This window comes from Mobula hypostoma, chromosome 3, assembly GCF_963921235.1.
Source record: "Mobula hypostoma chromosome 3, sMobHyp1.1, whole genome shotgun sequence".
Classification (NCBI taxonomy): domain Eukaryota; kingdom Metazoa; phylum Chordata; class Chondrichthyes; order Myliobatiformes; family Myliobatidae; genus Mobula; species Mobula hypostoma.
In genome coordinates, this window is record NC_086099.1 from 2,599,143 (window position 1) to 2,887,500 (window position 288,358).

Consider the following 288,358-nt stretch of genomic DNA (forward strand, 5'->3'; position numbering starts at 1 on the left):
CCTGTATGAAAACTCTGTACGACAGAGTGTTTGTTTCCATCCTGTATGAAAACTTTTTTTATACAGTGTTTGTTTCCATCCGGCATGAAAACTCTGTACGATAGAGTGTTTGTTTCCATCCTGTATGAAAACTCTGTACGACAGAGTGTTTGTTCCCATCGTGTATGAAAACTCTGTATGATAGTGTTTGTTTCCATCCTGTATGAGAACTCTTTTTATATAGAGTGTTTGTTTCCATCCGGTATGAAAACTCTGTACGACAGAGTGTTTGTTCCCATCCTGTATGAAAACTCTGTACGATAGAGTGTTTGTTTCCATCCTGTATGAAAACTCTGTACGACAGAGTGTTTGTTTCCATCCTGTATGAAAACTCTGTACGACAGAGTGTTTGTTTCCATCCTGTATGAAAACTCTGTACGACAGAGTGTTTGTTTCCATCCTGTATGAAAACTCTGTACGATAGAGTGTTTGTTTCCATCCTGTATGAAAACTCTGTACGATAGAGTGTTTGTTTCCATCCTGTATGAAAACTCTGTACGACAGAGTGTTTGTTTCCATCCTGTATGAAAACTCTGTACGACAGAGTGTTTGTTTCCATCCTGTATGAAAACTCTGTACGATAGAGTGTTTGTTTCCATCCTGTATGAAAACTCTGTACGATAGAGTGTTTGTTTCCATCCTGTATGAAAACTCTGTACGATAGAGTGTTTGTTCCCATCCTGTATAAAATCTCTGTACGATAGAGTGTTTGTTTCCATCCTGTATGAAAACTCTGTACATTAGAGTGTTTGTTTTCATCCTTTATGAAAACTTTGTACAATAGAGTGTTTGTTTCCATCCTGTATGAAAACTCTGTACGATAGAGTGTTTGTTTCCATCCTGTATGAAAACTCTGTACGACAGAGTGTTTGTTCCCATCCTGTATGAAAACTCTGTACGATAGAGTGTTTGTTTCCATCCTGTATGAAAACTCTGTACGACAGAGTGTTTGTTTCCATCGTGTATGAAAACTGTGTAAGATCGTGTTCGTTTCCTTGCTGTATGAAAACTCTGTACGAGAGAGTGTTTGTTTCCATCCTGTATGAAAACTCTGTACGACAGAGTGTTTGTTTCCATCCTGTATGAAAACTCTGTACGATAGAGTGTTTGTTTCCATCCTGTATGAAAACTTTTTTTATAGAGTGTTTGTTTCCATCCGGCATGAAAACTCTGTACGATAGAGTGTTTGTTTCCATCCTGTATGGAAACTCTGTACGATAGAGTGTTTGTTTCCATCCTGTATGAAATCTCTGTACGATAGAGTGTTTCCATCCTGTATGAAAACTCTGTACATTAGTGTTTGTTTTCATCCTTTATGAAAACTTCGTATAATAGAGTGTTTGTTCCCATCCTGTATGAAAACTCTGTACGATAGTGTTTGTTTCCATCCTGTATGAAAACTTTTTTTATTGAGTGTTTGTTTCCATCCTGTATGAAAACTCTGTACGACAGAGTGTTTGTTCCCATCCTGTATGAAAACTCTGTACGACAGAGTGTTTGTTTCCATCCTGTATGAAAACTCTGTACGACAGAGTGTTTGTTTCCATCCTGTATGAAAACTCTGTACGATAGAGTGTTTGTTCCCATCCTGTATGAAAACTCTGTACGACAGAGTGTTTGTTTCCATCCTGTATGAAAACTCTGTACGATAGAGTGTTTGTTTCCATCCTGTATGAAAACTCTGTACGATAGAGTGTTTGTTTCCATCCTGTATGAAAACTCTGTACGACAGAGTGTTTGTTCCCATCCTGTATGAAAACTCTGTACGACAGAGTGTTTGTTTCCATCCTGTATGAAAACTCTGTACGACAGAGTGTTTGTTTCCATCCTGTATGAAAACTCTGTACGATAGTGTTTGTTTCCATCCTGTATGAAAGCTCTGTTAGACAGTGTTTGTTTCCATCCTGTATGAAAACTCTGTACGATAGAGTGTTTGTTTCCATCCTGTATGAAATCTCTGTACGATAGAGTGTTTCCATCCTGTATGAAAACTCTGTACATTAGAGTGTTTGTTTTCATCCTTTATGAAAACTTCGTATAATAGAGTGTTTGTTCCCATCCTGTATGAAAACTCTGTACGATAGAGTGTTTGTTTCCATCCTGTATGAAAACTTTTTTTATTGAGTGTTTGTTTCCATCCTGTATGAAAACTCTCCACAACAGAGTGTTTGTTCCCATCCTGTATGAAAACTCTGTACGACAGAGTGTTTGTTTCCATCCTGTATGAAAACTCTGTACGACAGAGTGTTTGTTTCCATCCTGTATGAAAACTCTGTACGATAGAGTGTTTGTTCCCATCCTGTATGAAAACTCTGTACGATAGAGTGTTTGTTTCCATCGTGTATGAAAACTGTGTAAGATAGTGTTCGTTTCCTTGCTGTATGAAAACTCTGTACGATAGAGTGTTTGTTTCCATCCTGTATGAAAACTCTGTACGACAGAGTGTTTGTTTCCATCCTGTATGAAAACTCTGTACGACAGAGTGTTTGTTTCCATCCTGTATGAAAACTCTGTACGACAGAGTGTTTGTTTCCATCCTGTATGAAAACTCTGTACGACAGAGTGTTTGTTTCCATCCTGTATGAAAACTCTGTACGATAGAGTGTTTGTTTCCATCCTGTATGAAAACTCTGTACGACAGAGTGTTTGTTTCCATCCTGTATGAAAACTCTGTACGACAGCGTGTTTGTTTCCATCCTGTATGAAAATTTTTTTATATTGTGTTTGTTTCCATCCGGTATGAAAACTCTGTACGATAGAGTGTTTGTTTCCATCCTGTATGAAAACTCTGTACGATAGAGTGTTTGTTTCCATCCTGTATGAAAACTCTGTACGATAGAGTGTTTGTTTCCATCCTGTATGAAAACTCTGTACGACAGAGTGTTTGTTTCCATCCTGTATGAAAACTCTGTACGATAGAGTGTTTGTTTCCATCCTGTATGAAAACTTTTTTTATAGAGTGTTTGTTTCCATCCTGTATGAAAACTCTGTACGACAGAGTGTTTGTTCCCATCCTGTATGAAAACTCTGTACGATAGAGTGTTTGTTTCCATCCTGTATGAAAACTCTGTACGACAGAGTGTTTGTTTCCATCCTGTATGAAAACTCTGTACGACAGAGTGTTTGTTTCCATCCTGTATGAAAACTCTGTACGACAGAGTGTTTGTTTCCATCCTGTATGAAAACTCTGTACGATAGAGTGTTTGTTTCCATCCTGTATGAAAACTCTGTACGATAGAGTGTTTGTTTCCATCCTGTATGAAAACTCTGTACGATAGAGTGTTTGTTTCCATCCTGTATGAAAACTCTGTACGACAGAGTGTTTGTTTCCATCCTGTATGAAAACTCTGTACGACAGAGTGTTTGTTTCCATCCTGTATGAAAACTCTGTACGATAGAGTGTTTGTTTCCATCCTGTATGAAAACTCTGTACGATAGAGTGTTTGTTCCCATCCTGTATGAAATCTCTGTACGATAGAGTGTTTGTTTCCATCCTGGATGAAAACTCTGTACATTAGAGTGTTTGTTTTCATCCTTTATGAAAACTTTTTACAATAGAGTGTTTGTTTCCATCCTGTATGAAAACTTTTTTTATAGAGTGTTTGTTTCCATCCTGTATGAAAACTCTGTACGACAGAGTGTTTGTTTCCATCCTGTATGAAAACTCTGTACGATAGAGTGTTTGTTTCCATCCTGTATGAAATCTCTGTGCGATAGAGTGTTTGTTTCCATCGTGTATGAAAACTGTGTAAGATAGTGTTCGTTTCCTTGCTGTATGAAAACTCTGTACGATAGAGTGTTTGTTTCCATCCTGTATGAAAACTCTGTACGACAGTGTTTGTTTCCATCCTGTATGAAAACTCTGTACGACAGAGTGTTTGTTCCCATCCTGTATGAAAACTCTGTACGATAGAGTGTTTGTTTCCATCCTGTATGAAAACTCTGTACGATAGAGTGTTTGTTTCCATCCTGTATGAAAACTCTGTACGATAGAGTGTTTGTTTCCATCCTGTATGAAAACTCTGTACGATAGAGTGTTTGTTTCCATCCTGTATGAAAACTCTGTACGATAGAGTGTTTGTTTCCATCCTGTATGAAAACTCTGTACGACAGAGTGTTTGTTTCCATCCTGTATGAAAACTCTGTACGATAGAGTGTTTGTTCCCATCCTGTATGAAAACTCTGTACGACAGAGTGTTTGTTTCCATCCTGTATGAAAACTTTTTTTATAGAGTGTTTGTTTCCATCCGGTATGAAAACTCTGTACGATAGAGTGTTTGTTTCCATCCTGTATGAAAACTCTGTACGACAGAGTGTTTGTTTCCATCCTGTATGAAAACTCTGTACGATAGAGTGTTTGTTTCCATCCTGTATGAAAACTCTGTACGATAGAGTGTTTGTTTCCATCCTGTATGAAAACTCTGTACGACAGAGTGTTTGTTTCCATCCTGTATGAAAACTCTGTACGATAGAGTGTTTGTTTCCATCCTGTATGAAAACTCTGTACGACAGAGTGTTTGTTTCCATCCTGTATGAAAACTCTGTACGACAGAGTGTTTGTTTCCATCCTGTATGAAAACTCTGTACGACAGAGTGTTTGTTTCCATCCTGTATGAAAACTCTGTACGATAGAGTGTTTGTTTCCATCCTGTATGAAAACTCTGTACGATAGAGTGTTTGTTTCCATCCTGTATGAAAACTCTGTACGACAGAGTGTTTGTTTCCATCCTGTATGAAAGCTGTGTACGACAGAGTGTTTGTTTCCATCCGGTATGAAAACTCTGTACGATAGAGTGTTTGTTTCCATCCTGTATGAAAACTCTGTACGATAGAGTGTTTGTTTCCATCCTGTATGAAAACTCTGTACGATAGAGTGTTTGTTTCCATCCTGTATGAAAACTCTGTACGATAGAGTGTTTGTTCCCATCCTGTATGAAAACTCTGTACGACAGTGTTTGTTTCCATCCTGTATGAAAACTTTTTTTATACAGTGTTTGTTTCCATCCGGCATGAAAACTCTGTACGATAGAGTGTTTGTTTCCATCCTGTATGAAAACTCTGTACGATAGAGTGTTTGTTTCCATCCTGTATGAAATCTCTGTACGATAGAGTGTTTGTTTCCATCCTGTATGAAAGCTCTGTACGATAGAGTGTTTGTTTCCATCCTGTATGAAAACTCTGTACGATAGAGTGTTTGTTTCCATCCTGTATGAAAACTCTGTACGATAGAGTGTTTGTTTCCATCTTGTATGAAAACTTTTTTCATAGAGTGTTTGTTTCCATCCTGTATGAAAACTCTGTACGACAGAGTCTTTGTTTCAATCCTGTATGAAAACTCTATACGACAGAGTGTTTGTTTCCATCCTGTATGAAATCTCTGTGCGATAGAGTGTTTGTTTCCATCGTGTATGAAAACTGTGTAAGATAGTGTTCGTTTCCTTGCTGTATGAAAACTCTGTACGACAGAGTGTTTGTTTCCATCCTGTATGAAAACTCTGTACGACAGAGTGTTTGTTTCCATCCTGTATGAAAACTCTGTACGATAGACTGTTTGTTTCCATCCTGTATGAAAACTTTTTTTATAGAGTGTTTGTTTCCATCCGGCATGAAAACTCTTTACGATAGAGTGTTTGTTTCCATCCTGTATGAAAACTCTGTACGATAGAGTGTTTGTTTCCATCCTGTATGAAAACTCTGTACGATAGAGTGTTTGTTTCCATCCTGTATGAAAACTCTGTACGATAGTGTTTGTTTCCATCCTGTATGAAAACTCTGTACGATAGAGTGTTTGTTTCCATCCTGTATGAAAACTCTGTACGATAGAGTGTTTGTTTCCATCCTGTATGAAAACTTTTTTTATAGAGTGTTTGTTTCCATCCTGTATGAAAACTCTGTACGACAGAGTGTTTGTTCCCATCCTGTATGAAAACTCTGTACGACAGAGTGTTTGTTTCCATCCTGTATGAAAACTCTGTACGACAGAGTGTTTGTTTCCATCCTGTATGAAAACTCTGTACGATAGAGTGTTTGTTCCCATCCTGTATGAAAACTCTGTACGACAGAGTGTTTGTTCCCATCCTGTATGAAAACTCTGTACGATTGAGTGTTTGTTTCCATCCTGTATGAAAACTCTTTACGATAGAGTGTTTGTTTCCATCCTGTATGAAAACTCTGTACGACAGAGTGTTTGTTTCCATCCTGTATGAAAACTCTGTACGACAGAGTGTTTGTTTCCATCCTGTATGAAAACTCTGTACGACAGAGTGTTTGTTCCCATCCTGTATGAGATCTCTGTGCGATAGAGTGTTTGTTTCCATCGTGTATGAAAACTGTGTTAGACAGTGTTCGTTTCCTTGCTGTATGAAAACTCTGTACGATAGAGTGTTTGTTTCCATCCTGTGTGAAAACTCTGTACGACAGTGTTTGTTTCCATCCTGTATGAAAACTCTGTACATTAGTGTTTGTTTTCATCCTTTATGAAAACTTCGTATAATAGAGTGTTTGTTCCCATCCTGTATGAAAACTCTGTACGATAGTGTTTGTTTCCATCCTGTATGAAAACTTTTTTTATTGAGTGTTTGTTTCCATCCTGTATGAAAACTCTGTACGACAGAGTGTTTGTTCCCATCCTGTATGAAAACTCTGTACGACAGAGTGTTTGTTTCCATCCTGTATGAAAACTCTGTACGACAGAGTGTTTGTTTCCATCCTGTATGAAAACTCTGTACGATAGAGTGTTTGTTCCCATCCTGTATGAAATCTCTGTGCGATAGAGTGTTTGTTTCCATCGTGTATGAAAACTGTGTAAGATAGTGTTCGTTTCCTTGCTGTATGAAAACTCTGTACGATAGAGTGTTTGTTTCCATCCTGTATGAAAACTCTGTACGACAGTGTTTGTTTCCATCCTGTATGAAAACTCTGTACGACAGAGTGTTTGTTTCCATCCTGTATGAAAACTCTGTACGACAGAGTGTTTGTTTCCATCCTGTATGAAAACTCTGTACGACAGAGTGTTTGTTTCCATCCTGTATGAAAACTCTGTACGATAGAGTGTTTGTTTCCATCCTGTATGAAAACTCTGTACGACAGAGTGTTTGTTTCCATCCTGTATGAAAACTCTGTACGACAGAGTGTTTGTTTCCATCCTGTATGAAAACTCTGTACGATAGAGTGTTTGTTTCCATCCTGTATGAAAACTCTGTACGACAGAGTGTTTGTTCCCATCCTGTATGAAAACTCTGTACGATAGAGTGTTTGTTTCCATCCTGTATGAAAACTCTGTACGACAGAGTGTTTGTTTCCATCCTGTATGAAAACTCTGTACGATAGAGTGTTTGTTCCCATCCTAAATGAAAACTCTGTACGATAGAGTGTTTGTTTCCATCCTGTATGAAATCTGTTTAAGATAGAGTGTTTGTTTCCTTGTTGTCTGAAAGCTCTGTACGATAGAGTGTCTGTTTCCATCCTGTTTGAAAACGCTGTACGACAGCGTGTTTGTTTCCATCCTGTATGAAAGCTGTGTACGACAGAGTGTTTGTTTCCATCCGGTATGAAAACTCTGTACGATAGAGTGTTTGTTTCCATCCTGTATGAAAACTCTGTACGATAGAGTGTTTGTTTCCATCCTGTATGAAAACTCTGTACGATAGAGTGTTTGTTTCCATCATGTATGAAAACTCTGTAAGATAGAGTGTTTGTTTCCATCCTGTATGAAAACTCTGTACGATAGAGTGTTTGTTTCCATCCTGTATGAAAACTCTGTACGACAGAGTGTTTGTTTCCATCCTGTATGAAAACTCTGTACGACAGAGTGTTTGTTTCCATCCTGTATGAAAACTCTGTACGACAGAGTGTTTGTTTCCATCCTGTATGAAAACTCTGTACGACAGAGTGTTTGTTCCCATCCTGTATGAAAACTCTGTACGATAGAGTGTTTGTTTCCATCCTGTATGAAAACTCTTTTTATATAGAGTGTTTGTTTCCATCCGGTATGAAAACTCTGTACGACAGTGTTTGTTTCCATCCTGTATGAAAACTCTGTACGACAGAGTGTTTGTTTCCATCCTGTATGAAAACTCTGTACGATAGAGTGTTTGTTTCCATCCTGTATGAAAACTCTGTACGACAGAGTGTTTGTTTCCATCCTGTATGAAAACTCTGTACGACAGAGTGTTTGTTTCCATCCTGTATGAAAACTCTGTACGATAGAGTGTTTGTTTCCATCCTGTATGAAAACTCTGTACGACAGTGTTTGTTCCCATCCTGTATGAAAACTCTGTACGATAGAGTGTTTGTTTCCATCCTGTATGAAAACTCTGTACGATAGAGTGTTTGTTTCCATCCTGTATGAAAACTCTGTACGACAGAGTGTTTGTTCCCATCCTGTATGAAAACTCTGTACGACAGAGTGTTTGTTTCCATCCTGTATGAAAACTCTGTACGACAGAGTGTTTGTTTCCATCCTGTATGAGATCTCTGTGCGATAGAGTGTTTGTTTCCATCGTGTATGAAAACTGTGTAAGACAGTGTTCGTTTCCTTGCTGTATGAAAACTCTGTACGATAGAGTGTTTGTTTCCATCCTGTGTGAAAACTCTGTACGACAGTGTTTTTGTTTCCATCCTGTATGAAAACTCTGTACGACAGAGTGTTTGTTTTCATCCTTTATGAAAACTTCGTATAATAGAGTGTTTGTTCCCATCCTGTATGAAAACTCTGTACGATAGTGTTTGTTTCCATCCTGTATGAAAACTTTTTTTATTGAGTGTTTGTTTCCATCCTGTATGAAAACTCTCCACAACAGAGTGTTTGTTCCCATCCTGTATGAAAACTCTGTACGACAGAGTGTTTGTTTCCATCCTGTATGAAAACTCTGTACGACAGAGTGTTTGTTTCCATCCTGTATGAAAACTCTGTACGATAGAGTGTTTGTTCCCATCCTGTATGAAATCTCTGTGCGATAGAGTGTTTGTTTCCATCCTGTATGAAAACTGTGTAAGATAGTGTTTGTTTCCATCCTGTATGAAAACTCTGTACGACAGAGTGTTTGTTTCCATCCTGTATGAAAACTCTGTACGATAGAGTGTTTGTTTCCATCCTGTATGAAAACTCTGTACGATAGAGTGTTTGTTCCCATCCTGTATGAAAACTCTGTACGACAGAGTGTTTGTTTCCATCCTGTATGAAAACTCTGTACGATAGAGTGTTTGTTTCCATCCTGTATGAAAACTCTGTACGACAGAGTGTTTGTTTCCATCCTGTATGAAAACTCTGTACGAGAGAGTGTTTGTTTCCATCCTGTATGAAAGCTCTGTGCGATAGAGTGTTTGTTTCCATCCTGTATGAAATCTGTTTAAGATAGAGTGTTTGTTTCCATCCTGTATGAAAACTCTGTACGACAGAGTGTTTGTTTCCATCCTGTATGAAAACGCTGTACGACAGCGTGTTTGTTTCCATCCTGTATGAAAGCTGTGTACGACAGAGTGTTTGTTTCCATCCGGTATGAAAACTCTGTACGATAGAGTGTTTGTTTCCATCCTGTATGAAAACTCTGTACGACAGAGTGTTTGTTTCCATCCTGTATGAAAACTCTGTACGATAGAGTGTTTGTTTCCATCCTGTATGAAAACTCTGTACGATAGAGTGTTTGTTTCCATCCTGTATGAAAACTCTGTACGATAGAGTGTTTGTTTCCATCCTGTATGAAAACTCTGTACGATAGAGTGTTTGTTTCCATCCTGTATGAAAACTCTGTACGATAGAGTGTTTGTTTCCATCCTGTATGAAAACTCTGTACGACAGAGTGTTTGTTTCCATCCTGTATGAAAACTCTGTACGACAGAGTGTTTGTTTCCATCCTGTATGAAAACTCTGTACGACAGAGTGTTTGTTTCCATCCTGTATGAAAACTCTGTACGACAGAGTGTTTGTTCCCATCGTGTATGAAAACTCTGTACGATAGTGTGTTTGTTTCCATCCTGTATGAAAACTTTTTTTATAGAGTGTTTGTTCCCATCCTGTATGAAAACTCTGTACGACAGAGTGTTTGTTCCCATCCTGTATGAAAACTCTGTACGACAGAGTGTTTGTTTCCATCCTGTATGAAAACTCTGTACGACAGAGTGTTTGTTTCCATCCTGTATGAAAACTCTGTACGATAGAGTGTTTGTTTCCATCCTGTATGAAAACTCTGTACGACAGAGTGTTTGTTTCCATCCTGTATGAAAACTCTGTACGACAGAGTGTTTGTTCCCATCCTGTATGAAAACTCTGTACGATAGAGTGTTTGTTTCCATCCTGTATGAAAACTCTGTACGATAGAGTGTTTGTTTCCATCCTGTATGAAAACTCTGTACGACAGTGTTTGTTCCCATCCTGTATGAAAACTCTGTACGATAGAGTGTTTGTTTCCATCCTGTATGAAAACTCTGTACGACAGAGTGTTTGTTTCCATCCTGTATGAAAACTCTGTACGACAGAGTGTTTGTTCCCATCCTGTATGAAAACTCTGTACGATAGAGTGTTTGTTTCCATCCTGTATGAAAACTCTGTACGATAGAGTGTTTGTTTCCATCCTGTATGAAAACTCTGTACGACAGAGTGTTTGTTTCCATCCTGTATGAAAACTCTGTACGACAGAGTGTTTGTTTCAATCCTGTATGAAAACTCTGTACGACAGAGTGTTTGTTTCCATCCTGTATGAAAACTCTGTACGATAGAGTGTTTGTTTCCATCCTGTATGAAAACTCTGTACGACAGAGTGTTTGTTTCCATCCTGTATGAAAACTCTGTACGATAGAGTGTTTGTTTCCATCCTGTATGAAAGCTGTGTACGACAGAGTGTTTGTTTCCATCCTGTATGAAAACTCTGTACGATAGAGTGTTTGTTTCCATCCTGTATGAAAACTCTGTACGATAGAGTGTTTGTTTCCATCCTGTATGAAATCTCTGTGCGATAGAGTGTTTGTTTCCATCGTGTATGAAAACTGTGTAAGATGGTGTTCGTTTCCTTGCTGTATGAAAACTCTGTACGATACAGTGTCTGTTTCCGTCCTGTATGACTCCACAGCTCGAAGGAGTAACGTGTACGACAGAGTGTTTGTATGGAAGCACTGCTGCTCAGTTGTGACAGTGTGGAGAGTGGCCGTGGTAGTTCACCAGGATTAGACAGTATGACCTATTGGGATTTACTGTGAGACTGTGGAGAGGTGGCAGAATTAGTTTACCAGGATTAGACAGTATGAACTATAAGTCCTCAATCCCTTATCTGAAATCTTTGGGGCCAGTTGCATTTTGGAATTCAGAATTTTTCGGATTTCAGACACCCCCCCTACCTATTCCAAAAATCACGTATGCTCAAGTCCCTTAATTTGCCTGTGTCAGTGCGGTGGAGTTTAGGACTCGGTGGCGAACCAAACCTGCGCACATCCTCCCGTGTACTTTAAATCATCTCTAGATTACTTACCACACCTAATACAATGTAAATGCTATGTAAATAATTGTTATACTGTATTGTTTAGGGAATAATGACAAGAAGAAATTTTATTTTCCAACAAAAACATTCAATAAAAGATAAAAATATTCAGCTTCAAACAAACTGAATCAAACACATGGTAAATGACTTATTGGAATAAATGTAGAATGTCAGTGTCACTGTCACCATAAAACTTCAGTAACTTGTCTTTCTGTTTATTTAAATCATACACAGGGGTAGTTCCGACACTATTTTCTTCAGTAAGACACCGCACAGACACACCACGACTAAGCTTCTGCAATAACTCTACTTTCTGCGTTATTGATAAAGATAGATGCTTCCTTCTCTTTTTCTTACCCGTAGGGGTATCTGCAGCTCTTTTTGACATTTTCACAGTGAAATTAAACACAAAGTCAACAGTGAACACAAAATATCAGCGCACAGCAAATGCACGTGTAAACAGTAGGAGTGCAGAGCCAAAACTGACATCTGGCAGCCTCTGCTGGTGCTGCCACGTCACACCTGAGTGACGTCAGCTGTTGGCGGGAAAATCTTCCGTTTTCGGTGCTTTTTGGATTTCAGAATTTCGGGTAAAGGAATGTGCACCTGTATTGGCATTTACTGTGAGACTATGGAGATGGTGCAGAATTAGTTTCCCAGAATTACACCGGTATAAGCTATAGGGATTTACTGTGAGACTGTGGAGAGGATGCAGAATTAGTTTCCCAGAATTACACCGGTATAAACTATTGTGATTTACTGAGAGACTGTGGAGAGGGGGCAGAATTAGTTTACCAGGATTAGACCTATGAACTATTGTGATTTACTGTGAGACTGTGGAGAGGGTGCAGAATTAGTTTACCAGAATTAGACCTATGAACTATTGTGATTTACTGTGAGACTGTTGAGAGGGGGCAGAATTAGTTTACCAGGATTAGACCTATGAACTATTGTGATTTACTGTGAGACTGTTGAGAGGGGGCAGAATTAGTTTACCAGGATTAGACCTATGAACTATTGTGATTTACTGTGAGACTGTGGAGAGGGTGCAGAATTAGTTTACCAGAATTAGACAGTATGAACTACAGGTGCACATTCCTTTATCTGAAATTCTGAAATCCAAAAAGCTCTGAAAACCGAAGATTTTCCCGCCAACAGCTGACGTCACTCAGGTGTGACTTGGCAGCACCAGCAGAGGCCGCCAGACGTCAGTTGTGGCTCTGCGCTCCGACTGGTTACACGTGCATTTGCTGTGCGCTGATATTTTGTGTTCACTGTTGACTTTGTGTTTAATTTCACTGTGAAAATGTCAAAAAGAGCTGCAGATACCCCTACGGGTAACAATAAGAAAAAGAGAAGGAAGCATCTATCTTTATCAATAACGCAGAAAGTAGAGTTATTGCAGAAGCTTAGTCGTGGTGTGTCTGTGCGGTGTCTTACTGAAGAAAATAGTGTCGGAACTACCACTGTGTATGATTTAAATAAACAGAAAGACAAGTTACTGAAGTTTTATGGTGACAGTGACACTGACATTCTACATTTATTCCAATAAGTCATTTGCCATGTGTTTGATTCGATTTGTTTGAAGATGTATATTTTTATGTTTTATTGAATGTTTTTGTTGGAAATAAAATTTTTTCTTGTCGTTATTCCCTAAACAATACAGTATAACAATTATTTACATAGCATTTACATTGTATAAGGTATGCTAAATAATCTAGAGATGATTTAAAGTACACCCTATCCTCGTTATATGCGGGGGATACGTTCCTCGAAGCTGACGCATAATGTGAAATCACATAATGTGAATAATTATTTAAATGGAGAAAATAGGAATGCATTCCAGAGGGCTTCCTAAATATGTTTTATCTGTAATTTATTCACATTTCTATACCAGTACGACACAAAAGCAGTAATACAAGACATTTATATTATATTTCATCAATTTAAGGTAATATTCAGTGTAATAAATCATAGAAAGTTAACATCCGAGGGTGTACAGTACTCACTAACAGTGGCAGGTGTGTTCGCTCCAGGAGATGAGTGGTTGTTGTTGTGTCGGGCAGTTTTACACGGATAAGGTGGATGGTTGTGGTCGTCAGGATCATATCAAGCACAGCAAGGGGTGAAGGAACATCCACAGAACTCTTAGAACTGCCGGCAGAAGGTGTTGCCGATTTGAATAAAGTGGTGAAGGTTGTTTGCTTGGCAGCATTTTGTTTTAAATTTGCTTGTTGGGAAGAAGTGTTGACAGCAGGGAACGACTGAAATGCTGACTCCATTCTAAACGTGGGTCCACGTCCATCGCCATTTGTGTCAAGTGTTCCGACTTCCACCATTCCCTCACCATTGGGAAACTCCCGGGACTTTGAAAACCGTCTGTTGCTTGCAGCATCTGAGAGATAGTTCGTGGTAAAAAAAATACGTACGCCTTGAATGTGGATCACACCGGTCAAGTGGTTGGTTAGGCGGCAGGAAACGCACTGTTACGTTAGGATGAATGCTGTCCAAATGTGTAGGATGGGCTGGCGCATTGTCAAGCAGCAAAAGAACTTTAAAGGCAAGATTATGTTCCTGTCAGTAGCGTCCCAGCTTCAGCTGATGCCGCGCTGTTTATAATTTCCAACTTTTTTTCAAGTGTTAAATCGGTTCTCTGCCGCTCGGCTGATGGCCCAGGACATGACATCGGACGCTTCGGAGGCATAGTTAAATATTTCAAGCGCAAAATCACTGCATCGTAGGTAAAACGAACAGAAGTTTAAGATCGTGCATCCACACCTTGCCAAAACCAATGCGAGAGTGGTGGGAGTGAAATTGTGAGGCGAGCGCACCTGACTGGTATTGGCGGGAAAGTAGTGCCCCCACATAACTGTGAATTTTGGACACATATAACGAGACGTTGGTAGAAATAAGTTCCACACATAACTGTGAATCCGCTTTGTCTGAAGACGCATATCACGAGGATTGGGTGTATACGGGAGGATGTGCGTAGGTTTGGTGCGTCGCCGAGTCCTAAAGTCCACCGTACTGAGACAGGTTAAATAAGGGACTTGAGCATACGTGCTTTTTAGTATGGGGGGAGGGGGAGGTCTGAAATTCGAAACATTCTGAATTCCGAAATGCAACTGGCCCCAAGGATTTCGGATAAGGGATTGTGGACCTGTATTGGTATTTACTGTGAGACTGTGGAGAGGCTGCTGAATTAGTTTTCCAGGATTAGACAGTATGAACTATTGGGCTTCACTGAGGGACTATGGAGAGGCTGCTGAATTAGTTTTCCAGGATTAGACAGTCTGAACTATTGGGTGAGGTTGTAGATATTGGATCGTTCTCCACAGAGCAGGATTCCCAATCTGGAGTCCACAGATTCCTCGGTCGGGGTCCATGGCATAAAAAGGTTGGAATCCTGTTCCAGAGCATTGTTGGGAGGGGAGGGGGAGTAGTTGGAGTAGTTGTGGAAGCAGTTTGTGGAGTTCAAGAGGCTTTTCAATAGACGTGTGAATATGAAGGGAATGGAAGGAAAATGTTGAGCCAAGATCCACCTGAGTCCATTCCATCTGTCTGTGCTTGACCTGTCTTCTCCTCTTCTCACTGCTGCCCTTGGGCGGGAGGTGCATCCCATGCCAGGTTCAGGAACAGTTGTTGCCCTGCAGCCGTTGTGCTCTTCTACCGGTTTCACTTGCCCCAGTGCTGACTCACTCCGCAGCTGTGGACTCACTTTCACGGACTCTGCAGCTCATGTTCTTTCTCTTTTCTTTCACTATTTGCATTTTTAACCTATTTTGTAAATTGGGTGCTTGATAGTCTTGTGTGTGGGTTTTCATGGATTCTGTTGTGTTTCTTTGTTTTTCTGGCTGCCTGCTAGAAGGTGAATCTCAAGGTTGTATGTGGTATTCATACTTAGGTGATAAATTTCAACTGTGAACTTTGAAACACAGAAGGAGGAGATTTAGTAGAAATGGGCATCAAGATCGGCACAACATCACGGACTAAGGGGCCTGTCCAGTATTGTATTGTTCAGTGTTCAAATCATTGTCACAACGCTTTCGTTTAAAAAAATACTTGATTTTTCTAGGGTTCAAAGATGCTGACGAGGAAGATAAAGCTCTGGGACATTAATGCTCACATCACATGTCGACTTTGCAACGGATATTTGATTGATGCTACCACAGTCACAGAGTGTCTACATACCTGTAAGTACCAGAAATACATTGTTCTCGGCTTAGCTTGATACCTAGTAATGCTTATTTCAGCCATTTTGGAATTTATAGAGCTATATACAACAGAGGAACAGGTCCTTCAGCCCAACTCGTCTCTGCTGACTGAATTGTCCAGGTGACCTTGCCTCATTTGTCTGTTGTTGACCTTTCCTATCCTGTGTATTAAACAATGTAAGTGTGCCCACCTCTATCACCTTCTCTGGCTGCTCATTCCATATATACACCACCTTTTGTGTGGAGAACTTATTCTCCGTTTCCATTTTCAGTCTTTCACCTCCCGCCTTAGTCTGTCAAGTTTTAGATGATACACCGGATCTTCACAAACCTCTATAGGTGTGCAGTGGAGAGTATATTGACTGATTGCATCATGGCCTGGTATGGAAACACCAATGTCCTTGAATGGAAAAGCCTATAAAAAGTAGTGAGTACAATGCACTCTATCCTGGGTAAAGCCCTCCCTACCACTGAGCACAGCTGCAGGAAAGCAGCATCCATCATCACGGACCCCTACCATCCAGGCCATGCTCTCTACTGGCTATTGCCATCAGGAAGGAGGTACAGGAGCCTGAGCACCCACACCACCAGGTTCAGGAACAGATATTACCCCTCAACCATCAGGCTTTTAAGGGACTGTGTCATTCACTGTGTATGTCCAGCCTGGTTTAACTGACCAAATGCATCACTTTATAATTGTCCAAGTAAAATTCCATCTGCCTTTCTGTGGCACACGTTCCCAGTTGATATCGATCCTGCTATTGTACCGTATCAGTTCGATTGTGAGAATGTGGCGAGTGTGTGTTCAGTTGTGGCATTTGGAATGTGGGAGGAAACCAGAGCACCTGGAGGAAACCCACGTGATCGTGGGGAGAATGTGTAAACTCCTTATAAGAGACTTTGGTGACATCCCCAATCTCCTCAAACACCTAATGAAGCAGAGCTACTGTTGTTCCTTCCGTTGGGCCCAGGATAAATCCTCTGAGATGGTGACACCCAGGAACTTGAAGCTGCTCATCCTCTCCACTGCTGATCCCTCAATAAGGACTGATGTGTTTTCTTCCGACCTCTCCTTCCTGAAGTCCACAATTAGTTCTTTGGTCTTGCTAATATTGGGTGCGAGGTTGTTGTTGTGACACTGCTCAACCAGTCAATCTGTCTCACCCCTCTACGCCTCCTTGTTACCATCTGAGGTTCTGCCAGCAACAGTGGTGTCAGCCCTTACCTTTCCAAAGGTAGGTAGATACTGATCCTCAGAAACTTTCCCCCACTGATCTGCCTTTTACTTCACTTGATTCTACTTGCAGCCTTTTATTAAAAAAAAGGCACAACATTAGTTATCCTCCAGTTTTCTGGTACTTCATCCATGGTTAACGATGGTGCAAATACTGAAATTTCTTTCCAGCTTCCCAAGATGTCCAAAGATGTATTTGGTGATGTCTCTGTGGTCTCAGAGGTCTTTATTGACTTTAATATGCTTTAACTCCTCCTTAATAATGTAGGTATCTGTCAGGACATCAGTATTTTCTTTCCTGATATCCCTAGCTTCCGCAACCTTCTCCAAGGTAAGTACAGACAAGTATTCCCTTTCAGACAGTGAATGGTAAGGTCCTGGAGAATGTTGTTAAAGAAAAACCCTGGGGGACAGATACAATCAACAATGCTGAGAAATTTGGATGGGTACGTTGGATAGGCAAGGGCTAAAGCGAGCTGCGATCAGTGCAGTCTGCAGGCTGTTGTCCCCCTTTTCAGGATGTATTTTCCAACTGACTAAATGATATGGCACTTTGTGATCTAGGGGATTTGGCTAGCTAGTCTCTTGAGAGTGCAGGTATGGCCGGGGAGGCCAATCCTAGGGGAGAACATTGCATCAAGGTCTGATAGAGGAAGAAAAAGCTGTGGTCGGCTCCATTACTGTCCACCAATTAAAGCGTTGATGAGATTAAAATCTTGAGGATGAGAGCAGAAAATGAACAGGCGTTCAGCTGCATTGGCCTGCGTTTGACTGGTCTCCCTCTCTTCACGCTGCTGTCATTGGGTAACTGATGGGAGTCTTGGGTCTCACGCCACCAGGTTTGGGGGCATTTGTTGTCCTGCAGCCATCAGGCTCCTGATGGACTTCACTCAGCTCGGTGTCGAACGGGCTGCTCAGCTGTGAACTCACTTTTGGTGACTGCAGTTCATATTCCATGTGCTTTCCTTCTTGTTTTTGACTACTTGCGCAATTTGTCCTATTGTGCAAATTGGATACGTGGCAGTCTTTTAGTGAATTCTATTTTTGTTTTGAGGCTGCCTGCACGGCGATTAATCTCAAGGTTGTATATGGTATACATACTTTAATAATAGATTTGAAGTTTGAGTTCACAAGTCTCCCACTTGCCAGATATTCCTTTACCTGCCTCTCCCAATAAACCTGTGCAGATTCCCTTTATACCTTAGAAATGTGCCTTGCTCCAGTTTGGGATTTCAACTTGGAAACCAGCCCTATCTTCTTCCATAACTATTTAAAACCTAGTAGAATTATGGGCATTGGTCCAAAAGCACACCCCCACTTGCACTGCCTCATTTCCCAATGCAGTAGTTGGTCCCTCGTTGGATCGTCTGCATTTATTTGAGAAAACTTGTGATAAGAAGCAGGTTTTATTCTCAATGACACATGTGAAATGTGTTGTTTTGTGGCAGCAATGCAGTGCAAGGCATGAAAACTGCTGCAAGTGGCAATGATAAAAAATGAACGGTGCAAAAGAGGTATTATGGGGTTGTTTTCATCGACCACTCAGAAATCTGATGGCAGAGTGGGAAGTAATTGTTATTAAAACATTGAGGCTCCTGGGCCACCTCCCTGATGGTGGAAATGCGAAGAGGCCATGCCCCAGGTGGGTGCATAACCCTCCTGAGGCTGCACCTTTTGAAGATTCATCGACAGTGGGCAGGATTGTGCCGATATGGATTTGTGTGAGTCCAGCAACCTTCTGTAGCCTCTTCAGACACTCTGTTTGGAGCCTTCATACCAGGCGGTGGGATGCAAGCAGTCCATGAGGTGCTCTGCAGAAATTTGCAAGAATCTTTGGTAATGTAACAAATGTCCTCAAACTTGTAATGAAGTACAGGTGCTGGCAATCAACGCAATTGGCCTAACCCAAGCCATTTGTACAAATAAACATTAAGGAAGTTGAAATCACCTTGTATATTTTTACAGCGGTCTGTGGGTTCGCCAAATACGTTTCTCCTTTATTTCCCGTGAGATATTGAGATCCTGCAATACAAGTATGTGAAAGCGATCATCCCCTTCTATTTCTGAGCACAATCTACAAAGAAAGCTTCACTGGTCAGCTTCCCCCAAGGATATTCTCCATCTCTGCTGCCTCGTTCAATGGAAAGGCAACTCCGCCTCCTCTCTTACCTCCCATCAGCGCAGTGGCATCTGCACCATGGAACACAGAATTGTCGGTCCTGTCTCCTTGTAAACAAGATTTCAATATAATATCCCGGTCCCATGTACCAGTCCGTATAATATCCCCGTCCCGTGTACCAGTCTGTATAATATCCCACTCCCCTGTATCAGTCTGTATAATATCCCAGTCCCATGTACCAGTCTGTATAATATCCCCGTCCCGTGTACCAGTCTGTATAATATCCCCATCCCATGTACCGGTCTGTATAATATCCCACTCCCCTGTACCAGTCTGTATAATATCCCCGTCCCATGTACCAGTCTGTATAATATCCCACTCCCCTGTATCAGTCTGTATAATATCCCAGTCCCATGTACCAGTCTGTATAATATCCCAGTCCCATGTACCAGTCTGTATAATATCCCAGTCCCGCATACCAGTCTGTATAATATCCCAGTCCCATGTACCAGTCTGTATAATATCCCAGTCCTGTGTACCAGTCTGTATAATATCCCAGTCCTGTGTACCAGTCTGTATAATATCCCGGTCCCGTGTACCAGTCTGTATAATATCCCGGTCCCGTGTACCAGTCTGTATAATATCCCGGTCCCGTGTACCAGCCTGTATAATATCCCCACCCCGTGTGACAGTCTGTATAATATCCCGGTCCCGTGTGCCAGTCTGTATAATATCCCAGTCCCGTGTACCAGTCTGTATAATATCCCGGTCCCGTGTACCAGTCTGTATAATATCCCGGTCCCGTGTACCAGCCTGTATAATATCCCCACCCCGTGTGACAGTCTGTATAATATCCCCATCCCGTGTACCAGTGTACCACTCTGTTTAATATCCCAGTCCTGTGTACCAGTCTGTATAACATCCTGGTCCCGTATGCCTGTCTGTATAATATTCCGATCCCCTGTATCAGTCTGTATAATATCCTGGTCCTGTGTGCCAGGTATATAATATCCCGGTCCCGTGTACCAGTCTGTATAATATCCCTGTCCCATGTACCAGTCTGAATAATATCCCTGTCCCGTGTACCAGTCTGTATAATATCCCTGTCCCATGTACCAGTCTGTATAATATCCCACTCCCATGTACCAGTCTGTATAATATCCTGGTCCTGTGTGCCTGTCAGTATAATATCCCCATCCCATGGAACAGTCTATATAATATCCCAGTCCTGTGTACCAGTCTGTATAATATCCTGGTCCCATATGCCTGTTTGTATAATATTCCGATCCCCTGTATCAGTCTGTATAATATCCTGTCCTGTGTGCCGGTTTATATAATATCCCCGTCCCGTGTGCCAGTCTGTATAATATCCCTGTCCCGTGTGCCAGTCTGTATAATATCCCTGTCCCGTGTAACAGTCTGTATAATATCCCAGTCCCATGTGCCAGTCTGTATAATATCCCCGTCCCGTGTAACAGTCTGTTCCATTTCCTAGTCTGTGTTGGTGGTGAGGTTTTTGATGGTGCAGAATCAATTTGCCTCTTCCGTGGGCTACATGCAGGCATTTGGATGTTCGGCATGAAGGAAACTGGGATTATCACGGAGGCACAGAGTCCCTATGTGTTACCCATAGTGGTGGTGAGGAAGAAGAATGGGAAGGTATGAACGTGTGTTGACTGGCAGTCACTGAACAGTCTCTGACCAGTCGACTGTTCCACGGTTCGGGGATGCGCTGGCCTGTCTGAGTGGAGTGAAATAGTTGAGTGTGTTGGACCTGAGGAGTGTGTATTTTCAGAAACCCATGAGTGAAGCTACTGAAGAGAAGACGTCATTCATATGTCACTTGGATTCTGTCAGTTTGAGAGAATGCTCCAGGGCATATCAAGAGCAACAGCTTCTTTCCAGTGTGTCACGGAGAAGACTGTCAGGGACGTGAGCTTGTTCGAGGTGTTGGTGTTCCTGGATGATGAAGAGCATGAGACAAGGCTACTGAAGGAAGGTGTTAGGCTGCCTGGAAGCTGAAGGGTTAAAAGTGTCACTGGACAAGTGCCAGTTTTGCAAGACATCTGTCAGCTACATTTGGCACAACGTCTCACCAGATGGAGCGGCTGTGGATCCGTCCAAGACAAAGGTGGTGACCACATGGCCAAGGCCCAAGAATGTGAGTGCTCTACGCTCGTTTCTTGGATTATGTGGGTGCTTCCGGAGATTTGTGAAGCACTACTCCAAAGTAAGCTACTCTTTGAATCAGCTTCTGTGCAGTTACCCTCCATTGGGGATGGAAGGGAGAAAGGGAGGAGGACAAAAGGAGAAGATGGTAACGTTTATCTTAGCCCTTCAGAGCCTTTCGGGTAAGATGGCATGCAAACTGTGAAGAGGCCTTCCAGTTGCTGCAGGAGCTGTTGACCCTGTGTCAGACATGGCAAACCCCCAGTTGCTGTATGTACTGCATGCAGATGCCAACCATGAGGGTTAGAAGGAGTTCTGTATCAGGATCAGGGTTGAAACCTGTCACTTTTGTCAGCTGGAGTCCGTCACCCTCTAAGCGAAACTACCCCAGGCATAAATTGGAGTTTCTGGCGTTAAAATGGGCTGTGGTGGATAAGTTGAGTGATTATCTATATAGTGCCAAGTTCAAGGTGAGAACTGACCACAATCCCTTGACTGATATCCTGACCATGGCACAAACTGGATGCCACAGGCCATCGGTGGTTGGTGGCGTTGTCTGCCTATGATTTCAGCCTGAAGTACCAGCCGGAGAGCGGGAACATTGATGCTAATGCTTTGTCCTGCGGATTGCATGAATGGCTGGAGATGTACTGAGTGGGAGAGCATTCCTGCATCTAGAGTTAAAGCAATGTTGTGGAGCTGGTTGTGGACTACAGGAGGAATGGAGACAGGCTAACCCCTATTGACATCAATGGATCTGCGGTTGAGAGGGTGAACAGCTTTAAGTTTCTCAGCATCTACATCAGTGGTCCCCAACCTCTGGGCCACGAAGAATGCAGTCGGAACGCACCCAGCACATCTTTCAGAAAAAAGACGAAATAAACAAGCTAATCACGTAATTAGCCCAGTAGTTAGGGACCACTGATCTACTTCACCGAGGACCTCGTGGTCTGTGCGCACTAGCTGTGTGGTGACAAAGGCACAACAGCGCCTTTTTCACTTCAGATGGTTGAAGAAGTTTGGTATGGGCCCCCAGATCCTAAGAACTTTCTACAGGGACACAATTGAGAGCATCCTGACTGGCTGCATCACTGCCTGGTATGGGAACTGTACTTTCCTCAATCACAGGACTCTGCAGAGAGTGGTGTGGACAGCCCAGCGCATCTGTAGATGTGAACTTCCCATGATTCAGGAGATTTACAAAGACCAGTGTGTAAAAAGGGCCCGAAGGATCATTGGGGACCCAAATCACCCCAACCACAAACTCTTCCAGTTGCTACCATCCGGGAGCATAAAAGCCAGGACCAACAGGCTCCGGGACAGCTTCTTCCACCAGGCCATCAGACTGATGAACTCACGCTGATTTGAATGTTTTCTATGTTACATTGACTGTTCTATTTACTATAAATTATAAATTACTATGATTGCACATTTAGACAGAGACGTAACGTAAAGATTTTTACTCGTCGTGTATGCGAAGGATGTACAAAAGAAAGTCAATTCAATTCAATGTGCCAGTTTTCTGCCACGGGGAAATCGGAGGCAAGGCTGTGGCAGGATTGAGTTGTGGGTCATTTGGGAGCCTCTGGTTGCGCCATTGCACGAGCTGACTGTAACTTGACCGCTCTGAGTACGAACCAGCTGCCTGTGTTGAGTTCTGGGAAAGTTTCAGCAGCTCAGCGCGATGACCCTTGTGTCGGTACTGTTTGGCCAGCTTTGTGGAAGGGGATATGACCCAGCTGAAAAGATGAAACACCCTGCCATATATCTACCTCTGAGAGAATGGAACAGACTGGATTTGAGGAGCCAGGTTGTATACAACGTCACGTCTCCTCCAGACATGGCTTGGCGTTCCCAGTTGGTTTTACCTGAGAAGCATCGGAGGATTGTTTTGAAGTCACCTGGTGATGATCCAGGTCCTTTGCGGTTTGATTGGTCCGAGATGGGTTCTACTGGCCCCGAATGCAGCCCGAGTTTGACGAGTACTGTAAGTCGTGGATTCCACGTATCCAGAGCAAGACATTGCCCATTTACAGTGTGCGGGGCCACGTGATCTAGTGTGTATGGATTTCCCCTCTATGGAACCTGATTCCAGCAGCATTGCGAGTGGCTTGTTTATTACTGATCACTACACCAGCTATGCTGAAGCCTTCCCTACGAAGGATCAGAGGGCATCCACCCTGGCCAGAGTGTTATGGGAAAAGTGTTTCATTTTTTATAGCCTCTCAAGAGGGGTACACAGCGTTCAGGGAAGGAATTTTGAGAGTTGGCTCATACATGAGTTTCTGGGCATGCTTGGAGTCGAGAAGTCGAGGACTACTCCTTATCTCCCTCAGGATGATCCCCAGCCTGAGAGGTTCAACCGGACATTGCTGGACTGCTGAGAACCCTGGGTATCAGTTTGAAGAACAAATGGTGTCAGCATATTGGGCATCTACAACTGTACCCAGAATGAAGCTACCGGATTCTCGCCATACTCTTTGATGTTTGGGCACGGAGTAAGATTGTCTGTAGACCTGCTTTTTGGCTGGAGGAGAAGACCTATCTTAAGTTTGTGTTTGACATGAGGAAGGAATTGCAAAAGGCTTATGAAGTAGCAGAGGTCTCTGCTATGAAGCAGAATTAAGGAAACGAGAGGAGATATGATCAAAAGATTGGGTTCTCTCAACTGATGCCTGGATACAGAGTTCCAATAAGGAATTTTGGAGCCAACAGAGAAGCTAATGTTGTGGAGAGTCAGATGCCCAATGCGCCAGTTTTCTCGGTGAAGCTGGAAGATGGGAATGGGCCTGTCAAAATTCTCCATCAGAACCACCTTTTTGCTCTAGGACAGGAGGTACGTGTTGGCCCAGAGCCTGACGTGCACCCTACATCTAGTAGGAGGACTCTGCGCCAAAGTGGGAGAACAGAAAGGCAGTCGGTGGAGAGACCTGAAAGGGACCTAACCACTGAATGCTGTATGGGCTCAGAGGAAATGGGGGTGTGGTATATGTTACCTTATGCAAACTCCCCAATAATTGATGAAGGGATTCCTGAACCTCCTCACGCTGACTTGGATGTAGCAGAGGGAGCTAGCAGTGACAGGCAGAGTTGCGGCTGGACAGTGAGGGGAAGCTGGGCTGCAGAGTAACTGCGGATGAAGCTGAGCTCAGTCAAGTGGCAGGGGGGTCTGAGTTGCTAAAAGGCATGAGTAATGGACAGGGAAAGGCATCTCCAAGTAGACAGGACAGATCCCAAGGGGTGTTTGAGACTGAAGAAGTGGAAGATGGGATGAGGAGGTCTCCAAGAGTTGGGAAACCCCTGGATAGGCTGGCCAGGAGTTCTACAGAATGGTTTTCTGTCAAAGCAGTGTGTTCTGCTGGTCGTGCTTGGGTTACTATTAAAGATGAGGCGTTGCAATGTTCTGATTAAGAATGTCTTGTCATCCAATCAGAATGGTGGAATTGGGAGAAGATTCTAGAGAAGACTGGGAAAAGAGGATTTTGTGAAGGACTCTAGGGTATATCGAGGTCTTGTCAGTGGGAGATGGAGAGAGAAGAAGCTCGAGGGGACTGGCTGTAGAATTCAATCTAACAGGAATGAATGTATGATTCAATGGAGTCTAAAAGGAGAAATCCTACTGGTGATCAGTGAGTAGGAGCTGACACATCGGAAACTTCAGCTTTTGGAAGATTTGAGCTCCAGTTTGCGCACCTTTGACTTTGTTTTGTTTTTTTTCCCCTTTTTTTCTTTGTTTAATAATGGTTTAGTTAAGTTAACATTCATTAATATACTTTATAATTGTATGTAGTGTGTTATCTGTTATTTCTTGACTGCAACATCATACCAACCAATCTCTAATTGCATCACGAATTGCAATCTCTAATTGCACCACCTTATTCGGAATACTATCTGCATTTAACCGTCAACCCTGCATTCTTCGCCCTCATGAACTTTGCCTCTGGTACAACTTAACTCTTTGCTCTGTCTGCAGTTGTACCCAATTCATGGTACAGGCAGTTGTCCCATCTACCAGTCTGTATAACGTCCCCACGTGCTGGACTGCACGATATCTCAGTCCCATGTACCAGTCTGTATAACATCCATGTCTCATGTACCAGTCTGTCTAATGTCCCCACGTGCTGGACTACACGATATCTCAGTCTCATGTACTGGTCTGTATAACATCCATGTCCCATGTACCAGTCTGTATAATGTCCCCACGTGCTGGACTACACAATATCTCAGTCCCATGTACCAGTCTGTATAACATCCATGTCTCATGTACCAGTCTGTATAATGTCCCCACGTGTTGGACTACACGATATCTCAGTCTCATGTACTGGTCTGTATAACATCCATGTCCCATGTACCAGTCTGTATAATGTCCCCACGTGCTGGACTACACGATATCTGTCCCATGTACCAGTCTGTATAACATCCATGTCTCATGTATCAGTCTGTATAATGTCCCCACGTGTTGGACTACACGATATCTCAGTCTCATGTACCAGTCTGTATAACATCCATGTCCCATGTGCCAGTCTGTATAACATCCATGTCCCATGTACCAGTCTCTATAACATCCATGTCTCATGTACCAGTCTGTATAACATCCATGTCCCATGTGCCAGTCTGTATAACATCCATGTCCCATGTACCAGTCTCTATAACATCCATGTCCCATGTACCAGTCTGTATAACATCCATGTCCCATGTACCAGTCTCTATAACATCCATGTCCCATGTACCAGTCTGTATAACATCCATGTCCCATGTGCCAGTCGGTGCTCCACCTGCATGTAGTGGTTTGCATTGAAGTCACTGGGGAAATGAGTTTTTAGGGAGTGGAACTAGCTTCCAAGTGGTGCTGTAGAGTGATGCCCGAGCCATAATGTACAGTGCCACAGTACTGCTTTAGCTTCCTCTTGACCCTCACGTCAGACTAGTTTGAACCCTCCTGAGCAGCAGTAACAAAGCTTCCCATTAGGATGTTGGTTTCCCTCCAGTTGAAGTACAACCCATCCCTATTGTACAGGTCCCAGCTGACTTGCTGAAGAGTCCAAAGATCCATCTACTTAAAGCCCTCCTCAGCCATGCAGTTAACTGTAGTATCTTCCTATTTTCCACCTCTATTCCAACATGCTGGTGAACTTTTTTTCAACACAAATCTTTGCTTTAATGTTAAACCTTTTGACTTCTGTTTAACACACAAAATGCTGGAGGAATTCAGCATTTTGTGTGTGTTGCTTGAATTTCCAGCATCTGCAGATTCTCTTCTGTTTAAATTGGCTTTTACCTCATCACTGAAGGTGTTTCAGACCTGTGGAGTTTGCTTCCATTTCTAAATCAAGCCAGCAGATGGAGCTGTTAGGCTATGTTACTCTGTCGCAGTTAGTATGTCTGCTAAAGAAGTCAGCCACAAACCTTGACTCTGTGGAAAATGTGATCATATCAAATGTTATGTTTGTTTTGGACGAGTTACATTCTTTGTATGTCATGGAGTCAGAGAGAAGTACAGCACAGAAACAGGCCCTTCGGCCCATCTATTCCATGCCAAAATAATCTGACTACTTTCAACGACCTGCGTCTGGACCTTATCCCTCCACATACCTACTATCAATGTAGCGATTCAATCTTCTCTTCAGCGTTGAAATTGAGATCACATGCACCACTTACGCTGGCAGCTCATTCAACACCCTCACGTTCCTCGGAATGAAGAAGTTTCTCCTCACGTTCCCCTTAAACGTTTCACCTTTCACCCTTAAGCAATAACCTGTGGCTGTCGTCCCACCCAACCTCAGTGGAAAAAGCCTGCTTGCATTTACCCGATCTATACCCCTCATAATTTTGTACACCTCTATCAAATCTCCCCTCAATCTTTTATATTCTAAGTAATAAAGTCCTAACCGGTTTAATCTTTCCTTATAACTCAGGTTTTCCAGACCCAGCAATATTCTTATAAATTTTCACTGTACTCTTTCAACTTTTATTTTTATGTGCCGTACTCTGCCAGAGCCTCGGCGACCACTTTTTCTGTGAGTGGTCCCCATGTCCTTCTCACAGCGCAGTTTATTTCACAAGGCCGAGTTGCGAGCTCGACACTCAACCCGGCACGGATGGAAAGCGTGCCCGGGAGTGGCCCGACTGGATTCGAAATCGGGAACCTTCGCTCCGGCGTCTGGCACTGATGTCACTGCGCCTCCAGCCCGGACCTTACTTACATCTTTCCTTTAGGTAGGTGACCAAACGGGCATACAATACTCCAAATTAGGCCTCACCCATGACTTATACAACTTCAATATGACATCCCATCTCCTGTACTCAGTACATTGATTACGACCCCATGCACCTGTATGAATTATGTACCTGTATTCCCAGATACCTTTGTTCCACCACACACCTCAGTGCCCTACCATTCACTATGTAAGATATAAGCTGGTTGCTGCTATCGAAGTACTAAAGCTCGCACTTGTCTGCATTGAATTCTATCTGCCATTTTTCAGCCCATTTTTCCAGCTGATCCAGATCCCTCTACAAGCCGTGATAGTCTCTTCACTGTCCACTACACCCCCAAGTTTGGTGTCATCCATAAATTTGCTGATCCAGTAAATGACATTAACTTCCAGATCATTGATATTGATTACAAACAGCAAAGGACTGAGTGCCGATCCATGCGGCATACCACTAGTCACAGGCCTCCATTTTGAGAGACAACCCTCTACCATCACTCTCTGGCTTCTCTCACAAAGAAGATGTTCAATCCGATTTAGCTCAACACCGACATGACCAGCCTCCCACGCGGGACCTTGTCAAATGCCTTACTAAAGTCCACATAGATGGCATCCACTGCCTTGCCTTCATCCTCTTTCCTGGTAACTTCCTCAAAAAACTCTAACATTGGTTAGACATGACCTGCCATGCTGACTATCTTTAATCAGTCCATGTGTATCCAAATACTCGTATATCCAGTCCTTTAGAATACCTCCTAATAACTTTCCTACGACTGATGTAGGAAATTAGCCTTTCTCCAGTTTAGAATCTCAATCCATGGACCAGTCCTAACTCCCTGCATATTTACTTTAAAACTAATGGCAGTGTGGTCACTGGATAGAAAGTGTTCCCCTGCACAAACTTCTCTCACCTGCTCTGTCTCATTCCCTAATAACAGATCCAGTATCGCACACTCTCTCATTGTGACTTCTTCGTACTGATGAAGGAAACTTTGACAAACTCTATCCCATCTTGTCATTTGACGTAATGGAATACCAGTCCAACGACCATGGACACCTTCAAAGTGATCTGCGTTCCACCAGAATTTTGTGTGTGTTACTCTAACAACCTCGTGTTTCTTTCAATAGTTTGCGATCACTTTATAAATTTGTTCTTCTAAATCCCTGGGTCTGTTGGGTGGTTTGTAATATAGTCCCATTAATGTGGTCTATAACCTTTCTAATTTCTCTGTTCCACCTCCCTAGTTGAGTTCTGCAGTCTGTCCTGAGGGAGCAATACTGTGACATTCTCTGGGACTAGTTACTCACCCCCACCCCGCCCCCACCTTTTTTACCTCCTGCTCTGTCACATCTAAAACAACAGAACCCCAGAATACTGAGGTGCCAGCCCTGCCCCTCCTGCAACCAAATCTCCCCAATGGCTACGTCGTCGTAATTCCAGGTGTTGATCCATAGCCTGAGCTCATCCACCTTTCCTGCAATACTAGTTCAAGACACTAGCTCAGGACTCCAGTCGCACCACACTCAGCCTTTTGATTCCTGACTTTGTCTGAGGTCTTAACAACATGTCTCCACAACCTCTCCACTGTCTGTTTAGCACTCTGCTTCCCATCCCCTGCAAATCCAGTTGAACCCCCACCATGCGGCATTAAGAAACGTTCCCACCAGGGTATTAGTCCCCCTCCAGTTCAGTGTCCTTTCTGTACAGGTCTCACCTTCCCTGGAACAGAGCCCAATGATCCAAAAATCTTATGCCTTCCCTCCTCAGCCATTTATTAAACTGTATAATCTTCCTAGTTCTGGATTTGCTAGCATGTGGCATGGGTAGCAACCCTGAGTTCATAACCCTGGAGGTCCTGCCCTTTAACTTAACACCTAATTCCCTGGACACTCTATGCAGATTGTCACTCAGCCCATCCATGTTATTGGTACCTACAGGGACCATGACTTCTTGCCGTTCACCCTCGCATTTAAGAATACAGAGGACTCGACCCAAGATGTTCCCGACCCTGGCACCTGGAAGCAATATACCATCCGGGAATCTCATTCTCGTCCACAGAACCTGTCTGTTCCCTGATCTAACAAATCCATTATCACCACAGGGTGCCTCTTCTCCCTCACCTTCTCAGTCACAGAGCCAGACTCAGTGCCAGTGACCTGACCACTGTGACTTTCCTCTGTAGGTCAATTCCCAACAGTATCCAAAGTGATGTACCTGTTGTTGAGGGGGTGGCCATGGGTACTCTGCACTGGCTCCTTAACCCCTTTCCCCTTCCTGACTGTCACCCTGTTTCCTGTGTCCTGCACCCTGGGTGTAACTACCTCTCTACATGTCTGATCTATCACCCCCTCAGCCTCCTGAATGATCCAGAGTTCATCCAGTTCCAGCTCCAGCTCCTTAAAGTGGAGCATTCGAAGCTGCAGCTGGATTCACTTCTTGTAGTTAAGGTTGTCAGGGACACTGGAGGTCTCCCTGCCTTCCCACATCCCGCAAGAGGAATATTTCACTACCTTACCTGGTATTTCCTACTGTCCTAACTGAGTAGATATAAAGCAGAGAAGGAAAAAGAAAACTTAACTCAGAGTTTTTCTTTTCCCTTGCCTTCTCTGACTGGTCTGTCTTTGCTGATGCCTCGAAGAGCTAAAGCCTGACTCTGCCCACTCGGACGATGGCCGTGGTGCTTGTCCCTGCCTTCCTATAATTTGCTCTTGCTAATCAATCTCAAATGTGGATTGGTCACTGGTCAAAGCTCTTTTGTGCTGCCGTGATCTGCTTGCCATTCCCTTTTTCTACTCGGGCAGTGGACCTGAGTGAAATTCCCTCCTCTCAAACCTCCGATGTCTGGATTGGTTGCTGGTCAAAGCTCTATTACCTGCAGTAAGGGATAAGTAAAGGATTGTAAGATTTTTGAGTACTCTTACTTTTTTCATGTTAGGATTTTAATTTTTTTTGTCATATTGGCAAGGTGGCAATCATTGTTTTCTAGTTGAATGGCTAATACCATCGGTATATTCCAACACTATAGGAGCTAAGGGAAGACACATTCTAAAAAGTATTTTTGTATTTTATACACCGGTTAGAACCTTATTGTTTAAGGGTGAAAGGTGAGAAGTTCAAGGGGAGCCTGAGGGGGATCTTCACTCAGGGTGGTGAGAGTGTGGAACAGGCTGCCAGCACAACAGGTGGATGTGGGGTCGAGTGCAATGTTTTCAAGTTTGTATAAGTATGTGATGGAGGGTGATGGAGGGGTATGGAGGGCTATGGTCCAGGTTCAGGTCGATGGGACGAGGCGGAATAATATTCTGGCACAGACTGGGTAGGCTGGAGGGCCTGTTTCATTTCTGTAGTGCTCCATGATTGAATGCTGTGTGCTTTTCTTCTCAATGCATTGAATAAAGAACATGCTGGCTATGAGGAGGTTAGAGGAGGACTTACAAAGATCTGGTCAAGAAAGGTAAAAATAGGGAACTCGAGTACAAAGAAGTTTGAAGGCTTGATCATAAATAGAAATAAAGATTTCAAGATTATAACCATATAACAATTACAACACGGAAACAGGCCATCTCGGCCCTTCTAGTCCGTCACGAATGCTTACTGTTACCTAGTCCCACTGACCAGCACTCAGCCCATAACCCTCCATTCCTTTCCTGTTCATATAGCTATCCAATTGTACTTTAAATAACAATATCGAACCTGCTTCTACCACTTCTGCTGGAAGCTTGTTCCACACAGCCACCACTCTCTGAGTAAAGAAGTTCCCCCTCATGTTACCCCTAAACTTTTGCCCCCTAACTCTCAACTCATGTCCTCTTGTTTGAATCTCCCCCACTCTCAATGGAAAAAGCCTATTCACGTCAACTCTATCTATGCCCCTCATAATTTTAAATACCTTGATCAAGTCCCCCCTCAACGTTCTACGCTCCAAAGAATAAAGACCCAACTTGGTCAACCTTCCTCTGTAACTTAGGTGCTGAAACCCAGGTAACATTCTAGTAAATCTTCTCTGTACTCTCTCTAGGACCTGAAAGCCAGGATCAGGGAGGCTAAAGACAGGTACAGGAGGAAGCTTGAGTGGAAACTCCAGCAGAACCACATGAGAGAGGTCTGGAGGGGGGTGAGGACCATCACTGGGTTCCGGCAAACTAGCAACAGAGGAGCTGAAGGCAGTGTGGACAGGGCCAACGAACTTAACCTGTTCTTTAACAGATTTGACATTGTCCCCTGCCCATCCCCCACATGAGCCATCTGTTGTCGGCCCCCAACCAACACATATTCCACTCTCCCCTCCTGCCCCTCGTCACAGTCCCCCACCCTGCTCTCATGACTATACCACTTCCCCACACGAAACCACCACGGTGGGCTTCCCGGCTGAACAGGTGAGAAGACAGCTGAAACATCTCAACCAAGCAAGGCTGCAGGACCGGATGGTGTCAGTACCAGGGTGCTCAAAGCCTGTGCCCCTCAGCTATGTGGAGTACTTCACCATGTATTCAACATGAGCCTGACACTCCGGAGGGTTCCTGTACTGTGGAAGACGACCTGCCTCGTCCCTGTGCCGAAGACGCCGCGCCCCAGCGGCCTCAATGACTACAGACCGGTGGCATTGACCTCCCACATCATGAAGACCCTGGAGAGACTTGTTCTGGAGCTGCTCCGGCCTATGGTCAGGCCACACTTAGATCCCCTCCAGTTTGCCTACCAGCCCCGACTAGGCGTTGAGGATGCCATCGTCTTCCTGCTGAACTGTGTCTATGCCCACCTGGACAAGCCAGCGAGCACTGTGAGGGTCATGTTTTTTGACTTCTCTAGTGCGTTCAACACCATCCGCCCTGTTCTGCTGGGGGAGAAGCTGACAGCGATGCAGGTGGATGCTTCCCTGGTATCATGGATTCTTGATTACCTGACTGGCAGACCACAGTACATGTGCTTGCAACACTGTGTGTCCAACAGAGTGATCAGCAGCACTGGGGCTCCACAAGGGACTGTCTTGTCTCCCTTTCTCTTCACCATTTACACCTCGAACTTCAACTACTGCACAGAGTCTTGTCATCTTCAGAAGTTTTCTGATGACTCTGCCATAGTTGGATGCATCAGCAAGGGAGATGAGGCTGAGTACAGGGCTACGGTAGGAAACTTTGTCATGGTGTGAGCAGAATTATCTGCAACTTAATGTGAAAAAGACTAAGGAGCTGGTGGTAGACCTGAGGAGAGCTAAGGTACCGGTGACCCCTGTTTCCATCGAGGGGGTCAGTGTGGACATGGTGGAGGATTACAAATACCTGGGGATACGAATTGACAATAAACTGGACTGGTCAAAGAGCACTGAGGCTGTCTACAAGAACGGTCGGAGCCGTCTCTATTTCCTGAGGAGACTGAGGTCCTTTAACATCTGCTGGATGATGCTGAGGATGTTCTATGAGTCTGTGGTGGCCAGTGCGATCATGTTTGCTGTTGTGTGCTGGGGCAGCAGGCTGAGGGTGGCAGACACCAACAGAATCAACAAACTCATTCGTAAGGCCAGTGATGTTGTAGGGATGGAACTGGACTCTCTGACGGTGGTGTCTGAAAAGAGGATGCTGTCCAAGTTGCATGCCATCTTGGACAATGTCTCCCACCCACTACATAATGTACTGGGTGGGCACAGGAGTACATTCAGCCAGAGACTCATTCCACTGAGATGCAGCACAGAGCGTCATAGGAAGTCATTCCTGCCTGTGGCCATCAAACTTTACAACTCCTCCCTTGGAGGGTCAGACACCCTGAGCCAATAGGCTGGTCCTGGACTTATTTCATAATTTACTGGCATAATTTACATATCACTATTTAACTATTTATGGTTCTATTACTATTTATTATTTATGGTGCAACTGTAATGAAAACCAATTTCCCCCGGGATCAGTAAAGTAAGACTATGACTATGTCTATTTTGTTGACATCTTTCCTATAATTCGGTGACCAGAACTGTACACAATACTCTAAATTTGGCCTTACCAATGCCTTATACAATTTTAACATTACATCCCAACTCCTATACTCAATGCTCTGATTAATAAAGGCCAGCATACCAAAAGCTTTCTTCACCACCCTATCCACATGAGATTCCACCTTCAGAGAATTACGCACCATTATTTCTAGATCCCTCTGTTCTACTGCATTCTTCAATGCCCTACCATTTACCATGTATGTCCTATTTTGATTAGTCCTACCAAAACGTAGCACCTCACATTTATCAGCATTAAACCCCATCTGCCATCTTTCAGCCCACTCTTCTAACTGGCCTAAACCTCTCTGCAAGCTTTGTAAACCTTCTTCGTTATCCACAACGCCACCTATCTTAGTATGATCTGCATACTTACTAATCCAATTTACCACCCCATCATCCAGATCATTAATGCATATGACAAGCAACATTGGACCCAATACAGATCCCTGAGGCACACCACTCGTCACCGGCTTCCAATCTGACAAACAGTTATCCACCACTACTCTCTGGCGACTCCCATCCAGCCACTGCTGAATCCATTTCGCTACTTCAATATTAATACCTAACGATTGAATCTTCCTAACTAACCTTCTGTGTGGAACCTTGTCAAAGGCCTAACTGAAGTCCATATAAACAACATTCACTGCTTTACCCTCGTCAACTTTCCTAGTAACCTCTTCAAAAAATTCAGTAAGATTTGTCAAACATGACCTTCCACGCACAAATCCATGTTGACTGTTCCTAATCAGACCCTGTCTCTCTAGATAATTATATATACCATATCTAAGAATACTTCCCATGAATTTACCCACCACTGTCGTCAAACTCACAGGCCGATAATTGCTAGGTTTACTCTTGGAACCCTTTTTAAACAATGGAACAACATGAGCAATACGCCAATCCTCCAGCACCATCCCTGTTTGTAATGACATTTGAAATGTTTCTGTCAGAGCCCCTGCTATTTCCACACTAACTTCCCTCAAGGTCCTAGGGAATATCCTGTAGGACCTGGAGACTTATCCGCTTTTATATTCCTTAAAAGCTCCAGTACTTCCTCTTTTTTAATCATCACAGTTTCCATAACTTCCCTACCTGTTTCCCTTACTTTACACAATTCAATATCCTTCTCTTTAGTGAATACTGAAGAAAAGAAATTGTTCAAAATCTCCCCCATTGCTTGGTTCCACACATAGCTGTCCACTCTGATTCTCTAAGGGACCAATTTTATCCCTCACTATCCTTTTGCTATTAATATAACTGTAGAAACCTTTTGGATTTATTTTCACTGTACTTGTGAAAGCAACCTTGTATCTTCTTTTAGCTTTACTACTTTCTTAAGATTCTTTTTACATTCTTTATATTCCTCGAGCACCTTATTTACTCCATGCTACCTATATTTATTGTAGATATCTCTCTTTTTCCGAACCAAGTTTCCAATATCCCTTGAAAACCATGGCTCTCTCAAACTTTTAACCTTTCCTTTCAACCTAACAGGAACATAAAGATCCTGTATCCTCAAAATTTCACCTTTAAATGCCCTCCATTTCTGTATTACATCCTTCCCATAAAACAAATTGTCCCAATCCACTCCTAAATTCTTTCGCATCTCCTCAAAGTTAGCCTTTCTCCAATCAAAAATCTCAACCCAGGGTCCAGACCTATCGTTCTCCATAATTACACTGAAGCTAATTGTATTGTGATCACTGGACCCAAAGTGCTCCCCAACAAATACCTCCGTCACCTGCCCTGTCTCATTCCCTAACAGGAGATCCAACACTGCCCCTTCTCTAGTTGGTACCTCTATGTATTGCTTCAAAAAACTATCCTGCACACATTTTACAAACTCCAAACCATCCAGCCCTTTTACAGTATGGGCTTCCCAGTCTATGCGTGGAAAATTAAAATCTCCCGCAATCACAACCTTGTGCTTACTACAAATATCTTATCTCCTTACAAATTTGCTCCTCCACTTCTCGCTCCCCATAGGTGGTCTATAATACACCCCTATATGTGTTACTACACCTTTCCCATTCGTCACTTCCACCCAAATAGCTTCCCTAGATGAGCCCTCTAATCTATCCTGCCAAAGCACCGCTGTAATATTTTCTCTGACAAGGAATGCAACACCTCCCACTCTTGTTCCTCTGATTCTATCACACCTGAAGCAACGAAATCCAGGAATACTTAGTTGCCAATCACATCCCTCCTGCAACCATGTTTCACTAATAGCTACCACATCATACTTCCAGGTATCAATCCATGCTGTAAGCTCAGCCACCTTTCTTACAATACTCCTCTTCTCTTACAACCTTTTAGTCTCTGTTTATCACTAACTGTTCAAACAACTTGATTTTCTTTTTCTTCCTTCTCCCCTACATCTGTTCCTACACTCTGGTTCCCCTCCCCCTTTGTATTTGGTTTAAATCCACTGGAGCGTCTCTAGCAACCCTACCTGCAGGAATATTTGTCCCTCTCCAGTTCAGATGTAAACCATCCCACCGGAACAGGTCCCACCTTCCCTGGAAAACTGCCCAATTATCTATAAATCTGAAGCCCTCCCTCCTGCACCATGTCTTCAGCCACGTGTTGATCTGCGCTATCTTACTATTTCTAAACCCGCCTGCACGTGGCACTGGTAGCAATCCTGAGATTGCTATTCTGGAGGTCCTGTCCTTTAACTTGGCGCCTAACTCCCTAAACTCACCTTTCAGGACCTCCTCACTCTCCCTACCCACATCGTTGGTCCCTAAATGGACCACGACATCCGGCTGCTCACCCTCCTTCTTGAGAATACTGAGAACTCCATCCAAGATATCACGGACCTTGGCACCAGGGAGGCAACAGACCCATCCGGGATTCTCGATCTCTTCCACGGAACCTCTTATCTGTCCCCATAACTATCGAATCCCCTATCACTACTGCTTTCCTCTTTTCCCTCCTTCCCTTCTGAGCTGAGGGTCCAGTGTCGGTGCCAGAGATGCGACCACTACAACTTGTCCCTGGTAGGCCGTCCCCACCAACAGCATCCAAAATGATATATTTATTATTGGTGGGAACGACCACAGGGGTGCTCTGCTCATTCTGTCTATTCCCCTTCCCTCTCCTGACAGTCACCCAGCTACCTGTCTCCTGACTCTTAGGGGTGTCTATCTCCCTGTAACTCCTCTCTATTTCTGCCTCTGCCTCACGAATGATCCAAAGTTCATCCAGCTCCAGCTCCAGCTCCAGTTCCCTAACTCGGTTTGTCAGGAGCTGCAGCTGGATGCACCTTTCGCAGGTGTAGTTATCAGGGACGTTTGTGCTTGCCTTGACTTCCCACATCCTGCAAACGGAGCACTCAACTGCCCTAACCGCTGCCTCCATTACCTACTCCTAAGGTAATTAGATTTATTAAAAGAACTTACCCGGCCTTACCTCGCTCGGAGTGAAGCTCGTCCTCAGCCTCTGCTCGCCGAGGCCTCATGAGCCAAAGCCTTCCTACTCTGTCTCCCTCTACTCCGTCGCCTGCAACAACGTCACCCGCTCCGTTAATCTTCTCGCTTTTAAACACTCCCGCTGCCTCAAGGTCCGACTTACACGCGCTTGCGCAGTCGTGCCCCGTTCAACTGCCGAAGAAAATCTTTAATTGTCACATGTATATCAAAACATTGAAATACACAGTGAAATGCATTGTTTGTGTAAATGACCAACACAGTCCGAGGATGTGCTGGGGGCTGCCAACATCCAACTCATCAGAATGCTCTCCATGGTACAGCTGCAGAAATCTGTTTGAGTCTTTGGTAATGTCATGTTAAAAGGCATTTGAACAGGAAGTGTGGATTGGACTGGAGTAAAGTGAGCAGTTTTGTTCTCTGTGGATTGGGTTCACAGTCAGTACGGAAGAGTTATTTACCAATTAGAGATACAGTGTGGTTACAGGCCCTTCCTGTGCCATCCAAATACACCTATGTGAGCAATTAACCTACTGACCCGTCTACTGGAGGAAAGCAGAGCCCCCGGAGGAGACTAACGTAGTTATGAGAAGAATGTACAAACTCCTTGCAGACAGCAGTGGGAAATGGGCCTCTTTCTGCTTCTATGTTGTACTGACAATCCTGTTGTACATTCTATTTATTACAAATTACTGTAAATAGCACCTTCAAATGGAGATGTTGTGTAAACATTTTTACTCATGTATGTGAAGGATGTAAGTAATAAAGTCAATTCAATTTAATCAGAATCAGGTTTATTATCACCAGCATGTGACCTTAAATTTGTTAATTTAGCAGCAGCAGTTCAATGCAATACATAATCTAGCAGAGAGAGAGAAAAAAGTAATATTACACAAAATAAAACATAATAAACAAGTAAATCAAATTATGTATTTTGAATAGAGTTAAAAAATGTGCATTAACAGAAATACTGTATATTCCAAAAGTGAGGTAGTGTCCAAAGCTTCAATGTCCATTTAGGAATCGGATGGCAGAGGGGAAGAAGCTGTTCCTGAATCGCTGAGTGTGTGCCTTCAGGCTTCTGTATCTCCTACCTGATGGTAACAGTGAGAAAAGGGCATGCCCTGGGTGCTGGAGGTCCTTAATAATGGACGCTGCCTTTCTGAGACACCGCTCCCTGAAGATGCCCTGGGTACTTTGTAGGCTAGTCCCCAAGATGGAGCTGACTAGTTTTAAAACCTTCTGCAGCTTCTTTCGGTCCTGTGCAGCAGCCCCTCCCTACCAGACAGTGATGCAGCCTGTCAGAATGTTCTCCACGGTACAACTATAGAATTTTTTGAATGTATTTGTTAACATGCCAAATCTTTTCAAACTCCTAATAAAGTATAGCCGCTGTCTTGCCTTCTTTATAACTACATCAATATGTTGGGTCCAGGTTAGATCCTCAGAGATCTTAACACCGATGAACTTGAAGCTGCTCACTCTCTCCACTTCTGATCCCTCTGTGAGGATTGTTATATGCTCCTTTGTCTTACCCTTCCTGAAGTCCACAATCAGCTCTTTTATCTTACTGACGTTGAGTGCCAGGTTGTTGCTGTGGCACCACTCTACTAGTTGGCATATCTCACTGCTGTACGCCCTCTCGTCACCACCTGAGATTCTCCCAATCGAATTCAATTCGATTGTTAATGGATGCTTTGTTATCGGTGCATTGGGTCACTGAGCCTTTTTCAGTGTTGTGTCACTCTCCCTCAGTTTAACTGATCTTATTGATAGGCAGGATAGCTTCGAGGGGCTGTGCGACCTGTTTCAATTACGTTTTTCTTAGGTCCTTAGGGATGAAAATCAGTCTGAAAGATGTGGTATATTACTATATTGTGAATAGCATGTTCTAATTTCCCGAAGTGGTTATTGCCTGAGATAGGTCTCTTAATCTTGGCATTGGAACCAGAAATATTTGCTGCAGCATTATCATCAAACTGATAAATTCTGAAATTAGAAACATCATGTCAACTACAGTCCCAATTTTAAAGTTCAAAAGAAGGTTCCAAGTAAAATTTACTATCAGAGTACATACATGTCACCACATACAACCCTGAGATGTTTTTTCCTGCAGGCATACTTGGCAGATCTATAGAACAGTAACTTTTAACAGGATCAATGAACAACAAACTGCAAATGTAAATATAAATGAATAGCAATAAATAACAAGTATGAAATAACAGGAAATGAACAAGCATGGAATAACAAGATAGTCTTTAAAGTGAAACCATCGGTTGTGGGGTAGTAACTGTTCTTGAACTTGATTGGGGGGGGGGATTTCGACAAGGATACGTTCCCATTCAATGATATTAAACTGATCAATCTTGGTCACTTGCTTGGCATATGGTTAAAGTACAGAAACATCTGTAATAACTTTAAGACCATTAGTAATTAGAACAAGAATAAACTATTGTATCATGCAAGGGGATTGAATCCTTGCATGCCAGCACCATGTGATAAATGTGTTTCTGTTTTATCACATGGTGCTGGCATCTGCTTTTGGAATGGCAGGTGGTGACCAGTGGGGTACCGCAGGGTTCAGTGCTGGGACCGCAGCTGTTTACAATATACATTAATGATTTAGATGAAGGGATTAAAAGTAACATTAGCAAATTTGCCAATGACACAAAGCTGGGTGGCAGTGTGAAATGTGAGGAGGATGTTATGAGAATGCAGGGTGACTTGGACAGGCTGGGTGAGTGGGTGGATGCATGGCAGATGCAGTTTAGTGTGGATAAATGTGAGGTTATCCACTTTGGTGGTAAGAACAGGAAGGCAGATTATTATCTAAATGGAGTCAAGTTAGGAAAAGGGGAAGCACAACGAGATCTAGATGTTCTTGTTTCTCAGTCACTGAAAGCAAGCATGCAAGTACAGCAGGCAGTGAAAAAAGCTAATGGCATGCTGGCCTTCATAACAAGGGGAATTGAGTATAGGAGCAAAGAGGTCCTTCTGCAGCTGTACAGGGCCCTGGTGAGACCACACCTGGAGTATTGTGTGCTGTTCTGGTCTCCAAATTTGAGGAAGGACATTCTTGGTATTGAGGGAGTGCAGCGTAGATTCACAAGGTTAATTCCCGGGACGGTGGGACTGTCATATGTTGAAAGATTGGAGCAACTGGGCTTGTATACACTGGAATTTAGAAGGATGAGAGGGGATCTGATTGAAACATAAAAGATTATTAAGGGATTGGACACGCTGGAGGCAGGAAGCATGTTCCCGCTGATGGGTGAGTCCAGAACCAAAGGCCACAGTTTAAGAGTAAGGGGTAGGCCATTTAGAACGGAGTTGAGGAAAAAAGTTTTTCACCCAGAGAGTGGTGGATCTGTGAAGGCAGAAGGCAGTGGAGGCCAAGTCTCTGGATGCTATCAAGAAAGAGATGGATAGAGCTCTTAAAGATAGTGCAGTCAAAGGTTATGGGGATAAGGCAGGAACTGGATACTGATTGTGGATGATCAGCCCACGATCACAGTGAATGGTGGTGCTGGCTCGAAGGGCTGAATGGCCTACTCCTGCACCTATTGTGTATTATCAATTTGCTGTAATTGTGGCTGGATTTGCGAGGTGATCTGGGTTAAAATGTGCAACTAGGTTAAAAAAGGCACCCGTACACACAGACAATGAGATGTGTATTGGATTCAAGCTCAGACTGATAAAGTTGACCATCAGAAAAGCCAAGGGAGTTGAGCCACCACCTCTTGATGTTCAACAACATTACTGCTATATGATCTTCCACCACCAATATCCTGGGCATTGTACTAACCCGAAGCCTCGTTCTGCTAGGTGTATCAGAACGGTGACCTTGTGTTTTATAATGGGTGACTCGCCAAAGCCTTTCTTAAGCATGGAGTGTAGTGGAATATTCTCCATTTGCTGAGATGACTAAATTCTGGAAGATTCTGATCATCTAAAGAAACCACCTTGATTATCATACCACCCAATACTCTGAACTTCAGAACCCTTGGCCACCAGCTGCAGACGGCCTTGCAGCACCTTGTAGTCTATTCTATTTCAAAGGCATTACTTAAACATACTCCTGTCCTGGTTGTACACCACTCTAACCTTGAAGTAGATCTCAGTGGTACTGAACCAAAGTCCTGGAATTCATTCTCTCATCTGTATGAACCACAGCAGCTCAAAGCCTCAGCGCTCAGCCACTATATCAATAGACATTAGAATTAGTTTTGTTAGCTATGCCTTGTCCATGGATCAAGAGGAGAGAGAAAAGGTTTTCTTGACAGTTTACCAGAAATTAGAGAATTCAATGTTAACACAATTGGGTTGAACCCAGTGGAACTTCCCTTCTTTATCATTGGTCCGAGCTGCCAGTTTCTTCCGCAGGTCTGTGCAGGTGTCCTGCAATAGACAGACAACAGTGTTGGTCGCAAGGAATGTCTGTCTTGCTATGCTTGCTCTTTTCATTGCCACACTGATTGTCACTCTTCCCCTTGAATGCTTTCCCATGTTAGTTAATTTGTTCATCCTTCCTTCTGCTTTTATTCCCCCAATGCAGGCAAATTGTACTGATGTGGCCAAGGACTCAGACATCAATCTGCCTTTCTACCCCCTGGGTCATACTACTTGTTAATGTTAGGCTTTTGATTGTTCTTAAGCAAGCACTTCCTTAGTTACTAATTCGGAGAAAAAAAAGCACTGTCTTTGTCAGGAACTCTGTTCGCTAGACTGTTCTTGCCAAAGTGGATTGTAGACAATGAGATATTGATGAATTGTTGGTTTGTTTCAGTTTGTAGGAGCTGCCTTGTGAAATATCTCGAAGAGAATAACACCTGCCCTACCTGCAGGATTGTCATTCACCAGAGCCACCCCCTGCAGTACATAGGGTGAGTGTTAACCACACAGCTGTAACTGCTCCAGTGTTAACCATGCAAACAGGAAAACTGCAAAGTGACTTTTTGATTTTTGTTTTGCATTGTGCTTTTTTTGATCATTCCATATGCACAAAATGTGTGAATGTTTGTATACAATTTTTACCAGAAAACAATGATCAATGAATCTCTTCTCAATATAGGTTGAGGTATTTGCACTTGGGAGCAAATCCCTCCCACCCCGCTCCCCTGTTCCAGAGGCTGGAAAACAGACAGGAAGTGCTGAGGATTGAATGCTTCCAAACAATTATATTGTATAAAATAGTCGTCTGTTAAATAAGTGATGAAAGTATAAGTGAATGTTTTCAGCTTTCCTTTGTTAATTGCCTTTAACATCTGTCTGGAACCATAGAAGACTACAGCACAGAAAACAGGCCATTCGGCCCTTCCAGTCTGTGCCGAAACTTCATTCCGCTAGTCGCATTGACCTGCATCCAGTCCATATCCCTCCAGACCTCTCCCATCCATGTACCTATCCAATTTGTTCTTAAAACTTAAGAGTGAGCCCGCATTTACCACGTTAGATGGCAGCTCGTTCCACACTCCCACCACTCTCTGAGTGAAGAAGTTCCCCCTAATGATCTCCCTGAACCTTTCCCCTTTCACCCTAAAGCCATGTCCTCTCGTATTTATCTCTCCTAACCTAAGTGGAAAGAGCCTATTCACATTTACTCTATCTATACCCCTCATGATTTTGTCAACCTCCATCAAATCTCCCCTTATTCTTCAATGCTCCAAGGAATAGAGTCCTAACCTGTTCAATCTTTCCCTGTAACTCAACTCCTGAAGACCCAGCAACATCCTAGTAAATCTTCTCTGCACTCTTTCAATCTTACTAATATCCCTCCTATAGTTAGGTGACCAGAACTGTACACAATACTCCAAATTTGGCCTCACCAATGTCTTATACAACCTCATCATAACATCCCAACTCCTATGCGCAGTACTTTGATTTATGAATGCCAGGATGCCAAAAGCTTTCTTTACAACCCTGTCTACCTGTGACACCACTTTCAGGGAATTGTGTATCTGAACTCCCAGATCTCTTTCTTCCTCGGCACACCTCAGTGCCCTACCATTTACTGTGTATGTATTACCTTGATTTGTCCTTCCAAAATGCAACATCTCACACTTGTCTGCATTAAATTCCATCTGCCATTTTCTGGCCCATTTTTCCAATTGGTCCAGATCCCTCTGCTAGCTTTGAAAGCCTTCCTCACTGTCCACAACACCTCCAGTCTTAGTGTCATCAGGAAACTTGCTGATCCAATTTACCACATTATCATCTAGATCATTGATATAGACAAGAAACAACAATGGTCCCAGCACAGATCCTTGAGGCACACCACGAGTCACAGGCCTCCAGTCTGAGAAGCAATCATCCACTACCACTCTCTGTCTTCTCCCACACAGCCAATTTCTAATCCAGTTTATAACCTCTCCATGGATTCCTAATGTCTGAACCTTCTGAACTAACCTCCCACGTTGGACCTTGTCAGAGGCCTTACTGAAGTCCATGTAGACAACATCCACAGCCTTTCCTTCATCTACTTTCTTGGTAACCTCCTCGATGAACTCTACAAGATTCGTTAAACACGATCTACCACCCACAAAGCCATGCTGACTATCCTTAATCAGCCCTTGGCTGTCCAAATACTTGTAAATCCGATCTCTCAGAACACCTTCCAATAATTTACCTACTACTGATGTCAGGCTCACCAGCCTGTAATTACCTGGTTTACTTTTGGAGCCTTTTTTAAACAACGGAACAACATGAGCTACCCTCCAACCCTCCAGCACCATACCCGTGGCTAAGGGCATTTTAAATATTTCTGCCAGGGCACCTGCAATTTCTACACTAGTCTATCTGAAGGTCCGAGGAAATATCATGTCAGGCCCGGGGGATTTATCTACCTTTATTCGCTGTAAGGCAGCAAACACCTCCTCCTCTTTAATCTCTATATGGTCCATGACACTACTGCTTGTTTCCTTTCCTTCCATATACACTATGCTAGTTTCCTGAGTAAATTTCCTGAGTCTATGATTTTTGATTAATTTTATGTCATTGGGGTCTTTCCAGTTCAATCATTGAAGTAAGATTCTAATTTCTGCAATATCTCTGTTACAACCGGGGCGCCATGATCGTGTCGCGATTAGGACGACACTTTTAGTGTCGGAGTCTGAGATCAGAGTTTAATTACAGCATCCTCTGTTAGAAGGTCTGTACGTTCCTTTCCGTGTGCGCGTGGGTTTCCTCCAGGTGCTCTGGTTTTCTCCCACAGTCCAAAGACCAGTTAGTAGGTTAATTGATCATTGTAAATTGTTGTGTGATTAGAATAAGGTTAAATTGGTGGGTTGCAGGGTGGCCCAGCTCTGTGGTCTGAAATCGTCTGTTTTGTGCTGTAACTCTAAACAAAATAAGTGAACGAGCAGTTTTGCAGTTTAGTGAGACTTTTCTTCTTGACTGAACTTGCTGCACCAGCTACTCTCTGATATGTGGCCATTTCTGAATGGCTGTCCTGATTTCCCCCTTTCATTCGTACCTTGAGCTGGAATTTCAGTCCATAATATCAGCATCTATTGACGATGTTTTGAGCTCCCTTTGTGTGAGTGTGTGTGTGTCTGGGTGAGACTGAGTATGTGTGTCTCTGTGTGTGTCTGTGTATACATGTGTTCAGTGTGAGTGTGTGTGTGTCTGTGTTTGTGTGCATCTGTCTGTGGATTCATGCTCTATGAAAGATGTAGTCATCACAACATGGTGGAGGAACTTCATTCCACAATATCAACAAGTATGGATTGGGACAGGCTGTTTTCTGCTAAAGGTGAACTTGGTAAGTTGGAGGCCTTCAAAAGTGAAATGTTGATAGTACGAAGCTTACGTATGCCTGTTAGAATATAAGATAAATTTAACAGCTGTAGGGAACCTTGGTTCTCAAGAGGTATTGAGGTCCTGGTTAAGAAAAAAATGGAGGTACATGGCAAGGGTAGGTAGGTAGAAACAACTGAGGTTCTTATGGAATATAAGAAATGCAAGAGAGCACTTAAAAAAAAAATCAGGAAGGCGAAAAGAAAACATGAGGTTGCCCTAGCAGCCAAGCTGAAAGAGAATCCTAAGGGATCCTGCAGATATATTAAGAACAAAAGAATTACGAGGGACAAAATTGGTCCACTGGAAGATCAGAATGATAATCCATGCATGGAGCCAAGAGATGGGGGAGATCTTAAATAAATGTTTTGTATCTGTATTTTACTCAGGAAAGGAATACAGACTCTTATATAAATGAGGCAAAGTGGCATCAACTTCATGGTCACTGTACAGTGTACAGAGGAGGAGGTGTTTGCTGTCTTGAGGAAAATTAGGACAGATAAATCCCCAGGGCCTGACAAGGTGTTCCCTCAGATCCTGCAGGAAGCAAGTGCAGAGATTGCTGCGACCCTAGCAGAGATATTTAAATTATCCTTAGTGACATGAGGTTCCAGAGGATAGGAGGAGAGCCGATGATGTTCTGCTAATTAAGAAAGGCTCTAAAAATAAACTAGAAAATTATGGGCTGGTGAGCTTGGGATCCGTAGTAGGAAAATTATTGTAAGGCTTTCTAAGGGACTTGATATGATTATTTGGATCGACATAGACTGATTAAGGATAGTCAGCATAGCTTCGTGCATGGTCAGTCGTGTCTCGGCAATCGTAAGAGTTTTTTGAGGAAGTTACTAGGAAAGTGGATGAAGGCAAAGCAGTGGATGTTGTCTGCACAAACTTTAGTACGGTCTTTGACAAGGTCCCACATGGGAGATGGATCAAGCAGGTTCATCACTCGACATTCAAGATGAGGTAGTAAATTTGATTAGCCATTGACCTTGTGGGAGAAGCCAGAGTGCAGTTGTAGATGCTTGCCTCTCGTTAGAGGCCTATGACTGGTGGAGTGCCTCAAGGATCAGCGCTGGGTCCTTTGTCGTTTGTCACCTACATCAATCCTCTGAATTAACTGGATCAACAGATTTGCAGATGACACCAAGATTGGGCTATAGTGGACAGTGAGGAAGACTAACATGGCTTGAAGCGAGATGTGGACCAGCTAGGAAATAGACTGAAAAATGGCAGGTCGAATTTAATGCAGACAATTGCAAGGTTTTGCACTTTGGTAGGACACAAAGTAGGTCTTACACAGTGAACAGCAGGGCACTGGGGAGTGTGGTAGAACAAAGGGATCTGGGAGTACGGGTCCATAAGTCATTGAAAGAGGTGTCACAGGTGGATAGGGTCATAAGGAAAGCTTTTGGCATATCGGCCTTTATAAGTTAAAGTATTGAGTAAAGGAGATGGGATGTTATGTTGAAGTTGTATAAGACAATGGTGAGGCTTACTTTGGAGTTTTGTGTGTAGTTTTGGTCACCAACCTGCAGGAAAGATGTAAACAAGTTTGAAAGAATACAGAGAAAATTTGTAAAGATCTTACTGGGTCTGGAGGACCTGAGTTTTAAGGAAAGATTGAATAGGTATTTCTTGTGATGTAGAAGATTGAGAGGAGTCTTGATAGAGGTATAAAAAATTATGAGGGGTATAAACAGGGTAAATACAAGCAGTCTTTTTCTAATGAGATTGGCTTGAACTACATCTGGAGATCATGGGTTAGGGGTAAAAGAGTGAAAAGTTTAAGAGGAACATGAGGGGAATCTTCTTCACTTAGAGGGTTGTGAGAGTGTGAAATGAACTGACAGCTCAAGTGGTGCATACAACATTGATTTTAACATTCAAGAGAACGTTGGATGGGTACCTGGGTGGTAGGGATTTGGAGGGCCATGGTCCCAGTGCAGGTTGACAAATAGCCACAAAGCTGGCTGACAGGAAGCACGTGGCAGCTGGAGGACTCTCATGACCTCAGCGCCACAGAGAGAGGAGTAAGCGTTGTGGAAGCACGAGCAGAATGGGCCTGATCCTCGCCTTTGGTCCTGGCACCCTGCCTTTTCAGTCAACCTGGGCTGTGTTTAAATCATCCAAACACCAGGTTGTCCCTCACAATAGGACCTGGGTCCTGCAGCAACAATGCACTCTGGGCCTGTGGCCTGCCACCCAACCTAAGGCCTTTCTCGTCTTGACTTTTCCAAATCGGCTCGGTACTTAGATTGATCCAACCTTGCTGCCAGTTTAGGCGGATGGCTCCAAAACTCCTCCACACTGACTCCGCTCCGATTCGCTCAGCCTGTCTTGACCGTGCCTCGACCTCACTCGAATAGACCATGCTCCAAACTTGTATCACATGTGCATGGCCTAACCCTCGAGTCAGCCTTGCCTTCGCTTGCCACTTCATTGTTTGTGGTGATAGTTTACCACAGGAAACGTGTTATTAATAAAGTATTTAGTTGTACTTCTTACCTTCTGAGCTACTAGTAATCTGTTGCTCAACGTCAGTAGTGCCATCTTAAACCATGCCAGAAATCGTCCTTTACCAAAACAGAGAGGCTGAACTGAACTAGCTGGCAATTCTGTAGGGAAAAGCTGGCTATCAGCTGTTTATGGTTCAGTTTCCTTTGGACGTTCGTGCATGCTTGGCTGAATGCAGCATTACAAATATGAATGGTACATCTGAGCTCTGGTGTGCCGCTGGACCAACACTGAGCCCAGTGGTGGAGTGTTGACGTGTTGGCGAGACCATAAATATAGGAATAGAATTAGGCTATTTGGCCAACGAGTTTGCTCTGCTATTACATCATGGCTAATTTATTCCTTTCAAACCCATTCTCCTGCCTTCTCCCCCTATCATTTCGTACCCTGATTAATCAAGAACCTATCAACCTCAGCCTTAAAGAGTTACTGGGAAGTAGTCACCCCTAAGTTGTAGGAGGCGAGTGGCTGGAGAAATGGAAATGTGAATAGGCAGTTAGCGCAGAGCACCCCTGGGGCCATTCCCCTCAATAATATGTATACCACTTTGGATACTGTTGTGGGAGATGACCAACTAGGGGAATGCCAAGGAAACCAGGTTACTGGCACTGAGCACGTGTCCGTGCTGCAGAAGGTAAAGAGGGAGAAGAGGGGAGCAGTAGTGATGGGGGACTCAACAGTCAGGGGAACAAACAGGAGATTCTGTGGATGTGAGCGGACTCCTGAATGGTATGTTGCTTCCCCGTTACCAGGGTCAGGGACATCTCGGGTCACGTGCACAGCATTTTAGAGAGACAGGGAGAGCAGCCAGATGTCTTGGTACTTATTGGTACCGATGACGTAGGAAGAAAAAGCATTGCGGTCCTGAAGAGGGAATTTAGAGAGCTTGGCAGAAAACTGAGAAGCAGAATCTCCAGGATAATAATTTTTGGATTGCTACCTGTGCCGTGTGCCAGTGAGGGTAGAAACAGGATGATTCATCAAATTAACGTGTGGCTGAGAAGCTGGTGCAGGGGACAGGGCTTCGGGTTCTTGGATGATTGGGATCTCTTCTGGGGCAGGTATGACCTGTTCAAAAGTGACGGGTTGCACCTGAACCCAAGGGGAACCAATATTCTCGTGGACAGGTTTGTTAGAGCTGTTGGGGAGGATTTAGGCTAATTTGGTGGCCGTGGGGGGGGGAGTGGGATCCGAAATGAAGGGACTCAGGATAGGACAGATGATAAAAAAAAAAGAAGCAAAGTTAGCGTGCATTCAGACTGTCAGGAAGGGCAGGCAGATGATAGGACAAAATTGTAGCCAGCAGGGTGAGTATCAGTGCATTAGGGACACAGAATCAGAAAGGGTAGCAAATACAGTTCTTGAAGTATTATATCTCAATGCATGGAGTATAAGAAATAAGGTGGATGATCTTGTTGCACTATTACAGATTGTCAAGTATGATGCTGTGGGCATCACTGAATCATGGCTGAAGGATGGTTGTAGTTGGGAGCTGAATGTCCAAGGTTACACATTGTATCTGAGGGACAGGAAGGTAGACAGAGGGGGTGGTGTGGCTCTGCTGGTAAAGAATGGCATCAAATCTGTAGAAAGATGTGACATAGGATTGGAAGATGTTGAATCCTTGTGGGTTGAGTTAAGAAACTGTAAGGGTAAAAGGTTCCTAATGCAGTTATATACAGGCCTCCCAACAGTAGCTGGGATGTGGACTACAGATTACAACAGAATGTAGAAAAGGTGTGTCAAAAGGGGAATGCTGTGATGGTCATGGGAGATTTTAACGTGGAGGTCGACTGGGAAAATCAAGTTGGTAATAGATCTCAAGAAAGTGAGTTTGTTGAATGCCTACAAGATGGCTTTTTAGAGCAGTTTGTCATTGAGCCAACGAAGAGATCAGCTGTACTGGATTGGGTGTTGTATAATGAACCGGAGGTGATTAGGGAGCTTAAAGTAAAAGAACACTTCGGAACCAGTGATCACAATATGATTGTGTTCAATTTGAAATTTGATAGGGAGAAAGTAAAGTCTATCGTACCAGTACTTCAATGGAGTAAAGGAAATTACAGTGGTATGATAGAGGAGTTGGCCAGAGTAAATTGGAAGGAGATGCTGGCAGGGATGACAGCAGAGCAGCAGTGGCTTGAGTTTCTGGGAAAAATAAGGAAGGTGCAAAACAACACAAACAAAATGCTGGGGGAGCTCAGCATCTACGAAGGTGCAGGATAGATGTATTCTAAAAATGAAGTAATACTCAAATAGTGAAATAGTACAACCGTGGTTGACAAGGGAAGTCAAACCTATTGTAAAAGCAAACGAGGGGGCATACAACAAAGCAAAAATTAACGGGAGGAGAGAGAATTGGGTAACTTTTAAGCAATGAAAAGAATCATCAGAAGGGAAAAGATGAAATGTGAAAGCAAGCTAGCAAACAATATTACCTACTACTACTACGTCGACTCAGGCCTAGGGGGCCAGCGTCAGGCATGATGACGGACTCTCCGCTTCTCCCTCTCCCTCATCAGTGTGTTCAGTTCATCTACAATATTAAAGTGGATAGTAAAAGCTTTTTCAAGTATGTAAAAATTAAAAGCGAGACAAAAGTGGATGTAGAACCACGAGAAAATAAGGCAGGAGAAATAATAACGGGGGACAAGGAGATGGCTGATGAATTAAATGAGTTTTTTGTATCAGTCTCCACTGTGGACAACATTAGTATTATGTGAAGGAAGAGAAGTGGGTGCAGTTACTGTTACAAGAGAGAAGGTGCTCAAAAAGCTGAAAGACCTAAGGGTTCATAAGTCACCTGGACCAGATGAACTGCACCCTAGGGTTCTGAAAGAGGTAGCGTTAGAGAATGTTAGAGAATTAGCAATGATCTATCAAAAAATCATTGGACTCTGGCATGGTGCCAGAGGACTGTAAAATTGCAAATGCCACCCCACTTTTTAAGAAAGGAGGAAGGCAACAGAAAGGAAATTATAGACCAGTTAGCCTGAGTGGTTGGGAAGATGTTAAGAGTCACTTGTTAAGGATGAGGTTATAGAGTACTTGGTGACACAGGATGGGTTAGTAAATTTGCTGATGACACAAAGGTTGGGGGTGTTGTGGATAGTGTGGAGGGCTGTCAGAGATTACAATGGGATATTGATAGGATGCAAAACTGGGCTGAGAAGTGGCAGATGGAGTTCAACCCAGATAAGTGTGAAGTGGTTCATTTTGGTAGGTCAAATATGATGACAGAATATATTATTAACGGTAAGACTCTTGGCAATGTGGAGGATCAGAGGGATCTTGGGGTCTGAGTCCATAGGACGCTCAAAGCTGTTACGCAGGTTGACTCTGTGGTTAAGCAGGCATATGGTGCATTGGCCTTCATCAATCATGGGATTAAGTTTAAGAGCCGAGAGGTAATGTGGCAACTATATAGGACCCTGGTCAGACCCCACTTGGAGTACTGTACTCAGTTCTGGTCGCCTCACTACAGGAAGGACGTGGAAACCACAGAAAGGGTGCAGAGGAGATATACAAGGATGTTGCCTGATTTGGGGAGCATGCCTTATGAGAATAGATTGAGTGAACTTGGCCTTTTCTTCTTGGAGTGATGGAGGATGAGAGGTGACCTGATAGAGGTGTATAAGATGATGGTAGGCATTGATCGTGTGAATAGCCAGAGACTGTTCCCCAGGGCTGAAATGGCTAGCACGAGAGGGCACAGTTTTAAGGTGCTTGGAAGTAGGTACACAGGAGATGTCAGGGATAAGTCTTTTTACGCAGAGAGTGGTGAGTGCGTGGAATGGGCTGCTGGCGGTGGTGGTGGTGGTGGATACGATAAGGTCTTTTAAGAGACTCCTGGATGGCTACAATGGAGCTTAGAAAAATAGAGGGCTATGTGTAAAGCCCAGGTAGTTCTAAGGTAGGGACATGCTCAGCACAGCTTTGTGGGCTGAAGGGCCTGTATTATGCTGTATATTTTTCTGTGTTTCTAGGACAAAATAGGGCAAAGTCAATAAGACCATAAGACAAAGGAGCAGAAGTCGGCAATTCAGCCCGTTGAGTTTGCTCTGCCATTTTATCATGAGCTGATCCATTCTCTCATTTAGTCCCACTCCCCCGCTTTAACACCATAACCTTTGATGCCCTGGCTACTCAGATACATATCAATCTCTGCCTTAAATACACCCAATGACTTGGCCTCCACTGCCACCCGTGCAAGCAAATTCCATAGATTCACCACCCTCTGGCTAAAAAAATTTCTTCGCATCTCTGTTCTGAATGGGCGCCCTTCAGTCCTTAAGTCATGCCCTCTCGTACTGGACTCCCCCATCATGGGAAACAACTTTGCCACATCCACTCTGTCCATGCCTTTCAACATTCGAAATGTTTCTGTGAGGTCTCCCCTCATTCTTCTAAACTCCAAGGAATACAGTCCAAGAGCAGACAAATGTTCCTCATATTTTAACCCTGTCATTCCCGGAATCATTCTAGTGAATCTTCTCTGTACCCTCTCCAACATCAGCGCATCCTTTCTTAAATAAGGAGACCAAAACTGCCCACAGTACTCCAAGTGAGGTCTCACCAGTGCCTTATAGAGCCTCAACATCACATCCCTGTTCCTATACTCTATTCCTCTAGAAATGAATGCCAACATTGCATTCGCCTTCTTCACCACTGACTCAACCTGGAGGTTAACCTTTTAAGGGTATCCTGTATGAGGACTCCCAAGTCCCGTTGCATCTCAGAACTTTGAATTCTCTCCCCATTTAAATAATAGTCTGCCCGTTTATTTCTTCTGCCAAAGTGCATAACCATACACTTTCCAACATTGTATTTCATTTGCCACTTTTTTGCCCATTCTTCCAATCTATCCAAGTCTCTCTGCAGACTCTCTGTTTCCTCAGCACTACCGGCCCCTCCATCTATATTCGTATCATCAGCAAACTTAGCCACAAAGCCATCTATTCCATAATCCAAACTGTTGATGTACATCGTTTATGAAAAAGTCGTTTTTTTTTAAACACTGCTTGGGGAGAAGGGTCTGCACTGCGCAGGTGCGTGACGTAGCGCGCCAAGGTTTAAAAAGAGAAATTTTCAACGGTTCTTGTTTCAGTCGAAGCAAGCAGCTGAGAAGGAGTGAAGAAATCGGGTAGAAAAAGTCGTTTTTTTTAAAACACTGCTCGGGGAGAAGGGTCTGCACTGCGCAGGTGCGAGACGTAGCGCGCCAAGGTTTAAAAAGCAGACCACCATATACAGCGGCCATCGTCAGAGTGGACTGAGTCAGAGTGGGACGGCTTTGGCTCAAACAGGCTTCGGCGAGAACAGGTAGAGGCCAGGGTAGGTTCCGGTAAGCTTTTTTTTGTTCAGATTGTCTAGCGTAGAGAGAATGCCAGGCAGGATGTTGGAATGCTCCTCTTGCAGGATGTGGGAAGTCAGGGAGCCCTCCTGTGTCCCTGACAACGACACCTGCAAGAAGTGCATCCAGCTGCAGCTCCTGACAAACCGTGTTAGGGAACTGGAGCAGGAGCTGGATGACCTGCGAATCATTCGGGAGAATGAGGAGATTATAGATCGTAGCTACAGGGAGGTAGTTACGCCAAAGGAGCAGAGGACAGGAAATTGGGTCACTGTCAGGCGAGGGAAGAGGAAAGGGCAGACAGAGCAGGGTTCCCCTGTGGCCATTCCCCTCAACAAGTATACCGCATTGGATACTGTTGGGGGGGGATGACTTACCTGGGACAAGCTGCAGTAGCCGGATCTCTGGCACTGAGTCTGGCTCTGCAGTGCAGAAGGGAGGGGGGAGAAAGAGGAGAGCGGTAGTGATAGGGTACTCGATAGTTAGAGGTACAGACAGGAGGTTCTGTGGTTGTGACAGAGAATCCAGGATGGTTTGTTGCCTCCCAGGTGCCAGGGTCAAAGATGTTTCTGATCGATTGCATGACATTCTGAAGTGGGAGGGTGACCAGCCAGATGTCGTGGTGCACATTGGTACCAATGACATAGCAAGGAAGAGTGAGGAGGTCCTGGACAGTGAGTATAGAGAGCTTGGTAGGAAGTTGAAAAGCAGGACCTCAAGGGTGGTAATCTCAGGATTGCTACCTGTGCTAGGTGCCAGTGAGGGTAGGAATAGGATGCTCTGGAGGAGGAACAAGTGGCTGAGGAACTGGTGTAGGGGGCAGGGTTTCAGATTTCAGGATCATTGGGACCTCTTCTGGGGCAGGTGGGACCTGTACAAGAGAGACGGGTTACACTTGAACCACAGGGGGACCAATATCCTTTCAGGGAGGTTTGTTAGTGCTATTGGGGAGGCTTTAAACTAGATTTGCAGGGGGATGGGAACCAGAGTGCCAGAGCTGACAGTGTGGCTGGGGTGAAAATAAATGATGTTGAAAGTTTAAGCAAATCGCTGATAGAAAGGTTGTGAGTGGTGGTAAAAATCTTCTGAGGTGTATATATTTCAATGCTAGGAGTATTGCGTGGAAGGCGGATGAGTTGAGGGTGTGGATTGACACGTGGAATTGTGATGTTGTAGCGATTAGTGAAACTTGCCTACAGGAGGGGCAGGACTGGCAGCTTAATATTCCAGGGTTCCGATGTTTCAGATGTGATCGAGGCAGAGGAATGAAAGGTGGGGGAGTAGCATTGCTTGTTAGGGAAAATATTACAGCAGTGCTCAGGCAGGACAGATTAGAGGGCTTGTCTACTGAGTCCTTATGGGTGGAGCTGCGAAACAGGAGAGGTATGGCCACATTAGTGGGATTGTATTACAGACCACCCAATAGTCAACGAGACTTGGAAGAGCAAATCTGCAGAGAGATAGCAGGCAACTGCAGGAAACATAAAGTTGTGGTGGTAGGGGATTTTAATTTTCCATACATTGATTGGGACTCCCGTACTGTTAGGGGTCTAGATGGTTTAGAGTTTGTAAAATGTGTTCAGGAAAGTTTTCTGAATCAGTATATAGAGGGACCAACTAGAGGGGATGCAATATTGGATCTCCTGTTAGATAACGAATTAGGGCAAGTGACAGAAGTCTGTGCAGGGGAGCACTTTGGTTCCAGTGATCATAACACCATTAGTTTCAATTTGATCATGGACAAGGATAGATCTGGTCCTAGGGTTGAGGTTCTGAACTGGAAGAAGGCCAAATTTGAAGAAATGAGAAAGGATCTAAAAAGCGTGGATTGGGACAGGTTGTTCTCTGGCAAAGATGTGATTGGTAGGTGGGAAGCCTTCAAAGGGGAAATTTTGAGAGGGAAGAGTTTGTATGTTCCTGTCAGGATTAAAGGCAAATTGAATAGGAATGAGGAACCTTGGTTCTCAAGGGATATTGCAACTCTGATAAAGAAGAAGAGGGAGTTGTATGAAATGTATAGGAAACAGGGGGTAAATCAGGTGCTTGAGGAGTATAAGAAGTGCAAGAAAATACTTAAGAAAGAAATCAGGAGGGCTAAAAGAAGACATGAGGTTGCCTTGGCAGTCAAAATGAAGGATAATCCAAAGAGCTTTTACAAGTATATTAAGAGCAAAAGGATTGTAAGGGATAAAATTGGTCCTCTTGAAGATCAGAGTGGTCGGCTATGTGCGGAACCAAAGGAAATGGGGGAGATCTTAAATAGGTTTTTTGCGTCTATATTTACTAAGGAAGCTGGCATGAAATCTGTGGAATTGAGGGAATCAAGTAGTGAGACCATGGAAACTGTACAGATTGAAAAGGAGGAGGTGCTTGCTGTCTTGAGGAAAATTAAAGTGGATAAATTCCCGGGACCTGACAGAGTGTTGCCTCGGACCTTGAAGGAGACTAGTGTTGAAATTGCGGGGGCCCTGGCAGAAATATTTAAAATGTCGCTGTCTATGGGTGAAGTGCCGGAGGATTGGAGAGTGGCTCATGTTGTTCTGTTGTTTAAAAAAGGATCGAAAAGTAATCCAGGAAATTATAGGCCGGTGAGTTTAATGTCAGTAGTAGGTAAGTTATTGGAGGGAGTACTAAGGGACAGAATCTACAAGCATTTGGATAGACAGGGGCTTATTAGGGAGAGTCAACATGGCTTTGTGCATGGTAGGTCATGTTTGACCAATCTGTTGCAGTTTTTCGAGGAGGTTACCAGGAAAGTGGATGAAGGGAAGGCAGTGGATATTGTTTACATGGACTTGAGTAAGGCCTTTGACAAGGTCCCGCATAGGAGGTTAGTTAGGAAAATTCAGTCGCTAGGTATACATGGAGAGGTGGTAAATTGGATTAGACATTGGCTCGATGGAAGAAGCCAGAGAGTGGTGGTAGAGAATTGCTTCTCTGAGTGGAGGCCTGTGACTAGTGGTGTGCCACAGGGATCAGTGCTGGGTCCATTGTTATTTGTCATCTATATCAATGATCTGGATGATAATGTGGTAAATTGGATCAGCAAGTTTGCTGATGATACAAAGATTGGAGGTGTAGTAGACAGTGAGGAAGGTTTTCAGAGCCTGCAGAGGGACTTGGACCAGCTGGAAAAATGGGCTGAAAAATGGCAGATGGAGTTTAATACTGACAAGTGTGAGGTATTGCACGTTGGAAGGACAAACCAAGGTAGAACATACAGGGTTAATGGTAAGGCACTGAGGAGTGCGGTGGAACAGAGGGATCTGGGAATACAGAGCGTAAAAAGAAGCGGCCCCAACACGGATCCCTGTGGAACACCGCTGGTAACCTGTAGCCAACCAGAACAGGATCCCTTTATTCCCACTCTCCGTTTCCTGCCAATCAGCCAACGCTCTATCCACGTATGTAACTTTCCCGTAATTCCATGGGCTCTTATCTTGTTAAGTCGCCTCATGGGTGGCACCTTGTCAAAGGCCTTCTGAAAATCCAAATATACAACATCCACTCCATCTCCCTGGTCTAGCCTACTTGTAATTTCCTCAAAAAATTGTAATAGGTTTGTCAGGCAGGATTTTCCTTTAAGGAATCCATGCTGAGTTCTGCCTATCTTGTCATATGCCTCAGGTACTCCGTAACCTCATCCTTGACAATCGACTCCAACAACTCCCCAACCACCAATGTCAAGCTAACAGGTCTATAATTTCCTTTTTGTTTCCTTGCCCCCTTCTTAAATAGCGGAGTGACATTTGCAATCTGACCTTCATAACAAGGGGAATTGAGTATAAGAGCAAAGAGGTCCTTCTGCAGCTGTACAGGGCCCTGGTGAGACCACACCTGGAGTACTGTGTGAAGTTTTGGTCTCCAAATTTGAGGAAAGACATTCTTGCTATTGAGGGAGTGCAGCGTAGGTTCACAAGATTAATTCCTGGGATAGTGGGACTGTCATATGTCGAAAGATTGGAGCGACTGGGCTTGTATACTCTGGAATTTAGAAGGCTGAGAGAGGATCTTATTGAAACACATTAGCTTATTAAGGGATTGGACACGCTGGAGGCAGGAAGCATGTTCCCACTGATGGGTGAGTCCAGAACCAGAGGCCACAGTTTAAGAGTAAGGGGTAGGCCATTTAGAACGGAGTTGAGGAAAAACAACTTCACCCAGAGAGTGGTGGATATATGGAATGCTCTGCCCCAGAAGGCTGTGGAGGCCAAGTCTCTGGATGCTTTCAAGAAAGAGATGGATAGGGCTCTTAAAGATAGCGGAACCAAAGGTTATGGGGATGAGGCAGGAACTGGATACTGATTGTGGATGATCAGCCATGATCACAGTGAATGGCCGTGCTGGCTTGAAGGGCTGAATGGCCTACTCCTGCACCTATTGTCTATTGTCTATCTTCCAGTCCTCTGGAACCATGCCAGAATCTATCGACTTTTGAAAGATCTTCGCTAATGCCTCCGCAATCTCCACAGCTACTTCCTTCAGAACACGAGGGTGCATTCCATCTGGTCCGGGAGATTTATCTACCTTTAGACTATTCAGCTTCCTGAGTACTTTCTCTGTCGTAATTGTGACTGTGCACACTTCTCTTCCCTGCCACCCTTGAGTGTCCGGTATACTGTTGATGTCTTCCTCAGTGAAGACTGATGCATAATACTCGTTCAGTTCCTCCGCCATTTCCTTATCTCCCATTGCAATTTCTCCAGCATCATTTTCTATTGTTCCTATATCTACTTTCACCTGTCTTTTACTCTTTATATACTTGAAAATGCTTTTAGTATCCTCTTTGATATTATTTGCTAGCTTCCTTTCATAGTTAATCTTTTCCCTCTTAATGACTTTCTTAGTTTCCTTTTGTAAGTTTTTAAAATCTTCCCAATCTTCTGTCTTCCCACTAATTTTTGCTTCCTTGTATGCCCTCTCCTTTGCTTTAACTTTGGCTTTGACTTCACGTGTCAGCCATGGTTGCATCCTTTTTCCATTCGAAAATTTCTTCTTTTTTGAAATATACCTGTCTTGCACATTCCTCATTTCTCGCATAGACTCCAGCCACTGCTGCTCTGCCGTCCTTCCCGCTAGTGTCCCTTTTCAGTCAACTTTGGCCAGTGCCTATCTCATGCCACTATAATTTCCTTTACTCCACTGAAATACCCACACATCAGATTTTGGCTTCAAATTTCACAGTGAACTCAATCATGTTATGATCACTGCCTCCTAGGGGTTCCGTCACCTCAATCTCTCTAATCACCTCTGGTTCATTACACAATACCCAATCCAGTACAGCCGATCCCCTAGTGGGCTGAACAACAAGCTGTTCTAAAAAGCCATCTCGCAGACGTTCTACAAATTCTCTCTCTTGAGATCCAGTGCCGGCCTGATTTTCCCAATCTACTCGCACGTTAAAATCCCGCACAATTATCATAACACTGCCCTTCTGACAAGCCTTTTCTATTTCCAGTTGTAATTTGTAGTCCACATCACTGCAGCTGTTTGGAGGCCTGTATATAACTGCCATCAGGGTCCTTTTACCCCTGCGATTTCTTAGCTCAATCCATAAAGATTCTGCACCTTCCAATCCTAAGTCACCTCTTTCTAATGATTTAATATCATTTCTTACCAATAAAGCCACGCCTCCCCCTCTGCCTACCTTCCTATCCTTCCGATACACCGTGTATCCTTGGACGTTCAGCTCCCAGAGACATGCATCCTTTAGCCACGTCTCAGTGATGGCCACAATATCATAGCTGCCAAACTGTAGCTGTACGACAAGATCATCCACCTTATTCCTTATACTACGTGCATTTAAATATAACACCAGTATTTGGTACTTTTTGTTTTGATTTCACTGCAACTTTATTGCACTGCAACTCATCCCAATGGCTACAAATTTACCCCATCACCTGCCTATCTTTCCTGACATCTTTACTGCTCATTATCTTAGATTTATTTCTGTTTCTCCCTTCCTTTCTGCTCCTCTTCTTCACTGTGGAAGATACTGGAGGTATGGTGGAAGTTCCCGTTGTCAGGGGGCATGAAGTGTGTGAAGTTACCATAACTGAGAGAAGGTTCTTGCAAAACTGAAAGGTTTGAAGGGAGATAAGTCATTTGGACCAGATGGTGTACACCCCAGAGTTTTGAAGGAGATAGCTGAAGAAATTTTGGAGGCATTAGTAATGATCTTTCAAGAATCACTAGCTTCTGGAATGGTTCTGGAAGACTGGAAAGTTGCAAATGTCACTGTACTCTTGAAGAAGGGAGAGAGGCAGAAAGAAGGAAACTTAGGCCACTTAGTCTGACGCCAGTGGTTGGGAAGATGTTGGAGTTGATTATTAAGAATGAGGTCTCAGGGTACTTGGAGGCACATGATAAAATAGGCTGTAGTCATCATGGATTCCTCAAGTGAAAATCTTACCTCACTAATCTGTTGAAATCTGAAGAGGTAACAAACAGGAGAGACAAACGAGAGTTGGTTGATGTTGTGAACTTGGATTTTCCAAAGGTCTTTGACAAGGTGCCACACGTGAAGCTGTTTAACAAGCTATGAGCCCATGGTATTACAGGAAAGATTCTAGTATGGATAAAGCAGTGGCTGATTGGTAAGAAGTAGAGTGGGAATATAGGAAGCCTTTTCTGGTTGGCTGGCAGTGACTTGTGGTGTTTCACAGGTGTCTATATTAGAAGCGATTCTTTTTACATTTTCAGTGATTTGGGTGATGGAATTGATGACTTTGTTGCAAAGTTTGCAAAGAAGATAGATGGAGGGACAGGTAGTTTTGAGGCAGGCAGTTTTGAGGAAGTAGAGGAGAGGCTACAGAAGGACTTCAACAGATTAGGAGAATGGGCAAAGAAGTAGCAGATGGAATAGTGTTGGGAAGTGTATGATCATGCAGTTTGGTAGAAGAAATGAAAGGGTTGACTATTTTCTCATTGGAGGGAAAATACAAAAAACTGAGGTGCAAAGGGGCTTGGGCATCCTTGTGCAGGATTCCCTAAAGGTTAATTTGCAGTTTTAGTCCGTGTTGAGGAAGGCAAATGCATGTTAGCATTCATTTCAAGAGGACCAGAGTATCAAAGCAAGGATGTAATGTTGAGATTTTATGAAGCACTGGTAAAACACAGCTGTGGAGGTCAAGTCTTTTTGTATATTTAAGGCAGAGGTTGATGGATTCTTGATTAGTCAGGACATGAAGGGATATGGAGAGAAGGCAAGAGGTTGGGGCTGAGAGGAAAATTGGATCAGCCATGATGAAATGACGGAGCAGACTCGGAAGGGCCAAACGGCCTAATTCTGCCCCTGTATCTTGTGGTCTTTATTGTCTTATGGAACCCAATATCACTTTTGTACTCCTCTTCCTCCCTCTTCCCCCAGAACCACTGCACCAGAGACTTGTTCACTGAGGCTCCACCCCCCCCCCAACTACCTTCTCGTCCTTCTGAATAGTATCCAAATTAGTACACTTATTATGAGGGGAGAGGACACAGGGGCACTCTGCCTATTCCCTTACCCTCTCTTACAATTGCCCGGGGACCTCCCTCCTACAACTTAGGGGTGAGTACCTCCCTGTAGCTTTTGTCTATCACCACCTCATTCTCTTGTATGAGCCTAAAGTCATCAAGCTGCAGCTCCAGTTCCTTAATACAGTCTGTAAAGAGCTGCGATTTGATGCATTTGTGTATATGTAGTTATCAGGGAGATAATTTCTCACAACTCACCTCTCACCCAAGGAATGTATTACTACGTCAGAGAGAGGGGGTTGTGGATGGTATATCTGAGCTCATTCTGTTACTGGACCATCACTGAGCCCAGTGCTGGAGAGAGGCTGTTGTGGATTGTATATCTGAGTTCAGGTGTGCTTCTGGACCAACACTGAGCCCAGTGTTGGAGAGAGGCTGTTGTGGATTGTACCAGTGCTCAGCTTTTTGTCAGGCTTCTCTGACCCGCAGACACTGAGACAGCCTCTGAACAGAGCTGTTGTCCCTACAGAAGGATGTAACCACAGGTAAGTGAATTATTTCATTCAATGTTAATACCTTTTAGAATTTAGAAATACTTTAAGTGGTATTTAATTATTTAAATCCATTTGACCATATATTTTCTGTATATATTGGATGCCCTAGTAGTGTAGATGATAGCATAATGGTATCACAGGTGAGAGCATTGGAGTTCTGAGTTCAATTCCGTTGTCATCTGTGTGTCCTCTCCATAGAAAGTATGGGGCGCTCCAGTTTCCCCCACAGTTTGTTTAGTGGGTTAATTGGTCATTGTAGTTGTCCTGTGATTAGGCTAGGGTTAAGTTAGGGTTGCTGCTGGTTTGCCTGAAGGGCCTATTCCATGCTATATCTCTAAATAAAAGCTATTTTCATTTAAATAGAATCCAAAATCCTCGAAAGGTGACTTACCCTCTACTTTTTATGAGGCCTCTCTTTCTTTAATTCTTAAAAAAGATAAAGATCCTACTGACTGTGCTTCATATAGACCTATTTCATTACTGAATGTTGACGCTAAGATTTTGTAAAAGATAATGGCTAATTGGTTGGAGAATATTTTGGGTAAAATTATTTGTAAAGATCAAACAGGCTTTATAAAGGGTCGCTATTCCTTTTCAAATGTTCGGAGACTACTTAACATTATATATTCATCCTCTTCTAAAATTCCACAATGTGTTATATCTTTGGATGCTGAAAAAGCATTCGACCGAGTCGAATGGAAATATTTATTCAATGTCTTAGAGAAATTTGGCTTTGGTATTAATTTTAATAATTGGATTAAAATGATATATAAAGCCCCTATTGCTACTAACAATTGTAGGTCTCCTTTTTTTCAGCTTTCACAGGGAATAAGGCAAGGCTGTCCATTACGCCCTTTGTTGTTTAATTTAATATTAGAGCCCCTTGCTATTGCTCTTAGTGAGGCTAAAAATATCCATGGGATATTTGTGAATGAGACCATGCATAAGGTCTCTCTTTATGCTGATGATTTATTGGTTTATATATCTAACCCTGACGAATCCATTCCTGCCTGTTAAAATTATTTAATGAATTCGGAGGTTTTTCAGGATGTAAGATTAATTTTAGTAAAAGTGAATTATTTCCTTTAAATGATTCTGTTTCTATATATGATAATACTCCTTTCAAAGTTTCAGACTCTTCTAGATATTTAGGTATTATAATTATTAAAAAATATAAGGATCTTTATAAGGCTAATTTTGTTCCCTTAGTAGACTCTATAAAGTATTTATTTAGTAGATGGAGTCCACTTACATTTTCACTTGTTGGTCATATTCATATAGTTAAAATGATGATTCTACTGAAATTTTTATATTTATTTCAGAATATTCCTGTTTTTTTTGACTAGGAAGTTTTTTGATCGGATTGATTCTATTATTTTATCTTTTATTTGGAATAATAAAAGACCAAGAATTAGTAAATGTCATTTACAAAAATTGAAAAAGGATGGAGGTCTTGTTTTGCCTAATTTTAGAATGTATTATTGGGCTGTTAATCTGCGATATATGTCTTTTTGGTTATACTGGGTTGATAAGACTGATTGGCCAATTTGGGTAGATCTGGAACTAAAAGTTGTAAAACAGTTTTATTTAACTTCGTTATTGGGGGCTCCTTTACCTATGCAATCAGGTAATGTTGTTAATTTAAACTTATATCCTGTGATGAAGTATTCTTTACAAATTTGGCTCCAGTTCCGCAATTTTTTTAATCTTAAAAAATTTAAACTTTGTAGTCTAATTTACCGAAATTACTTTTTTAAGCCTTCTTTGAGTGATCCAATTTTTCTACTTTGGAAAAATAAAGGTATTAATTCTTTTTTGGATTTATTTAAAGAAGATAGATTGATGTCCTTTGAAGAATTAAATGATAAATATTCTCTTTCATAGTCACACTTTTTGCAATACCTTCAAGTTAGACATTTTTTACAAAAATATTTAAGTAATTTTCCTTACATATTGGAGGCTGACCTGTTAGATACTATTATGAGTATGAATCCTTTGATTAGGGGTTCTATTGGAAGAATTTATAATTTATTATTACAATGGGATAAGTGTCCTTTGTCTAAGATTAAACAGGATTGGGAAAAGGAATTTAATTTGAATTTTATAACAGAGGATTGGATGCGGATATTGAAGTTGGTTAACTCTTCTTCAATTTGTGCTAGCCATTCATTGATTCAATTTAAAATTGTACATCGTTATCATTTGACAAAGGAGAGACTTGCTAAAATTTTTCCTAATGTTGATAGTCATTGTGATAGATGTAAAACTGAGATAGCTACACTGACACACATGTTTTGGTCTTGTTCTATATTGGAACAGTTCTGGAAGTCGGTTTTCTCAACAATTTCTAAAGCACTTAAAATTAATTTACAACCTGATAAATTAACTGTGCTTTTTGGCATAGTTCCTCAAAATATTCATGGTATTTCTGTGTTTGACCAACATGTTATTGCATTTGTTACATTGATAGCTAGGAGGGCCATTTTGTTGAAGTGGAAGGATACATCAGCTCCCACTTTGTCACAATGGTTCTCTCAAGTGATGCTATGTCTTAGTTTGGAGAAAATTAGAAGTCGAACCTTTGAACCTTTAGTTGATTTTGAGAAAAGATGGGGCTCATTTGCTTGTTATTATCATTTGAGTTAATTGATATAATTTTTCCACGATCTAATTGTAAATTTTTTAGTGTATTTTTTTTTCTTGCTGGCAGTTTGATGTTTATTTTTAGAAGCTTTTTGTATGACGGATGGCTCCGGGGTTGTACACCTAATGGGTTCTCTTTTTTTTCTCACTTTCCTGCTTAGTAGGTTTTTTTTGTTTTGTTTTCAATCTTCAAGATGATGGGTTTTTTTTGAGGCATTGTTAGTGTTGTTACTTCGATGTACTCATGTTATTTTTTCCTATATATATATATATATACATACAATAAAAAGATTTGAAAAAAAAGAAAAGAATCTCAATTCCTCATGACGAACTGCAAAATGCAGAATACAGTTCGAGTGACAGAGAAAGTGCAGTGCAGTAGACAATAGGTGCAACTATAATGTTTCTTTAGCTGTTATTTGCTACTTGCTTAGAATTTTGTATTCCAACAGTATTGATGCCTCTCTGAGGGATTTATCCAGTGATCCCACTCCTGCAGCTTTGTTGCCTTCGCTATGTATGAGATCATGTTGTATGTGTTCTCATCACGTACTGTGCAGAACAGTCCAGTTTTCAAGGACTTCCTCAGAAATCAATATTTCAGATTTCCTCCCAGGTTCTTCGCCAGTTATCTCACATCTATGCCTCTGGTGAGGGATTTTCTGTTACTGGAATCGTTTATACTTTCAAAATACATTTATTAAATCCTCTTAACTTTTCATCTTCTAAGCAAATCAATAAGTTAATCTAATTAATTGTCAACATAACCTTACTCTTTTGCATGGAGTATAGTTTGGAAATTTTGGAAACTACTTCTGTAAGATAGCAATTAATATATTAACTTTTTCATCAATTTCTCAGACACGATCGTACAATGCAAGATATTGTCTACAAACTGGTGCCTGGTCTCCAAGAAGGTAAGTTAGAAAGTTTCAATTTTCTTCTGACAGATTGAAATGCGGAATGTTTTACAATGAAGACAAGAGGCGTAAATGGTGGAGGAGACGGGCATGAGTCAGCGTGGGAGGGGAGTGAACAGTGAGGGCAGAAGATGCATTAGTGTAAATTCTTATTTTCATAGAATCATACGAGAGGGTACTTGGGAAGTTGAAAGGTCTGAAGGAAGATAATCACTTGGACTGGACAGGCTACACCTCAGGGCTGAAGACACTAGATTCAGGAATGGATCCAAAGTAAATGTCACTCCACTGTTTCTGAAGGGAGAGAGTCAAAAAACCGTGAATTATAGGCCCGTTAGCCTGACTTCAGCGGTTGGAGTTTATTAACGATGAAGTTTCAGAGTACTCGGAGGTACATAATGAAACAGGCCAAAGTCAGCAGGATTTCTAAAGGTGAAATCTTGCCTGACAAATCTGTTGGAATTCTTTGAGGAGATAACATCCAGAATAGACGAAGGAAACTCAGTGGATGCTGCGTTTATTTGGATTTTCAGAAGATCTTTGACAAGGTAACTAACGGTGACTGGTGTACCCTAGGTGTCGGTGTTGGGCCACTAATTTTCATGTTATATGTTAATTATCTGGATGATGGAATTCGTGGCCTTATGGCCAAATTGTGGGCATGGTCCTCCCTGACCTGTCTGGGTACAAACATCACCCTGACTTCCTCACCCTCCCTCACATATTGACATCCCCTCCCTCCTCCAGGCACAGACTACTGCCCACCTCTCTCTCCCTCCTACTTCCTTCCAACTCTGGGCACAAACTCCTCTCCTCCTCCCCCCTTACCCCCCACCACTGGCACAGACTCCTTGCCCTCCCCTCGCTGGGCACTTACTCTCTCCTCTTTTTCATAAATTGTATTGTATTTCTTTACTTCTCCTGTGAATGCCCACAAGAAAATGAATCTTGGGGTAGTGTATGATGACATATATGTACTTTTATAAATTTAGTTTGTATTTTGAACTCCATATGTCAACGTCTCTGTCCCAGGCGTTGGCGGGCAAACCTTCAATGTCAGCATCTTCTTTAAATATACAGCCCAAAATCATATGCAGACTGGTAAAGCTGCATTAAACCTGTTCGACATGCATGTTCCATTCCTTTGACAATTGAGATTGCAGGGAGGCAATTAGAGAGGAGTATGTGGAGATTTATGCTGAGAGGCAAGGGCAATTGATTCAGTCTTTTCAATAATGGCTGACAAATGTTGAGAATTATCTGAAACTGAATGTTATCAAGCAATGTAACAGCCTGGAGAGATGGCCAGTGAAGAAGAGGTGGAAGTGGCTCCGGGAAGATATTACCAATGCAGGAAAAGACAGAGTGGCTCCAAAGGGAGCTTTTTTTTGTGTAGTTTGTGATGAAGATCTATTGATGTTAGAGTGAACAAGGTAGGAATAGGCATTCATGCAAAGAGTTCTTTGAGCAGGCAGGGCTTTAGCAAATTGTGTAATTAAGACAGACACCATTGCATCTTTGATGGTTAAAAGGAAACAGTTCTCTCAGAGGCTAGTAATTGAAATGGGGGATCACTTTCAAATTGCTGAAACATGGCCTTCTGTAGATGCATCACTGTACCTCTTAAAGTCAGTTTAGGGTTTAATATAAAATATGAATCTGAAATTTCTTGTGAAAAGCATGCTGAAGTCAAATGTTAATTGAAAAATGTGACTGCAGACATGTACTGTAAATCTTTTAAGTTAATTATTTTCTTAAGCTCCAGCTTGTAACTGTATGAAGTACAGAAAACATCTTTCTGTGCAGGAGAGAAATCTCTGAACTCAGTGAAGGGGCATTGATCAGTCTTTTTATCATCAGCAAGAGCACCGAATGATCAATTGCAATTTTCTTTATTGGAATAGGTTTATTACTATCAAGGTTGGTGAAAGGCTTGTCATACAGATACATCCATTATTTAGTATATTAAGGTAGAACAAGGAAAACACTAGCAGAATGCAGAATAAAATGTACATCGACAGAAAAAGTGCAGTTCAGGTAAACCACAATGTGCAGCATTTTAAGGTAGATTGTGAAACATAGAAAACCTACAGCACAATACAGGCCCTTCAGCCCACAAAGCTGTGCCGAACATGTCCCGACCTTAGAAATTACCTAGGGTTACCCATAGCCCTCTATTTTTCTATCTTCTGAGGTCAAGAGTCCATCTTACTGCATTAGGGAACCATTCAATAGTCCTCCAACAGTGAGGTAGACACTGTCCTTGAGCCTCGTACGTGCTTTCAGGCTTTTGTATCTCATTATGGGTTTACTGTCCTGAACTGTTTTCTATGCACCACAAATTTGGGAGTTATACTTTTTCCTTAGTCCCACTCCACTCAAACTGGGAAGTTATGATATTTTTCCTTAATCCAGCTACAAAATCCTACAAAGGGTAGTGGATTTGCCCCAGTACATCAAAGTTAAAGCCCTTCCAGCCATCAAGCACATTTACAGGAGCATTGTTGCAGGAAAGCAGCATCCATTATCAGAAACCCTCACCCACCAAGTCGTGCTCCTTTTCTTGCTGCTGCCATCAGGTAGAAGGTACAAGTGGCTCTGGGCTCACACCAGTTACCACCCCTCCACTGTCAGGCTCTTGAATAAAAGGAGATAACTAACTCACTTGCCCCATTATTGAAATGTTCCTACAACCAATGATCTCACTTTAAGGGCTCTTTATCTCATTATCTCATGTTCTGATTATTGCTATTTATTTATAGTTCCATTTGCACAGTTTGTTGTCTTCTGCACTCTGGTTGACATTTCATTGATCCTGTTGTAGTTACTATTCTAGAGATTTATGCCCACAGGAAAATGAATGTCAGGGTTGAATATGGTGACATTTTGATCTTTGAGTGGAAACTGGGGAATTATGATATCTTTTCCTTAATCCAACTCAAACTGGAGAGTTATGTTTTTTCCTTTAGACCAACTCACGGAATCCCGATGATTTAGAGATAAAGCAGAAAGTGTTAGTATTGTGTATCACAAATGCCTAAACCTAAATTATTTGTCATTTACAGCGGAATTAAAAAAACAAAAAGACTTTTATCAGAAACTTGGCCTTGAAATGCCTGGAGAGGTGAAAGGTGAGACGTGCACAGCTAAACAACTGTTCGACACACTCCATGACGGTTAGTCGCTTTCCTGTCAGCTAACCTTTTCTTTCCCAGCACTGTAGGGAATTCTTGCTCAAGTACACTGTCCTGCTTTCAAACTTGCCATGCCTGTGTTATTTGTGCGTATCGTGAGTCAGGGCAGCTTGTTTTTAACTTTATCTGCATACTTGAATACGAGTTCTGGGTCTAACAAAACTGTGAAAGCTCCTTCTACCAGAGTGACTGGCAGTCAAATTCTCTGATTGGAGGATCAGTGTAAAAAGTTTTGTAGTTATTGTGAGACCTCCCGTCTGGAATTTTAATTGCAAGTTAGCATAAAGTTTAAAATACTTGTCATTCTTGTAAAATGCAGGGGAAGATTCTGAGGGTAAGTCATGAAATAGTCATAGAAACATAGAAAACCTACAGCACAATACAGGCCTTTCGGCCCACAAAGCTGTGCTGAACATGTCTCCACTTTAGAAATTACCGAGGGTTACCCATAGCTCTCTATTTTTCTAAGCTCCATGTACCTGTCCAGGAGTCTCTTAAAAGACCCTGTCGTTTCCGCTTCCACCACTATCGCCAGCAGCCCATTCCACACACTCACCACTCTCTGAGTAAAAAACTTACCCCTGACTTCTCCTCTGTACCAACTTCCAACCACCTTACAACTATGCCCTCTCTTGTCAGCCATTTCAGCCCTGGGAAAAAGCCTCTGACTATCCACACGATCGATAAGGAATGTCGGAAAAATCTGTTCTATTTCAATATTTTCTGTCGTAGCGAGCTACAGCACAGAAACAAGCCCTTCAACCCATCCAGTCCATTCTAGTTCTTTTTCCTAATTTCAGATTTCCAGCAAATGTAATATTTTGGTTTTGGATTATTTTTAATTTGTGTAATTAAAGCTTCAATGTGCAATTATTTAAAAAGAACACTGACGTTGAGTGTGCTGAACTACTGTGACTAAACTCTGACTACAGTGTGAATTCAAGTTTGCAGTGTGAGAATGGCCATCAGTAAACTTAGTAACCTTTTGTGAAATTCCCACTCTCCTCCTCCACATGTCACCTCCTATAGCCTCTGGTACCATTCCCACTCTCCCCTTCCACATGCCATCTCCTAGCCTCTGGTACCATTCCCACTCTCCCCCTCCACATGCCATCTCCTAGCCTCTGGTACCATTCCCACTCTCCCCTTCCACATGCCATCTCCTAGCCTCTGGTACCATTCCCACTCTCCCCCTCCACATGTCACCTCCTATAGCCTCTGGTACCATTCCCACTCTCCCCTTCCACATGCCATCTCCTAGCCTCTGGTACCATTCCCACTCTCCCCCTCCACATGCCATCTCCTAGCCTCTGGTACCATTCCCACTCTCCCCTTCCACATGCCATCTCCTAGCCTCTGGTACCATTCCCACTCTCCCCCTCCACATGCCATCTCCTAGCCTCTGGTACCATTCCCACTCTCCCCTTCCACATGCCATCTCCTAGCCTCTGGTACCATTCCCACTCTCCCCCTCCACATGTCACCTCCTATAGCCTCTGGTACCATTCCCACTCTCCCCTTCCACATGCCATCTCCTAGCCTCTGGTACCATTCCCACTCTCCCCCTCCACATGCCATCTCCTAGCCTCTGGTACCATTCCCACTCTCCCCTTCCACATGCCATCTCCTAGCCTCTGGTACCATTCCCACTCTCCCCCTCCACATGCCATCTCCTAGCCTCTGGTACCATTCCCACTCTCCCCCTCCACATGTCACCTCCTATAGCCTCTGGTACCATTCCCACTCTCCCCCTCCACATGTCACCTCCTAGCCTCTGGTACCATTCCCACTCTCCCCTTCCACATGCCATCTCCTAGCCTCTGGTACAGTTCCCACTCTCCCCTTCCACATGCCATCTCCTATAGCCTCTGGTACCATTCCCATTCTCCCTGCTCATGCCACCTCCCAACCTCTAGCATTAAGGAGCTGGAGTTGGATGAACTTAGTATCATTCGGGATGTCGAGCATTTGATAGATACGACTTTCCAGCAGGTGGCTACACCCAGAGTGCAGAACTTGGGGAGTAGATGGTTGTACATCGAGACAGGTAGAGGGAGAAGGAAATCAGTGCAGGGTCTCCCTGTGGCCTTTCCCCTCAGCAACAAGTATACCCCTTTAGATTCTGCTGAGGGGGGTGACCTATCTGGGCAAGGCAGCAGCAGCCAGACCAATAACACTGTGGTCGGCTCTGAGCCTCAGAAGGGTAGGGGGAAGTCTGGTGGAGCAATAGTCATAGGGGACTCAATCGTTAGGGGGACAGATAGGAGATTCTGCAGCAGCAAAAGAGACACCAGGATAATGTGCTGCCTTCTGGGTGGTAGGATCCAGGATGTCTCTGAGTGGTTACAGGATATTTTTGAAAGGGAGGGTGAACAGCCAGAGGTCGTGGTACATGTTGGTGCCAATGACATGGACAGGAGAGAGGTAGACGCCCTGAACAGTAAGTTTAGGGAGTTAGGAAGGACGCTGAAGAGCAGGACCTCCAAGGTGGTAATCTCCGGATTACTCACGGTGCCACGAGCTAGGGAAGGTCAGAACAGGAAGATAGCACAGACGAATGAGTGTCTGAGGAGATGGTGCAGGGGGCAGGGTTTCAAGTTCTTGGATCTTTAGAACCTTTTCTGGGGAAGGGGTGACTTGTAGAAGTGGGATGGGTTGCACCTGAATTGGAGGGGAACCAATATCCTGGGGGGAAGCTTGCTGATGGTATTGGGGAGGGTTTAAATTAGATTTGCAGGGGGTGGGAACAGAAGTGAAGAGGAACAGGATGGGGCCGTTGGTGCACAAGTCGAGACAGCTTGTAGGGGGTTTGTGAGGAAGGATAAGCAGATGACAGAGCAAAGAAGCACTCAGCCAGGTGGTTTGAAATGTGTCTATTTTAATGCAAGGAGTATCGTGAACAAGGTGGTGAACTTAGAGAATGGATCAATACATGGAACTATGATGTTGTGGCCCTTACAGAGACTTGGATGTCTCAGGGACAGGAATGGCTGCTGAGCGTGCTGGGTTCAGATGTTTCAAAAAATACAGGGAGGGAGGCAGGCAAAAGAGGTGTGGGAGTGACACTGCTAATCAGGGATAGTATCATGGCTGAGGATTGTCGACTGAGTCATTGTGAGTGAAAGTCAGAAACAGGAAGGGGGCAAAAACTCTAGTTGGTGTTTTTTATGGACCCCCCCCCATAGTAACAGAGACATCGAGGATGGTTGCTATTCTGCATAGAGGACGGTGACCAGTGGTGTCCGCCAGGGGTTTGTTCTGGGACCCCCTCCTCTTTGTGACTTTAATAAATGACCTGAATGAGGAAGTAGAATAGGGAGACAGATTCTGGAAAGGTGTACTAATAACAGGGTTGTTGTGGTGGGAGATTTTAATTTCCCAAATATCGATTGGCATCTCCCTAGAGCGAGGGGTTTAGATGGGGTGGAGTTTGTTGGGTGTGTTCAGGAAGGTTTCTTGACATGATATGTAGATAAGCCAACTATAGGAGAGGCAGTACTTCATCTGGTATTGGGAAATGAACCTGGTCAGGTGTCAGGTCTCTCAGTGGGACAGCATTTTGGAGATAGTGATCACAATTCTATCTCCTTTACCATAGCACTGGAGAGAGATATGGGAACAGACAAGCGAGGAAAGCATTTAAATGGAGTAAGGGGAAATATGAGGCTATCAGGCAGGAACTTGGAAGCATAAATCGGAAACAGATGTTCTCAGGGAAATGCATGGAAGCTATGTGGCAAATATTCAGGGGATATTTGTGTGGGGTTCTGCATAGGTACATTCCAATGAGACAGGGAAAGGATGGTAGGGTACAGGAACTGTGGTGTACAAAGGCTGTTGTAAATCTAGTCAAGGAAAAAAGAAAAACTTACGAAAGTTCCGGAAAACTAGGTAATGATAGAGATCTAGAAATTTATAAAGCTAGCAGGAAGGAGCTTAAGAAGGAAATTAGAGCCAGAAGGGGCCATGAGAAGACCTTGGCGGACAGGATTAAGGAAAACCCCAAGGCATTCTACAAGTATGTGAAGAGCAAGAGGATAAGACGTGAGAGAATAGGACCAATCAAGTGTGTCAGTAGAAAAGTGTGTATGGAACCGGAGGAGATAGCAGAGGAACTTAATGAGTACTTTGCTTCAGTATTCACTGTGGAGAAGGATCTTGGCGATTGTAGGGATGACTTACAGCAAACTGAAAAACTTGAGCATGTAGATATTAAGAAAGAGGATGTACTGGAGCTTTTGGAAAGCATCAAGTTGGATAAGGCACCGGGACCAGACGAGGTGTACCCCAGGCTACTTTGGGAGGTGAATGAGGAGATTGCTGAGCCTCTGGCGATGATCTTTGCAGCATCATTGGGGACTGGAGAAGTTCTGGAGGATTGGAGGATTGTGGATTTTGTTCCTTATTCAAGAAAGGGAGTAGAGACATAGCCCAGGAAATCAGCGGGTCATGCAGCATCCGTGGAAACAAATAAGTCAATGTTTCAGGCTGAAGCCCTTCGTTCTGATGAAGGGTCTTGGCCCGAAACATTGACTGTTCATTTCCACGGATGCTGCCCAACCTGCTGAGTTCCTCCAGCGTGTTGTGCGTGTTGCTTTGACCCCAGCATCTGCAGAGTATTTTGTGTTTAGCCCAGGAAGTTGTAGACCAGTGAGTCTTACTTCAGTGGTTGGTAAATTGATGGAAAAGATCCTGAGAGGCAGGATTTATGAACACTTGGAGAGGCATAATATGATTAGGAGTAGTCAGCATGGCTTTCTCAAAGGCAGGTCGTGCCTTACGAGCCTGATTGAATTTTTTGAGGATGTGACTAAACACATTGATGAAGGTGGAGCAGTAGATGTAGTGTGTATGGATTTCAGCAAGGCATTTGATAAGGTACCCCATGCAAGGCTTATTGAGAAAGTAAGGAGGTTGGGCCGGCTGGTGGCACAATGACATCAGGGCCGGACCCGGGAGCGGAGGTTCCCGGGTTCGAGACCTGTCGGGTCCGCTCCCGAGTACGCTTTCCATCCGTGCCGGGTCGAGTGTTGAGGTCGCAACTTGTAAAATAAAGGGAAAATACTGGGAAAATGTCTGTGTGAGGAGTGGCGTGTGACACAGTCTCTCTCTTGCTCCGCGCCTTGTAAAATCCATGAAAAAGACATCATCACGGACGCACGCACAGACAGACTCGCACGCACGCAGGCAGCACACGCCAAAAAAAAAAGAGAAAGTAAGGAGGCATGGGATCCAGGGGGACATTGCTTTGTGGATCCAGAACTGGCTTGCCCACAGGAGGCAGAGAGTGGTTGTAGACGTGTCATATTCTGCGTGGAGGTCGGTGACCAGTGGTGTGCCTCAGGGATCTGTTCTGGGATCCTTACTCTTACTCTTTGTGATTTTTATAAATGATCTGGAAGAAGAAGTGGAGGGATGGGTTAGTAAGTTTGCTGATGACACAAAGGTTGGGGGTGTTGTGGATAGTGTGGAGGGCTGTCAGAGGTTACAGCGGGACATTGATAGGATGCAAAACTGGGCAGAGAAGTGGCAGAGGGTGTTCAACCCAGATAAGTGTGAGGTGGTTCATTTTGGTAGGTCGAATATGATGGCAGAATATAGAATTAATGGTAAGATTCTTGACAGTGTGGAGGATCAGAGGGATCTTGGGGTCTGAGTCCATAGGACGCTCAAAGCAGCTGCGCAGGTTGTCTCTGTGGTAAAGAAAGCGTATGGTGTATTGGCCTTCATCAGTTGTGGGATTGAGTTTTGGAGCCAAGAGGTAATGTTGCAGCTATATAGGACCCTGGTCAAACCCCACTTGGAGTACTGTGCTCAGTTCTGGTCACCTCACTACAGGAAGGATGTGGAAACCATAGAAAGGGTGCAGAGGAGATTTACAAGGATGTTGCCTGGATTGGGGAACATGCCTTATGAGAATAGGTTGAGTGAATTCTGCCTTTTCTCCTTGGAGCGACGGAGGATGAGAGGTGACCTGATAGATGTGTACAAGATAATGAGAGGCATTGATTGTGTGGATAGTCAGAGGCTTTTTCCCAGGGCTGAAATAGCTAACATGAGAGGGCACGGTTTTAAGGTGTTTGGAAGCAGGTACAGAGGAGATGTCGGGGGTAATGTAATGATGCAGATCTATAAAACTCTGGTTAGGTCACTCTTGGAGTACTGTGTCCAGTTCTGGTTGCCTCACTATAGGAAGGATGTGGAAGCATTGGAAAGGGTACAAAGGAGATTTACCAGGATGCTGCCTGGTTTAGAGAGTATGCATTGCGATCAGAGATTAAGGGAGCTAGGGCTTTACTCTTTGAAGAGAAGGAGGATGAGAGGAGACATGATAGAGGTGTACAAGATAATAAGCGGAATAGATAGAGTGGATAGCCAGCGCCTCTTCCCCAGGGCACCACTGCTCAATACAAGAGGACATGGCTTTAAGGTAAGGGGTGGGAAGTTCAAGGGGAATATTAGAGGAAGGTTTTTTACGCAGAGAGTGGTGAGTGCATGGAATGGGCTGCGGTGACGGTGGTGGAAGCGGAAACGTTAGGGTCTTTTAAGAAACTCCTGGATAGATACATGGAGCTTAGAAAAATAGAGGGCTATGGGTAACCCTAAGTAATTTCTAAGGTATGGACATATTCAGCACAGCTTTGTGGGCCGAAGGGTCTGTATTGTGCTGTCGGTTTTCTATTCTATTCTATTCTATTTAGAAGGGTGGGTTAGTAAGTTTGCTGATGACACAAAAGTTAGAGGTGTTGTGGATAGTCTGGAGAGTTGTCCGAGGACATCGATAGAATACAGAACTGGGTTGAGAAGTGGCAGATGGAGTTCAACCCAGATAAGTGTGAGGTGGTTCATTTTAGTTGGTCAAATTTGAAGACATAATGTAATATTAATGGTAAGATGCTTGGCAGTGTGGAGGATCAGCGAGATCTTGGGGTCCATATCCATATGACACTCAAAGCTGCTGTGCAGGTTGACAGTGTTGTTAAGAAGGCTTATGGTGTGTTGGCATTCATCAACCGTGGGACTGAGTTCAAGAGCCGTGAGGTAATGTTACAGCTATATAAGACCTTGGTCAGACCCCACTTAGAGCACTGTGTTCAGTTCTGGTCTCCTCATTACAGGAAGAATGTGGAATCCATAGAGGAGGTACAGAGGAGATTTACAAGGATGTTGCCTGGATTAGGGAGCATGCCTTTTGAGAATAGATTGAGTGAACTTAGCCTCTTCTCCTTGGAGCGACGGAGGGTGAGTGGTGACTTGATAGAGGTGTATAAGGTGATGAGAGAGGCATTGAATTGATCGTGTGAATAGCCAGAGGCTTTTTCCCAGGGCTGAAATGGCTAATACGAAGGGGCATAGTTTTAAGGTGCTGGGAAGTTGGTACAAGGGGCATGTCAGAGGTAAGTTTTTCACGCCGAGTGGTGGGTGTGTGTAATATACTGCCAGTGATGGTGGTAGAGGCGGATACAATAGGGACTTTTAAGAGATGCTTGGATAGGTACATGGAGCTTGGAAAAATAGAGGGCTATGCGGAAAAATAGAGGGAAATTATTGGCAGTTTCTGGAGTAGGTTACATGGTCGGCACAAACTTGTGGGCTGAGGCGCCTGTAATGTGCTGTAGATTTCTATGCTCTATGTTTCCAACTCTTTCCCCCACCCCACCCCACTTCCTATTCCACCTCTCCTGGATCCACCTATTACCTCCCAGCCTCTGACACCTTTCCAATTCTCCTACCCCTATGCCACCTCACTTGGATCCATCTATAAGAGCAGAATTAGCCCATTTGACACATTGAGTCTGCTTTGCCATTTCATCATGGCTGATCCATTTTCCCTCTCAGCCCTAATCTCCTGCCTTCTTCCCATGTCCCTTCATGCCCTGACCAATCAAGAATCTATCAACCTCTGCCTTAAATATACCTAAAACTGGCCTCCTCAGCCACCTGTGATAACAAATTCCACAGACTCACCACTCTTTGTCAAAAGAAATTCCTCCTCATCTCCATTCAATAAGGATACCAATCTATCCTGAGGCTGTGTCCTCTGGTCTTACACTCTCCTACCACAGGAAACATCTTTTCAACATTGCATGTTCTTCCCGTGAGTGCATAGGTTTCCTCTGGGTGCCCTGGTTTCTTCCCACCGTTCAAAGATGTACCAGTTGGTAGGGTAATTATGTCCTGTAATAAGGCAAAGGATAAATCATTGGGTTGCTGGGCGGTTGTCTAGGTGGGCCAAAGAGCTTGTTTTGCGCTGTATCTCTGAATAAATAAAAGTATTCCCGTCTTGCACCATACAGCGGTCATAAGGCAACGGATTTCACAACGTAATAAACCTGATTTAGTCAGTGCAGGTCCTCTCTGGCAAATATATCCTTTTGTAACTGAGACCAAAGCTGTACACGGTGAATGCATCCTGATGTTCAGTGACAATACCAGTTGTTTATCCTGAGCTGTTTACTCATACTCTTCACTTTCTCTCATCCATGTCCGTATATTACTGGAATTTCATCCACTCGAAACTTGTGGACTAATCTTTCCAAAAATTCAAATCAATCATCGTATTGGTTTGTCCTGAACTGATTTGCTCCCCTTAGAGAGGTGGATTAATCATACATAATTTTCCTTTCTCCAAGCCACGGTGACTCTGTTCAATCCGGTTATTCTTTTCAAGTGTTCGCATGTAAAATTCTTACAGCATTTTGTGATGTTAGGCTATTTACTTCTTTTTCTTTCTCCCCTCTTTCTCAAATAATGGGGTCAAATTTGCTACCCTCCAAAACACAGGAACAATTCCAGAATTTACAAATCGTTGGTATTATCTCTTCACAATTTCTTGTTGTCTCATCAGTTTCTGTGGCTCATTCATTCAGTCTTCATTCTTACTTCACTCCTGGTTCTCTGCTACTTCTGGCAAGTATTTTTGTCTTCTGTGAAGAGACGTACAAAATACTTAATTTTCTCATTCCCACTACAATTTCTCCTATCTGTAATGCTTGGCCTCACTAATCTTTTTTAAACCTCCCTTATACTTTTTTTCTATTCTTCAGCAATTTTGTTGTCATCCTTTACTGAGTTCCTAATCAACTATGGGTGTATGGGGTGTCAGGGAGGGGTAGCACCTCTGGTGGGGGAACATGTCGCATCCTTTTCAAGGTGGTCAGTCTTCCTTTGGTCCCCACCTGGCACTCAGCTCTCACCTGTGGCTCCCCGTAGCTGTTTGCATGTGACAGCGGCCACACCCTGGGCAACGGCTTCAACAAGCCGGCTAAACCAGGTGAGGGTAGCTGACGGGTCTCAAACCCTCGGTGAGATAGGGAGTTGTCTATCCCAGCATGTGAAGACAGACTCCGGTGGATTGAGTGGACGAGACCAATGGAAGGTCCAACGGTCAAGAAGGCGGTCTCTGCAAGCGTCGTGGAACGTGTAGAGCACAACAAGACACAGGAGACGTCCTGGTCATCCACTGCACCTAGTCTCATCTCCAGCCGTCTCGACTCTTGTCTTGCCACTGGACCCAGATGGGAATTGGGAAGAGAGAGTGAGGCTGACGCTGCGCAACTCTCCCTCACTTAAATCCAAATCACGTGCTAGTCTCGACATCATCATAATGGTGTCGAGGTCCTCATCGACGTCAACGATGGACGAACACACAAGTCAACTATCTAACCCTCTTCCTTTCAGTTAACTTTATCTGTTGGCTATCATTTCACCACTTTATCTGTTCACATTGTGTGTGTTTTTTTCTGCAAATTATGCATCATTTCTTCCAACTGCTAGTCATTGCCTGTGCTGTCCCTCATACCTTCATAGGTGGTGTAGATGTAACAGCTATCTTCTGTAACATTCCATCTTATGCTTGCTTTCTCCTGCAGGCCTCTGCACAAGATTAGCAATTATTCCTTCCTCAGGGAACAAAACAAAATTGTAAATAGCCACTTCTCAATTGTTTGCTCAACATGTTGATCTGGAAATTGATGTTTACATTTGATGAATTGCTGCTAATTTGATTTGTCCAGCTTATAGGTAGGTCGAAGACCTGTGGTTGCTACATTAGCCGTGTTCCATGCACTTCTAATTTCTTGATATCACATCTACTACTTAACAGTCTTTAACTAGCTCCCACCATTATTTACTACGTATTGCTGTTTCTTAGTTCATTTCATACGGATTCAACATCATGTTTGCTGAGCCAAAGTTATTTCTAAGTCTGTCTGAACTCTTCCTTAGTAGTCGCACCAACCCATCTCTTTTTTTTATCTCAATCCTTAATTTATTTATTCAGTAAAACTATTTCTGCCCCTTTGAGTCACCCCGCCCCAGCAACCCCCAACAAACCTGATTAACCGTAACCTCATCACGGGACAATGTACATTATGGAGGACCTGGAGAAAACTCTCATGTTCCACGGGAAGAACGTACAGAGACCCCTTATGGGACAGCACTGGACTTGAACTCCGAAATCTGGAACACCCTGGGCTGTAATAGCGTCGTGCTACTGTGGTGCCCAATACTACCCCATCCAAGGAAGAGGTACAGGAGTCTGAAGACACGCACTCAAACTTTCAGGAACAGCTTCTTCCCCTCTGACATCAATGCCTCAATGGACAATGAACCCATGTACACCACCACACTAGTTTTTGTTCTATTTTTGCTCTTTTTTTTGTAGTACTTCGTTAATTTCTTATAGTATATTGCTGCAAAACAACAAATTTCACAACATATGCCAATGATATTAAACACAATTCTAATTCTGATCATCCTTCTTAGAGTATTCTCCTACCAGCTTTGATCCCCTCCAGCTGTGTTTCCACAACAGGAATTACCTGTCCACTTCCATTTCATTCATTAACCTTGTTGAAAATGCTTTGAGCATTTAGATATAGCATCTTAATTTTGCCGTTTTAACCATTTTCCCATTGCTTGATATAAAATTACATATACTTGAATTCCTCCAGTTACTCTCAAACAAGAGAAAATCCAGATGCTGGATATCCAAGCAACACCCACACATAATGCTGGAGGAACTCAGCAGGCCAGGCAGCATCTATGGAAAAGAGTATAGTCGACGTTTCGGGCCGAGACCCTTCGTCAGGACTGGAGAGAAAACGATGAGGGGTCAGAGTTAGAGGCGGGGGGAGGAGAGGAAGAAACAGAAGGTGATAGGTGGAACCGGGAGGAGGGGAGGGGTCAGTTAGACTCTGTTGATTGTCCGTCGTATCTGATAATGACAGGAGACTTGTGCAGGAGAGTTTTAAAAGTGGGGCAGTTCCACTCTCTCAACCTTGGAGGTCTGGGTCCAGTGATACGAATAGTCCAGTTAATCTAAAGGGTAGATAAAGTCTCTGTTCTAAACCTGTCAACCAGGAATGAGGGTGGAAGAATTGTGGAGTGGGATGAAGAGAATTTTGTATAAGTGTCGTTGATATTTAATTGATCCATTTGTGGCTGCTGAGTTTACATGTTATTCAGTTTGTAAGTTTGAAGTCAGCTCACTGTTTAGTTGTACTAAATGTTTCATTGCCACGTGTTAGTAAACTGTCAGTAGTGATTGTGAGCTCTTATGCGTGGCCTGATGCTGAATCACCTGGGCTGACCTTTGCCAACTTTTTTTTTGTAAGGTGAAACAAAGCCAGAAGATGAATCAAATAAACAGAAAATGGAGGACAAGCCAGAGGAAGAACATGATTATCACAGAAATGACGAGCAGGTAGCTTTATCGTAACGATATGTCCTGTGTGCTGTTGGTAATGTCTCGTGTACCTTGGCTCTGGAGAAACAAGGTTTCATCTGGCTATAGTCATGCATGGTTGAATGATCATTAAATTGGAACTTGAACTTAGGCAACCTTGACAAATTTTCCTGAAAGTGTGGCGGGCTTCAGTTTGTATGGAAACAACATTATGGAACTGATAATCGGTGTCAGTAAATGCATGCAGTTTGGAAGAATTATAGAAACATAGAAATCTGCAGCACATTACAGGCCCTTTGGTGCATAATGTTGTGCCAACCATGTAACCTACTCTAGAGGCTGCCTGGAATTTCCCTACCACATAGCCCTCTGTTTGTCTAAGCTCCATGTACCCATCTAAGAGTTTCTTAAAAGACCCGATTGTATCTGCCTCTACCACTGTCGCTGGCAGTGCATTCCACACATCTACCACTCTCTGTGTGGAAAAATTTACCTCTGGCATCCCCCTTGTACCTACTTGCAAGCACCTTAAAACTATGCCTCCTGATGTTAGCCATTTCAGCCCTAGGAAAAAGCCTCTGGCTATCCACACTATCAATGCCTTTCATCATTTTATTCACCTCTGTCAGGTCACCTCTCATCCTCCATCACTCCAAGAAGAAAAGGCCAAGTTCACTCAACCTATTCTCATAAGGCATGCTCCCCAATCCAAGTAACATCCTTGTAAATCTCCTCTGCACTCTCTCTATAGTATCTACATCCTTCTTGTAATGAGGTGACCAGAACTGCAGACAGTACTCCAAGTGGGGTCTAACTAAGGTCTTATATAGCTGTAACATTACCTCACGGCTCTTGAGCTCATTCCCACGGTTGATGAAGGCCAAAGCACCATACGCCTTCTTAAAAACACTGTCAACTTGTGCAGCAGCTTTGAGTGTCCTAGGGACACGGAATCCAGGATTTCGCTGATCCTCCACACTGCTAAGAGTCTTACCATTAATATTATATTCTGTCTTCAAATTTGACTTTGACTTACCGAAATGAACCACTTCATACTTAAACAACAGGAAATCTGCAGATGCTGGAAATTCAAGCAACACACATCAAAGTTGCTGGTGAACGCAGCAGGCCAGGCAGCATCTCTAGGAAGAGGTACAGTCGACGTTTCGGGCCGAGACCCTTCGTCAGGACTGACAAATCCCCAGGATGTTCTTCCATAGACCTGCCTTCTCCTTAATATGAAAATACGCATTATTGATTAAACCACCAAGGCCCGTCCTCTGAGCATTGACCCTATTGGCACCTCAGCATATTTCTATTAGTTCATCTAATATTGTTCCTCTCTACTTCAGTAAGCATAGCCCCTCAGCTTCCCGGTTTCATATCAACCTCGCATTTGAAATGCTTCCAAGGCACGGATGTCGTGCCTGGGATATCGCAAGCAAGAATGTATCCAGGCGTGTTATTATTGATGTCCTGAAAAGTTATGGAATTACATAGCACAGAAACAGGCCCTTTGGTAAACCCCTTCCCTGCTAATCAAAATAATTTTCTCATCTAGTCCCATGTGCCAATGTCTGGCCCATGTCCCTTTACTACAAGGGTTCTCAACCCTTTTTTTATGCCATGGACCAATACTAATAAGCAAGGGGGTTCATGAACCCCAGGCTGGGAACCTCTGCTCTAATACATTCTAATACCTGTACCTATCCAAATGACTCCTTGCTAGCCATTGTAATTGTGCACACCTCTACCAATGCCTTTGGCATCATGTTCCACCACAGAGTTTCCCAACCTGGGGTCCACCGACTCCTCCATCTGTGCTGGAAACAGTGGTTGGTAATCCCTGCTCTAAGAAGAACTTTAGCATCATATCCCCTTTAAACATCATGCTGTTTGTGGACTACAGCTCAGCTTTGAATACAGTCGTCCCCTACAAACTGGAGCAGAAACGGAGCAACCTGGGCCTTGGCAGCTCACTGTGCTCAGGGATACCGGATTTTCTGAGTAACAGACCCCAGTGTCAGGATGGGAGAACACACATCATCTACTCTCATCCTGAACACCAGTACACCACAGGGGTGTGTTCTCAGCCCCATCCTCTATTCTCTTTTTACCCATGACTGCTCTACCATTCACTCCACCAACACCATTGTCAAATTTGCTGACATACCACCCTAATAGGTATCATATCAGACTGTGATGAGACAGCCTATAGGGAGGAGGTACAGCATTTGACAGAATGGTGTCGTCATAATAACCTGGACTTGAACATCACAAAAACCAAGGAGCTGATAGTAGACTTCAGGAAATCAAAGCGCGTCGAGCACTCTGCTCTGCACATATACGGGAAAGAGGTGGAGAGAGTAGAGAGTTTCAAGTTCCTCGGCGTCCACATCTCGGCTGACCTCACCTGGACTGCCCATATCTCTTATCAGGTGGGGAAGGCCCAACAGAGGCTCTACTTCCTAAGGAAGCTAAAGCACTCTCTCCTCCCTCATCACCTGCTGATCAACTTCTATCGGACAACTATAGAGAGCCTCCTGACGTATTGCTGTGCAGTGTGGTTTGCCAGCTGCGCAGAACAGAACAGGAAGGACTTGCAGCGGGTGGTGAGGGTAGCAGAGTGGGTTATTGGCACAACATTACCCTCCCTCAGAGACATTTATACTGGCAGACTTCAAAAGAAGGCTACTTGTATTTCAAAGGATCCCACTCATCCAGGACATCACCTGTTTTCCCCTCTACCTTCTGGGAAGAGATACAGAGCATTAAGGACAAAAACAAAGAGACTCCTTAACAGCTTCTACCCACAAGCAGTGAAATGTATAACACCCCCTTCCCTTCTCCTGCCCCCCTCCTAAGACGGCGGCAGCTAAATGCATCACACTTCCAGGAATGGCAGGTGTGCAATAGTCCTACCCCCATCCATATATTATTAATTTTGGACTGCACTCCTGAGGTTTTAGAGTTTATTTTATGTATATATTCTGTGTCATGCTGCAAAACGTTGAGCTGCTAAACTGTGTTTCATTGCTCCACAACAATGACAAGAAAGATATTCTATTCTATTCTAAACCTTTCCTCTTTCACCATCAAACGCACGCTTTCCAGTTTTAGACTCGCTAACCCCAGAAAAAGACTCCATATTCGCCCTATCACTGCCCTTCATGATTTTGTACCCCTTGATAAGCCACACGTCAGCCTCCTCCACTTCACATTTCTGCTTGTCCCAAGGCCACATTTGTTGAGCAATACATGCTGACTGGGTACCTCTGTGTGGAGTTAGTATCTTCTGATGTGTGGGCTTCTGCACTGTGAACTGGAAAGCATGCCAGTGAGCTAATCGGCTGCAGGAACGTACCCTCAGTGTGAGGAAGTGGCAAAACATCCAAAGGGGGATGATGGGTGAATGAGAAAATGTTGCACGTGCAGGAGACGTGGACAGTATAGTGCTGACGGGAGCCAGTGTGGCAAATGTGTGATCTATGGTGCATGTGGGGAAGTCTAAGACCAGAGGGCACAGTCTCAGAATTCAAAGGATGTCCATTTGGAACAGAAATGAGAAGAAATTTCCTTAGCCAGAGGGTAGTGAGTCTGTGAAATTCTTTGCACAGATGGCTGTGCAGGCCAAGGCACTGGGTATAATTAAAGCAGAGATTGATAGGTTCTTGATTAGTCAGGGCTTCAAAGGTTACAGGGAGAAGGCAGAAGAATGGGGTTGAGAGGGGTATTAGATGGTATGATGGGGCAGACTTGTTGGGCTGATTCTGCTCCCATGGTCTTGTGGTCCTGTGGCTTTATGATCTACTTATTCCTCACTTGAGAATGCTGTAAGTGTTGTTTACTTCGATGTACTCGTGTTCATTTTGGATAATAATAATCAAAAGACTTGAAAAGAAATCTGGCTGCTCACTGTGACTATGCGGGGTGAAATTCACCCTGATCTACAGATATGTGGGGTGAAATTCACACTGATCTACAGATAACTAGTAAAGATGAATGTTAAACATTTGCTTTGCTGTTGCTAATTTTTCAGAGGTTTTTTAATGTGACATACATCAAATTATTGACCAAATGATGTGCTTCTAATTGCTGATAATGCAGTGTCAGGATGATTCCTATTTCAGCATCGTGAATGCTAAGTCTCTTCAAGCCTGCATTGCAGCAGGAGAGAATATCTAGTTGCATAATTCTGAGAATGTCTTGCTGGAAATGTATTCGTGTTCTGAACTTCCCAGCTTGGTTTCAGACATCATAATCCCTGTGTTGTTATTCCGCACTTTTTAAAATTGTATTATCGTAATTTCTATCATTAGACCATAAGTTATAAGAGCAGAATTCGGCCATTTGGCCAATCGCGTTTGCTCATGGCTAATCCAATTTACCTTCCAGTCCCAATCACCTGCTTTCTCCCCGTATTCCTTTATGTAATCAACAATCTGGCAACCTCTGCCTTAAATATACATGAAGGTTCAACCTCCACAACTGCCTGTGGCAAAGAATTCCACAGATTCACCACCCTCTGGCTAAAGAAATTCCTCCTCATCTCTGTTCTCAAAGGATGCCTCTCAATTCTGAGGCTGTCCTCTGGGCCCAGAGTCATCAGACCCTCTTCATATGACAAGCCATTCAATCCTGGAATCATTTTCATGAATTTCCTTTGAACCCTCTCCAGTTTCAGCATATCCTTTCTAAGATAAGGGGCCTAAACTTGTTTACAATGCTCCAAGTGAGACCTCACCAGTGCTTGAAAAGTCTCAACATTGCATCCTTGCTTTTCTGTTTTAGTCCCCTTGATGAAGCGAATGCTAACATTGCATTTGCCTTCCTCACCACAGACTCAACCTGCAAATCAACCTTTAGAGAATCCTGCAGAAAGATGCCCAAGCACCTTTGCACCTCATTTTTTGTATTTTCTCTCCACTTAGAAAATAGTCAACCCTTTCATTTCTTCTATCAAAGTGCATGACCATACACTTCCTGACACTGATTCCATCTGCCATTTCTTTGCCCATTCTCCTAATCTAAGTCATTCTGTAGCCTCTCTATTTCCTCAAAACTACCTGCCCCTCCAGCAATCTTCATATCGTCTGCAAACTTTGCAACAAAGCTATCAATTCCATCATCTAAATCATTCACATGACGTAAAAGGAATCTGTCCCTACACAACCCCCCGTGGAATACCACCAGTTACCGGCAGGCAGTCAGAAAAGGCTCCCTTTATTCCCACTCTTTGCCTCCTGCCAATTGGCCACTGCTTTATCCATGCTAGAATCTTACCTGTAATATCATGGGCTCGTAGCTAGATAAGCAACCTCGTGTGTGGCACTTTATCAAAGGCCTTCTGAAAATCCAAGTACTCAACATCAACCAATTCTCCTTTGTCTATCCTGCCTGGTAGTTCTTTAAAGAATTACAACAGATTTGTCAGGCAAGAATTTCCCTTGAGGAAACTATGCTGACTATGGCCTTTTATCATGCACCTCCAAATACCCTGAGACCTCATCTTAACTGACTCCAACATCTTCCCAACCATTAAGGTCAGACTAACTGGCCTATAGTTTCCTTCCTTCCACCTCTCTCTCTTGAAGAGTGGAGTGACATTTGCAATTTCCAGACTTCCAGAACCATTCAAGAATTTAGTAATTCTTGAAAGGTCATTACTGCTGCCTCCATCTGTTTCAGGTGACTTACCTATCTTCAGACCTTTCAGTTTCACAAGAACCTTTGTGCCAGGGATGGTAACTTCACACACTTCATTCCCCCCGACACCTGGTGCTTCCACCATACTGATAGTGTCTTCCAGAGTGAAGACTGATGCAAAATACTTAGCCAGTTCATTTGCTATTTTGTTCTTCCCCATTACTACCTCTCCAGCGTCATTTGATATCCTCTTTAATATTATTGGCCAGCTTACTTTTGTATTCCATCTTTACCTTAATTACTTTTTTAGTTGTCTTCTGTTGGTTTTTAAAAGCTTCGCAATCCTCTAACTTTCCCACTAATCTTTGCCCTATTATATACCCTTTCTTAGGCTTTTATGTGGCTTTGACTTGTCTTGTTAGCCATGGTTATGTCCTATGAGTCACTTTCCAATATGTACCCTTTGTAAGTTAATGCTCATCACCAGAATGTAGCTCTTTAAGAGTCTAAACAAATTCAGAATGTTCCCATCGAGGCCCCATTACATGCTATCATGGCTTCTGGAACACTGCCCTAAAGATGTGCTTTTGAGCTGTGCATAGCAGAGTGCTACACCCTCTCCATGTTGTAAATGCAACCTTATATTACTGGGCGGAGAGTATTCCGTCTGGTGCAATTGAATTGGATCAACACTGCCCATCTTTGAACTTGCAGTCGCTAAACTCAGCAGGTAGGACATTTCATCCCCTGTACAGAACCCCTCGAACTCTGAACTCAGCAGGTAGTACATTTCATCCCCTGTACAGAACCCCTCAAACTCTGAACTCAGCAGGTAGTACATTTCATCCCCTGTACAGAACCCCTCAAACTCTGAACTCAGCAGGTAGTACATTTCATCCCCTGTACAGAACCCCTCAAACTCTGAACTCAGCAGGTAGTACATTTCATCCCCTGTACAGAACCCCTCGAACTCTGAACTCAGCAGGTAGGACATTTCATCCTCTCTATCAGAACTCCTCGAGCTTTGGGTGAAAAATGCTATTCCCTCCCTTGACTCCAGATTACTTGAATGGCTGTAACTTTTACTAATGTAGTTATTGAATCTAGACCTCTATGTCCATCTGGCTGTTATATTGCCCTTCTATTGAACAACAAACTTTCTGAAATTTATTCTAAACGCATCTTCCCATCATCAAGTTTCTGCTCCTGCATGTTGTCCTGCTGCGTTTGACAGTAATGTTCTTTGTTATGTTTGTTCCACTGGAGAAACGTCTGACATATCAACTGGTTCTTCTGAAACTGTCTTTTTAAGATTAGATACTGGTTTTGCTCTCAGTGATAAACATTGAATGCTACAGTACAGCCATGATGGAATGGCGAAGCAGACTCAATGGGTTGAATGGCTTAACTCTGCTCCTGTGTCATATGGTCTTAATATATCGGTCACCCTTGTGTTCTCGACGTCCATGGGCTAGCAGCCTGTCTCAGCTTCCCCAGCCCAGCGGCCCGTCACTCCTTCTCTGAACCGACGGCCGGCCACTCTGAACAAGGAGCAGCTCACTGATGTGGGGGACCTGCTGTACAGATAGTTTTTGGAGTCAAGAATAGTCTTATGTATAAAAGCACCTTTGGTTGGTCCTGAGAGGCCGCTGCGTGTACATGCGCTGCCATTTTACTGGAAGTCTTCAGAGACTGACAGTAAGATTACACAATAGCTTTTCATTTAATGAGAAATTTGCTGCTGGTGCTACTCAGTGAGTCGCATAGCTCCATGAAGGCACAGGGATGGTCAACATTTCAACTCCTCTGCTTCTACTATGCGGATTGACCTTAAGACAGCAGCAGAATCAGGCCATTGAGTTTTCTCTGTCATTTCATCGTAGTCATGGTCGGAGAGGAGAACAGCACAGCCACAGGCCCTTCAGCCCATCTAGTCCATGCTACCTGCCATTGACCTACACCGGGACCATACCCCTACCATCCATGAACCAACCCAAACTTCTCTTCAACATTGAAACTGAAGTGACATGTACCACTTGTGCTGGCAGCTCATTCCACACTCATGACCCTCTGAGTGAAGAAATTTCCCCATAAGTTCCTCTTAAACGTCTCATGTTTCACCTTTAACCCTTGACCTATGGCTATAGTTCCACACAACTTCTGGGGAAAAAGCCTGCTTGCATTTACCCCATTAATACCCCTCATAATTTTATAAACCTCTATCAAATCTCCTGCATTCTAAGGAATACGGAATCAGAATCAGACCGGTGTGTATTGTGAAATTTCTTAGCGGCAGCAGTACATAATACTGTAGAAAGAAAACTGCACACAATACTCTAAATTAGACCTCTCAAACATCTTGTACAACTTCAACATAACATCCCATCTTCTGTAATCAGTACTTCAATTTATAAAGGCCAATATGCTAAAAGCTTTCTTTATGACCCTGTGACAGCAGTTTCAACGAATGATGGACCCCGTATTCCCAGACACCTTTGTTCTACCACACTCCTCAGTGCCCGACTGTTCAATGTGTATAAGACCTACACTGGTTGGTCTTACTGAAGTGCAACACCTCATAGTTGTCTGCATTAAATTCCATCTTCCATTTTTCAGCCAATTTTTCCAGCTGATGCGGATCCCTCTGCAAGCTATAATAGCCTTCCTCACTGTCCACTACACCCCCAGTCTTGGTATCATCTGCAACTTTGCTGATCCAGTTAACCTAATTATAATCGAGATCGTTGGTAAAGATGACAACCAGCAAAAGACCCAGCATCAATCCCTGCAGCACTCCACTAGTCACAGGCCTCTAGTCAGCGGGGCAACCATCTACTACCACTCTCTGGTTTTTCCCACAAAGCCAATGCCTCATCCAATTTAATACCTCATCTTTAATGCCAAGTGACTGAACTTTCTTTACCAACCTCCCATGCAGGACCTTGTCAAATGCCTTGCTAAAATCCATGTAGAAAACATCATTGCCTTGCCTTCATCCACTTTCCTGGTAACTTCTTTGAAAAACTCTGTAAGATTGGGTAGACATGACCCACTGTGCAAAAAGCCATGCTGACTATCCTTAATCAGTCCCTGCCAATCCAAATGCGTATATATTCAGGCCTTTAGAGCAGTGGTCCCCAACCACGGGCCGCAAGGCATGTGCTACCGGACCGCGAGGGAATGATATGATTTGGCGATACGAAACTATATGAATCAGCTGCACCTTTCCCCATTCCCTGTCATGCACTGTTGAACTTGAACACCCACCCCCACCCTGTCGGCCAGTCCACAACAATATTGTCAATATTAAACTGGTCCGCGGTGCAAAAAAGTTGGGGACCCCTGCTTTAGAATACCTTTGAATAACTTTCCTACTACTGATGTCAGACTCACCTTCCTGTAATTTCCAGGTTAATGTTTAGAACATTTATGAAACAGCAGAATAACATTGGCTATCCTTCAATCCTCTGGTACCTCTCTTGTTATTAAGGATGATTTAACTATCTTATCCTTCCATAGGCCCTGGCAATTTCTGCACTTGCCTCCCGTTGGGTCTGAGGGAACGCCTTATCAGGCAATATCCACCCTGATTTGCCTCTGTAGCAAACACTACCTCCTCTGTAGTCAGTCCAGGGTCCATGAAGTTGATGCTGCTTTGCCTAATTTCTATAGACTCTGTGTCCATCCCCTGAGTAAAAACAGATGCAAAGAATTAATTTAAGATCTCTGCTGTCTGTTTTGGCTCCATGCATGGATTATCAAAGGACCAGTTTTGCCCCCTGCATCCATGCAGCATTAACAAACCTACCCACTAGGATATTAGTCCCCTTGAAGTTCAGGTGCAACCCATCCCTTTAGTACCAGCTCTCGCCTTCCCGAGAGGAGAGTTCAATCGTACAAAAATCTTATGTGCTTCCTCCTACACCAACTCCTGAGCCAAGTGTTAAACTGCATAATCTTCCTACTTCTGGCCTCACTAGCACGTGGCAGGGGTAGCAATCCTGAGATCACAACCCTGGAGGTCCTGCCCTTTAACTTAGCACCTACTTCCCTGAACTCCCTACGCAGAACCTCATCACTCGTCCTACCCATGTCATTGGTACCTACATGGATTGTGACCTCTGGCTATTCACCCTCCCACTTGAGGATACTGAGGACTCAATCCAAGCTGTTCCGGACCCTGGCACCTGGGAGGAAATGTATCATCTGGCAATCTCTTTCTTGCCCGTAGAAGCTCCTGTCTGTTCCCATAATTAACGAATCCAGTGGTTCATTTTGGTAGGTCAAATTTGAAGTCTCTTGGCAGTGTGGAGGATCAGAGAGATTTTGGGGTCCATGTCCATAGGACACTCAAAGCTGCTGCACAGGCTGACGCTATTGTTAACAAGGTGTATGGTGTGTTGACTTTCGCCAAGCGTGGGGTTGAATTCAAGAGCTGTGAACTGATGTTACAGCTATACAAGACCTTAGATAGACCCCACTAGTTTAGTCTGGTCATCTCACTACAGGAAGGATGTGGATACGGTAGAGAGAGTGCAGAGGAGATTTACTAGGGTGTTGCCTGGATTGGAGAGCATGCCTTATGAGAATAGGTTGAGTGAACTTGGCTTTTTCTCCTTGGAGCGATGGAGGATGAGAGGTGACCTGATAGAGGTGTATAAGATGATGAGAGACATTGATTGTGTGGATAGTCAGAGGCTTTTTCCCAAGGCTGAAATAGCTGACACAAGGGGGCTTAGTTTGAAGGTGCTTGGAAGTAGGTACAAGAGGTAAGTTTTTCCACATAGAGAGTGGTGAGTGTGTGGAATGCACTGCCGGCGATGATGGTGGAAGCGGATACAATAGGGTCTTTTAAGAGCCCCTTGGATAGATACATGGAGTTTAGAAAAATAGAGGGCTATGCGGTAGGGAAATTCAAGGCAGTTTCTAGAGTAGGTTACATGGTTGGCACAACATTGTGGGCCAACGGGCTTGTAATGTGTTGTAAATTTCCATGTTCTATGTTCACTTATCACCGCAGAACACTGCCACCTTCCCTTCTGAGTGCACAGATGCAGACTCAGTGCCTGAGACCCAACCGCTATGACTTCCCTCTGTTAGGTCATTCCCCCCCCACCCCCCAACCAACAATATCGAAAGTAGTATACCTGTTGTTGAGAAAAATGGCCACAGGAGTACTCTGCACTGGCTCCTTCACCCCTTTCCCCTTCCTGACTGTCACCCAGTTTCCTGTGTCCTGCACCTTGGATGCAACTACCTTCCTTGTCTCATCCATTTCCCTCTCAATCCCATTATCCTGCTCTCTCCCCTCACCTCTCATGCCCTGACTAATCAAGGACCTATCAACCCTGCTTTAAATATTAGATTATGAGGACACTCAGTCCTTGTTTATTGTCATTTAGAAATGCATGCATTAAGAAATGATACAATGTTCCTCCAGAGTGATATCACAAAAAGAACAGGACAAACCAAAGACTAACACTGAAAAGACCACATAATTATAACGTATGGTTACAGCAGTGCAAAGCAATACCATAATTTGATAAAGAGCAGACCATGGGCACGGTAAAAAAAAGTCTCAAATTTCCGATCGACTTCCGATAGTCCTGATAGCAGGCGGCAAAAGGGAGAAACTCTCCCTGCCTTAAACCTCCAGGCACCGACAACTGCTGATTCTTTGGAAGCACCCGACCACAGCTGACTCTGAGTCCGTCCGAAAACTTCGAGCCTCCGACCCCGAGCACTGAGCACCATCTCTGCCGAGCGCTTTGACCCCGCCCCAGCCGCCGAGCAATCAGCAAAGCCGAGGACTCGGGGCCTTCCCCCTCCGGAGATTCTGGATCACACAGTAACAGCGGCAGCGAAGAAGGCATTTCAGAAATTTCTCCAGATGTTCCTCCATGCTCTCACGTCTGTCTCCATCAAATCAGGATTGTGCACGGCACCCTACTTGACAGATTATAGATACCATTCACCGGAGTAGCCGCTGCGAGCTGTGTCGCACTGCCATCTCCCCCCCGCCCCCCCATACACAGAGTACCTGAGTAAATATACTCAATGACTCGGCCTCCACTGTCGCCTATAAAACCATAAGGTATAGGAGCAGAAGTAGGCCATTTGGCCCATCGACTGCTCCACCATTCAGTCCTGGCTGATCCAATTATTCCAGTCATCACCTCTCCCCTGCCTTCTCCCCATACCCTTTGATGCCCTGGCTAATCAAGAACCTATCTATCTTTGCCTTAAATATACCCAATGACTTGGCATCCACAGCCACTCGTGACAACAAATACCATAGATTTATCACACTCTGACTGAAGTTATTTCTCCGCATCTCTGTTCTAAATGGACGTCCTTCAATCCTGAAGTTGTGCCCTCTTGTCCTGGACTCCCCTACCATGGGAAATAACTTTGCCATACCTAATCTGTTCAGACCTTTTAACATTTGGAATGTTTCAATGAGATCCCCCCTCATTCTCCTTTTTTTTCACTCTAAAATTGTACAAGACAGAAATAATACATTAATCTTGCTTAAATTGTTGAAAAGAATGTTTCATCTTTAACTTTATGACTTTTGGAGATCAGTTCATCTTCTACTCACTCAACTATTCACAGTAACAGAAATTTTGACCAGGGGTGCCCAAACTTTTGCATGCCACTGTAAGACCCTGGTCAGACCCCACTTGGAGTACTGTGCTCAGTTCTGGTCACCTCACTATAGGAAGGATGTGGAAACCATAGAAAGGGTGCAGAGGAGATTTACAAGGATGTTGCCTGGATTGGGGAGCATGCCTTATGAGAATAGGTTGAGTGAATTCAGCCTTTTCTCCTTGGAGTGAAGGAGGGTGAGAGGTGACCTGATAGAGGTGTATAAGATGATGAGAGGCATTGATCGTGTGGATAGTCAGAGGCTTTTTCCCAGGGCTGAGATGGCTAGCATGAGAGGACATAGTTTTCAGGTGGTTGGAAGTTGGTACAGAGGAGAAGTCAGAGGTAAGTTTTTTACGCAGAGAGTGGTGAGTGCGTGGAATGGGCTGCTGGCAACAGTGGTGGAAGCGGATACGACAGGGTCTTTTAAGAGACTCCTGGATAGGTACGTGGAGCTTAGAAAAATAGAGGGCTATTGGTAACCCAAGGTAATTTCTAAGGTAAGGACATGTTCAGCACAGCTTTGTGGGCCGAAGGGCCTGAATTGTGCTGCAGGCTTTCTATGTTTCTAACCCCAAAGTCAGCCCTCCAGCTCTCTCCCCTCCCCCCCCCCCCCCGTTCGGAAGCAGCAGCGATCAACAATCCTCCCTCCCCCCACCGGCAAAAAAAAACAAGCATCTGCACCTTCACCAAGCACTCAAGCGTGAGCAAAGCAATAGCAAAGGCACGGGCTTGCAGTTACCCCAAAGACTTGGTGTTACACCCGGCATTCGACATACCACAGGTAGTCTCTCTGTGCTCCTTAGATGCTCATACCCCTTGCTCCCATCCTTGTACCTCTCCAAATCTCTCTTAAGTATTGCAATCGAACCCCCATCCACCACTTGCGCTGATAACTTGTTCCACGCTCTCACGACCCTCTGAGTGAAGAAGTTCCCCTTCATAGTTTTGTATGGCAAATCTCCTTTCAATGTTCTACATTCCAGGGAAGAAAGTCTTAACCTCTTAACCGTCCTTCTGACTCAGGTCCTCAACGTGTGACAACATCCTTGTAAGTTTTCTCTGCACTCTTTCAAACTTATTTACATCTTCCCTGTTGGAAGATGACGAAAACTCCACACAATACTCCAAATTAGGCTTCACCAACTCTTGTTGGCGCATGGCCAAGTGGTTAAGGCATCGGTCTAGTGATCTGAAGGTCGTGAGTTCGAGCCGCAGCCGAGGCAGCGTGTTGTGTCCTTGAGCAAGGCACTTAATCACATATTGCTCTGCAAAGACACTGATGCCAAGCTGTATTGGCCCTAATGCCCTTCCCTTGGACAACATCGGTGGCGTGGAGAGGGAAGACTTGCAGCATGGGCAACTGCTGGCCTTCCATACAACCTTGCCCAGGCCTGCGTCTTGGAAACCTTCCAAGACACAAATCCATGGTCTCATGAGACTAACGGATGCCTATGTAACTCCTGTTCTCAATACATTGATTTATGAAGACCATTGTGGCAAAGCTTTCGTTACGACTCTATCTACCTGTGATGCCACTTTGAAGAAATTATGAATCTGTATTTGCAGGTTCCTTTGTTATGCCACACTCCTCAGTGCTCTACCACTCACCATGTAAGATCTACTCTGGTTGGACCCCCAAAATACAACACCTCACACTATATTCCATCTGCCATTTTTTAGCCCATTTTTCCAGGTGGTCCAGAGTCTGCTGCAAGCTTTGATAGTCTTACTTGCTGTTCACTACTCTCCTAGTTTTGGTTTCAACTGCAAATCTGCTGGTCCATTGAATCATGTTGTCATTCAGATGATAGACAACAATGGACTCAGCACCGATCCCTGCAGGAAAGTTTGAGTCACAGACCTCCAATCAGCAAGGCAACCATCCACTACCACTCTCTGGCTTCTGCCACAAAGCCGATATCTAATCCAGTTTACTTTTATCATCTTGAATGCTGAGCAACTGAACCTTCTTGACCAATCTCCCATGCGGGACCTTGTCAGAAGTCCATGTAGACAACTTTCACTGCCTAGCTTTCATCAACTTTCCTGGTAACTTCCTTGAAAAACTGTGTAAGATTGGTTCTACATGACATACCATGCACAGAAGCAAGTTGATTATCCCTCCGCAGTCCCTCCCTGTCAAATACTGACATATCCAGTCCCTTAGAGTAACTTTCCCACCCCTGAGGTCAGGCTTGCTGGCCTATAATTTCCTGGTTTATTCTTGGGGACAGCAAACACCTCCCCCACTGTAATCTGTATGGGGTCCATGAGCTTGCTGCTGCTTTCCCTCACTTCTCTATGTCCGTCTCCCGAGTAAATATAGATGCAAAAAATCCATTTAAGATCTCCCCTATCTCTTTTGGCTCTATGCATAGATAACCACTTTGATCTTCCAGAGGACCAATTTTGTCCCTTGCTATCCTTTTGCTCTCAATATATATAAGCCCTTAGGATTCTCCTTCACCTCGTCTGCTGGAGCAACCTCGTGTCTTCTGTGAGCCCTCCTGATTTCTTTCTCTTGTATTTCTTATACTCCATAATGTTTCAGTTGTTCCTACCTACCTATACCTGCTATGCAGGGGTGCGGTGGTAGCCGGATCGCTCTGAAATGCGTCCGGCACCTCTTTAAGAGAAAAGCCAAAATAAACAAGCTAATTAATTAGGTGCCGCCCAGGGTGATTGGAGTCTCTCAGAAACTGCTGATCTCCAGGGATTCTTACGCACAACAGACTCTGGAGTTTACAAAGAATGGTGCCAAAAACAAAACAAAATCCAGCGAGTGGATTTAACAAAATGTTTTTGCTCACGGAACAGCTGCTTGCTTGATTTTTTTTTTGTTTTTGGCACCATTATTTGTAAACTCCAGAGTCTGTTGTGCATAAAAATCCCAGGAGATCAGCAGTTTATGAGGCTACGTCCACACTACGCCGGATAATTTTGAAAACGCCGGTTTCGAGTAAAAATGACAGGCGTCCACACTAAGCGTTTTTCAAAATATCTCCGTCCACATTAGGCGGATATTTGGGCGAATCTCCTCCTACTGGGCATGCGCAGGACACACAGAAAACAAGTGAAGAGGAAATGGTATACTTAGTGTGCGTTTGTCCAGTTATAGAGTAGAAAAATTTAAAGGAATTGCTCTTGGCTCTCGCGCAGGAGGACTTAAAACTTATAAAAAAACAAATACTGGAGCGTATGGAGGCAACCGGTAGCGAGTTCACGGACAGTATGACCCAGCTGATGACGAACATTGAAAAACTGACTAACTCTGTTGCATTAATAAAGCACCTTGTTAAATGTCTGCATCAGTGTTATCTTGTATTTCCATACAATGTTACATTAGGCTGTTACACATTTATTGTCGGAGAAGTACTTGCATAAATAGGTAAACCACCTTCATACAAGCAAGGACAGGAAACAGGGCGAAGTGAGTATACTTATTTATTCAGTAAGCTGTGGGTCAAAGTATTTGGTGAGTACATTTCTAACCCTTCCAGCTTCAGTCTAGTCCATCTGTTCTGAAATTGTTAGGTGGTGGCGTTCAAGAAAACAGCGAACATCTGTTCCGGCACGTCATGACAGCGTTTTTAAATAGTCAAAAAAAGCTCACTTTACAATTTAACTCTCACACCGTTCACACCGACTGCGTGTTATAACAGCTTGCACAGTACCATGCAGAAACAGAAAAAAGCATTGTTGTTGTGGTGTTGTCATGACAACGTTTTTAAATCTCTCCGTTTACCCCGTACACACTACGCCGGATATTAAGCGTTTTCAGACTTATTCACTCTGGAGAGTGTTTTCGAAAATCTCTGTTTTCGGGGGCTGAAAACGCCGACTCAGTGTGGACGGGAGGGCAAAACGAAGAGAAAAAGCTTCGCTTTCAAAATTATCCGGCGTAGTGTGGACGTAGCCTGATATACTCAAATTACCCTGGGCAGTGCCTAATTAATTAGCTTGTTTATTTCGGCCTTTTTCTTAAAGAGGTGCTGGACGCATTTCAGAGCGATCTGGCTGGCACTAAACCTCTGCTGCTATGCACCTCCTTCTTCTTAACTGAGGCACAGTATCTCTTGGAAAGTAAGGTTCCCTAAACCTGGTATTCTTGCCTTTTATTCTGACAGGAGCATACAAACTGTACTCTCAAATTTTCCCTTTTGAAGGCTCCCACTTACCGGGGGAACTTCTTTACTCAGAGAGCGGTGGCTGTGTGGAACGAGCTTCCAGCAGAAGTGGTTGAGGCAGGTTCGATGTTGTCGTTTAAAGTTAAATTGGATAGATATATGGACAGGAAGGGAATGGAGGGTTATGGACCGAATGCAGGTCGGTGGGACTAGGTGAGAGTAGGAGTTCGGCACAGATTAGAAGGGCTGAGATGGCCTGCTTCTGCGCTGTAATGGTTATATGGTTAAGTAAACCTTTGCCAGAAAACAACCCGTCACAGTCCACACTTTGTGATCCTTTGTGATACCATTAAAATTGTTGTTTCTCCAATTTAGAATCTTAAACTGAGGACTAGACCCATCCTTTTTCATAATTACTTTGAAATGAATAAATTATGATCACTAGATGCAAAGTGTTTCCCTACACAAACTTCTTTCACCTGCCACGTCTCATTCACGAATAGGAGAACGAATATTGCACTCTCTGTACTTGGGAGTTCTATGCAACACACATAAAAGTTGCTGGTGAACGCAGCAGGCCAGGCAGCATCTCTAGGAAGAGGTGCAGTCGACGTTTCAGGCCGAGACCCTTCGTCAGGACTAACGAAGGGTCTCGGCCTGAAACGTCGACTGCACCTCTTCCTAGAGATGCTGCCTGGCCTGCTGCGTTCACCAGCAACTTTTATGTGTGTTGCTTGAATTTCCAGCATCTGCAGAATTCCTGTTGTTTGGGAGTTCTATGTACTGATTAATGGAACTTTCCTGAACACATTTGACAAACTCTGTTCCATCCAGTTCTTTTACAGTATGGGAGTCCCAGTCAATAAGTGGAAAGTTAAAATAACCTACTAGAATACTTCCCTGGCCCCCACAGCTTTATTTTCACCATGGATGTCCAGTCCCTATATACTTCCATCCCCCATCAGGAAGGTCTCAAAGCTCTCCGCTTCTTTTTTGGATTCCAGACCTAACCAGTTCCCCTCTACCACCACTCTGCTCCGTCTAGCGGAATTAGTCCTCACTCTTAATAATTTCTCCTTTGGCTCCTCCCACTTCCTCCAAACTAAAGGTGTAGCTATGGGCACCTGTATGGGTCCTAGCTATGCCTGCCTTTTTGTTGGGTTTGTGGAACAGTCTATGTTCCAAACCTGTTCTGGTATCTGTCCCCCACTTTTCCTTCGCTACATCGACGACTGCATTGGCGCTGCTTCCTGCACGCATGCTGAGCTCATTGACTTCATTAACTTTGCCTCCAACTTTCACCCTGCCCTCAAGTTTACCTGGTCCATTTCTGACACCTCCCTCCCCTTTCTAGATCTTTCTGTCTCTGTCTCTGGAGACAGCTTATCCACTGATGTCTACTATAAGCTTACTGACTCTCACAGCTATCTGGACTATTCCTCTTCTCACCCTGTCTCTTGCAAAAACGCCATCCCCTTCTCGCAATTCCTCCGTCTCCGCCGCATCTGCTCTCAGGATGAGGCTTTTCATTCTAGGACAAGGGAGATGTCCTCCTTTTTTAAAGAAAGGGGCTTCCCTTCCTCCACTATCAACTCTGCTCTTAAACGCATCTCCCCCATTTCACGTACATCTGCTCTCACTCCATCCTCCCACCACCCCACTAGGAATAGGGTTCCCCCGGTCCTCACCTACCACCCCACCAGCCTCTGGATCCAACATATAATTCTCCATAACTTCCGCCACCTCCAACAGGATCCCACCACTAAACATATCTTTCCCTACCCCCACCCCCGCTTTCCACAGGGATCGCTCCCTATGCAGCTCCCTTGTCCATTCCTCCCCCACATCCCTCCCCACCGATCTCCCTCCTGGCACTTATCCGTGTAAACGGAACAAGTGCTACACATGCCCTTACACTTCCTCCCTTACCACCATTCAGGGCCCCAGACAGTCCTTCCAGGTGAGGCGACACTTCACCTGTGAGTCAGCTGGGGTGATATACTGCGTCCGGTGCTCCCGATGTGGCCTTTAATATATTGGCGAGACCCGACGCAGACTGGGAGATCGTTTTGCTGAACACCTACACTCTGTCCGCCAGAGAAAGCAGGATCTCCCAGTGGCCACACATTTTAATTCCATGTCCCATTCCCATTCTGTTATGTCTATGCATGGCCTCCTCTACTGTAAAGATGAAGCCACACTCAGGTTGGAGGAACAACACCTTATATTCCGTCTGGGTAGCCTCCAACCTGATGGCATGAACATTGACTTCTCAAATTTCCGCTAATGCCCCACCTCCCCCTCGTACCCCATGCGTTATTTATTTATATACACGCATTCTTTTTCTCTCTCTCCCTCTGTCCCTCTGACTACACCCCTTACCCATCCTCTGGGCTTTCACCCCCCCCCCCTTTTCCTTCTTCCCGGACCTCCTGTCCCATGATCCTCTCATATCCCTTTTGCCTATCACCTGTCCAGCTCTTGGCTCCATCCCTCCTCCTCCTGTCTTCTCCTATCATTTTGGATCTCCCCCTCCCCCTCCAGCTTTCAAATCTCTTACTAACTCTTCCTTCAGTTAGTCCTGACGAAGGGTCTCGGCCTGAAACGTCGACTGTACCTCTTCCTATAGATGCTGCCTGGCCTGCTGCGTTCACCAGCAACTTTGATGTGTGTTGCTTGAAGAACCTTATGTTTTGACTAACATCTGATGTGAAAAGTTAAAATAGCCAAAGGAACATGTCCCAGTAAATGCCAGCAATGGGAAGCATAAAATCAAATTATAAAATATTACAGTTGATGTACTGTTTCAAAATGTTGTCTGTAGAAGGATGCAGAGGGTTTGTTTAATGAGTTGTTCCCTGTCTGGTTCCAGGTGAGCATCTGTCTGGAGTGTAACAGCAGCAAACTGCGAGGACTAAAGAGAAAGTGGATTCGATGTTCAGCACAGGCCACTGTTCTGCACCTGAAGAAGTTTATTGCCAAAAAACTCAACTTAACATCATTTAATGAGGTAATATTGGAAAATAAAAATAAATTTTAGGGCTTTGGTCGCAAATCCATTTGAGAAAAATAATTATTTTACCATATTAAAGCAGTTTTGGACTGTCACAGACTTTATAACCAGTTATTCCGAGCATTAGTGAGTTACAGCATACAAAATGACAGCATGATGTTCATCTGTTCACTCTGATCTTGCTCAGTTTTAGCTCATCAGTGCTTTTTTCACCATGTTTCATCTTGTGATGCTCTTTCTTCCTGTACCCTCCTCTAATGCTCCCCCAACCACACCCCTGTCCTCACCGTCCCCTTCATACCCTGCCCCTCATCCTCACCCTGGCCTGCCCAATCACCGTGCCCTCGTCTGCCCCCAGCCTCACATCTCCCCTCATGCGAACACCTATCCTCATCTTAATCCCTCACCATCTCACCCTCTGCCCTACCCGATACCCCCGGCCCCCCCATCCACACTGTAGCTCCCACCCCACCTCCCCGTCTTGCTCTAAGTTATGATCCTGTAACCATAGATCGATCATTATTTCCACCCTCCAAGCAGGCATGTTTTCCGAGTAGTCTCTGTAGCCCCACCTTCAACACATACAATAAAGAATGCAATTTTGGATTGTACATTCAGAGAGCTCTGCTTAAATTTAATTACCTGGAATCAAAAGAAAATTTCTCCAGTAATATTTTGCACAAAGGACAGTGATTGTGGTTTGTGGAGGTCAGTCTTTCTGACCTCAGGAGACTGACACTCCTACTCAACAGGTTTTCCAGCTTTTCTGTGTCTTACTTTTAAAGCAATGCATACGTAACACCAGACAAAGTTTAAAATTGTTAGTACCTGAGTCTTCACCAACAAACAATCAGTTAGTCAGGTGGGTGTAATTGGGTGTTACTATCTTGTATCGCTGAATTAAAAACAACTGTGCTTATCCTCTTCCCACTGAATGCGTTTCTGACGTTAGCACCCAGTTGAACTTGCATTCCTCTCCTGTCCTTTCCTACAGTGGGCAGGGTTTGACAACAAAGTCTTTTGTACTCTGACGTGTTATGCTGTCGTGACTCCTTCCTCTCTTCATTACCCCACAGTTGGATATTCTATGCAATGAAGAAATCCTCGGAAAGGATCATACTTTGAAATTTGTCGTTGTCACTCGATGGAGATTTAAGGTAAACAGCAATTCTGTTGCCTTTTGGAATCATTAATCCACTCTGTATTTTAAATTTTGGAAAGATTTCCGGTCAGTTGTCCATTGATTCTTTATTATTGATGAGAGTGTATTGTATCTGACAAACCCCGTGGCCTGTTGAGGTGGTACAATCTGACATTTGTCTCATTTGATTGGTGCCATGTTCTACACAATTTACAGCCATGGCCCAAGGACTTTCTGTAACCATCTATGACTTTATCCTCATCATGACATATCAGAGCATTGAGCCAAGATTGGTCCCAGGGTTTTTAAAATTTTATTTAGTGATACGGTATGGAATAGGCCTTTTTGGCCTTCCGAGCTGCACTACCCCAGCAAACCCCAACAAACCAGGTTAACCTTAACCTAATTATGGGACAATTTACAATAACTAATTAAGCTACCTGGTACATCTTTGGAATGTGGGAGGAACTGATGCATTCCAAGGGGAGGACATACAGACTCCTAACAGATGGCACCAGAATTTAACTCAGACTCCAGAAGGCCCAAATTGTTTTGCGTTGCACGAACCACTATGCTACAACTTTAATACTTCAGGGTGGAAAGTATTCATGTAACATTCAATGTGACCAATAGCGGATATTGGGCTGAATTTCCAACTTCATTGGTTCTGGAATCCCGGGAGATATCCAGACAGCATTGTAGCAGGTGCTACAGAAATGCGAACGTTGCGTTTCCCACATGGAGACAAAGGGCTGAATATGGAAAGGCCTGGATAGAGTGGATGTGGAGAAGATGATTCCTATAATGGGGGAGTTGAGGTCGAGAGGCACAGCCTCAGGATAAAAGGAAGTATTAGAACAGAGATGAGGAGGAGTTCCTTTAGCTAGAGGGTGGTGAATCTGTGGAATTAATTGCCACAGGTGGCTGTGGAGGCCAAATCACTTCGTATATTTAAGGTGGACGCTGATAGGTTCTTGATTAGTCAGGGCATCAAAGATTACAGGGAGAAGTCAAGGGCAGTCAAAGCTATTGTTACAACCGTGTCGAACAAGGGAAATCAAAGCTATTGTAAAAGCAAAAGAAAGGGCATACAACAAAGCAAAAATAGTAGGAAGATGGAGGATTGGGAAGTTTTTAAAAACCTACAGAGAGCAACTTGAAGAATCATTAGAAGGGAAAAGATGAAAAATGAAAGCAAGCTAGCAAATAATATCAAAGTGGAAAGTAAAAGTTTTTTCAAGTATGTTAAAAGTAAAAGAGAAATGATAGTGGATATAGGACCACTAGAAAATGAGGCAGGAGAAATAATACAGTGGACAAGAAGATGGCTGATGAACTAAATGAGTATTTTGCATCAGTCTTCACTGTAGAAGACTCTAGCAGTATGCCTGATGTTGTAGTGTGTGAAGGAAGAGAAGTGGGTGCAGTTACTATTACAAAGGAGAAGGTACTCAAAAAGTTGAAAGACCTAAAGGTACGTAAGTCAATTGAACAGCACCCTAGGGTTCTGAAAGAGGTAGTGTTAGAGATTGTGGTGGCATTAGAAATTATCTTTCAAAAATTATTGGACTCTGGCATGGTGCCAGAGGACTGAAAAATTGCAAATGTTACTCCACTCTTTAAGAAATGAGGAAGGCAAGGAATTATAGACCAGTTAGCCTGACCTCAGTGGTTGGGAAGATGTTAGGGTCAATTGTTAAGGATGAGGTGATGGAGTACTTGGTGACACAGGAGAAGATAGGACAAAGTCAGCATAGTTTCCTTCAGGGAAAATCCTGCTTGATGAACCTGTTGGAATTCTTTGAAGAGATTTCAAGTAGGATAGATAAAGGGTATGCAGTGGACGTTGTGTATTTGGAATTTCAGAAGGCCTTTGACAAATGCCACACATGAGGCTGCTTACCAAGTTAAGAGCCTATGGATATTACAGGAAAGTTACTAACATGGTTAGAGCATTGGCTGATTGGTAGGAGGCAGCGAGTAGGTATAAAAGGATCCTTTTCTGGTTGGCTGCCAGTGACTAGTGGTGTTCCACAGGGGTCGGTGTTGGGACCACTTCTTTTTAGGTTGTATAAAAATGATTTAGATGATGGAATAGATAGCTTTGTTGCCAAGTTGCAGATGATACGAAGATAGGTGGAGGGGCAGGTGGTATTGAGGAAACAGGTAGGATGCAGAATGACTTAGACAGATTAGGAGAATGGGCAAGAAAGTGGCAAATGAAATACAATGTTGGAAAATGCATGGTCATGCACTTTGGCAGTAGAAATAAAAGTGTGGACTATTTTCTAAATGGGGAGAAAATCCAAAAACTTGGGAGTTCTTGTGCAGAACACCCTGAGGTTGTGTTGGTGGTAAGGAAGGCAAATGCCATGCTGGCATTCATTTCCAAGAGGTCTAGAATACAAGAGCAAGGATGTGATGCTGAGGCTTTTATAAGGCACTGGTGAGACCTCACCTTGAGTATTGTGAACAGTTTTGGGCCCCTCATCTTAGAAAAGATATGCTGGCATTGGACAGGGTCCAGAGGAGATTCACAAGGATGATTCTAGAAATTAAAGGGTTATCATACGAGGAACGTTTGATGGCTCTGGGTCTGTACTCCCTTGAATTCAGAAAGATGAGCGGGGGAATCCCATTGAAACTTTTCAAATGTTGAAATGCCTGGACAGAGTAGATGTGGAAAGGATGTTTCCCATGGTGGGAGAGTCTAGGACAAGAGGGCACAGCCTCAGGATAGAGGGACGCCCTTTCAAAACAGAGATGTTGAGAAATTTCTTTAGCCAGAGGGTGGTGAATTTGTGGAATTTGTTGCCACGTGCAGCTGTGGAAGCCAGGTCGTTGGGTGTACTTAAAGGCAGAGATCGATTGATTCTTGATTGGACATGGCATCGAAGGTTACAGGGAGAAGGCTGGTAACTGGGGTTGAGGAGGAGATGGAAAAAAATGATCAGCCATGATTGAATGGAGGAGCAGACTCGATGGGCCAAATGACCTAACTCTGCTGCTGTATCTTATGGTCTAAGTCAGGAGAATGGAGCTGAAAGGGATAATAAGTCAGCTGTTATGGAATGGTGGTGCAAACCCAATGGGCCAAATGGCCTAATTCTGCTCCTATGTCTTATGGTCTTGTATCCAATTCTTATTCCTTGCTTGTCGATGGGTTTAATGCAGTGAGGTAACGAGATGGAAAATTTTACAAGCTATGGAGTGATTTCTGCTCTGTCTCTCTTGTCATTCCTGTCGCAGGGAAAAAATACAAAGGGCGAGCTTACTGGAGTGGGGAGCAAAGTCAGCTGAGGTGGTGAGGATAGAAATGAGGCAGTGAGTGACAATCTCAGTAGAGTGACAGATAGATCTCGGGGTCAACACAGACAAAATGCTGGAGGAACTCAGCAGATCAGGCAGCATCTGTGGAAATGAATAAGCAGTCGACGTTTTGAGCCATCTCCCTTCAGGTCTGGAAAGAAAGTGGGAAGAAGTCAGAACAAGAAGGTGAACAAGCTGGCAGGTGATAAGTGAGGCCAGGTGAGGGTGAAGGTGGGTGGGGAAGGTGGGATGAAGTATCAAATTGAAAGGGGTTCTTGGGATCAGTCGTACTGTTTTCATCATTGCCAAACATATCAGGCAAACAAATTGACAGTAGTAATCTGGTTTAAGTCACAGAGTGCTAAACTTAAACATGCCAGGTTTATGGAGCCAGAAGGTATAGGTCAATATTTTGGGTTGAGCTCAATTATTATCCAACCATACACATGAATACAGCCAAAGAAAACTGTGTTCCTCTAACCCAATGTCAAAACACAGTACCAATAGTCATACATAGCACGTGGCACATAAACCCATATAATTATGGTAGAAAAGCATACGGTTGCAAAATAAAGTATTAAAAAATAATACATATAATAATATAGCCCAAGTCAAATTAAAATCAAATCAAGTTCAGTTTAATTATCATTCAACCATACATGAGTACAGCCGAACAAAACAGTGTTCCTCTGGGGCCAAGGTGCAAAACATACACACAACATTCAAAATAGCGAGCAAAAAAAAACAGTCACACAAAAAAATATATATAGTTCAGGGCCCTGACTGTACAGATTCCCAGCCAATGCAATCCTGCCTGTCATTCCACCAACTGAACACTGGAGGGCAGTGCTGATGGGCGCGGTCGGCCCCCAACCGAGCACAGACGACGTGCTACACCACCACCGGTGACCCCCACCTGGACAGCAGCAGCCTGAGGCCTAGTCCTCACCACGGCCGAGGCAACACAGCTCTCATGCCGCCTGTCGTGTCACCGACAAGGGGAACAGGCCTATAGCACCCTACATTATCAATGTCCAACAGGGTCTTGCGATCACAAGAGAAACATCCAGTTCCAGCATGCCAGCCGGTTCCAGTGCTTGAGTGTCATGGCCTGTAGATTGATGGTGCATGTATATTGTCCTGGAGTCATGTTTTTGCACAAACAAGCCCACGGCAGTTCCTCATCCCTCACAAGTACAGCCGCAGACAGACACAATCCAACTTGTCTCCCACTGAGTGAACTCTGGAGGCCGCACCAACCGGAGGGGCCAGCCACCAGCTACCAGCCCAGTGCTGATTCCAGCGGCACACAGCCAGCTCCGCTGTTTCTTCCTCGGCAGCCGTAACAGGCGATCGATCCCAAGGCAGGAATGAGGGCCTGGTCTGCACCACAACCAAAACCATGCAGCCCCCTAAGCAGTGGACCTTATGCCCTGTCCCTCAGGTGCTACATAGGGCAACCTATCTGGGAGATTCCTAATCCTCCGAGACCTCCGTACCCCTTCACCTAAACCCTTCAGGCTCAGACACTACTGGGGATACCTTGGGTCTGTTTGCAAACTCCTCTCTCAATCTCTCACTCATGCCCCCTCTGCAGCTTGGAGCCCCTGTCCCGTGTCCGGGGCCCCACTTCTTTTCCTTCAGGGTCCTGCTGTAACCCAGGCTGCCCACAGCTAGCCCTCCCCACTACACCTGACTCAGTGCGAGAAGGGCCAAAAGTCTCTTCATCCAACAAGGGGAAGTTAGTGAAAGGCAGCATGTATCACGCATCCAGCACATCATCCTTGGAATCTGTATTCTTCCTCATTCCCTCGATCGGTAGCTGCTGTTTGATTTTCTCCAAACTGAAGCACTTAGCCTGGGCTGCCTCTGCAGTCTCTCCAGCCTCCTGCAGTCGAGACGTCGGCTTCTTCTTGGACGTCTCTGCCTCCACCTGCAGTCGCAGCAGTTCGGACTCACACTTCGTGTTCATCTCCATCTGGAACCCAATTTCGCCACCAGCTTCTTCCAATCTGCTCATGGATCGATTTCTTGAGTTTCTGCTGATCCTTTCGAAGATTGGTCATCGTTTCGTCTCTGTGGATTAATTCATCAGTAAATGACCGCAGTTTCCGCTCGGAATTCCGTTTCCCTGTCTCCACTTTGACGAGCGTGGACTCCAATTCTTCAATGGTTGTCCCAAAATTGCAGCACTCAGTTTCCAGCCTGCATTTCTGAGCGTTCAGTTCAGTGGTGCAAATCTCCTCTCTCAGCCAAACACGCAGGATCTGCGTCCTTCTCCAGACCCAACACTCGTCCAAAGAAAGCTTTACTTAGTGAATTCTTTGTTGGCCGGGCTCCGGCACTAGCCTCGCATCATAGTCCCCCAAGGCGAATCCAAACCCTAGGCGATCGTCCACATACACCAAAACTCCATACGCCTCCACATCCCCCATGGCCCTGTGGTATCTTTTTGGATCGGAAGAATCCCGGGGGACCTATAACGGCCGTCTTCTACTTGTCGGCCTCACTCATTGGGATCCGGCAACATCCACTCCTCAGATCCAGCACATTAAACCACGTCGCACTGCTCAGACAGACCATCGCATCTTCGGCCCTCAGGACTGTATTCTGGTCAATGACAGTGCGCCTGTTCAGAGTCCTATAATCCACACACACGCTGCCTACGTCTTCCACGGCTGCAGGGGCCAGTTGTCGCGACCTCTCACTCACCGAGGTGTCTTCAGCAGTCAACCCCCCTCCGTCGTGGTATTTTGGAGCGTCCACTAAGAGGGTCTCACCCTCAGATACTTCCCCCCCCCGGCCGTACTGCCACCGGCTCTTGTTTAAATTTGGTACCAGCCCAACGCTACTACACACATCCTCGCAAGCAGCTCGAAACACTGGGTGCACAGACAATGCCCACAAACAGCTCTCACCCGCCTCCTCCTGGCAGGCCTCCATGTGCCTCCTCACCAGCGGGGTGTTGGTCCCTTCCAGAATCGAAACACTGCCCGTCTCAACAGTGTCCGGACACATCAGCACTAACGATTCACGAACCTCAGACACCCCCGCCTTGGCCTCCGAGAACTCCAGTTTCACTGACCATTAATCGTCTTCTGGATAATCCCCAGCACTGATATCCTGACTTTCCAATGCCCGGAATGGTGTCAAGGGTAAATGCTTCAAATACCAGTAGGAAAACGAACTGTACAACAACTTGCCCTGCGCCCCGGTGTCAAGGATGGCCGTAGCAGAGCTTCCATCTATCTGCAACGACACACTGAAGTGGGGTCCCACTAAGCCCTCAGAAATAGGGTCTTTTTCTTCCTGGAGTTCCTTGGTACATTGCTGGGAACGTGTTCCCCAGAGACCGCAAGCCGTTCCCCCACAGGGTCTCCACTAAGTTTCCCGACACCTCCCTGATCAGCTGAACTGAGGGAGGGGCTGAATCCCTTAACTGATCCTCCTGGCACCGCAAGCAATTTATCTACCCCCCTGAACAGAGAAGATACCCTGAAAACTTGCCCCCAATCTCCTGACACAGGTATGGATGGCCCCCAGGCGCTGTATTTTACTTCCAGTCGAACCAGACGCATTTTCCCCCGCTTTCAGATAACTGGCAGCTGTCGCTACTGGGTAATTCAACCTGACAGTTCTAACACTGTCACCAGCCTGCCTACTCAAACTTTCAACCAGTCCCTGTCGCCCTCCCTCAACCGAGCACTGCCACTCATCTAACAACTGAGAGATCCGCCCCACCCACGTCTCGTATGCCTCCGCCCCTTTAGGCGTGGACAATATCCCAAAAACCAGGCGGAGCCTCCCATAGCTGGAACATTTATTCGCAGACACTGCCTCCAAATCAGACCACTCTTTCCTCTCTCTCCTAACAGTATGGACAGCCCCTGGCCCCGCCTCCCCCGGGGCACCAATAGACCCTGGCAATCCCACCTCCGTGACGTCAGCACTAGCCCGTGCTGAAGCAAGGTCTGATCCTGCCATTTCATCAACTTTTCGCTCTACGATTTCAAACTGGCGGTCAGCTTTAACCATACTCAAAAATCGAATTATCAACTCCTCCAGCGAACAACTATCCACCCCACTCACCCCGTTACTCACAGCAGCACTGATTTAAACAGGCCGACCACACAACACCCTACAAAAATCCACAACCCGGACGAGCCCCACATTGTAGCCCCCTGGTAAGCCTCAGGCTCGCTCAGCTCGCTTTCGTCTCGGGGGAGCAGGCTTCGACCCCACCAAACTGGGTAATCAGGTTTGTGTGGATGCTGTGTGATGTACCCCACCCCGCCAAATAACAGACAGTATATCATATACCATTAAATGATTGCACTTTATAACTCCTTCTTTGACTATGTAGATAGTAAAGGAACAAAATAAGAACTGTTTAACTGTTAAAAGAAAAAGGCGCCATTATTATTAACCAGTTTGTGCACACGTCGTTGGAGCTCTTACAGAACCGGGTCCCCTTCCTCCAGTTGATGTCCTCCGAACTCTGCCGACCCACGAATGGGACCACCCTCGGTGATCGACCAAACGCTCTACTAGAGTCTGTCCGTGTCTCCTCTCCTCGCCGAAGACCCTGGGCCTCGGACTCCCGCTCGGGGTCCGTTCCATCGCTCAGTTTACAGCATCACGTCTCCTCTCTCCGTCCCCATCCGCCTTCTCCCCAAAGCCTGTGAAAACAATAGCTTACAGACACACAAGAAAGAATAACATCTATCCCAATTGGTTAGCAAATGCATACAATTCTCGTTATCAGTAATTATAACCCAAACAGGCTGCTATAGAGAGCCACTGTCTCAGCAGTTAACATTACAGAGAAGCCATTTTATTAGCCTTAGCAGTAACATAAAAGAAGAAACCCCTTACACTACTATTAACTAATATTTCCACTGTGCTGATGTTCATAGGGTTCTCCCTTCCTAGTGTGGAGCTCAATGTGATTGGAGCATTTTAATGGTTTCTTGTTTCCAATGAACAAAAATGTGAGCATCCAGATGGAGAATTGAGTGTATCCCATGTGGACCCTGGAGTCTAGGGGCCAGGATGCCTCTACGCTGAGACAACCCAGTAACAAAAAACTTCAGTGCAAGTTGAGTGATACTGCCCTGCTGTGTAACTCTTTCACAATCAAATATATTTCAAGTGCGGATTATCGGCACCCAATTGCCCACCATTGAGAACATCTACCATAAGCGCTGCCTGGACAGGGTGAAAAGCATTATCAGGGATACATCTCACCCTAACCATGGACTTTTTACTCTCCTCCCATCCGGTAGGCGCTACAGGAGCCTCCACTCCCACACCAGCAGGCACAGGAAGAGCTTCTTCCCTGAGGCTGTGACCCTGCTGAACCTCACGTCACAACACTGCAATACTGCAGCCGTATTGTACTGTCTCAGTACTTTTATATTTGTGTGCTGTAGCACTTTTTAAATTTGCAGTTATTTTGTAAATAACACTATGCATTTCTGGTCAGATGCTACATACATTTCATTGGCTTTGTATCTGTACTCGGCACAATGACAATAAAGTTGAATCTATCTAAAAAGGTTTACCAGGAAGCTGCCTGGATTAGAGGGCACGTGCCAATGAGAAGATGGACAAACTTGGATTGTTTTCTCTGGGTTGGCGGAGTTTGAGGGGAGAAGTTTATAACATTATGAGAGGCATAGATGGAGTAGACAGACAGTATCTTTTTCCCAGGGTTGATGTTTCTAATACCAGAGGTGGTAACTTTGAAGAAGTGAGGGGTAAGTTTTCACACAGTGAATGGTGGATGCCTGGAGTGCTTTGCCTGGTGTAGTGGTAGAGACAGATACGTTAGGGACTTTTAAGAGACATTTAGATAGGCAGATGAATGTGAGGAAAATGGAAGGATGTGGACATTGTGTAGGCAGAAGAGATTAGTTATTTGATGTCTAATTGGTTCAGCACAACACTGTGGGCTGAAGGGTCTGTTCCTGTGCCGTACTGTTCTGTTCTGTGTTCTGTGTTTCTGTGGTAGTGGTTTTGGTCATGACTGAATCAGTTTTCACATGGGGACAGTTACATTGCTGCCAGTTTAAGAACTAGATTTTGGTGTCCATACTTCACATCATCCCTTTCTTGAGCAGCTTACCAAAGTTGATCAGCTCTGTTCAGAATCTTGGAGCCAAATTCATCTTGAGTTGCTCCATCATCAAGATCACCCATTTCTACCTCAACAGCATCACCCGTCTCTGTCCCTGTCTCAAGCATTCTGTACATCTGTTACCTCCAGACGTGATGCCCACTCGACAGTCTCTCATCTACCTCCCTTCGTAAGCTTGAGCTCTTTCAGTCTCTACTGCCAGTGTTCTAGCTCATAGTGAATGGAGGGCCAGACTGTACCAGTTTGAATATTTGGAAAGGATGCAGACATTAAAGGTTAGACAAACTTGTGTTTACACCTACAGTAAGAAAAAAAGGTGAAGTTACATAGCATTTTATAAAATTATCAAATGGCAACAAAGTACATTTAATGAGGAGCCTTTTACCCTGGCTGGAGCAGTTCACACACAACCTATAACAGAACGAGGAATCTGACTGCTGGCTGAAACATGGATCGTGTTACACAGGGGCAAGTTGCACACCATGACATTGATCAAGTCCTGACTAGGCCACTCTGAAATTATTACCTTTTCATCATTCGAAATGAGGGAAGTAAAGTGCAAATAAAAAGCATTACCAACGTCAAATTCCATTGAGATAGAGATGGCAAGGGTGCTGGATTAACAGAATTGCTCTCCTATAGTGTTGGTAATAGCCTTCTTTCATGCTGTAATCATTCTGTGCTCCTGAATTAGCTATGCAAACATGTATTGTAGACCATAAAACACAGGAGCTGAATTAGGCCATTTGTCCCATTGAGTCTGCTCCACCATTCCATCATGGCTGATTTATTATCCCTCTCAACCCACAGAGGCTGTGTACAAGAAGGGCCAGAGTCACCTCGCCTTCCTGAGGGGAATGAGGTCCCTTGGAGTATGCAGGCCTCTCCTTCACATGTTCTACCAGTCTGTGTTCGCCAGTACAATCTTCTGTGTGGTAGTGTGCTGGGACAGTGGCGTCAACACAGCTGATGCCAACAGGCTCAATAAGCTGATTAGAAAGGCTGGCTCCAAGGAGTCAAACTGCACACACTGGAGGCTGTGGTAGAACAAAGGACCCGACAGAAAACCCTGAAAATTGTGCACACTGTTTCTCACCCTCAGCCGCCTTGGGCGAATAGAGGAACACTTTCAGTAATAGATTATGACAACTGCACTGCTCCAAAGAGCACTATATGAGGTCATTCTTACCCTCGGCCATTAGGCTTTATAATGAGTCAATCTACAGCTGGGAAAGGGATAACCCCTCTCCTTTTAGACTGTTTAAGGTAACTTATTTTTTATTCTTTCTTACTTCTTTTCTTATATTTGTATATCTGTGTATTTGTAATGCTACTGTGACACTGTAATTTTTTTGGGATCAATAAAGTATCTACCTATCTATTCTCTTGCCTTCTCTCCACAACCTTTGATGTCCTGACCAATCAAGAACCTATCAACCTTCCTAAATATACCCAATGATTTGGCCTTCGCAGCCATCTGTGGCAATGAATTCCACAGATTTACCACTTCTTGACTAAAGAAATTCCTCCTCGTGTATGGTCTAAATGAAAGTCCGTCTATTCTGAGGCTGTGTCCCTCTGGTCCAAGACTCACCCACTATTGGAAACATCCTCTCCATGTCCACTCTATCTAGACCTTTCAGTATTCCATGTGTTTCAATGAGAGGGCCCCCCCCCCTTCATTCTTCTCAACTCCAGTGAGTACAGGCCCAGAGCCATTAACCCTTTCATTCTTGTGAACCTCCTCTGGACCCTCTCCATTGCCAGCACATCTTTTCTTAGATAATGGGCCCAAAGCTGCTTACAATACTCCAAGTGTGGTCTGACCACTGCCTTATAAAGCCTCAGAATTACATCCTTGATTTTATATTGCGGTGCCTCAAAATGAATGCAAGCATTGCATTTGCCTTCCTCACCACCAATTGAACCTGCAAGTTAATCTTTAGGGAACCCTGCTTGAGGACTCCTTTTACTTGATCTTTATAAGACATGCTCTCTAGCCCAGGCAGCATTTTGGTAAATCTCCTCTGCATCCCCTCTAAAACTTCCACATCCTTCTTGTACTGAGATGACCAGAACTGAACACGATGTTCCAAGTGTAGATGCTCAGACTGCCATGCAGATCATTGTCAAGTACTCTTATTAAAGCCCATGTAGGTAACAGCCATTTCTCTGCCGGTGTAATCATTTTGGTCGCCTTGTAACAATACTTAAGTGTACACGACATAACTCGCCATGCTGACTGTTGGGTGGGAACGAGCAGTGCGGCTGCTCAGCACTGGGGTGTGGGGGTCAGGGCGTTTCTGGTGACTCTCACCATAGATCCCGATCCCATGCATCTTAATCTTCTGGATGAGCCTCCCACAAGGGAGCTTGTTAAATGCCTCACTGAAATACATGTAAACGACATCTACAGCTCTACCTTCATCAAGTACCCGCATCACTTGACTGATGAAGGTAACTGCTGGGGGTAGGATGATGGGCAGGTGGCATCCAAATTCAAATCGGGTTTAATATCACTGGCACATAGTCATAGATTTAGAAAAAAACAGCACAGAAATGGGCCCTTCACCCCAACTAGTCTGTGCCAAACCATTTAAACTACTTAGTCTCATTGATCTGCGCTCGGACCATAGCCCTCCATCTGTCTCCCATTCATGTAACTATCCAAACTTCTTTCAAATGTCGAAATTGAGCTTGCATGCACCACTTGCACTGGCACATTCTTATTCTCACATTCTCATGACCCTCTGAGTGGAGAATCTTCCCCTCATGTTCCCCAAGAACTATACGACACAGGATCAGAATGAAGCCATTGAGTCTGTTCCGCCATTTCATCATGGCTGATCCATTTTTCCTCTCAGCCCCAGTCTCCTACCACCCCCCCCCCATATCTCTTCATGCCCTCACCAGTCAAGAATCTGTTGACCTCTGTCTTCAGTGTACATAAGACTAGGTCTCCACAGCTTCCTATGGCCGCAACATTCCACAGATTCACAACTCTGTCTCCCCCATGACTATCTCTCCAGCGTCGTTTTCCAGCACTCCAATATCCACTCTTGCCTCTCGTTTACACTTCATGTACCTGAAGAAACTTTTAGTATCCCGTTTAATATTATTGGCTAGCTTACTTTTGTGTTCCATCGTTACCTTAATGACTTTTTCAATTGCCTTTTGCTGGTTTTTAAAAGCTTCCCAATCCTCTGACTTTCCACTAATCTTTGCTCTATTATGTGCCCTCTCTTCAGCTTTTATGTTGGCATTGGCTTCCCTTGTTAGCCAAGGTTATGTCATCTTGCCTTTAGAATGCTTCATCCTCAAGGGGATGTGTCTTCCAGATTGCTTCCAGAAATTCCAGCCATTGCTGCTCTGCTGTCATTCCCACCAGTGTTCTTTTCCGATCAATTCCGGCCAGCTCCTCTCTCCTGCCTGTAATTCCCTTTACTCAAAATAACATAGAAACATAGAAAATAGGTGCAGGAGTAGGCCATTCGGCCCTTTGAGCCTGCACCGCCATTTATTATGATCATGGCTGATCATCCAACTCAGAACCCTGCACCAGCCTTCCCTCCATACCCCCTGATCTCTGTAGCCACAAGGGCCATATCTAACTCCCTCTTAAATATAGCCAATGAACTGGCCTCAACTGTTTCCTGTGGCAGAGAATTCCACAGATTCACCAGTCTCTGTGTGAAGAAGTTTTTCCTAATCTCGGTCCTAAAAGGCTTCCCCTTTATCCTCAAACTGTGACCCCTGGTTCTGGACTTCCCCAACATCGGGAACAATTTTCCTGCATCTAGCCTGTCCAATCCCTTTAGGATTTTATACGTTTCAATCAGATCCCCCCTCAATCTTCTAAATTCCAACGAGTACAAGCCCAGTTCATCCAGTCTTTCTTCATATGGAAGTCCTGCCATCCCAGGAATCAATCTGGTGAACCTTCTTTGTACTCCCTCTATGGCAAGGATGTCTTTCCTCAGATTAGGGGACCAAAACTGCACACAATACTCCAGGTGTGGTCTCACCAAGGCCTTGTACAACTGCAGTAGTACCTCCCTGCTCCTGTACTCGAATCCTTTCGCTATAAATGCCAGCATACCATTCGCCTTTTTCACCGCCTGCTGTACCTGCATGCCTACTTTCAATGACTGGTGTATAATGACACCCAGGTCTCGTTGCACCTCCCCCTTTTCCTAATCAGCCACCATTCAGATAATAATCTGTTTTCCTGTTTTTGCCACCAAAGTGGATAACTTCACATTTATCCACATTAAATTGCATCTGCCATGAATTTGCCCACTCACCCAACCTATCCAAGTCACCCTGCATCCTCTTAGCATCCTCCTCACAGCTAACACTGCCGCCCAGCTTCGTGTCATCTGCAAACTTGGAGATGCTGCATTTAATTCCCTCATCCAAGTCATTAATATATATTGTAAACAATTGGGTTCCCAGCACTGAGCCTTGCGGTACCCCACTAGTCACTGCCTGCCATTCTGAAAAGGTCTCGTTTATTCCCACTCTTTGCTTCCTGTCTGCTAACCAATTCTCCACCCACACCAATACCTTACCCCCAATACCGTGTGCTTTAAGTTTGCACACTAATCTCCTGTGTACTCCACTCTAATCCTGATACATCTGACTTCAGTTTCTCAAATTTTAGGGTGAATTTGATCATATTATGATCACTTTACCCTAAGAATTCTTTTACCTTAAGCTCTCTTAATCAATTCCTTTTCACTGCGCACTACCCAACCAGATTAGCTGATCCCCTAGTAGGCTCAACCACGAGCTACTCTAAAAAGCCATCTCAGGCATTCTAGAAATTCTCCTTCTTGGGATCCAGTATTTTCCCAATATACCTGCATATTGACATTCCCCCATAACTATTGTAACGTTGTCCTTTTGGCGTGCATTTTCTACCTCCTGTTGTAATTCATAGGCCATATCCTTGCTATTGTTTGTAGGTCTGTATACAACTCCCATCAGGGTCTTTTTATCCACAACAATTCAACACCATGTCACCTCTTTCTAATGTTTTCATTTCACTTTTTACCAACAGAACAACCCTGCCCTTATCTGCCTTGCTGCCTGTCCTTTTGTTACAATGTGTATCCTTGGACATTATGCTCCCAGCCATAATCTTCTTTTCACCTTGATTCAGTGATACCTACAACATCATACATGCCAATCTGTAACTGTGCTACAAGTTCATTTACATTATTGCATATACTGCACGCATTCAAATATACACCTTCAGCCTTGTATATATCTTTTTCAATTTTGTCTGCCTTTTACATTGCAATTCATCCTGTTGACTACAATTTTGTGCTATCATCAGCCACTCCTTGCTAGGAGTCTTACTACACATTGGCTGTGTAAGCCATCTACCTAATCTTCAGCACTATCACTCGGATTCCCATCCTCTGCCAAATTAATTTAAACCCACCTGAACAACTGTAGCCAACCTGCCCACAGTGATATTGGACCCCTTTGGGCTCAGGTGTAACCCGTCCCTTTAGTTCAGGTCATACCTTTGCCAGAAGAAAGCTCAATGACCAGTAAATCTGAATCCCTGCCCCATGCACCAATTCCTCAGCCACACGTTGATCTGCCAAATCATCCTGTTCTTACCCTCACTGGCACATGGCACAGGCAGCAATCCAGAGATTACTACCCTGGAGGTACGGTCTCTCAACCTTCTACCTAGCTTCCTAAAATCTCTCTTCAGGGCCTCCTCATCTTGTCTACCTATGCCATGGACCTGATGCATGACGTCCCTGATTATGGCATCTGGGAGGCAACATAACTTCCAGGTGTATATCACGCCCACAGAGCCTCGTCTCTGTTCCTGACTATGGATCTGCTGTCAACACTGCAGTCTTCTTCACCTCTCTGCTCTTCTGAGCCACAGCACCAGACTCATTGCGAGAGACCCGGTCACTGTGGCTCCCCCCCACCCAGTAGGTTGTCCTTCTCAATAGTATCTGAAGTTGTATACCAATTGAGGGGAACAGCCACAGGTGTACTCTGCACTGGCTATACATTTTCTCTGCTCCTGACGATCACCCTGTTCTGTTTCCTGTCTCCTGTAATCTTGGTGTGACTACCTCACTGTAGCTCCTGTCTATCACCTCCTCATTCTCCCATGTGAGTCGAAGGTTGTCAAGCAGCAACTCCAGATCCTTAATACTTTCTCTCAGGTGCTGCAACCTGGTGCACCTTCTGCAAATGTGTTTATCTCAGAGGTTGGAGGTCTCCCAGATTTCCCACATCCCAGACACATCCGTTTCTGGTTGGCTGCCAGTAACTAGAGGTGTTCCGCAGGAGTCAGTGTTGGGACAGCTTTTTATGCTGTCCATCAGTGACTTATATGATGGAATAGATGACTTGCAGATGATACGAAGATTGTTGGAGGGGCAGGTAGTGCTGTGGAAACAGGTAGAATGTATAAGGACTTAGATTAGGAAAATGGGCAAGAAAGTGGCAAATGAAATACAATGTTGGAAAGTGCATGGTCATACACTTTGGCAGTAGAAATAAATGTGCAGACTATTTTCTAAACTGGGAGAAAATCCAAAAGTCTGAGATGCAAAGGGACTTGGGAGTCCTTGTGCAGAACACCCTGAAGGTTAACTTGCAAGTCGAGTAGGTGGTGATGAAGGCAAATGTTAGCATTCTTTTCAAGAAGTCTAGAATACAAGAACAGGGATGTGATGCTGAGGCTTTATAAAGCACTGGTGAGGCCTCACCTTGGTCTTGTGAACGGTTTTGGGCATCTCATCTAAAAAAGTTGTGCTGACATTGGAGAAGGTTCTCAAGGATGATTCTGGGAATGAAGGGGTTATCATACGAGGAACTTTTGATGACTCTGCGTCTGTACTTGCTGGGATTTAGAAGGATGAGGGGGGATCTCATTGAAACCTTTTGAATGTTGAAAGGCCTAGACAGAGTAAATATGGAAAGGATGTTTCCCGTGGTGGGGGAGTCTAGGACGAGCAGGCACAGCCTCAGGATGCAGGGGCATCCATTTAAAACAGAGATGTGGAGAAATTTCTTTAGCCAGCATACAGTGAATGTGTGGAATTTGTTACCAAAGGCAGCTGTGGAGGCCAGTTCATCGGTGTATTTAAGGCAGAGATTGATAGGTTCTTGATTGGCACAGCATCAAAGGTTATGGGGAAGCCAGCGAGTGAGGCTGAGAAGGAGATAAAAAGGATCAGCCATGATTGAATGACAGAGCAGACTCAATGGGCCAAATGGCCTAATTCTGCTCCTTTGTCTCATGGTGTTAAATACATCCAATGACCTGACCTCCACAGCTACCTATGGTAACCTATCCCTCTAACATATAGAGAGGCTTTGAGGAAAGAGAAGCAGAATAAAGGGTGTAAAGGTAGTAAGGTAGAAGGGCTAAAGTGCGTGTACTTCAATGCAAGAAGCATCAGGAACATAGGTGATGAACTGAGAGCTTGGATACATACATGGAATTATGATGTAGTGGCCATTACAGAGACTTGGCTAGCACCAGGGCAGGAATGGATTCTCAATATTCCTAGATTTCAGTGCTTTAAAAGGGATGGGGGGGGAGGGGAGGAGGGGTGGCATTACTGGGCAGGGATGTTGTAGTGTGTGAAGGAAGAGAAGTGGGTGCAGTTACTATTACAAGAAAGAAAGTGCTCAAAAAGCTGAAAGACCTAAAGGTATATAAGTCACCTGGACCAGATGAACTGCACCTTAGGGTTCTGAAAGAGGTAGCGTTAGAGATTGTGATGGCATTAGAAATGATCTTTCAAAAATCATTGGACTCTGGCATGGTGCCAGAGGACTGGAAAATTGCAAATGTCACTCCACTCTTTAAGAAGGGAGGAAGGCAGCAGAAAGGAAATTATAGACCAGTTAGCCTGACCTCAGTGGTTGGGAAGATGTTAGAGTCAATTGTTAAAGAAGGAAGTGATGGAGTACTTAGTGACAAAGAGCAAGATAGTACAAAGTCACCATAGTTTCCTTCAGGGAAAATACTGCCTGACAAACCTGTTGGATTTATTTGAGTAGATTACAATTAGGATAGATAAAGTGGATGCCATAGATGTTGTATCTTTGGATCTGTCTTCCCTAGGGAAGACACAAACAATCTCCCAGATGTAATAGTGGCCAAAAGACCTAGGGTAATGGATGAATTGAAGGAAATTTATATTAGGCAGGAAGTGGTGTTGGATAGGCTGTTGGGTCTGAAGGCTGATAAGTCCCCGGGACCTGATGGTCTACATCCCAGGGTACTTAAGGAGGTGGCTTTAGAAATCGTGGACGCATTGGTAATCATTTTTCAATGTTCTATAGATTCAGGATCAGATCCTGTGGATTGGAGGGTGGCTAATGTTGTCCCTCTCTTCAAGAAAGGAGGAAGAGAGAAAACAGGGAATTATAGACCAGTTAGCCTGATGTCGGTGGTGGGAAAGATGCTGGAGTCAATTATAAAAGATAAAAGTATGACACACCTGGATAGCAGTAACAGGATTGGTCCGAGTAAGCATGGATTTACAAAGGGGAAATCGTGCTTGACTAATCTTCTGGAATTTTTTGAGGATGTAACTATGAAAATGGACAAGGGAGAACCAGTGGATGTAGTGTACCTGGACTTTCAGAAAGCCTTTGATAAAGTCCCACATAGGAGATTAGTGGGCAAAATTAAGGCACATGGTATTGGGGGCAGAGTACTGACATGGATTGAAAATTGGCTGGCTGACAGAAAACAAAGAGTAGCAATTAACGGGTCCCTTTCGGAATGGCAGGCGGTGACCAGTGGGGTACCACAGGGTTCAGTGCTGGGACCGCAGCTGTTTACAATATATTAATGATTTAGATGAGGGAATTAAAAGTAACATTAGCAAATTTGCCGATGACACAAAGCTGGGTGGCAGTGTGAAATGTGAGGAGGATGTTATGAGAATGCAGGGTGACTTGGACAGGCTGGGTGAGTGGGCAGATGCATGGCAGATGCAGTTTAATGTGGATAAATGTGAGGTTATCCACTTTGGAGGGAAGAATGGGAAGGCAGATTATTATCTAAATGGAGTCAAGTTAGGAAAAGGGGAAGTACAACGAGATCTAGGTGTTCTTGTACATCAGTCACTGAAAGCAAGCATGTAAGTGCAGCAGGCAGTGAAGAAAGTTAATGGCATGTTGGCCTTCATAACAAGGGGAATTGAGTACAAGAGCAAAGAGGTCCTTCTGCAGCTGTACAGGGCCCAGGTGAGACCACACCTGGAGTACTGTGTGCAGTTTTGGTCCCTAAATTTGAGGAAGGACATTCTTGCTATTGAGGGAGTGCAGCGTAGGTTCACAAGGTTAATTCCCGGGATGGCAGGACTGTCATATGTCGAAAGATTGGAGCGACTGGGCTTGTATACTCTGGAACTTAGAAGGCTGAGAGGGGATCTCATTGAAACATATAAGATTATTAAGGGATTGGACACGCTGCAGGCAGGAAGCATGTTCCCGCTGATGGGTGAGTCCAGAACCAGTGGCCACAGTTTAAGAATTAGGGGTAGGCCATTTAGAACGGAGTTGAGGAAAAACTTTTACACCCAGAGAGTGGTGGATGTATGGAATGCTCTGCCCCAGAAGGCTGTGGAGACCAAGTCTCTGGATGCTTTCAAGAAAGAGATGGATAGAGCTGTTAAAGATGGTGGAATCAAAGGTTATGGGGATAAGGCAGGAACTGGATACTGATAGTGGATGATCATCCATGATCACAGTGAATGGCGGTACTAGCTCGAAGGGCCGAATGGCCTACTCCTGCACCTATTGTCTATTGTATACGAGGGGCGATTGATAAGTTTGTGGCCTAAGGTAGAAGGGAGTCAATTTTAGAAAACCTAGCACATTTATTTTTCCTACATTTACACACTTCGTCCAGCGGTTGTGGAGCATATGGATCCCTTCTTTGTAGAAGTTGGTGTTTTGGACCTCCAGAGGTGGTCTACAGCAGGGGTGATTGATAAGTTCGTGGCCTAAGATAGAAGGAGATGAGTTATTAGCTTCAAATTTTCTGCATTTCCACTCAAGGAGTTGAACTGCATGTGCATGTAACGAGAGCCGTATAACTCATCTCCTTCTACCTTAGACCACGAACTTATCAATCACCCCTGCTGTGGATCACCTGGAGGTCCGAGACGCTTTCGTTACATGCATCTGCAGTTCATCTCTTTGAGTGATAATGCAGAAAGTTTGAAGTTAATAACTCATCTCCTTCTACCTTAGGGCACAAACTTATCAATCACCCCTGCTGTGGACCACTTCTACAAAGAAGGGATCCGTATGCTCCACGACCGCTGGACTAAGTGTGTACATGTAGGAGGGGACTATGTTAAAAAATAAATGTGCTAGGTTTCCTAAAATTGACTCCTTCTACCTTAGGCCACGAACTTATCAATTACCCTTCATATTTGGACTCTCAGAAGGCCTTTGACAAGGTGCCACACATGAGGCTGCTTACCAAGTTAAGAGCCCATGATATTACAGGAAAGTTACTAACATGGCTAGAGCATTGACTGATTGGTAGGAGGCAGCGAGTGGGAATAAAAAGATCCTTTTCTGGTTGTCTGCCAGTGACTAGTGGTGTTCCACAGGGGTTGGTGTTGGGACCACTTCTTTTTACACTATATGTCAATTAGGCCGACATTTACGTGTCGGGCAGCACCTAATTAATTAGCTTGTTTATTTCGGCTTTTTTCTTAAAGATGCGCTGGGTGTGCTCCGGCTACCGCTGTACCCCTGCATGCTTCGCGGCCCGGAGGTTGGGGACCACTGCTCTAGATGATGGAATAGATGGCCTTGTTGCCAAGTTTGCAGATGATATGAAGATTGGTGGAGGGGCAGGTAGTGTTGAGGAAACAGGTAGGATGCAGAAGGACTCTGGCACCTGATAGCCAACATACCTTTCGGGTATCCTGTTCACGTCCACAAATTCTCCTGTCTGGTCCTCTAACTATTGATTCCCCATCACCATTGCTGCCCTTTTCTCCCTCTTTCCCTTCTGCACCACGGACCCATGCTCAGTGCCAGTAAGCTGGTCTCCATGGCATTCCCCTGCGAGGTCACCCCCACAACAGTATGTTTATTTTTGAGGGGAATGACAAAATGGGTGCTCTGCACATTCACATTATGAAGAAAAATTGAATAATTTACGACTTTATTCCTTTATAACATAGAAGATTGAGAGGAGATGTGATGGAGGAATGCAAAATTATGAGGTGTTTAGATAGGGTAAGTGCAAATAAGCATTTTCCACGTGGATCTACAACTAGAGGTCATGGGTTAAGTGTGAAATGGAAAAGGTTGAAGGGGAACCCGAGAGTGAACTTCACTCGTGGTGAGTGTGTGGAATGAACTGCCAGCTCAAGTGGTGCATGCAAGCTGGATTTCAACTGTTCGTGAGAAGATCTCATCATCTTCAGAGAAGTTGGAATAGAGGTGTGAAGGGCTGTTTCTTCAGGACGCTATCTACCTGTGCCACCACCTGTATTCCCAGATCACTTGTTCTGCCGCAATGGCAGTGCCCTACCGTTCACTACCTAAGGCCTGTGTGGTTGGCCCTACCGAAGTGCAGCATCTTGAAGTTATCTGCATTAAATTCCATCTGCCATTTTCAGAATCAGAATCACGTATTATTATCACCGGCATGTAACGTGAAATTTGTTAACTTCAGCCCGTTTTTCCAGCTGATAGTCTTCTCCGCTGTCCATTACACCCCCAATCTTAGTGTCATCTGCAAATTTGCGGATTGGCTTAACCTCATTATCATTCAGATCATTGATATAGATGACAAAAATGGACCCAGTCAGAGTCAAGCTAAAACTACCACTCTCTGGCTTCTCCCACAAAGCCAACGTCTCATCTATTTTACTACCTCATCTTGAATGGCAAACACCTGAACCTTCCTGACCGACCTCCCACGTGCAACCTTTTCAAAACCCTTGCTGAAGTCCATATAGACAGCATCCACTGCCTTGCCTTCATCACCTTTCCTGGTAGTATTCTTGAAAAACTATAAGATTGTTTGGACATGACCTACCATACACAAACCCATGCTGACTATCCCTAATCAGTCCCTATCTATCCAAGTACTCATATATCCCGCCCCTTAGAATATCTTGCAATAATTTTCCTACTGCTGGTGTCCGGCTCACTGGCCTATAATTTCCTGATTTATTTTTGAGCCTTTCTTGATCAGCAGAACAACATTAGCTATCCTTCAATCTCTGGTACCTCATCTGTTGCTGAGGTTGATTCAAATATTTCTGCTGAGGCCCTTGCAATTTCTGCACTTGTCTCCCACTGGGTCTAAAAGAATACTTTGTCAGGCCCTGGTGATTTATTCACCAGGCATATTTAGTGAAATTTGTTGTTTTGCGCAGCAGTTCATTGTAATACATAATAAAATAAACCATGTATTTCAATAAGAAATACATAAATAGTGCAAAAAGAGAACAAGGGGGAAAAAGTGGTGGTGTGTTCATGGGTTTATTGACCATTCAGAAATCTGATGGCAGAGAAGAAGAAGCTGTTCCTGAAACATTCAGTGTGTGTCTTCAGGCTCCTGTACTTCCTCCCTGATGGCAGCAGTGAGAAGAAGGCAGGTCTAGGGTGATGGAGGTCTTTAATGATGGTTGCTGCCTATTTCAGTTGGGGGAATGGTAATGATAAGGTGAATAGAAAAGATGAACGAAGAGAGAGATTCTGGGTGCGAATGAGGAAAGAACACAAGTACCGTCCTGATCCCTTGGCCATTTCCTTTCTGTCGATAGGAGGTCCAGCGGTTGTCCCTACACCTCCTCCCGCACCAACCAGGACCTTACAGCTCTCCGGCTGCGGAGGAGATCTATCTGCATCTCACCCAACCTGATCTAATGCTTGTAGTGCTCGCAGTGTGACCTACTGTACACTGGGGAGATGATTTTGGAAAAGGTGAACAATCTGCATAACACTGAACACTGCAACTTTCAGTTGTATCTCACTTTTACTCCCCTCCCCATTTGCAACTGGCCTTTCTACCTTGCCACAGTGAAGCTAGATGCAGGCAAGGAGAACATCTCAGCCTAGTCCAAAGTTAGAGCGTTGAATTTTCTAATTTCAGGGAAACCACTCCCTGTGAAGATAGCGGCAACTGCAGATGCTGGAATCTTGAGCAACACAGTTTCTTGGAGGAACTCAGCAGGTTGAGCAGCGACTGTGCGAGGAAAAAAGAATTGTTAACATTTCAGGTCTAAGTCCTGTATCAGGACCAGATGCAGTGTTTGAACTCTCCATGTCAATGATTCCTTTTCTCCCACAGATGCTCCTTGACCCAGTGAGTTCTTCAGCAGTTTGTTAACCAACTCCCAGCTACCCCAGCCCCAGCATTACCCGAATCCATTGTCCACCTACTTCATCCCTCCTGGCTATGACTCACAGGTCCAAAAGGAACAAAAGAGGTTCAACAGGATGCCACCTGAATTAGAGAGCAACACACAGCAAAGTTGCTGGTGAACACAGCAGGCCAGGCAGCATCTCTAGGAAGAGGTACAGTCGACGTTTTGGGCCAAGACCCTTCGTCAGGACTCGATTAGAGAGTATTAGCTGCAAAGAGATTTTGAACAAACAATTCCCCATGCTGGCCTCTTACCTCTTCATCTGCATATCACCCACCCCTTGGTTCTGCTCCTCCCACTCCTCTTTCTCCCATGCTCCACTCTTATCTCCTATCAGATTCCTTTATCTTTTCCTTATCACCTCCCAGCTGCTTACTTCATTCCCTCTCCCCCACCCCCTCCCACCTTTTTATTCTGGCATCTTCCCCCTTCCTTTCCAGTCCTGATGAAGGGTGTTGGCCCAAAATATTCATTTCCATAGATTCCCCCTGATCTGCTGAGTTCCTCCAGCATTTTGTGTGTCAAACAAACTTGAATTGTTTTTGTTGGTGTTTCAGAGACTGAGGTGCCCTGATAAAAGTTTATCAAATGATGCTGTAGGTAGTCAAAGCCTTCTATCCAGAGTGCAAATGTAAAATACTGACTTGTATAACATTAACGTGAGGGGGGAAATTTAAAGGAAAGGCAAGTGCAGAAATTGTTGGGGCCCTAGCAGAGATATTTAAAACATTCTTAGTGACAGGAGAGGTACCGGAGGATTGGAGGATAGCTAATGTTATTTCACTGTTTAAAGAAAGGCACTAAACAGAAACCAGGAAATTATAGACCAGTGATATGACATCAGTTGTAGGAAAGTTTTTGGAAGGTATTCTAAGGGACCGAATGGGAGGCTGGTCAAGAAGGTTTAGTTGCTCGGTATTCAGGATGAGGTACTAAATTAGATTAGGCGTTGGCTTTGTGAGAGAAGCCAGAGAGTGTTAGGAGAGGCTTGCTTCTCTGACTGGAGGCCTGTGACTGGTGGTGTGCAGCAGGGTTCAGTGCTGAGACCTTTGTCGTTTGTCATCAGTATCAATGATCTGGATGATAATGTGGTTAACTGGATCAACAAATTTATGGCTGACGCCACGATTAGGGGTGTAGTGGACAGTGAGGAAGGCTATCATGGCTTGCAGAGGGACAGTGGAAAAATAGGCTGGAAAATAGCAGATGGAATTTAATGCAGACGAGTGTGAGGTTTAACAATGCAAACACGAGGAAATCTGCAGATGCTGGAATTTCAAGCAACACACATAAAAATTGTTGGTGAACGCAGCAGGCCAGGCAGCATCTATAGGAAGAGGTACCGTCGGGCTGAGACCTTTCATCAGGACTGTGTGAGGTTTTGCACTTTGGAAGGATCAACTAGGGTGGGTCTTAGACAGTGAACAGTCTAAGTGTGGTAGAACAAAGGGATCTGGGAGTACAGGTCCGTAATTGGTTGACAGTGGCATCACGGGTAGATGGGGTCATAAAGAAAGCTTTTGGCATGTTGGCATTCATAAACCAGTGTATTGGGTGGGAGAGATGCAATCTTATGTTGAAGTTGTATAAGACATTGTGAGGCCTAATTTGGAATATTGTGTGCAGTTTTGGTCACCTACCTACAGGAAAGATGTGAATAAGGTGAAAAGAGTACAGAGACAATTTACAAGGAAGTTGCCAGGTCAGGAGGACCTGAGTTATAAGGAAAGATTGAATAAGTTTGGACTGTATTCCTTAGAATGTAAAAGATTGAGAGGAGATTTGATCGATGTATACAAAATTCTGAGGGATATAGATAATGTACATGCAAGCAGGCTCTTTCCACTGAGATTGGGTGGGACTACAACCGGAGCTCATGGGTTAAGACTGAAAGCTGAGAAGTTTAAGGGGAACATGAGGGGCAACTTCTTCACTCAGAGGGTGGTGAGAGTGTGGAATGAGCTGCCAGCATATACGGGCTTGATTTCAACATTCAAGAAAAATTTGGATAGGAGGGATATGGAGGGCTATGGTCCAGGTACAGGTTGTTTGGAGTAAATGGTTTCAGCATGGACTAGATGGGCTGATTGGCCTATTTCTGCGCTGTACTTCTCTATGACCATAAGATGTTTACATAGAGTGGTGGGTGCCTGGAGAGAGGAGGTAGAAGCTGATATAAAGTGAAAAGGGCATTTAGAGAAATACATGCATAGTTTGGGAATGGGGGGCATGGACCATGTGCAGGTGGTGGGGATTAGATCGAATCATGGTCTGTACAGACATTGTAGGTCTGTTCTTGTGCTCTACTCTGCTATGTTTGTTTCCCTGGGTCTTTTCCCACGATTCATCTTTCCTATCCTGATTGCCACTTCTTCCCTTTCTTTACTGACCAGCCCCCTGTCTCAACCCTTCCTCTCACCTCTGTATAACAGCTATCTTTCTTATACACGGCGTCCCACCCACAAACCTGAACCCATCGCTTTCCCGGCTTCCTGTAATGCTTTGACTATAATTTGGTGCAATATTTCTATTAAGCCTTGCTTGCATTTATAAAGGTTCAATATGACTTGCTTCCGCTTGGCCTCTGCCTCTCTGTATAAAGATCCGTACTCCATACTCTTCTCCAGTTTCTCATCTTCAAAGATCCAGGTACATGCATCACAGATTCCTCTCCCTTCTCATTCTTTGGGTTGCGTTCCCTCTCCTCTATCTATGTCCATAGCAGTACCTTTAAGTTACATCTGCCATGTTCCTGTACCTCTCTCCAGTCTGTGTCCCTGTAAAATGGAGTGCCACAGTAGTGCAGCAGTTCACAGAGTGCTGTTACACCTTGGTGCGTCAGAGTTCAATTCTGACACCATCTGTAAGCAGTTTGTAAGTCCTCCCGTGACCAGTGTGGGTTTTCTCAGGGTGCTTACATTCCTGCCACAGTCCAAAGTCGTGCCAGGTTACTTGGTCATTGTAAATTGACCCGTGAATAGGCTAGGATTAAATAGGTGGGCTGGAAGGCCTGTTCTGTGGCGTATCTCTAAATCATTACATAAATATGAACTGAAGGAGGGGAGGGAGAGGCGATGCATACCTTCAAATAAAGGAGAGACGATAAAATGGGGAAGAGTTGGGGCTGGGGGAATAGAGCATTAAATAGAGGGGTAGGATAAAACTGCAGAAAGAGACAATAGAAAGATTGAAAACTCTGTGCTCTAACAGCTCAAAATGGATATAGCTCGCCAGAGCTGAGGTGATTTGATTTATTGCTGGCTCATAATCTGATACATGGGCCAAAGACATTTCAGAACAGCAGTGTTTAATTTCTGCACAGAAAGAACATTGAAATTATTTGGGAAGACCCTTTATTAAAGTTATGAAATGTGATTTATGCTATATAACACTTGATATACCTCTCTCTCTTTTCGAAGAAATCGCCACTTCTGCTACATTACAGGCCAAAAATGGACCTACTATGACATCAAGTTTTATTGCCAGCTGAACTTGATAAGGTGCAACCTTTGCAGAGACTGTCACCCAGCACCCAGACAATGCATCACTGGATCTAGCATGTGGCACACACCAGCAAAACGCACATACCAGATCAGAGGTCCTGCTCAACTGGGACTGACTCAACAACAGCCTGCTTCTGTGCTCTCTCCTAACGTTGTGTTGGAAACGCTCATGTTTAAGTGGGTTTACGTCATAATATTATTATGAAAGGATCAAATGAAATTGCACCGACACTTTTTATACCTGGTTTCTAAAGACAATGCAGTGTGCTGAATTTGATGTGTTAGGCGGCTTTGTTGTGGGCACAAGAAGTCTTTTCTAGTTTACATTTTGACCTTTGCTTTAGCAGCTCTGTGATTTGGAAATGTTTTAATGATGCAGTTTATTAAGCTGTGGGTTACTTTGGCTTTCTTATTTAAAGGACCTTTGGAATAATTTTTGTAGTTTCAACTCAAAAATTGTGGACTGAAGTTGGTAGATTTTTAAAAAAAATCTAATTGTGTGAAATTGCCCTGTTCACTGTTTGAACAATATTAACCCATGAGTTTGTGACTTTATGAAACACAGAGTCCACATTTTTCAGATAATTCTGCTTCTAGGTGCAGATTCAAGGTGATATTTAACCCTTGTTTCAAAATTAATCTTTTTTTTACAATGCCAATGTTCCAGTTTTGGGGAACTACATTATAGCATTATATAATGCACTACTCCCTGTCTGTTTCCTGGCCTTGAAGCTGTAGAATTGGCAGCATTCAGTATGAGCACTGGTGAGAAACGTACTCCAGCATCTGGTGGAATCTAATCTGCCTCTGCAATTGCTTACAGCCATTCCTATTAGTCCCATTCATGGTCACATGTCCCATCAGCTATATTGCTGAATAAGTATTAAATGGCCTATTTAAATTGTTTAATGAAAGATTTCTGTGGGATTTCCAAGTCTTTCGGTGAGATAGGTTGGTAGATAGTTAAAATTATCATTGTTTTTATTGTCTGTTTGCAATGACCATATATCTTCCATTGGGATGTCCACCACTCTCCAAAAGGATTTTCTCAGGAGAGATGGTATCTGCCCATTACATCCATATTATTTTGAGACACTGTAAGAAAAGGATTTGGTGTTCACCTGTGTTAAGAGATGAAACTGTTGCTCCCGGTACTTTGATACGAACACTATTCATATGCCAGTTGGGAACAGTGGAAGACCTTGGCTGTGGGAGAGAATATCTGATGGCATTAGTGAGGGTTTATCCTATATTATTAATGGCACATTCTGAAGGATTATATATTTATTGCAAATTATATTATAATTATGTGTTTTAGTTCTTGGTATGTGGTGGGTTTTGTTTTGCACTGTGTACCAGGTTTCTAAGGTAAGCAGCCTCCTTTCTAAAAGGTAGTATAGCATTAGAGTTGTGCATTCATATACCAGGGCAGAGTTATGCTTGTACAGTGTGCTTGTAAATATTTTACTGTGTATAACATGTTGATATGGAATGTCTGACCATTGCAACTGTGTACAGTGACTCACAAAGTACTATTTTTGGCAGCGATAATTAACATTTTTAATCTAGGCAGCAAGAAAATTAACAAAATTACAGCGTCTATAATTTTTATGACAGATTAAATTAAATATTATTTCAAAACTGTATACATGTTTTAAGGGATCTCACAAGGAGGTTTTAAAAAGTTTGGTTACGTGGCTTGAAGGCAAAATGTTCTCTAATTTTCTTGTCGAGCAAACACTGAAGGACACTGCACTAACAGAATGAACAGGCTTTTCTGTAGACATGGTTCAGTGTTGCTGTAAACAGAACCTGTAGGACAATAAAGAAACTTGCACAATGGAATACTCATTTATGCTCACCATCCTTTTCACAAATTTCATAATTACCAATAGTCAAAACTGATTCCACTTTAAAGTTGTTTGGACGCCCATTTTAGTAGATAGATAGCTGTCTGTTTCATTTTGAAATCTACAAATAAATTGGAGTTTCTTTACATTTTAGTAACTTTAGCTGATTTCGACGCCACGGTAGCATAGCAGTTAATGCGACGTTATTCAGCTCTGGGAATTGGGGTTTGGAGTTCAGTTCTGGTATCCTTTGTAAACAAGTTTGTATCCTTCCCCTAACTGCATGGGTTTCCTCTGGCCCTCCAGTTCCCTCTCTCAGTCCAAAGACGTACTGGTCAGTTTAATTGTCCTGTGACTAGGCCAGGGTGAAACTGGTGGTCTCTTCCACACTGTCTATCTAAATTTAAGAAAATAACTAAATGTTTGGTGAATGTTACAGAACATTGCAAAGGGGCACTGAAGTGTATTGGGTAGCAGGAGCCAGGCATGGTCCGGTAGAATTCAGAACTGTTCCTCCACTGTCACTGTATTTCTTGTCCATGACCACAGCTAATTGAAACTATGTCTTCCGTGTAAAATCTGCACAAAGCATATGCGCCTTATGCCTGAGATTGATATTTATTTAAAGTGTCTCATTGGCCATAAAGCCAAGAAATTTTAATATGAACTTATTTAGTGACAGTGCAGTCTTTCCCATCAGCCCTAGCATTTCACTTCACGTGTTCATTCTGTCTGTGCTCTTTCCTTCAGTCGCAGAGCACCACAACATAGAAACAGGTCCTTCAGGCCATCTAGTCTGTGCCAAACCATTCGATGTCTCTTCTGCAGCTTTCCTCAGAAGAAGCTGGACTCAGTGAAAATCCCTCCCCCTGTTCTGGATACTTACTGGAGATAACATTTATTAATTGAACGGGTTTGGCTGCTATTCCAACAGCTGTTTCACTGTTACAGCTTGTTTGACCATCATAGAGAACACTGAATCAGCCACGTAATCATGCTGGGATTTGCTGAAACTCTTGGTTGGTGGTCAGCTCAGGGCCACGGAACTCGGTGCTAATGCATTTCATTACCAGAGGTATTAAATTCAGAGTGGTGGGGCTTAAACGTACCTGTGTCATCTTACTCTACACCATCTTCCAAAATCCTTTTCTTTCAGATTTGCAAAGGACTAGTTGTAGTCTGGTTTGTTGAGTGTTTAACACAAAAGGTGCTTGTGTTGCTTCATTACCTGCATTGGCTTTTGGAAGAATGGTGCTTGAAGCACGAGGTTGACAGTGTAGAGTTGGACTGGTATGGGCAGCTTTAGAGTATACAACAGAATTCACGTTGCTGAGGGTGAAATACTTTTCTGCACCACAGGTAGGAAAGCTATGGAGATTGCATTTTAGTACGTTGGGTTTGTATTATTATTTATGTAGTCATTTCTTTGCAGAACAAAAAAAAGCCAAGATAGTTTACTGTATCAGTGTGAAAAACTACAGCAGACACATTGTTTAATTTTAATGAACTCTTGCATAGATTTAACTGGTATCATTGAACAAGTCAGACAAAAGATATGAGTGCCTTTTACAAAATCTTGTCCGTCTATAGACGTTGTAGTGAATGGTCCCTTTGACGTATTTCCAATAACCAATCAGTGGTTAATGAAGATCACAGTATATGGATGCCACAAGTTTTAGTGGGGAGGTTTTCCTGTCCTGAGAAGAGCTGTGTGAAATGTATCATTTCAAACTGTTTTAAGTAAGAAAGCCAAAGTGAAGTGAAGATGACAAAGCTGAGGAAGCCAGCATTTGGAATTTTTGATTTTCAATGCTGACATAATGTTTGGTGTAACAGTCCAAAACTACATTCGTTAAGACTGTGAAGGTAGGTATTGATTTTGAGTTCTGTTTTGTTAATGCTACTGGATGAGTGAACAATTTAGATGGGACTTGTTCAGAATGAGAATATTTTAAATCTTATATATTTGCTCCTCATCTGTTGTTCAAATGGGAGTACTATGTGACATTAGATGAAGGTAGTCTGAACTGTTTGCTCATCCTGTTTACCTGTTATGTTGTTTTTGATACGGAAAGCATAATGTCTCTGTATGGATCTCTCTATGCGGTATCAAAATCGTATTATGTATACCACCTGTTACTCCAACATGAATCAGTGCTTTTCAAAGGTAATATTGTAAGTGGGCCTTTAAAAACAGTTGGCTGGGTCTGAGAATTATTATATACTGTCTAACTTTATTTTCTGTTGAGCTTTGCATCTATGATCTGCTTCATTGTCATAGTAACACCAGAGCAAATGAACTTGCAATAAGCTTTGCAACCAATTTAACCTGAATTGCTGGGTACATTTTTAAGCTCTCTGGTACAGTGAGGTATTTCTGTGGGATTAGGCACAATATTTACAGCAGCAGTTTGCATTAGGAACTGAGTTAATGTTTTTATTGCTTTAATCTTTGCAATAATTCCCTCATGGTTGACAATGTCCATGTTTCACACCTATTTTGACTTAAATCTTTAAAAACCTCTCTTTTAATGTTAAGGGAATATAGTGTGTATTCTCAGCAAATGGTGGGTAGGGAAATGTAGTTGAGTGCTTACAGGACCATAAGACTGCCCATCTTGTTTAGTGAGGTTGTGGCTGATGTGTGTTCAAGCTATATATCAACCTTTATCTAACATAAACTTTATTAACATAATCTTTCAATCTCAGATTTGAAATTAAAAATAATGTATCATCAGTTGTGATTGATAATTGAGTTCAAGTTCATTTTATTGTGTATACAGCCAAATGATTGAAACAATGTTCCGCTGGACCAAGGTGAGCATAGTACATGTAACTCACACAACACATAAAGTTTTATTACCGCCAATAAATTAACAAATAATAAGGTGCATATACGATACCAGTTAAGTCTAATTCTACTGGTGCTTCATACTTGAAGCTCCTGTCTTTCACTGTAGCTTAAATATAAAATTGTTCTCTTGCTTTGCTGTTGAATGGGTTCATTCTAATTTTCTACCCTGTGTTTCAGTCATAGACTCCCCAATCAACAGAGATAGTCTCTTTGCCAATGGTACCATTTGCTATATTGAATGATATCATCCTTTATTTTTCTGAAGTTTAGGGAACTTGTCCTTTATTTTGGTTATTTTTAAAATTTAACTTTTGGCATTGGGAAATTATTCTGGTAAATTTGTACTGCAGACCTCAAAAGCCAATACATTGTTAAAGGGTGCTATCCGGAACTGCTTATAACACTCTGGCTGAGGTCTAACCAGGATTTTAATTGGCACTGATATGGTGTTTCTCCTATCTTTCTGTGTTCTGTTTCTTTGGATAGGCTAACATTCCAGTAGATTTTGATTATTTCTGTGACATTTTAATGATCCCCTCTGTGAACTTCCATCTCTTTTAGCCTTGCACTGTTTAGAAATTTCTCACTGGTCCAGGGAGAATGAGCTGCTCTGTAACCTATAGTGTTAATGCTATTATTTGCACTGTTTACAGTCTTGGCTTCCTCTCTTTCCATCGAAGCCATTACCAAAAACAGAGAAGAGTTGTTTTACAGGCCACTGCCTGTATTGCATTTGCTTGTTATCTTGCCACTTCCTTAACCTGACCAGTACTGTATTTGATTCCAACGCTGAAGCTTTTGCATTGGTTAACTTTGCAATGATATTTCTCTGTTCACTACTTCAGGGAATTGGATCAGCTTTTGGGACATGACCATCCTTCACAAATCCACTCTGGCTGTCATTCACTGCCCCTATGTTCAATCACTTACTCCATCCAGAGCTCAATTCCCTGGCTACAGATGATATACAATTCCCTGCTCTCTTAAATAATGAAGCAATCTGCACAATTCTTCCAGTTTATAGGAAAAATTCCCAAATCAAGGAAAATGCAGATTTCTGTTGGATTCTGAAAGGTTCTAGCCTGGGTTGGAACCTGCTTGGTCCTGGTGATTTGTTGCTCGTTATTATATTAACATTGATTTCTTTATGCATAACTTTTTGTGAGCCTCTGCCCAGCTGAGATTGATTTTTTTTTTTGTTTCCTTGGGATTATCTTCCTCTGTTGTAAATACTGATGCAAAGTATTTTCATTCAACATTTGCCCTTTCTTCTTGCCTAGACATTATTTTCATGAAATTTTTTTAGTAATAATGTTATTCATACTGGCAAAATTTTCATGTATGTTATTGATGGGTGGATAACCTGTTTAAATCCTGTGTAATTCTAGCATTCTGGTTGTGGGAATCTATCTGTCTGCTTCCAAGAATCTTGGCATTTAAAGGGGAAAATGGAACGATAGCTACAGTTCTATTTTCTGTGCACCGTATTTTCAGCCTGATTTCAAAGCTTGTATGTATTGTATAAATGCAGTGCTTATAGACCAACCTGTAGTGTTGAGTGAGCGTGTTCTTGGAGAAAGATTATTTTACACCTCCTGTAATGAATGATTTCTTGTGGAATTCTGCTTCAGCGGGGCTGAGTGAAAATGCAATTCATGCTGTGAATGCTGAGGGAATGAAAGCGTGCTCTTGTGCAAAAAGCTATCACTGGGCACCATATGAATACAAAAACAGTCCAAATTCACAGTGTATCTGTCTGACTTTCAACAGGATGGTAATTGTTGGGGTGAGGGCGTCAGTCAGGGAGTGAACACAGTGAGTTGTCCTCAAAGTGCTATCTTGCACCTGTAATTCATAGCACAGGATATTAAAGCATAGAGATCGTTTGGTCCGTCGAGTCTGTTCCAGTTCAATGCAAGAAGTATCACCATTCCCACCAGCACAATAGCCCAGCCCATAGCCCTGTGAGTTCTCGCCTTCCCCGGAATCATCCAGTTCCCTTTTCAGACCTGATCCTTCCCTTGATCGGCCCTTTCTATACCCTGTTGTAACCCCTTCAGAACTTGCTCTGAAAACAATCCCAGCTTTTCTAGTCTTTCCATCATCCAGAAATATATGAATAGATCTCTCTTCAAAGTCTTGGCATCTCTCTCTATCAACAAGCAACACACACAAAATGCTGGATGAACTCAGCAGGCCAGGCAGCATCTGTGGAAAAAGAAGTACAGTCAAAGTTTTGAGCCGAAATCCTTCGGCAGGACTGGAGAAAAAAAAGCTGAGGAGTAGATTTTAAAGTTCGGGGGAGAGGAAAGAGAAACACAAGGTGATAGGTGATACCTGGAGGGGAGGGATGAAGTAAACTGGAAAGTTGATTGGTGAAAGAGACAGAAGGCCATGGAAGAACGAAAAGTGGGGAGGAGCCCCAGAGGGAGGTGATGGGTGGGCAACGAGATGAGGTGAGAGCGGGTGAAGGAGGGGTGTTGGGGGGCATTACCAGAAGTTAGAGAAATCGATATTCATGCCATCAGGTTGGATGCTACCCAAACGGAATATAAGGTGTTGTTCCTTCAACTTAAATGTGGCCTCATCACGACAGTGGAGGAGGCCATGAATGGACATATTGGAATGGAAATGGGAAATGAAATTTCTGCTTTCCACAGGGATTGCTCCCTACGTAGCACCCTTGTCCATTTGTCCCCTCCCCACTGATCTCCCTCCTGCCACTTATCCTTGCAAGCAGAACATGTGCGACACCTGTCCCTACACCTCCTCCCTTACTACCATCCAGGGCCCCAAGTGTCTTCCAGGTGAGACCACACTTCACCTGTGAGTCTTCTGGGGTCATATACTGTGTTGGGTGCTCCTGGCGTGGCGTCCTGTATATCAGTGAGACCTGATGTAGATTGGGAGGCCGCTTTGCTGAGCACCCACCAGAAAACGTGAGGTCTCTCAGTCGCCACCCATTTTAATTCCGCTTCCCATTCCCATTCCAATATGTCCAGCCTTGGCCTCCTCCACTGTCGTGATGAGGCCACATTTAGGTTGGAGGAACAACACCTTATATTCCGTTTGGGTAGCCTCCAACCTGATGGCATGAACGTTGACTTCTCTAACTTTCGGTAATGCCCCGCAACACCCCTCCTTCACCCCCTCTCACCTTATGTCCTTGCCCACCCATCACCTCCCACTGGGGCTCCCCCCTTTCTTTCTTCCATGGCTTCTGTCTCTTTCACCAATCAATTGCGCAGCTCTTTACTTCATCCCTCCTCCTCCAGGTTTCACCTTGTGTTTCTCTCTTCCCTCCCCCACCTTCAAAATTACTCCTCAGCGTTTTTTCTCCAGTTCTCTGAAGGGTTTCGGCCTGAAACATCGACTACTTTTTTCCTTAGATACTGCTTGGCCTGCTGAGTTCCTCCAGCATTCTGTGTGTGTTGCTTGGATTTCCAGCATCTGCAGATTTCCTCTTGTTTGTGAGTTTGTGATTGCATCTCTCTGTATGGAACCTAGTGGATATCTGGCAGAATAACAGGCAGGAATGAGCTGCATAGGCCGAATGGCCTGTTGTTGTTAGACTTTCTTAGCCACCCTCCATCCTTCTAGTATCTCACCTGTGGCTAGCAAGATACACACATCTCCTCCATGGCCCTGTCATTCTTTCCCTGTCTTTTTGCAGAGTGCTAACATATGCTTGGTCGCACTCACAGACACAGACACACACACACACACACGCGCGCGCGTGCACACACAGACACAGACACACGCACACACACACACACGCACACACACACACACACACACACACCACAAAGCTGGAGGAACACAGCAGGTCAGGCAGCATCTGTGAAAGGGAAGAAACAATCAACATTTTGGGCCGAGACCCTTCATCAAGACATTGGGACTCCGCCCAAAGCACTAACTGTTTATTCGTCTCAATGGACGCTACGCCACGGTAGCATAGAGGTTAGCACAGTTCGGATAATTTTCTGTGCCCTCCCAGTGGGGTGCATGGATTTTCTCCGGCTGTCCGGTTTCCTCCCACACTCCAAAGACGTACCGGGTGGGGTAATTGATCGCTGTAAATTGTCCCGTGATTAGATCGGAGTTGATCAGGGTTGTGGGGTTTCTGGGGTGCTGTGTCGAAAGGCTGGAAAGACAGACTCTGTGCTGTATCGCTAATTAAACAAACAGACAGACAAACAAATGGGCTAAGAAGTAAACGAGTACTCTGTCATGTCATTGCTACTGTCAGGGATGGGTGAACACTCTTCACAACTATTGTCTCTCTGTACTTTTTGCAAATGTACTATATCATTTCACACACCTCTGGGTTAAGTTTTGTTTGCATCTTGCCTGCCCGTTCACTTAGCTTGTCTGCCAACTGAAAATGTAATGTCTTCTCCTTCATCACTACCATACTTGTGTGCTCTCAAACATCATGTGGAGATGTTGCCTGCACACCATATCAAAATCAATAAAATGTGGAGTGTAAAGCACTGACCACTAAAGGGTGACACTGAGTCCAATCCTCCACTCAGTAGTTCAGCACCTCTCTATGCTTGCTGCCTTTAAGATCATTTTCAATACATGCAGATTGACTCCAGAGCAGCCTTTCATGTTGGAGTTTATCAGCTGCCTCCTGAAAATCCATGCAGTTGACATTGACTAACCTCTGGTTTCACATCAAAAGCTTTTTATTAAACACGACTTGTCTTTAACAAATCTCCACTGGCTGTCTTTTATCACCTCTGTGGGATTAAAATAGATGGGGTGCCCCCGGTCAGCATGGCTGGGTGGGCTGAATAGCGTCATAGATTACTTCAGCTCAGAAACAGGCCTTTGGCCTTCTAGTGCATCGGAGCCATCCCATCGACCTGCACCTGGGCCACAACTCTTCATAGCACTCCCATCCATGTACTTACACAAATTTCTCTTAAATATTGAAATCAAACTTGCATCCACCACTGCCGCTGGCAGCTCAGTTCACACTTTCACCACTGTCAGAGTGAAGAAATTCCCCTTCATGTTCACCTTTCACCCTTAACCCATGACCTCTAGTTGTAGTCTCAGCCAGACTCAGTGGAAAAAGCCTGCTTGTATTTACCCTATCTATACCCTACTCTTATCCACTTCTGTAAATGCCAATTATTTTTTATTCTTTAACTGTTGTTCCGTAAAAGATTCTCAACCACCCAGATTAAACTGACAGACTCAGTTGCCTGGGATCCGTGTACATGTCCTTTGTTTGACTGTCTCTTCCTTTCAATCCAATGCACTCATTTAGTCTCAGAGTAAAGCACCAATTACCTGTTACCTTTAATTGTTCCTGCTGCTCTATGATAGGCAATGCAGGAAGCAGATTTGAACATTATCACATTGACCAAAAATAAATCATGGTTTACTAAACGAATCAAAGTGAAGGTATTCTGCAGAATCCATACTGTTTCTACAGTTGCACCTAAGGGACTGCCTACTCATACTGATCTTTCAGCAAAGTTGGACGATAAGTAGATCCGGTTAGCATTCTTTGAAATGTTTAGTTCATAAACGTTGAACACTACAGGCCCTTTGCTCCATCATGTTGTGCCAACCTACATAACCCTCCATTCTTCTATCATTCCTGTGTCTATCTAATCAGACTATATTTCTCCAAATGCTTGCAAATCCTGTCTCTCATAATCTTCTTTAGTAGTTTGCTCACCACTGAGGTAAGACTCATAGGTGTATAATTCACAGGGTTATTAGTATTCCCTTTCTTCAACAAAGGAATATCAATTGCCATTCTTCAGTCATCTCCCATAGCCAGTGAGGATGCCAAGATCATCATCAAAAATAAACATTTTGGAATTTATATAATAAAGTCAAAGTCTGATATTTATTTCAATGCTCAGCTGTTGGTATATGAACATCTTTTCAGAAGATCAAATATATTAACAAATTAATGTGAAGTAATTTTTATATATAAGTATATTGATTTAATCAGTGTACAACTCAAAACAATTACACATTTACAAAACCATCGTCTTTTCCACTCATGTTCCACAAGTAAAGACAAAGTATTCAAATATTCAGAAGTCAGGGCAGCAACTGTGAAGAAAAATACAGTTAACATGTTCTTTTCACTTACATAGGACAAAAAATATTGGGAACAATCTGCTGGTTGGCAGCATCTGTTGAAAGTGAAACAGTTAAAGTGTCCCTTTGTTAGAACTGAGAAAGAGAGGAACCAAGTTTGTTGTCAGTGGTGAACTGGGTGGGGTGTGTAGAACAAAGGGAATATTTGTGATAGGATGAGACGGTGAATGAAGCTGGCAGTAGGAGATTTGGCTAATATTAGATGTTGTGAACAGCAAGACTATGGGCTGATCCCAGACCAAGTGATAAAAGTGAAGTTGTGATGGAAGGCAAAAGTGTGCTCAGACAGAAGGAGACGTGTCTGTGTTGGCACTCACCGTGTCAGTGCAGGACGTTGGAGATACTCATTTTCCTGGCTCCAGTCACTGGGAGGAGACATTAGCTCTGTCTCTCCACTGTTACGATAGGGGATGCTACATGTTCCCGTTGCTTTCTGTGCTTATCTGCAGTTTGATAACTGTTGAAGTGCCCAGTCTGAGGAAGGCCGACGGGGACATTGGTCATACTTTTGGGGAATTGTTTGCACCTTGTCCACTATGAGGCTGGTGTGTAGGCACGCTCATGTTCTGGCACCGCCGAGACAAAGACCACGTTACTGTGAAAGGACCTTAGTGTCAGCCTACTAACAATGGCCCAGTATTCAGCTTTAGAGTAAGTTAATAGTTCGAGCAGTATTTCCTACACGTTGACATTACCACTACAGACTTCACTTTTACACACAAGTTTGATGCTCACCTGTATATTAAGAAGCTTTTTATTAGTGAGGTAAGTTGGCTTAATAACAGTCTTGCTTAAAACCTTCTTGTAAACACAGGTTGTTTGGTGTTAACTAACCATGCTGTGATAACACAGTTATTCCAGTCTGCTGATTAAATTGGGCAGCAGATTAGAGTGATGTTAGCGCACAGGGCATGCTGACAGCTTCAGATCTACCTACACTCAGCATTCCAGTTGTGTTCACAGCTGTGAGCTAACCAAGGTGCAGCTTGGGTGTCTCTCCAGAAACCTCTATCAATCTACCGCTGAGTTGGTACAAATCCTGTACAGATTAATCCTCTGGCAGTGCCACTGATGTGGGTATGATTACTTGCCAGCTTTACTGATGGAGTTATTTTTCTCAGAATAAGTAACAGAAATTACAGTGTATGATTTTGGCCTTTAAAGACTCTATCTTGGAGAACAGTACAGAACTATGGAATCTGACATAATTTGAGGAAATTACTTCATTACTGGTGGAAACAGTGCTAGTTTGGAAGGCCCAAGTTCTCCAGAACCATGGAAGCAGTGTCTGTGTGGAGAGCCCTGGTTCTCCAGAACCATGGAAACAGTGTCCATGTGGAGAGCCCAGGTTCTCCAGGTCCATGGATCAATGTCCGTGTGGAGAGCCCAGGTTCTCCAGAACCATGGAACAGTGTCCATGTGGAGACCCCAGGTTCTCCAGACCCATGGAACAATGTCCGTGTGGAGAGCCCAGGTTCTCCAGAACCATGGAACAGTGTCCATGTGGAGACCCCAGGTTCTCCAGAACCATGGAAACAGTGTCCGTGTGGAGAGCCCAGGTTCTCCAGGTCCATGGAACAATGTCCGTGTGGAGAGCCCAGGTTCTCCAGAACCATGGAAACAGTGTCCGTGTGGAGAGCCCAGGTTCTCCAGACCTATGGAACAGTGTCCGTGTGGAGAGCCCAGGTTCTCCAGAACCATGGAAACAGTGCTGGTGTGGAGAGACTGGATTCCAAGAATCCCTCTCAGTACCTTAGTTTTCTAACTCCTTTGTTGATTCCCATGTAAACATTGATTTATGCTGCCTTATTCTGTTGTTTTTTTAAGAATAACATCACTCACAACCAGAACTGAACTTGATCATATTTGAAGAGTATTTAATTTATAAAGTGTGTTTAATTGTGCAGGAGGAAACAGGTTAGTGTTTCAGAAATGTTCCAGCGTTCACATTTTCTAATAAACTGAAAAGGGTAATTTCAACCCTAGGGTTGGCTCTGGCACTTATTCTCACAATCCTGAAGATTTCAGTTGGACAGTATCAAGTCTGTGCGGGTGGGATCAAAGCTGGATTCAGATTTGTTTGATTGAGTTTCAAATATTGTATAGAATTAGAGTGTAATGGATTGTGGCTGCTTGGCAGGTCACAGCTCATACATCAGAAAGGAAACAGACATTAAAATGGAACCGTTTGTAACTGACCCATGCTGCTCTGAGAATATTGTGCCATATGTAAGGCACAGTGTTACTACAGGAGCTGAGAACATCTCCCTGCCACCAACTCAGTGACAACGAACATAGTGAGAATTGGAATCACATGGTTTCTCAGTATTTTCTGTTTATGAGATTCAGATGAATGAGATAACATCACGGTCTGCATTAACATAACTTTCTTGCAATGAGTTAGTAATTCTAACAGAAAACATTTCCTTAAGTAAACTCTAGTTACCAGATAATGAAAACCACTCAGGTTTACATCAGAGATCCATGTGAACAAATACCTCACTTTATTTCAACAAGGCACCACCCAGTTTATAATAAACTGTTGTGATGATGTATTATTCCGCTACTTCAAATGTCTTCTGTAATGAGAATGTTTTGTATGCTTCATGTAAATTAAACCACTTTTTAGCCCTATAATGTGCAGAATTCTTTTGTTCTGTCAATTAAATAAATTATTATATTTGTGAGTGTGTTTCACATGTTATCCTATTTATTGTGGTCATTAATTCTAACACTGCTGTCACACAACTTTAGTCACTGTAGAGCAGAGTATAGGGAACTCCAAGATGTTCAGAGGCCAAGATAGTAACAGAACACTGCAGCACAGAAACAGGCTATAGGAAGGTGCAAGGTAGATGTATTCCAAAAACAAAAGAACTACTCAAATGGCAAAATAGTACAACTGTGGCTGAAAAGGGAAGTCAAAGCTAATGTGAAAGCAAAAGAGAGGTCATACAACAAAGCAAAAATTAATGGAAAAATAGAGCATTAGGAAGATTTTAAAAACCTAAAGGCAGCAACTAGAAGAGCCATTAGGAGAGAAATATGAAAGCAATCTAGCAAACAATATCAAAGTGGATAGAAATAGAGAGAAGACATTGGAAATAGGACCACTAGAAAATGAGACCAGATAAATAACGGGACAAGGAGATGGCAGCCGAACTAAAAGAGTATTTTGCATCTGACTTCACTGTAGAAGACCCTAACGGTGTGCCAGATGTTGGTGGGTGTGAGGGAAGAGAAGTGGGTGCAGTTACTATTACAAGGGAGAAGGTTCTCACAAAGCTGAAAGACCGAAAGGTACATAAGTCACTTGGACCAGATGAACTACACCCTAGGGTTCTGAAAGAAGTAACATTAGAGATTGTGGTGGACTCTGGCATGGTTCCAGAGGACTGGAAAATTGTAAATGTCATTCCATTCTTTAAGAAAGGTGGGAGGCAGCAGAAATGAAATTATAGACCAGTTAGCCTGACCTCAGTGGTTGGGAAGATGTTAAGGATGAAGTTATGAAATACTTGGTGACACAGGACAAGATAGAACAAAGTCAGCATGGGTTCTTTAAAGGAAAATCTCATCTGATGAACCTGTTGGAATTATTTGAGGAGATTACTAGTAAGATAGATAAAGGGGACGCAGTGGGTGTTGTATATTTGGACTTTCAGAAGGCCTTTGATAAGGTGCCACACATGAAGCTGCTTACCAACTTAAGAGCCAATGGTATTACAAGAAAGTTACTGGAATGGTTAGAGAATTGGCTGATTGGTAGGAGGCAGCAAATGGAAATGGAAAGATCCTTGTCTGGTTGGCTGCCAGTGACTAGTGGTGTTCTGCAGTGGTTGGTGTTGGGATCCTTTCTTTTTATGCTGTATATCAGTGATGTAGATGATGAAATAGATGGCTTGTTGCCAAGTTTGCAGATGAAACGGTTGTATTTTAGACCTCTTGAAATGAATGCTAAGATTGCATTTGCATTCCAACTCCACCTGCAAGTTAACATTCAGGTTGTTTTGCACAAGGACTCCCAAATCCCTTTGTATCTCAGATTTTTGGATTTTGTTCCCATTTAGAAAATAGTCCACGCATTTATTTCTTCTACCAAAGTGCATGACTACGCATTTTCCAACATTATATTTCATTTTCCACTTCCTTGCCCATTCTCCTAATCTGTCCTCACCACTACCTGCCCCATTAGGTTAATTTTTTTTCTCCTTCCTTTCTTTGTATGCTGTCCAGGATAGTGAAATGCTCCTCTTGTGAGATGCGGGAAGGCAAGGAGACCTCCGCTGTCCCTGGCAACTACAACTGTGAGAACTGCTTCCAGCTGCAGCTTCTTACAATCTGTGTGAGGGATTTGGAGCTGGAACTGGGTGAACTGTGGATCATTCAGGAGGCTGAAGGGGTGATAGGCAGGACGTATAGATACATACAGGTGGTTACACCCAAGGTACAGGACACAGGAAACTGCATGATAATCAGGAAGGGGAAGAGGTTAAGTAGTCAGTACAGAGTACCCCTGTGGCCATCCTCCTCAACCACAGGTATATCACTTTAGATATTGTCGGGGGGGGGGGTGACTTCACAGAGAATATTCGATTCTCTGACACTGTCTGCCTCTGTGACTCAGAAGGGTGGAGGGGAGAAAAGGCCTGGTGTGGTGATAGAGGATTCATTAGTTAGGGGAACAGATAGGAGGTTCTGTGGGTGAGAATGAGATTCCCTGATGGTATGTTGCCTCCCAGGAGCCATGGTCCGGGATATCGTGGATTGAGTTCTCAGCATTCTTAAGTGGGATGGTGAAGAGCAAGAAGTTGTCCACATAGGTATCAAAGATAGGGTAGGACAAGTTGATGAGGTTCTGCATAGGGAGTTCAGGTAGGTGCTAAGTTAAAGGGCAGGACCTCTAGGGTTGTGATCTCAAGATTGCTACTCATGCCACATGCGAGTAAGGCCAGAACTAGGAAGATTATACAGTTTAATAAATGGCTAAGGAGTTGGTGTAGGAGGGAGGGCATAAAATGTTTGGATCATTGGGCTCTCATTCGGGGAAAATGGAACCTGTACAGAAGGGACCTGAACAGGACGGGGACCAGTATCTGAGTGAGAAGGTTTGTTCATGCTGCAAGATGTGGCTTAAACTAGAGTTACAGAGGGATGGGAACCAGAGTGTCAAAACAGATAGTGGAGAGGTTGCGGAGAGAGATGTTGTTAAAACCTCAGACAAAGTTAGGAATCAAAAAGTTGAGCATGGTACAACTAGTGTCCTGAGCTCTGTATATTTCAATGCGAGAAGTACCGTATGAAAGGCAGATGATAATGCTGATGATGAGGTAGCTGGTTTACAAAAAGGCAATGTGTAGTGAGGAGAAGCTGCTGCTGATCAACATGCAAGTTAACCTTCAGGATGTTGTACACAAGGACTCCCAAGTCCCACTGCATCTCATGTTCCTGTGTCTTCTCCCCATTTAGAAAATAGTCTGCACATTTATTTTTACTACCAAAGTGCATGACCATGCATTTTCCAACATTGTATTTCATTTGCCACTTTCTTGCCCATTCCCATAATCTAAGTCCTTCTGCATTGTACCTGTTTCCTCAACACTACCTGCCCCTCCACCAATCTTTGTATCATCTGCAAACTTGGCAACGAAGCCATCTATTCCATCATCTAAATCATTGATATACAGCATAAAGAGAAGTGGTCCCAAAACTGACCCCTGCGGAACACCATCAGTCACTGACAGCCAACCAGAAAATGATCCTTTTATTCCCACTCGCTGCCTCCTACCAATCAGCCAATGCTCTAACCATGTTAGTAACTTTCCTGTAATACCATGGGCTGTTAACTTGGTAAGGAACCTCATGTGTGGCACCTCATCAAAGGCCTTCTGAAAACCCAAATATACAACATCTACTGCATCCCCTTTATCTATCCTACTTGTAATCTCCTCAAAGAATTACAACAGATTTTTCAGGCAGGATTTTTCCCTTATGGAAACCATGCTGACTTTGTACTATCTTGTCCGGAGTCACCAAGAACTCCATCAGATCATCCTTAACAATTGACTCGAACATCTTCCCAACCACTGAGGTCAGGCTAACTGGACTTTAATTTCCTTTCTGCTGCCTTCCTCCTTAAAGAGTGGAGTTACGTTTGCAATTTTCCAGTCCTCTGGCACTATGCCAGAGTCCAACGATTTTTGAAAGATCATTGCTAATCCCTCCACAATTTCTACTACCACCTCTTCCAGAACTCTCGAATGCAGTTCATCTGGTCCGGGTGACTTGTGTTCTTTAAGTTTTAAAAATACTATTACAGTACTTTTAAGTACCTGTAATAGTAACTGCACCCTCTTCTTTTCCCTTGCACCCTTCAACATCTGGCATACTGCTGGTATCTTCCACAGTGAAGACTGATACAAAATACTCATTTAATTCATCTGCTATTTCCTTGTCCCCCGTTATTATTTCTCCGCCTCATTTTCTAGTGGCCCTATTTCCACTCTTATCTCCCCTTTATTATTAACATACTTGAAAAAACTTTTACTGTCCACTCTGATATTGTTTGCTAGCTTGCTTTCATATTTCATCTTTTTCCTCCTGGTGATTCTTTTAGTTGCTCTCTGTAGGGTTTTGAAAGCTTCCCAATTTCCTGCCTTCCCACTAATTTTTGTTTTGTGGTATGATCTGTCTTTTGTTTTTACTTTAGCGTTGACTTCCCTTGTCAGCCACAGTTGTACTATTTTGCCATTTGAGTATTTCTTTGTTTTTGGAATACACCTATACAGCAGCTATGTAATTTTTCCCAGAAACCTATGTCATTGCTGCTCTGTTGTCACCTTTTTCAGTATCTCCTTCCAATTTACTTTGGCCAGCCCCTCTCTCGTACAACTAATTTCCTTTACCCCACTGAAATACTGCTACATCAGACGTTACTTTCAATTTCAAGTTGAACTCAATCTTATTGTGATCACTGTCTCCTAAGGGTTCTTTATCTTAAGCTCCCTAATTACCTCCATTCATTACACAACACCAAACTGAGTGTGCTGATCCCCTGGTTGGCTCAACGATAAACTGCTCTAAAAAGCTATCTCATAGGCATTCAACAAACTCACTCTATTGAGATCCATTACCAACCTGAATTTCCCAATCGACCTACATGTTAAATTTCCCATGACTATCAAAACATTGCCCTTTTAACGTGCCTTTTCTATTTCCCACTGTAATCGGTGGTCCACATCCCAGCCATTGTTGGGAGACCTGTATATAACCTAACTGCCATCAGGGTCCTGTTATCCTTACAGTTTCTTAACTCAACCCACAAGGATTCAGCATCTTCTGATCTTATTTCACATCTTTTACTGACTTGTTGCTATTCTTTCCCAGCAGAACCATGCCTACCTCTCTGCCTACCTTCCTATCCTTCCCATGCAACTTATGACTGTTGTTTACACCCACAAATCATAGTGAGGATGTGTTCCACAAATTACAGTGGGAAATAGAAAATGCATGCCAAAAGGGCAATGTTACTGTAGTCACAGGGGGGATTTCAATGTGCAAGTAGATTAAGAAAATCGGGTTGGTGCTGGGTTCCAGGCAGAGGAATTTCTAGAGTGTCTGTGAGATGGCTATTTAGAGCAGCTCATGATCGAACCCACTGGGGTCTCAGCTATTCTCAGTTATTTGTTGTGTGATGAACCAGAGTTGATTAGAGATCTTAAGATCAAAGAGCCCCTTGGGGCAAATGATCATAATATGATCGAATTCACTCTCAGTTTTGTGAATGTGAAGGTAAAGTCAGATGTATCAGTACTATAGTGGAGTAAAGGGAATTACAGAGGCATGAGAAAGGTGTCGGCCAGAATTGACTGGAAAGGAACACTGGCAGGGATGACGGCAGAGCAGCAATGGCTGGAATTTCTGAAAGCAATTCGGAAGGCACATCCCAAAGAGGAAGAAGTATTCTAAAGGAAAGATGACACAACTGTGGCTAACAAAAGAAACCCCCCCAAAGCCAACATAAAAGCCAAAAAAAGGGCATATAATAGAGCAAAATTTAGTGGAAACTTTTAGGAAGTTTTTAAAAACCAACAGAAGGCAACTAAAAACATCATTAAGAAGGTAAAGATGGAATATGAAAGTAAGCTAGCCAATAATATTAAAGAGTATACCAAAAGTTTCTTCAGATACATAAAGTGTACAAAAAAAAAATGGTGAGAGTTGATTTGGGACCATGAGAAAATGATCCTGGAGATGCAGTAATGGGGGACAACAAAATGGCAGATGAACTGAATAAGTATTTTGCAACAGTCTTCACAAGAGTCTGGGGTCATGAAGTGTGTGAAGTTACCATAATTAGAAGGTTCTTGGGCAACTGAAATGTCTGAAGGTAGCTAAGTCACCTGGACTAAATAGTGTACACCGTAGGGTTCTGAAAAAGGTGGCTGAAGAGTTTGTGGAGTAATAAATGTTCAAGAATCACCAGATTCTGGAATAGTTCTGGAAGACAAATATCACTGCATTTGTCAAGAGGGAGAGGCAGAAGAAAGGAAACTATAGGCCAGTTAGTCTGACTTCAGCGGTTGTGAAGATGTTGGAGTGGGTTATTAAGGATGAGATTTCAGGGTACTTGGAGGCACATGATCAAATAGGCCATAGTCAGAATGGTTTCCTGAAGGGAAAACCTTGCCTAACAAATCATAGAAACTGGAGGGGAGGTTTGCTAAGGCTATTGGGGAGAGTTTACACTGGAATTGCTGGGGGGTGGGAACCAAACTGAAGAGACAGAGGAAAGGGAGGTTGGCTCACAAATAGAGAAAGCTTGGATACAGTATGAAAGGGAGGATAGTCAGATGATAGAGAAGAGATGCACTCAGACCGATGGTTTGAGATGTGTCTATGTTAATGCAAGGAGTATTATGAATAAAGTGGATGAACTTAGAGCATGGATCAGCACTTGGAGTTATGATGTTGTGGCCATTACAGAGACTTGAATGGTGCAGGGGCAGGAATGGCTACTTCAAGTGCCAGGCTTTAGATGTTTCAGGAAGGACAGGGAGGGAGGCAAAAGAGGTGGGGGCTTGGCACTGTTGATCAGAGATAGTGTCGCGGCTGCAGAAAAGGAGGAAGTCATGAAGGGATTGTCTACGGAGTCTCTGTGGGTGGAAGTTAGGAACAGGAAGGGGTCAATAACTCTCCTGGGTGTTTTTTGTAGACCACCCAATAGTAACAGGGACATCAAGGAGCAGATAGGGAGACAGATTCTGGAAACAAGTAATAATGACAAGAGTTGTTGTGGTGGGAGATTTTAATTTCCCAAATATTGATTGGCATCTCCCTAGTGCAAGGGGTTTAGATGTGGTAGAGTTTGTTAGGTGTGTTCATGAAACTTTCTTGACACAATATGTAGATAAGCCTACAAGAGGAGAGGCTGTACTTGATCTGGTATTGGGAAATGAACCTGCTCAGGTGTCAGGTCTCTCAGTGGGAGAGCATTTTGGAGATAATGATCACAATTCTATCTCCTTAACCATAGCACTGGAGAGGGATAGGAACAGACAAGTTAGGGAAATGTTTAATTGGAGTAAGGGGAAATATGAGGCTATCAGGCAGGAACTTGAAAGCATAAATTGGAAACAGATATACTCAGTAAAACGTATGGAAGAAATGTGGCAAATATTCAGGGGATATTTGCGTGGGGTTCTGTGTAGATATGTTCCAGTGAGGTAGGGAAATGATGGTAGGGTACAGGTACCGTGGTAAACAAAGGCTGTTGTTAATCTAGTCAAGAAGAAAAGAAGTGCTTATGAAAGGTTCAAAAAACTAGGTAATGATAGAGATTGAGAAGATTATAAGGCTAGCAGGAAGGAGAGTCAGAAGGGGCCATGAGAAGGCCTTGGCGGACAAGATTAAAGAAAACCCCAAGGCATTCTACAAGTATGTGAAGAGCAAGAGGATAAGACGTGAGAGAATAGGACCAATCAACTGTGACAGTGGAAAAGTGTGTATGGAACCGGAAGAGATAACAGAGGTACTTAATGAATACTTTACTTCAGTATTCACTATGGAAAAGGACCTTGGCGATTGTAGGGATGACTTGCAGCAAACTGAAAAGCTTGAGCATGTAGATATTAAGGAAGAGGATGTGCTGGAGCTTTTGGAAAGCACCAAGTTGGAGAAGTCACCGGGACCAGACGGGATGTACCTCAGGCTACTGTGGGAAGAGAGGAAGGAGATTGCTGAGCCTCTGGCAATGATCTTTGCATCATTAATGAGGACGGGAGAGGTTCTGGAGGATTGGAGGGTTACGGATGTTGTTCCCTTATTCGAGAAACGGAGTAGGGATAGCCCAGGCAATTATAGACCAGTGAGTTTTACTTCAGTGGTTGGTAAGTTGGTGGAGGAGATCCTGAGAGGCAGGATTTATGAATATTTGGAGAGGCATAATATGATTAGAATTGTCAGCATGGCTTTGATAAAGGCAGGTCGTGCCTTACGAGCCTGATGGAATTTTTTGAGGACTTGACTAAACACATTGATGAGGCTAGAGCCATAGATGTAGTGTATATGGATTTCAGCAAGGCATTTGACAAGGTACCCCATGCAAGGCTTATTGAGAAAGTAAGGAGGCATGGGATCCAAGGGGACATTGCTTTGTAGATCCAGAACTGGCTTGCCCACAGAAAGCAAAGATTGGTTACCATTTCTTTGGCAGTTGAACAGGCCACGACTGCGCAAGCGCGTGTAAGTTGGACCGTAAGGCAGCGGGAGTATTTAGAAGAAAACAGATTCACGGAGCGGGTGACATTGTGGTGGGCGACGGATTAGAGGGAGACAGAGTAGGAAGGCTTTTGCTCCTGAGGCTTTGGCGAGCAGAGGCTGAGGAAGATCTTCACTCCAAGTGAGGTAAGGCCGGGTAAGTTCCTTTAATAAATCTAATTACCTTAGGAGTAGGTAATGGAGGCAGCAGTTAGGGTAGTCGAGTGCTCCGTTTGCAGGATGTGGGAAGTCAGGACGAGCACAATTGTCCCTGATAACTACACCTGCGAAAGGTGCATCCAGTTGCAGCTCCTGACAAACCAAGTTAGGGAACTGGAGCTGGAGCTGGGTGAACTTTGGATCATTCGGGAGGCAGCGGCAGAAATAAACAGGAGTTACAGGGAGATAGTCACCCGTAAGAGTCAGGAGACAGGTAGCTGGGTGACTGTCAGGAGAGGGAAGGGGAATAGACAGAATGAGCAGAGCACCCCTGTGACCGTTCCCACCAATAATAAATATATCATTTTGGATACTGTTGATGGGGACGACCTACCAGGGACAAGTTGCAGTGGTTGCGTCTCTGGTACCAAGATGGGACCCTCAACTCAGAAGGGGAAAGAGGAGAGCAGTAGTGATAGGGGATTCGATAGTTAGGGGAACAGATAGGAGGTTCTGTGGAAGAGATCGAGAACCCCAGATGGTCTGTTGCCTCCCTGGTGCCAAGGTCCATGATATCTCGGATCGAGTTCTCAGTATTCTCAGGAGGGAGGGTGAGCAGCTGGATGTTGTGGTCCATGTTGGGACCAATGACGTGGGTAGGAAGAGTGAGGAGGTCCTGAAAGGTGAGTTTAGGGAGTTAGGCACCAAGTTAAAGGACAGGACCTCCAGGATAGCAATCTCAGGATTGCTACCAATGCCAAGTGCAGGCGGGTTTAGAAATAGTAAGATAGCGCAGATCAACATGTGGCTGAAGACATGGTGCAGGAGGGAGGGCTTCAGATTTATAGATAATTGGGCAGTTTTCCAGGGAAGGTGGGACCTGTTCCGGCGGGACGGTTTACATCTGAACTGGAGAGGGACAAATATTCCTGCAGGTAGGTTTGTAAGAGAGGCTCCAGTGGATTTAAACTAGATACAAGGGGGGAGGGGAACCAGAGTGTAGGAACAGATGTAGGGGAGAAGGAAGAAAAAGGAGAGAGTAAAGTTGTTTGCACCGTTAGTGATAAACAGAGAGTAAGAGGTGGAAAATCTCTTAAATGCTTTTATTTTAATGCTATGAGCATTATAAGAAAGTTGGAGGAGCTTAAAGCATGGATTGATACCTGGAAGTATGATGTGGTAGCTATTAGTGAAACATGGTTACAGGAGGGGTGTGATTGGCAACTAAGTATACCTGGATTTAATTGCTTCAAGTGTGATAGAATCGGAGGGACAAGAGGGGGAGGTGTTGCATTGCCTGTCAGAGAAAATATTGCAGCGTTTCTCTGGCAGGATAGATTAGAGGGCTCGTCTAGGGAGGCTATTTGGGTGGAATTGAGGAATGAGAAAGGTGTAGTAACACCTATGGGGGTGTATTATAGACCACCAAATGAGGAGTGTTAATTGGAGGATCAAATTTGTAAGGAGATAGCAGATATTTGTAGTAAGTACAAGGTTGTGATTGTGGGAGATTTTAATTTTCCACACATAGACTGGGAAGCCCAAACTGTAAAGGGCTGGATGGTTTGGAGTTTATAAAATGTGTGCAGGATAGTTTTTTGCAGCAATACACAGAGGTACCAACTAGAGAAGGGGCAGTGTTGGATCTCCTGTTAGGGAATGAGATAGGTCAGGTGACGGAGGTATGTGTTGGGGAGCACTTCGGGTCTAGTGATCACAATGCCATTAGTTTCAATATAATTATGGAGAAGGATAGGTCTGGACCCAGGGTTGAGATTTTTGATTGGAGAAAGGCTAACTTTGAGGAGATGTGAAAGGATTTAGAAGGAGTGGATTGGGACAATTTGTTTCATGGAAAGGATGTAATAGAGAAATGGAGGTCATTTAAAGGTGAAATTTTGAGGGTACAGAATCTGTATCTTCTTGTTAGGTTGAAAGGAAAGGTTAAAACTTTGAGAGAGCCATGGTTTTCAAGGGATATTGGAAACTTGGTTCGGAAAAAGAGAGATATCTACAATAAATATAGGCAGCATGGAATAAATGAGGTGCTCAAGGAATATAAAGAATGTAAAAAGAATCTTAAGAAAGAAATTAGAAAAGCTAAAAGAAGATATGAGGTTGCTTTGGCAAGTAAGGTGAAAATAAATCCAAAGGGTTTCTACAGTTATATTAATAGCAAAAGGATAGTGAGGGATAAAATTGGGTCCCTTAGGGAATCAGAGTGGACAGCTATGTGCGGAGCCAAAAAGGTGGGGGAGATTTTGAACAATTTCTTTTCTTCGGTATTCACTAAGGAGAAGGATATTCAATTGTGTAAGGTAAAGGAAACAAGAAGGGTAGTTATGGAAAGTATGACGATTAAAGAAGAGGAAGTACTGGCACTTTTAAGGAATTAAAAGTGGATAAGTCTCCGGGTCCGGGCAAGATATTCCCCAGGACTTTGAGGGAAGTTAGTGTGGAAATAGCAGGGGCTCTGACAGAAATATTTCAAATGTCATTCGAAATGGGGATGGTGCCGGAGGATTGGCGTATTGCTCATGTGGTTCCATTGTTTAAAAAGGGTTCGAAGAGTAAACCTAGCAATTATCGGCCTGTGAGTTTGATGTCAGTGGTGGGTAAATTGATGGAAAGTATTCTTAGAGATGGTGTTTATAATTATCTGGATAGACAGGGTCTGATTAGGAACAGTCAACATGGATTTGTGCGTGGAAGGTCATGTTTGACAAATCTTATTGAATTTTTTGAAGAGGTTACTAGGAAAGTTGACAAGGGTAAAGAAGTGGATGTTGTCTATATGGACTTTAGTAAGGCCTTTGACAAGGTTCCACACGGAAGGTTAAGTTAGGAAGGTTCAATCGTTAGGTATTAATATTGAAGTAGTAAAATGGATTCAGCAGTGGCTGGATGGGAGACGCCAGAGAGTAGTGGTGGATAACTCTGTGTGTCAGATTGGAAGCCGGTGACTAGTGGTGTGCCTCAGGGATCTGTACTGGGTCCAATGTTGCTTGTCATTTGCATTAATGATCTGGATGATGGGGTGGTAAATTGGATTAGTAAGTATGCAGATGATACTAAGTGAGGTGACGTTGTGGATAATGAAGTAGGTTTTCAAAGCTTGCAGAGAGATTTAGGCCAGTTAGAAGAGTGGGCTGAAAGATGGCAGATGGAGTTTAATGCTGATAAATGTGAGGTGCTACATTTTGGTAGGACTAATCAAAATAGGACATACATGGTAAATGGTAGGGCATTGAAGAATGCAGTCAAACAGAGGGATCTAGGAATAATGGTGCATAGTTCTCTGAAGGTGGAATCTCATGTGGATAGGGTGATGAAGAAAGCTTTTGGTATGCTGGCCTTTATAAATAGAGCATTGAGTATAAGAGTTGGGATGTAATGTTAAAATTGTACAAGGCATTGGTGAGGCCAAATTTGGAGTATTGTGTACAGTTCTGGTCACCGTCTTCTAGGAAAGATGTCAACAAAATAGAGAGAATACAGAGAAGATTTACTAGAATGTTACCGGGTTTTATCACCTAAGTTACAGAGAAAGGTTGAACAAGTTAGGTCTTTATTCTTTGGAGAACAGAAGGTTGAGAGGGGGTCTTGATAGATGTGTTTAAAATTATGAGGGGGATAGATAGATTTGACGTGGATAGGCTTTTTCCATTGAGAGTGGGAGAGATTCAAACAAGAGGACATGAGTTGACAGTTAAAGGACAAAAGTTTAGGGGTAACATGAAGGGGAACTTCTTTACTCAGAGAGTGGTGGCTGTGTGGAACGAGCTTCCAGCAGAAGTGGTTGAGGCAGGTTCGATGTTGTCGTTTAAAGTTAAATTGGATAGATATATGGACAGGAAAGGAATGGAGGGTTATGGGCTGAGTGCAGGTCGGTGGGACTAGGTGAGAGTAAGAGTTCAGCACGGACTAGAAGGGCCGAGATGGCCTGTTTCCATGCTGTAATTTTTATATGGTTATATATTCTGCATGGAGGTTGGTGACCAGTGGTGTGCCTCAGGGATCTGTTCTGGGATCCCTACTCTTCATGATTTTTATTAATGACCTGGATGAAGAAGTGGAGGGATGGGTTAGTAAATTTGCTGATGACATGAAGGTTGGAGGTGTTGTGGATAGGGTGGAGGGCTGTCAGAGGTTACAATGGGACATTGATAGGATGCAAAACTGGGCTGAGAAGTGGCAGACAACAGGAATTCTGCAGATGCTGGAAATTCAAGCAACAAGTCCTTCAAGTCCTGACGAAGGGTCTCGGCCTGAAACGTCGACTGCGCCTCTTCCTATAGATGCTGCTTGGCCTGCTGCGTTCATCAGCAACTTTGATGTGTGTTGCTTGAGAAGTGGCAGATGGAGTTCAACCCAGATAAGTGTGAAGTGGTTCATTTTGGTAGGTCAAATATGATGACAGAATATAGTATTAATGGTAAGACTCTTGACAGTGTGGAGGATCAGAGTGATCTTGGGGAGCATGCCTCATGAGAATAGGTTGAGTGAACTCGGCCTTTTCTCCTTGGAGTGACTGAGGATGAGAGGTGACCTGATAGAGGTGTATAAGATGATGAGAGGCATTGATCATGTGGATAGTCAGAGGCTTTTTCCCAGGGCTGAAATGGCTAACACAAGAGGGCACAGTTTTAAGGTGCTTTGAAGTAGGTACAGAGGAGATGTCAGAGGTAAGTTTTTCACACAGAGAGTGGTGAGTGCGTGGAATGGGCTGCCGGCGGCAGTGGAAACGAAAGGGTCTTTTCAGAGACTCCTGCATGGATACATAGAGCTTAGAAAAATAGAGGGCTGTGGGTAAGCCTAGGTAGTTGTAAGGTAAGGACATGTTCGGCACAGCTTTGTGGGCCAAAGGGCCTGTAATGTGCTGGAGATTTTCCATGTTTATATTTCTATGTTAGGATAGACAAAGGAGAATTGGTTCATTTTGTGTATTTGGATTTTCAGAAGTCCTTTGTCAACATGTCCCACATGAAGCAAGAGCCTATGGTCTTACAGGAGAGGTGGCTGCTGGTAACTGGTAGTGGTCAACAGGGGACTGTTTTGGGTCCAGTTCATTTTACATTTTATGTCAATGATTTGGATGATTGAATTGATGGCTCTGATGCAAAGTTTGCAGATGATATGAAGGTAGGTGGAGGGGCAGGTAGTTTTGAGGAATTAGAGAGACTACAGGAGGATTCGGAGAATGGGCAAAGGAATGGCAGATGGAATACAGTGTCTGGAAGTGTATGGCCACGCACTTTCATAGAAGAAAAGAAAGGGTTGACTGTTTTCTAAATGGAGAGAAACTACAAAAAAATCTGAGGTGCAAAAGGACTTGGGAGTCCTTGTACAGGATTCCCTAAAGGTTAATTTGCAGGCTAAGTCTGTGGTGATGGGGCAAATGTGTAGCCATTGGGATGAGTTGCAGTGCAATAAAGTTGCAGTGAAATCAAAGCAAAAAGTATCAAATACTGGTCTTAAGGTGTTGTACTTAAATGCACGCAGCATAAGAAATAAGGTGGATGATCTCGTTGTACAGCTACAGATTGGCAGCTATGATATTGTGGCCATCACTGAGACCTGGCTAAAGGATGCATGTCTCTGGGAGCTGAACGTCCAAGGATACACGGTGTATCGGAAGGATAGGAAGGTAGGCAGAGGGGGAGGCGTGGCTTTATTGGTAAGAAATGATATTAAATCATTAGAAAGAGGTGATATAGGATCGGAAGGTGCAGAATCTTTATGGGTTGAGCTAAGAAATAGCAGGGGTAAAAGGACCCTGATGGCAGTTATTTATAGGCCTCCAAACAGTTGCAGTGATGTGGACTACAAATTACAACTGGAAATAGAAAAGGCTTGTCAGAAGGGCAGTGTTATGATAATTGTGGGGGATTTTAACATGCGAGTAGATTGGAAAAATCAGGTCGGCACTGAATCTCAAGCGAGAGAATTTGTAGAGCAAGATGGCTTTTTAGAACAGCTTGTTGTTGAGCCCACTAGGGGATCAGCTGTACTGGATTGGGTATTGTGTAATGAACCAGAGGTGATTAGAGAGATTGAGGTGAAGGAACCCTTAGGAGGCAGTGATCATAACATGATTGAGTTCACTGTGAAATTAGAAAAAGAGAAGCCGAAATCTGATGTGTCGGTATTTCAGTGGAGTAAAGGAAATTACAGTGGCATGAGAGAGGAACTGGCCAAAGTTGACTGGAAAGGGACACTAGCGGGAAAGATGGCAGAGCAGCAGTGGCTGGAGTTTATGTGAGAAATGAGGAATGTGCAAGACAGGTATATTCCAAAAAAGAAGAAATTTTCGAGTGGAAAAAGGATGCAACCGTGGATGACAAGAGAAGTCAAAGCCAAGTTAAAGCTAAGGAGAGGGCATACAAGGAAGCAAAAATTAGTGGGAAGACAGAGGATTGGGAAGTCTTTAAAACCTTACAAAAGGAAACCCAGAAGGTCATTAAGAGAGAAAAGATTAACTATGAAAGGAAACTAGCAAATAATATCAAAGAGGATACTAAAAGCTTTTTCAAGTATATAAAGAGTAAAAGACAAGTGAGAGTAGATATAGGACCGATAGAAAATGATGCTGGAGAAATTGTAATGGGAGATAAGGAGATGGCAGAGGAACTGAATGAGTGTTTTGCATCAGTCTTCACTGAGGAAGACATCAGCAGTATACCGGACACTCAAGGGTGGCAGGGAAGAAAAGTGTGCGCAGTCACAATTACGACAGAGGAAGTACTCAGGAAGCTGAATAGTCTAAAGGTAGATAAATCTCCCGGACCAGATGGAATGCACCCTCATGTTCTGAAGGAAGTAGCTGTGGAGATTGCGGACGCATTAGCGGGGATCTTTCAAAAGTTGATAGATTCTGGCATGGTTCCGGAGGACTGGAAGATTGCAAATGTCACTCCGCTATTTAAGAAGGGGGCAAGGAAGCAAAAAGGAAATTATAGACCTGTTAGCTTGATGTCGGTGGTTGGGAAGTAGTTGGAGTCGATTGTCAAGGATGAGGTTACAGAGTACCTGGAGGCATATGACAAGATAGGCAGAACTCAGCATGGATTCCTTAAAGGAAAATCCTGCCTGACAAACCTATTACAATTTTTTGAGGAAATTACCAGTAGGCTAGACAAGGGAGATGGAGTGGATGTTGTATATTTGGATTTTCAGAAGGCCTTTGACAAGGTGCCACACATGAGGCTGCTTAACAAGATAAGAGCCCATGGAATTACGGGAAAGTTACATACGTGGATAGAGCGTTGGCTGATTGGCAGGAAACAGAGAGTGGGAATAAAGGGATCCTATTCTGGTTGGCTGCCGGTTACCAGTGGTGTTCCACAGGTATCAGTGTTGGGGCCGCTTCTTTTTACATTGTACATCAACGATTTGGATTATGGAACAGATGGCTTTGTGGGTAAGTTTGCTGACGATACGAAGATAGGTGGAGGGGCTGGTAGTGCTGAGGAAACGGAGAGTCTGCAGAGAGACTTGGATAGATTGGAAGAATGGGCAGAGAAGTGGCAAATGAAGAACAATGTTGGAAAGTGTATGGTTATGCACTTTGGCAGAAAAAATAAATGGGCAGACTATTATTTAAATGGGGAAAGAATCCAAAGTTCTGAGATGCAACGGGACTTGGGAGTCCTCGTACAGGATTCCCTTAAAGTTAACCTCCAGGTTGAGTCAGTAGTGAAGAAGGCGAATGCAATGTTGGCATTCATTTCTAGAGGAATATAGTATAGGAGCAGGGATGTGATGTTGAGGCTCTATAAGGCGCTGGTGAGACCTCACTTGGAGTACTGTGGGCAGTTTTGGTCTCCTTATTTAAGAAAGGATGTGCTGACGTTGGAGAGGGTACAGAGAAGATTCACTAGAATGATTCCGGGAATGAGAGGGTTAATATATGAGGAACGTTTGTCTGCTCTTGGACTGTATTCCTTGGAGTTTAGAAGAATGAGGGGAGACCTCATAGAAACATTTCGAATGTTAAAAGGCATGGACAGAGTGGATGTGGCAAAGTTGTTTCCCATGATGGGGGAGTCTAGTACGAGAGGGCATGACTTCAGGATTGAAGGGCACCCTTTCAGAACAGAAATGCGAAAAAAATTTTTTAGTCAGAGGGTGGTGAATCTATGGAATTTGTTGCCACGGGCAGCAGTGGAGGCCAAGTCATTGGGTGTATTTAAGGCAGAGATTGATAGGTATCTGAGTAGCCAGGGCATCAAAGGTTATGGTGAGAAGGCGGGGCAGTGGGACTAAATAGGATAAAATAGATCAGCTCATGATAAAATGGCGGAGCAGACTCAATGGGCCGAATGGCCTACTTCTGCTCCTTTGTCTTATGGTCTTATGAAGTTAAATGGAATGTTAGCATTCGTTTCAAGAGGACGAGAGTATCATATCAAGGATGTAACGTTGACACCAGCAGTGTGCTAGATGTTAAAGGGTGTGAAGGAAGAGAAGTGGGTGCAGTCACTATTACAAGGGAGAAGGTGCTCAAAAAGCTGAAAGATCGAAGGGTACATAAGTCACCTGGACCAGATGAACTGCACCTTAGGGTTCTGAAAGAGGTAATGGTAGAGATTGTGGTGGTATTTAAAATGATCATTCAAAAATCATTGGACTCTGCATGGTGCCAGAGGACTGGAAAATTGCAAATGTCACTCCAGTCTTAAAGGAAGAAAGCAGTATGAAGGGAATTATAGACCAGTTAGCCTGACCTCAGTCGTTGGGAAGATGTTAGAGTCAATTGTTAAGGATGAGGTGATGGAGTACTTGGTGACACAAGACAAGATAGGACAAAGTCAGCATGGTTTCCTTCAGGGAAAATCCTGCCTGCCAAACCTGTGGAATTCTTTGAGGAGATTACAAGTAGGATAGATAAAGGGGATGCAGTGGATGTTGTATATTTGGATTTTCAGAAGGCCTTTGACAAGGTGCCACACATGAGGCTGCTTACCAAGTTAAGAGCCCATGGTATTACAGGAACGTTACTGGCATGGTTAGAGCATTGGCTGATTGGTAGGAGGCAGCCAGTGGGAATAAAAGGATCCTTTTCTGGTTGGCTGCCAGTGACTAGTGGTGTTCTGCAAGGGGTCAGTGTTAGGACCACTCCTTTTTATGCTGTATGTTAGTGATTTTGATGATGGAATAGATAGATTTCTTGCCAAGTTTGCAGATGATATGAAGATTGGTAGAGGGGCAGGTAGTGTTGAAGAAACGGGAAGGAAGCAGAAGGACTTGGACAGATTAGGGGAATGGACTAGAGAGTGACAAATGAAATATAATGTTGGAACATGCATAGTCATACACTTTGCTAGAAGAAATAAATGTGCAGACTGTTTTCTCAACGGGGAGAAAATCCAAAAATCTGAGATGCAGAATGACTTGGGAGTCCTTGTACAAAACACCCTGAAGGTTAACTTGCAGATTGAGTCAGTGGTGAGGTAGGCAAATGCCATGTTAGCATTCATTTCAAGAGGTCCAGAATACAAGAGCAAGGATCTGATGCTGAGACTTTATAAGGCACTGGTGAGGCCTCACCTTGAGTATTGTGAACAGTTTTGGGCTCCTCACCTAAATGATATGCTGGTATTGGAGAGGGTCCAGAGGTCATTGACAAGGATGATTCCAGGAATGAAAGGGTTATCATACAAAGAACATCTGATATCTCTGGGTCTGTATTCACTGGAATTCAGAAAGATGAGGGGAAATCTCAGTGAAACCTTTGAAATGTTGAAAAACCAAGACAAAGTAGATGTGGAAAGGATGTTTCCCATGGTGGGGGAGTCTAGGACAGGAGGGCACAGCCTCTGGAAGCAGACTCGATGAGCCAAATGGCCTAATTCTGCTCCTATATTTTCTAGTCTTATGGACTTTATAAAGCACTGGTGAGGCCTCACATGGAGTATTGTGAGCAGTTTTGGGCCCCTTATCTTAGAAAGGATGTGCTGAAACTGGAGAGGTTCAAAGAAGGTTGATGAAAATAATTCCAGGATTCTACAGCTTGTCATGTGAAGAGCGTTTGACGGCTCTGGACCTGTACTCACTGGAATTCAGAAGAATGAGGGGTGACCTCACCAAAACCTATTGAACGGTGAAAGGCCTCGACAGAGTGGGTGTGGAAGAGATGTTTCCTATGGTGGAAAAGTCTAAGCCCAGAGGATGCAGTCTCAGAATAGAGAGGTGCCATTTTAGAAGAGAGATGAGGAGGAATTTCTTTAGCCAGAGTGGTGAATCTGTGGAATTATCTGACACAGGCAGCTGTGGAGGCCAAGTCTTTATGTATATTTAAGGCAGAGGTTGATAGATTGTTGACTGGTCAAGGCATGAAGGGATATGGTAGAAGGTAGGAGACTGGGGCTGAGAGGAAAATTGGATCAGCCGTGATGAAATAGACTCCATGGGCTAATTCTGCTGCTGTATTTGATGGTCTAAATATGATCTGTCTTTATCATGTGTCATCGACTAACAGGTACGAATGACTGATCCTGTGGCTGTCGCCCTGTGTGTTCACGAAGAGTGCACTTGTGAACTATGACTTCACTGCCTGCAGGAGAATGGTCTGCTGGAATGATTTGGGTGAAATGGCTCAATTCTGTTTTTATGGTCTTATGATGTGTAAAATAGATGATGATTTCAAGAAACAGTAAATAATATTCAATAATTTCCCTCCTACTGAGTTTCAGATTACAAAATCAGGAAGACGGGGGAATCCATTCTGCCCATTGAGTAACTGCTGGCCTGTTCCAGCTCATGAAGAGGTGCACAGTATCGGTACCTCTAAACCTTCACTTCATTTTGTTAAATAAAAACACACAACAGGTGAGATACAAATTTGAATGAAGTCATTTTATTTTGACTGTGGCTGAACATTATTGTGACTTCCGTCTGAAGGGCATGCAGTGGGCCACAGCTGCTGATTTAACACGATTTTCACTCATAATGTTTCTCTTCTATTGCTGTTGGAGGCTGAACATGCAGCTGGGCTGAAGCAGCAGAGAATGGTTCACAATACAAAACTCACCAAGTTACACAGAACACACAGAAAGCTCTGAACGACCGGTAGGCTCTGCCTACAACACCTCCGTGGGACATCGTGATTAAAAACGTGCTGGATGGCAGGTGACAGATAAAGCATTTGAATATCTATGACTTCCATTCAGGTCACACCAAAGGTTTGAGCAACAGTATAACCTTAACTCTTACTTGTAAATTTAACATGTTCTGTGTAGATAACGATGAAACCCTGAACAAGGAACAGTAACACATTACTGGAAGACTCTACATATAACTTGGACAAATTCACACAGTAGTACTGTTAATAGATATATTGCAGTCTCATAGTCAGAGGCTTGGCAGTCTTTAATTTCATTTAAATTCTTTGATATTTGTTGTTTCAAACACTCGAGGCAGCTTATTATTCTGTTTATTTGCTTCTAACCTGTTTAAAGAAAATTACTGCAGAGGTAATTAAAATAATGTAAAACAAGAGGGTCATTAAAAACATTTAGTTGTTTCATCTGGGAGATATACACAGTGTACTAGTTTTAACTTCACAATCTTGCACTCAACTTGACCAAGTGCCAGCCAATGCCAGCAGAAGGGAGGAGTTTTGGGGAATTCCCACCCACTGTGGTCCTTTGGGTCGGATCCAAAGGGGTTAAGTGGGACGTGAACCTGTAGGAATTGGAATGTGGAATCCCGATCCCAGTGGGTATCCGGCACTCTGCAATGTGACAAGGTAGAACATTATTGCTTTGGTTTCTGCCTCAGTCACACAATAATCACTTTGCACTATGTGTGAACTTTTACAGTTTGGGACGTTTCTCAATACTGTTTCTCCATCAGTTAGCACACCTGTCTGTTTGGACAATTTCTTTAAGACTGCCAAGCCTACATTATGGCTTTCTGTGTTGAAATATGTGGAGTTTATCAATCATTGTCAAATGAAATTTGATGTTGATTCTCTTCATTGTGAGCTTTTGGAAAGGCCGCAAGGAATTAAGCTCACTTGGCCATCCAATGAGATGGTCAAATCCCAAAACCAATACCTGAGAAAAACATGTCCTTTTCACAGCGACCAGTGTCAACAGATCAAAACACCAACTTCTGCTGAGACACAACTAGGGAGATCATCCATCTTTGGTTTAATTGAAATTAATTCACAACATGTAGAGTCAACAAAACCTATTTTAGCTCTTCTATTTTAATAAATAATTTTCACTGGTTCCCGAGGAAGGGGAGGGGAAGGGTGGGTGTGGGGGGTGGTGATGGTGGGAAGAGTGAGGGGAACCTGGGCCCGAGTGAGAGGAAGAGGGAACACAGAGTGAGGGGAGGGAGGATATGGTGGGTGTCTGCCAGCATTGTCTTCAACAGTAATAATACTGCTGACGTTCCATCCTTCCAAACGACCTCGGTGCTGGCACTGACCTCATGGTACCAGGCACCTGAGGTCCCGCACCCTCTCAGTCAGCTCCGACCATGTTCCCTGCCCAACACCAGCTCCTGAAACAGGCCCTCCATTCCACATAACGTCCCAGGAGCACATTCCAGACTGACAGGGGAAAACGTCCAAGGGTGTGCTCAAAGTGTCCGTGAAAACTGAAGTGCTGTCGCGGGCTCCTGGAACCTCCAGCCCTTCGGTGCACAGAATGGAGAAGGGGCTGTCAGCTGGGAAGTGTGAAGTTGGAATCCAGGCACTGGGAGAGGAGATTGGACTCTCGTGGTTTAACTCTGATACTGGTCTGTCCTCCCTCCCCTCTCACCCAACAGTTCCTGGGGAAAGCACCGTATTCAGGCCCCACAGAATGTTTGCAAAAACCAACTTGGGTAATAAAATGAACACTAATCATAATATTGCATCAGCTGGTATGTCTGAGCAAACTACAGTACCCAGGGTATAGTGGCTTCACCTTCGGAGAAAGATCACCAAATCTTCAAATGACAAGAATTCCCCACACAACCTGGAAATTCACAGTGATGAATTACATGGGAGATTCCCATTTCCAGCAATATGATCTATTCTTCATCTCAATTTTAAATGGCTTAATTTTGTATATATTATCTATTTACAATTCTGACGAATATGGCAAACACCAGGTCCTGATCTGAGACGAACGAACAGCATCGTGTAAAAATAACAAGCTGAAGTCAGTGGGTACGGTGGCAACCTTCTGTTTGCTGCCCAAACTTATTGCCTGATGTGGGATGCCGACTGTGTGAGTGTGAGGGTGACTCGGATAGATAGTTTCTCAGTCTCACCATCTGCACAGAGGGGAAATGTTGCAGCCTGAGTTCTGTGATGGGAGAGGGTCTCACCTGGGCAAACGACCAGCAGTTCTGTCCCTGTGATGACCAAAAGCATTGGCTTTCTGCAAATGTTGCCAATTCTGACCTTCAGGAGCACTGTGACATTTTAAAAGAACATTGAGGTACCATGGTTCAATTGCTGGGGTCACAGATTCTATTTGACATTATCAAGCACCCTAAATTCTGGCTGACCACATTAATGGGTGAATCTGGAGCTGGAAGGATAAACAACAGTCTGCAGTGTTAATCAGAGTCTCCATTAGTGCAACACTACAGCAAATCTATCCCAGGCCTTTTGCCAGGGACCTGATACACACACACCAGGACAGGGTGAGTGATAGTCCCTAGATGTTGGCTGTGGTATCAAAATACTAACAGTACATAGCAATGGATCTCACACACTCACACTGGCATCCACCAAATCTGTGTCCTCTAGTCCATGTACAACACTAAATTAACTTCAACTCATAACTGACCGGGAATGACGATAAGCCGATTCTAGAACAACAGTTCTGATGAATAGTTGTTTAACAAAATACTAAAACTTGAAACTTTTCACTGCAAGGAACCGAATGCTCAGTGCATCCTCAGCCCATTCTCTTGCCTTTTGGAGACCTGCTCAAAGTGACATCGACATCACAGGGTACAGAACTGGACATAGATGTGTAAAACTACAGACCTTTCTATCGTAGCCATAATTTAACCAGAAAGTGAGCTCTGGTGTGTAGGAACACATTGGCATCTGCAGATGAGGTTATGGAGGGGTTGGATTTTGTTTTTGGAGCGTTGTAGGTATGACCTAGTGCTGTGACATGATGCTTTACTTAACTGACATAATGAACAAACATTGTATGAAAGCTAACTGGAGCCTTGCAATGTCTAACCGATCACATTGGTAAAAAGATATGTTTCTTTATTTCACTATTAAATGTCTAGATTTTATTTGACTATAAACATGGCTTATTGTGTTGGGATCTTCATGACTGGTACACAGATTTGTGGTGGATGTTCCATGCCACAAGACAGGATGCGATGGGCTGTCAGACCACACTGAGTGGGGATGACGACTATAAGGTCCCATTTTACAATGAGAATGTTTTACACTTAACAGCAAAACCAAGGGTTATTCTGCAGAGAGCTGAAATCATTACTTCTTGAACATGTCCTGCAGAGGCCCGGGGAGATATTTTAAGACAGTGTCCAGAATACTCTCCTCCTCCTCCTCCTCGTCTCCACAACCAGTGGGGATGGCCTTCTTGGGCCTAGTCAGGCTGCCCTCAGCCTGAGCTTCCATAGCTGCCATCGCCTCCGCCTCCTTCTCCTCTTTCTTTTTTATTCCGTACTGTGGGGACAGAGAGAAGATTCAATGTCGCATCCTTGGCGTTGACTACGTTATCATTAATCAGCTCAGATGTCCCGGGGACTATGAGTGAGTGGGGTCTCACTGCACAGCTCAGATCGTGGCCTGTTTACGGCAGGGCCCCAAGGCTTCCAGTCCACAGTCCAGAAGAAAGGAAATATTTTCCTCCCTCACTTGCACCAGAGCTCCACATACCTTAGTGCTGGCTGATTCAGTGACAGAGAAAATCTGGTCTTTCGGTAAGCACCCCTTGGATCAGCGTTGGGACATTCACCAATAGAATATAGAACATTACAGCACAGTGCTAGCCCTTTGTCCTGCCCTTTCAACCCACTCCAATATTAATCTAACTCTCCCCTCCTACATAACCCTCCATTTTTCCATCATCCCTCTATCCCATCCCCAGCCTATTTCCCTAACCAGGGTTAAGGAACCTTGGTTTTCAAGAGATATTGAGGCCCTGGTTAAAAAGAAGGAGGTACACAATAGGTATAGGCAGGTAGGAAGAAACTGGGCACTTGAGGAATATAAGGAATTCAAGTGAACACTCAGGAGGGCTAAAAGAAAACATGATGCCTCTCTGGCAGACCAGGAGAAGGAGAATCCGAAGGGCTTCTACAGATATGTTAAAAGCAAAAGGATAGCAAAGGACAAAATTGGTCCTCTTGAAGATCAGAGTCGTCCCCTATGCACGGAGCCAAAGGAGATGGGGAAGATCTTACATACATTTTTTGAATCTGTATTTACTCGGGAGACTGTATAGAAGTGAGGCAAAGTGGCATCTACTTCATGATGTCCACAGAGGAGAGGAGGTGTTTGCTGGCTTGAGGAACATGAGGGTGGATAATTCCCCGGGGCCTGACGAAGTGTTCCCTCAGACCCTGTGGGAGGCGAATGCAGAAATTGCAGGGGCCCAAGCAGAGTTATTTAAAATGATTTTAGCTTAGGGTGAGGTAAATTGGATTCAACGTTGGCTTCATGGAAAAAGCCAGAGAGTGGTAGTAGAGGGTGGCCTGTCTGGCTGGAGGCCTGTGACCAGTGGAGTGCTGCAGGGATCGGGGCTGGGTCTTTTGTTGTTCATGGGTAACAGCATCAGCAAATTTGTGGATGACAACAGGATTAATGGCGTAATGGAGAGCGAGGAAGGCTTTTAAAGCTTGCAGTGGTATAGATAGACAGATACTTTATTGATCCCCAAGGAAATTACAGTGTCACAGTAGCATTACAAATACACAGATATACAAATATACAAATATTAGAAGAGAAGTAAGAAAAAATAAAAAATGAGTTACCTCAAACAGTCTACCGGGGGGGGGGGGGGTCATCGCTTACCCGCCTGTAGATTAATTCATTATAGAGCCTAATGGCCGAGGGTAAGAATGGGCTCATATAATGCTCTTTGGAGCAGCACAGTTGTCTTAGTCCATCGCTAAAAGTTCTCCTCTGTTCAGCCAAGGTGGCAGGCAGAGGGTGAGAAACATTGTCCAGAATTGCCAGCATTTTCTGTAGGGTCCTTTGCTCTATCACAGCTTCCAGTGTGTCCAGTTTGACTCCTTTAACAGAGCCAGTGTTTCTAATCAGTTTATTGAGCCTGTTGGCATCACCCATGTTGATGCTGATAGAACATAGAAAACCTACAGCACAACACAGGCCCTTCGGCCCACAAAGCTGTGCCGAACATGTCCTTACCTGAGAACTACCTAGGCTTTACCCATAGCCCTCTATTTTTCTAAGCTCCATGCAGTCATCCAGGAGTCAGCCACCTCCTTGTCCCCCATTATTATTTCTCCTGCCTCATTTTCTAGCGGTCCTATGTCCACTCTCATTTCTCTTTTATTTTTAACATACTTGAAGAAAAATTTACTATCCACCCTGATATTATTTGCCAGCTTGCTTTCATATTTCATCTTTTCCCTTCTAATTACTGTTTTAGTTGTTCTCTGTAGGTTTTAAAAAATTTCCCAATCCTCTATCTTCCCATTAATTTTTGCTTTGTTGTATGCCCTTTCTTTTGCTTTTACAATAGCTTTGACTTCCCTTGTCAGCTACGGTTGTACTATTTTACTGTTTGAGTATTTCTTCATTTTTGGAATTCACATGTTCTGCACCTTCCTCATTTTTCACAGAACTCACACCATTGCCGCTCTGCTGACATCCCTGCCAGCAGCTCCTTCCAGTTTACTTTAGCCAACTCCTCTCTCATACACTGTAATTTCCCTTACTGCACTGAAACACTGCTACATCTGACTTTCCTTTCTCCCTATCACATTTCAAGTTGATAAAATAAAGGCATAGTCTATTTTTTGAACAGGGAGCAAATTCAGAAACCAGAGGTACAAAGGGACTTGGGAGTCTTGTGCAAGACTTTCTAAAGGTTAATTTAAGTGTCAGTGGTAAGGGAGGTAAGTACAATATTAGGATTCATTTCATGAGGATTCAAATATAAAAGTGAGGATGCAATAAAGCATTGGTCAGACCGCACTTGGGCCTTAGTGAACAGTTTTCGGCCCCTTACTCTAAGAAAGAGTGTGCTGGCATTGGAGAGAAAGCAGAGGAGATTCACGAGAACAAAAGGGTTATCATATGGGGAGAGTTTGATGGCTCTGTACTCGAAGCAGCTTGGGAAAATGAGGGCGAGTTCTCATTGATACCTGTCATATATTGAAAGACCTAGACAGAGGAGGCGAGTGGGTGAGTCTCGAACCACCCACACAGTCTCAGAATGGAGGTTGCTGCATTGAAGGAGCTATAGGGAAGGTTGAATAAGTTAGAACTTTATTTCCTAGAATGTAGGAGAATGAGAGGAGTTTTGATAGAGGTGGACAAAATCATGAGGGTAAATGCAAGCAGGCGTTTTCGTCTGAGGTTGGGTGACACGAGGACGAGAGGATATGGGCTAAAGTTGAAGGTGAAAAATATTCGAGGGGGTCTTGAAGGGGAGCTTCTTCAGTGGGAGTGGTGAGATTGTGGAATGAGCAGCCAGCACAAGTGGAAAATGCAGGTTTGATTTCAAGATTTAAAAGAAAATTGGATAGTTACATGGATGGGTAAGGTATGGGGGGCTAAGGTCTGGGTGTAGATTGATGGGGCCAGGCAGAATGACAGTTTTGCATAGACTAGATAGACTGAATGGCCTATTTTGTGTCATAGTGCTCTATGACTCTATCTAAGTGTCTCAGATAGATTTACCCCCACCACCATATCCAGCAGAGGTTTCCATGCACTCACCACTGTCTGCGTAAACACCTAATAAAACGGAATCCCTTCTCTCTGCACAAGGTCCTTCTCCCTCTGTTCCCTGCCTGTCTAAGAGCCTGCTAAGCACCTCTATTGTATCTGCCTCCATCACCTGTCTTGAGGGCAGTTACCTTGTCCCGGATTCCTTGCCGCATTACTTCGCGCTCAGCTTCCATTTTGGCATATTTACTTGCTCGCTCCTCTTCGGCCTGACGCAATGCTTCTAACCTTTCTTCTTCCTTTTTCTCCGCATCAGGGTCCTTCTCCTCATCACCGCCCAACATCTTTCCCATGTCTTTGGTAGCTCCTAAAATGGCAAGAAGGATCGAGTGAGATAATTATAACTGAGCACCTGGTGACACACCAAGGAATTACCCAGAGATCAGGCCACCCTATTCTGGATATTTGACACTGAGAACAGAATGACTAATAACCTTGTAAACACAAGGGATTGCAGATGCAGAAAATCCAGAGCAACACACACAAAATGCTGGAGGAACTCAGCAGCAGATCAGGCAGCACCTTTGGAGATGAATAAACAGTTGACGTTTTGGTTCGACAACCTTCACCAGGACTGATAACCTTGATGTTTGCAGTTGCTTGGGTATAACAGGATAGAATTCTTAGTAAAATTAAAAAGGAAGGTTCTGGATCTGAAGAAATAAATCCACAAAGATGAAGTGTGTTAGCTTTGATAAATGGGGAACTCAGCAGAAAGGCAATGGATAGAATTTAAGGAAAAGGATTTGCAACAATTATTATGAATATCAAAAGAAAAAGAGCTACCAGAAATTCAAACTAACAAACTCAGCAGATCTGACAGTGCCTGTGGAACGAGAAGTTATGCATCATTCATTATGAGCAACCTGTACCTGAACTGGCACTTGAAGCAAAGAACGTATCCGAGAAGGGTTAAGGAAACATGGCCTGGCTTTGTACTTAGAGTAGAGAAGCATTAATATCACAGGGTATGTGGAGTTAATGTGAGAATTTGAAACTTAAGATCAAAACTTCTGTTTGTCATTACTCCAGGATGCATATACAATTTAATTGACCAGAACTACCAGCAATGAAGTTAAACCCCAGATCCTGCAGATGCTGGAAATCCAGAGCAACACACACAAAATGCTGGAGGAACTCAGCAGGTCAGGCAGTATGAAGGTAGATTGGGGAATGATAATGAGCATGAAGGAAGTCTCAAATTGCTGTAACCATCACCCAGGACATGCATTCTTCTCTACCCCTGATCTCAGCTGGGGGCGTCGGGGAGCAATCAAGGACCCCATCACCCAGGACATGCCCTCTTCTCATCAGGGAGGAGGGACTGGAGCCTGAGACAAACACTCAATGTTTCAGGAGCAGCCTCTTCTCCTCCACCATCAGATTGGAGATGGTCCATGAAGACTACCTCACTCTTCGTCTCTCTGTTCATTATAGTAAATTGTGATGTGATGTCTGCTGCCACACAACAACGGATTTCCTGTCATGTCAGAGATAAATAAACCTGCTTCTAACTGTGAGCATCCAGGAGGTTTTGTGATGAAGGTGAAAGGTGAAAGGTCAAGGTAAGAAAGGCATGATTCACCTGAAGGAAATAAGACCATAAGAGCAAATTAGGCCATTTGGCCCATTGAGTCTGCTCTGCTTTTCCATCATGGCTGATTTATTATCTCTCCCAATTCCATTCTCCTGCCTTCTCCCTGTAACCTTTGATTCCCTGACTAATCAAGAACCTATCAACCACTTGAAATATACTCAATGACCTGACCTCTGCAGCCATCTGTGGCAATGAATTCCACAGATTCACCACCCTCTGGCTGAAGAAATCCCCCCTCATCTCTGCTCTAAATGGACGTTCCTCTATTCTGACGCTGTGCCTTCTGGTCTGAGACTCGCCCTATAATTTCCACAGATCCTTCTGAAGATAGGACAGCACAAAGCAGGGCTGTGCTGTGCTGAGAGAGTGGGAGTGGTTGCGGCTGGATTAATAGGTTTTTTGTGATCTAGTGAAACTGCCTGATCCATCACCGTATGGCCATTGTTCATCTGCACACTACGGTAAGAGTGAAGTTGAAAACTGACTGATTTGTTTTGCATAGTTTCCAAGGCTCAGCAACAATACTCACAGAGGAGGGTTGGCTTTGGTGCGCTGGAAAGGTCCCTTAAAGTTGCCATAGCCAGGGGGAGTGGGTTGGAGTAGTGGGAATAAGCTCCCACTATCTATTAAATGTTCTTCATGGTGTGCACCTCAAATAGCCTCAAACAACCAAGTCCAGCTCCTGGACTTAACAACTCAGCCCAGCGGAACTGTGTCTACCGACAGGAGAAAGGGAAAGGCGGGTAACTGGCACCTTAAAACCAGTCGTTCGGGCAGATGGGGCTCGTCAGCCGTGGTTGACAGCTAGGACGTAACAACTATGGTCGAGCAACGGATGGGTTTCTACCAGTCATAACGTTACAGCTTGTCACCAGGATGGGATGTGACCCTGGACCCAATGTTGGACATCAGTGCTGGGAATGCGAAGATGACAGATATGATCAAAAGCAGATCCATTGGCACTGGGTACTGTTTTCACTCGATGATAACATACACTGAACACTTATCCAGTGTAATCACTGGAACCTCCCAATCAACGATGAGATTTGCCTTACGTGCAAATCAATGGCAGAATTTCATTAACATAGCTCAGGGCGTCGGGTTTCAGAGTTCAATCCCGATATCATTGTAAGAAGTCTCTGTACATCCTCCCCATGGAATGTGTGGGTTTCTTCCCACAGTCCAAAGGCATACCGGTTAGTAGGTTAATTGGTCATTGTAAGTTGTCCCGTGAGTGAACTGGGGTTAACTTGGGGGTGGCTGGGTGACACAGCTCGAAGGACCTCTGTGCTGTATCTCTAAATACGTAAATAAATAAAGTAAAAACTGGGAGGTTTACCCATTCTATCCAGAGCCACAGCATAGAATCAGGCCATTTGGCCAGACTGCATTATGTCTGTCATCACACCGTCTGTATTAATCCACCTGCCTGCATTAATTAACCACGTTCGGTAGTCTGAGTTACCCAGCTGCTTCAATCCGTCTGGGGTGCAAGAAGAATGTGGTGACCTTGCCTCACTGACTACCACCCAGGAGCACTTCCATCCACTGTGATGAAGTGTTTGAGAGGTTGCTGATGAAACATGAATTCCTGCCTGAGCAGCAACTTGGATCCACTCCAATTTGCCCACTGGGGCAACAGGTCCACAGCAGATGCCATCTCACTGGCTCTTCACTCAACCCTGGAACATCTGGACAGCGAAGATGCAAACATCAGATGCTCTTTATCAAAAACAGCTTAGCATTCAATACTATCATCCCCTCAAAACTAATCAATAAGCTTCAAGACCTTGACTCGATAACTCCTTGTGCAATTGGATCCTTGATGTCCTCACTTGTAGACCCCAGTCAGTTTGGATTGGCAACAACATCTCCTCCACAATCTCCATCAGCACGGGAGCACCACAAGGCTGTGTGTCAGCCCCCTGCCCGACTCACTTTGCACACTGTGTGGCTAAGCACAGCTCCAATGCCATATGTGTTTGCTGATGACACCACTGTGGTTAGATGAATCAAAGGTAGTGATGAATCAGCATGTAGGATGGAGATAGAAATCTGGTTGAGTGATTTCACAACTACAACCTCTCTTTCAGAGAGTTGATTATTGACTGCAGAGGTCCATGAGCCAGTCCTCAGGGAATCAGAGATGGAGAGGGTCAGTAACTTTAAATTCCCGGGTGTTATCATTTGAAAGGGTCTGTCCGGGACCAGCATGTAGGTGCCATTTTAAAGAAAGCACAATATCGTATCTACTTCCTTGGAACTTGGTGCAGACTCGGCGTGTCATCTAAAACTCATCTCAGCCCACTGTTCTACTCTCTCTACACCCATGACTGTGTGGCTGGGCACAGCTCAAATGCCAACTATAAATTTGTACATCTTGACAGAATTTCAGATGGTGACGAGAGGGTATACAGGAGTGAGATATACCAGTTAGTCGAGTGGTATTTCAACAATAACCTTGCATTCAGCGTCAGTAAGACCAAAGAACTGAATGTGGAGTTCAGGAAGGGAGCAAGCACCAGTCCACATCGAGGGATCACAAGTGGACAGAGAGTGAGCAATTTCAAGTTCCTGGGTGTCAGCATCTCTGAGGGTTTAACCTTGACCCAACATATCGATGCAGCTATCAGGAAGGCTAGACAGTGGCTACATTTCATTCGGAGTTTGAGGAGATTTGGTTTATCACCTAAAACACTTGAAAATTTCGACAGATGTACCGTGGAGAGCATTCTGACTGGCTGCTTCACTGTCTGGTATGGGGGAGGCTACTGCACTGGACCAAAGTAAGCTACAGAGTTGCAGAATTAGTCAGCTCCATCTTGGGAACTAGTCTCCATAGTGTCCAAAACATCTTCAATAATTGGTGCTTCAAAAAGGCAGTGTCCATTATTAAGAACCCCCAGTACCCAGGACATGTCCTTTTCTCACTGTTACCATCAGGTAGCAGGTACAGGAGCCTGAAGGCACACACTCAGTGATTCAGGAACAGCTTCTTCCCCTCTGCCATCCGATTCCTAAATTGACATTGAAACCCATAAACACTACCTCACTATGTTTTTACTTCTATTTTTGCACCACTTATTTAATTTAATTTACACACACACACACACACACACACACACACTTACTGTCACAATTTTTTTCTTTATTATCATGTATTGCTGCTGCAAAGTCACAACATATGCCAGTGACGTTAAACCTGATTCCGATTCTGATGTTAACATCCCTCTATAAATGCAGAGTGGAGGGTACCCTAACTGACTGCATCACAGCCTGGTATGGAAACACTAGTGCCCAAGAATGGAAAAGCCTACAAAAAAAAAGTAGAGGTGGCCCAGTCCGTCACGGGAAAAGCCCTCCCCACCATTGAGCACATCTACATGCAGTGTCAGTGCAGGAAAGCAGCATCCATCATCAGGGACCCCCACCACCCAGAACATGCTCTCTTCACACTGCTGCCACCAGGACTCACACCACCAGGTTCAGGAACATTTATCACCCCTCAACCATCAGGATCTTGGACCAGTGTGGAAACACTAGTCTACCCCAATACTGACCTACCAAGACACTGAACTGATCACGGAACACAACCTAAGGACTTTACAACTGATGTTGTCAGTATTATTTATTCACTTATTATTGTTATAGAGTCACATAGAAAAGTACATAGACCGGTGAGTCTTACTTCAGTGGTTGGTAAGTTGATGGAGAAGATTCTGAGAGGCAGGATTTATGAACATAATATGATTAGGAATAGGCAGGTTGTGCCTTACGAGTTTGAGTGAATTTTTTGAAGATGTTACTAAACATGTTGATGAAGGTAGAGCAGTAGATGTAGTGTATATGGATTTCCACAAGGCATTTGATAAGGTACCCCATGCAAGGCTTATTGAGAAAGTAAGGAGGCATGGGATCCAAGGGGACATTGCTTTGTGGATCCAGAACTGGCTTGCCCACAGAAGACAAAGAGTGGTTGTAGATGGGTCATATTCTGCATGGAGGTCAGTCACCAGTGGTGTGCCTCAGGGATCTGTTCTGGGACCCTTACTCTTCGTGATTTTTATAAATGACCTGGATGAGGAAGTGGAGGGATGGGTTAGTAAGTTTGCTGATGGCACAAAGGTGGGGGGTGTTGTGGATAGTGTGGAGGACTGTCAGAGGTTACAGCGGGACATCGATAGGATGCAAAACTGGACTGAGAAGTGGCAAATGGAGTTCAACCCAGGTAAATGTGAGGTGGCTACACACATCAAAGTTGCTGGTGAACACAACAGGCCAGGCAGCATCTCTAGGAAGAGGTGCAGTCGATGTTTCAGGCCGTGACCCTTCGTTATTCATTTTGTATTTGCACAGTTTGTCTTTTGCACATTGGTTGCTTGTCTGTCTTTATCATTTTTCATTCATTCTATTGTATTTCTTTGTCCTACTGTGAATACCTGCAAGAAGATGAATCTCGGGGTGGTATTTGGTGATATGCATGTGCTTTCATAATAAATGTGCATTGAACTTTGAACTATAAGATACCTAATAACTGTTGTTGGTGTTCCTGCCTCCACCAGCTCATTCTAGTCTTTGTCTGAAAAATTGTTCCGCATCCCCTTTGAGTATTGCATACAGTTCTGCTGTAGGAAGAATGTCGAGGCTTTGGAGAGGGGGCAGAAGAAGTTTACCAGGATGCTGCCTGGATTAGAGGGAATGTGCTGTAACAAGAGTTTGGCCAAACTTGGGTTGTTTTCTCTGGAGTGGCGGAAGCTGAGGGGAGATCCGATAGAGGTTTATAAGATTACGAGAGACATAGATGGAGTAGACAGACAGTATCTGTTTCCCAGGATTGAAATGTCTCGTACCAAAGAGCATGCATTGAAGGCGAGAGGGGGAAAGTTCAAATGGGACAAGTATTTTACACAGACAATGGTGGGTGCCTGGGGAGGTGATGGAGACAGATATGATAGAGGTTCTTAGACAGATACATGTGACTGGTGGAAATGTACAAAATTCACAACCACTTGCCGTTCACTTTAAGGGACAGTTCTGATGTGACTATGTAATTGCGAAAAGTACTTTTACTGCAGTTTGTGTTCAGTTTTTTGGAGTTCAATAAAAGGGTTGCTGTGGTTTTTTCTTAAAAGTAAAATGCCTCAGGTTGTTTTATTTGTGAAAACCTTACACTGGTGACCCCAATGATCCAGGATTCTTCCAGAGTTATTGAACATGTCAGCCAATGCAGTTGCTTTGAAATTGCTGGAGATTTGGGAGCAAAATGCCGTCGCTTGGTTTGTACAAACCGAGACCCAGTTTGTGTTGCGAGAAATCACTGCCAATGACTCCAAACTCTACTATGTGGAACTGTCACTCGGCAACTCCAAGGCTGCGAGAGGGGTGAGTCTGCTTGAACACGATAAATACTGATCACCGAACACTCACCTTTTACAGACGATTGGACTGTTGGAGCCTGACCAGGCCAAACAGTTGCTCTCCTTGCCTGGCCGCCTGGCCTCAGGGACGTTGGGCCTTCACAGCTAACGTTCTGAATCACCATCTTTGTTTTATTTTTAAAGAACTGTTCATGCAGCAAATGCCTGATCCAGTTTGTGCAGCCCTTGCTAATGCACATGTGAAGGTCTAGAAGGAGCTTGCTAAAATGATAGTCTACACTCAGCCAGGCAAAGGTGCATCGTTCATCCTCCTTTTTCCACCTCAGTAAGCGGGTCAGCAAGGCCCCCAACATAAGGGTGCCCGTGGCTGTGAAACAGACAACACCGGGCCAGTGTTTTTACCACGCTGGTTTTGGCAGGAATGATACGGAGTGCTGACCGCCTGGCAGCTTCGACGGCCCCAGAGCATCAGGACATCAGAGATCCGTGAACACTGTGGGTTCCAGCTGCCAGGGACGTCTGTTGTTCATTACAGACACCCTGTCAGGGTGACACTTCCCAAGTGAGCATGCTGCCAGCATCGCCCATGGATGAGAAGGCAAAGAGCGGCAGACCTTGGCTGGAGGCCGCCAGTGGCAGCAGGATGCTGGTGTTCAGGGCACGACGGGTGACGCTTCACATGGGACTTCGTCCTGGCTAAAGTGGCCAGATCTCTGCTTGGCTCAGGATTCCTGTGTGCCCCAGGACTGTCAGTTGATCTTAAAAACTGCCAGCTTGCAGATGTCAAGGACTTTGGGTCATTACGCTGTTCCCCCAGTAATATCCCCACGACTGTCTACTGCATACACAACCACATGTGAGTTTACTTGACTGCGAGGTGAATTCCAACAACTTACCAAGCCCACATTCTCTCCTCTGTGATGTCTCAACCAGTCGCCCCCACCCCATGGTGTCTGCAAACTGGAGGCGGACTGTGTTTAACTCCGTACGTGGCCTCTCGCTTCTGAGCTAGAAGGCCTCACAGAAACTGGTTGCATTAAAGTTTGTGGTGCAGTCTTAGGCCGCGTCCACACTAGACCGGATAAATCCGTAACTTTTAGAAAGGACATGAGTGATTTGAGTACAAAAACACAAAATACTCTGCAGATGCTGGGGTCAAAGCAACACTCACAACACGCTGGAGGAACTCAGCAGGTCAGGCAGCATCAGTGGAAACAATGAGTCGACGTTTTGGGCCGGAACCCTTCGTCAGGACTGAAGAATGAAGGAGGTGGAAGGATTTGAAGAATGCTTGTAGGTTCGGTTGAAAGACCAGTAATTTGAAAGACAAAGGGGTGGGGGAGGAGAAGCATCGACGTCATAGGCAGGAAAACAATGGGTAGTAGAAGGAGGTGGAACCATGAGGGAGATGATAGGCAGCTGGGGGAAGGTGGCAGAGTGAAATAGGGATAGAGGAAGGGAGGGGGAGGGAATTATCGGAAGTTGGAGAATTCTATGTTCATACCAAGGGGCTGGAGACTACCTAGCCGGTATATGAGGTGTTGCTCCTCCAACCTGAGTTTAGCCTCATCATGGCAGTAGAGGAGGCCATGTATGGACATATCTGAATGGGAGTGGGAAGCAGAGTTGAAGTGGGTGGCTACTGGGAGATCCTGTCTGTTGTGGCGGACGGAGCGGAGGTGCTCGACGAAGTGGTCCCCCGATCTGCGTCGGGTTTCACCGATGTAGAGGAGGCCGCACCGGGAGCACCGGATGCAATAGATGACCCCAACAGACTCACAAGTGAAGTGTTGCCTCACCTGGAAGGACTGTCTGGGGCCCTGAATGGTGGATTTGATTTGATTTGATTTGACTGCCACCTGTGGGGAGTGCCAGTGGGAAAAGATTAACCCCCATATTCCAGGCAACACTGTCACCTTTTGAGGTCCCTGAATGATGGTTTGACTGTGTCAGGGTGAACCTTGTTGGTCCTCTTCTCCCCTCCCGCAGTTTCATGCACCTCCTTACCATGGTGGACCGTCCCACCAGGAGGCCAGAAGTCATCCCTTTCTCATCGACGATGGCCGCAGACGTGGCTGGATGTTCTTCAGCACCTGGGTTGCTTGGTTTGGTACCCAATCTGACGTTTAATCTGTCCTCAGGCACCAATTCATATCAGACCTCTGAGCTGCGATGGCCCAGAGCCTTGGCATTAGGCTACATCACACCATGTCGTATCACCCACAGTCCAATAGCCACATGGGCAGCTTCACTGCTCCTTAAAGGCTGCTCTGGGGCCTTCCCTGATGGGTGAGTGTTGGTTCTGGGTCTGGACTCACTGGAATTTAGAAGGATGACGGGGTATCTCATTGAAACCTTTAGAATATTGATAGGCCTAGACAGAGTAGATGTGGAAAGGATGTTTCCCATGGTGGGAGAGTCTAGGACAAGAGGGCACAGCCTCAGGATAGAGGGTCGTCCATTTAAAACAGAGATGTGGAGGAATTTCAGTAGCCAGAGGGTGGTGAATTTGTGGAACCTGTTGCCACATGCAGCTGTGGAGGCCAGGTCATTGGGTGTATTTAAGGCAGAGACTGATAGGTTCTTGATTGGACATGGCATCAAAGGTTACAGAGAGAAGGCTGAGGAGGGGAAAAGATGATCAGCCATGATTGAATGGCAGAACAGACTCGAAGGGCCAAATAGCCTAATTCTGCTCCTATGTCTTATGGTCCTATGGTATAAGTGGGTAGGCAGGCTGGGTTTATCAGCCTTGCCTGGCAGCCAGCCTAGGGGAAGAACAACTCCGATTCCAGACCCGGATAGCTGGGACTCATTAGCCTTGACAAGCAGTCTGTCTCGGAGAAGGAAAACTCCGATTCCAGACCCAGATAGAACCATAGAACCATAGAAACTACAGCACAGGAACAGGCCCTTTGGCCCTTCTTGGCTGTGCCAAACCATTTTCTGCCTAATCCCACTGACCTGCACCTGGACCATATCCCTCCATACACCTCCCATCCATGTATCTGTCCAATTTATTCTTAAATGTTAAAAAAGAACCCGCATTTACCACCTCGTCTGGCAGCTCATTCCATACTCCCACCACTCTCTGTGTGAAGAAGCCCCCCCTAATGTTCCCTTTAAATTTTTCCCCCCTCACCCTTAACCCATGTCCTCTGGTTTTTTCCTCCCCTTGCCTCAGTGGAAAAAGCCTGCTTGCATTCACTCTATCTATACCCATCATAATTTTATATACCTCTATCAAATCTCCCCTCATTCTTCTACGCTCCAGGGAATAAAGTCCTAACCTATTCAACCTTTCTCTGTAACTGAGTTTTTCAAGTCCCGGCAACATCCTTGTAAACCTTCTCTGCACTCTTTCAACCTTATTAATATCCTTCCTGTAATTTGGTGACCAAAACTACACACAATACCCCAAATTCGGCCTCACCAATGCCTTATACAACCTCACCATAACATTCCAGTTCTTATACTCAATACTTCGATTAATAAAGGCCAATGTACCAAAAGCTCTCTTTACGACCCTATCTACCTGTGACACCACTTTTAGGGAATTTTGTATCTGTATTCCCAGATCCCTCTGTTCTACTGCACTCCTCAATGCTTTACCATTAACCCTGTATGTTCTACCTTGGTTTGTCCTTCCAAAGTGCAGTACCTCACACTTGTCTGTATCAAACTCCAACTGCCATCTTTCATCCCATTTTGCCTTCTGGTCCAAATCCCTCTGCAAGCTTTGAAAACCTTCCTCACTATCCACTACACCTCCAATCTTTGTATCATCAGCAAATTTGCTGATCCAATTTACCACATTATCATCCAGATCATTGATATAGATGACAAATAACGGACCCAGCACTGATCCCTGTGGCACACCACTAGTCACAGGCCTCCAGTCAGAGAAGCAATTCTCTACCACCACTCTCTGGCTTCTTCCATCGAGCCAATGTCTAATCCAATTTACCACCTCTCCATGTATACCTAGCGACTGAATCTTCCTAACTAACCTCCCATGTGGGACCTTGTCAAAGGCCTTACTGAAGTCCACGTAGACAACATCCACTGCCTTCCCTTCATCCACTTTCCTGGTAACCTCCTCGAAAAACTCTAATAGATTTGTTAAACATGACCTACCATGCACAAAGCCATGTTGATTCTCTCTAATAAGTCCCTGTCTATCCAAATACTTGTAGATCCTATCTCTTAGTACTCCTTCCAATAACTTACCTACTACTGACGTCAAATTTATCGGCCTATAATTTCTCAGATTACTTTTACAGCCTTTTTAAAATAACGGAACAACATGAGCCACTCTCCAATCCTCCGGCACCTCACCCGTAGATACCGACATTTTAAATATATCTGCTAGGGCCCCTGCAATTTCAACACTAGTCTCCTTCAAGGTCTGAAGGAATACCCTGTCAGGTCCTGGGGAGTTATCTACTCAGATTTGCCTCAAGATAGCAAGCACCTCTTTCTTCCTCAATCTGTATAGGTTCCATGACCTCACTATTTGTTTGCCTTATTTCCATTTACTCCATTCCATAGTTGGGACTCGTTAACCTTGCCAGGCAGTCTGCCTAGGAGAAGGAAAACTCCGATTCCAGACCCGGATAGTTGGGACTCGTTAGCCTTGCCAGGCAGTCTGTCTCGGAGAAGGAAAACTCTGATACTCATCCTACAGCCTTGCAGTTGCCGCAGTCGTCACAGCTCACTGTGCCATTGTGGAACATCCCCCAACATAAAGAGCAGAATTGGTCCAAACGCACCAATCCTCACTATAAACCTATGAAGCTTCCCTCCTGATCTTTCCAAGTGAAAAAACCAGCCATCTGTTGTGCAATGAACCAGAACTGATTAGAGAGCTTAATGTAAAAGAACTCTTCAGGGCAAGTGATCATAATATGATCGAATTCACCCTGAAATTTGAGAAGGAGATCCTGAAGTCAGTTGTATCAGTATTACAGTGGAGAAAAGGGAATTACAGAGGCACGAGAGAGGAGTTGGCCAGAACTGATTGGAAAAGAACACTGGCAGGGATGACAGCAGAGCAGAAATGACTGGAGTTTCTGGGAGCAATTCAGAAGGCACGGGGTATATACATCCCAACGAGGAAGCAGTATTCTAAAGGAAAGGTACAGGAAGAGTGATGGGTGACCGTCAGGAGAGGGGAGGGAGAATCTCAGATAGTGGAGAGCACCCCTCAACAATAACTACTCCATTTTGAATACTGTTGGGGGGCGGAAACGGAAACCTGGGGGGAGCAGCGGCAGATGTGAATTTGACACAGAGTCTAGGGTGAGCAGCCGGAAGTCGTGGTACATATTGGTACCAACGACATTGGAAGCAAAAGGGAGGAAGTCCTGAAAAAAAGAATACAGGGAGTTCGGAAGGTAGCTGAGAAGCCGGACCTCAGGGGTAGTAATCTCAGGATTACTGCCTGTGCCACGTGACAGTGAGGATAGGAATAAAATGAAGTGGCAGATAAATGCCTGGCTGAAGAATTGGAGCAGGGGTAGGGATTCAGATTTCTGGATAATTGGGACCTCCTGTGGGGCGGGTGGGACCTGTACAAAAGGGACGGGTTGCACTTGAATTTGAGGGGGACCAATATTCTTGCAGGCATGTTTACTAGAGCTGTTGGGAGTGGTTTAAACTAATACGGCAGGGGGATGGGAACCAGTACGATAGAGCTGAGGATGAGCCAGCAGATTACAAGTGATTCGTGGTGTTCTGCAGGGGTCAGTGTTTGGACCGCTTCTTTTTATGCTGTATATCAATGAGATGATGGAATAGATGGATTTGTTACCAAGTTTGCAAATGATATGAAGCTCGGTGAAGGGGCAGGTAGTGTTGAGGAAACAGGAAGAGAGTGGGCAGAAGTGTGGCAAATGAAATACATTGTTGGAGTGGGACTGAAGAGGGGAAAAAAGGATCAGTCATGATTGAATGGCGGAGCAGACTCGACGGGCCAAATGGCCTAATTCTGCTCCTGTGTCTTGTGCTCTTAATGTAAAGGAACCCTTAGGAGACAGTGATCATAATATGACTGAATTTAGACTACAATTTGAGAGGGAGAAACATAACTCACTGTATCGCAAAGGAATAAAGGGAATTACAGAGGCATGAGAGAGGAGCTTGCCCAGGTGGATTGGAGGAGGATACTGGTGGGGATGACGGCAGAACAGAGGTGGCTGAAGTTTCTGTGACTAGTTCATAAGGCACAGGATAGATATGTCCCACAAAAGAAGTTGTTCTCATTTGGCAGGAGTAGGCAATCATGGCTGACAAGGGAAGTTAAGGACTGCATAAAAGCCAAGGAAAGGGCATTAAAGGTAGCAAAAGTGAGTGGGAAATTGGATGATTGGGAAGTTTTAAAAATCCAACAAAAGGCAACTAAAAAAGCTACAGTATAAGAAGTGAAAGGATGAAGTATGAGGGCAAACTAGCCAATAATATAAAGCAGGATACTAAGAGTTTTTTTTTCGTTATAAAGAGAGTAAAAGAGAAGTAACTAGGGAGAAGTTTATTGAGAAACTGAAATGACTGAAGGCAGATAAGTCACCTGGACCAGATTGTGTACACCCCAGCATTCTGAAAGAAGTGGCTAACGAAATTATGGAGGCATTAGTAATGATCTTTCAAGAATCACTAGATTCTGGAATGCTTATGGAAGACTGTAAAATTGCAAATGTCACTCCACTCTTCAAGAAGGGAGAAAGGAAATGATAGGCTGGTTAGCCTGACCTCAGTGGCTGGGAAGATGTTGGAGTCCGTTGGTAAGGATGTGGTTTCAGGATACTTGGAGGCACATGACTAAATAGCCCATCGTGAGCATGGTTTCTTCAAGGGAAAATCTTGTCTAACAAAGCTGTTAGAATTCTTTGAAGAAATAACAACCAGGATAGACAAAGGAGATTTGGTTGAAGTTGTGTACTTGGATTTTCAGAAAGTATTTAACAAGGTGCCACGCATGAGGCTGCTTAACAAGCTATGGGCCCATGGTATTACAGGAAAGATTCTAGCGTGGATAAAGCAGTGGCTAAATGGCAGGAGGCAAAGAGTGGGATTACTGGCTGCCGGTGACTAGTGGTGTTCCACGGGGGTCTGTGTTGGGACCGATTCTTTTTGTGTTATATGTCAATGATTTGGATGATGGATTTGATGGCCTTATTGCAAAGTTTGCAGATGACACAAAGATAGGTGGCAAGGCAGAATGTTTTGAGAAGCTACAGAAGGACTTAGACAGGTTCGGAGAATGGGCAAAGAAACGGCAGATGGAATACAGTCTTGGGACGTGTATGGTCTTGCACTTTGATAGAAGAAATGAAATGGGTGGCTATTCTGTAAATGGAGAGAAAATACAAAAGTAGAGGTGCAAAGGACTTGGGAGTGCTTGTGCAGGATACCCTAAAGGTTAATTTGCAGGTTGAGCCTGTGGTGAGGAAGGCAAATGCAATGTTAGCATTCATTTCAAGAGGACTAGAATATAAAAGCCAGGATGTAATGTTGAGACTTTATAAAGCACTGGTGAGGCCTCACTGAGAGTATTGAGAGCAGGTTTGGGCCCCTTAATTTAGAAAGGATGTGCTGAAACTGGAGAGGAGTCAAAGGAGGTTCACGAAAATGATTCCAGGATTGAATGGCTTCTCATATGAAGAGTGTTTGATGGCTCTGGGCCTGTATTCACTGGCATTCAGAAGAATGAGGAGTGACCTATTTGAGACCTATCGAATGGTGAAAGGCCTTGATAGAGTGAGTGGAGAGGATGTTTCCTATGGTGGGATTGTCTAAGACCAGAGGACACAGCCTCAGAATTGAGGGGCTTCCTTTTACAATGGAGATGAGGAGCAACGTATTTAGCCGGAGAGCGGTGAATCTGTGGAATTCTTTGTCACAGACAGCTGTGGAGGCCAAGTCTTTTTATATATCTAAGGCAGAAGTTGATAGATTCTTGATTGGCCAGGGAATGAAGGGGTATGGAGAGAAGTTGGGAGATTGGAACTGAGAGGAAAAATGGATCAGTCACAATGAAATGTCGGAGCAGATTCTGTGGGACAAATGGTCTAATTCTGCTCCCATATCCTTTGAGGTGTTTAAAATTATGAGGGGGATTGATAGAGTTGATGTGGTTAGACTTTTTCCATTGAGAGTAGGGGAGATTCAAACAAAAGGACATGAGTTGAGAGTTAAAGGACAAAAGTTTAGGGGTAACATGAGGGGGAACTTCTTTACTCAGAGAGTGGTAGCTGTGTGGAATGAGCTTCCAGCAGAAGTGGTTGAGGCAGGTTCGATGTTGTCGTTTAAAGTTAAATTGGATAGATATATGGACAGGAAAGGAATGGAGGGTTATGGATCGAGTGCAGGTCGGTGGGACTAGGTGAGAGTAAGAGTTCGGCACGGACTAGAAGGGCTGAGATGGCCTGTTTCCGTGCTGTAATTGTGATATGGTTATATATCTTATGATCTTATGATGGTAATGAGTCATGTAGGTGGGGGTGTGGTAAACACTGGGTCTAGTTATGTATTCGTGCTTTGCTGTCAGCAGGTTTATTTTAGTACTGGGGATCAATAAATGTCCTATCTTTTGCTGACCAGCTAAGTTTGCTTAATTTACACTTAGCTTCATTTAATTACATTTGAAATTGTTTAAACCTACTTAACTTTGATTAAGTCCGCTTCAGCACATTTAATATTGCTGGTCTTAGTTTCGTAAGTTTCATTGTTTCAAGATTGTTGGTTTCCCCAGTTGCCAATAAAGGATCGAACATAGTTCTTTGACTTTATTATTGGATTAGTCATAGAGTCATGGAGTCAAAGAGTCAAAGAAAAGTACAGCACAGAAACAGGCCCTTCGGCCCATCCAGTCTGTGCCTGACTTCCATCCCAATTTGCCTAAACATTGAAATCAAGCTCTCATGCACCACTTGCACTAGAAGCTCGTTCTACACTCTCACCAGTGTCTGAGTGAAGAAGCTTCCCTTCAGGTTCCTCTTAAACTTTTCACCTTTCACCTTTAACCCATGACCTCTAGTTGTAGTCCCAACCAACCTCAGTGGAAAAAGCTGCTTGCATTTACCTTATCCATATCCTTCATAATTTTGTATACCATTAGCAACATCCTTGATAATTTTCTCTGTACTCTTTCAACCCTATCTACCTCTTACCTGCAGGTAGGTGACCAAAACTGAACACAATACTCCAATGTCTTATACAACTTCATCGTAATGTCCCATCTCCTGTACTCAATACATTGATTCATGCCAAAAGCTTTCTTTATGACCCTCTCTACGTGTGCTGCCACTTTAAACAAATATCGACCTGTATTCCCAGATCATGGTTCTACCACATTTCTCAGTGCTCATTGTGTAGGATTGGCCCTATCAAAGTGTAACACCTCACACTTGTCTGCATTAAATTCCACCTGCCATTTTTCAGCCCATTTTTCCAGCTGGTCCAGATCCTGCTGTAAGCCGTGATAGTTTTCCTCACTGTCCACGACACCCCCAATCTTGGTTTCATCCGCAAATTTACTGATCCGGTTAACCACATCGTCATCCAGATCATTGATACAGATGACAAACAACAATAGACCCGACACCGATCCCTGTGGCACTCCATTTGTCACAGGCCTCCAGTCAGAGAGGCAACCCTCTACTACCAGTCCCTGACTTCTCCCACAAAGCCAACGTCAGACACTCCAGCCAATAATGTTCTGCTTTATGTTTAGAGCCTTTCTTAAACGGTGGAATAACATTGGATATCTTCCAATCCGCTGCTGCCTCTCCTGTTGTCAAGGCTGATTTGCCCCAGGTGTAAACACCTCCTATAATCTCAACCTGCAGATCAGACTTGTCTTTTTGCATATTTACTTTTGAAACTAATGGCATTATGATCAGTGGATACAAATGCACAAAGTTCTGTCACCTGCCCTGTCTCATTCCTCAGAGCAGATCCAGTATCTCACTCTCTCGGTGGGACTTCTACGGGCCGGTGAAGGAAACTTTCCTGAACACGTTGAACAAACTCTATCCCATCTCGTCCTTTTACTGTATGGGAGTCCCAGTCAATATGTGGAAAGTTAAAATCACCTACTACGACGACCTTATGTTTTTTGCAACAGTCTGCAATCTCTCTACAAATTTGTTCCTCGAAATCCCTCAGACTGTTGGGTGGTCTGTAATATAGCCCCATTAACATGCTCATACCTTTCTTATTTCTCAGTTCCACCCATAACATCTCACTAGATGAGTTCTCCAGTCTGTCCTGACTGAGCACTACCGTGACATTTTAGTTTAAAATTACCGTGACACTCTAGTTTAAACATTGCACCCCCCCGCACCATGTGGCACTAGCAAACCTACTCACGAGGATATTAGATCCCTTTCAGTTCAGGTGCAAACCTTCCTTCTGTACAGGTCCCACCTTCCCAATGACCCAGAAATCTTATGGCCACCCTCCTTAGCCCCGTGTTAAACTATTTAATCTTCCTATTCCTAGCCTCACTAGCACGTGGCACGGGTAGCAATCCTGAAATCACAACCCAGGAGGTCCTGCCCTTTGACTTAGCACCTAACTCCCTGAACTTACTTTGCAGAACCTCCTCACTCATCCGACCCATGTCATTGGTACCTACGTGGACCACGACCTCTGGCTGTTAACCCTCCCACTTAAGAATACTGAGGACTTGAACCAAGATGTCCTTGACTTGGGCACCTGGGAGGCAACGTACCATCCAAGAATCTCATTCTTGTTCACAGCACCTCCTTTCAGTACTCTTAACAAATCCCCTATCACCACAGTTTGCCTCTTCTCCCTCCGTCTCTTTTGAATTGCTGAGTCAGACTCAGTGCCAGAGACCTGACTGCTGTGAGTTTCCTCCGTTAGGTCATCGCCCTCTCCCCAACAGTATCCAAAGTGTTACTGAATGTGATGGCCACCGAGGTACTCTGCATTGGCTCGTTAATCCCTTTCCCCATCCTTGTGTCCTGCACCTTGAGTGTAACCACCTCTCCATATGTCTGATCTATCACCCCTTCACCCTTCCGAATGATCTGGAGTTCATCCAGTTCCACCTCCGGTTCCTTAACACAGGTTGTTAGAAGCTGTAGCTGCATGCACTTCTTGCAGTTGTAGTCTTCAGGGACACTGGGGGTCTCCCTGCCTTCCCACGTCCCACAAGAGGAGCATTCCACTATCCTGCCTCTCATTCCTACTGTCCTAACTGAGCAGATATAAAGAAGGAAGAACAGTAAATGTGCAGGAAGGGGAACTCTATCTTTAGTTTTTTTTTGCCTTCTGTGACTGAAGCCTCTCCTCACTGAAGGCTGAAGAACTAAAGCCTCAAAATATCCACTCTAACTCAGTCCACTCCAGTGATGGCCACTCCACTTTCTAACTCAGCCCACTCCACTTTCTAACTGTCCACTCCAATGATGGCCACTCCACTCTAACTCAGTCCACTCCAATGATGGCCACTCCACTCTAACTCAGTCCACTCCGATAATGGCCACTCCACTTGCCCCTGCCTTACTTTAATTTGTTCTTGTCAATCAATCCCATCTGCTGATTGGCCACTGCTCAAAGCACCAAACTGCTGTGAGTCGCTGCCTTTTTGTACTCAGTTGGCTACCCTGAGTGAATTATGTCTTCTCTGGCTCCTGCTGTCTGGTTGGCCACTACATTCTGTCAACTAAAGGTCTCGACAGTTATACCAAATGAACATCAGCATTTGGACGTGTCTGCGGAATCGGAAGCACCACAGCCAGGAGCATCTTGTGGCAAATACTGACGTTTTGTTGATTGATGATGTGTGTTTGGGGCTGGAACACAGTTTGAAATGGTCACCGCTAACCGTAAGCTCCATGGTATGGCGTTGCTGAAGAGGTTGGTGCTTGGGTCTGTTGAAATGCATGAATATTTTGCTTGCTGATATCTGAAGTGAGTGCCCGTGCTTTGTATGGTTAGTGCACTTGGAAAACAACATGAGGCAAGCTGGAATTAGTGATCTTGAAGTCAGTTCATAATAAGAAGATACCCTCCCTAAAAGAAATGTAAACAACAGGAATTCTGCAGATGCTGGAAATTCAACCTGACGAAGGGTCCCGGCCTGAAACGTCGACTGTTCCTCTTCCTAGAGATGCTGCCTGGCCTGCTGCGTTCACCTGCAACTTTGATGTGTGTTGCTAAAAAAAAATGTGTCTGCTTTGGCCGTTTGTGTATGGGACACGTCAGCAAGGATCACAGGAAGTGTCTTTCACGCAAGGGTTGTAGTGGTGTGCATCCCAGTATACTTCATAGTCACTCTGAAGGAAAAGGTCCAAATTCGAAAAAAGCTGAGAAAGAATCAGACACAGCAGCAGCTAAAATCCCGGTGTCTACTGGTCTTACGGGGGCTGGCGATCGTGGTCTACTGGCCTTACGGGGGCTGGCGATCGTGCTCTACTAGCCTTACGGGGGCTGGCGATCGTAGTCTACTGGCCTTATGGGGGCTGGTGATCGTGCTCTACTGGCCTTACGGGGGCTGGCGATCGTGCTCTACTAGCCTTACGGGGGCTGGCGATCGTAGTCTACTGGTCTTACGGGGGCTGGCGATCGTGGTCTACTGGCCTTACGGGGGCTGGCGATCGTGCTCTACTAGCCTTACGGGGGCTGGCGATCGTAGTCTACTGGCCTTATGGGGGCTGGCGATCGTGCTCTACTGGCCTTACGGGGGCTGGCGATCGTGCTCTACTAGCCTTACGGGGGCTGGCGATCGTAGTCTACTGGCCTTATGGGGGCTGGCGATCGTGCTCTACTGTCCTTACGGGGGCTGGCGATCGTGCTCTACTGGCCTTACGGGGACTGGCGATCGTGCTCTACTGGCCTTACGGGGGCTGGCGATCGTGATTGTAAACTTCCCATGATTCCAGTCCAAGTGAAGTCTAAGAAGACAGTGGTTACTTATGTTTTCCCAGATCAAGGAAGTACAGCAGTGTTCTGCACAGAAATCTTCATGAACAAGCACAACCTGACAGGAGAAACAACACGCATTGTCTTATGCACCATGATTCAAGAGAAGGTTGTGAGCAGCTACATCGTTTCAGCACATGGCTGGTTTAGATGGTGTGAACTACCGTTAACTCCCTAATATCTATACGCAGGGAAGTATACCTGTCCACAGAGGGAACATTCCTTGTCAGAGGGATCTCCAGGAATGGTTTCACATGAAACAGGTCCAGTTGTCAGAATTTGAGCTGCTGAGAGGGAAGAATGTGTCTGAAACACTGAAGCCATTCCAAGTGATTCACAGTGTTAACGATGGACCCTATGCAATCAGAACAATGTTGGGTTGGACTGGGACTGCACTACTGAAAGGAGTTCATGGCAGTGGGACAGACTATGGTCCGCCGGAGCTGGCAGTTAAAAGGGTTTCAGTTTCGAACTTGGACGAGCTTTGGCAGCAGTGAATCAAGACAGATCTCTTTCAATGCAGTCAGAAGGAGCGACCTTGTTGGTCAAGAGAAGATCACAAGTTCCTGGAGCTGGTGAAAGCTTCTTCAAAACTGGTTGATGGTCACTGCCAGATTGGATTAGCTCTGAGAAAGAAGAATGTTTACAGACTTAATAACAGTAAGACTGCTGTCACTTCCATCAATGACCCTTGAGGAACCTCGAGTCCCATGGTGCTCCCTGCTGAGACCTCTGCAAGAGAGGACATGGTTGGGATGACACTACACCTACATCAGCTGCTCGTGAGTGGACAAGTTGTCTGGAAGAACTGCCGATTGGAAGACTTCAAGGTAGCTAGATGTTTGAAACCCTTGAATTTTGGTGAAGTTACTGTTGCACAGTTACTTCATTTTACAGATGCCAGTGAAGATGGCTACAGAGTAGTGACTTACCTATTGTTGCATGACAATTGTTTGCTGAGTGGGAAAATCTAGAGTAGCTCCATTGAAGTTGGTTTCCATTCTGTGTAAGGAGATTATTGCTGTTACAATGGCAAACCATATGGACATACACTGAGAGAGCATACAAGGAAGCCAAAGCTAGTGGGAAGATAGAGAATTGGGAAGCTTTTAAAAACTTGCAGAAGGAAACTAAGAAGATCGTTAGGAAGGAAAAGATGAACTATAAAAGGAAGCTAATAAAGGCAACTAATATCAAAGAAGATACTAAAAGTTTTTAAGTATACAAAGGGCAAAAGAGAGTCGAGGATAGATATAGGACCAATAGAAAATGACGCTGGAGATATCGTAATGAGAGACTCAGAGATGGCAGAGGGACTGAATGTGTATTTTGCATCAGTCTTCACAGTGGAAGACATCTGCAGTATAGCGGACATTCAAGAGTGTCAGGGAAGTGAAGTATGTGCAGAGGAAATTACGACTGAGAAGGTGCTCAGGAAGCTTAGTGGTCTGAGGGTGGATAAATCTCCTGGACCTGATGGAATGCATCCTCGAGTTCTGAAGGAAGTAGCTGGAGAGATTGCAGAGGCATTGACGATGATCTTTCAAGAATCAATGGATTCTGGCATTGTAGCAGATGACTGGAAAATTGCAAATGTTACTCTGCTATTTAAGAAGGGTGGGAGGTAGCAGAAAGGAAACTATAGACCTGTTAGCCTGACATCAGTGTTTGGGAAGTTGTTGGAATCGATTGTTAGGAATGAGATTACAGAGTACCTGGAGACACATGACAAGATAGGCCAAGGCCAGCGTGGTTTCCTGAAAGGAAAATCCTGCCTGACAAACCTACTGCAATTCCTTGAGGAAATTACAAGCAGGGTAGACAAAGGAGATGCAGTAGATGTGGTGTACTTGGATTTTCAGAAGGCCCTTGACAAGGTGCCGCACATGAGGCTGCTTAGCAAGATGAGAGCCCATGGAATTACAGGGAAGTTACTAGCATGGGTGGAGCATTGGCTGGTTGGCAGAAAACAGAGAGTGGAAATAAAGGGATCCTATTCTGGCTGGCTGCCGGTTACCAGTGGAGTTCCACAGGGATCGGTGTTGTGACCACTGCTTTTTACGATGTATGTCAGTGATTTGGACTATGGGATTAATAGATTTGTGGCTAAATTTGCCGATGATACAAAGATAGGTGGAGGAGTGGGTAATGTTGAGGAAACAGAGAGCCTGCAGAGAGACTTAGATAGTTTAGGGGAATGGGCAAAGAAGTGGCAAATGAAATACAATGTTGGAAAGTGTATGGTCATGCACTTTGGTGGAAGAAATAAATGGGCAGACTATTATTTAGATGGGGAGAGAATTCAAAATGCAGAGGTGCAAAGGGACTTGGGAGTCCTTGTGAAGGATATCCTAAAGATTAACCTCCAGGTTGAGTCGGTGGTGAAGAAGGTGAATGCAATGTTGGCATTCATTTCTAGAGGTATAGAGTATAAGAACAGGGATGTGATGTTGAGGCTCTATAAGGCACTCGTGAGACCACACTTGGAGTATTGTGTACAGTTTTGGGCTCATTATTTTAGAAAGGATATACTGACATTGGAGAGGGTTCAGAGAAGATTCACAAGGATGATTCCAGGAATGGAAGGGTTACTGTATGAGGAACATCTGGCAGCTCTTGGACTGTATTCCCTGGAGTTCAGGAGAATGAGGGGGGATTTCATTGAAACATTCCGAATGATAAAAGGCCTGAACAGATTAGATATGGCAAAGTTATCTCCCATGGTAGGGGATTCAAGGACAAGAGGGCACGACTTCAGGATTGAAGGACGTCCATTTAGAACAGAGATGTGGAGAAATTACTTTAATCAGAGGTGGTAGATCTGTGGAATTTGTTGCCACGAGCAGCTGTGGAGGCCAAGTCACTGGGTGTATTTAAGGCAGAGATAGATAGGTTCTTGATTAGCCAGGGCACCAAAGGGTATGGGGAGAAGGCAAGGGAGTGGGGATGACTGGAAGAATAGGATCAGCCCATGATTGAATGGCGGAGCAAACTCGATGGGCTGAACGGCCTACTTCTGCTCCTATACCTTATGGTCTTATGGTCATGACCCCTCCCTCAATTCTCCAACAGTACCCAAAGTGATGTACCTGTTGTTGAGGGGATGGCCATGGGTACTCTGCACTGGCTCCTTAACCCCTTTCCCCTTCCTGACTGTCACCCTGTTTCCTGTGTCCTGCACCCTGGGTGTAACGACCTCTCTACATGTCTGATCTATCACCCCCTCAGCCTCCTGAATGATCCAGAGTTCATCCAGTTCCAGCTCCAGCTGTTTAACACAGAATGTTAGAAGCTGCAGCAAGATGAACTTCTAGCAGTTGTAGTTGTCAAGGAAGTCTCCTTTCCTTCCCACATGCCACAGGTATTTCACTATCCTGCCTGTTATCCGTATAATCCAAGCTGAGCAGACGTAAAGAACAAGAGCCTTTCTTTCCTTTTCTTTCTCTGTGAAGCCTCTTTGCCGACCCCTCGAAGGGCTGAAGGCTAAAGGTCACCACTCTGACTGTGCCCACTCAGATGACTGCTGCCATTGTCTCTGCCTTCTTTAATTTGCTTTTACAGATCAATCACAGATACCATTTGATCCCTGGTCAAAACTCCACCATGCTACTGCGACCCGCTCCTGCCTTTTCATCCTCGGACAGTGGAGCTGAATGAAGTCTCAGAATACACCGAATGAAACACCGTCACTTTGGAGCCAAGGTGCAAATCAGTACCAGCAACAGCACAGCACACCGCACATATAGCCCGTATAATATAGCGGTAAACATACAGTCACACAAAAAAACCCAAGACCCCAACCCTACGAACGTTGCAGAAATCTGCAGTCGACTGTAATATAGCTGATCTTCTGCTGAGTGAACAGTGGGGGCAGCATCAACTCCATCGACACCTCTCTCCCGGGTGGCAACACACACGACTAGAACCCAAGTCCCAACGACGACCGGGGCCACACAGCTGCCCACCCACTGCCAATAAATCAGCCAACTGGACTTGCAGCATTCCACACGAGCAATGTCCAACAGGGCTTGCAGTCACAGGAAAAGCAACTAAGACGATCACTCGCTGTTAGATCGCACTGACACAGGCAGCAGCAGATCTGTACCACGTCCAGCTCCTTCAGTTTCTTTGCCAATGAGCACCCTGGACCATCGAGTTGCAGTTAATGTTCACCGCAATGCAGGGCACTGTAGAGCTGTATAGTTTCCAGTGATTGGTGTGCAAGGCCTCCCAGATCTCCCCGATAACCAGCACCTCAAAACTCTCAACCTTCAACACATTCCCGCTTCACTGGTTTTCACCCAAATGAGGACTTCACTCTTTCCCCATTACATGAGTGGAGATCTGTTAGGGGCTTATCAGATTTTGAGAGGCATAGATACAGTGGACAGACAATATGTGTTTCCCAGAGCTGCAACATCTAATATCAGAGGGCATGTATTTAAGGTATGATGGGGTAACTTCAAAGGAGATGTGAGGGGCAAGTACAGATTGGAATGTACTGCCTGGGGTGGTGGTAGAGACAGATACATTGGAGACTTTTAAGGCCTGATGAAGGATCTCGAACCAAAACATGGAATGTACTCTTTTCCATAGGCGCTGCCTGGCCTGCTGAGTTCCTCCAGCATTTTGTGTGTGTTGCTTGGATTTCCAGCATCTGCAGATTTTCTCTTGTTTATGGAGAGACTTCTATGAGCTGGTTTACATAAGAAATAGGAAATAGGAGCAGGAGTGGCCATTTGGCCCGTTGAGCTCGCTCCACCATTCAATAAAATCATGGCTGATCTGGCCATGGACTCATCTCCACCTGCCTGTCTTTTCCCCATAACCCTTAATTCCCCTACTATGCAAAAATCTATCCAATCTTGTCTTAAATATATTTACTGAGGTAGCCTCCACTGCTTCATTGGGCAGAGAATTCCACAGATGCACCAATCGCTGGGAAAAGTACTTTCTCCTTATCTCCATCCTAAATTTACTTCCCTGAATCTTGAGGCTATGTCCCCTAGTTCTAGTCTCACCTACCAGTGGAAACAACTTTACTGCCTCTATATACCTATCCCTTTCATAATTTTATATGTTTCTGTAAGATATCCTCTTATTCTTCTGAATTTCAGTGAGTACAGTCCCAGGCAACTCAATCTACCCCTCATAGTCTATCCCCCTCATCTCTGGAATCAACCTGGTGAACCTCCTCTGCACCACCTCCAAAGCCAGTATATCCTTCCTCAAGTAACCTATTTATATCTCTCTGCAGACTCTCTGTATCTTCTGCACAATTTGCTTTTCCACTCATTTTAGTATCATCAGCAAACTTTGATACACTACACTCAGTCCCCTCTTCCAGAACGTTAATGTATATAGACATTATATGTATAATAGACACATGAATGTGAGGAAAGTGGGAGGATATGGACATTGTGTAGGCAGAAGAGATTAGTTCAGTTTGCCATTTGATGACTAATTTAATTGGATCAGCACAAAGTTGTGGGCCGAAGGGCCCGTTCCTGTTTTATATTCACCCACTCACTTTGTGTTTCTGTATGCCTGAAATCTCACTATATTCTCACAACTCTTGTTACTGCCTAGCTCTGGATCATTGCTAAACTCGGGCATACACTGTGTAATTATTTCGAGGTTCAGCACAGTAACCAGCTCTTCTGGCCTATTGAACACGCACTGCCCAATTACACCCACGTGATCAATTAATCCACTAAACTGTACGACTTTGCGGAGGAAACCGACATGGTCACGGGGACAATGTACAAATTCCTGCAGATGGCGGGGGATGAACATGAGACCTGTTGTAAATTGGGGGGCGGCTTCATTGAGCACCTCCACTGTGCCCAGCAAAAACGTCCACCATGGCCAGACATTTTAATTCTGATTCCAATTCCCGTTTCAAGATGAGGCCACCTCAGAGTGGAGAAGCAACATCTTATATTCCGCCTGTGTAGCCTCCAACCTGATGGCATGAATATTGATTGCTCCTTCCAGTGAAAAAAAAATTTCCTTTCCCCTCCCTACTTCTTCATTTCCTACTGGCCTCTTCCCTCTTCTCCTCATGTGCCTATCACCATCCCCCCTTCCTCCTTCCCTTTCTCCCATCGTCCACTCTCCCCCTAATGTCCTTCCTCCTTCCCTTTCTCCCACCGTCCACTCTCCCCTAATGTCCTTCCTCCTTCCCTTTCTCCTATCATCCACTCTCTCCTAATATCCTTCCTGCTTCCCTTTCTCCCATCATCCACTCCCCCAATGTCCTTCCTCCTTCCCTTTCTCCCATCGTCCACTCCCTCCCAATGTCCTTCCTCCTTCCCTTTCTCCCATCATCCACTCCCCCTAATGTCCTTCCTCCTTCCCTTCTCCCATCGTCCATTCTTCTCCAATGTCCTTCCTCCTTCCCTTTCTCCCATCGTCCACTCCCCCTAATGTCCTTCCTCCTTCCCTTTCTCCCATCGTCCACTCTTCCCCAATGTCCTTCCTCCTTCCCTTTCTCCCATCGTCCATTCTTCCCCCAATGTCCTTCCTCCTTCCCTTTCTCCCATCGTCCACTCTCTTCCCTAATGTCCTTCCTCCTTCCCTTTCTCCCATCGTCCACTCCCTCTCCTAATGTCCTTCCTCCTTCCCTTTCTCCCATCGTCCACTCTCTCTCCGATCAGATTCCTTCCTTTCCAGCCCTTGACCTTTCCCACTCACCTGGTTTCACATCATCTTCCAGCTAGCCTCCTTCCCTTCCCCACAGCTTTTTATTCAGGTGTCTCTCCTCTTCCTTTCTGGTCCTGATGAAGGGTCTTGGCCCAAAATGCCAATTGTTTATAAATTTCTATAGATGCTGCCTGACCTGCTGAGTTCCTCCCTCACTTTGTGTGTGTTGCCCTGGATTTCCAGCATCTGCAGATTCTGTCAAGTTTATTTAAAACACTCGGAGGAGACCCACACTCACAAGGTGAGGAACATTCAAACTTTCTACAGAGGGCACTGGAATTGAACTCTGAACTCTGGCATCCATTGCACTAACCACTACGCCACCATGGTGTCCTTCGTCCGAGTGCTCAGATCCTTCCCACATCAGTGGGTTGGGGGTGCATTAACTGGTCTTTGTAAATTGATCCTAAGGTTTAGGTGAGTGGCAGGCTAGAGTCACTGGGTCTAATAACCACCTCAGTTTTCTTCACACATCATTTCCGAGGGTTAAGGTAATATTTCATCTTTCAAGCCTCTTGTTTGTGGCAGGAGAAGCCGCTGTGTTAACACAGGTTCAGCCCATGTTGCCACTTGTCAAAACAATGACAACTCATCCGTGTCAAAACCTGCTTCTGAACCGTCCCCGAGCAGCGGCTGTCTCCCGCAGAGGACAGCCCTCACACACGGAACGACAGATGTTCAGATGCACCACCTCATTCATTATTCCGACCTGCTTCATTTAGAAACTGTGCAACACCATCTCCTGCCTCTGGAGAGAGCATCCGACTCGTGGGCTAGCTGCATAATCATAGCATCCCCTATCACATCCCTCCGTTGTCTCTGTTCACTCTCCAAGCTCCAGTACTGGACTGTTAATAGCACGGCAGACTCGATGGGCTGAATGGCCTCATTCTGCTCCTTTGTTTATGGACATGCCATAGGAGATTTCCAGTCTAAGACTGCGCCAGAGCTGTTGCAAGGTGAGTTTAGTCAGACATCCACAACACTCCATAACACGTTGTGCCATGCCCCAGCTCAGGAAATCCTCAGTAAAGCTCCTCAGAAATCCGGCATTCCAGTACACGTCTGGTTCTGATTTCTGTTACTTGGTGCCATCCAAGTGGGGAGAGAGTCTGTGTCTAAGACATTAGGACTGTATCTGTAGCTGAAGAGGCAAGGCACAGAAGGGAATGATTACCATGGGCAGACATCGAATGGCCTGATCGTGTGCTGTACTCTCCGCGTTATGTGCAATGTGGGCAGGTGGGGTCCCACAGCCGTGGCCGGCAGCTCATCGAGAAGGAAGACTCCCATCTCAAACCTCCTCTGCCTTGCAGCTATACCCACTCATGGGAAGACTTCAGGAGTAAACCGCGAGGGGAGAATACAGAGTGAGAGTCCCTAAGGCAGCGACACACACAAAATGCTGGAGAAACTCAGCAGGCCAGGCAGCATCTATGGAAAAGAGTACAGTCGATGTTTCGGGTCATGACCCTTCAGCAGGACTGGAGAAAATAGTTGAGGAATAGATTTGAAAGGTGTGTGGGGGGGGGGGGGCGTGGTTCTCTAGTTTGTCCCTAAGGCAGATCCTACATTGAATTCAACGCTGCCCTGCAAACCCTGCGACGCTGCTGGTGCCAAACTGTATCAATCTCTGCCGTTCCTTGGGGTTCATCAGCTGTGTGGAGAGAGGGAGCGTGCTACACAGGCAACAGCTCGCTCTCCATATCGAACAGCCCAGGCTATATTGGCTCTGCACTGACAACGTAGACAGCTAGGATGCAACGTCTGACCAACGTAGGGCCTTTATGATTGGTCTCTATAGGCAGAAATACCAGTTGAGCCAAAGGCAAACAGGAGAAAATCTACAGATGCTGGAAATCCAAGCAACACACACAAAATGCTGGAGGAGCTCAGCAGGCCAGGCAGCATCTATGGAAAAGAATAAACAGTCGACGTTTCAGGCCATGACCCTTCAGCAGAACTGGAGAAAAAAAAAGATGAGAGTAGAGTTAAAAGATGGGAGGAGAGGAGGGAGAACAATAAGGTGATAGGTGAAACCGGGAGGGGAAGGGGTGAAGTGAAGAGCTGGGAAGTGACTGGTGAAAGTTAAACAGGGCTGGAGAAGGGAGAATTTAATTGGAGAGGACAGAAGACGATGGAAGAAAGAAAAGGGGGGGAGGAGCACCAGAGGGAGGTGGTGGGCAGGTAAGGAGATAAGGTGAGAGAGAGGAAAGGGAATGGGGAATGTTCATGCCATCAGGTTGGAGGCTACCCAGACAGAATATAAGTTGTTGTTCCTCCAACCTGAGTGTGGCCTCATCGAGACAGCAGAGCAGGCCATGGATGGACATGTTGGAATGGGAATGGGAAGTGGAATTAAAATAGGTGGCCACTGGGAGATTTCACTTCTTCTGGCAGACTTGGTGAAGTGGTCTACCAATTTACAGCGGGTCTCACCGATATACTGGAGGCCACAGCAGGAGCATCGGACACAGTATATGGCCCCAGCAAACTCACAGGTGAAGTGTTGCCTCACCTGGGAGGACTGTTTGGGACTGTGAATGGTAGTGAGGGAGGAGGTGTAGGGGCAGGTGTAGCACTTGTTCCACTTGCAAGGATAAGTGCCGGGAGGGAGATCAGTGGGGAGGGAGTTGCAGAGAGTTACATGCTGGATGCGGAAGCTGGGGGGACGGTAGGTGAGGACAAGAGGAACCGTATCCCTGGTAGGGGATAGGCAAAGGGGCTGTTTCATTAACTCTCATACCAAAGACTCTGTGACATCTGCTCTGGAAAAAAAATCACATCCATATTCCACTGAAGTCAGGTGCTGCTTTTGGGATAAGGAAAAATGCTTTGAGCTTATTGAAACAATCTGCAAGTTTGTTTACAGGGAAAGAGCAGAAGGTTTACTTGGAAGTGTGATTAGTATGGATTCTTCTCTTCTGTTGTACCACAACCTGCTTTGGGAATATAGACCAGCTCAACAACTCTGAACAGCATTGCCAGAGGTGTTCTTATCAATTAAGGATGAGACACAGTCCGGAGCAGGAGGATAAAAGGGATACACTGCAATCTGGCAAATGGTAAGGACTTCAGTCTTCCAACATGTCAGTCCATGGGCTCCTCTTCTGCTGTGATGAGGCCACACTCAGGTTGGAAGAGCAACACCTTATATTCCATCTGGGTAGCCTCCAACATGATGGCATGAAGATTGATTTCTTGAACTTCCGGTCATTGTGCACCCTTCTCTATTCCCCATTCCCATTTCCATCTCCCGTTTTATCTCCTTACCTGCCTATCACTTCCCTCTGGTGCTCTTCATCCTACCCTTCCTTCCATGGCCTTTTCTAAAAATCACAAAGAGAAGGGGTCCCAGAACAGATCCCTGAGGCACACCACTGGTGACCGACCTCCATGCAGAATATGACCCATCTACAACCACTCTTTACCTTCTGTGGGCAAGCCAGTTCTGGATCCACAAAGCAAGGTCCCCTTGGATCCCATGCCTCCTTACTTTCTCAATAAGCCTTGCACGGGGTACCTTGTAAAATGCCTTGCTGAAATTCATATACACTACATCTGCTGCTCTTCCTTCATCAATGTGTTTAGTCACATCCTCAAAGAATTCAATCAGGCTCGTAAGGCACGACCTGCCTTTGACAAAGCCATGCTGACTATTCCTCATCATATTGTGCCTCTCCAAACGTTCCAAAATCCTTTTATGTGTGTTTCTCTGGGTTTCCAGCATCTGCAGAATCTCGCCTTTAAAATCAGATGTCTGAATATTACAGTGAAGTAGAGGGAATCATAAAGGCATGAGAGAGGAGCTGACCAAAGGTGATGGTAAGGGTTCACTAACAAGGGTCACCAATAGCTGGTGCTTCTGCAAGCGATTCGGACGGCACAGGTTAGAGACATCCCAATGAAGATGTATTCCAAAGGGAGGATGAAGCAAAGCCTGACAAGGGAAGTCAAAGACAAGGGGCCCAGAAGAGGATCACAACAATTACCCCAGCGACGAAAGGGTTAACATGTGAGGAGGGTTTGATGGTTTTGGACCTGTACTCACTGGAGTTTAGAAGAATGAGGGGAGATCTCACTGAAACCTCTCGAATATTGAAAGACAGCATAAAAGTGAAAGAGAGGGCATAAAATAGAGCAAAAATTAGTGGGAGTTTAAAGGACTGGAAGCTTTTAAAACAACGGAAGGCAACTAAAAGCAATAATAAGAGAAAAGGTGAAATATGAAGGTAAGCTGGCCAATAAGATTAAAGAAGATACCAAAGTGTAAAAGAGAGATGAGGGGGGATTTGGACCACTGGGGATTGACGTTGGAGAGGTAGTAATGGGGGACAAAGAAATTGCAAACAAATGAGTTATTTTACCCAGTCTTCACTGTGGAAGACACCAGCAATGTGCCAGATATTTGAGAGTGTCTTGGGCAGACGTGAGTGTGGTTGCTATCACCAGGGAGAATGTGCTGGGAAAACTGAAAGGTCTGAAGGTAGATAAGTCACCTCAACCAGAGGGACTACACCCCAGGGTTTTTAAAGAGATAGCTGAAGAGATTGTGGAGGCATTAGTAATAATCTTTCAAATATCACTAAATTTTTCAAGAATTCACCCTGGAACATCTGGACAGTGAAGATGCATACATCAGGGTGCTCTACTCGACTACAACTTGGCACTCAATACCATCATCCCCTCACATCTAATCGGTAAGCTCCATTGTCCTTGTACCTCCTTGTACGATTGGATCCTTGATTTCTTCACCTGCACAGCCCAGTCAATTCAGATTTGCAGCATCACCTCCACAATCTCCATCAGTACAGGTGCCCCAGAAGACTGTGTGCCTAGCCCCCTGCTCTGCTTGCTTTTCGCTTATGATTGTGTGGCTAAGCACAGCACCAATGCTATAGTTAAGTTTGCTAACGACACCACTGTCGTAGGCCGAATCAAGGCTGATCAATATCAAGAGGACTAGAATAAAAGCGCAGGATGTAATGCCAAGGCTTTATAAGGCTTTGGTCAAGCCACACTTGGAGTACCTTGAACAGTTTTGAGTCCTTTATCTAAGAAAAGATATGCTAGCATTGGAGAGGGCCTAGAAGAGGATCACAACAATTATCCCAACAATGAAAGGGTTAATGTCTGAGGAGTGTTTGATGATTTTGGGCCTGTGCTCATTGGAGTTTAGAAGAATGAAGGGAAATCTCACTGAAACCTATCAAATAGTGAAAGGCCCAGACAGAGTGGATGTGGAGAGAATGTTTCTTATAGTGGTGAGTCTAGGACCACAGGGCACAACCTCAAATAAAGTAGGATGCCCCTTTAGAAGAGAGATGAGGAGGAACTTCTTTAGCCATAAGGTGATGAATCTGTGGAATTCATTGCCATGGACAGCTGTGAAGGCCGAGTCACTGAGAATATTTAAATTAGAAGTTGATAGTAAGGCTGTCAAAGGTTATGGGGAAAAGTCAGGAGAACGCAGTTGAGGGGGATAATAAATCAGCCATGATAGAATGTAGGAGCATACTCAATGGGCTGAATGGCCTAATTCTGCTTCTATGTCTTATGGTCTTATAATCTTTTGCAATTAATGTTTATATTTCCTCTTGCTCCTTTAGCAAATAACACGCCTTCAAATTGGAGTGAGATTTTCCTTTCCAACATTGTGCCTCCTGTTCTCACATTACTTCTCTTGAGAAAACCACTCCTGTGCTTTCTCTGTGTACATTGTGCAGTGGCATTTTGTGTCTGATTTGCAAACTGCATATTGAGAATATAACCAAAGGCAGAATTCAGCAAACCCAGCTCAGCCTGTCTACATTGACAATATGTGCCAGATGTTTAAAGAAGGGACAGGCAAAGAACACTGATGTGTTCACAGTGCATTTTGTTTCAATCTTGTTCTCTGACTACAACTAGTATTTATTTTTCATTTATTAAACTTACCAATCACATCAGACCTGTGGGTCTGCAAGGGAGGATGGCCTAACATCCGTCACATAAATAATGTTAAATATTACTAATAAAAACAGAAGGAATAAGGAAGAGTTAGAGCATAGTATTGTCCTGGAACCTTCCAGCCACAATACTGTGCCGACATTTTAACCTACTCTAAGATCAGTCTAACCCTTGTATCATCCATGTGCTTATTTGAAAGTCTCTTAAATGTTCCAAATTTATCTGTCTTTACCACCACCTCTGGTAGTCAGGTAGCCACCAGTCTCTGTGTAAAGAACTTACCTCTGACCTTCCCCCTATACTTTCTTCCAATCACTTTAAAGTTATGGCCTGTTGGACTAGCCATTTCCACCTTGGAAAAAAATCTCTGTCCACTCGATATTTGCCTCATCATTTTGTATCCCTCTATCAAACAACCTCTCATCCTCCTTCACTCCAAAAAGAAAAGTCCCAGCTCACTCAACCTTCGTCTTAAGACCTGCTCCCTAATCCAAGTAGAATTGCCTGGTAAATCTCCTTTGTACCCTCTCTAATGCTTCCACATCCTTCCTCTAATGAGGTGATCAGAAATGAACAAGATGATGAATAACAAGTTCCTTTCACTGGTTTGAGAATTGTGAACACAGCCCAGACCATCATACAAACCAGCCTCTGCTTCACGGATACAATCTACACGTCGCACTGCCTTGGTAAAGAACTAACGTAAGTTATGAGCCCACCCACCCTGGCATTCTCTCTTCCACTGGGCAAAAGACACAAACCCTCTAAAACATGTAGCACATTCTCTAGGACAGGAAAATTGCAAATGTTACTCCGCTATTTAAGAAGGGTGGGAGGCAGCAGAAAGGAAGCTATGGACCTGTTAGCCTGACATCAGTGGTTGGGAAGTTGTTGGAATTGATTGTTAGGGATGAGATTATGGAATACCTGGAGGCACAGGACAAGATAGGCCAAAGCCAGCATGGTTTCCTGAAAGGAAAATCCTGCCTGACAAACCTACTGCAATTCTTTGAGGAAATTACAAGCAGGGTAGACAAAGGAGATACAGTAGACATGGTGTACGTGGATTTTCAGAAGGCCTTTGACAAGGTGCCACACATGAGGCTGCTTAGCAAGATAAGAGCCCATGGAATTACAGGGAAGTTACTAGCGTGGGTGGAGCATTGGCTGGTCGGCAGAAATCAGAGAGTGGGAATAAAGGGATCCTATTATGGATGGTTGCCGGTTACCAGTGGAGTTCCACAGCGGTCGGTGTTGGGACCGCTGCTTTTTACGATGTATTTCAATGATTTGGACTATGGGATTAATGGATTTGTGGTGAAATTTGCAGATGATAGAAAGGTAGGTGGAGGAGCGGGTAGTGTTGAGGAGACAGAGAGCCTGTAGAGAGACTTAGATAGTTCAGGGGAATGGGCAGAGAAGTGGCAAATGAAATACAATGTTGGAAAGTGTACAGTCATACACTTTGGTGGAAGAAATAAACAGGCAGACTATTATTTAGATGGAGAGAGAATTCAAAACGCAGAGATGCAAAGGGATTTGGGAGTCCTTGTTCAGGATACCCCAAAGGTTAACCTTCAGGTTGATAGGTGGTAAAGAAGGTGAATACAATGGTGGCATTCATTTCTAGAGGTGTAGAATATAAGAGCAGGGGTGTGATGTTGAGGCTCTATAAGGCACTCGTGAGACCACACTTGGAGTATTATGTGCAGTTTTGGGGTCCTTATTTTAGAAAGGATATACTAACATTGGAGAGGGTTCAGAGAAGATTCACGAGAATGATACCAGGACTGAAAGGGTTACCTTATGAGGAACGTCTGGCAGCTCTTGGGCTGTATTCCCTGGAGTTCAGGAGAATGAGGGGGGATCTCATAGAAACATTCTGAATGTTAAAAGGCCTGAACAGATTAGACATGACAAAGTTTTTTCCCATGGTAGGGGATTCTAGAACAAGAGGGTACAACTTCAGGATTGAAGGACGTCCATTTAGAATAGAAATGCAGAGAAATTACTTTAGTCAGAGTGTGGTAAATCTGTGGTATTTGTTTCCACGAGCAGCTGTGGAGGCCAAGTCATTGGGTGTAGAGATAGATAGGTTCTTGATTAGCCAGGGCATCAAAGGATATGGGGTGAAAGCAGATGAGTGGGGATGACTTGAAGAATTGGATCAGCCATGATTGAATGGTGGAGCAGAGTTGATGGGCTGAATGGCCTAATTCTGCTCCTATATCTTATGGTCTTATGGTCTTTCCTTCTATTCTGCTCTCGTATGACTCTGGCAGACGTCTTGCCCGTGACATCAAGAAACTGCAGGGAGTTGTGGACACAGCTCAGCACATCACAAGAAGCAGCCTTCCCTCCACGGACTCTGCCAGCACTCATTGTAGTCTCAGTAAAGCAGCCAGCATCATCAAAGACCACCCCCCCCCCCACCCGGGACAGTCTCTCCTCTTCCTTCTCCCATTGAGCAGAAGATACAAAAACCCGAGAGCGTGTCGCACCAGGTTCAAGAACAGCTTCTACCCTGCTGTTGTAGGACTATTGAACAGTCCCCAAGTATAACATGGTGGGCTCCTGAGCACTGCACTTTCTCTGTAGCCGGTGCACTTTATTCTGCCTTCTGTTATTGTTTTACCGTGTTCTACCTCAATGCACTGTGTAATAATCTAATCTGTATGAACAGTATACAAAACCAGCTTTGCACTGTATCTTGATACATGTGACAATAGCAAAAACCAATTCCAATTCCAGCTGTTTGGTAAAGATCAATTCTTGACCTCATCATGACCCTTGCCCTGTATTTGTACTTCCACTCTTTTCACAGCTACCGCTGGGCAGGAGGGAGGGAGGCCTGAACTCCCACAGCTACACCCTTTCACACGACAAAACCCTAGTCACCACGACAGCTTAGCAACATTATGACCACTCTGATCGCTTTGCATGAAAAAAAGCTCTTCTTTGCCCTGTCTGTTCTGTCAAACCTGAGTATAATTTACTCATGCTTTCCCTGCGAACATACAGTCAGCTGTAGCAACGTGTTTCAGTGCACCTCTGCATGCATGTATTTGTGCAGATGATAATATACCCGAGTTATATAGCACAGAATCAGGCTCTTGAGGCTACGACGTCCAAGATGACCATCTAGACAATGCACAGCCATTTCATTTGCCCAGATTAAGTCCACGTCCTTCCACGTCTTGCCAATTCAAATGTCTGTCTAAGCGCCTTTTAAATTTAACTTCAAGTTTAATTGTCATGGTTCTGAAAGACAGGAAAATTGCAAATGTCACTCCACTCTTTGAGAAGGGAGAGAGGCAGAAGAAAAGATATTATATGCCAATTAGTCTGACCTCAGTGGTTGGGAAGATAGAAACATAGAAAACCTACAGCACAATACAGGCCCTTCAGCCCACAAAGCTGTGCTGAACATGTCCTTACAGGTAACCTTAGAACAACATAGGCTTACCCATAGCCCTCTATTTTTCTAAGCTCCATATACTTATCCAGGAGTCTCTTAAAAGACCCTATCATTTCCACCTCCAGCACCGCCGCTGGCAGCCCATTCCACACACTCACTACTCTGCGTAAAAAACTTACCCCTGACATCTCCTCTGTACCTACCTCCAAGCACCTTAAAACTGTGCCCTCTTGTGCTAGCCATTTCAGCCCTGGGGAAAAGCCTCTGACTATCCACACGATCAATGCCTCTCATCATCTTGTACACCTCTATAAGGTCACCTCCCATCCTCTGTTCCTCCAAGGAAAAAAGGCCGAGTTCACTCAACCTATTATCATAAGGCATGCTCCCCAATTCAGGCAACATCCTTGTAAATCTCCTCTGCACCCTTTCTAAGGTTTCCACGTCCTTCCTGTAGTGAGGCGACCAGAACTGAGCACAGTACTCCAAGTGGGGTCTGACCAGGGTCCTATATAGCTGCAATATTACCTCTCGGCTCTCAATGCACCGTATCCCTTCTTAACCACACAGTCAATCTGCGCAGCACCTTTGAGTGTCCTATGAACTCAGACCCCAAGATCCCTCTGATCCTCCACACTGCCAAGAGTCTTACCATCAATGCTATATTCTGCCATCATAATTGACCTACTAAAATGAACCACCTCACACTTATCTGGGTTGAACTCCATCTGCCACTTCTCAGCCCAGTTTTGCATCCTATCAATGTCCCGCTGTAACCTCTGACAGACCTCCACACCATCCACAATACCCCCAACCTTTGTGTCATCAGCAAATTTACTAACCCATCCCTCCACTTCCTCATCCAGGTCATTTACAAAAATCACAAAGAGTAGGCATCCCAGAACAGATCCCTGAGGCACACCACTGGTCACCGGCCTCCATGTAGAATATGACCCATCTACAGCCACTCTTTGCCTTCTGTGGACAAGCCAGTTCTGGATCCACCAAGCAACATCCCCTTGGATACCATGCGTCCTTACTTTCTCAATAAGTCTTGCATGGGGTACCTTATCAAATGCCTTGCTGAAATCCATATACACTACATCTACGGCTCTACCTTCATCAATGTGTTTAGTCACATCCTCAAAAACTTCAATCAGGCTCGTGAGGCACAGCCTGCCTTTGACAAAGCCATGCTGACTATTCCTAATCATATTATGCCTCTCCAAATGTTCATAAATCTGGTCTACAATTTCTTGGGTTATCTCTACTCCCTTTCTTGAATAAGGGAACAACATCCGCAACCCTCCAATCCTCTGGAACCTCTCCCGTCCCCATTGATCATGCAAAGATCATTGCCAGAGGCTCAGCAATCTCCTCCCTCGCCTCCCACAGTAGCCTGGGGTACATCCTGTCTAGTCCCGGTGACTTATCCAACTAGATTCTTTCCAAAAGCTCCAGAACATCCTCCTCCTTAATATCTACATGCTCAAACTTTTCAGTCCGTTGTAAGTCATCCCTACAATCGCCAAGATCCTTTTCCGTGTGAATACTGAAGCAACGTATTCATTAAGTATCTCTGTTATCTGCTCCAGTTCCATACACACTTTTCCATTGTCACATTTGATTGGTCCTATTCTCTCATGCCTTATCCTCTTGCTCTTCACATACTTGTAGAATGCCTTGGGGTTTTCCTTAAAGTGTCCTCCAAGGCGTTCTCATGGCCCCTTCTGGCTCTCCTAATTTCATTCTTAAGCTCCTTCCTGCTTGATTTATAATCTTCTGGATCTCTATCATTACCTAGTTTTTGAACCTTTTGTAAGCTTTTCTTTTCTTCTTGACCAGACTTACAACAGCCTTTGTACACCATGGTTCCTGCACCCTACCATCCTTTCCCTGTCTCATTGGAATGTACCTATGCAGAACCTCACACAAATATCTCCTGAACATTTGACACATTTCTTCCGTACGTTTCCCTGAGAACATCTGTTTCCAATTTATGCTTCCAAGTTCCTGCCTGATAGCCTCATATCTCCCTTTACTCCAGTTAAACATTTCCCTAACTTGTCTGTTCCTTTCCCTCTCCAATGCTATGGTGAAAGAGATAGAATTGTGATTAGCAAATTAAGAACCCGTGGTATTACAGGAAAGGTTCTAGCATGGATAAAGCATTGTGTGAATGGCAGGAGGCAAAGCATGGGAATAAAGGGATCTTTTTTGGTTAGCTGCCAGTGACTAGTGGCGTTCTACATGGGTCTGTGCGAGGACCGATTCTTTTTATGTTATATGTCAATGATTTGGATGATGGAATTGATGGCTTTATGGCCAAGTTTGTAGATGATATGAAGATAGGTGGAGGCACAGGTAGTTTTGAGGAAGAAGAGAAACTACAGAAGGTCTTACACAGCTTTGGAGAATAGGCAAAGAATTGACAGATGGAATACAATGTTGGGAGATGTATGGTCATGCAGAAGAAGTAAAGGGTTGTGGAGTCATAGAGTCATGGAGAAGTACAGCACAGAAACAGGCCATTCAGCCCATCTATTCCAATTCAAAACCATCTCAGCTGCCTACACCCATCCACCTGCACTGGGACCATACCCTTTCATACAGCTACTATCCGTGTACTTATCCAAACTTCACTTAAATGTTGAAATCGGACTCGCATGCACCATTGTGCTGGCAGCTCATTCCACACTCTCACAAACCACTGACTGAAGAAGTTTCCCCTCATGTTCCCCTTAAACTTTTCACCTTTTACCCCTAACTCGTGACCTCTGGTTATCATCCCACCTAACCTCCATGGAAAAAGCCTGCTTGCATTTACCCTATCTATACCCCTCCTAATTTTGTATATTTCTATCAAATCTCCTCTCTATCTTCTACATTCTAAGGAATAAAGTTCCAACCTATCCAATCTTTCCTTATAACTCAGGTCCTCCAGGCCTGACAGCATTTTGTAAATTTTCTCTGTACTGTTTCAACCTTTGGTCATCTTTCCCGTAGGTAGAAGACCAAACCTGCACACAATATTCCAAATTAGGCCTCACCATGTTTTATACAATTTCAACACAACATCCCATCTCCTGCACTCAGGACATTGATTTATGAAGGCCAATGTGCTTTCTGCAAGCCATGATAGCCTTCCTCACTGTCCATTATGCCCCCAATCTTGGTGTCAGCCATAAATTTGCAGATCTGGTTAACCACATTATTATCTAGATCTTTGATACAGATGACAAACAACAACAGGCCCAGCCCCGATCCCTGCAGCATACTACAAGTCACAGGCCTCCAGTCAGAGAGGCAAACCTCTACTACCACTCTCTGGCTTCTCCCACAAAGACAATGTCTAATCCAAGTTACTACCTCATCCTGAATGTTGAGTAGCTGAACCTTCTTGACCAACGTTCCATGCAGGATCCTGTCAAGTACCTTGCTAAAGTCCATGTAGACAACCTCCACTGCCTTCCCTTCATCCATTTTCTGAGTAACTTCCTTGAAAAGCTCTATAAGATTAGTTAGGCATGGCTTCCTCAAAGCAATGCAGACGATCCTTAATCAGTCCATCTCCATCCGAAATACTTATATATCTGGTCCCTTAGAATGCCTTCCCAATGCTGATGTCAGACTCAGAGCCTATAATTTCCTGGTTTATTTTTAGAGCCTCCAGTTTGTCCTGATGGAGTACCGCCAAGGCATTTTTCCTGAGTAGTAACACCACTCCTCCTCCTCATACCCTCGCACTCTGTCACATCTGAAACAACAGAACACCAGAATACTGAGCTGTAGTCCTGCCCCTCCTACAAACCAGCTCTCACTAATGGCTACGACGTCATAATTCCAGCCGTTGATCCCTGTCCTGAGCTCATCAGCCTTTCCTACGATACATTTTCCTTTGAAATACATGCAGCTCAGGACACTAGTCACACCATGCTCAACCTTTTGATTCCTAACTGTCTGAGGTCTTACCAACATCTGTCTCCACAACCTCTCCACTATCTGTTCTGGCCCTCTGGTTCCCATTCCCCTGCCACTCTAGCTTGATCCTTGTGCAGGATTCCCTGAAGATTAATTTGCAGGTTGAGTCTGTGGTGAGGAAGGCAAATTTGATGTTAGCATTCATTTCAAAAGGACTAGAATATAAAAACAAGGATGTAATGCTGAGGCTTTATAAAGCACTGGTGAGGCCTCACTTGGAGTATTTTGGGCCTCTTATGTGTGAAATGTGAGGAGGATGTTATGAGAATGCAGGGTGACTTGGACAGGTTGGGTGAGTGGGTAGATGCATGGCAGATGCAGTTTAATGTGGATAAATGTGCAGTTATCCACTTTGGTGGTAAGAACGGGAAGGTAAATTATTATCTAAATGGAGTCAAGTTAGGAAAGGGGGAAGCACAACGAGATCTAGGTGTTATTGTACATCAGTCACTGAAAGCAAGCATGCAAGTACAGCAGGCAGTGAAGAAAGCTAATGGCATGCTGGCCTTCATAACAAGGGGAATTGAGTATAAGAGCAAAGAGGTCCTTCTGCAGCTGTACAGGGCCCTGGTGAGCCCACACCTGGAGTACTGTGTGCAGTTTTAGTCTCCAAATTTGAGGAAGGACATTCTTGCTATTGAGGGAGTGCAGCGTAGGTTCACAAGGTTAATTCCCGGGATGGCAGGACTGTCATATGTCGAAAGATTGGAGCGACTAGGCTTGTATACTCTGGAATTTAGAAGGCTGAGAGGGGATCTCATTGAAACATATAAGATTATTAAGGGATTGGACACGCTGGAGGCAGGAAGCATGTTCCCGCTGATGGGTGAGTCCAGAACCAGAGGCCACAGTTTAAGAATTAGGGGTAGGCCATCTAGAATGGAGTTGAGGAAAAACTTTTTCACCCAGAGAGTGGTGGATATATGGAATGCTCTGCCCCAGAAGGCTGTGGAGGCCAAGTCTCTGGATGCTTTCAAAAAAGAGATGGATAGAGCTCTTAAAGATAGCGGAATCAAAGGTTATGGGGATAAGGCAGGAACTGGATACTGATTGTGGATGATCAGCCATGATCACAGTGAATGGCGGTGCTGGCTCGAAGGGCCGAATGGCCTACTCCTGCACCTGTTGTCTATAAAGGATGTGCTCACATTGGAGAGGGTTCAAAGGAGGTGCACAAAAATGATTCTGGGATTGAGAGGCTTGTCAAATGAAGATCGTTTGATGACTGTGAGCCTGTACTCACTGGAATTCAGGTGAATGACAGGTGACCCAATGGAAGCCTACTGAATGTTGAAAGGCCTTGATCGAGTGGATGTGGAGAGGATGTTTCCTGTGGTGGAATTGTGTAAGAGCAAAGGACACAACCTCAGAATAGAGGACATCTTTTGAAAGTGGAGATGAGGAGGAATTTCTTTAGCCAGCAAGTGGTGAATCAGTAGAATTCATTGCCTGTGGAGGCCCAGTCTTTTTGGCAATGTGGTAGTGTAGTGATTCGCAAAACACTTCACAGTACAGGCGACCCAGGTTCTCTTCCTGCCGTCGCCTGTAAGGGGATTGTACAAACTCCCTGTGACCTCGGGGGAACTAATTTCCTCCCACATTCTGAAGACATACTGTGATTAGGCTGGGATTAAATCGGGGGATTGCTGGGCAGCGTGGCTCAAAGGGCCAGAAGGGCCTGTTCTGGGGATTGGATAGTCAGGAGATTGTGTTGCTTCCCGGGTGTGAGTGTTCAGGATGTCTCAGAGCAGAATATTCTTGAAGGGGAGGTCGTGGTACATGTTGGTATCAATGACATAGGCAGGAGAGGGGTAGAGGTCCTGCACAGTAAGTTTAGGGAGTTAGGAAGGACGCTGAACAGCAGGACTTCCAAGGTGGTAATCTCAGGATTACTCCCAGTGCCACGAGCCAGGGAAAGTCAGAACAGGAAGATATCGCAGATGGATGAGTGGCTGAGGAGATGGTGCAGGGGGCAGGGTTTCAATTTCTTGGATCAGTGGACCCTTTTCTGGGGAAGGGGTGACCTGTACAAGTGAGATGGGTTGCACCTGAACTGGAGGGGAACCAATATCCTGGGAGGGAGGTTTGCTAATGCTTTTGAGGAGGGTTTAAATTAGATTTGCAGGGGGTGGAAACCAAAGTGAAGAGGCAGAGGATGGAGAGGTTGGAGCACAAGTAGTGACAGCTTGTAGGGAGTTTATGAGGAAGGATAGGCAGATGATAGAGCAAAGATGCACTCAGACAGATGGTTTGAGATGAGTCTATTTTAATGCAAGGAGTATCATAAACAAGACGGATCAGGAGCATGGATCAATACATGGAACTATGACACTGTGGCCATTACAGAGACTTGGATGTCTCAGGGGCAGGAATGGCTGCTGAGTGTGCCGGGCTTTAGAGGTTTCAAAAAAGGACAGAGAGGGAGGCAAAAAAAGGTGGGAGAGTGGCAGTGCTAATCAGGAATAGTGTCACGGCTGCAGAAAAGGAGGCAGTCATGGAGGGATTGTCTACTGAGTCATTGTGGGTAGAAGTCAGAAAAGGAAGGGGGCAATAACTCTCCTGGGTGTTTTTTTATAGACCCCCTCTCAATAGTAACAGGGACAATGAGGAGAAGATAGGGAGACAGATTCTAGAAAGATGCAATAATAACAGGGTTATCGTGATGGGAGATTTTTATTTCCCCAATATTGATTGGCATCTCCCTAGAGTGAGGGGTTTACATGGGGTGGAGTTTGTTAGGTGTGTTCGGGAAGGTTTCCTGACACAATTTGTAGATAAGCCAACAAGAGGAGAGGCTGTACTATTGGGAAAGGAACCTGGTCAGGTGTCAGGTCACCTGTGGCAGGAGAGCATTTTAGAGGTAGTGATCACAACTTTATCTCCTTCACCATAGTGCAGGAGAGGGATAGGAACAGACAATTTGGGAAAACATTTAGTTGGGGTAGGGGCAAATATGATTCTATTAGGCAGAAACCTGGGAACATAACTTGGGGCAATCCTGCAGTACTTTAAGTTCTTAATGTCCAGCAGGGTCTTGTGACCGTAACAAATAAGTAAAAAAAAAAGACAATAACACTTTTAGCTGACCCTGTAGAAGCCACTGTGTCCAGCTGCATCATCATCTTATTGGAAATGATTAATGATTGTGTCCAATTCCACCACCTCCGCTGGCACTGTGTTCCAAATAGCAACCACTCTCTGTGCAGACATTCTGCGCCCCCCACTCAGCTTTTATACTTAATGCCCCCACTATCAGGAAAAGGGTCTGATCATTGACCCTATCATAATCTTATCCCTTCTGTCACATTGCCCTCAGCCTCCTTTACTTGTAGGGAAACAAACCCAGCTGATCCGATCTCTCCCCATGACTGCAATCCTCCATTGCCGTCACATCCTTTCTGTCTACAGTAAGGCTGTATACAACTTCCCACTGCAGTCTAGCAAGTGTTCTCTAAAGTTACAACATAAAATCTCAACTCTTACATTCTATGAAGACACAAGAGATGGCCGATCGTGAAACACTGACCAGCCCTCTGCCGTCACAGATGCTGTCTGACCAGCTGAGTTCCTGTCTGTCAGGGTGTTGGAGGCAGGTTCAATACGAGCTTCATTAATAAAGTGGTTCGATAGGTTCTCCTGCAGCTCAAGCCCTTCACCCCGAATGGGGCACAGGCCACGGACAGCGGTCCATCCTGGGCCAGTCCCCCATGTGTAGCTCATTTCCTCTCCTAGAGACGAGGTATTTGGAGCTTCTGTAGCTCTGGGTTTTATGGGATTGGGTTGCTGACACCGTGCCCAATCCTCACCCTTTCCCAGCCAGACTTGGGAACGTCCATGACGGATAAAAATTGTCAGGGCCGTGGAGGAAGTGCCAGGGATTGGAGCCAGTCTGTCACATTGGTAGACAGCCAGTCTGAGATGATCAGCTGAACAGTCTCTCTGAGCTCTAGCTGTTTGACAGAAGAGAGTGCCAGAAATCGATACGCAGAAGCTGAAGGTGCACGAACAGAATAAATCACAGGCTGGGGCAGAATGGTCCAAATAGTGAACAGATTCATCATTCTGTATCGTCAGGTTACCTTCACTGTACCAAATGCATTCATTTCATTCAAATATTCAGGAAAATAGCCCACACTCTAATAACAATAGCCAACTAATTTTGATCTAGGAAGGATAATATTCTCTAGCAATTTTGGCTGTGTCACATTAATGAAATCATTTGAATTTCACAAGATGACAATGCCTTCATTGTTATTCTGTAATGACTCAATATGATCTTCACACTACAATCAGCAAATCTTCAGTCTTGCACCATTTACCAAAACCAACGTTTCCTGTGAAATGTCACTCCTGCCTGAGAGCAGGATTACTCTGTACTGATCTCAGTTCCTTTCAGTTATACACTTTAGCCGAGCAATCTCTTCTGTTCCTCTCCCCCTTCCCTCTTTTTCTATTCCACAAACTGGCCTTTTCCCTCTTCTCTTCACCTGTCTATCACCTCTCCCTGGCACCCAGTCTCCTTCCCTTTCTCCCATGGTCCACTCTCCTCTCCTATCAGATTCCTTCTTCTCCAGCCCTTTGCCTTTTCCATCTATCACCTCCCAGCTGTTTGTTTCATCCCCCCTCCCCCACCTACCTGCTTCACCTATCTCCTCCCCATCCCCTCCCCTTCATAATCTGGCATCTTTTCCCTTCCTTTCCAGTCCCGATGAAGGGTCTCGGCCCGAAACATCGATTGTTTCAGCTATCTCCTTGTCCTCCGTTATTATTTCTCCTGCCTCATTTTCTAATGGTCCTATATCCACTCTCATTTCTCTTTTATTTTTAACATACTTGAAAATACGTTTACTATCCACGTTGATATTATTTGCTAGCTTGCTTTGATATTTCATCTTTTCCCTTTGAATGATTTTTTAAATTGCTCTCTGCAGGTTTTTTAATTACTCTCTGTCCCCCATTGCTACCTCACCAGCATCATTTTCCAGTGGTCCAGTACCAACTCTCACCTCCCTTTTACTCTTTAAACAACTGAAAAAAGACTTTTAGTATCTTGTTTTATATTATTGCTAGCTTGCCCTCGTATTTCATCTTTTCCCTTCTTATAGCTTTTTTAGTTGCCTTTTGTTGGATTTTAATAACTTCCCAATCATCCAACTTCCCACTCAGTTTTCCTACCTCATATGCCCTTTCCTTGGCTTTTATGCAGTCCTTAACTTCCCTTGCCAGCCATGGTTGCCTTCTCCTGCCATTTGAGAACTACTTCCTCTGTGTAACATATCTATCCTGTGCCTTGTAAACTAATCTCAGAAACTTCAGCCATCTCTGTTCTGCCATCATCCCTACCAGTATCCTCCTCCAATCCACCTGGGCAAGCTCCTCTCTCATGCCTCTGTAATTCCCTTTATTCCATTGTGATACTGATACATGTGAGTTATGCTTCTCCCTCTTAAATTGCAGTATGAATTCAATTGTATTATGATCACTGCCTCTTAAGGCTTCCTTTGTGTTAAGCTGACTAATAAGATCTGGGTTATTACACAACACCCAATCTAAGATAGCCTTTCCCCGAGTAGGCTCAAGCACAAGCTGCTCTAAAAAGCCACCTCGTAAGCATTCAACAAATTCCCTCTCTTGTGATTTTCCCAATCCCCTTGCCTATTGAATTGTGACACTACCCTTATTACATGCCTTTTCCAGTTCCCTTTGCCATCTCAAACCCACATCATGGTTACTATTTGGAGGCCTATATTTTTTCAATTGACTTTATTTCTTACATCCTTCACATACATGAGGAGTAAAAACCTTTACGTTACGTCTCTGTCTAAATGTGCAATGTATAATTTATAGGAATTTGTAGTAAATAGTATGTACAACAGGACAGTCAATATAACATAGAAATACAATTGTATCAGCATGAATTAATCAGTCTGACGGCCCGGTGGAAGAAGCTGTCCCGGAGCCTGTTGGTCCTGGCTTTTATGCTGCGGTACCATTTCCCGGATGGTAGTAGCTGGAACAGTTTGTGGTCGGGGTGATTTGGGTCCCCAATGATCCTTGGGGCCCTTTTTACACACCGGTCTTTGTAAATATCCTGAATAGTGGGAAGTTCACATCTACAGATGCGCTGGGCTGTCCACACCACTCTCTGCAGAGCCCTGCGATTGAGGGAAGTACAGTTCCCATACCAGGCAGTAATGCAGCCGGTCAGGATGCTCTCAATTGTGCTCCTGTAGAAAATCTTAGGATGTGAGGGCCCATACCAAACTTCAACTGCCTGAGGTGAAAGAGGAGCTGTTGTGCCTTTTTCACCACCCAGCCGGTATGTACAGAACACGTGAGATCCTCAGTGTATACTGAGGAACTTAAAGCTGTTTACCCTTTCAACCCCAGATCTACTGATGTCTATAGGGGTTAGCCTGTCTCCATTCCTCCTGTAGTCCACAACCAGCTCCTTTGTTTTTGCGACATTGAGGGAGAGGTTGTTTTCTTGATACCACTGTGTCAGGGTGATGACTTCTTCTCTGTAGGTTGCCTTGTTATTATTTGAGACAAAGCCAATCAATGTAGTATTGTCAGCAAATTTAATTAGCAGATTGGAGCTGTAGGTGGCAACATATAATGATTTTTTATCAATAATAATTTCTATAATGATTTTTGCCCTTGCAGTTTCTTAACTCCACTCACAAAGATTCGACATTCTCTTCCTAAAGATGTAATTCCATCTCTTACCATCAGAGCCACAGCACCACCCATGCCCTCCTGCCTGTCCTTCCGATACAAAGGATATCCTCTGATGTTCAGCTCCCGACTATGACCTTCTATCTGCCACAACTCAGTGATGCCAACAACGTCATACCGACCAATCTCTAATTGCAGCACTAGTTCGTCCACCTTATTCCGATTGCTACGCACATTTAAATACAGCACCTTCAGCCCTGCATTTTTTTGCCATTATGAATTTTGCTTCTGTGGTACAATCTAACTCTTTGCTCTGTCAGCATTTGTACCCAATCACTGGCTTGTCCTTCATTCATATTACATATAACATCATCTACTAGTAACCTGCTGGCTCATCCTCAGCTCTGTCATCCTGGCTCCCATCCACCTGGCATAGCAGTTCAAACTACTCCCAACATGAACAGGTTTAAACTAATGGCATCCTGAAAGACTATGTGGAAGGGAAGTGTTAGATTGATCTTAGAGTTGGTTAAAAAGTCAGCACAACCTTGTACTACACTGTACTGTGCTGTGCTCTGAGTTACATCTTGCACATCCTGCAAGTGTGGAGGCTAGGTCATTGTAGGTAGCTCAGAGACACTAGATACATGCTTGAAGGATCGACAGTTTGATTGAGTTGAATCAGATAAGGTCATATTGAGTGGCAGGGCAGGCTGGAGGAGCTAAGTGGTCTACTCTGGTTCCTGTTACTGTGTTCAAGTAAGTGATAGATTCATGATCTCCAAGATAAAATGACAGACTTGCAGCTTATTCATGAGGAAAGAGTTGCACTCAAATTCTATGCATCCAGAATTATTCAATGCTCAATTCTTTGTTCTGTACCCAGTTCCAATCTATTGTTGCTCTCCCAGCAATTTTTGCTGATTATCTTTTCTGAGGTCGTACAACTCCTGACGGATTCCTGTACCCCGGTGCTGACTTACCTCCCAGAGCTTGTTTCATAACGAAGTCCATGATTTCTTCTGGTGATCGTTTGCCTCTTCAATTCCAGTTCTTACATGAATGTTACGCAGAAATGGTTACTCAAGGCTGACAACCTGAAAGAGCACAATTAAACTATTAACATCAGCGAGAGGCAATTATTTTTGAAATACATTTGAGCTTCCACAGGCTAATATCTACAGGAACTTTAGCTGGAATATTGTGTTCTGGTCTGGTTGCCTCAGTATAGAAAGGATGTGGAAACTTTAAAGAGGTTGCAGAGGGCATTTACCAAGATTAGTGGGAAGTTAAAGGAATGGGAAGCTTTTAAAAACCTACAGAAGGATACAAAAAGTCATTAAGATGGAAAGATTTAATATGAGGATAAGCTAGCCAATAATATTAAAGACGATACAAAATGTTTCTTCAGATACATGAAGTGTAAAACAGAGGCGAGAGTGGATATTGGACCACTGGAAAACGATGCTGAACGAGTAATAGGGGACTAGGAAATGGTGGATGAACTGAATAAGTATTTTGCTTCAGTCTTCATGGTGGAAGACGCTAGCAATACGGTGGAAGACCCAGAGCGTTAGGAGGCAGAAGGGTGTGAAGTTACCATAATTATGGAGGAGTTTCTTGGGAATCTGAAAAGTCTGAAGGTGGATAAGTCACCTGGACCAGATGGCATACACCCCAGACTTCTGAAAGAGATGGCTGAAGAGATTGTGGAGGTATTAGTAAAGAGCTTCCAAGAATCACTAGATTCTGTATTGGTTCTGGAAGATTGGAAAATTGCAAATGTCACTCCACTCTTCAAGAAGGGAAAGAGGCAGAAGAAAGGAAAGTATAGGCCAGTTAGTCTGGAGTCGATTATTAAGGATGAGGTCTCAGGGTACGTGGAGGCACATGATAAAATAGTCCATAGTCGGCATAGTTTCTTCAAGGAAAAATCTTGCCTGACAAATCTGTGGAAATCTTTGAAGAAATAACAAGTAGGAGAATCAGCTGATGTTGTATACTTGGATTTTCAGAAGGCTATTGACAGATGCCATATATGAGGCTGCCTAACATGTTCTGAGCCCATGGTATGACAGGAAAGATTCTGGTTTGGATAAAGCAGTGGCTGTTTGGTAGGAGGCAGAGTGGGAATAAAGGGAGACTTTTCTGGTTGGTTTCTGGTGACTAGTGGTGTTCCACGGGGGTTTGCATTGGGACCGATTATTTTTATGCCACTTGTCAATGATTTGGATGATAGAATTAATGGCTTTGTTGCAATATTTGCAGATGACATGAAGACAGGTGGAGGGGTAGGTAGTTTTGTGGAAATAGAGATGGACAGACAGATTAGGAGAATGGGTAAAGAAGTGGTAGATGGAATACAGTGTCAGGAAGAGTATGGTCATGCATATTGGTGGAAGAAATAAGAGGGTAGAGTGTTTTCTAAATGAATTCAAAAATCTGAGGCGCAGAAGTACTGGGCAGGGTTTCCTAAAGGTTAATTTACAGGCTGAGTCTGTGGTGAGGAAGACAAATGTGATGTTAGCATTCATTTCAAGAGGACTAGAATATAAAAGCAAGGATGTAATGTTGAGACTTTATAAAGCACTAGTGAGGCCTCACTTGGAGTATTGTGAGCATTATCTTAGAAAGGATGTGCTGAAACTGGAGAGGGTTCAAAGGAGGTTCATGAAAATGATTCCAGGTTTGAACAGCTTGTCATATGAAGAGTGTTTGATGGCTTTAGGACTGTATTCACTGGAATTCAGAAGAATGAGGGGTGACCTCATTGAAACCTATCAAATGGTGAAAGGCCTCAGAATAGAGGAGCATCCTTTTAGAATGGAGATGAGGAGGAATTTCTTTAGCCAGAGAGTGGTGAATCTGTGGAATTCATTGTCACAGGCAGCTGTGGGGGCCAAGTATTTACGTATATTTAAGGCAGAGCTTGATAGATTCTTGATTGGTGAGGGCATGAAGAGATGTGAGGAAAAGGCAGGAGATTGAGGCCAAGAGGAAAATTGGATCATTTCATGATGGAATAGACTCGATGGGCCAAATGGCCTCATTCAGCTCCTATGTCTTAGGGTCTTATAGACATGATAATGTGGGCAGAAGGGACGGTACTATTTGCATTGTTTTACATTCTATCTTATATTACAATTGCCAACATAACTCTATCTAATTAGTTGAAATGAAGAATATCTGCGTGAAACTAATCCAGGAAGCATTTAGAATCAACCCAAAACTGACTGTAGGTACTGAGCCTTGGGTGTGACGGAACAGAGAACAGTGTCAAACACGAACTCTGCCTCCTGCATCCTGTGCTCCTGACGTGACTTGTTGTACGTTGGTGATTTTGTGTGCTGACTGGGCGACTGATTCACAGAACACCTCTGCAGTGGCCATCCAGTTACCCGCCATTTCATCTCCCCTTCTCATTCCCACAGCAACCAGTCTATCCTGGACTCCTCCACCACCAGTGTGGGGCCCAATGCAAACGGAAGGAACACCTCGTACTCCGCCTGAGTGGTCTATAGCCCAATGTGAGATTCACCGTCCTTGTCCCCAACCCTCACTTCTCTCTCTTCTTCAGTCTGTTGACCCTCTTATTCTCGCCCCCCTCCCATAACCAGCCTTAGACTCCCCACCATCTACTTTCATACATCTACACATCACCCACACACTGGACCTGCCTCCCCCTTTCCCCCACGGCTCCCATTATCACCTCCTGCTCGGATGTCAGCGCTGGGAGCTCCTGTGACTCCAACCTCTGTCTCTGCTGCTTGGCTGCTTCTCCGATCACCCACTCGTCGTCTCCTCAGTGCTCTAGCCCTCTCCCTCCTCTACTTGGCTCCATTTGCCATTCACCCTTCACCCCTCCTCAGTCCTCCAGTCAGCTAGATTCACCGTTGTTTCAGGTCATTTCCAGTAGACACGTGTAAAGGAGAACAGGATAATTGTAACTCCAGATTCGATGCAGCACAAAAAACCCACAATCAACGTAGGTACATAAGGTAGCTCGTATACATCGATTCTCTGTGGACATAACGAGATGGTAGGCATGGGAGGAACTAAGGGGGTCAAGGAGCATCTCTGGGGGTGGGGGAGAAGGGTGAGATGAGATCTGCAGCCTAACATCAGCTTACCCGACATCAAGAACATGTACACAGAAAGGTGCTGGAAAAGGGTCAGTAACATCATGAAGGATCCCACCCACCCTGCTCATGGAGTGTTTGACCCACTCCCATCAGGAACATCCACACCAGGACCACCAGACTCAAAAACAGTTACTTTCCCCAAGCAGTGGGGCTGATCAACACCTCCACCCACTAACCCACCCCTCCACACCCCCGACCACCACTACTTCACTAACACGAGAAAGTCTGCTGACGCTGGAAATCCAGAGCAACTCACACAAAACGCTGGAGGAACTCAGCAGGCCAGGCGGTATCTATGGAGATGAATAAACAGTCGATATTTCGGGCCGAGACCGACTGAAGAATGGTCTCGACACAAATCATCGGCTGCTCATTCGTTCTGTCAGTAGTACTTTAACATTTCCTGTCAGAGTCACCTTATATACAGACACTTCGGTGTCTAGTGTCACTTTATGGACATACAATCAATCTGTGTATATGAGCTATCTGATGTATTTATATTTATTGTCTGGGCCAGATGCTTTATGTGGGATCATCTTTCTGAAGGCTGCTCGCACGTCAGTCTCAGAGACTGAAATCATTGGGTCATCAGGGGCTGTGTGAGTTTGCGATGGTTCCTCCAGGTTATGACAGTCAACCTGAGCATAAAAGGCATTGGACTCATCTGGAAGCAAAGCTTGCTTGCTGTTGCCTATGTCACCTGATCTAACCGACAGCATTCAAGCCCTGTAACAACCGTCGCGTCTCCTTCATTGATTCAAGTTTAGTCCGCAATTACCACTTCACCTGTGAGATGGTTTTTCAGAGGTCATACCTGGACCATTTGTCACTTTTAGTCAATAGACTTGAATCATTCTGGCCCTCAGCAGACTGTGGATCTCATGGTTCATCTGGGGCCTCTGGTTTGGGAAGATTCTGAATGTTTCAATAGGAGCAGAATTAGGCCATTCAGTCTATCAAGTCTGCTCCACCGTTTCATCATCGTTGATTTATTATTCCTCTCAACCCCATTCTCCTGCCTTCTCCCTGTAACTTTTGATGCCCTGATTAATCAAGAACCTATCAACCTTCGCTTTAAATATCCATAAGACCATAAGACATAGGAACAGACTTAGCCCACCTGGCCCATCGAGTCGGCTCTGCATTCAATCATGGCTGATCCTTTTTTTCCCTCCTCCTCAGCCCCACTCCCGGCCTTCTCCCTGAAACCTTTGATACCATGTTCAATCAAGGACCCATCAATCTCTGCCTTAAGTACACCCAACGACCTGGCCTCCACAGCTGCTCATGGCTACAAATTCCACAAATTCACCACCCTCTGGCTAAAGAAATTTCTCCACATCTCTGTTTTAAAAAGGGTACCCCTCTATCCTGAGGCTGTGCCCTCCTGTCCTAGACTCTCCTACCATGGGAAACATCCTTTCCACATCTACTCTGTCTAGGCCTTTCAACATTCAAAAGGTTTCAATGAGATCCTCCCTCATCCTTCTGAATTCCAGCGAGTACCGACCCAGAGCCATCAAATGTTCCTCATATGATAACCCTTTCATTCCTGAAATCATCCTTGTGAACCTCCTCTGGACCCTCTTCCTGATGTCTTGGCTGTCAGTGGCAATGAATTCCACAGATTCACCACCTCTGGCCAAGAGCCAAAACCCTGTGCTGATCAACTGGCTGGAGGGCTCACTGAGATCTCTAACCCCCTGATTTGGCAGTCAGAGATACCCACCTGTTTCAAACAGGCTTCGTTTATACCGGTGCCTCAGAAAAACATGGTACCTTGCCTCAATGACTATCATCCAGTAGCACCTACATCCACAGTGATGAAGAGTTTTGTGCAATTGGATCCTCGATTTCCTCACGTGCAGACTCCAGTCAGTTTGGATTGGCAACAACATCTCCTCCACAATCTCCATCAGCACGGGAGTACAACAAGGCTGTGCACAGCCCCCTGCCCGACTCACTTTACACTTACGACTGTGCAGCTAAGCACAGCTCCAATGACAAAGTGCTTGAGGCCAAAGTGCAGATTTGATGAGAGAGACTTTAGTGAAGATCCCATGAAGTGACAAGATGAGTCAAGGTAATATTTATCGTTGCCCTTCCTTTTAACCCAGTGTAGGGTTCTCAGTAATATCAAATGTTAACTACTAATTATAAAATGGCTCCTCTGAAGTGTAATAATGAAATGGCTTCTTGGCAATGTTAACTATGAAGTAATATTCTCTGTAGCTGAAATGTTATAGCTAACGGAGGAACTACCCAATGGAAGCTATGTTATTCTGTCTGTATGTGTGGGAACCTGGGTCAGTGCGCGGGCTTTTCGGGAGGAGAACCGAAGAGGAAGGACGTGCTGGACGCGCTCTGGTCGACCACCGTGGTCGGTCCCAGGCGGCGGGTTGAGGGGGTTGAGGGGGTCGGAGGGGATCGAATGGTGGAAAGAAGACCCCGTTCATTGAGCTCCAACTGTTGTGCACGAAGTGGCTGAACTTTGATAAGTTTGGCGCCTTTTACTTGCCTTTTATATTGTATCTCTATTAATTACATAGTTCCAGTAAGATCTATAAAGTGTAATCTGTAAATCGTACATCGTGTGCTGTCTGATATTTGATGTGTGAGTTTGTACCAGGTGGCATTACACAGTAACTACGCAAACGTGAGACATGGTTTGGCAAGCGGACGGGGTTTCCCCTAGACAGACACCAGCCGATAGCCCTGAACCTTACACCTGTACTAACAGCAGGGGTAGAGATGACAGTGAGAGTGGCCTGCACCTCCTGAGATCTGGGAAATCAGGGTGAGTTCTGAGTCTCCGATGACTCCGAGGACTAGAAAATAAGAGCTAGGATGTAAGGCTGAGGCTTTATATGGCTTGGGTCAGACCACACTTGAAGTACTGTGAGCAGTTTTGGACCCCTTGTCTAAGAAAAGATGTACTGGCATTGGAGAGGGACTAGAGGCGGTTCACAAGGATTGTTCCAGGAATGAAAAGGTTAGCGTATGAGAAGTATTTGATAGCTCTGGGCCTATACACACTGGAGTTTAGAAGAATGAAGGGGATCTCATTGAAACCTATCAAATATTGAAAGGCCTTGATACAGTGGACATGAAGAGGATGTTTCTGATCGGGGTGAGTCTCGGATAGAGGACACAGTCTCAGAATAGAAGGATGTCCTTTTAAACCAGAGGTGAGGAGGAATTTCTTTAGCCAGCGGGTGATGAATCTGTGGAATTCATCGCCCACAGACAGCTGTGGAAGCCAGGTCATTGAGTATATTTAAAGCAGAAGTTGATAGGTTCCTGATTAGTCAGGCCATGAAGGGTTAAGGGGAGAAGGCAGGAGAATGGGGTTGAGAGGGATAATAATTCAGCCATGATGGAACAGTGGAGATGTTGTTACCAATTGAACCGACTGGGGTCTGCAAGTGAGGAAATCGAGAATCCAGTTGCACGAGGAGGTATTGAGGCCCAGGTCCTGGAGCTTATTGATGAGTTTTAAGGGGGTGATAGTATCTGACTCTTCTGTACAGTGGGACAGGGCAAAGTCTGGTGAGCGGTAGTGACAGTGGTCTCCATAGTCAGTGATAAAGATAGGCGGTCTGTGGTTGTGATACTCCAACAATATCTGGCCAGTGCTAGACTTTTACAAATGAGATAAAAGAATTCAGGGCCAGCAAATTCCTGTCAGAGTGAAGGGGAAGGCTGTCACATTGGTAGACCTTGGGATATTAAGAGACGGGTTAGGAAAAAAGATGGAGGTATATGTTATGTATACACAGTAGAGGTCATGAACTCCTTGAAAAGTAAGAGAGATGAGGACTACACTTATGAAGGAAGTCAGGAGGGAATAAGGGGCCATCATATGTGATAAAGGAAAATCCTAAAAGATTCTACAAGAAAATTGGGGTGCTACTGTCCCGCGGTGTTTAGTGTGATACTATTACAGCTTGGGGTGTTGGAGTTTAGAGTTCACAGTTCAATTCTGGTGAAGCCTAGGTAGTTCTAAGGTAGGATGTGTTCGGCACAGCTTTGTGGGCCGAAGGGCCTGTATTGTGCTGTAGGTTTTCTGTGTTTCTGGTGCTGTCTGTAAAGAGTTTGTACGTTCCCCAGTGACTGTGTGGGTTTCCTCAGGGTGTTCCGGTTCCCTCTCCCAGTCCAAAGATGTACCGGTCAGTAGGTTATTGGTCATTGTAAACTGTCCTGTGATTAAGCTGGGGTTAAATCGGTGGTTCCTGGATGGTGTGGCTTGTTCGGTCGGGAGGGCCCAATGTATCTCTAAATAAGTAAGAAATTTAAAAATAAAACATTGGCAAGGGAATTGGAATCGGAATTGGAATCGGCTTATTATTGTCACATGTACCAAAATACAATGAAAGCTTGTCTTGCAGACTGTTCATGCAGATCAGATCATTACACAGTGCATTGAGACAGAACAAGGTAAAACAATAACGTTATAGAATAAAGTGTAACAGCTACAGGTAAACAATAAGGTGCAAGATCATATCGAAGTCAAGAGCCCATCTTACTGTACGAGACCATAAGACCATAAGACGTAGGAGCAGAAAAAAGCCATTTGGCCAACTAAGTCTGCTCTGCCACTTCACCCTGACTGAACCACCACCCCTCTCAACCCCATTCTTCTGCCTTCTCCCTGTAACCTTTGACACCCTGATTAATTAAAAACCTGTCAACCTCTGCTTTAAATATACCAAATGACTTGGCCTGCACAGCCATCTGTGACAATGAATTGCACAGATTCACCACCCTTTGGCTAAAGAAATTTTTCATCATCTCTGTTCTAACTGGATGTCTCCCAGTTCTGAAGCTGGTCCTAGACTCCCCCACTATACAAAACATCCTCTCTTCATCCACTCTCTCCAATCCTTTCAACATTTGATTGTTTTCAATGAGATCTCCCCTCATTCTTCTAAACTCCAACAAACCATCCGATATTATTACAACAGCGGGTTAGAAGCTGCCCTGAACCAGGTGGGCTGTGTTTTCAAGTTTTTGTATTTCTGCCTGATGGGAGAGGGGCAAAGAGAGACTGTCTCAGGAAGATCTTTGATTATACTTTACTGAGCATAGATATGGTGGGGAGGCTGGTTTCCATGGTGCGCTGAGCTGTGTTCACAACTCTCTGCAGTTTCTTGCAGAGCATTTGCCATTCCAAGCTGAGATCCATCCAGATAGGATGCTTTCCATGGTGCATCGATAAAATTAGTAAGGGTTGGCAGGAACATGACAAATTTCTTCAGTCTCCTGAGGAACCAGAGGTGTTGGTGAGCTTGCGTGGCCATGGAAGATACCAGCAGTGTGCCAGAGGTCTGTGAGCGTCAGGGAGCAGGAGTGAGTGCCATTGCTATTCCAAAGGAAAAAGTGTTAGATACATTCAAAGGTCTTAAGGTGGATAAGTCACCTGATCCAGATGGACAACATCCCAGAGTCCTGGGAGAGGTTGCTGAAGAGATTGCTCATGATCTTTTAAGAATCATTTGATTCTGATATGGTCCTGGAGGACTGGAAAATTCCATATGTCACTACACTCTTTAAGAAGGGAGGAAGGCAAAAGAAAGGAAATTATGAGCCAACACGAGGAAATCTGCAGACGCTGGAAATTCAAGCAACACACACAAAATGCGGGTGGAATGCAGCAGGCCAGGCAGCATCTATAGGAAGAAGTACAGTCGATGTTTCGGGCCGAGACCCTTCGTCAGGACTCAATTATGAGCTAGTGAGTCTAACCTCAGTGGCGGGAAAGTGTTGGAGTCTATTATTAAGGATGTGGTTCCGGGATACTTGGAGACTAATGATAAAATAAGTCAAAGTCAGCATGGTTTCTGCAAGGGGAAATCTTGCCTGACTAATCTGTTAGAGTTCTTCGAGGAAGTAACAAGCTGGGTGGACAAAGGAGAGGCAGTGGACGCCATTCACTTGGATTTTCAGAAGGCATTTGATAAGCTGCTAAATATGAGGCTGTTTAACAAGATAAAATCCAATGGCGTTACAGGAAAGATACTGGCATGGCAGGCAGGAGGCAGCGAGTGGGAATAAAGGGGGCCTTTTCTGGTTGACTGCCAGCGACTAATGGTGTTCCTCAGGGGTCAGTAATTCTGCTCCTGTGTCTTATAGTTGGGCTGGCACAGTCTATTGGTGAAGTTCAGTGCTGCGGACGTGAGGCTGTCAACCTGGACATCATTGATGTAGACAGCAGTGTGTGTACCCATCCACACTGAAATCAGTCAGTTTTATTCACACTGAAGGGAAAGGTTATTGTTAGGACACCATGTCACGAAGCTCACAATCTCCTTCCTGTACTCAGACTCATCATTAAATGAGATATGGCTCACCACGTGCTGTCATCTGCAAACTAACAGATGATGTTTGAGCAGAATCTGGCCTCACAGTCTTGAGTACAGGGAGAAGAGTAGGGACTGAGGGGGAGTACAGTAGGGACAAAGGGGGAGTAGAGTAGGGGGCCAAGGGGAGTAGAGTAGGGGCCAAGGGGGAGTAGAGCAGGGCCCGAGGGGGAGTGCAGTAGTGGCGAGGGGGAGTAGTGTAGGGTCGAGGGGGAGTAGAGTAGGGGACCGAGGGGAGTAGAGTAGGGGCCGAGGGGAGTAGACTAGGGACCGAGGGGGAGTAGAGTAGGGGCCGAGGGGAGTTGACTAGGGGGCCGAGGGGAGTAGAGTAGGGGCTGAGGGGAGTAGACTAGGGACTGAGGTGAGTAGAGTAGGGACCGAGGGGGAGTAGAGTAGGGGGCCGAGGCGGAGTAGAGTAGGGGACCGAGGGGAGTAGAGTAGGGGCCGAGGGGGAGTAGAGCAGTGGCGAGGGGGAGTAGACTAGGGGGCCGAGGGGAGTAGAATAGGGGACCGACGGGAGTAGAGTAGGGGGCCGAGGGGAGTAGAGTAGGAACCGAGGGGGAGCAGAATAGGAACCGAGGGGGAGTAGAGTAGGGACCAAGAGGAGTATATTAGGGGCCAAGGGGGAGTAGAGTAGCTGCCAAGGGGAGTAGAGTAGGGACCGAGGGGAGTAGAGTAGGGACCGAGGGGAGTAGAGTAGGGACGAGGGGGAGTAGAGTAGGGACCGAGGGGAGTAGACTAGGGGGCTGAGGGGAGTAGAGTAGGGACCGAGGGGGAGTAGAGTAGGGACCGAGGGGGAGTAGAGTAGGGGGCCGAGGGGAGTAGAGTAGGGACTGAGGGGAGTAGACTAGGGGGCCGAGGGGAGTAAGTAGGGGACCAAAGGGGAGTAGAGTAGGGACCGAGGGGGAGCAGAGTAGGGACGAGGGGGAGCAGAGTAGGGGCCGAGGGGGAGCAGAGTAGGGGCCCGAGGGGAGTAGACTAGGGGGCCGAGGGGAGTAGACTAGGGGGCCGAGTGGAGTAGAGTAGGGGCCAAGGGGGAGTAGAGTAGGGGCAGAGGGGAGTAGAGTAGGGACCGAGGGGAGTAGAGTAGGGGCCGAGGGGAGTAGAGTAGGGACCGAGGGGAGTAGAGTAGGGCCCGAGGGGAGTAGAGTAGGGACCGAGGGGGAGTAGGGACCGAGGGGAGTAGAGTAGGGCCCGAGGGGGAGTACAGTAGTGGCGAGGGGGAGTAGAGTAGGGTCCGAGAGGGAGTAGAGTAGCGGCCGAGGGGAGTAGAGTAGGGACCGAAGGGTGTAGAGTAGGGACCGAGGCGGAGTAGAGTAGGGACCGAGAGGAGTATATTAGGGGCCAAGGGGGAGTAGAGTAGCGGCCGAGGGGAGTAGAGTAGGGGCCGAGGGGAGTAGACTAGGGGGCTGAGGGGAGTAGAGTAGGGACCGAGGGGGAGTAGAGTAGGGGCCGAGGGGAGTAGAGTAGGGACCGAGGGGGAGTAGAGTAGGGGCCGAGGGGGAGTAGAGTAGGGGGCCGAGGGGAGTAGAGTAGGAACTGAGGGGAGTAGAGTAGGGGACCGACGGGAGTAGAGTAGGGGGCCGAGGGGGAGCAGAATAGGAACCGAGGGGGAGTAGAGTAGGGACCAAGAGGAGTATATTAGGGGCCAAGGGGGAGGAGAGTAGCTGCCAAGGGGAGTAGAGTAGGGACCGAGGGGAGTAGAGTAGGGACTGAGGGGAGTAGAGTAGGGGCCGAGGTGAGTAGAGTAGGGACGAGGGGGAGTAGAGTAGGGACTGAGGCGAGTAGACTAGGGGGCCGAGGGGAGTAAGTAGGGGACCAAGGGGGAGTAGAGTAGGGACCGAGGGGGAGTAGAGTAGGGACCGAGGGGAGAAGAGTAGGGACGAGGGGGAGCAGAGTAGGGGCCGAGGGGGAGCAGAGTAGGGGCCCGAGGGGAGTAGAATAGGGGGCCGAGGGGAGTAGACTAGGGGGCCGAGTGGAGTAGAGTAGGGGCCAAGGGGGAGTAGAGTAGGGGCCGAAGGGAGTAGAGTAGGGACTGAGGGGAGTAGACTAGGGGGCCGAGGGGAGTAAGTAGGGGACCGAGGGGAGTAGAGTAGGGACTGAGGGGAGTAGACTAGGGGGCCGAGAGGAGTAAGTAGGGGACCGAGGGGGAGTAGAGTAGGGGCCGAGGGGAGTAGAGTAGGAACCGAGGGGAGTAGAGTAGGGGCCGAGGGGAGTAGAGTAGGGACCGAGGGGAGTAGAGTAGCGGCTGAGGGGAGTAGAGTAGGGACCAAAGGGAGTACAGTAGGGGCCGAGGGGAGTAGAGTAGCGGCCGAGGGGAGTAGAGTAGGGACCGAGGCGGAGTAGAGTAGGGACCGAGAGGAGTATATTAGGGGCCAAGGGGGAGTAGAGTAGCGGCCGAGGGGAGTAGAGTAGGGGCCGAGGGGAGTAGACTAGGGGGCTGAGGGGAGCAGAGTAGGGACCGAGGGGAGTAGACTAGGGGGCTGAGGGGAGTAGAGTAGGGACCGAGGGGGAGTAGAGTAGGGGCCGAGGGGAGTAGAGTAGGGACCGAGGGGGAGTAGAGTAGGGGCCGAGGGGGAGTAGAGTAGGGGGCCGAGGGGAGTAGAGTAGGGGACCGACGGGAGTAGAGTAGGGGGCCGAGGGGGAGTAGAGTAGGGACCGAGGCGGAGTAGAGTAGGGACCGAGAGGAGTATATTAGGGGCCAAGGGGGAGGAGAGTAGCTGCCAAGGGGAGTAGAGTAGGGACCGAGGGGAGTAGAGTAGGGACTGAGGGGAGTAGAGTAGGGGCCGAGGTGAGTAGAGTAGGGACGAGGGGGAGTAGAGTAGGGACTGAGGCGAGTAGACTAGGGGGCCGAGGGGAGTAAGTAGGGGACCAAGGGGGAGTAGAGTAGGGACCGAGGGGGAGTAGAGTAGGGACCGAGGGGAGTAGAGTAGGGACGAGGGGGAGCAGAGTAGGGGCCGAGGGGGAGCAGAGTAGGGGCCCGAGGGGAGTAGAATAGGGGGCCGAGGGGAGTAGACTAGGGGGCCGAGGGGAGTAGACTAGGGGGCCGAGTGGAGTAGAGTAGGGGCCAAGGGGGAGTAGAGTAGGGGCCGAAGGGAGTAGAGTAGGGACTGAGGGGAGTAGACTAGGGGGCCGAGGGGAGTAAGTAGGGGACCGAGGGGAGTAGAGTAGGGACTGAGGGGAGTAGACTAGGGGGCCGAGAGGAGTAAGTAGGGGACCGAGGGGGAGTAGAGTAGGGGCTGAGGGGAGTAGAGTAGGAACCGAGGGGAGTAGAGTAGGGGCCGAGGGGAGTAGAGTAGGGACCGAGGGGAGTAGAGTAGCGGCCGAGGGGAGTAGAGTAGGGACCGAAGGGAGTACAGTAGGGGCCGAGGGGAGTAGAGTAGCGGCCGAGGGGAGTAGAGTAGGGACCGAGGCGGAGTAGAGTAGGGACCGAGAGGAGTATATTAGGGGCCAAGGGGGAGTAGAGTAGCGGCCGAGGGGAGTAGAGTAGGGGCCGAGGGGAGTAGACTAGGGGGCTGAGGGGAGTAGAGTAGGGACCGAGGGGAGTAGACTAGGGGGCTGAGAGGAGTAGAGTAGGGACCGAGGGGGAGTAGAGTAGGGACCGAGGGGAGTAGAGTAGGGGCCAAGGGGAGTACAGTAGGAACCGAGGGGGAGTAGAGTAGGGACCAAGAGGAGTATATTAGGGGCCAAGGGGGAGGAGAGTAGGGGCCGAAGGGAGTAGAGTAGGGACTGAGGGGAGTAGACTAGGGGGCCGAGGGGAGTAAGTAGGGGACCGAGGGGGAGTAGAGTAGGGGCCGAGGGGAGTAGAGTAGGAACCGAGGGGAGTAGAGTAGGGGCCGAGGGGAGTAGAGTAGCGGCCGAGGGGAGTAAAGTAGGGACCGAAGGGTGTACAGTAGGGGCCGAGGGGAGTAGAGTAGGGACCGAAGGGCGTACAGTAGGGGCCGAGGGGAGTAGAGTAGCGGCCAAGGGGAGTAGAGTAGGGACCGAAGGGCGTAGAGTAGGGACCGAGGCGGAGTAGAGTAGGGACCGAGAGGAGTATATTAGGGGCCAAGGGGGAGTAGAGTAGCAGCCGAGGGGAGTAGACTAGGGGGCTGAGGGGAGTAGAGTAGGGGCCGAGGGGAGTAGAGTAGGGACCGAGGGGGAGTAGAGTAGGGGCCGAGGGGGAGTAGAGTAGGGGGCCGAGGGGAGTAGAGTAGGGACTGAGGGGAGTAGACTAGGGGGCCGAGGGGAGTAAGTAGGGGACCGAGGGGGAGTAGAGTAGGGACCGAGGAGAGTAGAGTAGGGGCTGAGGTGAGTAGAGTAGGGACGAGGGGGAGTAGAGTAGGGGCCGAGGGGAGTAGACTAGGGGGCCGGGGGGAGTAGAGTAGGGGCCGAGGGGGAGTAGAGTAGGGGGCTGGGGGAAGTAGAGTAGGAACTGAGGGGAGTAGAGTAGGGGGCCGAGGGGAGTAGAGTAGGGGCTGAGGGAAGTAGAGTAGGAACCGAGGGAAGTAGAGTAGGAGCCGAGGGGGAGTAGAGTAGGAATCGAGGGGAGTTGAGTAGGGACCGAGGGGGAGTTGACTAGGGGGCCCAGGGGAGTAGAGTAGTGGCCGAGGGGAGTAGTGTAGGGACCGAGGGGGAGTAGACTAGGGGGCCAAGGGGAGTAGAGTAGGGACCAAGGGGGAGTAGAGTAGGGACTGAGGGGAGTAGACTAGGGGACCGAGGGGAGTAAGTAGGGGACCGAGGGGGAGTAGAGTAGGGACCGAGGAGAGTAGAGTAGGGGCCGAGGTGAGTAGAGTAGGGACGAGGGGGAGTAGAGTAGGGGCCGAGGGGAGTAGACTAGGGGGCCGGGGGGAGTAGAGTAGGGGCCGAGGGGGAGTAGAGTAGGGGGCTGAGGGGAGTAGAGTACGAACTGAGGGGAGTAGAGTAGGGGGCCGAGGGGAGTAGAGTCGGAGCCAAGGGGGAGTAGAGTAGGAATCGAGGGGAGTTGAGTAGGGACCGAGGGGGAGTTGACTAGGGGGCCCAGGGGAGTAGAGTAGTGGCCGAGGGGAGTAGGGTAGGGACCGAGGGGGAGTAGACTAGGGGGCCGAGGGGAGTAGAGTAGGGACCAAGGGGGAGTAGAGTAGGAACTGAGGGGAGTAGAGTAGGAACCGAGGGGAGTAGAGTAGGGGGCCGAGGGGAGTAGAGTAGGGGGCCGAGGGGAGTAGAGTAGGGGGCCGAGGGGAGTAGAGTAGGGACCAAGGGGGAGTAGAGTAGGAACTGAGGGGAGTAGAGTAGGAACCGAGGGGAGTAGAGTAGGGGGCCGAGGGGAGTTGAGTAGGGACCGAGGGGGAGTTGACTAGGGGGCCCAGGGGAGTAGAGTAGTGGCCGAGGGGAGTAGGGTAGGGACCGAGGGGGAGTAGAGTAGGAACTGAGGGGAGTAGAGTAGGGGGCCGAGGGGAGTAGAGTAGGAACCGAGGGGGAGTAGAGTAGGAACTGAGGGGAGTAGAGTAGGGGGCCGAGGGGAGTAGAGTAGGGACCGAGGGGGAGTAGAGTAGGAACTGAGGGGAGTAGAGTAGGGGACCGAGGGGGAGTAGAGTAGGAACCGAGGGGAGTAGACTAGGGGGCCGAGGGGAGTTGAGTAGGGACCGAGGGGGAGTTGACTAGGGGGCCCAGGGGAGTAGAGTAGTGGCCGAGGGGAGTAGGGTAGGGACCGAGGGGGAGTAGACTAGGTGGCCGAGGGGAGCAGAGTAGGGACCAAGGGGGAGTAGAGTAGGAACCGAGGGGAGTAGAGTAGGGACTGAGGGGAGTAGAGTAGGGGGCCGAGGGGAGTAGAGTAGGGGCCGAGGACACAATGTTATGGAGAACCAATGTTGAGAATAATCAGGCAGATTGTGGCTGATTACCCCTACCGAATGTGGTGTGTTGCTCAGCAAGTTGAGGATGCTGATGCAGAGGGTTTGTTGACTCCTGGGTGTCAGGGTTGTGATGATGTACGTGTGGAGCCCAGGGAAATGGACCTGGTTTTAAATGAATAGTTTGACTTGTACTTACTATGGAGAAGGACAGTAGCGGGTAGGGAGCTGAGGGGATGTGACACAGATATTCCGGAGCATACCAGCTCTACAAAGAATAAAGATGGAAAAGTCTCAACAACCTGATTAGTCTCTGCTTGGGTGTGGGGAAAGCAAGGGAAAGCATTTACGAAATCTAAGAGGCAAATGGACAGGTACCTCACTGAAGAGAGCACAAGGGATTTGGAATTAATACCGACCAGTGGGATGGGTACAGGTAAGAATGATGTCAGCACAGTGGAGATGGGCTGAAGGGCTGTTCCCAGGCTGTACTGCTCGATGACTACAGACCGCCTGGCCCAGTGAGTACTTTCATTACCCTGGGATTGTTGAGGGCCAGTCACCAGGCCTCAGCGCTGTCCTTTGCAGACCCTGGAGAAGGAGATGCTGGAGCTGTCTGTGTGCCACTGAATTCTGCGCTGGGCTGGGGCTGCCTCTTCCATCGGACTGCCCTCCCCTCTAGAGTTTGCCCGGTGGGAGAACATGCTGGACTGCATGCAAAGTCAGGAAGGCAGTGGAACGACAATACAGGGACAAGATCCAGACACAACTCCCCACCACCAACACACGCAGCTTATGGCAAGGTCTGCACACCATCACGGACTTCAAAGCTAGACACAGTGGTGCTGCCAACATCACTGCCTCTCTCCTAAATGAGCTGAATCTTTTTTACGCTCGGTTCGACATCGCCAACACTGAGCCCCCGAGGAGAGCTGTCGAAGCGACCTGCAACCTGGTCATCTCTGAGGCTGAAGTACACAGGTATTTCCAACGAGTGGACAGTCACAAGGCTGCGGGACCGGACGGCATCCCAGGGTGGGTACTCAAGATGTGCGCGGCACAACTGGCAGGTGTATTTACAGACATTTTTAATCTTCCCTCTCTCAGTGTAGAGTGCTCTCCTGCTTCAAAACATCCAGCATTATCCCTGTATCTAAAAGCATCAAGGTAACATGTCTGAACGACTGGCGTCCTGTCACACTCACCTCAATAATAAACAAATGCTTTGAGAGGCTGGTCAAGGACTACATCTGCAGCTTGTTACCACCCACACTGGACCCCCTACAATTTGCCTACCGACACAACCGATCGACAGATGACGCAATAGTCACTGCTCTACACACCGTCCTTACACATCTGGAGAAGAAGGATGCTTATGTGAGGATGCTGTTCTTGGACTACAGTTCAGCATTCAACACCATAATTCCCTCCAGGCTCGACAAGAAGCTCAGAGACCTCAGCCTTCACCCTGCCTTGTGTAGCTGGATCCTGGACCTCCTGTCAGATCACCAGCAGGTGGTAAGAGTGGGCTCCCTCACCTCTGCCCCTCTGACCCTCAACACAGGTGTCCCTCAGGGCTGTGTCCTAAGCCCCCTCCTTTACTCTCTGTATACCCATGACTATGTCACCACCCACAGCTCCAATCTGCTAATTAAATTTGCTGATGATACTACATTGATTGGCCAAATCTCAAATAATAACAAGGCAGCCTACAGAGAGGAATTCATCATCCTGACACAGTGGTGTCAAGAAAACAACCTCCCCCTCAATGTCCCAAAACCAAAGGAGCTGGTTGTGGACTACAGGAGGAATGGAGATGGGCTAACCTCTATTGACATCAATGGATTTGGGGTTGAGAGGGCGAACAACTTTAAGTTCCTCGGCATCCATATCACTGAGGATCTCATTTGTTCTGTACATACCGGTTGTGTGGTGTAAAAAGCACAACAATGCCTCTTTCACCTCAGACGGTTGAAGAAGTTTGGAATGAGTCCCAAAATCCTAAGAACTTTCTACAGGGGCACAATTGAGAGCATCCTGACTGGCTGCATCACTGCCTGTTATGGGAACTGTACTTCCCTCAATCGCAGGACTCTGCAGAGAGTGGTGTGGACAGCCCAGCTGATCTGTAGATGTGAACTTCCCATGATTCAGGACATTTACAGAGACAGGTGTGTAAAAAAGGGCCCGAAGGATCACTGGGGACCTGAGTCACCCCAACCACTGTTACATACACGCAACAGTTTAAAAGAACCAGCAGCAGTAGGATACACCTGGAGCCTGGTTTTGATGTTAAAAACCACTATTTATTAGTAACTACTTAATATAGTGACTTAAATCAGGTAAACCAAATGTTAGCAGATTTATGAATATGTATGTGGGTGAATACGCATTCAAGCTCGAGTGGCAAGATCTAAAGTCTGACGATGGTAATGTAACAAAGTTCAGTTCAATGCTCGGAGTTGGTGGGGGAGAGAGAGGTGTTTGTAATCCACGAAGGCAGAAGAACAAATAAACAAGTGCCATCGGTCTTCTGTCATCCGGCTCCAAATCCACTCTCGAGTTAACCAAACGTAGCTTATCACAAAGGGGACCGTCTTCGAGGGTAAGCTACCACCCAGGCAAGGGTAGACACACCGGTAGCCTCCACAGAGTCAGCCCTTCTACATACTGTGATAGCCACTGATCCATTCTCCTGATCGGACCTCAACCCACCCTTGTGGGCACTCGAAAGTTTCATTCAGTGACTCTCCTGTCACTGGCTTCCTATTCATTGACCGGTGGCCTTGACCGGTGTTCCACTCTGTGTGTCCCGAGTGAGTCATCTGACCTTGCTTAAATAAACACGCTGCGAAGCATCTGTAAGCATCAACTGTCCATCACATAACTCCACCTCTCTCTCACCATAGCAACCCAGAAGCAGGCAGCAGTACTGTAGTCAGTTTCTCACTCTCTCTTTTAAAGGCACAGTCCATGTCCATCACACTACAAACTGTTCCAGCTGCTACCATCCAGGAAGCAGTACCGCAGCATTAAACCCAGGACCAGCAGGCTCCAGGACAGCTTCTTCCACCAGGCCAACAGACTGATTAAATTACGCTGACACAATTGTATTTCTAAGTTATTGACGGTCCTGTTGTATATCTTACTGTACATACTATTTATTACAAATTAATATAATTTGCACATTGCACATTCAGATGAAGACATAACATAAAGATTTTTACCCCTCATGTATGGGAAGGATGTATGAAATAAATTCAATTCAAGGTCTGAGTGAGATGAGGAACTGCTATGTGTTTGCTTTTCCAGAAACCTGGTTCCAGGACAACATTCGTGCAACGTCAATCTATAGGCTGTGACATTCAGGGACTTGGGTTATATTATTATTATTTTATTTTTTTGTAACAGTATGTTTTTCTGCTATCAAAATTTTATGCACTGTATATGAGTGTTGGTCTGTGCTTTGCACCTTGCCCCCTGGAGAAACACAGTTTCATTTGGCTGCAGCCATGGGTATGGCTGAGTGAACTCCAGGACCTTGAACTCAGGTTGGTTTTTGATATGCAAAATGACTATATTCTTCCAGCCGAGATATTTCAAACTGCAGAGTGACCCGGGACAGTGTGGGCTCTATATTTCAATATTCTGCCGGCACCGAATCAATGTTCGTCTGCAGCGTTCTCCACAGCCAGCTCCATCCGATGTACAGACTCAGCAATGTGATCAATAAATACTGAGCTGGTGGATTGCATCAGGCTCTGTACACAGGCAAAGTAATCTGGAGCTCCTCGAACAACCTCAACCATTCATTACAGGGGCAGATCCAGTATTCATCCACTGACCCAACAATTTCCATCTCCATAGCTTCCTTCAGTGTCAGAAGATGCATGCATCTTAGCTGCCATAGGAGTTGCCACAATTTTCCTGGTCAGAACTTTCCACAGATTGGTTAGCCTCTGAGAAAGACAGTTCTCATTTCAGCCCTAAACAACTTACCCTCTCCCACTGGAGGATGCACCACTGATTTTGGAGTCTCCACCAAGAGGAAGCTGCCTCTTGGCATATACCCATGGATATATACAGGCCCCCCAACAGTGGCTGGGATGTGGACCACAGATTACAACGGGAAATAGAAAAGCCGAGACTAAAGGGCAATGTTATGGTAGTCATTGGAGATTTTAACATGCAGGTCAATAAGTCGATTGGGAAAATCAGGTTGGAAATGGATCTCAAGAGAGTGAGTTTGTTGAATGCCTCAGAGATGACTTTTTAGAGCAGTTTGTCATTGGGCCTACTAGGGGATCAGCTATACTGGATTGGGTATTATGTAATGAACCAGAGGTGATTAGGGAGTTTACGGTAAAAGAACCCTTAGGAACCAGTGATCACAATATGATTGTGTTCAATTTGAAATTTGATAGGGAGAAAGTAAAGTCTGATGTAGCAGTATTTCAGTGGTGTAAGGGAAATTACAGTGTATGAGAGAGGTGTTGCCAAAGTAAATTGGAAGGAGCTGCTGGCAGGGATGTCAACAGAGCAGCAATGGTGTGAGTTTCTGGGAAAAATGAGAAAGAAGCAGGACATGTAAATTCCAAAAATGGAATACTCAAATGGTAAAATAGTACAACCGTAGCTGACAAGGGAAGTCAAAACTAATGTAAAAACAAAAGAAAGGGCATACAACAAAGCAAAAATTAATGGATTGGGAAGCTTTTCAAAACCTACAGAGAGCAACTAAAAAAATCATTAGAAAGGAAAAGATGAAATATAAAAGCAAGCTAGCAAACAATATCAAGGTGGATAGTAAAAGATTTTTCAAGTATGTTAAAAATAAAAGAGAAATGAGAGTGGACATAAGACTGCTAGAAAATGAGGCAGGAGATATAATAACGGGGGACAAGGAGATGGCTGATGAACTAAATGAGTATTTTGCATCAGTCTTCACTGTGGAAGGCAACGGCAGTATGCCTGATGTTGTAGTGTGTGAAGGAAGAGAAGTGGGTGCAGTTACTATTACAAGGGAGAAGGTGCTCAAAAAACTGAAAGACCTAAAGGTTCATAAGTCACACAGACCAGAGGAACTGCACCCTAGGGTTCTGAAAGAGGTAGCATCAAAGATTGTGGAGGCATTAGAAATGATCTTTCAGAAATCACCGGAGTCTGACATGGTGTCAGAAAGACTGGAAAATTGCAAATATCACTCCACTCTTTAAGGAATGAGGAAGGCAGCAGAAAGGAAATTATAGACCAGACAGCCTGAACTCAGTGGTTGGGAAGATGTTAGAGTCAATTGTTAAGCATGAGCTGATAGAGTACTTGGTAACACCAGGACAAGATAGGACAAAGTCAGCATGGTTTCCTTCATGGAAAATCCTGCCTGACGAACCTGTTGGAATTCTTTGAGGAGATTACAAGTAGGATAGATAAAGGGGAAGCAGTGGATGTTGTATATTTGGACTTTCAGAAAGCCTTTGACAAAATGCCACACATGAGGCTGCTTACCAAGTTCAGAGCCCACGGTATTACAGGAAAGTTACTGACGTGGTTAGAGCATTGGCTGATTGGTTGAGGCAGTGAATGAGAATATAAGGATCCTTGACTGTTGGGCAGCCAGTGACTAGTGGTTTTCCACAGAGGTCAGTGTTGGGAACACTTTATTTCATGCTTTATATAAATGATTTAGATAATAAATAGATGGCTTTGTTGCCAAGTTTGCAGATATACAAAGATTGTTGGAGGGGCAGGTAGTGTTGAGGAATGGGTAGGATGCAGAAGAACTTATACAGATTAGGAGAATGGGCAAGAGAGTGGCAAATGAAATACAATGTTTGAAAATGCATGGTCACGCACTTTGGTAGCAGAAATAAATGTACAGACTATTTTCTAATTGGGGAGAAAATCCAGGAATCTGAGATGCAAAGGGACTTGGGAGTCCTTGTGCAGAACACCCTGAAGGTTAACTTGCAGGTTGAGTCGGTGGTGAGGAAGGCAAATGCAATGTTAGCATTCATTTCAAGAGGTCTAGAATACAAGAGCAGGGATGTGATGCTGAGACTTTATAAGGCACTGGTCAGGCCTCACCTTGAGTATTGTGAACAGTTTTGGTCTCCTTATCTAAGAAAAGATGTGCTGGCATTGGAGAGGATCCAGAGGAGGTTCACAAAGATGATTCCAGGAATGAAAGAGTTTTCATACGAGGAATGTTTGATGGCTCTGGGTCTGTACTCGCTGGAATTCAGAAGGATGAGGGGGGGATCTCATTGAAACCTATTGAATGTTGAAATGTCGAGACAGAGTAGATGTGGGAAGGATGCTTCCCATGGTGGGAGAGTCTAGGACAAGAGGGCACAGCCTCAGGATAGAGGGGCACCCTTTCAAAACAGAGATGCAGAGAAATTTCTTCAGCCAAAGGGTGGTGAATTTGTGGAATTTGTTGCCACATGTAGCTGTGGAGGCCAGGTCGTTGGGTGTATTTAAGGCAGAGATTGATAGGTTCTTGACTGGACATGGTATCAAAGGTTACAGGGAGAAGGCTGGGAACTGGGGTTGAGGAGGAGATAGAAGAAAAAGGATCAGCCATGATTGAATGGCGGAGCAGACTCGATGGGCCAGATGGCCTAATTCTGCTCCTATTTCTTATGATCTTCTTCCAATTTCCAAAGATGTACGGTTAGCGTTAGTTATTGGTGGGCATGCTCAGTTGGAGTCAGAAGCATGGTGATACCTTTGGGGTACCCAACATGATCCTTGTCGATTTGATTTGGCATAAAGGGCACATTTCACTGTATGTTTCAATGTACATCTGACATATAAAGCTAATCTTATAATCTTACTCTATCACCCCTCAGAATATGTCAAAACATTGGTCAAGAAGGTGAACCCTCGCAAGATGTCAGGGCTCTTTGGTGTACCCAAGCAGGGCTCTGAGAACCCGTGTCTACCAGCTGGCTGGAGTGCACAAGAACATTTTCAATCACTCACTGCTACAGTCAGAGGTTCACACCTGCTTCAAAAGAGCACCAACCATGCCAGTCCCAAGAAAAGCTGCGTGAGCTACTTCATGACTATTGCCTGACAGCACACCCACCTACTTTGAGAAGTTATGAGGTTAACTCTAGCCATGAGGTCATGTTTAGAATCAACTCCAGTCACCAAAGTCTCTTGCAGATTTCTATGGAGGATTCTGACTGGTTGCATCACTTACTGGTATGGAGGTTCCAAAGCACAGTGTCACAAGAGACTGGCTTATAAACTTAGCCACCCTTGTCCAGTGGCCCTATCTGAATTAAATTCCATCAACCATTTTTCCAGCTTGTCCAGGTCATGCTGTAAGCATTGTTAACCTTCCTCACCGTCCACTACACCCCAGTCTCAAAGTTCAAAGTTTAAAGTTCAAGGTAAAATATATTATCAGATACATACACATCACCACATACAACTCTGACATTCTTTTTCTGCGGGCATACTTAGCAAATCTATAGAACAGAACCTGTAAACATCAGGAACTATAAACTGTAAACAAACTATGCAAATGAAGCTCGAAATAAATAACTATAAATAACAAGGATGATCATAACATGATTGAGTTCACTGTGAAATTAGAAAAAGAGAAGCCGAAATCTGATGTGTCGGTATTTCAGTGGAGTAAAGGAAATTACAGTGGCATGAGAGAGGAACTGGCCAAAGTTGACTGGAAAGGGACACTAGCGGGAAAGATGGCAGAGCAGCAGTGGCTGGAGTTTATGCGAGAAATGAGGAATGTGCAAGACAGATATATTCCAAAAAAGAAGAAATTTTCGAGTGGAAAAAGGATGCAACCGTGGATGACAAGAGAAGTCAAAGCCAAAGTTAAAGCTAAGGAGAGGGCATACAAGGAAGCAAAAATTAGTAGGAAGACAGAGGATTGGGAAGTTTTTAAAACCTTACAAAAGGAAACCAAGAAGGTCATTAAGAGAGAAAAGATTAACTATGAAAGGAAGCTAGCAAATAATATCAAAGAGGATACTAAAATCTTTTTCAAGTATATAAAGAGTAAAAGACAGGTGAGAGTAGATAGAGGAACAATAGAAAATGATGCTGGAGAAATTGCAATGGGAGATAATGAGATGGTGGAGGAACTGAACGAGTATTTTGCATCAGTCTTCACTGAGGAAGACATCAGCAGTATACCGGACACTCAAGGGTATCAGGGAAGAGAAGTGTGCGCAGTCACAATTACGACAGAGAAAGTACTCAGGAAGCTGAATAGTCTAAAGGTAGATAAATCTCCTGGACCAGATGGAATGCACCCTCGTGTTCTGAAGGAAGTAGCTGAGGAGATTGCGGAGGCATTAGTGATGATCTTTCAAAAGTCAATAGATTCTGGCGTGGTTCTGGAGGACTGGAAGATTGCAAATGTCACTCCGCTATTTAAGAAGGGGGCAAGGAAGCAAAAAGGAAATTATAGACCTGTTAGCTTGGCATCGGTGGTTGGGAAGTTGGTGGAGTCGATTGTCAAGGATGAGGTTACAGAGTACCTGGAGGCATATGACAAGATAGGCAGAACTCAGCATGGTTTCCTTAAAGGAAAATCCTGCTTGACAAACCTATTGCAATTCTTTGAGGAAATTACCAGTATGCTAGACAAGGGAGATGCAGCGGATGTTGTATATTTGGATTTTCAGAAAGCCTTTGACAAGGTGCCACACATGAGGCTACTTAACAAGATAAGAGCCCATGGAATTATGGGAAAGTTACATACGTGGATAGAGCGTTGGCTGATTCGCAGGAAACAGAGAGTGGGAATAAAGGGATCCTATTCTGGTTGGCTGCCGGTTACCAGTGGTGTTCCACAGGGATCAGTGTTGGGGTCGCTTCTTTTTACATTGTACATCAATGATTTGGATTATGGAATAGATGGCTTTATGGCTAAGTTTGCTGACGATACAAAGATAGGTGGAGGGGCCGGTAGTGCAGAGGAAACGGAGAATCTGCAGAGAGACTTGGATAGATTGGAAGAATGGGCAGAGAAGTGGCAAATGAAGTACAATGTTGGAAAGTGTATGGTTATGCACTTTGGCAAAAAAATAAACGGGCAGACTATTATTTAAATGGGTAAAGAATTCAAAGTTCTGAGATGCAACGGGACTTGGGAGTCGTACAGGATACCCTTAAAGTTAACCTCCAGGTTGAGTCAGTAGTGAAGAAGGCGAATGCAATGTTGGTATTCATTTCTGGAGGAATAGAGTATAGGAGCAGGGATGTGATGTTGAGGCTCTATAAGGCGCTGGTGAGACCTCACTTGGAGTACTGTGGGCAGTTTTGGTCTCCTTATTTAAGAAAGGATGTGCTGACGTTGGAGAGGGTACAGAGAAGATTCACTAGAATGATTCCGGGAATGAGAGGGTTAACATATGAGGAACATTTGTCTGCTCTTGGACCGTATTCCTTGGAGTTTAGAAGAATGAGGGGAGACCTCATAGAAACATTTTGAATGTTGAAAGGCATGGACAGAGTGGATGTGGCAAAGTTGTTTCCCATGATGGGGGAGTCTAGTACGAGAGGGCATGACTTAAGGATTGAAGGGCGCCCATTCAGAACAGAAATGTGAAGAAATTTTTTTAGTCAAAGGGTGGTGAATCTATGGAATTTGTTGCCACGGGCAGCAGTGGAGGCCAAGTCATTGGGTGTATTTAAGGCAGAGATTGATAGGTATCTGAGTAGCCAGGGCATCAAAGGTTATGGTGAGAAGGCGGGGGAGTGGGACTAAATAGGAGAAAATGGATCAGCTCATGCTAAAATGGCAGAGCAGACTCGATGGGCCGAATGGCCTACTTCTGCTCCTTTGTCTTATGGTCTTATGGTTTTTTCAAATGCCTTACTGAAGTCCACTGCCTTGCCTTCATCCACTTTCCTGGTAACGTCCTCAAAAAACTCTATAAGATTCGTTGGACATGACCCACCACCTACAAAGCCATGCTGACTATCCTTAATCAGTCCCTGTCTATCCAAATACTTGTATATCCAGTCCCTTAGAATTACTTTCAGCAACTTTCCCACAGCTGATATCTCTCACTGGCCTACAATTTCCGATTCTCTTTAGAGCCTTTTTTAAATAGCTGAACAACATTGGCTATCTTCCAAACCTCTGCTACCTCCCCTGTTAGTAAGGATGATTCAAATATCTCTGCTAAGGCCCCAACAATTTCTGCGCTTGCCTCCTGTAGAGTCTGAGGGATCAGCTTGTCAGACCTTTGGATTTAGCCACCCTGATTTACTTTAGGGTAGCAAACACCCTCGCCTCTGTAATCTGTACAGGGTCCCTGAAGTTGATGCCACTTTGCCTCACTTGTATGGCCTCTGTATCCACCTCCTGAGTAAATACAGAGACAAAGAATACATTTAAGATCTCCCTCATTTATTTTGGCTCCAAATGTGGAATACCATTCTGATTTTGTCCCTTGTAATCCTTTTGCTCTTAATATATCTGTAGAATCCTATTGGATTCTCCTAATGGTGACTGACAGGAAATAAAGTTGTGGTGACTGGGGATGTGGAGGGGTGGGTCAGTGGCTAGAGGTGTTGATCAGCCTTACTGCTTAGGTAAGTAACTGTTTTTGAGTCTGGTGGTCCTGGTGTGGTTGCTATGTAGCCTCCTCCATGATGGGAGTGGGACAAATGGTCCATGAGCACAATAGATGGGATCCTTCATGATGTTACTGGGCCTTTTCATGCACATTCCTGCATATATGTACTTGATGTAAAAATGGAATAAAATGACTTACAGAGGCATGAGAGAGGAGCTTATCCAGGTGGATTGTCAGGGGATACTAGCAGGGATGACAGCAGAGCAGAGGTGGCTGAAGTTTTGGGAGTAGTTCACAGGCTCAGGATAGATGTGTCCCACAGAAGAAGCAGTTGTCAGATGGCAGGGCTAGGCAACTGTGGCTGACAAGGGAAGTTAAGGACTGCATACAAGCCAAGGAAAGGGTATTTAAGGTAGCAAAAGTGAGTGGGAAGCTGGATGATTGGGAAGCTTTTAAAATCCAACAAAAGGCCACTAAAAAAGCTATAAGGAGGGAAAAGATGAGATAAGAGGGCAGCAACACACATAAAAGTTACTGGTGAACGCAGCAGGTCAGGCAGTATCTCTAGGAAGAGGTACAGTCGATGTTTCGAGCCGAGGCCCTTCGTCAGGACTAAGGGTCCTGGCCCGAAACGTCGACTGTACCTCTTCCTAGAGATGCTGCCTGGCCTGCTGCATTCACCAGCAACTTTTATGTGTGTTGCTTGAAATTCCAGCATCTGCAGATTTCCTCATGTTTGCATTTTTAAATAAGAGGGCAGACTAGCCAATAATATAAAGCAGACAAAAGTTTAGGGGTAACATGAGGGGGAACTTCTAGAGAGTGGTAGCTGTGTGGAACGAGCTTCCAGCAGAAGTGGTTGAGGCAGGTTCGATGTTGTTGTTTAAAGTTAAATTGGATAGATATATGGACAGGAAAGGAATGGAGGGTTATGGGCTGAGTGCAGGTCAGTGGGACTAGGTGAGAGTAAGCATTCGGCATGGACTAGAAGGGTGGAGATGGCCTGTTTCCGTGCTGTAATTGTCATATGGTTAAATGGTTATATAGGTTACCAAAAGTTTTTTTCAGTTATATAAAGAGTAAAAGGGAGGTGACAGTTGATATTGGACCACTGGAAAATGATGCTGGTGAGGTAGTAATATAGGGCAGAGAAATGGCAGATCAACTTAATGAGTACTTTGCTTCAGTCTTCACCGTGGAAGACACTAGCAGGGTGCCAAAGGTCAGTGAGTGTCAGGGAGCAGGAGTGAGTGCCGTTGCTATTACAAAGGAAAAAATGCTAGACAAACTGAAAGGTCTTAAGGTGGATAAGTCACCTGGACCAGACGGACAACATTCCAGAGTCCTGAGAGAGGTTACTGAAGAGATAACGGATGTATTGGTCATGATCTTTCTGAAATCACTTAATTCTGGCATAGTCCTGGAGGACTGGAAAATTACAAATGTCACTACACTGTTTAAGAAGGGAGGAAGACAAAAGAGAGGGAATTATAGGCCAATTAGCCTAACCTCAGTGGTTGGGAAAGTATTGGAGTCTATTATTAAGGATGAGGTTTCAAGGTACTTGGAGAAAATGATAAAATAAGTCAAAGTCAGCATGGTTTCTGTAAAGAGAAATTTTAACTGACATATCTGTTAGAGTTCTTCGAGGAAGGAACAAGCAGGGTGGACAAAAGAGAGGCAGTGGACGTCATTTACTTGGATTTTCAGAAAGTGTTTGAAAAGGTGCCACACATGAGGCTGATAAAATAAAATAAAACCCTGTGGCATTAAAGGAAGGGTACTGGCATGGATAGAGAAATGACTGACAGGCAGGAGTCAGTGAGTGGGGAGGGGGACTTCTTCTGTTTGGCTGCCAGTGACTCGTGGTGCTCCTCAGGGGTCAGTATTGGGACCACTACTTTTCACATTGTTGGTCAATGATTTAGATAATCGAATTGATACTTTTGCGGCAAAGTTTGCAGATGATACGAATTGGTGGAGGGGTAGGTAGTGCTGAGGAAGCAATGCGATTGCAGCAGGACTTAGATAAATTGGAAGAATGGGCAAAACGTGACAGATGGAACACTGCTGGGAAATGTACGATAATTCTTCAGTTCATTACATGTTCATTGAGAATTTTGAATTAATTTGGTAGGACTGGAGGAACCACAACTTCTTCCAATTCTTATGTTCATATTCATTAAATGTTCGCCCTTGTTTACCTACTGGAAAATTATTTCAAAAGATTTCTCACTTGAGGACCTGAGCTGTAGGGAAAGGTTGAACACGTTCGGACTTTATTCTCTGGAATGTAGAAGAATGACAGGAGATTTGATTGAGGTGTACGAAATTTTGAGGGGTATTGATAGAGCAAATGTAAGCAGGCTTTCTCCACTGTGGGTGGGGTAGACTACAACCAGAGTTCATGGGTTAAGGGTGAAAGGTGAAATGTTTAAAGGGAACATGAGAGGGGAACTTCTTCACTCAGTGGGTGATGAGAGTGTGGAATGAGCTGCCAGTGGAAGTGGTGGATGTGGGGTCAATTTCAATATTTAAGATAAATTTGGATAGGTCCATAGTTGGGAGGAGTATGGTGGGCTATGACCCAAGGCATAGGCAGGTCATATAGACTAGGCAGACTAGTGGCTTGGCACAGACTAGATGGGCTGAAGAGCCTCTGTGCTGTACTTTGCTATGACTCTTGTGTTCTATGACTCCAATGCAGATCCTATTCTTTTCCTGTTACACTGATGATTGGATTGGTTCTGTACAGAATGGGAACATTTTGCTGCATTTGCTGCCAATTTCCACACTATTCCCATTTCCATATGATCTACATCTGCCACTGCATTTCCCTTTCTTGATACTCCTGTCTCCATCTCAGTGGATAGGCTCACAAATAAAATCCATTTGATCTTTGACTTACTCCCTGTTTCCTCACCCTCAGTAACGGGACCTTCGACCAAATCTCTGGACCTTATTATCCAAACTTCTCTCTCCATTGTTTAACAATCTTCTTAAACCCCACTGATTACAAGTTCTGTCATATCTTACCCACCCTGTATAGTTCAGAATGTAATCTTTTGTTCCATTTCTATTTGCAAAGCCAAGTGCTCTGTCAACACAGGAGTAGATGTTGAAATCCATTGTTTTCTTCAGTTACATTTTACTGACTGGTGTGTCACAATGCCCATTGGGAGGTGAAATCCTCCTTCCCATCACTAATTGAAACCATCGGTTATTGACTAGTTAGTGATTGGTTAGGACATTACTCATGGCAGTTGGGAGTGGGCGGAAATGGAAACAATAGTAATAATAAGTGTCTGGATGGAGAAGACTGGTGGTGATGGCAAGACTGGTGGTGATGGCAATGCATGTCTTCTGTGACAATTTTGCCTATTGAGCTGATGGTCTCTCGTTCCTCTATTTCTCCAAATTTGCCCTTCCTTTTCCTTCCTCTATTGGCACGAATGAGGGCAGAAGGAATTGGAGCTGGTGAAAAGCTGGTAGCTCGTTGGAAGGTCGGTTAGGAACATGGGAAGCTATTTTGATTGATGGAATGGCAACACACTGAGATCCAGAGGGAGCTGAATCAAGCCTCTGCTGTGCATCATATTTATTAATTGCCTGAGGGAATATATAGAGTCATAGAGAACTACAACACAAAAACAACCTATCGCTCCATTCTACCTGAGAAACAAATTCCCCCTAACATGCATTTCGCAAGAAACTGGAGAAACACACAAGGGAAGAGGAATAGGAGATGGGAATGGAGTGAGATAAATTACGTTTTGAACTATATCTTATTAACTTATTTTGGTAATATTTTGCTTTATGAGATGTGTGTGATATATGTTTTATTGGAATGTTGTTTTATTTGGTTGTATACACGCATGACAATAAACTTGAGCTTGAACTTGCAGAGTCATGCAGCATTGAAGCAGCCCAACTGGTCCATTCTGTCCATGATGCTCCACCCAAGCTCGTCCCACTTGCCAGCATTTGGCCCATAACCTTCTAGACCTTTCTAATCCATGTACCTGTCCAATGATCTGTTCAAAAAGTATCTAGTGCTTTCCTGGTGTATATGACGAACAAACTATTCTCCGGTTTCCAGCCAGGTACAAGTATTGATTCTAACCAATGTTTTAATGACAAACTCTGCCATTGTTATCAGGGATGATGCCTGGTTATGTCTAATCCGACGGTATTTTTACCCCCATCGTCCATCCCTCCCAATTGGTTAGTCTTCATCCGATCAGGTTTCTGCACTCCCACCTTGTGTACAATCGAATTCCAACTCTTACTTAGAATGAGACCTTCATCTTTGTTAAAATACTTTTTCTCTCATTTTACTTCGATAGTTTCCTTCACCAAGTGATCCCAAAAGCCATTGGCGTGGCAGAGTGGCTTTGCGCTGTTGAAGTTTATTTAATACCATTACGAATGTAATGTTCTGTTACCGCTGATTATTCCAGGTAACCCAAACTGTGCCAGTGGGCTTTGAGTGTGTGCCTTCAGGCTTCTGTACTTCCTTCCTGTGGTAACAGTGAGAAGAGGGCGTGACCGGGTGGTGGGGGTCCTTAATGATGGACAGCCTTTTTCTGAGGCACTGCTCGTTAAAGATGTCTTGGATAATATGGAGGCTACTGCCCAAGATTGACCTGACTAATTTTACAACTCTCTGCAGCTTACTTCGATCCTGTGCAGTAGCCCCCCCTCCACATAACAGAGGGTCAAGTAGCTGTCAGATTACTCTCGACAGTACATCTGTGGAAGTTTTCAAGTGTTTTAGGTGACAAATCAAATCTCTACACAGTCATGTGTATACAGAGAGTAGAGCAGTGGGCTAAGCACACACCCCTGAGGTGCGCCAGTGTCGATCATTGGCGAGGAGGATATGTTATCACCAATCCGCACAGATTGTGGTCTTCCAGTTAAGAAGTTGGGGATCCAATAGCAGAGGGAGGTACAGAGGCCCAGGTTCTGTAATTATCAATCAGGACTGTGGGAATGATGATATTAAATGCTGAGCTGTAGTCGATGAACAGCATCCTGATATAGGTGTTTGTGTTGTCCAGGTGATCCAAGGCTGTGTGGAGAGCCATTCAGATTGTGTCTGCCATAGATCTTGTTGAGGTAGGAGTTGATTCTAGCCATGACCAACCTCTCAAAGCATTTCATCACTGTAGATGTGAGTGCTACTGGGCAATAGTCATTAAGGCTGCTCACACTACTCTTCTTGGGCACTGGTATAATTGTTGCCCTTTTGAAGCAGTTGGGAACTTCCGAGAGATTGAAAATGTCCTTGAACACCCCCGCCAGTTGGTTGGCACAAGTTTTCAGAGCCTTACCAGATACTCCATTATCCTTGCGAGGGTTCACTGTCCGGAAAGACAGCCTGACATCAGCCTCCAAGACAGAGATCACAGGGTCACCAGGTGCAGCAGAGATCTTCACAGCTGTAGTTATATTCTTCCTTTCAAAGTGAGCCAAAATGGTGTTGAAGCAAATCACACAAAATGCTGGAGGAACTGAGCAGGCCAGACAGCATTGATGAAGAAGAGTAAAAAGTCGACCTTCATCAGTCCTGGTGAAGCGTCTTAGCTCAAAAGCTGGAAGTACTGCTCACTTACGGAAGGTGAAATGTCTTTCAGAGGCTCTTCTTTCCCGACGTAGTGATCACCGCAGGACTACTGTTTGTTTTGCCATACAGGAGGTCTCTCGCATGTGGCCTCTCTCGCACTACTGTGTCCAGAGCAACCCCTTCACGTGGCATCCTGCTCTCACTGAGTTTGCAATGTCATGCCACGGCCGAGTGTCCAGCGGTGTAACTGGTGGGTAGGCTGGGCTCAGCAGCCTTGGCTGGCAGTCTGCCTAGGAGAGGGACAATCCAATACCAAACCCGGATAGAAGGGGCTCGTTAGTCTTGCCAGGCAGTCTGCCTAGGAGAAGGAAAACTCCGATTCCAGACCCGGATAGTTGGGACTCGTTAGCCTTGCCAGGCAGTCTGTCTCAGAGAAGGAAAACTCTGATACTCATCCTACAGCCTTGCAGTTGCCGCAGTCGTCACAGCTCACTGTGGAACATCCCCCAACATAAAGAGCAGAATTGGTCCAAACGCACCAATCCTCACTATGAACCTACGTATCGCAGGAGGGAAGAAAAGTCCTACTGCGATGGAGTTTTCTCTCCTGATCTTCACAAGCGAAGAAGTAGCCATCATCATCAGCATCACTGCCATTCATGACTTTCAATTTTGTCTTGCAGGAAGTAAGACATAAGACGTAGGAGCAGAACTAGGCCATTCAGCCCATCGAGTCTGCTACCATTTCATCATGGCTGATTTATTACCCCATTCAACTGCATTCTCCTGACTTCTTATTGTAACCTTTGATGCTTGATCAATCAAAAGCCTATTAACCTCCACTTCAAATGTGCCCAATGACATGATCTCCACAGTAATCTGTGGCGATGAATTCCATAGATTCATCACCCTGGGTAAAGTAATTCTTCCTCCTCTCTGTTTTAAACGGATATCACTCTATTCAGAGTTTGTGGCCTCTGGTCCTAGACTCTCCCATTATCGGAAACACCTCAGACTCATCTGAACTAAACTCCATTTGCCATTCCTCGGCCCATTTATTCAGTTACTAAGGACTCCCACCTCTGGTAATATTTGATCTTCCGTCCGTGGACTCACTTTACACCGCATGCTGTCAGAGCAGTGCTCCCAGGATAATCAAGGACACGACCTGCCCAGCCAACACACTTCTCGTCCCTCTTCCCTCCGGGAGAAGGCTCAGGAGCTTGAAGATTCGTATGGCCAGATTTGGAAACAGCTTCTTTCCAACTGTGATAAGACTGCTGAACGGATCCTGACCCAGATCTGGGCCGTACCCTCCAAATATCCGGACCTGTCTCTCGGTTTTTTTGCACTACCTTACTTTCCATTTTTCTATTTTCTATTTATGATTTATAATTTAAATTTTTAATATTTACTATCAATTTGTACTCCAGGGAGCACGAAGCGCAGTATGCTCTAGTATCAATTGTTTGGCGACAATAAAGTATAAAGTATAACCTTCTTTACTTTAATGAGGACTGGCAGTAAGGTAGTCTGGGGAAGAGAACAGAGCAGACTAATTTTTTTGTGTTTGTACCCAAGAGCTTCCTGTTGGAGAAGGAAGAACTGATTACTTTATTAGAGAGTATTCTGGACTTACGTGAATATGGCAGATATTAATTCAAATGAGAATCAGTCTTCAGTTCTTAATATAAATGTAAATAAGTTCAGGAAGCTTGCAATTCATCTTCAGTTCTTATTGTAAATTGCAAGCAGTAAATTGAAGTTAAACTGGCCCACAGACCAAGAGACTGCATGTGCATCAGCCTAACATTAAGACAATGGGGCTGTGTTAATTGGTTTGCATCAAACCGGGCAATATGGGTTGAATAATTTGCACCATTGTGACTGGGTTTCAAGCCGACAGACCAGACAGATGTTGTCACTGAGTATATCAACCATGATCACAGGCATAAGCAATCGGTAGTTTTGTGTACACAGAGAGAGTCATGACAAACTAATTTTGGGTGTCTGGCTCTGTAGAAGTTTTTAGAATATTTGAACATAAAAATGGCGCCAGAGGGTGACTTCTCCCAGAGCATCAGCAAAGCAGTTTAAATTCTTCTTCTCTCTAATGCCTTTTGTTTTCAAGGTAGCTGGGGGCTTGTCGGAGTCTGTGATCTATAGCTGCATTCAACCTGCTATTCTTCTCGGCGGTGGGCTTCTGTTCACAGAGCTCATCAATTGGCTGCCTTTCGATATCTCCAACGGTAACCTGGAAGACTGGCACCTTCCTATGGATGGCTCGATTCCCTGCCAGTGTTATCCAGCTGAAGCGTCGTGGGAGATCGGAACTTCGAGACAGCAAGTGTGGCTGTCAGAGGCCTCTGTACGTGGGTGATCACGCTCTCTCTTTCTCGATGGCGGGGGGAGCTTGCTGCCAAGTTTTGAGTCGGGGAACTCAAAGTTAAGAAGTGACACTGCAGACTGTAACAGCGAGCTGTTGTCTCCCTTCTCGCTGTGGAGGGAGTGACATCTCTCCCTTGTTGGTGAGAGAGAGCCCGTGGCATGTTGAACTGTTGGGTGAACAATGGTTTTTGATGGATTGCAGTTCATGGTCTCTCTTTGCTGTTGCTTGCATGGTAGGTGGTGGGGGGCGCTGATGCTCACTGCTGGAATAAGAGGGGCAAGGGGAGGGGGGTTGATTCTTTTGTTGCTGTTTGTGAATGGCAGGGGGGAGGGGGACAGAGGTTCTTACAGTTTTTCTATCATTCATTCTTTGGGGTTTTTCTCCAGTTCGGTGGATGTCTGCGAAGAGTAAGAATTTCAGTTTGTATATTGTATACATTCTCTGACAAATGGAGCCCTTTTGAACCTTCATATCTGTCAACATGCAATTCAAAGGAAGCATTGTCAAACCAAAGTTTTGAAGTAAACATTGTCACTGTAACTATTGACATTGTACTGAATCACCTGCTGATTCAATACAACATTTGATCTTAAGGGTATAAACATGTGATGGACTTTTGGGCTTGCGAGCCTCTACTGAGAGTGGCTCCAGACTGATGCCTGCTTGTTGTGTTGAGTAAAGACTTTCATATCTCCGGCTTCAGTGCCTCTCTGGTGACTTTGATCACAGTCACAATGACCTCATTTCCCAAATGAATGACAAGAATAGACTGAGATTTGAAATACAGTTGCGGGCTGTGCTTCCTGAGTATTAAACGCCAGTGCAGGCGGTGTTTTTATTTTGGGACCTAGAGGAAATTATTGTGGTATTTTAGGAATAGCTTGTAGTTGGAATAGAGGGATTTGTTTCAGATGTACACACGTTATACAATTCCCCCAAGGCCCAAGGCACACTACACACTACCCACCCACATAAATTGGGCAGCGCGCAATAGAAATCCAGAGTACTTGGTGCTCAATCAAAAACACCAGCTTCTGGAATAATAATACTCAATTACGTTCTGCTTGGGTGGTCTCCAACCTGACGGCACGAACACTGATTGCTCTAAATTCCAGTAATTTCTTCCCCCCCCCCCCCAATTTTCATTACTCATCCTGGCTCGTCTGTCACTCCTTCTCTTCTCCTCACCTGCTCATCACCTCCCACTGAGACCTTTCTCCCATGTCCACTCTCCTCTCCTATCAGAATCCTTCTCCTCCAGCCCTGACCTTTTCCACCCATCACCTCCCAGCTTCTCGCTTTATCGCCCCCTCCCCCATATGGCTTATTCATCTATCACCTGGTCTCACCTATAACCTTCTAGTTTGCCCTCCTTCCCCCCCCAAACCCCACCTCCTCACCCACCTTCTTATTCTGGGGTCTTCCCACCTCCTTTCCAGTCCTGAGAATTAGGTCATTTGGCCATCGAGTCCGCTCCACCATTCCATCATGGCTGATTTATTTTCCCTCTCAACCCCATTCTCCTGCCTTCTCCCTGTAACCTTTGACACCGTGACTAATCAAGAGCCTATCAACCTGCACTTTAAATATACTCAATAACTTGGCCTCCACAGCTGTCTGTGGCAATGAATTCCACATATTCACCACCCTCTGGCCAGAGAAATTCCTCTTCAACTCCATTCTAAAAGGACGTCCCTCTGTTCTGAGGCTGTGCCCTCTGGTCCTAGACTCCCCCACTGTAAGAAACATCCACTCTGTCTAGGCCTTTCAAATAGGTTTCAATGAGATTTCCCACCCACCCGACAGGCCCAGAGCCACCTTGACCCCTCACGTGCAGCGTTCTCAGTATATCCCAGAGGAGCAGGACTGAGAGGGACTGTGTGCAGGATCAGACAAGTACACAGACCCTCAGCCCAATGTACAACATCCCATGGCCCTATTCTCCCCTTGTCTTCCAAATATTTATGTCACAATCAACAGATTAATTGATTATTATCCCAGTGCTGATTGTGAGCGACACATGCACAAAATTCTGGAGGAACTCAGCAGGCCAGGCAGCATCTATGGAAAAGAATAAATAGTCACCATTTTGAGCTGACACCCTTCATTAGGACCGGAAAGGAAGGGGGGAAGAAGACCCAATAACAAGGTGGTGGTGGTGGGGGGTGGGGTTGAGAGGAGGACAGGCTGGAAGGTGGTAGGTGAAGCCAGGTGGGTGGGGGAGGAGGGATGAAGTAAGAAGCTGGGAGATGATAGGTGGAAAAGGCAAAGGGCTGGAGAAGAAGAATCTGATAGGACAGGAGGGTGTTCCATGGGAGAAAGGGAAGGAGAAGGGGCACCAGGGGAGGTAAGAGACCAGAGTGGGGAAATTGATGTTCATGCCATCAGGCTAGATAGAATACGAGGTGTTGCTCCTCCATCCTGAGAGTGGCTCCTCCACAAATGGATAGACATGTCAGAATAGAATTTCTTTATAATCTGTTCAATTCTTTACTATTGTACTGCAGTAAGTTCCTGAGTGAACAGGTTTAAGCTCCTGTCTAGCCTGACCTTTTCTGTGTTAAATTCCAGATGAGAAGTTGTAATAAATGTAGACTTCAATTAGTTGCAGGAGCAGACAATTTGCTGAAGCCAGTAAATGTCCCTATATGAGAACAAGCCCAAACAATCCTTTAAAATTATAGCACTAATACCCTTTTTTAAGTTTAATGATGATACCACTGGTGATGGTTGAATCAAAGGCAGCCATGGATCAGCATATACAGGAAGGTAATTGAACACACAAGCTTTTCCAGATAATGGAAATTCAGAGCAATACACAAAATGCTGGAGGAACTCACCAAATCAGGCAGTTGACATTTCAGGTCGAGACCCTCCTTCAGAGAGATTGAAAATCTAGTTGCATATGCCACAAACTCTACTCAACGTCAGCAGAACCAAAAAGCTGATTATTGGCTTCAGGAGGAAGCAACTGGAGGTCTATGAGCCAGTGCTCATTAGTGGATTGGAGGCAACTTTAGATTCCTTAGTGTTATTATATCAGAGGATCAGCACCTAAGTGCCATTACAAAGAAGTCATGACAGCATCTCCACTTTCGCAGAAGTTTGCATAAATTCAGCATGGTACCAAATACTTTGACAAACTTCGATGGAAGTGTGGTGGAGAGTATCCTGACTGGTTGTATCATGGCTTGGTAATAGAGTCATAGAGAATATTAGAGAAGTACAACACACAAACAGGCCCTTTGGCCTATCTAGTCCATGGCAAACCCATTTAAACTGCTGACTCCCATCGATCTGCACTGGGATCATAACCTTCCATATCTCTACCATCCATGTACCTATCCAAACTTTGCTTAAACATTGAAATCAATCTCGTATTCACCACTTGTGGTGGCAGCTCATTCCACACTCTCACAAACCTCTGAGTGAAGACGTTTCCCCTCATGTTCCCCTTAAACTTTTCACTTTTCTGCCTTAACCCATGACCTCTGGTTGTAGTCCCACCCAACCTCAGTGGAAAAGACCTGTTTGCATAAACCCTATCTATCTCCCTCATAATTTTGTATACCTCTATCAAATTTCCTCAATTTTCTACATTCTAAGGAATACAGTCCCGACCAATTCAACTTTCCCTTATAACTCAGACCTGGCAACATCCTTGTAAATTTTCTCTGTACTCTTTCCACCTTATTTACATCTTTCCTGTATCTAGGTGACCAAACTGCACATAATGCTCTAAATTGAGCCTCACCAACACCTTATACAACTTTGACATAACATCCCATCGCCTGTACTCAATACATTGATTTATGAAGGCCAATGTGCCAAAAACTTTCATTATGATCCCATCTACCTATGACACCACTTGCAGTGAATTATGGACCTGGATTCTCACATCCCTTTGTTCTACCACACTTCTCAGTGCCCTACTCTTCACTGTGAAAGACCTACCCTGGTGGGTCCTACTGAAGTGCAAAACCTCACACTTGTCTGCGTTAAATTCCATCTGCCATTTTTCAGCCCATTTTTCCAATTGACAAAGATCCCCCTGCAAGTCAGGATAGCCTACCTCACTGTCCACTACACCCCCAATCTTGGTGTTAGCTGCAAATTTGCTGATCCAGTTCACCACATTATCATCCCAATCATTGATATAGATGACAAACAACAGTGGACCCAGCACTGATCCCTGCGGCACACCACTAGTCACAGGCCTCCAGTCAGAGAGGCAACCATCTACTACCACTCTCTGGCTTCTCCCACAAAGTCAATGTCTAATCCAATTTACTACCTCATCGTGATTGCCAAGTGACTTAACCTTTTGAATAACCACCCATGGCGAACACCTTGCTGAAGTCCATGTAGAAAACATCCACTGCCTTGCCTTCATTCATTTCCTTAGTAACTTCCTCGAAAAACTCTATAAGATTCGTTAGACGTGACCTACCACGCATGAAGCCATGCTGACTATCATCATTAAGTCCATGTCTATCCGAATACTTATATATCCGGTCCCTTAGTATACCTTCTAATAACTTTCCCACTACTGATCTCAGACTCACTGGCCTATAGTTTCCTGGTTTATGTTTAGACCGTTTGTTAAACAGCAGAACATCATTGGGTACCCTCAATCCTCTGGTACCTCCCCTGTTGATGAGGATGATTTAAGTATCCCTGCTAGGGCCCCAGCAATTTCTGCATTTGCCTTCAGGAGAGTTCACGGAACACCTTGTCAGGCCCTTGGGTTTTATTCACTCTGATTTGCTTCAGAATAACAAACATCTCCTCTGTAATCCGTACAAGGTCCATGAACCTGATACCGCTTAGCCTCTCTTCTATAGACTCTGTTTCTGTCTCCTGATTAAATACAGATGCCAAAAAAAATTTAGATTTCTCCCATCTGCTTTGGCTTCACAAATGGATTACCATTCTGGCATTCCAGAGGACCAGTTTTATCCCTTGCAATTCTTTTGCTCTTAGCGTGCCTATAGAATCCCTTAGGATTGTCCTTCACATTGTCTGCTAGAGCAATTTCATGCCTTCTTTTAGCCCTCATGACTTCTTTCTTGTGCTCCTTTGCATTTCTTATACTCCATAAGCACCTTATTTGTTCCTACCTGCCTATACCTGCTATGCACCTCCTTTTTTCTCTTAACCAGGACCTCAATTTCTCTTGAAATCCAAGGTTTGCTACACTTGTTATCTTTGCCTTTTATTCTGACAGGCAGATACAAGCTTTGTGCTCTCAAAATTACACATTCAAAGACCTCCCACTTACCAAATACACCTCTGCCAGAAAACAGCCCATCCCAATCCACACTTGACAGATCCTTTCTGAAACTATCAAAATTGGCCTCAAACCCACAGAATCTCAATCCACAGAACAGACCTATCTTTTTGCATATTTATTTTGAAACTAACGGCATTGTGATCATTGGATGCAAAGTGTTCTCTGACACAAACTTCTGTCACCTGTCCTGTCTCACTCCCTAATAGGAGATCGAGAATTGCACACTCTCTCATTGGGGCTTCTATGGACTGATTAAGAAAACTTCCCTAAACTCATTTGATAAACTCTGTCCTACTTATAACAAAATCACCTACTATAACAACCTTACGTTTCTTGCAACAGTCTGTGATCTCTTGACAAACTTGTTCCTCAGAATCCTAGGACTGTTGGGTGGTCTGTAATATAGCTCCATTAGCGTGGTCATAACTTTCTTATCTCTTAGTTCCACCCATAACACCTCACTAGACAAGTTCCTGACAGAACACTACCATGACATCTTCCATGACAAGTAAAATAACCACTCCTCCATTAATCCCTCCCACTCTGTCACATCTAAAACAATTAAATGACCTGGATGAGGAAGTGGAGGGATGGGTTAGTAAGTTTGCTGATGACACAAATGTTGGAGGTGTTGTGGATAGTGTGGAGGGCTGTCAGAGGTTACAGCAGGACATTGATAGGATGCAAAACTGGGCTGAGAAGTGGCAGATGGAGTTCAACCCAGATAAGTGTGAGGTGGTTCATTTCAGTAGGTTAAATATGATGGCAGAATATAGTATTACTCTTGGCAGTGTGGAGGATCAGAGGGATCTTAGGGTCCGAGTCCATAGGACGCTCAAAGCAGCTGCGCAGGTTGACTCTGTGGTTAAGAAGGCATATGGTGTATTGGCCCTCATCAATTGTGGAATTGAATTTTGGAGCCGAGAGGTAAAGTTACAGCTATATAGGACCCTGGTCAGACCCCACTTGGAGTACTGTACTGTGCTCAGTTCTGGTCGCCTCACTACAGGAAGGATGTGGAAGCCATAGAAAGGGTGCAGAGGAGACTTACAAGGATGTTGCCTGGATTGGGGAGCATGCTGTATGAGAACAAGTTGAGTGAACTCGGCCTTTTCTCCTTGGAGTGAAGGAGGATGAGAGGTGACCTGATAGAGGTGTATAAGATGATGAGAGGCATTGATCGTGTGGATAGTCAGAGGCTTTTTCCCAGGGATGAAATGGTTGCCACAAGAGTACACAGGTTTAAGGTGCTGGGGAGTAGGTACAGAGGAGTTATCAGGGGTAAGTTTTTTTACTCAGAGAGTGGTGAGCGTGTGGAATGGGCTGCCGGCAACGGTGGTGGAGGCAGATACGATAGGGTCTTTTAAGAGACTTTTGGATAGATACATGGAGCTTAGAAAAATAGAGGGCTATGGGTAAGCCTAGTAATTTCTAAGGTAAGGACATGTTCAGCACAACTTTTTGGGCCAAAGGACCTGTATTGTGTGTAGGTTTTCTATGTTTCTATGTAACAGAACCCTGGAATACTGAGCTGCCAGTCCTGTCCCTCCTGCAACCTAGTCTCACTAATGGCTATAATGTCATAATTCCAGGAGATGATCCATGCCTTGAGCTCATTGGCCTTTCCTACGATGTTTCTTGCATTGAAATATAAGCAGCTCAGGGCATTAGTTGCACCATGCTCAATCTTTTGATTCCTGACTTTGTCTGAGGTCTTACCAACATCTGCCTCCACAACCTCTCAACTAACTGCTCTGGCACTCTGGTTCCCATCCCCCTGCAACTCCACTGTGCAGCTTTAGAAAACCTTCTCACTAGGATATTAGTCCCCCTCCAGTTCAGGTGCAAACCATCTCTTTCTGTACAGGTCCCACCTTCCCTGGAAGAGAGACCAATGATCCAAAAATCTTATGCCCTCCCTCCTACACCAACCCCTTAGCCATGTGTTAAACTGTATAATCTACCTAGCTCTGGCCTCACTAGCATGTGGCACATCCTGAGATCACAACCCTGGAGCTCCTGACCTTTAACTTAGCACCTAAATCCCTGAACTCCCTATGCAGAACCTTGTCACTTGTCCTATCCATGTCATTGGTACCGACATGGACCATGACTTCCGGCTGTTCAAAGCTCCAAGAAAAAACTGCTGTGAGTTGTCTTTTTCTACTCAGTCAGCGGACCTAGAAACATAGAAAACCTACAGCACAATTCAGGCCCTTCGGCCCACAAAGTTGTGCCGAACATGTCCCTACCTTAGAAATTACTAGGCTTACCCATAGTCCTCTATTTTTCTAAGCTCCACGTACCTATCCAAAAGTCTCTTAAAAGACCTGAGTGAAATTCTCTAATCTCAAGCTTCTGATCTCCTGACTGGTTGTTGGTCAGGGCTCTAAAAAAAATCTGCCATGAGTTGCTTCCTTTTTCTACACCATTAGTGAGCCTGACTGGACTTCCCTCCTTTCTAGCTTCTGATCTCCGGATCAGTTGCTGCTCAAAGCATGGTATGGAAACACCAATGCCCAGGTGCAGACAAGTCTACAGAAAATGGTGGACGCGGCGCAGCCCATCACGGGGTAAAACACTCCCTACCATGGAGCACAGCCCAAGAAAGCAGCAGCCATCATCAATGACCCTCACCATCCAAGCCATGACCTCCTGTCATTACTACCCTTGGGCAGGAGGTACAGAATTTCAGGTGCCACACCACCAGGTTCAGGAAGTTAATACCCCTCAACCATTGGGCTCCTGAACTGGCAAGGATAACTTCACTCACCCCAACACTGAACTAATTCCACAACCTAGAGACTCACTTTCAAGGACTTTACAACTCATGTTCTCTTTATTATTTATTTATTTGCACAATTTAGCTTCTTTTTTAGCCTAGAATTTTGGAAATTCTACTGTATTATTTTTTTCAGTAAATGCCTGCGGGAAGATGTAGTATATGGTAACATGTATGTACTTTGATATTAAATTTACTTAGACTTTGATTTTGACTTTGAATTAAAATTCTGTCTCTCAGTTGGGCAGGTTTTATAAAATATTTGAGGAGCAAATTTGAAGACTGAATGACAGCCTAATCTGCAGAGTGTTCTCCAGAACTTGCTGATCCAATGGAAAAGGTTGCTGATGTCTGTAAATGTCATCTCTGTTCTGATGGAGCGCTTTTAAAAGAGACATTTCTCTTATGTTATATTAATATGGCATACTATTTGGATTTGACCTATTTTAATATTGACATGCTATGTAGGGGAGAAAAATCACATTTGTTCACAAACAAACTCCTCCTTTATTTGGTAATTCTAGTTACTGAGTAGTGACTTGTAGCTTTACATTCTTATAGAAACATAGAAAACCTATAACACAATACAGGCCCTTCGGCCCACAAAGCTGTGCCGAACATGTCCCTACCTTAGAAATTACTAGGCTTACCTATAGCCCTCTATTTTTCTAAGCTCCATGTACCTATCTAAAAGTCCCTTAAAAGATGCTATCGTATCCGCCTCCATCACCGTTGCCGGCAGCCTATTCCACGCACTCACCACTCTCTGAGTAAAAATCTTACCCCTGACATCTCTGTACCTACTCTCCAGCACTTTAAACCTGTGTCCTCTCGTGGCAACCATTTCAGCCCTGGGAAAAAGCCTCTGACTATCCACATGATCAATGCCTCTCATCATCTTATACACCTCTATCCGGTCACCTGTCATCCTCCATCGCTCTAAGGAGAAAAGGCCAAGTTCAGTCAACCTATTCTCATAAGGCATGCTCCCCAATCCAGGCAACATCCTTGTAAATCTCCTTTGCACCCTTTCTACGGATTCCACATCCTTCCTGTAGTGAGGTGACCAGAACTGAGCACAGTACTCCAAGTGGGGTCTGACCAGGGTCCTATATAGCTGCAACATTACCTCTTGGTTCCAAAAATTCAATTTCATGATTGATGAAGGCCACTACACAGTACGCCTTCTTAACCACAGAGTCAACCTGCGCATCTGCTTTGAGCGTCCTATGGACTCGGACCCCAAGATCCCTCTGATCCTCCACACTGCCAAGAGTCTTACCATTAATAGTATATTCTGCCCGTCATATTTGACCTACCAAAATGAATCACCTCACACTTATCTGGGTTGAACTCCATCTGCCACTTCTCAGCCCAGTTTTGCATCCTATCAATGTCCCGCTGTAACCTCTGACAGCCCTCCACACTATCCACAACACCTCTAACCTTTGTGTCATCAGCAAACTTACTAACCCATCCCTCCACTTCCTCATCCAGGTCATTTATAAAAATCACAAAGAGTAAGGGTCCCAGAACAGATCCCTGAGGCACACACTGGTCACTGACCTCCATGCAGAATATGACCCTTCTACAACCACACTTTGCCTTCTGTGGGCAAGCCAGCTCTGAATCCACAAAGCAATGTCCGTTGGATCTCACGCCTCCTTACTTTCCAAATAAGCCTCGCATGGGGTACCTTATCAAATGCCTTGCTGAAATCCATATACACTAAATCTACTGCTCTTCCTTCATCAATCTGTTTAGTCACATCCTCAAAAAATTCAATAAGGCTTGTAAGGCATGACCTGCCCTTGACAAAGCCATGCTGACTACTCCTAATCATATTATACCTCTCCAAATGTTCATAAATCCTGCCTCTCAGGATCTTCTCCATCAACTTACCAACCATTGAGGTAAGACTCACTGGTCTATAATTTCCTGGGCTATCTCTACTCCCTTTCTTGAATAAAGGAACAACATTCACAATCCTCCAATCCTCCGGAACCTCTCCTGTCCCCATTGATAATGCAAAGATCATCGCCAGAGGCTCAGCAATCTCCTCCCTCGCCTCCCACAGTAGCCTGGGGTACATCTCATCCAGTCCCGGCGACTTATCCAACTTGATGCTTTCCAAAAGCTCCATCACATCCTCTTTCTTAATATCTACATGCTCAAGCTTTTCAGTCTGCTGCAAGTCATCTCTACAATCACCAAGATCCTTTTCCATAGTGAATACTGAAGTGAAGTATTCATTAAGTACCTCTGCTATTTCCTCTGGTTCCATACACACTTTCATAGAATATAGAACAGAGAATAGTACAGCACAGTACAGGCCCTTCGGCCCACAATGATGTGCTGACCCTTAAACCCTGCCTCCCATATAACCCCCAACCTTAAATTCCTCCATATATCTGTCTAGTAGTCTCTTAAATTTCACTAGTGTATCTGCCTCCACCACTGACTCAGGCAGTGCATTCCATGCACCAACCACTCTCTGAGTAAAAAACCTTCCTCTAATATTCCCCTTGAACTTCCCACCCTTTACCTTAAAGCCATGTCCTCTTATATTGAGAAGTGGTGCCCTGGGGAAGAGGCGCTGGCTATCCACTCTATCTATTCCTCTTATTATCTTGTACACCTCTATCATGTCTCCTCTCATCCTCCTTCTCTCCAAAGAGTAAAGCCCTAGCTCCCTTAATCTCTGATCATACTGCATACTCTCTAAACCAGGCAGCATCCTGGTAAATCTCCTCTGTACCCTTTCCAATGCTTCCACATCCTTCCTATAGTGAGGTGACCAGAACTGGATACAGTACTTCAAGTGTGGCCTAACCAGAGTTTTATAGAGCTGCATCATTACCTCGTGACTCTTAAACTCTATCCCTCGACTTATGAAAGCTAACACCCCATAAGCTTTCTTAACTACCCTATCCACCTGTGAGGCAGCTTTCAGGGATCTGTGGACATGTACCCCCAGATCCCTCTGCTCCTCCACACTACCAAGTATCCTGCCATTTACTTTGTACTCTGCCTTGGAGTTTGTCCTTCTAAAATGTACCACCTCACACTTCTCTGGGTTGAACTCCATCTGCCACCTCTCAGCCCACTTCTGCATCCTATCAATGTCTCTCTGCAATCTTTGACAATCTCTATACTATCCATAACACCATCAAACTTTGTGTCGTCTGCAAATTGCCAACCCACCCTTCTACCCCCACATCCAGGTCGTTAATAAAAATCACGAAAAGGTCCCAGGACCGATCCTTGTGGGACACCACTAGTCACAACCCTCCAATCCGAATGTACTCCCTCCACCACGACCCCTGCTTTCTGCAGGCAAGTCAATTCTGAATCCACCTGGCCAAACTTCCCTGGATCCCATGCCTTATGACTTTCTGAATAAGCCTACCATGTGGAACCTTGTCAAATGCCTTACTAAAATCCATGTAGATCACATCCACTGCACTACTCTCATCTATATGCCTCGTCACCTCCTCAAAGAACTCTATCAGGCTTGTTAGACACGATCTGCCCTTCACAAAGCCATGCTGACTGTCCCTGATCAGACCATGGTTCTCTAACTGCCCATACATCCTATCTCTAAGAATCTTTTCCAACAGCTTTCCCACCACAGACGTAAGGCTCACTGGTCTATAATTACCCCGATTATACCTACTACCTTTCTTGAACAAGGGGACAACATTCACCTCCCTCTAATCCTCTGGTACTATTCCCATGGACAACGAGGACATAAAGATCCTAACCAGAGGCTCAGCAATCTTTTCCTTCGCCTCATGGAGCAGCCTGGGGAATATTCCGTTAGGCCCTGGGGATTTATCCATCCTAATGTATTTTAACAACTCCAACACCTCCTCTCCCTTAATATCAACATGCTCCAGAACATCAACCTCACTCATATTGTCCTCAGTATCATCAAGTTCCCTCTCATTGGTGAATACTGAAGAGAAGTATTCATTGAGGACCTCGCTCACTTCCACAGCATTCCAGGCTCATCTTCCCACCTTTATCTCTAATCGGTCCTACCTTCCCTCCTGTCATCCTTTTGTTCTTCACAATATAGATAGACAGACAGATATATTTTATTGATCCCAAGGGATATTGAAGAATGCCTTGGGGTTTTCCTTTACCCTACTCACCAAGGCCTTCTCATGCCACCTTCTTGCTCTCCTCAGCCCCTTCTTAAGCTTTCTTGCTTCCCTATATTCCTCAATAGACCCATCTGATCCTTGCTTCCTAAACCTCAAGTATGCTGCCTTCTTCCACCTGACTAGATTTTCCTCCTCACTTGTCACCCATGGTTCCTTCACCCTACTATTCTTTATCTTCCTCACCAGGACAAATTTATCCCTAACATCCTGCTAGGCATCCGTTAGTCTTGCTTTACCATGGATCTGCGCCTGGAAAGTCTTCACTCTCCAGGGCGCAGGCCTGGGCAAGGTTGTATGGAAGACCGGCAGTTGCCCATGCTGCAAGTATCCCCTCTCCACGACACCAATGTTGTCCAGGGGAAGGGCAAGGGCTGATACAGCTTGGCACCAGTGTTGTCGCAGAGCACTGTGTGAGTAAGTGCCTTGCTCAAGGACACAACACGCTTCCACGGCTGGGGCTCAAACTCACGACCTTCAGGTCGCTAGTCCAATGCCTTAACCACTTGGCCACGTACCCATCTTGCAAGAGATCTCTAAACATCGACCACATGTCCATAGTACATTTCCCTGCAAAAACATCATCCCAATTCACACCAGCCTTATAGCCTCATAATTTGCCCTTCCCCAATTAAAAATTTTCCTGTCCTCTCTGATTCTATCCTTTTCCATGATAATACTAAAGGCCAGGGAGTGGTGGTCACTGTCCCGCAGATGCTCACCCACTGAGAGATCTGTGACCTGACCTGGTTCGTTACCCAATACTAGATCTAGTATGGCATTCCCCCTAGTCGGCCTGTCCACATACTGTGACAGGAATCCATTCTGGACACACTTAACAAACTCTGCCCCATCTAAACCATTGGAACTAATCAGGTGCCAATTAATATTAGGGAAGTTAAAGTCACCCATGATAACAACCCTGTTATTTTTGCACCTTTCCAAAATCTGCCTCCCAGTCTGCTCCTCGGTATCTCTGTTGTTACCAGGGGGCCTATAGAATACCCCCAGTAGAGTAACTGCTCACTTCCCATTCCTGACTTCCACCCATTTGACTCAAAAGAGGATCCTGCTACATTACCCACCCTTTCTGTAGCTGTAATAGTATCCCTGACCAGTAATGCCACCCTTCCTCCCCTTTTTCTGCCCTCTCTATCCCTTTTAAAGCACTGAAATCCAGGAATATTGAGAATCCATTCCTGCCCTGGTGCCAGCCAAGTCTCTGTAATGGCCACTACATCATAATTCCATGTATGTATCCAACCTCTCAGTTCATCACCTTTGTTCCTGATGCTTCTTGCATTGAGGTACACACACTTTAGCCCTTCTACCTTACTGTCTTTACACCGTTTATTCTGCTTCTCTTTCCTCAAAGTCTCTTTATATGTTAGATCTGGCTTTACTCCATACTCTATACTTGCAGTTCTCACATGCCCTTTATCGTCCTCCACCTCACTATCTGCTCTGACACTCTGGTTCCCCTCCCCCTGCAAATCTAGTTTAAACCCCCCGGAGCAGCACTGGCAAACTTTCCTGCAAGGATGTTATTGCCCCTCCAGTTCAGGTGCAACCTGTCCCGTCCGAACAGGTCCCACCTTCCCACTGTCAAACTTCATAGGTCCTATTCTTTCACATTTTATCCTCTTGCTCTTCACATACTTGTAGAATGCCTTGGTGTTTTCTTCAATCCTGCTCGCCAAGGCCTTCTCATGGCCCCTTCTGGCTCTCCTCATTTCCTTCTTAAGCTCCTTCCTGTTAGCCTTATAATCTTCTAGATCTCTAACATTACCGAGCTCTCTGAACCTTCTGTAAGCTTTTCTTTTCTTCTTGACTAGATTTATTACAGCATTTGTACACTACGGTTCCTGTACCCTACCATAACTTCCCTGTGTCATTGGAACATACCTGTGCAGGACTCCACACAAATATCCCCTGAACATTTGCCACATTTCTTCCGTACTTCTCCCTGAGAACATCTGTTTCCAATTTAAGCCTCCAATTTCCTGCCTGATAGCCTCATAAATCCCCTTACTCCAATTAAACGTTTTTCTAACTTGTCTGTTCCTATCTCTCTCCAATGCTATTGTAAAGGAGATAGAATTATGATCACTATCTCCAAAATGCTCTCCCACTGAGAGATCTGACACCTGACCAGGTTCATTTCCCAATACCAGATCAAGTACAGCCTCTCCTCTTGTAGGCTTATCTACATATTGTGTCAAGAAACCTTCCTGAACACACCTAACAAACTCCACCCCATCTAAACCCCTTGCTCTAGGGAGATGCCAATCGATATTTGGGAAATTAAAATCTCCCATCACAACAACTCTGTTATTATTACACCTTTCCAGGATCTGTTTCCCTATCTGCTCTCCGATATCCCTGTTACTATTGGGTGGTATATAAAAAGCACCCAGTAAAGTTATTGACCCCTTCCTGTTCCTAATCTCCACCCACAGAGACTCCGTAGACAACCCCTCCATGGCAGCCACCTTTTCTGCAGCCGTGACACTATCTCTGATCAACAGTGCCACGCCCCCACTTGTTTTGCCTCCCTCCCTGTCCTTTCGGAAACATCTAAAACCCGGCACTTGAAGTAACCATTCCTGACCCTGAGCCATCCAAGTCTCTGTAATGGCCACAACATCATAGCTCCAACTACTGATCCACGCTCTAAGCTCATCCGTTTTGTTCACAACACTCCTTGCGTTAAAATAGACACATCTCAAACCTTCGGTCTGGGCGTGTTCCTTCTCTATCACCTGCCTATCCTCCCTCACACACTGTCTCCAAGCTTTCTCTATTTGTGAACCAACCATCTCTTCCTCAGTCTCTTCAGTTCAGTTCCCACCCCGCAGCAATGCTAGTTTAAACTCTCCCCAGTAGCCTTAGCAGACCTCCCCACCAGGATATTGGTCCCCCTGGGATTCAAATGCAACCCGTCCATTTTGTACAGATCGCACCTGCCCCAAAAGAGGTCCCAATGATCCAGAAATCTGAATCCCTGCCCCCTGCTCCAATCCCTCAGCCACGCATTTATCTTCCACCTCACTCTATTCCTGTACTCACTGTCATGTGGCACAGGCAGTAATCCCGAGATTACTACCTTTGTGGTCCTGCTTCTCAACTTCCTCCCTAACTCCCTGTAGTCTGTTTTCGGGACGTCTTCCCTTTTCCTACCTATGTCTTTGGTACCAATATGCACCACGACCTCTGGCTGTTCTCCCTCCCACTGCAGGATATCTTGGATGCAATCAGAAACATCCCGGACTCTGGCACCTGGGAGGCAAACTACCATCTGTGTTTCTTTCCTGCGTCCACAAAATCACCTGTCTGACCCCTAACTATAGAGTCCCCTATCACTACTGCCTTCCTCTTCCTTTCCCTACCCTTCTGAGCTACAGGGCCAGACTCTGTGCCAGAGGCACGGCCACTGTTGCTTCCCCCAGGTAGGCTGTCGCCCCCAACAGTATTCAAACAGGAGTACTTATTGTCTTGAGTTTCACAATACATATATTCTAAACTTGCTGGAGGATCACATTGAAACCTATCAAATGTGGTGGATAACTGTGTGGCAGATTGTGTAGTGGTGTGCCTCAGGGATCTCTACTGGGTCCAATGTTGTTTGTCATATATATTAATGATCTGGATGATGGGGTGGTAAATTGGATTAGTAAGTATGCAGATGATACTAAGATAGGTGGCGTTGTGCATAATAAGACCATAAGACAAAGGAGCAGAAGTCGGCCATTCGACCCATCGAGTCTGCTCCGCCATTTTATCATGAGTTTATCCATTCTCCCATTTCATCCCTCTCTCCCGCCTTCTCACCATAATCTTTGATGCCCTGGCTACTCAGATACCTATCAATCTGTGCCTTAAATATACCCAATGACTTGGCCTCCACTGCTGCCCGTGGCAACAAATTCCATAGATTCACCACCCTCTGACTAAAAAAATTTCTTTGCATTTCTGTTCTGAATGGGCGCCCTTCAATCCTTAAGTCATGCCCTCTCGTACTGGACTCCCCCATCATGGGAAACAACTTTGCCACATCCACTCTGTCCATGCCTTTCAACATTCAAAATGTTTCTATGAGGTCTCCCCTTATTCTTCTAAACTCCAAGGAATACAGTCCAAGAACGGACAAACGTTCCTCATATGTTAACCCTCTCATTCCCGAAATCATTCTAGTGAATCTTCTCTGTACCCTCTCCAACGTCAGCACATCCTTTCTTAAATAAGGAGACCAAAATTGCCTACAGTACTCCAAGTGAGGTCTCACCAGCGCCTTATAGAGCCTCAACATCACATCCCTGCTCCTATACTCTATTCCTCTAGAAATGAATGCCAACATTGCATTCGCCTTCTTCACCACCGACTCAACCTGGAGGTTAACCTTAAGGGTATCCTGTACGAGGACTCCCAAGTAGGTTTTCAAAGCTTGCAGAGAGATTTAGGCCAGTTAGAAGAGTGGGCTGAAAGATGGCAGATGGAGTTTAATGCTGATAAATGTGAGGTGCTACATTTTGGTAGGACTAATCAAAATAGGACATACATGGTAAATGGTAGGGCATTGAAGAATGCTGCAGAACAGAGGGATCTAGGAATAATGGTGCATTGTTCCCTGAAGGTGGAATCTCATGTGGATGGGGTGGTGAAGAAAACTTTTGGTGTGCTGGCCTTTATTAATCAGAGCATTGAGTATAGGAGTTGGGATGTAATGTTGAAATTGTATAAGGCATTGGTAAGGCCAAATTTGGAGTATTGTGTACAGTTCTGGTCACTGAATTATAGGAAAGATGTCAATAAAATTGAGAGAGTATGGAGGAAGTTTACTAAAATGTTGCCTGGGTTTCATCTCCTAAGTTACAGAGAAAGGTTGAACAAGTTAGGTCTTTATTCTTTGGAGCGTAGAAGGTTGAGGGAGGACTTGATAGAGGTGTTTAAAATTATGAGGGGGATTGATAGAGCTGACGTGGATAGGCTTTTTCTATTGAGAATGGGGGAGATTCAAACAAGAGGACATGAGTTGAGAGTTAAAGGGCAAAAGTTTAGGGGTAACATGAGGGGGAACTTCTTTACTCAGAGAGTGGTAGCTGTGTGGAACAAGCTTCCAGCAGAAGTGGTTGAGGCAGGTTCGATGTTGTCGTTTAAAGTTAAATTGGATAGACATATGGACAGGAAAGGAATGGAGGGTTATGGGCTGAGTGCAGGTCGGTGGGACTAGGTGAGAGTAAGAGTTCGGCACGGACTAGAAGGGCTGAGATGGCCTGTTTCCGTGCTGTAATTGTTATATGTTATATGGTTATAAATACTGAAAGGCTTCGATAGAATGGATGTAGAGAAGATGTGTCCTATAGTGAGTGAGTCTAGGACCAGAGGGCACAGACTTAGACTAGAGGGACGTCCCTTCAGAACAGAGATGAGAAAGAATTTATTAAGCCAGAGTGTAGTGGATCTGTGGAATTCATTCCCACAGACGGTTGTGGAGGCCAGGTCATTGAGTGTATTTAAAGCAGAAATTGATAGGTTCGTGATTAGTCTGGGTGTCAAAGGTCACAGGGAGAAGTCAGGAGAATGGGGTTAATTAAATGTTATGTATTCTCCTTCTAAGGAGATATCGGAATGCGTAATATCTCTGGATGCGGAGAAGGCTTTTGATCTGGTTGAATGGAATTACTTATTTAAAACCTTAGAAAAATTTAATTTTGGGCCCAATTTTATTCAATGGATTAAATTACTTTATTTATCCCCCTCTTACTAATTTTCAGAACTCTAAACTATTTGAACTCCAAAGTGGAACTAGACAAGGGTGTCCTCTGAGTCCTTTGCTTTTTGATTTTAGAACCTTAGCTATTGCTTTTCGAGAATCTGGTGATATCACTGGTATTCTAAGGAAAGGTATTACCCACAAAGTTTCACTTTATGCTGATGATTTATTGCCTTTTATTTCTAATGTTGAGACCTCCTTACCTTCTACGCTTTCTTTACTTTCCTACTTCAGCCAGTTTTCAGGATATAAATTGAATTTACATAAGAGTGAACTGTTTCCCTTGAACAATTTGGTACCAATTAATACTAACCTTGCTTTTAAAATTCTAAGAAATCAACTTACCTATTTGGGTGTAACAATTATTAAGAATTATAAACACTTATTTAAGGAAAATGTTCTTGCCTTAATGAAATATGTGAAAAGGGCACTATCCAGTTGGTCGCCCCTCCCTCTATCATTGATTGGTCGAATTAATTCTATTAAAATGAATATTTTGCCTAAATTTATATAGTTTTTTCAGGCCTTACCTGTTTTTACTCCTAAGTCTTTTTTTGATTCTCTTGATTCAATTCTATCTTCTTATATATGGAAGAATAAACAATCTCGATTAAACAAAGCCCACTTTCAAAAAGCTGAAAAGAATGGAGGTTTAGTTTTACCAAATTTTAGGTTCTATTACTGGGCAGTCAATATACGAAATCTTACGTTCTGGTCATACTACATTAACCATGAAGACTGTCCAGTAGGGGTACAGGGGTTTTTTATAGAATATGACGAATAAACAGGAATAGGATACTAGGATGGTCAAAGATGGGAGGGTGAAGTGTAGGTTTGTATATATATATATGTCTGTGTGTGTGTGTGTGTGTGTCTGTGTATGTGTGTGTGTGTGTGTGTGTGTGTGTGTGTGTGTATGCGTGTGTGTGTGTGTGTGTATGTGTGTGTGTGTGTATGTGTGTGTGTATGTGTGTGTGTGTGTGTGTGTATGCGTGTGTGTGTGTGTGTGTATGTGTGTGTGTGTGTATGTGTGTGTGTGTGTGTGTGTGTGTGTGTATGCGTGTGTGTGTGTGTGTGTGTGTGTGTGTGTGTGTGTGTGTGTGTGTGTGTGTGTGTGTGTGTGTGTGTGTGTGTGTGTGTGTGTGTGCGTGCACGCGTGCGATTGGGTGCAGGGATTTAGAATGTATGTCTGGTGCACATTCTGGAGCAGAGGGTGACGGTAATGCACCATTAAGCTGGATGCCAACCGCCGTAAAACAAGATACAGACAGACAGCCAGACTGTCCAGTATGGGTCTCTTTGGAAGCTAATTCTGTTATGAAATTTTCAATTATCTCTCTTCTTGGATCCTCACTTCCTTTATCTTAAAATAAATTAACTGACAATTTGGTAGTTCAGCATACTTTGAGGATCTGGCTACAATTTAGAAAATATTTTAGTTTATTGAGATTTTCTCTCTCTAGTCCCATCTTTTTCTAATTGTTTCTATAAACCTTCTATGACTGATGTATTTTTTAAAGAATGGGATAGATTAGGTATTAAGTGCTTCCAAGATTTATTTGTTGGAGGGAGTCTCTCTTCTTTTAAGCAATGGTCGGTTAAATATAGCTTACCAAATACCCACTTTTTTCGATATCTACGGATTAGAGACTTCCTGTGATCTCAATTACATACATTTCCTATGAGTCCTGATAAGAACTTAATAGATGTAATTTTTAATTTGAAACCTTTTCATAATGGCTCAATATCCAATATTTACGGCATGCTGTTGGGAATGAGAGAGGCTCCTTTAGACAAAATTTAAAAAGCCTGGGAACAGGATTTACAGATTTCAATTTCTGAAGAGACTTGGAATGTAATTACTTGGAATGTAATTTTTAAATTGGTTAATACCTCATCACTATGTGCTCGGCGATCCCTCCTACAATTTAAAGTAGTCCACAGGGCTCACATGTCCAAAGACAAGCTCTCTCGTTTTTATGCGGACATATCTCCCTGTTGTGACAGATGTAACAATGGAGAGGCTTCATTAATTCATATGTTTTGGACATGTCCAAGTCTTAAAAAATACTGGAAGCAAGTATACCAAACTTTTGCTGCACTTTTTAAAGCAAATTTTAAGCCTAATCCTTTGACTGCCATGTTTGGTATTGTTGGAGAAAGAGGCATAACTTTGGAGACATCTGATTTGCATGTATTGGCCTTTTTCTCTCTCATGGCTAGGAGGACGGTGTAGCTTAAAGAGAAGGACGTTGCTCTGCCTACTCACTCTCAATGGTTACGTGATGTTCTGTCACGCTTAAATTTAGAGAAGATCCATCGTTCAATTTCTGATTCTAATCAAGACTTTAAAACACTGTGGGACCTTTTTGAACTATTTTCAAAACCTTTGATCTGGCGTTAAAGTACAGATGTTGGCTAATAACATAAATCATTATGTGATAAGGATTTTATTTTGTCTTTCTTTTCTTTACCAAACAGCTTTCATCTTGGTAGTGGGTTTAGATTTTTTTTATAACAAAACTATTATAATTCAATTTAATTCATTTGTTTGATTATGAATATGGGTACTGTGATTGCAATACTGTGATTTCAATATAGTGCATTCTGTACTCCATAAGGCATCCGTTAGTCTTGCGAGACCGTGGATCTGTGCCTGGAAAGTCTTCACTCTCCAGGGCGCGGGCCTGGGCAAGGTTGTATGGAAGACCGGCAGTTGCCCATGCTGCAAGTCTCCCCTCTCCATGACACCAATCTTGTCCAAGGGAAGGGCATTAGGACCCATACAGCTTGGCACCAGTGTCGTCGCAGAGCAATGTGTGATTAAGTGCCTTGCTCAAGGACACAACACGTTCCCTCGGCTGCGGCTCGAACTCACGACCTTCAGGTAGCTAGTCCAATGCCTTAACCACTTGGCCAAGTGCCCACATTCTGTACTATTATATTTTTTATTCATAATATGTATCCTCATGAATTCTGTATTCTTCTATATGAAATTTAATAAAAAATATTGAAAGAGAAGGATACTAAATTGGCCATGATGGAATGGTGGCGCAGACTTGATGGGCCGAGTGGCCCAATTTTGCTCCAATGGCTTATGGTCTTATGGCACTTTGAACACAGAAACGTGGGACAGGATTTGGTGATAGTCTTTGTCTAGAGAGGATAATTAAATACTCTTCAGGACAGATCAGCAACAACAGAGAGGAGAAGATAAACTCCACTTCGCTTTAAGCCTTTCTGAGGAAGATGACATTTCCATGAAAACCCCGAAAGTGCTGGAAATTTTCAAGTTAGACAGGATCTGTCGAAAGAGAGAGAAACTTCATGTTTCAGGTCAAATACCTTTTATCAGAAATCCTGGAAGTCTTCAAGTTCTGAAGTGTGACAAGAACTTTGAGTTCCGGTTAAAGGCCATCAGTCTAATTCAGTGGCTGCCTGGCCTGCTGAGTATTTCCAGTATCTGTTCTTATTTCCGTGGCAGCATCTTCTGTGTTTTGTATGAATGCAATTTCCAGTTGTGAGTTACATAGAATTACCTAATAATCCTCTCACCCATTTAACATATCCCCATCAACACTGGAATTGGGTTTAATGTCACTGACATAGTGTATGTCACAAAATTTCTTGTTTTGCAGCAGCGTTATAGTGCAATACAGAAAAGTACTATAAATTACGATTCTGTCGGTATATTGAAAACCAGTGCAAAAGGAGAGCAAAAAGACTGTGGTAGTGTTCATGGGTTTATTGTCCATTCAGAAATCTGATGGCAGAAGAAAAGAGATGTTCGTGGAACATTGAGTGTGTTTCTTCAAGCTCCTGTATCTCCTCCCTGATTCTCTGATGGTGGCAATGAGAGGGCATGTCCTGGGTGATGGCGGTCCTTAATGATGGATGCTGCCTTTTTGATGCATTGCCTTTCGAAGAAATCCTTGATGCTGGGGAGGTTAGTGCCCATGATGGAACTGAATGAATTTACAACTTTCTGCAGCTTTTTCAGATCCTCATATTACACAAGGCCGCTTCAACCAACCTACGTTATCAACTTTGAATCCTTCTCTCCCTCCATGCACCAGGCTCCTTGAAGTCATAGAATCACAGAACACTACAGCACAGAAACAGGCCCTTTGGCCCATCTAGTCCACGCTAAACTATTATCCTCCCTAGTCCCATTGACTCACAGCTGGTCTCCAGCCCTCCATACCCCTCTAATTCATGCACGTATCCAAATTTCTCTTAAATGTTGTAACCAAAACCGCATCCACCACTTCTGCCAGCAGTTCATTCCACACTTTCACCAATCTAGTCTGTGCCAAACTATTATTCTACTAGTCCTAACCCTGCACCTTTACCACAACCCTTCATACCCATCTCTCAGCCAGGAACTTATCTAACTCTCTCTTAAACGTTGACATCAAATCCACACCACCACTTATGCTGACAGTTCATTCCACACTCTCACCACTCTCTGAGTGAAGAAGATTTCCCTCATGTTCCCATTAAACATTTCACTTTTCACCCTTAACCCTTGATCTCTGGTTGTAGCCTTACCCAATCTCAGTGGAAAAAGCCTGCTTGCATTAACTCTATCTATTCCCCTCATAATTTTGTATACCTCCATCAAATCACCCCTCAATCTCCATGAAATAAAGTCCTATAATCCATTCAACCATTCTCTATAACTTGGGTTCTCCAATCCTGGCAACATCCTTGTGATTTTTTTCTGTACTTGTTCAATGATATTGGTATCTGTCCCACAGGCAGCTGACCAGAACTGTGCACAATACTCCAAATTTGGCCTCAACAAAGTCTGATACAACTTCAACATAACGTCCCACATCCTGTCCCCGTACCCTGATTTATGAAGGCTAATGTGCTAAAAGCTCTCTTTATGACCCATCTACCTGTAACACCACTTTCAAGAAATTATGCATCTGTATCCCAGATCCCTTTATCCGCACCCCTCAGTGTCCCACTGCTTACCATATAAAACCTATCCTGGTTGTCCTTGCAAAGTGCAACACCTCACACTTGTCTGCATTAAGTTCCATCTGCCACCTTTCAGCTCATTTTTCCAGCTGGTCCAGATCCCATTGCAAGCCATGATAGCCTTCCTCACTGCCTACTACACCATAATCTTGGTGTCATCTGCAAATCTGCTGATTCAGTTTACCATATTATCACCCAGATTGTTCATATAGATGACAAACAACAACAGACCCAGCACCAATCCCCGCAGCACTCCACAAGCCACAGGCCTCCAGTCAGAAAGGCAACCATCTACTTCTTTCTTTTCAAATCTTTTTATTGTTATATTATGTCAGTCTATCTGTCTAGGTACCACATCCGATACGGACTTTGGTGACCATGGTTTTCCATATAGATCTATCCTTCGTTTTTTGTATGACTTCCATTCCCTCAATGTGTAGCCACCTGGCTATGCTTCTGATGTACATAAGCTGAGGTCTTCCTCTAGGTTTACTCCCCTCAATCTTTCCAGAGAGTATGAGTTTATCTAGTTCATCTTTCCGCATGATGTGTCCTAGGAATCTGAGTTGTCTTTCTCTTCTTGTTGGTATGAGTGATCGAACTGCTTGGGCCCTTCTGAGAACTTCTTCATTTGATGTGTGTGTGGTCCATGATATTTTAAACATTCTCCTGTAGAACCATAATTCAGCTGCTTCTAGTCTCTTTTGTTATATTATACAAAAGAAATAACATGAGTACATTTAACAACAACACTTACAATGTCTCAAAAAAGACATTATCTTAAAGATTGAAAAAAAATTGTGATAACAGAAAAAAACCTTCTAAGCAGGAAAGTGAGGAAAAAAAACCCATTAGGTGTACAACCCCGGAGCCATGCGTCATACAAAAAGCTTCTAAAAATAAACATCAAACCGCCAGCAAGAAAAGAAAATATACCAAAAAATTTACAATTAGATCATGGAAAAAATCTATCCATTAGCTCAAATGATAATAACGAGCAAATGAGCCCCATCTTTTCTCAAAATCAAATAAAGGTTCAAAGGATCGACTTCTAATTTTCTCCAAACTAAGACATAGCATCACTTGAGAGAACCATTGTGACAAAGTAGGAGTTGATGTATCCTTCCACTTCAACAAAATGGCCCTCCTAGCTACCAATGAAACAAATACAATAAAGGCAACCATCTACTAACACTCTCTGGATTCTCCTGCTAAGCCAATGTTGAATACAATTTACTACTTCATCCTGAATGCCAAGCAGCTGAATGTTCTGGACCCACCTCCTATGTGGGACTTTGCTCAATGCCTTGTAGACAACTTTCACCACAGTCTGCCCTGCAGTTCCCTGTATTTTCAATGCAGTCTCTTTCATCTTCAAACATGGATTAGGTACTGGCTACATGATCTGGGTCCTACCTCATTGGCCAGCACCCAAAGTCACTTTGTCCTTCATACATTAAATTATAAAGAAAGCACCGCAGCACCTCTTGTTCTTAGAAGTTTGCGAAGATTCAGCATGACATCTAAAACTTAGACAAACTTTGATAGATGTGTGGCGGAGAGTAATTTGACTGGTTCCATCTCGATCTGGTATGGAAACATCAATGCCCTTGAATGGAGAAGCTGAAAAAACCAGTGGATACAGCTCAGTCCATCAGGGGTAAAACCCCCACCCCCAACCCCACCACTCAGCACATCTACATGAAACATTGTCGCAAGAAAGCAGCATCCATCATCAGGGAGCCCCTCCACCCAGACCATGCTTTATTCTCACTGCTGCCATCAGGAAGAAGGTACAGGAGCCTCGGAACCCACACCTCCAGGTTTAGAAACAGTTATTACTGCTCAGCCATCAGGCTCTTGAACCAATGTGGATAACTTTACTCAACTTCGCTCACCCCAACACTGAACTGTTCCCACAACCTATAGACTCACATTCAAGGACTCTTCTCAAGTTCTCAATAATTATTGCTTACTTATTTACTATTATTATTATTTTCTTTTGTATTTGCAGTTTGTTGTCTTTTGCACATTGGTTGTCTGTCCTGTTGGCACGATTGAGAGCATCCTGACTGGCTGCATCACCGCCTGGTATGGGAACTGTACCTCCCTTAATCGCAGGACTCTGCAGACAGAGTAGTGTGGACAGCCCAGCGCATCTGTAGTTGTGAACTTCCCACTATTCAGGACATTTACAAAGACCGGTGTGTAAAAAGGGGCCCGAAGGATCACTGGGGACCCGAGTCACCCCAACCACAAACTGTTCCAGCTGCTACCATTCTGGAAGTGGTACCGCAGCATAAAAGCCAGGACCAACGGGCTCCGGGACAGCAGACTGATTAATTCACACTGATTTGATTGTATCTCTACGTTACATTGACTGTTCTATTTATTATAAATTATTATAAGTTACTATGATTGCACGTTGCACATTTAGACGGAGACGTAACGTGAAGATTTTTACTCATGTATGTGAAGGATGCAAGAAATAAAGTCAATTCAACTCAATTCAATCTTTCCATGACTATTATATTTCTTGGATATACTGTGTATGGCCACAAGTAATTGAAACTCAGGGCTGTACGTCATGATATATATGTACTTTGATAATACATTTTCTTTGAACTTTGAACTAGTGCCTGCATGTGCCCAACATTACAACATTTAACATTGCCAGACTCAGGTCAATGTTTAAATTCAGTGATTCACCTGCAGGAAGGTTGGGGAAGCTGAGCAAAGTAAACTTCATGTGGTGATCCAAATGACTCCCTACCTATAGTCTTGTTCTTCAACAGGGTCACTATCTATAGTCTTGTTCTTCAACAGGGTCACTATCTACAGTATTGTCCTTCAATGTCCTGGGTATGACTGTAAACTGCAACCGGTGATGAGGCTCTGATTGGGGACTTTCAGAGCTTTGGGGAAAGTGGAGTTACCCCTTAGTCATTTATTGCTCCCAGGGCAGCTCTGACCCGTAACGGTAGCACCTGCAAGGGTTCCTGCTCAGGATACGAGCAAAGGCCAACGGCAGATCCGGCAGGTTCAGTAACTGAACTTACGACGGAGAGGGCGAATGAGCTAGGACCTCAAATGTCAACGGCTATAGTACAGGCGAATTAACATTTGGGAAGAGAAATGGTTATTTCTTTAGTTCACCCAACGGTAGGCAATAGCAAACCACAGTTTCTAGTATCCTAGAACCTATTTGCTAAGAAAATCATGGTCAAACTCTCAAAATGTATCACACAACAACAGCATCAAGAGGATCTTCAAGGCAATTCTGAAGATGCTTTGCTCGGTAGGGTTGACTCTGGTCAGCAGGGGATCCCCGACCGTCATCAAGCTACTGCTCATAAAATTAAAGTAAGACAAAAGAAAATTATTGCCACTTGGAATGTAAGAACGCTATATCAAGCAGGAAGATTGGACAATGTGATAAATGAAATGGAAAGACTAAAGATTAACATCATGGGAATTAGCGAAGTTCGTTGGATAGGTGCTGGTACATATCAGAATAGAAGTAAAACACTAATTTATTCTTGTGGAACATCCCATACTAATGGACTAGGAATTCTTATGGATGAAAACATGGCAAAAAGTGTTTTAGGACGTTGGGCAATATCAGAAAGAGTGCTCCTTGTTAGATTCAGAGGACAACCATTTGATTTAGCAATTATACAGGTATATGCACCAACAACAGATGCAACAAATGATGATATAAATAAATTCTATGAAGAGCTTGAACAAACAAAGAATGGATGCAAATCTCAAGCTATTGTTATTGTCATGGGAGATCTAAATGCTAAAGTAGGACAAGGTGCTGATGGAAATACCATAGGAAAATTTGGACTTGGGGGAAAGAAATGAAAGAGGTAAGAAATGGGTAGAAAGGTGCAAGATGAATAATCAGGTCATTATGAGTACCTACTTTAAAAACCATCCAAGATGCTTGTGGACCTGGAAAAGTCCAGGTGATAACACTAGAAATCAAATTGACTTTATTACTATAAACCAAAGATTTAGAAACTCAGTGACTCAAATCAAAACACATCCAGGTGCAGACTATAATAGTGACTATAACCCAATAGTATGTCATGTAAAAGTAAAACTTTAAAAACTAAAGAAGTGAAAGCCTGAACAATCCCTTGACTACTTACAATTAATTAAAGAAGAAAACTTAAGACAAAAATTTACAATTGAGGTAAGGAATAGATTTCAAAGTCTAGAAATAGAATCTGTTGAAGATGATAGCAATCATGTAGAAATGAAATTTAACTCTCTAAAGGATGCCTTGGTAGAATCAGCAAAGTCAGTGATTCCTAAAAAAGAAAAAAGCATAAAGAATAAATGGATGACAGATGAAATCAAAAATCTAATGGAAGAAAGCAGACGGAAGAAAGCAAATACTATAGAATATAAGTCCTTAGATTAAAAAAAGTTAAAAGCTTATGTCAAAAAGCCAAAGAAGAATGGTTAAACCAGGAATATGAGCAAATGGAAAGAATCCCTATTACTGATCCAAAAAAGTTACATCAACAAATCAAGAATATCACTGGTAAAAAGCTCCTCTGTTCTTCAGGTGGATGTCTGAAAGCAAAGGACGGTACCATTATCATGGAAAAAGATGAGATTATGAACAGGTGGACTGAGTATATTCAGGAATTGTTTGAAGACAATCGAGGCGAAAAAACAGAAATTAAGAAAAACATTGAAAGTCCAAGTATTTTAAAATCTGAAGTTCGTAATGCAATAAATAAGATGAAGAAAGGAAAGGCAGCAGGTCCTGATGAATTAGTAATAGAACAAATTATCGCCCTTGAAGATTATGGAATTGAAAAACTTACTGATTTAATCAATGACATTTATGAGACTGGAATAATACCAGAAGAGATGAAAAAATCAGTATTTATCACTCTTCCTAAGAAACCTGGAGCAATAGAATCTGAATTAAATAGGACCATAAGTCTTATGAGTCATATCACCAAGATACTTCTAAGAATTTTGATGACAAGAGCTAAAAGTAAGATTCAGGGCCCCAGACAGCCCTTCCAGGTGAGGCGACACTTCACCTGTGAGTCGGCTGGGGTGATATATTGCGTCCGGTGTTCCTGATGTGGCCTTCTATATATTGGCAAGACCCAATGCAGGCTGGGAGACCGTTTTGCTGAACACCTACACTCTGTCCACCAGAAAATGCAGGATCTGCCAGTGTCCACACATTTTAATTCCAAGTCCCATTTCCATTCTGATATGTCTGTCCACGGCCTCCTCTACTGTAAAGATGAAGCCACACTCAGGTTGGAGGAATACCACCTTATATTCCGTCTGGGTAGCCTTCAACCTGATGGCATGAACATTGACTTCTCTAACTTCCGCTAATGCCCCACTTCCCCCTCGTACCCCATCTATTACTTATTTTTATACACACATTCTTTCTTTCACTCTCCTTTTTCTCCCTCTGTCCCTCTCACTATACTCCTTGCTCATACTCAGGGTTCCCCCCCTCCTCCTTTTCTTTCTCCCCGGACCTCCTGTCCCATGATCCTCTCATATCCCTTTTGCCAATCACCTGTCCAGCTCTTGGCTCCATCCCTCCCCCTCCTGTCTTCTCCTATCATTTTGGATCTCCCCCTCCCCCTCCCACTTTCAAATCTCTTACAATCTCTTCTTTCAGTTAGTCCTGACGAAGGGTCTCGGCCTGAAACGTCAACTGCACCTCTTCCTATAGATGCTGCCTGGCCTGCTGCATTCACCAGCTACTTTGATGTGTGTTACAAAGAATAAGAGACATCTTGGGAACCAAAGTTGGCGGTGAAAACATCAATAATTTCAGATATGCAGATGACATTGTGTTAATTGCAAATACGGAGTGTTACGAGAATACACATAAAATTAAGATGTTTGCTGGCCTGGGTTAGCATTAGTGACATCAGCAGTTGGTCTGCCACCTGCCCTCAGGGGAAGGAGAGATAAGGAACAATGGAGCAGCGTCTGGAGATGTGTAATGAAGGGACGTGGGAGAGAGAGAGCTGTCTGGAGCGGCTCCCCCTTTGAACCCTGAGCTGTTTGAAGTGATGGACAGGCGATACCCCAGCAGGGGGATAAAAAGGGACCAGTTCGCTAAGGCAGGACACACGCCACCTGAAGTAATGAGACCCTGGAAGCGGTGCGCCTCTCACGAGTGGGTGAGAAGTATCAGACAACGACCAGGGTGGAAAGGTACGATCAGCGGGAACCCGGTGTGGGTCCGCCCTTGCCTGGGTGCCGGGTTCGCTGCAGAGGATTGACCACATCTGGAGGAGGGGTCACAGTCGGTGACCTCAGGTGACATCACCAAGGACCCGCCCAAAAGTTGCTTGTGAGCAATCTCGCCGGTCTGTGAGTGAAGCTGTGCTGATCAGTTGTTCCTGTTCTCTCTGTCTCTCTTCCCCCACGTTGTCCATCGCCATGGCAACGATTACTGCGAACTGAACTACTAACTGGACTGAACTTTGAGTCACTTTAAATTTGGTCATTTACCCCTAGACAACGATAGAGCTTGATTGATGCTGTTATCTTAATTCTGTGCACATGTGTGGTTACCATTGCTGAACTGTTGCATTTATTATCCTTTCGATTACTGTGTTGCTTGTTTCTTTAATAAAACTTTCTTAGTTCTAGTACTCCAGACTCCAACTGAGTGATCCATTTCTGCTGGTTTGGCAACCCAGTTACGGGGTACGTAACAGGAGGAAGAACTACAAAACTTAATTGATATAGTTGTTGAAGAAAGGGCAAAAATGAGTCTCTATATCAATTGCAAAAAGACAGAATGTATGGTGATATCCAAAAAGAAGGAGAATCCTATCTGCAGGCTGAGAATAAATGGGGAAGACATAAATCAAGTACAGAACTTTTGCTACTTAGGAAGCTGGGTGGCATCAGATGGCAGGTGTGACATGGACATCAAAAGAAGAATAGGGATGGCAAAAGACACCTTTACGAGAATGAAGAGTATACTGATCAATACTAAACTAGGCATGACAACCCGCCTCAGAGTACTGAAATGTTACGGTTACCCAGTTATGTTATATGGATCAGAATGTTGGACAACATCTAGTAACATGAGGAAATGAACAGCAGAGATGTGGGTTTTGAGGAGGATGCAAAGAATATCATGGACGGAACGAATATCCAACGGGGATGTCACGAACAGAGCAAACACAAAAAGAGAAATAATGTATGAGATCATGAAAAGGCAACGTAACTTTTTGGACACAAACACGAGGAAATCTGAAGATGCTGGAGTTTCAAGCAACACACACAAAAAATGCTGGTGAACGCAGCAGGCCAGGCAGCATCTATAGGAAGAGGTACAGTCGACGTTTCGGGCCGAGACCCTTCGTCAGGACTAACTGAAAGAAGAGATAGTAAGAGATTTGAAAGTGGGAGGGGGAGGGGGAGATCCGAAATGATAGGAGAAGACAGGAGGGGGAGAGATGGAGCTAAGAGCTGGAAAGTTGATTGGTAAAAGGGATACGAGGCTGGAGAAGGGAGAGGATCATGGGACTGGAGGCCTAGGGAGAAAGAAAGGGGAAGGCAGGAAGCCCAGAGGATGGGCAAGGAGTATAGTGAGAGGGACAGAGGGAGAAAAGGGAGAGAGAGAGAAAGAAAAAAAAATAAAAAATAAAAAAAATAAATAAATAAATAACGGATGGGGTACGAGGGGGAGGTGGGGCATTAACGGAAGTTAGAGAAGTCAATGTTCATGCCATCAGGTTGGAGGCTACCCAGACGGAATACAAGGTGTTGTTCCTCCAACCTGAGTGTGGCTTCATCTTGACAGTAGAGGAGGCCGTGGATAGTCATATCAGAATGGGAATGGGATGTGGAATTAAAATGTGTGGCCACTGGGAGATCCTGCTTTCTCTGGTGGACAGAGCGTAGGTGTTCAGCAAAATGATCTCCCAGTCTGCGTCGGGTCTCACCAATATATAAAAGGCCACATTGGGAGCACCGGACGCAGTATATCACCCCAGCCGACTCACAGGTGAAGTGTCGCCTCACCTGGAAGAACTGTCTGGGGCCCTGAATGGTGGTGAGGGAGGAAGTGTAAGGGCATATGTAGCACTTGTTCTGCTTACAAGGATAAGTGCCGGGAGGGAGATCGGTGGGAAAGGATGGGGGGGACGGATGGACAAGGGAGTCGCATAGGGAGCAATCCCTATGGAAAGCAGAGAGAGGGGGGAGGGAAAGATGTGCTTAGTGGTGGGATCCCGTTGGAGGTGGCGGAAGTTACAGAGAATAATATGTTGGACCTGGAGGCTGGTGGGGTGATAGGTGAGGACCAGGGGAACCCTATTCCTAGTGGGGTGGCGGGAGGATGGAGTGAGAGCAGATGTGCGTAAAATGGGAGAGATGCGTTTGAGAGCAGAGTTGATGATGGAGGAAGGGAAGCCCCTTTGTTTAAAAAAAAGAGGACATCTCCTTTGTCCTGGAATGAAAAACCTCATCCTGAGAGCAGATGCGGCGGAGTCGGAGGAATTGCGAGAAGGGGATGGCATTTTTGCAAGAGACAGGGTGGAAAGAGGAATAGTCCAGTAGCTGTTCGGCTTATAGTAGACATCAGTAGATAAGCTGTCTCCAGAGATAGAGACAGAAAGATCAAGAAAAAGGAGGGAGGTGTCGGAAATGGACTCGGTAAACTTGAGGGCAGGGTGAAAGTTGGAGGCAAAGTTAATGAAGTCAACAGAGTCATTGTTTACAGTGTTGTCCTTCAACAGAGTCATCTTCCTCAGTATTGTCCTTCAATAGTAGTCACAGTCCACAGTATTGTCCTTCAACACAGTCACTGTCTGCAGTATTGTCCTTGAACAGAGCTGCTGTCTCTTCATCTCACAACTGCGGTAATGTCCCACATCCTGTTTCCTATCCATAAATTTTCTGAGTAAGTGGTTGAAATCATGATTTATTTTTAAAAGAAGAAGTACAGCAGAATCTGTCACTTCAATTAGTGGCAGGGAATCCTGCGCAGCTACGGGTTATCTTTAACATTCCTTATTACCGGGTAGCAAACAGTGTAAATATTAAGGTTAAAGGATTAGTTTTATTTGTCAAAGTACTTCAAAACATACAGTGAAATGCATCACTTGCATCAAGGAGGGGGCAGCCCATAAGTGTCATTCTGCTCCTAGTGCCAACGTAGCATGTCCGCAATTTCATAGTACGTCTTCGGAAGGTGGGCAGAATCCGGGGCACCCAGAGAAAACCAACACGGTCACGGGGAAACCATACAGACAGCATCAGAAGCTGAACTTCAATCTGGCACTCTAAAGTGTTACACTAACCACAGCGCTTATCGTGCGGCCCCATGCTTTAGCCTCCTAATCACGTGCCCACCCAGTCAGAAGCCCTTGTTGCAGCTAACAATGAAGGGCAGACACAAGAAGCACTGCAGGTGGCCGCAAATCTTCAGCAGCACACATAAGATGTTGAGGAAATCAGCAGGCAGGCAGCGTCTATGGAGGGAAATATTTCAAGCTGAGACCCTTCATTATGGACAGTTGATGATTTGGGCTGAGTCTCATTATCAGGACTGGACGATCAAAGGCATTTTCTTTGAAACACTGATGTAACTCCTCTACCTGGTGATGACGAGCAGAATGTGTACGTAGGAAAGTCGGTAGTCACATCACAGACAACATAAACTGCATTTGATTATTCTGAAGTCCCTCAACCATCAGACCCTTAAACCAGAGGGAATAACTTCACTCACCCCATCACTGAACTGTTCCTACAACCTATGGTATCACTTTTAAGGACTCTGCATATCATGTTCTCAATACATATTGATTATTTATTTATTATTATTTTGTTTTCATCTCTTTGTTTTTGCACAGTTTTTGCACATGGGAAGGGGCCTGAATTACTGGATATGCTTGGGATCGAGAAATCCAGGACCATGCCCTACCACCCGCAGGGTGATCCTCAGCTCAATTAACAGGGTCTTCTTTCCACCATGCGATCTCCTCCGACCCCCTCGACCCGCCGCCTGGGACCAACCTCGGTGGTCGACCAGAGTGCATCCAGCACATCCTTCCTCTTCGGTTCTCCTCCTGCCAAACCATTCCCTCCCTTATCAATAATATAACCCAAACAAGCAGGGAGAGAGAGAACTCCTTACATCGCAGTTATTATTACAGAAAAGCCATTTTATATAACATACAAAGAAGCCATTTTGGACACCTCAGCAGCCAGTGTAACCAAGATCCAGTTATATTTGTTTGTCTTATGCGTGGTTTTCCTATTGTGTTGGTACTTGCTGTGAATACCTGGAAGAAAATTAATCTCAGAGTCGTATGTGGTGACACATATGTACTTTGATAATAAATTTACTTTGAACTTTAAATCATCAATTTTATCTGGCACACCATTACTAACTTCATTGTTATAATGAGTGAATGTTTTGCTTTTTGTAAAATATTAACTTACCAACTGAGAACAAAGGAAGCAATTCAGACAAATGGGTCTGAATGTTGATTATTCCCAATATACTGTCTGAAAGTCTAGTCCTGACATCAGAGTGGACCACGATAGCCAGCACTGTTGCAAACTAATTTAATTGTAAATACAAATGCCCTGTCAGAGAGGATTACTGAAGTTCAATATCAGCATTTTGATGCATACATCGCACTGAGGTGGTAAATAAATCCAAGGATATGACAATAATTCCTTGTCATAAATCAATAGATGTCTGCCAAGGGACAACCGCAGCCATAAATCTCTGGCACTTCTATCAAAGGTAGAGAATGCATTGGAGAAGATCTTTAGGGACAGGATTTATTCACATATGGAAAGGAATGGACTTCCTAGTGGAAGCATCCTGGTAAATCTCCTCTGTACCTTTTCCAATGCTTTCACATCCTTCCTATAGTGAGGCAACCAGAACTGGACACAGTACTCCAAGTGTGGCCTAACCAGAGTTTTATAGAGCTGCATCATTACATCGTGACTCTTAAACTCTACCCTTCGACTTATGAAAGCTAACACCCCAGAAGCTTTCTTAACTACCCTTTCTACCTGTGAGGCAACTTTCAGGGATCTGTGGACATGTACCCCCAGATCCCTCTGCCCCTCCACACTACCAAGTATCCTGCCATTTACTTTGTACTCTGCTTTGGAGTTTGTCCTTCCAAAGTGTACCACCTCACACTTCTCTGGGTTGAACTCCATCTGCCACTTCTCAGCCCACATCTGCAACCTATCAATGTCTCTCTGCAATCTTCAACAATCCTCTACACTATCCACAACACCACCAACCTTTGTGTCATCTGCAAACTTGCCAACCCACCCTTCTACCCCAACATCCAGGTCGTTAATAAAAATCACAAAAAGTAGAGGTCCCAGAACCGATCCTTTTGGGACACCTCTAGTCACAACCCTCCAATCCAAATGTACTCCCTCCACCACAACCCTCTGCCTTCTGCAGGCGAGCCAATTCTGAATCCACCTGGCCAAACCTCCCTGGATCTCATGCCTTCTAACTTTCTGAATAAACCTACCATGTGGAGCCCTGTCAAATGCCTTACTAAAATCCATGTAGATCACATCCACTGCACTACCCTCATCTATATGCCTGGTCACCTCCTCAAAGAACTCTATCAGGCTTGTTAGACACAATCTGCCCTTCACAAAGCCATGCTGACTGGCCCTCATCAGACCATGATTCTCTAAATGCCCATAGATCCTACCTCTAAGAATCTTTTGCAACAGCTTTCCCACCACACTGGTGGGAAAGGCTCACTGGTCTATAATTACCCGGACTATCACTACTACCTTTTTTTGAACAAGGGGGCAATATTCACCTCCATCCAATCCTCCGGTACCATTCCCGTAGACAGCGAGGACATAAAGATGTAGCCAGAGGCTTAGTAATCTCTTCCCTCGCCTCATGGAGCAGCCTGGGGAATATTCCGTCAGGCCCCGGGGACTTATCTGTCCTAATGTATTTTAATAACTCCAACACCTCCTCTCCCTTAATATCAACATACTCCAGAACATCAACCTCACTCATAATGTCCTCACCATCATCAAGTTCCCTCTCATTGGTGAATACCGAAGAGAAGTATTCATTGAGGACCTCGCTCACTTCCACAGCCTCCAGGCACATCTTCCCACCTTTATCTCTAATTGGTCCTACATTCACTCTTGTCATCCTTTTGATCTTCACATAATTGAATAATGCCTTGGGGTTTTCCTTTACCCTACTCGCCAAGGCCTTCTCATGCCCCCTTCGTGCTCTTCTCAGCCCCTTCTTAAGCTCCTTTCTTGCTTCCCTATATTCCTCAATAGACCCATCTGATCCTTGCTTCCTAAACCTCATGTATGCTGCCTTCTTCCACCTGACTAGATTTTCCTCCTCACTTGTCACCCATGGTTCCTTCACCCTACCATTCTTTATCTTCCTCAATGGGACAAATTTATCCCTAACATCCTGCAAGAGATCTCTAAACATCGACCACATGTCCATAGTACATTTCCCTGCAAAAACATCATCCCAATTCACACCCGCAAGTTCTAACCTTATAGCCTCATAATTTGCCTTTCCCCAATTAAAAATCTTCCTATCCTCTTTGATTCTTTCCTTTTCCATGATAATGCTAAAGGCCAGGGAGCGGTGGTCACTGTCCCCCAGATGCTCACCCACTGAGAGATCTGTGACCTGATCCGGTTCGTTACCTAATACTAGATCTAGTATGGTATTCCCTCTAGTCGGCCTGTCAACATACTGTGATAGGAATCCGTCCTGGACACACTTAACAAACTCTGCCCCGTCCAAACCCTTGGAACTAATCAGGTGCCAATCAATATTAGGGAAGTTAAAGTCACCCATGATAACAACCCTGTTATTCTTGCACCTTTCCAAAATCTGCCTCCCAATCTGCTCCCTGGTATCTCTGCTGCTACCATGGGGCCTATAGAATACTCCCAATACTGTAACTGCTCCCTTCCTGTTCCTGACTTCCACCCATACTGACTCAAAAGAGGATCCTGCTACATTACCCACCCTTTCTGTAGCTGTAATAGTATCCCTGACCAGTAATGCCACCCCTCCTTCCCTTTTTCTGCCCTCTCTATCCCTTTTAAAGCACTGAAATCCAGGAATATTGAGAATCCATTCCTGCCCTGGTGCCAGCCAAGTCTCTGTAATGGCCACTACATCATAATTCCATGTATGCATCCAAGCTTCAGTTCATCACCTTTGTTCCTGATGCTTCTTGCATTGAAGTACATGCACTTTATCCCTTCTACCTTCCTACCTTTACACCCTTTATTCTGCTTCTCTTTCCTCAAAGCCTCTCTATATGTTAGATCTGGCTTTACTCCATGCACTTCTTTCACTGCTCTATCGCTCCAGGTCCCATCCCCCTTGCAAATTAGTTTAAACCCTCCCGAACCATGCTAGCAAACCTACCTGCAAGGATATTGCTCCCCCTTGAGTCACCAAGTAGCAAAAAAATGGTATAAATGTTGGAGAGCAGTCAGACTTGTTAGGAATGGTCAAAGAAGAACAAGAAGAATGACAGAAAGATGGGGTACTAGAATTCATTTTCCACCTTCGATTTCCTCAAATGACTGATGTGTCTACAACTCATCGGTATGTATTTTTAGCTGATAGGATTTGTACCTGTGGTTTGGAAATCTATTGTGTTTTTGAAATGGTTTGTGATTTAGAAATCTTATATAAGATAGAAATCCTCCTAGTTTTCAATGTGTTTGAAGAATTTTATGTAAATTTAAATGTATATGAATAAAAATAAATGAATTTCTTTCTTTAGCTGTAAGTATGTCCTCCTTGGTCGGGACGGGAGAGCCACTGCTCAAGTAGTGGGTATTAGCAGCTAAACTCACCACGGAGGACCAACAGGGAAGTGATTTAGTCTTTGAGAGTGGGTAGCTCCAGAATAACCTCCCTTTGCTGAGGGTAACTGTTGTTGTCAATATCTGATAGGGCTTAAGATCTTCAGTTGAGTTCAGAACTTCACAGACAGCAAATCCAATACCATCACACACAAAATGCTGGAGGAGCTCAGCAGGCCAGGCAGTATCTATGGAAAAGAGCACAGTCGACATTTTGGGCTGAGAGCCTTAACGGGAAAAAAAAGATGAGGGGTCAGAGAAAGATGTCTCTGACAATTGGTGATTGAAATATGGGGCTGGAGAAGGGGGAATCTGACACAAGATGACAAAAGCCATAGAAGAAAGAAAAGGGGGGAGGAGCACTAGAGACAGGTGATGGGTGGGCAAGGAGATAAGGTGAGAGAAGGAGACAGGACTGGGAAATGGTGCAGGGTGATGGGGGCATTACCAGAAATTCAAGAAATCGATGTTCATGCCATCAGGTTGGAGGCTACCCAGATGGAATATAAAGTGTTGTTCCTCCAACCTGAGTGTGGCCCCATCGCGACAGTAGAGGAGGCCGTGGACTGGCATGTCGGAATGGGAGTAGAAGTAGAATTAAAATGGATGGTCACTGGGAGATCCCATTTTTTCTGGTGGATTGGAACATAGGCACCTCACCTGGAGGGACTGTTGGGGCCCTGAATGGTAATGAGGGAGGAGTTGTAGGGACAGGTGTAGCACTTGTTCTGCTTGCAAGGATAAGTGCTAGGAGGGAGATCAGTGGGAAGGGATGAATGGACAAGGGAATCACATAGGGAGCGATCCCTGCAGAAAACAGAAAATGGGGGGAGGGAAAGATGTGCTTGGTGGTGGGATCCCATTGGAAGTTGCAGAGAATTGTGTGCTTGACGTGGAGGCTGGTGGGATGGTAGGTGAGGACAAGAGGAACCCTATCCCTGGTGGGGTGGCAGGAGGATGGGGTGAGGGCAGACATGCAGGAAATGGAAGAGATGTGGTTGACGTCAGCTTTCATGGTGGAGGAAGGAAAGTCCCTTTATTTAAGAAGGAGAACATCTCCCTAGTTCTTAAATAAAATGCCTCATCCTGAAAGCAGATGTGGTGGAGATAGAGGAATTGAGGGAAAGGGATGGCATTTTTACAAGTAAAGGGTGGGAAGAGATATAGTTCAGGCAGCTGTGAGAATCAGTAGGTTTATAACGGAAACAACAGGAATTCTGCAGATGCTGGAAATTCAAGCAACACACATAAAAGTTGCTGGTGAACGCAGCAGGCCAGGCAGCATCTCTAGGAAGAGGTACAGTCGACGTTTCAGGCCGAGACCCTTCGTCAGGACTAACTGAAGGAAGAGTGAGTAAGGGATTTGAAAGTTGGAGGGGGAGGGGGAGATCCAAAATTATAGGAGAAGACAGGAGGGGGAGGGATGGAGCCAAGAGCTGGACAGGTGATAGGCAAAAGGGATACGAGAAGATCATGGGACAGGAGGTCCGGGAAGAAAGACGGGGCGGCGGGGGGGACCCAGAGGATGGGCAAGGGGTATATTCAGAGGGACAGAGGGAGAAAAAGGAGAGTGAGAGAAAGAATGTGTGTATAAAAATAAGTAATAGATGGGGTACGAGGGGGAGGTGGGGCAATAGCGGAAGTTAGAGAAGTCGATGTTCATGCCATCAGGTTGGAGGCTACCCAGACGGAATATAAGGTGTTGTTCCTCCAACCTGAGTGTGGCTTCATCTTTACAGTAGAGGAGGCCGTGGATAGACATGTCAGAATGGGAATGGGATGTGGAATTAAAATGTGTGGCCACTGGGAGATCCTGCTTTCTCTGGCGGACAGAGCGTAGATGTTCAGCAAAGCGGTCTCCCAGTCTGCGTTGGGTCTCGCCAATATATAAAAGGCCACATCGGGAGCACCGGACGCAGTATATCACCCCTGCCGACTCACAGGTGATATACTGCGTCCGGTGCTCCCGATGTGGCCTTTTATATATTGGCGAGACCCGACGCAGACTGGGAGACCGCTTTGCTGAACATCTACGCTCTGTCCGCCAGAGAAAGCAGGATCTCCCAGTGGCCACACATTTTAATTCCACATCCCATTCCCATTCTGACATGTCTATCCACGGCCTCCTCTACTGTAAAGATGAAGCCACACTCAGGTTGGAGGAACAACACCTTATATTCCGTCTGGGTAGCCTCCAACCTGATGGCATGAACATCGACTTCTCCAACTTCCGCTAATGCCCCACCTCCCCCTTGTACCCCATCTGTTATTTATTTTTATACACACATTCTTTCTCTCACTCTCCTTTTTCTCCCTCTGTCCCTCTGAATATACCCCTTGCCCATCCTCTGGGTCCCCCCCCTTGTCTTTCTTCCCGGACCTCCTGTCCCAGGATCCTCTCATATCCCTTTTGCCAATCACCTGTCCAGCTCTTGGCTCCATCCCTCCCCCTCCTGTCTTCTCCTATCATTTTGGATCTCCCCCTCCCCCTCCAACTTTCAAATCCCTTACTCACTCTTCCTTCAGTTAGTCCTGACGAAGGGTCTCGGCCTGAAACGTCGACTGCACCTCTTCCTAGAGATGCTGCCTGGCCTGCTGCGTTCACCAGCAACTTTTATAGGAGGTTTATAATGGACATCAGTAGATAAGCTATCTCCAGACATAGAGACAGCAAGATTGAGAAAGGGGAGGGAGGTGTCGGAAATGGACCAGGTAAATTTGAGGGCAGGGTGGAAGCTGGAGGAAAAGTTGATGAGGTTGACGAGCTCTGCATGGGTGCAGGAAACAGCCTCGATGCAGTCATCGATGTAGGGTGGGAAAGGCTGGGGAGTGACACCAGTGTAGGCTTGTAACATGGACCGTTCCACATAGATGACAAACAGGCAGGCATCACTGGGATCCATGTGAGTGCCCATCCCATGGCTACACCTTTCGTTTGAAGGAAGTGGAAGGAGCTGAAGGAGAAATGATTAGGAGTGAGGACAAGTCCCACCAGATGGAGGAGGGTGGTGGTGGAGGGGAACTGGTTGGGTATCCAGGAACTGGGAAATCATTGTAGCTGTTAAAAACACTGTTTCAGTCAGACTGTGTACATTCCTGATTGTCATGTTCCAGAAAGGATGTGGAGGCTTTGGAGATGGAGAAGAGATTCACCAGGATGCCTCCTGGATTAGAGTGTAAGGAAAGGTTGAACAAATCGTGAGGTAGATCTTGGGGCTTGCTAGTATATTTCACTTATCAGGAGACGGGTCATTTTCAGTAAGTTGCAGATGACACGGAAGTTGGTGGTGTTATAGATAGTGTAGAAGGCTGTCGTAGGTTACAAAAGGACATTGACAGGATGGAGAGCTGTTCTGAGAAGTGACAGATGGGAAGTGATTCACTTTGGAAGATCAAACTTGAAAAAAGGGTACAAGATCAATGACAGGATTCTTAGCAGTGTGGGGGTACAGAGGGACTGTGGGGTCCAAGTCCATAAATCCCTCAAAGTTACCATACAAGTTGAGAAGGTGGTTAAGAAGGAGTATGGTGTGTTGGCCTTCATTAGTCAGGAGGTTGTTTAAAAGCTGTGAGGTGATGTTGCGGCTCTACAAAACTCTGGTTTCACCTCACTAGGAATATTGTCGCAAACACGAGAAAGCCTGATGAAGATGGAAATCCAATCAGCACACACAAAGTGCTGGAGGAAATCAGCAGGTTAGGCAGCACCAATGGAAAGGAGTAAACAGTCGACGATTTGGGCCGAGACCCTTCATCGGCCCAAAACATCGATTGTTTACTTTTTTCCTTGGAGTATTGTGTTCATTTCTAATCACCCCTTTACAGGAAGATGTGGAAGTTTTAGACCATAAAACTTAAGACATAGGAGCTTCAGCCCATCGAGTCTGCTCCCCCATTCCATCATGGCTGATCCCAGATCCCACTCAACCCCATACACCTGCCTTCTCACCATATACCGCAAGGCTCAGTGCTGGGACCCCAGTTGTTTACAATATATATTAATGACTTGGGTGAGGGAATTAAATGCAGCATCTCCAAGTTTGCGGATGACACGAAGCTGGGTGGCAGTGTTAGCACTGAGGAGGATGCTAAGAGGATGCAGGGTGACTTGGATAGGTTGGGTGAGTGGGCAAACTCATGGCAGATGCAATTTAATGTGGATAAATGTGAAGTTATCCACTTTGGTGGCAAAAATAGGAAAACAGATTATTATCTGAATGGTGGCCGATTAGGAAAAGGGGAGGTGCAACGAGACCTGGGTGTCATTATACACCAGTCATTGAAAGTGGGCATGCAGGTACAGCAGGCGGTGAAAAAGGCGAATGGTATGCTGGCATTTATAGCGAGAGGATTCGAGTACAG

General features: G+C 44.6%; 2 protein-coding genes across 4 annotated transcripts in view; one reads left to right on the forward strand and one right to left on the reverse strand.

The window, feature by feature from the left end:
- Window positions 1-15,589: 15,589 nt before the first annotated feature.
- On the forward strand, window positions 15,590-132,827 carry LOC134343816 (polycomb group RING finger protein 3). Of its 2 annotated transcripts, none has more exons than XM_063042565.1 (8): window positions 15,590-15,703; window positions 41,660-41,756; window positions 64,048-64,103; window positions 67,172-67,282; window positions 78,919-79,007; window positions 98,286-98,423; window positions 99,503-99,583; window positions 125,847-132,827. In XM_063042565.1, the coding sequence occupies exons 1-8, from the start codon at window positions 15,595-15,597 to the stop codon at window positions 125,892-125,894; spliced, it is 729 nt and encodes a 242-aa protein (XP_062898635.1). In that variant the 5' UTR covers window positions 15,590-15,594; the 3' UTR covers window positions 125,895-132,827. The 2 variants fall into 2 exon arrangements, with proteins under 2 accessions (XP_062898635.1, XP_062898636.1); XM_063042566.1 differs by having other exon boundaries at window positions 67,172-67,237.
- A 25,722-nt stretch (window positions 132,828-158,549) lies between these two features.
- LOC134343818 (complexin-1) overlaps window positions 158,550-288,358 on the reverse strand; it is a 176,746-nt gene continuing 46,937 nt past the window's right edge. For both annotated transcript variants that reach the window (XM_063042572.1, XM_063042571.1), the window contains 3 exons: window positions 213,241-213,354; window positions 165,729-165,904; window positions 158,550-162,342 (listed from right to left, as the gene is read on the reverse strand). In XM_063042572.1, coding sequence (XP_062898642.1) covers window positions 162,148-162,342; window positions 165,729-165,904; window positions 213,241-213,271 — 402 coding nt within the window. In that variant the 5' untranslated portion in view covers window positions 213,272-213,354 and the 3' untranslated portion in view covers window positions 158,550-162,147. The remainder of the gene's footprint in view (window positions 162,343-165,728; window positions 165,905-213,240; window positions 213,355-288,358) is intronic.

Coding starts and splice junctions, on each gene's coding strand:
- LOC134343816 (XM_063042565.1), top strand. CDS start 15,595: ATGCTGACGAGGAAGATAAAGCTCTGGGACATTAATGCTCACATCACA. Junction 15,704..41,659: donor CACAGAGTGTCTACATACCT/GTAAGTACCAGA, acceptor GGTTTGTTTCAG/TTTGTAGGAGCTGCCTTGTG. Junction 99,584..125,846: donor TCACTCGATGGAGATTTAAG/GTAAACAGCAAT, acceptor CTCTTTTCGAAG/AAATCGCCACTTCTGCTACA.